Source organism: Carcharhinus amblyrhynchos, chromosome 13 (genome assembly GCF_965287045.1).
Source record: "Carcharhinus amblyrhynchos chromosome 13, sCarAmb.v2.hapA, whole genome shotgun sequence".
NCBI classification, from domain to species: Eukaryota; Metazoa; Chordata; class Chondrichthyes; order Carcharhiniformes; family Carcharhinidae; genus Carcharhinus; species Carcharhinus amblyrhynchos.
The window spans coordinates 45,251,265-45,539,622 of NC_137336.1; the positions used below are offsets into that span (position 1 = coordinate 45,251,265).

Consider the following 288,358-nt stretch of genomic DNA (forward strand, 5'->3'; position numbering starts at 1 on the left):
TCGGATTCCAGCCTTGGGTGACTGTGTGGAGTTCTCCCCATGTGTGCGTGGGTTTCCTCCGGGTGTACCAGTTTCCCCCCATACTCCAAAGATGTGCACGTTAGGTGGATTGCCCAGACTAACTTGCCCCTTAGTGTCCCAAGATCCGCAGGTTACGGGGATTAGTAAATTAAATAGTGGGGATGTTGGGGAAGAGGGCTGCTGGTGGACCCGGGTTAAGATGCTCTTTCGGAGAGTAGATGCAGACTCAATGGACCCAATGGTCTTCTTTTGCCCCGTAGGGATTCTATGAGATTGGTGATTTTACAATAATTTCTGATTGTGTGGTGTCAGGTGTGTTTAGGTTTGTGTTTGTTACTCTTGTTCATTGAAGGGAAGCATGGTGCGAAACGTGACATAGCCCCAACCAAAATCGACTTTCAACACAACCACGTTTCTCCTTAATGTCACAACAATGATTGCCCCTCTCTCGGTGACACACTGTTCCGAATGGAATCAATGGCATGTACTAAATGGTCAAATCGTACGTCTTCATCTCCAGAACGTTTGTGAAGGAAGTCTGCGGCAATAATTCAGCGTTGCTGCGAAACCTTCTCACGTTGGGAGTTTGCTGTGTGAATGATTTTGCTACTTGAGCCAGGTCTCCGGCTGTCAGGAGGTCTCTGAGTGCTGGGGACCGATACAGTGCCAAGCTGCCGTTGTCTGTGAAGAAATAACACTCCACTCTTCCATTCCGCGGCTCATCTCATCTTGTTCCTGAAACCCAAAGAGACGTTTGTTATTCCCTCCGACACATTCAGTTCCAACCAGCCTGGCAGACGCAGGGGAGCTCAGTTCATTAGAAGGATTTGTTATTTTTTCAGTGACATGCTCTGGGGGATGTTGCCATTCCAACAGCAGCTCCTCCGGTCCCCCAGTAGTGTTTAGCATTGTTTGCGGGGCGGGGGTGTAAAAATGCACAGTTGTTAATTCAAAAGTGGCCTCAGCTCCTCGAAAGAGAGGCAGCCAGTCCCCTCGGTTTACCCAGCAGAGCGAGATGTGACTGACAGCATCGCACGTCACCGCAGCAGCCTTCCCAAATCCGGTACTTTAGAAAGCTGGAGACTCGATAAGTGGAGGATTTGCGACTGTAAACTGACAAAGCTTCGCACAGTGATCCCGCCGAGCCTTTTCCGAGCACAGCCGCTGAGATGAAGACAAGCAGCGTTTGTCAACCAGGCGAAACATGTCACTTAGACCACGTACTTTCCTCGGACTGAAATGGTAAGACCTATTTGTGGCTAAGTTGTGCTGGCTACACCGGAGCGATATTATGTCTCTTAAGATGGGGAGTTGATCAAGAGAACGGGAAGGATGTTTTGGAGTCTGCCGCAGAGAAAATAACAGAGAGACCAAATGATTGGCATTTTAACTTGTCTTTACCTTGTAGCTTATTTTCTTGATCTATTGTAGATTTAAGCCGATGTTTGTAATCAAAATAGATCACATTAAGTGTCATTCGATTCTATTTGGGACTTTCTAAGTAGTTTGCTTAAGCGTGTGTGGAAAGAGGGTGCTGGGGAGGGAATCAGTGGTTGCTCCAGCATTTACACCCAGCAAGAACTGGAATGTTGCAGCTACCGACAGCAGGTTGGGTCTGTCTTATGTGAGCTTTAAGGACATCGCTAGATGTAATGTTATCGCATCGCGGGACAACAAAAACAAAACACAGCGGCCACTTAACACTGAAACGTTAGTAAACGCCAGGGGTAGTTCAGAGATAAAAGCCGCCACGCGTTCTGGCAAACACATGCTGCGATATTATCAAATCTTGCGGAAAACGAGACGCGGAGTGCATCTGAGGCAACCTGCTCAGCGAATCCTTCTGCCCCATTCCAATGTCGCACCTTTCACTCGCTGTAGAATTGTCAACCCAACAGCCGTTCTTTTCAAAGGGAAATAACAGGTGAAGCGATAAGTTGTGTGATTCTGAGAACATACTCAACTTTTAGACCTTCCATTGTAACTTTCCAATTTTTCGTTCATTGATTTCAGACTGTCAAAATCAACCATTGCTTCAAGTTGATCTCCAACCTGTCAGTGAGGTGAGATTACAGAATAGTTTAACCCAAAGAAGACTTTTATCTCCCAGAACTTACTTAGTTAGGACTGCTACCTCACAGTACCAGAGACCCCTGTTCGATTGCGGGTCAGTGTCTCTGTGGAGTTTGCACGGTCCGTGTGGGTTTCCTTCGGGTGCTCCGATTTTCTCCCACGGTCCGAAAGGCGTGCTGGTTAGGTGCACTGGCACCTCAGTGTCCCTGAACAGGCGTCAGAATGTGGCGGCGAGGGGATTTCACAGTAACTTATTTTCTACTTGTGACTAAGAAATAAACTTTAAGTACCATTCTCCCATTACATCTAGTCTTAAAGTCGTGCCCTCAAGCACTCTTTCTGGTAACCTGTTCCCACCTACAGACTGTCCTCTCTGTGTATGGCTTGTTCTTCCAACCCCTTCACTGTCGTAGTTTAGACCAAAGCACTATTCGGAGTTAAGTTGCTTGACATCTTTATCTTACTTCACTCTGCACTGCTTTTAGAAAGTGGTTGAACAGCTGAAACATTAGAAAAGCTAACTTGTTGCAATTTTAAATCGCCTTACAGAAAATCCAGCAACAAAAAGTTATGGTATTCCAAATGATGTACAACCTGGACCCGTCTCATTAATTAATTTGAGAGAATGGGTGAAGGTTAGGGTTCGGTTTAGGGGCTATTTTGTGCAATTGGTGGGAAAAAGTCTATTCCAAGATAGCAGACCCACACAGCCCGAGGGATATATAGAATCTGATAATGACAAGGTGTGTTTCAAATGTCAACGTGTTCAAACCAGCTACATTCAAAGCGGCTACTAAAAGATAGGCCAATAAACGAAGGACAGCAATTCAAGTCGCAATGTTTTAAAGAAGAAAAACAAAAAAATCAAATTCGCAGGGAAGTAACCACAGAATTTCCTTGATGACATGAAGGAGGCAGCCACAGTAACGTGCCGATTACTATAAAGTTCAATGGATCCCTTGTAAAATGCACAGAATGCACAAATGGAAGACATTTGCTATGCATATCTGGGCCACGACACTCAAAATTGACATATACTGCGTGGACAGTTTCAATCTTCATGCAAGGGAGTTGGAGTGGGTCGCATAACTAAATACAACCCTAAATAAACTTCCGAAGCGTTTCATTCTTGCGTTCCCCCCCCCACCCTTCTGTACAACCTGCCGGATGTCTAATAAATGCATATTCACTCAGAGATGCGATTGAACTTGACTTGCCAAATACATGTCACCAACTATCACAGCATTGATCCTGGAGCAGGAAAAAGCCGGTGTGGGCTTTGCAACAGCGCGGGAGCTACTTCCAACTGCTGGAGAAAAAATACCGTGAGTATGAAGGGCATGGCGAAGGGCAAATTATAGACAGCTCCCTGTACCTTGTTCCTAAGGCTTGGAATCCATCCATACAGCACAACTTTCAAATAATCATTGTCTATTTAAGCACTGAACGAGTAAGAACGAGTGGATTTATGAATTCTTCAAATTGCCTGAGGATGGCACTGCTTGAGAATGAGATTTGAGGTGAGTGAAGGTGTAGGTGAGAATTCGTCTTGTTGCAATCTGCAAGATTAGAGGCGTCCAGGAGATGGCATTCCGATATGTCTGAGATTCCAATGGTTAGACTTGGCAGGGAGTGAGATGGTGCGATGATTGCTGAACTGGGCAACATAAAGCATTCTAATGTCTCTCTCTGTGTCTCGTTTTCTGTGTATGTGTGTGTGGGTGCGTCTTCGTTTAAGCTGTTAAATGCCAATACACGTAAAGAACTCCAAACCCTACTGATTTGGAGTAGGACTCCAGTAATAGCAATAAGGGCTAGTTGAGGATGTTATCAATATACAGGACAATTAGTGAACTCGGACTAGACGCGAGTTAAAAAATATGAATTATAAATGGTTTAATTTCAGCACGCGTCCACTAAGAACATGAAAATGATACAGCGCTTATATGAATTCGTGTAAAATTTGGTGCATTTATCTGCGCCAGCATGCAGGGATCATGGTAAAATCAAACTCGGTAGCGAGTTTCGCGGTGTCAGGTGGGGCGAATTGTGTAGAAAAATTTAGGGTTTAGGGTTGCGTTGCCCGGCTACAGCCGGCAGCCCCCCACCGCTCCCACATTTCCCAACCAAGATACTTGATCATCCTTATAAATTAGATAAGGATTGTTTTGTTATATGTTCTTGGCGTCTGCAAAGATCCCGTCTCCAATTTTGATTGCTGCAACAGGTATAATTTGCTCCCCCCCCCCACCACCCCCGTGACTTCTGTTGTGTACTTAGAAAGTAGTTTAATGCATCCTTATCTGTTTGAAATGATGTCGCAATATAAACTGGTTCAGAAAACACGCTGCCATGGTCATCTATAGCTACACTTCGCTTTCACTCTATTTGAAGGTTTGGTCTATTTTTGAATCCCAACTACGTGGACGGTTTTAATGATTTGCTTTTATAGAACTCCAATATAGACTAATACAATAGGAAAAGGGCTTCATGAAATCATTGTTTATAAAACAGTTGGAACAATAGTTTTGTCACGAGAAAATTATTTGTCTTGAGAACACTTTAGGGAAGTTCAATTTCTTTAAACCTTAAGTTTGTATATTTGAGTTGCTCTCAAACTCAAAATGTGCACTTAGATGTGAGGCATGGTTGTAGTTGCACGCACACACTTACACACATTCTTCCTTTTTGTCTCAGTGTGTATACTTAAGCAAGAATTTACCTCCCTTCAAGATTTTAGAATGGAGTTCAGATTTAGCTCCCCCCCCCCCCCCAATTTTTACTTACATGTTGTCCTACATGCAGGATGTGAAAACTGGAGTAAGTACTTTTAACTGACACACTTGATACCACTCAAAACTTGGTAGTAAATATTCATCCAATGTTTTGTAGGGAGGCTGTTGGTTTCAGAATGGTGTCTCTTTAGGAAATCTTCATACTCCTCAGTTGGTTAATTGAAAATCTTTATTAACGATTAGAGCTATTTACATTTGTACAATAAAGTTTACAGTCCAGGAGCTATCTCCATGCTTAGGTCTATACCAGCCTCTGTGAGTTAAGATGCTCTTTCAGAGAGTCACTGCAGACTCGATGGGCTGAATGATCTCCTTCTGCTCTGTAGGGATTCTATGATCTCTCTTTACACTGTGGTGTTCATTGGCTGTCGAAAATGGACAGGGGTTCGATGGCTTAGAGATGCAGGGTGAGTGGAAGGGGTTGGGAGCTCTGGCTGTTGATCCAGCAGTAAGGGTACTTCAGTAACAAGCAATGTAAGAGCTAACTTCACAAAATAAATCAGAGTAAAGGTTTAATAAAGAAACTTCATTACATCACCAGTCAAGCTATACCCTGAGCCACAAGTGCTTTCCACAATCTCCATCTGCTTTCTATTAAGACCATCATTTTGCCATTTGTTGCATTGTCCATCAGATCAGCTGGTCAGCTGACCCTCACAGCATGTTACCATGGGTTACATTCTAACAGCCTTTTGAACTCATTTTCAAAAAAAACCCCTCATCTACACTGGGGTCCACGTCATCTCTAAGGGGCTGTGAAGCATGACTATGTTAAAAACCTGGCCTAACTCCATGTGAGAGAGTATGTGAGGAGTAAGAGATGCCCAATTCTGCAATGGAGTCCACTAGGTCTGGAATGTCGAACACAGGTTACTGAGAGCAATCAGTACAAATCCTCCCAAAAATGAAATAGTCTAGGAATTTGTTTTACTCATTCATAGGACATGGGTGATTCTGGCTGGTCAGTATTTATTGCCCATCCCTGGTTGCCAGAGGACAGTTGAGAGTCAACCCCATTGCTGTGGCTCTGGAGTCACAAGTAGGCCAGACCAGTTAAGGATGGCAGATTTCCTTCCCTAAAGGACATTAGTGAAGTAGATGGGTTTTTGACAATCAGCAATGGTTTCACGGTCATCAGTAGATTCTTAATTCCAGATTTTTAATTCAAATTCCACCATCTTCCATGGCGGGATTCGAACATGTGGGTTTCCTCCGGGTGCTCCGTTTTCCTTCCACAGTCCAAAAAAGTGCGGGTTAGGTTGATTGGTCATGGTGAAATTGCTCCTTAGTGTCAGTGGATTAGTAGAGTAAATATGTGGGGTTATGGGGATCGGGCCTAGATGAGATTGTTGTCAGTACAGGCTTAATGGTCTGAGTAGCCTCTTTCTGTACTGCAGGTATTCTATGATTCTATTCTATGATTCTACTCAATACCACACTGATCCCGAGGCCTGAGTCATGTATCTTCTTTAATCACTGTGTGGGTGGTACTATACTCAGTCCCACATTAAACCTGTATGTGTCGGACCCTCATACTACACTGTCCTACAAGTCTTTATCTGATGTACATAGCATTACATTGGTTTACTTCATGTCTTACAACTATTATCTATTTACATTGTAGTTACCATAGAATTCCTCCAGTGCAGAAGAGGTTTTTCGGCCCATTAAGTCGACACTGACACTCTGACAGAGTGTTCTACCCAGGCCATTTACCTGCCCCTTCCCTGTTAATCCATACATTTACCATGACTAATCCATCTAACCTAGACATCTTGAGACACTAAGGGGCAATTTAACATGGCCAATCCACCTAATGTGCACATCTTTAGACTATGGGAGGAAACTGGAGCATCCAGACAAATCTGCAAATTCTATACAGACAGTCATCCACGGCTGGAATTGAACCCAGGTCCCCAGAACTGTGAGGCAGCAGTGCTAAGCATTGTGCCTCCTTTCTGCCCATATTGCTATTACTGGATTTGCATTATTATAACATTTTCACTATCCCATCTCATTTTCCCCCATCCCCTTCAAGTTCTTGCATTTACAGATTCAGGTGGTCTGAAAGGGGTGGTGGTCTGGTTGTAACCCTTTCATATCTCATTCAACATTCTGTCGGAGGAGTGGTCAACTCTGTTGCTTTTGTTTCACCTGCTGGCTTGCACATTGGACTAGGATTTGAGTGCTTTCCTCAACATTTCTTCACTTTACAATGAGAGCAGCTTGTCTAGGGATAGGGTGTAATCTCTTCCATTTTCTCATGACTGTGCCCACTGCCATGCCAACTTGGTAGGATCAGCATTGATCCTCATTCTGTCTGAGGACTCTACCCTACTTCTCGATGCCTGTAATCCAGACCGTGTCACCATTCTGCAGCTCTGGCAAGTGTCTGATGTGATTCTTCTTGTTGTAGGGAGAAGCTTGCTTCTCTCTCTTTGTGACTGATCTTTTATTTGAATGTCCAGATTTCCAACACTGGCTTTCAATTTTTGAGTGGAATTGGAAGTTGTGTGCAAAGTTTGCTTGGATGGGGACGGTCCATACTGAGGGGAGGGACCTGAAAGTGAGTAGAGCAACAGGAAAGTTCTCATTCTTTTTTCAGGAGAGTTTTCATCATTCCACATCTCCATTTGTCTTGGAGTGCTGATGCAGTGGGGGAAGTTGGCTTTGACTGCTAAGTGTGAAACATTCATTAGAGAATTGCAGGCCATAATCTGGCATTAGCCCATCTGGGATGCCACACAATCATCTCTTTTCGTACTCTGATGACCGCCTCTGTACAAAGTTGTTTTACCTCTACCCATCTGGAGAGGTAGCCCACATCTATCAGGAAGGATTTGTTGTTGTAGACAAACACATTGATATCCAACCTCTTCTAAGGCCTGTTAGGGAATAGACAAAACCTCTGGGTCCAGTGAGGCATCTTTATGAGCTGCATCTCATCCAATAAGGAGACTACAGGTTTACAGTCCCCCTTGATTGTAACCTGGAGGCTGATAATATGGTCAGAAAATTCTTCACATGTCCATGTCACCACAACAGCTATCTTTTCTGTGACAGCATATCTTGCCTCCATGTCCAAAGCTCTCTGGAAGCGTAATACACTGTTGGGCAACTTCCATCCAATAGTACCTGAAAACAGCCCACCCTGAGGCCTGTGGACAAAGCATCTGCTGCCATAGCAGTGGGCAGTGCTGGATCATGGTCAGCCAGAATGTCAGTGGCAAGCAACATTACCTTGATGTGAGTGACTGTTTCTTGCTGCAGGCCCCACAGTACCATGCTTTGACTTTCTTAAGCAGGTGTCTCAAGAATTCTATGAACTTTAACTTGCAAAGTAACCAAGTATTGGAAAGAGCTAAGTTAAAGAAGAGAGTCCAACTGCCCAGTAAACTGATCAATTCCTTCATAAATAATCTCTTCTATTGGATGAAAGAGGTGTTAATACAGATATTTAAAGTCTGAACTCATCAGAGACAGAATAGTGGTGGGTGTAACTGATGATATGCTCTCTAACCTCCTACAAACTAAAGAAGATCTAATCCTGGACAAGACAACCCAGACAATTAGACTGTCTGAACTCTGCAAGTAGCATAGGATGATATTAATGGGAGAGAATAAAGCATGGGGCAGAAGCCAACCCTCAGCCAGAGTAGGTAAGAACATTGCCGTATTATTCACAAACCCCAGGAGATGCTGGAGGTTGGGGACTGAGGAATGGATGGGGAACTTACCTATTGCCTTAGTTTTCTGTAGGCCCATTGTGATACCTCTGTTGCTGATGATGATGTGGGGCAAAAACCAAATGGAAGATTTAGAAAATTTGCATTCATTCATTCAGCGTCAATTCTGCTTCCTGCGGCCGCTGTAAGGCTGCCGGGAGCCTTTTGTTGTGCTCTTCCAATGTCACCCTGCGAACCAAGAAATAGTCCATCTGGCAAATGATCCCCTGAAGGTTGTGCAAGATGTCTGAGGTTGTGTATTGGAATATTTCTGGGGCAGACTTAATTCCAAAAGGGAAGCAGTTGGAGCAGAATCTGCTGAAGTGAGTAATAAATTGTGTTAGCATCAGGATTTCTCATCAAAAGGAAGCTGCCAGACTCTACTATTTGCATCTGGTTTCAAAAACACAGTGCTTTTAGAGAGTTTAGTCAAGCTGTCATTCACTGAGGACATTATGGCCTTGTTAAGCTTGTAAGGTCGCCTCAGATGCAGAGGGACCAGTTCAGTTTTAAGCCTGAGACCATTCTGGAGTACTTTGCAGTCAGTTGTACAACTGGGAGAATGACTCCCATGTTCACCACCTCATCCAGCTATTGCTGTACTTTCTTCGTGAGGGGATGGTGAACTTTTTATGGAGTGAAAACATAAGCTGGCTTAGTATCATCCCCCACTGTGATCTTGTATGCATTTTTCAGATGGACTAGTCATAAAAAGAGCTTTGGGAACTCATTCTTGTATTTTGAGCCAAGCCCTTGTTCGCTGATCTCATCAATCCTTTGCAGGAGGTTCAGTTCATCATAGGCTTTGCGGCTTAATATAAAGTAGTTCCAAGAAGCATGGCTGAGTCGTTTCTTGTTTTTGGTCTCGAAATTGTGGTATTTCTTTGGGTCATCTTTGTGTTTCTGGGGTTTTGGCTTGTGCAGTTTGCCATTGTGTCCAAATCTGATATAGTGGAAGCATTGGGCTGTACTTGCAAGACACTGATCTCTCCTCTGAGGGCATCTTGCATCACAATGCTTGCAAGATTGCTCTTCTGGCTGTTTAGAAATTGCTTTCTCTGACTTGGATTGTTTATAGTTTATTTATTTATTAGTGTCACAAGCAGACTTACACTCACATTGCAATGAAGTTACTGTGAAAATCCCCTAGTTGCCACACTCCGGTGCCTGTTAGGGTACACTGAGGGAGAATTTAGCATGGCCAATTCACCTAACCAGCACATTTTTGGACTGTGGAAGGAAACCAGAGCACCCGGAGGAAACCCACGCAAAAATGGGGAGAATGTGCAAACTCCACACAGACAGTGACCCAAGCCGGAAACTCAGGTCCCTGGTGTTGTGAGGCAGCAGTGCTAACCATTGTGCCACCATGGTTGTCTCTGTGTCCTTGTATCCTGATAGTGTAGATTGAGGGTTGGCTTCTGCCCCATGCTTTATTATCTCCCCGTAAAATCATTTTGTACTATTTGCAGAGTTCAGACAGCCTAATTGTCTGGATTGCCTTGTCCAAGGTTAGATCTTCTTTAGCTTGTAGGAGGTTAGAGAATAAATCATCTGTGACACCCACACTACTCTGTCTTTGATGAGTTCAGACTTTAAATCTGTGTATTCACATCTCTCTGTCACCCAATAGAAGAGATCATATATGAAGGAATTGATGGATTCCCTGGGCCGTTGAAATCCCTTATTGAATTTAGCTTTTTCCAATACTTAATTGCTTTGCAAGGTAAAATAAAGGTCGAACATTTTAAAACCTCTTATTTGTTGGATGATGGTGTCTTACAATCGACAATTGGGTCTATAGAGTAGAGCAACATGTTTGCTTTTTTCTGACTTTTTATCTCAGTAATGGCTGCCTGTGCTGACTTCTTTCATTCCATGGTTTGCTTTGATGAGTAACACGGTATTCAAATTTAAAATTCTGCTTGCTATTTTTTGAGCTGGACAGTCATGACTATTGTGAGAAATATAAATAATTAATTCTTCTGATCTTACAAGTGCAAAGGCAACGTGTGATGGTTCTAATGGGGGAATTGGGTTTCAGCGACAGGCTAGCACCTCTGATACTGAAGATGGAATTCTTCCAACATGTCCGCCATGGGAATCGCAGTGGGCAGAGGCAAACCATGCAAAGGTCCATTGACCTCAGGCAGGAATTTCGAGCTTTTAGGTGAGTGTGGGCAGAAAATCCCACCCTGAATTAGGGAAAGGATCTCAGGGCTGGATGTAACCTGGAACATTCAAAGATTTAGCTCACCCTTGCAGTCTCCGTGAACTCTGTGCTCTAAAGCTGGAATTCTAAGATAGATCCAATGGAGTCTTCTGCTGCAGTAATAATTCTGTCTCAGCTTCCAGATCTTTTCTCTGGAGCATTTTCTGGCAAAGTTTCTCTGCACCTTTAGCTTCTGTTAGGAGCTTCTCTCAGGTCAGAATTTTCATTGATGTTTTTTCTTGGTCTTAGTCTTAGCATCTCAGCTTATTTTAGCATTTTAGGAAGATTATGGGTTTTTGATCCCCAGCTGCCACTATGTTTGGAGAGTATTGATCGCAGAACTGTGTCTCTTAAAGAAGCTTCCATAGTCTTCAGTAGGTTAACTGTAAGTCTTCGTTTACAAGTAAAACTATTTGCACGATACAGTATAGGTTAAAGGCTAGGGGTCATTTCCATGTTTAGGTCTTTACTAGTCTTTGCTCAACACCACACTGACCCCTGGATCTGGCTCATGTACCTTCTTACATCACTGTACTCTGTCCCATATTAATTCTCTATGTGCCAGACCACCATACTATATGTTTCCAATTATGTTTGAGTTAATACCGCCTTTGTGCAATACATTTGCTATGTTCCTCTGAAAGCAAACGCCTATGATTGGATTTATTTTGGAGCTTCTTTCAAACTTCGTCACATCAAAAGCTTGCCTTCCACCATATTTGACCCCTGCACAAACATACATGTTTTTGTTAGGCGCATAAGTTTACATGTATAGATATTACTTCATCTAGCACTGGCAATTAGATAGTCACTAACATAGGAATTCATTGACCTGTGAACTATACTCCAACTCCCCCAAAATCAGCTAAGTACCTACTTAAAGGGAAAGAGCTGCCATTCCTATTTGATATGCCAGATAACTTGACCTGAGGCTTTACAGCAAAGACCTAAGCAGTTGTACACAAAATCATCCAATAACCAAGTAAAATATAAATCAAAAACCTCCTTCACAGGAATGTGCACCATTGAGCATCTAAGAATCAGTCCAAGATTACCAATGAGAGATGCCTTACTCCTGGTTACTCCTAAATCTGTGTTTATGACATACATTGATTCATTACTTCAATACTTTATTGGAATATATGGCTACATAGACAATACATTTGCATTGATCTGATGAGAACAATCACTTTCCCAAAAAGTGGACTAGTTTTGAAGCTTTAGATCAACTTGAAGGGGGAGGGCAGGTTCCCCATTAAGAATCTCATTGTGAAAATTAGATGAATCAGGTAGTGCACATAAAATAATCTAATCACAGTTAAAATAGACAAGGAATTCTGCTGATGTAATGAAGACATTCTGCTCAAAGGCAGTGATTTTCTTTTCACAAATATCATTTGTTTCAAGTTTTATGTGTCTCAGGTTGAAAACATAAACATGACACAGGATCACTCACCATCACATAAATCAAATCAAGTTGAGGTCAATCTGTATTACAGAAGTGCCCCTATATGGGTATGGAGATGTTTATAAGTAAATGTCATTCTCTAGTATCATTATGTTGGATGGCATTTGTACAGTAAACAATAGAATTGCATGTTCCTTCTGTGGATACTATGCAGTATGAGAGTTTAATGAAGGACATGAGATGGACAGAGTTTAAATAGTCTGGCACTGCTTTTAAACAGAGCTCTTCTGTTAAACAAGAAGCAATAAAATTTACAGAAACCAGACGGCAAACTGTGAAGTATCAAGTCAAATGAATGCATGTGTAAAATCTGCACAGTTTATCCTGGCTCTGGCTCATGTGTTCTTTAACATCTCAGTGAGAAATATCAGGATTTAATATGAAAAATGAGTTTATATGTAAGTTAATGAAATTATCATCAATAAGGTCATAGATCTACATAGTTACAAGAAAATCCATTAACTCCAAGAACTTTTCATCATGAATACTAATCTCTCCCATGACAGTTACAATTTACACAGTCGTGAGCAAAATATTTTGAGCCTGGAGAGGAAAATGTTAAGAGAAACAATCCCTATATGTTTGAAACGGATCCTACAAATGACACCACGGAAATTCATAAAATAAACCACATGGACATTGAGTTCAGTGAATTGTAATAGTAACGTTACCATTTAAAAACTGGCCAATACTAAAGTACATGTAATTTTTTTCAAAATTAACAATCAAGGATTGACACAGTAATATTGCATTTTAGGATGTGGGTTTTCACTTGTCATCCTTGCGTGAATTTTCAGCCTCAGACGTCTATTTATGGGGAAGTAGCATTGGGAAGTCAAATTGGAAAAGACTGTGGGAGGACAATTATATTCTGAAGTTGGTGTTAAGATAGTCACAGTGTTTTACAGCATAAAAAGAGGCTCTTTGGCACATTGTGTCTGCGCCAGCCATCAAGCATCATTATATTCTCATCCCATTTTTCAACTCTTGGCCTTGCATGCTGTGGCATTTCAAGCACTCATCTAAATGCTTCTTAAATTTAGCACTGGTTAGCACTGCTGTCTCTCAACGCCAGGGATCCAGGTTCAATTCCAGCCTCAGATGACTGTGTGGAGTTTACACGTTCTCCCTGTGTCTGTGTGGGTTTCTTCCGGGTGCTCCAGTTTCCTCTCACAGTCTGAAGAACATGCTGGTTAGCTGCATTGTCCATGCTAAATCCTCCCAAGCAGGTGCTGGAGTGTGGCAACTAGGGGATTTTCAGATTAACTTCATTGCAGTGTTAAAATAAGCCTACTTGTGATATTAATAGATTAATACATACATTTTGTGAGGGTCCCTGCCTCTACTGCCTTTCAGGTAGTGAGTTCCTGATTCCCACCCCCTCTGGGTGAAAAAGTTTGTCCTCAAATCCCCTTGCCTTAACGTAGTGAGTGAAGATGTCCTTAGTGCACTAGCACCAAAATTTATAACTTGTTTTACAACTTTGGTGTACCTAACCTGTTGAGAAAACTTTGGTCATTGTGACCGTGGAGCAGAGAGCATTTTGCTTTGCGCTTGTTCATGCAGTAGGTAATGACTAAATGATTCTGCTAACACTGAAACTCAGTGGAGAAAAAACATTCCATTCCTCAGTATTTACATACCTCACCTTGAAACGTGCAAAAACATTATACCATACTCAAACTAGTATGCTCACTAAGTGACATAAACGTTAAGATATTTTTCTGATAATTTTTTTTTTAAATTCTGTTATGTATAAGCTGTCAATGGATCTCATTTAATATCATGGAAAGTTGAATGTTCCCTTTTTGTCCTGAAATGTAATTGATTTTAGATGACTGTATTAACTATGACTAGGTGGGAGGTGGGCGGTGGGGGTGGTGGGGGGGGGGGCGTCAGTGGTGGGGAGTTGAATCAACTGCTAGGTCAATTGTTTTGCCATAGATATGACTCACATACAGAAAGAAAATTTTGACACTTTGTAGAAAAGGTAGAACTTCCTGAGATAGAAGGATTTCTGTTTTACTTTCGATTAAATTCTATTTTTCTTTACTTTTGATGAAGTGCCTGTGGGAAAGTTGGCGGTTACCAACTGATGATGTACAAAAAGTAACCCCTTTCATTCCTCATGCCATTTGCAGTCCCTTAATAATGAAATGGGCTTTGCAGGAGAAGGAAATTATATTGTTTCCTTTTCTTCAATGAGAAGTAGAGGTGGTAAAATGAAGAGAAGAGGGAAGATGGAGTGTTGGGAGAGTGGCGAGGACCTGGACAATGCATGGAGGTGAGATAGAAAACACATAAGCTTGCAACAATAATTAATTAAAGTTTATAGAACTGAAAATCAGATTCTTTAGAACATTGGGAAGCCAAAACAGGATTCCAACTAACAATTTATAAATCATATATTGGAACATTTGTGATATAAGCAGTCCGACTGAGTCATAGAAAATTGCTACTTAACTGACTCAATGTGATAGATGCTCTTGCAAGAAGGTCACCATTATGATCTGTGAAACAAAAAGAAATGAAGATTTGTTGGATGTGATCCAATTGCTATTCTATACGGCAAGACTTTCCTTATTAAATTTAGAGATAAGGATTCAGAATGCATCACACAAAAGTGTTAAGTACCTTTGTTGACAGAGCGAGCAATTAATTATTCTCCCAACCCTGACAAGGGGAGATTTCTGGTGAGGTAACAACCATCTTGTCCAAGTTTAGTTGGATACAATGGTTGCAATGGTGAATTTAGCATGGATATGGATTTGATTTGTGGCTAATTGTCCTGCCTTTAGAATAAAAAGATTATTTCAACCAACCATATACAAGGAGGTTCTCCCAGTTGAACCCATATCTTGGTTATCTCATTTCATTAATTATTGTGAATAAGCTGAAGTTTGTATGAAAAATAATTCTATTTCATAAGGATATTCTGGGAAATTATGGGCAACTATCTCCTCTTTTCTTCCTGGTGTAGGACTCGACAATAATGGAAAATCATTATTTCGCTTCTTATGTCCCACTAGGACTACCACTTTGCATTTTCACTGCATTCAGATTACGGTGGGGATTGGTGTACATTTCACCAGCAGAATTTTTTGGCTCCTACCCTATTAATAGTGTTTCCTGGATCTATCGCTTGTAAGGTGGTTGCAACGGTGAAAGAAAGCGGTGCTTCATACCAGTCCAGTTTCAATGTATTCTTTCCCAAGAATATACCTGCTGAAAGTTTTGCTCTCAGCCACTTGATGGGCTGAATGGCCTACTTCAACTCCTACATTCTGTGGTCCTGTGGTGTAGTTAGACACTGCTTCCCACTTCTAGGATAAATCTATTTTTCTTGCGTTGCTTCTGTCTCTGTTCTTTTAGTGTATGTTCACGCACACTGTCCTTCCCTTCAGGGAATAGTGGGGAACTGGTGAGAGGATTCCCGAGCTGATTATCAACCGTGCTACAACAGCAATCCCACAGCTGCATTGGCAGAACTTTCTTCTTCAGCAATGATGGCATCACTTTCAGTGGTTGTGATTTTGCTGAGAGCCCACCCTCCATACAAGTAACCTTTAACCGAGTACAAAGGGAGTTTCTAGTGGAGGCTTGTTGGGTTGAGTTTTGTAGAAGAATCCAGGCCTGAGTTTGTGTAGTAGGATGCTGCTTAATTACGTTTCTTGATATTGAACACAGGTAAGACTTGAAGACGGCAAACTCTGCTAATGTTACCTCACTTAAAATAAAATCCTTCAAATTTCTTTGGCAGACAGAATGGGGAGCCGGATGGAGAGAAGAGACTGTTGGTAGACAGATAAGAGTTGTATTCTTCTTGCCTCATTGCATGAAGTGGGTGTAATGTTTGAACTGGACGAGCACCAACTCAGAAATGGCATTTTCTGGCTCGTACAGGAGCGGTTGTATTGGAAGGAGGAGGCAAAATAAGTCCAGATTTCATCCTTCACTTTAGAAAAGAAAGACTTGCATTTATGTCTCATTTTTCATGATCTCAGGTCATCCGAAAGTGCTTTACAGCCGTCTTACTCCTATTGAATTGTACCCATTGTTACAATGTAGGAAACAAGGAAACACTGCAGCAATTTTCACTTAGCAATGTTGTAATGACTAAATAACCTGTTCTTGTTGCTATTGATTGAGAAATAAACACTGACCAGGACACCAAGGATAGCTCTCTTGCTCTCCTTTAAAATAGTGTCATGGAATCCTCTACATCCACTAAGAGGACAGACAGATTTACAATCTCAGCTAAAAACCTTTTAGCATTGACTAAAGCTTCCTGCACAGGAAGAAATCAGAGCAATGCGGCACCAGATCAGGGAGAGGGCTGCTAGGTTCTCAGATGTAATACTGGAGACTTTAGTGCAGGAGGTGTAAAGGAGGAAGGATGTTGTCTGTAGGGAGTCAGGAGGTCTTCTAGACAGATATTGCAAAGACAGTGGGAGCCATGGATTTTAATGCTAGGGTTCTTGCCCTGAGGTGCAGGGTACTGTGCGAGAAGATGTTCAGGCGTCATACTTGAACAGTCAAGGTCAGTGGATGGATCTTTAAACACCATCTTCCACCAACCCCAGCAGCAACGTCACACATTGCTCAATGCACCAACAATTACCTATCCGCAATTTACATGCTGCACACACACTCAATGCTTCAAGCTTCACACATGAAGTAAAAGCTAAGGGTGGCAGGTGTGACTGCATTTCCCCACATCCTTGGAGAAGACAGTGTGCAGAATTACTGAGGCAGACATACTGAAGCTAAAGCAATAGGTGTCACTGAAGCCATCTATAGTACAATCTTTACGCACCTTTTTAAATCCCATTTCAATATGTTACACCCCTTGCTTTTCTCAAATCCTCCCCTTCCCTCAGACCAAACTTTTCCTTCCATATTTCAGATGCCCCAAGACCCACTATCTTGCTAGCCAGTGGTAACTGAGGATGAAAGCCCAGAAGAAGAGTGTATGTTGGAGGAGGAAGCACTGCTGCTAACACATACAACCACCTGTTCAGATATTGAAACTGTGCATAACTTAGAGGGGAGCATTGAGACAAGATGTGCATATAATGAGTTACCAGGAATGAGTGGGCTGCAAACGGGCCAGGAAGATAGGGCAGTGCAAGTGTCAGCTCGCTGGAGGCAGATGGTTTAGCCGCAGAGGATTTAGAGGAGGATTTAGATGCAGCAGTGTACAGGATGGGCATGCACACTGAAATGCTTGATAAATTGGCAGGACAGTCAGTGAATCTGCTGTCATTGCCAAGGACCATGGAGGATCCTGGCTCCAACTTGGCACAGAGGTTGGATTCCATCCTTCCCAAAACAGAAGAGGTGGCTAATTTCATGGTAACACTTCCCAGTGGTGACTACCATCATGCAACATCTGATGGTCAGTGTTGCAACTTCTCTGGCTGCATGAACAAAATGTGAGTACTGGAGCAGAAGCTGAGATCATAGATCTTTCACCATTCTGGCTCAGAGTGCCACCATTATAACTCACTGCTCAGAGAGATTTGCAGAGTGTCACAGGACACTCAACTCCCTGTCCTCCAGCTGAGTGCTATGATTTCTGAGTCATCACTTTGGCGGAATAGTGACTCAGTGGCACACTGAGGCAGATAAATCTGCTGTGCCCTCTCTTTCTCTATCTATTTCTCGATCTATCTATCTCGCTTGCAAGACAATGCTCAAGCTGCCACCATTGTCCTTCACTGTTGCCTGCCACCCCATGCTGTGGCCATTCATGTTGAGGTGTTGTGTGTGAGCTGGTCAGGTCTTCTAGACAGAGCAGCTTGAATGCATCATGCAAAGCCATCAGTAATCGCCTCCATTGAAAATCACCAGCCTTCCACTAGTAAGCCTGCAGTCATTGGGGTAATACTGCATTGGATCAGTAGACCATGGAAAGGCACCAATAAAACAAGAGAATGTATAGGGTGAATAGTTGGAGTGTTGTGTGCTTATGGAAGTATTGTTGGACAAAGTTAATATGAAATGGTTGCTTTGTGATGTCTTTTATTTCAGAGATTTTATGGTTTGTTCCAAAGTGATTGAAAGCTAGGGAGTGTGGAGCAACCATAATTTGGGATGTTTTCAGGGGAACTAATGTTTCATGAGCTGCTAGCAGACAGATTGTAAGGAACAGTGATGTGCAGAATGCCTCCTCCATGCCTCCACCTTCCCTCCTTCTCTTTCTCCTCCTCCTGTGATTGTTGGCAAATCCCTGGTGCTAAGAATGGGTACCTTATGATGTCTATAGCAGATCATCATGAATAATGAGGCACCTTCCAGCTCACCCCAAGTTGTCTAGGCAGCAGACACATTGTTTCAGGCTGCTGATGGTCTACTGTACAATGTTCAAAGTTGCTCTATGAATAACATTATGGAAGCCCTGTCCACGTGTGAGCAGAGGGGAATCATCATGCTTAGTGGCTGAGAGATGGCTGGAAATGGCTGACTGGTGTTGGATGAAAGTACATGCGAAGCTGTACTTTGGGAAGTGGACATCTCCCCTCTCCCCACCATTCTGCCACCATTTTTGTCATCACTTGGTTCCTGTAGTGCAGACACAAGCAGTGACATAGGACCAAAATTGCAGCATGATTGTTTTGCATTGTCTATCTGGAAGACCACACAGATAATTATTGCCTTTTATGTCAAGGGATGATTCTCGATAATGGTTCGAAACTTGCCTTTTATCAGTTCACACTCATAAACCAAAACAAAATCGAGGTTTTGGGACCTTTTTTGAAAAGCATCCAGCAGCTTCTTTACTGCTTCCATATCCCAAGCTCTGTCTAGTCTAAACAAATTGAGGAATTTGGCACTGAACTGGGTGCAGAAGCCCTCTTTCAATTTTGATAATAAACATGGGCTCATTTGAAGAGGTTTTGTCTAGATTGAAGATAGCCTTTGTGCCCCTGTGCATCTTGCAGAGAGCTCTGCTTTGCTAATGTGGTTCTATTGAGCCTGACTTACAAAGCAGCTACAGCAATGTGTCCCACTGAGGCAAAAGTGGAATCTTTTCCTTTCCAAACTTTATCTTATTAACTTCTGAATTGGTCTTTCAGGAGAAAATAAAATGGATAAGACTAGCCTGAGCAATGATATTGTTCAATGCCTGAATGTGGTTATTGGGTTTAAGATGAATGAGTGTTTGAGGCATTTTTGCTTTATCTACTTGATATTATGCCATAACTTTGTGTTCTTGAAAAATGAGTCAACGGCATTGGATGGCATAGATTAATAGTAGTATATCAAAATAAGCTGAGTAACTTGCACTCAACTGAATGCACAAATTTGATAGCTAACCCAAAGCTTGTTCTCCCCTCCTGATTCTGGAAGAATATTTGGATCTAAAACTTAGTTTTTCTCCCTTTCTAATTCACGTGCTTCTTTCTCAGTTAAATTACTTAAATACAATTTGAGCGTTGTTTGACCAGAGGAGCACAGAGAAGAGTTGCTCCCTCATTCCCTTCCCACGTCTGCAATGGAGAAGAGCGTTTTTAGAGAAGGCAGGCAAGATAATCTACTGATGAAAAACAATGTCACTACACTTTGTGTACTAAAATGATATACAATAAGCAATACTGGAACCAAGAGTTCGTTTGTGCCAAAAAATAATGGCACAACATGTTCATTTTGAGAATTATTGCGTACTTGTTTTTAAGTGCTTCCTATGTGATTGCCAAGAAGATTACTTGGAAATGGAAGGTACCCAATATTGTCTAAGCTTTTTGTTTTCTTTGATATATTTGGAATTTGGAACAAATTTTAATGATAGATTTTTATTGTAGCTTTAACTCAAGCCAAAAAGGAGAAACAAAATCATAATGTTAGAAAAGAAATTCCTGAAAGATCAGGGTTCCTTTATTTATAAGTTTTTTTTCTGGGAATAATCAGATTACTTTAAAATATGTTTGTTCTGTATTTGAAACTACGACACTTCATCCAGGGCATTTTAAAACTACTTCCTGTCCAGGAAATGTTTTAGCAACTAGAATTCCATTTTCCTCAATATACAAGGGCAAATATGTAAAAATAAGAAGAAAATGACAATGTGCCTAGAGGAACGGGTAGAGATGTCAAGCAAATACTTTAGGCTGAATTATTGGGCCCTGCCAAGGGCAGGAACAGAGGTAGAAAGGACCCAAAGATATCGGTGTTGTATGGCAATATCAATCTCGGCATCAGCCATGACCACCAGGGCGGGATCACGATTCTGCCTGATGCCCAATTTGTCTCAATTATGGCACTCAGTATGAGTGCTGCATTGGGTGTTTTTGAGTGTAAGATTCCCCCATTATGCTGCAAGTCAACCTGACTGGATTTGCTCGGTGATCTCCCCGGATGGAAAAATGGCCACCCAAAATCCTTCCGTCTCTGGAATTAGCCAGGGTGGTAACAGCGGGATCTGCACCTTACATCCTCACACCCAGTCAAGTAACCCCGCCTACCACGCCCCCTGCAGCCTGCCATCTTTTTTGAGTTCACCTGGGGAGTTTTGAGGGGGGGATGGGAATTAAATTCTATACTATATCTCTGAAGTTTAGAAAAAAAGAAGTAATATCATTGAAAAGCATGAAATTAGAAACCACAAAGAAACCCTACAGTGCAGAAAGAGGCCATTCTGCCCATCGAATCTGCACCGACCACAATCCCACCCAGCCATATTCCCAAAACGCCACACATTTACCCCACTAATCCCTCTAACCTACACATCCCAGGACACTAAGGGGCAATTTAGCATGGCCAATTCATCTAACCCACACATCTTTGGACTATGGGAGGAAATTGGAGCAGCCGGAGGAAATCCACGCAGACCTGGGGAGAGTATGCTGACTCCACACTGACAGTGATCCAAGCTGGGAATCAAACCCAGGTTTTTGACACTGTGAGGCAGCAGTACTAACCGTTGTGCCACCATGCCACTCCATGGCGAATTTGACAGTATAGCTGCTGAGAGACAGTTTCCACTGAGCTGGAGAGTACAGAACCTAGAAGCATAGGCTCAAATTAAGGAGCTGGTCATTTAGGAGTGGGATGAGGAAAGATCTCTTTAATGAAGAGGTTGTGAATCTTTAGCATTCACTGCTCCAGAAAGCTGTGGAAGCTCAGTCACTGAGTATCATCAAGGCTGAACACAATAAGTTTTTGGACATTAAGAACATAAGAAATAGGAGCAGGAGTAGGCCATCTAGCCCTTCGAGCCTGCCCCACCATTCAATAAGATCATGGCTGATCTGAAGTGGATCAATTCCACTTTCCCGCTTTCTCCCCATAATCCTTAATTCCCCTGTCTATCAGAAACCTATCTACCCGTGACTTAAATATATTCAGCGAGGTAGCCTCCACCACTTCAACAGGAAGAGAATTCCAGAGATTCACCACCCTTTGAGTGAAGAACTTCCTCCTCAACTCTGATCTAAACTGCTCCCCCCTTATCTTGAGGCTGTGCCCTCTAGTCCTGCTATCCTTTCTAATCGGGAAGAATCTCTCTACCTCTACCCTATCTATCCCCTTCATTATCTTATACATCTCTATAAGATCCCTCCTCATCCTACTAAACTCCAGTGAGTACAGACCCAGTCTATTTAGTCTCTTTTCATAGGCTTACCCCCTCATCTCCGGTATCAGCCTGGTGAACCTTCTCTGCACTCCCTCCAAGGCCAATATATCCTTCCGCAAGTGCGGCGACCAAAACTGCACACAGTACTCCAGCTGCGGCCTCACCAGTACCCTGTACAGTTGCAGCAAGACCTCCCTGCTTTTATATTCTATCCCCCTCGCTATAAAGGCCAGCATCCCATTCGCCTTCTTGATCACCTGCTGCACCTGCAGACTGGGTTTTTGCGACTCATGCACAAGGACCCCCAGGTCTCTCTGCACCGTAGCACGCTGCAGCTTTTCGCCTTTTAAATAATAATCCCTCCTACTATTATTTCTGCCAAAGTGGATAACCTCACACTTGCTAACATTATACTCCATCTGCCAGGACCTCGTCCACTCGCTCAGCCTATCCAGATCTCTCTGCAGACTTTCCACACCCTCCACGCAATTTGCTTTTCCACTCATCTTTGTGTCATCAGCAAATTTCGTTACCCTACACTCAGCCCCCTCCTCCAGATCATCTATATAAATGGTAAATAGCTGAGGCCCCAGCACCGATCCCTGCGGCACTCCACTTGTCACCAACTGCCAACCAGAATAGCACCCATTGATACCAACTCTCTGCTTCCTATTAGACAGCCAGTCTTCTATCCATGCGAACACCTTACTCCCAACTCCATGCACCCTAACCTTCTGTAGCAACCTTTTGTGAGGCACCTTATCAACGCCTTTTGGAAATCTAAAAACACCACATCCATCGGTTCCCCTCTGTCTACCGCACTAGTCACATCCTCATAGAAATCCAATAAATTTGTCAAACACGACTTCCCCTTAACAAATCCGTGCTGCGTCTGCTCGATCATACCATTCTTTTCTTGACATTAGGATGTCAAGGAATTAAGATTAACAGTGGTATTGACATACAAGTTCAGCCATGATAAACTGAAAGGTGGAAGAGACTCAAGGGGCAGGCTCAACCTATTCCTGCTCCTATCTCTTAAGCTTTGAAGATGAAGAGGACAAATCTATTTATACAAGAGGGCCTCTCTCAGAAAAGAAAACTAGAGATAATAGGAAAATTCCTAGTAGTTTACCAAATAATGCTTAAAAAAGGTTAACATTAAAATCTTACAAATGCTCTGAAATATTACTCCCAATGTTTGAAACTAAGCACCTGCATGTAAAAAGCTTCAAAGGTCAAGGGACTAGTTGTCAAATGTGAAGTTGTTTTTGGTTATGCTATCTTACATAACCACATTCTACACTGTCCTTAACTAGCATTCACAAATGTGGGCTGCCAGTAGGATTGCTTGTTTTATTTCCCTTTCTGTAGCCTGGAAGTCCTTGAGCCAGTTGTAGTATCCTTGCTGATATCACAGTTAAGATCAGATCACTCAGTCTTTCGTTTGGCATTTGTTTTGCCACACCAGGTGGTATATTTACTCACTGGATCATTGGGAGCCTATCTGGCCCTACTTATAGAATACCTTGTTCCACTTTATTTATTGCATAGGTAAGAGAATTTCTTCAGCAGACTGAGAGATGAAAACCTGCAAATATATTACCAGCATGATGCAAATATAGAGAAAACATTCAAACTTCAAGAAAATGGGATTTGCAACGGTTTCTACAATATTGATAAATTATTGACTCATACACATTGAGGATAAATCATAGCTTGAAATGCTGGATTCTACTAAACATTAACATTTATATTGCTGCCCATATATGTCACATCAGTTGCCAGAATGGTGACTAATCTCTGTTCTTCAGGCACAGTGCAAGGAGAGTCAATCATTCTAACAGCTACATTAAGGAAGCTACATTTCTTCCTCAACTGCAAAGGAAAGATGAAAGGATACATTTGTAGCACCTAAGAGCTGTGTATAAGTTTTATTTTTCCAATTACATTGAAAAGTCATTTTTTTATTCTGGTACTTGTGAAAAATTACTGTTAAGCTAAGGTCTATTGCTGTCCCAAATGCAGTCTTACTTGAAAAGAAAAAAGTAAAGAAAAAAATAATTAGAAGCTACGTACAGTTTTCAGAAAAGATGCTTAACTTGATACATTTATGCAGGTAATGACAGACTTGATGTATGGGGAATATGCAGTGAAGATGGTATATTTGGATTTAAAGAAAATCTTCGGTAAAGTACATCATAGAAGATTAAGTGGTACATTTAGTAGATGAATAAAGAGAGTAGGCACGTAGGTTAAGCAAGGTAATTGACCAGAAAGAACTGCAGGCATCTCCCCTTGTTGGGGACTAATTGTTAGATAGCTTGAGATGAGAATTCTGCATCAAGCATTGGACAAAGCAAGGAAGCAGTCCTCAGTGAAATATAACAGTCTTTATGGGGATTGAAATACCCACCATTGACATCATCTTGCCTAACACTATAGCCATCTGATCAACTGAGCCGCAGGTAAAGCTGCACCTCAAGTAGATAAAGCCTTAGAGGACATTCATGGAATATTGGGTTGGTGGTAAGTACAGAATGTAAAAGTTAAGAAGCTAAGATTTCATCTTGAATGGTGACATTAAATGGTTGTTATCAGATTGACTATCCATTATGGGATTACATTTCAGAGTGTGTAAAATGATTGGCTGATATACCCATTTTGCCATTCCACCAAGGATGAATTTCTACCCCAAGGTGTAATTGTAAATTTGCATAAAAAGCTTAGCAAAAAATTGGTGTGTCACACTATAGGAAGGATCATGAGGCATTGGAGTAGGTTCAACATAATATGTTACTTGATATGAGGAAATAGGAATATATAAAAAGACATAAGGTAGGTTTCTCCGATTTCATCTGTGCCCACTCCACTGCAAGTGAGAATGGAGAATTTGGCGTTCCAGGAAATCTCTAGTCGTGAATGAGGATGGAGGTTTCCGATGATGGAAAGTTGAGGCTGTTTTGATTAGAACAGTGGGAATTGATAGAAGTGTTTAAAATTATGAATTGATGCAACAGAATAAATAAAAACTGAAGTGTCTAAATTCAATAGCAATGATAATACACCTTTCACAAAATGGTCATTGCACTGAACCCATGTGCCAGAATGAAATCCACAGGAACCTTGTTATGGTCTCATTGGAATCAATGTGGAGAACTGTGGGCATCCCCATATGGCTCAATGGTCTGACTCCTACACATTTCAGCAGTATTGACACAGAGCCAACTTGAAGGTAAGCTCAAAGAGAAAGGAGATAGCAAATGGGAGGTGAGGGGGTGAATCCATGGGCACTGGAGCTTGCAGAATTTATAGTATTAATGTGAAAGTTTAGCATCTCTTCGCTCTTTTCAGTTCCACATTAAAGTAAGCCTCTTTTTTAAAAAAACACATCCTGCCTATTTCTTCAGAATGTCCAACTATTCCTTTAAGAAGCAATGGTTAGTCCTCTGTGGACATGACAAATTGTGCTATCAGGAGCTGATTATAAACAAACTTAGCAAATAGATTGTTTAATAGATGCAGAGCTTTCTTTCCAATATTATTTCTGGTGGGCATCAAGACAATGCTAGCAATGGCCCCAAAATTATGAATTTTAACCCAACTCTTTAGCAGTAGGTCCTGCTGACATTATAATGAGGCCTAGGCTCCAATGTCTGGGGAATATTGTGCCTCATCCTTCAGAAGCTGACAAGTTACCTGTGTGGCCACAATCCCAGAAATGGTCATGGCCTGAATTTCAGGACCCTAACTATATGAGAAAGACTTACAACTCTATTTTACAATGCTCGTACTCATGGAGGACAATTAATTATTTCGTAGTTTGCTATCCAAAAATCACAGGTTGACAAACTGCAAGTTTCTATAACACAAACCAATATCCTGAATCACCCAGAATTGGCCAATTAGTTGTTTTTCAACAGTATAATTGTGAATATTGTTGAAATATATTCCTTGAATCAACTTGTACTTAAATATTTCAGTTTGGTATTATGCATTGAAGTACACACCTCTACCTTCAACTCTCATGTAAATTGATTCAGCTAAAGGAAGGTAGTTCTGGTTTGTCTACATCCCTACAGTACAGAAGGACGCCACTTAGCCCATCAAGGCTGCACCGACAACAATCCCACCCAGGCCTTACCCCGTAACAACACATATTTATCCTGCTAATCCCCGCTGACACGAAGGATCAATTTAGCATGGCTAATTAACCTAACTCTCACGTCTTTGGAGTGTGGGAGGAAGCTGGAGCATTGAGTCATAGAGTCACAAATGTTTACAGCATGGATATAGGCCCTTTGGCCCAACTTTTCCATGCCGCCCTTTTTTTAAAAACCCCTAAGTTAGTCCCAATTTCCCACATTTGGTCCATATCCCTCTATACCCATTGTACCCATGTAACTATCTAAATGCTTTTTAAAAGGCAAAATTGTATCTGCCTCTACTACTATCTCTAGCAGCTTGTTCCAGAAACTCACCACCCTCTGTGTGAAAAAATTGCCCCTCTGGACATTTTTGTATCTCTCCCCTCTCACCTTACACCTATGCCCTTTAGTTTTAGACTCCCCTACCTTTGGGAAAAGATATTGACGATCTAGCTGATCTATGCCCCTCATGATTTTATAGCCCTCTATAACATCATCCCTCAGCCTCCTATGCTCCAGAGAAAAATTCCCAGTCTATCCAGCCTCTCCTTATAACTCTATCTATCAAGTCCCAGTAGCATCCTAGTAAATCTTTTCTGCACTCTTTCTAGTTTAATAATATCCTTTCAACAATAGGGTGACCAGAATTGCACACAGTATTCCAAGTGTGGCCTTACCAATGTCTTGTACTACTTCAACAAGACATTCAACTCCTGAATTCAATGTTCTGGTCGTTGAAATCAAGTATGCTGAATGCCTTCTTCACCACTCTGTCTGCCTGTGACTCCACTTTCAAGGAGTTATGAACGTGTACTCCTCAATCTCTTTGTTCTGTAACTCTCCCCAACGCCCTACCATTAACTGAGTAAGTCCTGCCCTAATCTACCAAAATGCATCACTTTGCATTTGTCTAAATTAAACTCCATCTGCCATTTGTCAGCCCACTGGCCCAATTGATCAAGATTGTGTTGCAATTGGAGGTAACTTTCTTCACTGTCCACTATGCCACCAATCATGGTGTCATCTCCAAACTTACTAACTATGCCTCCTATATTCTCATCCAAATCATTAACATAAATGACAAATAACAATGGACCCAGCACTGATCCCTGAGGCACACCGCTGGTCACAGGTCTCCAGTTTTGAAAAACAACTCTCTACAACTATCTGGCTTCTGTTAAGAAGCCAATTTTGTATCCATATGGATACCTCACCTTAGATCCTGTAAGATTTAACTTTATGCAACAACCTACCATGTGGTACCTTGTCAAAGGCCTTGCTAAAGTCCATGTAGACAACATCAACTGCACTGCCCTCATCTACCTTCTTGGTTACCCCTTCAAAAAACACAATCAAATTTGCGAGATATGATTTTCCACTTACAAAGCCATGCTGACTGTCCCTAATCAGTCCTTGCAGCGCTAAATGCCTGCAGATCCTATCTCAAAATACCTTCCACCAACTTATCCACCACAGATGTGAGGCTCACTGGCCTGCAGTTCCCAGGCTTTTCCCTGCAGCCCTTTTTAAACAAAGGCACAACATTTGCCACTCTCCAATCTTCACCTGTGACTATCTATGATTCAAATATCTCGGCTAGGGAACCCACAATTTCCTCCCTAGCCTCACAATATCCTGGGATACACTTCATCAGGTCCCGGGGATTTAGCTACCTTGATGTGCTTTAAGATTTCCAGCACCTCCTTCTCTGTAATATGTACACTCCTCAAGACATCACTATTTATTGCCCCACGCTCCCTAACATCCATGCTTTTCTCATCAATAAATAATGATGAGAAAGATTCATTTAGGATCTCACCCATCTCTTGTGGATCCATACATAGATTACCCTTTTGATCCTTAAGAGGTCCTACTCTCTCCATTGTTACTCTTTTGCCCTTTATGTATTTGTAAAAGCTGTTTGGATTCTCCTTTGTCTTATCTGCCAAAACAATCTCCTGTCCCCTTTTTGCCCTCCTGATTTCTCTCTTAACTCTACTCCTACTCTTTAAGGGATTCATTTGATCCTAGCTGCCTATGCATGTCAAGTGCCTCTTTCTTCTTCATAACCAGGCCTCAATATCCCAAGTCATCCAGGGTTTCCTGACTTTTGCCAGCCTTGCCCTTCACTCTAAGAGGAACGTGTTTACCCTGAACCCTGGTTAACACACTTTTGAAAGCTTGCCACTTACCAGACATCCCTTTGCCTCCCCACCACGCTCCCCCCCCCACCCCCGCAACCAATTAACTTTTGAAAGTTCCTGCCTGATACCGTCAAAATTGGCCTTGCCCAATTTAAAATTTGAACTTTTGGGCCAGATCTATCGTTCTCCATAACTATCTTAAAACTAATAGCACCCAAAGTAAACCCAAGCAGGCACGGGGAGAACATGCAAGCTCCTCATGGACAGTCACCAAAGGCCAGAATTGTGCCCTGGTCCCTGGCATTGTGAAGCAGCAGTGCTAACCACCATGCCACTTGGGAAGTATTTACTCACAGCACTTTCTAAATGGGTTTCTCTGCCTTCAAGATAAAAATCTCCAATTTTAGCCTCACTCCTCACCATTGTACATTTGAGCAATACCACATTATTTAGTTAAAACTATGTCTGAATTTCCAGCTTTTTGAATAACTAAATATTTGGAAGGTTTGACCTTAACCCCTCCAAACAGCAGGCACTATTCTCCAATCTAGTTAAAATTTTGATTATTGCCTGACAGTTCTTACAACAGATGGCTGGAAGGTTGAAGAGCACTGGATACAACTGATTGCTTAAAGTTTATTTTTTTTATTAGTCACAAGTAGGCTTACATTAATACTGCAATGAAGTTACTTCGAAAATCCCCTAGTTGCAATACTCCGGCGCCTGTTCGGGTACACTGAAGGAAAATTTAGCATGGCCAATGAATCTAACCTACGCATCTTTGGACTCTGGGAGGAAACCAAAGCATCCAGAGGAAATCCATGCAGACATGGGGAGAATGTACAAACACAGTCAGTGACCCAAGCTGGGAATCAAACCCAGGTCCATGGCTGCCACCATGCCCTACCCTCTGTTTATACAGTTCTTTCTCCAATATAGCCAATGTGTCCATTAGACATGGTACATTTTTCGGTAGACTTGCTAAAGATAAAATCTTAATTATATTCCGCAAAACACATTTGCAAAGAAGAGGTTTATAATTTCATCCACCTCGAATAGTTTCAATCCTTCTCCATTATAGATAGAGCTAACCTCATAATGGAACTTGAAACAATGAATTAAGCAGATTATTTAATGTCATCTTCGATTTGCAGCTTGTTAAGGCAATAAATGAAGTGCAACAACACGCTCAATTGTTGCATTTGCTCATTAACTAAAGGGACAGTATGTTACTAATAGTGACTTAATGGCTTTTTCTGATAAGTAGAAGCAAACCTTTGAAGTATTCTTCATGGCCCAGAAAATTTATGAGACCAGTAGGAAAAATGTTGCATATTTCAAGCTTTTGGTAATCTAGGCAATTGCTACATTGTGGTTGTAGCAATGACCTTAAATGAGCTTTAGTGCACAACCAGAAAGGGACAGCAATATTTTGTACCAGTAATATTAATGGATGGCATAAAAATCAGACATTCCTAGATAACCTCATGTCCATGACCATGTACCAAATGTGATTTTAAGAGAATATGAGAAAGGTAGAACAATTTCCATAGAATCTCTGCAATGTGGGAGGAGGCCTTTGGCCCATCGAGTGTGTACTGACCCTCCAAAAGAGCACTCCACCTTGGCCTGCTCCTCCGCCTTATCCCTGTAACCCTGCACATAGATCACAGTCAATCCACCTGACTTGCACATTTTTGGACTAATTTATATCATGTCTCCTGTTAGAATAACAACATATTATATCATAAATATTATGTTGTAGATACTGAAAATGTGAAACAAAAGCAAAAAAATGCTCAAAGCACTCAGGATTCTGATTGCATCCATAGGGAAAGAAGCACACTTCAGTCAATGTCCTTTCATCAGAATTAAACAGGGAGTGAAATGGGATTCACCCCCACTGGTGGAAGTAACTCACCGTTGACCGCTGGCAGGATCTTCTGGTGTTTTGCATGGCTCGCTCACCTGCCCTGCTGTTGGAGAATCAGTTGTGGGGATTGCTTTTGCCAGGATTGGAAAATCTAGCTGGCAGGAAGAGCAGAAAATCCTGCCCAGAATCTTTCTCTCTCCGCAGATGTTGACTGTCTTACCTGATGAACATTTCCAGCACTTCCTATTTGTATTTGTTATGCCAAGGCTGCTCCATATACATCACTAAAATACCTGCTATTGGGAGAGGGGAGGGGTGCATTTTTATATTAAAATAAAGTGGCAGCAGGATTAGAATTGTGTTTTGGTTAATGAATGCTAGAGTTCAGATTTCCAGTGTTCAGAATTTTGCGACTAGCAGAAGTGTGACTTAATATTGCATTGTCATTGATCCTGACGATGGAGGCAGACCTCCATTTTTAAGGCCAGAGTTTCTATGAGAATGTGGCCGAAATCTAAAATTCCCTCCTCCCAAAGAATTGTTCAAACAATGCCAATTCAGAATTTCAAAAGTGAAATCAATGCAATGTTATTAGACAAGCATATTAGTGGTAATGGAACCAAGGTGGACAGATGAAACTAATATATTTGACATATGTTATCTAATTGAGCTGCAGAGCAATTCTATGATTCTGTGGCAATAGACGAGTACTTGACATGCGCAAGATCATGGGGAAAGGGCATGGGAATGGCACTAAGCCACAATGTTTGTTTGGAGAGCCAGTGCTGGCACGATGAGTCAAATAGCATCCTTCTGCACCATAATAATTTGAGAACTCTGTAGCGGGCTTGAGGAGCTGAATGTCTTAGTCCTGTCCATGTGTTCCTTCGTAGAGAGCAATAAACAAATGCAATTCGGGATTAAGTGACAATGTTAAGACTTCATTTACCTCTGACTTCTCATTGACTATTGTTCATTCCTACTCCCACCAGCAACCCTGGGCAATGCAAATCTGGAGGTAGCCATTTCCAGTGAAAATTGAAGTCATCTTCAGCAACAGTCTGAAAAGATGAATGGAGGCTTTGGAGACAGTTTTCTGACAGCTACTTGTAAGTTTTTCAGCCTTAAATATTTCTAAATTGGATGTTCTTGTTGCAGTTGCATGATCTGCTTTTCAGTCCCAGTTCTTTTCCCCCATCCTCTTTTAAGGTGCTGCTGCAGTCAATCCTTCACATTTGGCCATGTGTCCAAATTCTTACATACAGATCATTAAGCTTCTTATTGGTGAGTGTGTTTCATATTTTCACCTTGCTGATTGTATTCTCACTAGTATCCAGAAACAAGATTGATTGGTTCCATGCCAATTCGTTGGGGTGGTCATTACCCACCTAAAAAGTACTCAAGATGAAAATCACCCTGATAGTTTAATGTTGTCCCAATTCATGCCATCTAATTATCATAAAGCAGTTGTCAATTTACCTTCCTGAGACTTAATTTTTGGGTTGAATCTTATGTGCCACCCCCCTCCCCCACAGGTATGTTTCCCACAGGCTGGCACGTAAAATAGGGCGAGGTACCACCCTGCACCACCCCCCCCCCCACCTCCCCGACACCCCATTATACAGGCCTTATTACTCAACCTTATGTTTGTCTTTGTCATTCTGAGATTGTCGCTTGTTCTGCACACTGTGATCTGGTGCTGTGGGTGCATGAGTTTTCCAGTGATTGCTTCTCTGCGCTCCATGTTCAGTTCCCTATTGCATCCGCAACTTAAACTTTCAGGACATTAGTGTGTTGAGCTCACTGTGAGGTGCAAGAGATATGTCTGAAAAAAATCATCCTACAGATAATTGAAATTGGCTTCAATGACCCTGCAACTGGAAGAATTTTTATTCTGGATTTACACTACAACCCAATTTTCCAAATCTCTACCCATATTGCAAGTAGGAAAATTATGTCCCCCCTTCCCCACTCTTGAATGTTACATCAAAACTGGCGTAGACCACTATTGGCATATGCAAGCAGGTGTACTGTGTAGCCAATGAACTCTGCACCAATTGGCCCTTATGCATTCAACATGGAGTCTAGATGCCCTACCTTCCACTAACTTAAAACTATTAAGCAGTCCATAGATGGGAAATTTTATATTATCTTAAATAAGGTTCCATTATATCTCAAATGATTTAAGTGATTTATTTTAAAAGATAACGAGGAAATAGCGAGGCATCTTGAGGGGAACTGCTTGATAGAGCAGACGCAGCACGGTTTCCTTAAAGGGAAGTTGTGTCTGACAAATTTACTGGAGTTCTATGAGGATGTGTCTAGGGCGGTGGATAGAGGAGAGCCAGTGGATGTGGTCTTTCTGGATTTTCAGAAGGCGTTTGACAAAACCTCACAAGAGGTTATTGCAGAAGGTCAGGGGGCGTGGAGTTGGGGGTAGGGTGTTAGCGTGGATAGAGGACTGGTTGTCAAATAGGAGGCAGAGAGTGGGGGTCAATGGGTGCTATTCGGATTGGCGGATGGTGACTAGTGGAGTGCCCCAGGGGTCGGTGCTGGGGCCTCAGCTTTTTACCATTTATGTAGATGATCTGGAGGAGGGAACCGAGTGTAGGGTGTCGAAATTTGCTGATGACACCAAGATTGGTGGAACGGCAAATTGTGCGGAGGGTGGGGAGAGTCTACAGAAGGATCTAGATAGGCTGGGCGAATGGGCCAGGAAATGGCAAATGGAATTTAATGTTGGCAAGTGCGAGGTGGTCCACTTTGGTAGGAATAATGGTAGGAAGGATTATTACTTACGTGGCTAAAAACTGCAGCAGGCGACGGTGCAGAGGGACCTCGGGGTCCTTGTGCATGAGTCGCAAAAACCCAGCTTGCAGGTGCAGCAGGTGGTCAGGAAGGCGAATGGGATGCTGGCCTTCATAGCGAGGGGGATTGAATATAAAAGTAGGGAGGTCTTGCTGCGGCTGTATAGGGCATTGGTGAGGCCGCAGCTGGAGTACTGTGTGCAGTTTTGGGCGCCGTACTGACACAAGGATATTTTGGCCTTGGAGGGAGTGCAGAGGAGGTTTACTAGGCTGATGCCGGAGTTGAGGGGGTTGAGCTATGAGGAGAGGCTGAATAAATTAGGCTTGTACTCGTTAGAGTTTAGAAGAATGAGGGAAGATCTCATAGAGACGTATAAGATGATGAATGGGACAGATAGGATAGAGGTGGAGAGACTCTTCCCGCTCAGAAAGGATAGTAGGACTAGGGGGCACAGCCTCAAGATAAAGGGGGGGCAGTTTAGAACGGAGTTGAGGAGGAACTTCTTCACTCAAAGGGTGGTGAATCTCTGGAATTCTCTGCCCGTAGAAGTGGTGGAGGCTACCTCGCTAAATATTTTTAAGACGCGGGTTGATGGGTTTTTGATAAGCGAGGGGATTAAGGGTTATGGGGAGAGGGCGGGAATGTGGAACTGAGCCACGACAGATCAGCCATGATTTTATTGAATGGTGGGGCAGGCTCGAAGGGCTAGTTGGCCTACTCCTGCTCCTATTTCTTATGTTCTTATGTAAAGTTGCCATTGTCCCAGATGACCGTAGGCCGCTCTCCCTTTGAGAGGAAGAACTGACTGACAATGATTTAACTGAAGGGTCACCACAGCTTAAGCAAAAGGGCCATGTTGAAAAGTTTTCTTTGTTTAGAGAATGAGGAGCCAGTATGGGAATTGAACCTGTTTTGGTAGCATCACAAACCAGCAAGCTGAGCTAAACTAACCCTCACAAAACAAGCCACGACATTTCAAACTGCATTTGAAGCACTTCGAGACACATCTAACGTATGATCAGACATGATTTAACTGAATTAAAATTTAATTAACAACGAATGATAGATTTAAAATAAGTCAATTAATTTTCTGTCTTTTTACTGCTTGTAGGGCAAGTTATTCTGTGCGGGCGCTAAGATCAGATATTTACATGTTGACTCCCTGTGATGGATGAAGCTGTTTTAAATGAGAGGTATGCCAAGGAGAAACTTCAACAAATCTTCTGAAATTTATTGTGGCGTTAAACATTAGAGCAGTGTAATGATTGTGAATATATGCATGAAGTTCTTGGATTTCAAATTAATTATAGCAAAAAATCAATATTGGCATGGTGCTTTATACCAAGTGTTGGTTTTCTGTATATTTTCACCATCACATCCTTTAACTTACATAAATGATATAATTCTATCTGCTGGTGTTTACTATAATATTTAAACCAGTAAACCGACTGCTTTATATTCCACTATGAAAAATCTTAATATATATGAGGAAAGAGAGCAGAAAGAGGGCAAGCATGCAGTTTAAATGACCTTGTGGGACTTAGTCATATCCATTCTACTGTCCTCCCACCACTTCTGATCTTAATTTGCTGTCTTGAGTAGGCTTAAGAGACACCAGAGTGCAATTGTAACTGGAGGCCTGCATGCAGAAGCCATAGTGGCTTCTCAGCAAGGCTAATTTAATAGGGAGAGCAGCAAGGGCCAGAAGAAGCTCAACAAAGTAAGTGGATTTTCTTTTCTTAAATCTCTTGTTGGGCCTTGATGAACAAAATTGTTTCTGCACCCCAGAAGGAGAATTTAGGAATCTGTGACCCGGGGTTTCTCACGTTGGTGAATGGGGAGACTCTCCCAACCTCCTCACAAAAACACTAAAATGCTGGAGACTTATCTTTCAGAACTCCATATGTGCTTCTTGCTGGGTTCACATGAGAGACTGATGAAGCTTAAAATGATGGGCAGCACAGTGGCACAGTGGTGAGCACAGCAGCCTCACATTGCCAGGGACCCGGGTTCAATTCCAGCCTTGGGTGACTGTGTGGAGTTTGCATGTTCTCTCTGTGTCTGCGTAGGTTTCCTCCGGGTACTCTGGTTTCCTCCCACAGTCCAAAGTTGTGCGGGTTAGGTTGATTGGCCATGCTAAAATTCCTCCTTAGGTTAGAGGGATTAGCGGGTAAAATATGTAGGAATAGGGGGGTAGGGCCTGGGTGGGATTGTGGTCGGTGCGGACTCGATGGGTCAAAGGGCCTCTTTCTGCACTTTAGTGCCTGACACGGGAATTAGCAGAGTTAATGTGTGGGGTTACAGGGATAGGGCCTGGGTAGGGGTGGTTTGACAGGCCCAATGGCCTCCTTCTGCATTGTGGGGATTCTATGATTCTATGATGCCCAGGAATCAAACTGCTTCTGTGTATAGCTGGATGGATTGACGGCACAACTCCTAGTTTAAGTTAAAACTGGAGCTAATTTCGGTAACCATTTTGTTAAGATTGTAAAAAAAATGGAAACCTGATATTGTAACAGTTGCAACTATGAATGGAAAAAATACAAAGTAAACCAATTTTTATCATCATTATAGTATATATATTTCTGTTTATCCAGTAGCTCGGATTCAAAGTATCATCTCACAAGTAATACTTGTGCCTTGTATGCAACCTGTTAACATTTGTCAAAAAAGTGGACAATGTCGTATTCAGTACAAGCTTAACACTATTATTGAATCTGAGAGTGTTTCAAGTATACAATATCTGATTTCACACTGATATGTATACAGTTAAAATACTGAACACGCTTCATTATACTGTCCAACAGCTCTTTATTAAAGTACATTAGCTTTGAAAATTTAAAGGCATTCAAGTGAATTTATGTCAGGTTGTTTTGGGGAGCACGTTACAGAATAAAAATCACACTCCATCATATGTTATTGTCAACAATTTACATGGTGTAAACACACAGCTGACAATAAATCAGCAACACTTTTTGATGGCTTTATGTACTCAACTATTTGAGTGTAGCCGTCATTATAGGGATGGTTACTTACTAAACAATGAATTGACAAGCAGCCCCAACTATGCATTAGCTGTACTGATTTCAGATATTTTGATGGCTTAGCTGCAGTATCCATGGTTACCTGCTATTCTGATTGGCTGTCTCCATGGAAACAGTGGTCACTCAATCAGAAAGATACACCAGTAACAAACTTTTACTATCTCCCCTTTCCTCTCCGTACTAGTAATTTTTCTGACATAACCTCGAAATTAAGTAAGGGGAGTATTGAAAAAGAGGTGTCTAAAATCACATGGGAAAACTGATAGTAAGTTCACCGTGCCTGAGACAACCATCATTCTATTTCTGAGTTTGGTGTCAGTTACATGAGCTTTGACCATGAACAGTATACTTTGCATAGCGTGTAAGAAACAATACTTCTCATTGCATCCCAATACATGTGACAGTAATAAATCAATCAATGACGAGGACCCACATCTTAACTACAGTATTGAAAGGATCAATGAAAGATCGGCAATAGACAAAAAGTGTCAAGGTTTTGAGATGTTCATTATTGCCTCCCTTACTGTACTGATGTGGCCTATGAGGAGCTGGAGAGAAAAAGAAAACAAGTGCGACACTTGCATTTCCAATCTCCGGGCATCACAAAATGATTTACAGCCATCGAAGAACTTGTAACCACAATTTTAATCTATGAAAGAATGTAGCAATGGCAGGAAGAAACATGTTTCTCTTACAAAGAAGACAAGGATAGAGGTGGCCCAAGAGGTCAATAACATGAGCATTACGGCACACCCATGGATTCAGTACAAAAAATGCTTTAATGATATTACCACATCAGGCAAAATGAGTACAGCTGCAAACTCACCTATGCCTGGTTCTGCATATCATCTCATCCACACTGCCTTCTGGACTACTGCATTACATCACTCCTCTGACCTTGCTCTCTTCTCTTTTCATATACTTTCTCACACCTTAATTCTCTCCATCGACCACCCTCATCCTCTTCATGTGCTCATGGAGATCAATCTCTCAAGAGGAACTGATTTCCTCTGAGGTCACACCATCACAGGACTATCACTAGGCACTCATTGACTCAGCTATTTGCACTTTGGTCGGGCCAGTTCGACATGGAATTTCACCTAGTGACTGATTGAAAGTTTAGAATTAAGCAAGAGCAGATGGTAGTGGAAAGAAACTGTGGAGTGTCCATGTCGGGGAGTGTAGTCTTTTCTAGTTGTGTCTAGCTGAACTCAGATGCTGCACTTTGGAGATGTTGATAGAAAGGAGTTTCATTCAGGAAAAGCAGAGAATGTGGGTTGCACTTTCCAAGTAGGGGACAAAATAGTTTTTGGAAGGCTATCTTTTGATTTTTAAAGCTACATTGTGCTTTCCAGGAGCTCCTTTTTTGTCGGCACTAATTTCTTTATTGGACGCTGTAGTCACATAGTAACATGACTTCTGTATTTGTGTTGACATATGGGATATTTGGGCTCAGACTGAAGCAGATTTAGAATAACTTAATATCCTCGATAATGATTACCCCTCCAATAAATGTAAAACTATAACACACAAGAAAAGCATTAGTTTCTAGACACAACAGTATTTAAATTGGCAATAGGTATAAGGTTACCAGTATACAAGAGGTTTTTGTTAAAAAAATGTATTTTCTAGTCCCAGGCACACTTCACAGAGGAATCCACAGAAGAATGCACGGAGTCCCTAAGTGTAGTAAGTGGCCATTCGGCCCAGCAAGACTGCAACGACCTTCTGAAAGAACATCCCGTTCAGGTCCTCCCCTCCGCTCTATCCCCATTACCTTGTGCATTTACCATGGCTAACCTTCCTACACTTCTTTTGACACTAAGGAACATTTTAGCAATCCACCTAATTTGCACATCTTTGGACTGTGGGAGGAAACTAGTACATTCAGAGGCAGACAAGGGGAAAACATGTAAAGTCCACACAGATTCTCACCAGAGGCTGGGATTGGACCTGGGTCCCTGGTGCTGTGAGGCAGCAGTGCTAACTTCTATGCACAGAGAGCTGTCACCCTAAACACATCTTGCTGTTTGTGGAAGACAGTTCAAAACCTCTGCCATCTTTTGTGTATAGAACTGTTTCCTGATTACTCTCTCGAGTGATCTGGTTCTAATTTTTAGTTTATCCTAGCTAATCCTAGACTCCTCTCAATTAATTGATCATTTTCCTAATGACATTTATTGAATGTAAAGCACTTTGTGATGTCTTAAGGTCATAAAAAGCACTATAAAATATAAGTTATTCATTACTGTTTGAGATCTTACTTTATACAAAATGGTTGCATATTTGTCTGCTGTATTTGCTCTTGTCTTTCCTCCTGTTCTTCCTCGTCCGCTCCCTGGAAGTGTCTGCAGACATCCTGCCTCATTTCTCCTGTGGGTCTAAACTTCGGCACTGTGCAATATTGTGCAGAGTGCAATATACAATGATTAATCTGACTTTTGGGTACTGAAGGATGCCTTCAGATCTGTCTGGGCATCTGAAGCATATGATCAGCATGCTGACGGCTTAATAACTGAAACATCCCATGGTATAGTACTCATTATAGCACTATTGGGCTTCAGTCACTATCAACAGGCATTTTTGAAGGGGAATGTTCCTTGTCTCCAAGCAACCACCCTTTAAGTGCACTTGAGAGTTCAAAAGTCTCAAGGAGGTTGGGTGTCACAAGACAAACATCTTAGCAGCTGCCCAGGAATCTGGACAAAAATAACCCAATAATTTCACACCAACTGCACATGGATGGAGTGAAGACCTTTGCAGATCACAAATATTCCTGGATTATTTGGTATTGAGGTGGTGTGTTGCTATGAGTGTGCAGTGAGTTATACTTGTATCTGTTTGAAGCCAGCCAGCAATGCAAGCCTTACCACCCACGCATTCTAACTTTCATTATTCTAGTCTAATTGCACACACAATTGTTGGTTGTGGCGAGCATCCAGCAGTCACCAGACTTATGCACTTCCGGTCACTGACTGAGTTTCGGAGATGTATCTTCAGTATAACACTGGAAAAACCAATGGCACAAAGGTTGAGAGTGGTTATTCTCACAGGCACTGGTAAAGCGTAGGTACCAAGTCCAGCTGGGAGGAAACAGCACCTGTGTGCCTCACTTGACAACCTGAGCTAACGCCACCATTCAGAAATGTCAAGGAAACATCTGCCTTTAGACCCTGTGTAATGGTCACTGCCTCCTGTGAGGCCTCCCCTCTCTGCTGCCACTCCTCTGTGCTTCTCCCCTTCTGCTGCTTCCCCTCTCTGCTGCCCTCTATCTGCTGCTTTCCCTCTCTGCCATTCCCCTATCTGCCGCCTATCTCTCTGCTTTTCCCCTCTCTATTTCTCTCCTTTCTCTTCTCCCCTCTCTGTCGCTCCCCTCTCTGTTTCTCTTCTCACTGTCATTTCCCTCCCTGCTGCTCCCCACCCTTTCTCTCCTCTCTGTCACTCTCTTTTCTGTCACTTTCCTTTCTGTTTCTCTCCCCAGTGCACTGTTCTCACTGCTGCTGCCCTCTCTGTTTCTTTCCTCTCTGCCGCTCCCTTCTCAATCATTCCCCTTTCTCTTTCTCTCCCCTTTGCACTCTCCTCTGTCCTGCACCCCTCTCTGTTTCTCCCCTCTCTGTCACTCCTTCTCTGCCGCTTCCCTTTCTGTTGCTCCCCTCTGCTGCTCTCCTCTCTCCTGCTCCTTCTCTGAAGACTTTCTGCAAGGCTCTGAATAGCAAGCTGCTGTTGCCATTGCTTATCATATTGTGTCTCACTCAAGATCAAATTTCACACAGCTAGTTCCGATGAAATTCGGAAAACCTCCGAAGTGTAGAAAGGAAACACAAAAAATACTGTGCATAAATCTTTTCTCACTAGTAGGTAAAAATTCAGTGTAAAGACTAACTATTTAAATTAGCATCTCATACAAGACACTAGTTAGACCTCAGTTGGATTATTGTCTATAATTCTGTGCACCACACTATAGGAAGGGAGTGAGTGAACTGGAGAGAATGGGGATGAGGTCCACAAGAATGGTTCCAGGATGAGAAATTTCAATTATGAGGATAGATTGGAGAGGTTGGGAGCATTCTCCTTGGAGAGAAGAAGATTAAAAGGAACCAAAAAAGAAAATGCTGGAAAATCTCAGCAGGTCTGGCAGCAATTGTAAGGAGAGAAAAGAGCTAACATTTTGAGCCCCGACGACCCTTTAGCAAAGCTAAAAATCATAGAGAGTGAGAAATCTTTATATTGCAGGGTGAAGGAAGGAAAGATGAATCATAGCCACAAAAACAAGGGGAAAGGTTGCTAATGGCAGTTCATAGAGAGAATAAAAGGTGTGAATGGTCAAACAGCAGAGAAGATGAAATCAGAGGGTAAGTTGTGACAGATGAAGATGTGGGGGGAAGTGGGGGGGGGGAACGGATGGGACAGCGGTAAAATTGAGAAAAAGAGGGGAAAGGGGAAGAGAAGGGGAGGAAAGGTAAGGAAAGGGGGGGGGACAAAATAGGGGGAAAGGGTGAGGGGGGGAGAAAAATAAAGAAAGACAATAAAAAAGTAAAAAGTATAGAACAGTTAAAAATGAAATGAAATGAAATGAAAACAAAGGGGCCGAGGTGGGGTAAAGATAATCATCTGAAGTTGTTGAATTTGATGTTGAGAACGAAAGGCTGTAAAGTGCCTAGCCAGAAGATGAGATGCTGTTCTTCCAGTTTGCGATGAGCTTCACTGGAACATTGCAGCAGGCCAAGGATAGACATGCGAGCATGGGAGCAGGATCGTGTGTTAAAGTGGCAAGCAACAGGAAGGTTAGGGTCCTGATTGCCTTTACTAGGATTTGACTATTGATTTAGCTTTGACAAAGGGTCACCTTGACTCAAAGCATCTGCTCTTTTCCCTTCTTACAGATACTGTCAGACCTGCTGAGATTTTCCAGCATTTTCTCTTGTGGTTTCAGATTCCAGCATCTGCGGTAATTTGCTTTTATCCGAGATTAAAGGAAGATTTGATAGATTTGTTCAAAATCACGAGGGGCTAGATAGGGAAGAGAGTGTTCCCGCTTGTGAAAAGATCAAGAATGAGGGGGCACAGATTTAAAGTGATTTTCAAAAGAAGCAAGTGTAATGTGAGAAAAGTCTTGGTCAAATGCTGCCTTGATGTCGAGAGCTGTCACTGACACCTCACCAGAAATAGATTGCAACGTAGAACAGTTAGTGGAAGTCACAATGCAGGATGATAGAGTAAGCCCTCCAAGAGTTTTCTATTGTATTTGAGTTTAGTAAGCTCCTCTTGTTCAGAAAGTAATGAGAATAGCTGTGCAGGGATTCAAAAAGAGAAACATCTGTGATAGTGACATCACACAAAGTATTGCAGGGTTCTTACCAAAAAGTGGCAGAGTTTTGTTTTGGTGAGAAAACAAGACCTTTCCACCCCTCTGATCATTGGCCCTTCCCCCTCCCACCTCCCACCTGATCATTGGCACCTTTCACCCCCCACAATAATCAGCCCTTCCCCACCTCCCAAATCATTGGCCGCTTTCCCCCCACCCCCAATCGCTGGCCCTTTCATCCATCCCCCCAACACCCATCACTGGTATCCCCTGTTCCTCTGTCTGTGTCTGGCCCACAACCAAATCTGAATAGATCTCCCCTCGCCCATGAGGGTCCCCTTGGTACAGGTCAGCACTGCCAGGTTGGCACAGGCATGCTGCCAACCCGTCAGTGCCAACCACTTGTCAAGGGGCAATGCTGGGGGCATTGCCAGGCCACTGTCTGGCCATGTCCCTCTCTCCCAGGGACTGTACTCAACCTTCACGACCCCAGGGAGACGCCCACAATAGGTTCACATCTAGGTGAACCTGTCTTAAATGGCACCAATGTGCTGTCAGACTGACACCCGCTAAATACCAGGTGAGGGGGATGTCCTGGAGAGAGTGCTCACTGATGACATGCTAATGTATTAAAAAGAACTTCCTGGGTTCCTGATGCATGTTTCGCTGGCGAGATGGCTGAAAGATCAGAACTTGGAAACACGCTGGCTTGAATCATGCTTTCTGAGTCACTCTGGATTTTGAGTGCATGTCACCATTCCCATGGACAGAGAGCATAGGTTCAAAGTCACCCCCGAATCAGCAAGCATGCTTTATCACAGAGAAAATAATGAAATTTGTCTGTTTTGAAAGGGTGGGAATTCAGACACATTATTGATTTTAAGAGTAATGGAAACAAAATTGGAAATATGTTTCCATTAGTTGTCAAGAGCAAGCTGAATACAGACTTGCTTTTGAACACTGCAGTAACAGATAAGAGCAATGAATGAAGTAGATGATAACATCTACCACAGGCGTTACACAGGAGCTAAGGAGCTGATTATTGTAGGCAGACAGCGCATGTTGATTTCTCATCGCTATGTGCTACCCACCATATTGAATTGCCCTTCACCAAGGTGTATTGGGAGTATCATATGGAAGTATCAAAAATGCTCATTATAATTTTTCAATTGGGAAATTGGACTTCCCAATGCCTGATTCACCAATTAATAACTCAATTAGCAAATCACAGCATTCACAGACAAAAGGATGCTTAGATAGCAGACTTGTTGCTGCTTTGTTCTTCTAGGCTGCTGGTTAACCCTATATGTTTTCTGGTCAATTTTCTGCCTTCTACAATTGAATTCTGGGCTGGGATTCTCCCAAAAAAATTCTAAGTTCCCAACATGTGGGAAAATGGGATTTTTTTTAGCATGATTTCCAAAATGAATCTCCAACACTCTGTGCATCACAGAGTGCACGAGCAGGATTGACCCTGAAATGCACGGGATGGGGCCTATTTCCATCTGAGAGGCAGGTAGCATAGCGCTGAGCAGGCCAGTGTGCCTGCACCGATCTGTCAACGCAGAGTGGCAGTTGCCCCCCCCCCCGCCCCCCCTCCACTTCCCCATTGCCGGCCTAACAACTCCTCCACCCCTGATCGCTGGCCTCCCATACCCCCCTGATCCAGCCCCTATGTGTCCCCCTCTCCCCCAGCCAGCCCTGATATCCCCAACCCCCACTCCCAGGCAGCCCTGAGATCCCAGACACCCTTCGATTCCAATGACTACCCCAATATTTCCCTGCTCTGATAGCCCTGCTTTCCCTCCCTGATAGTCCCAACACCTTCCCCCACACCCCCGCTGACCAGGCCAGAGTACCTTCCCTCTATGGCCAGCCCTGATCACCCTCACTCCCGCTGTCTGTCACCAATCCCTATTGCAGTGTGGCAGCAGGCCCCCACAAATGATTGCCCTCCCAATAGGCCCCATCCAGTAAGCCCTGCCCTCCTCTGGCCATGCCCCCTTGGCACAGCCAGGTGGATAGTGCCAAGGTGCCCATTGAGCAGTGCCAGAGTGCTCCCTACACCAAGAAAAATGCTTCCATTACCTTCCAAACGTACAGAGTGAAGCAGGATGAGAGAACACTAAACTCTGTAAGCAGCGCACACTTCCCCAGGATTCAAGGTGCCATGGGCTTTGTCACATCTCCCTGTATGCTCTCCATCACCATCCTGATATCATTCTGAATAGAAAGGGCATTTCTAATTTCTGAATAAACTTGTTTTGCAATCACAGATAGTATACATCATGGAGATATTTACGCAGTTTCCTGGCAGCCTTCATCATTCATTCATCCTGTACCAATCCTTGATGTTACCTTTACTCAAACCAGGCAGTAAGATCATAAGTTGGCTCCTGGGTAACATTTGTCAAGGAGTAGAGTTTGAAGTGATGTATTTCCGTATTGTTCAACATTAGGATATAAGAACATAAGAACTAGGAGCAATTGTAGGCCATCTGGCCCCTCGAGCCTGCTCTGCCCTTCAATAAGATCATGGCTAATCTTTTCATGGACTCAGCTACACTTACCCACCCACTCACCATAATGCTTAATTCCTTTACTGTTCAAAAATTTATCTATCCTTGCCTTAAAAACATTTAATGAGGTAGCCTCAACTGCTTTACTGGGCAGGGAATTCCACAGATTCATAACCTGTTGGGTGAAGATGTTCCTCCTCAACTCAGTTCTAAATTCATCTCATTGAGATCTCATTGAGACATATAAGATGATGAATGGGATGGATAGGATAGAGGTGGAGAGACTCTTCCCACTCAGAAAGGACAGTAGGACTAGGGGGCACAGCCTCAAGATAAAGGGGGGCAGTTTAGAACGGAGTTGAGGAGGAACTTCTTCACTCAAAGGGTGGTGAATCTCTGGAATTCTCTGCCCGTTGAAGTGGTGGAGGCTGCCTCGCTAAATATTTTTAAGACGCGGGTTGATGGGTTTTTAATAGGCAAGGGGATTAAGGGTTATGGGGAGAGGGCGGGAATGTGGAACTGAGCCACGACAGATCAGCCATGATCTTATTGAATGGCGGGGCAGGCTCGAAGGGCTAGATGGCCTATTCCTGCTCCTATTTCTTATGTTCTTATGTAAATCTGCTCTCCTTTATTTTGAGGCCATGCCCCCTAGTTCTAGTTTCACCAACCAGTCGAAACAATATCCCTGCTTCCATCTTATCGATTCCCTTTGTAATCTTACGCGTTTCTATAAAATCTCCCCTCATTCTTCTTAGAAATAAGGTATAGGTTTAAGTGAGTTTCATTTAGTGCTTCTGTGTAAGGAAAGGTAAACCTATCATTAAATTCATGTTAAACAAAGCTGTTTGCACGTATGGGGATATTTGGTTTCCGTTCACACTGATCTTTTGAGCCAGGATTCCATCTGGGATCTTCCCATCCAGCAGTAACATCAACTGCCACCATAACGCATCCCCTCCAGACATGGCTCGTGATTACTGGGAAAAATAGGGCTATGTTCATCATAGTGGGTGGAGTGCATACACATTGGTATAACAGTCATGCTGAAGTTTATGATAGAAATCCACCTCCTAACTTGGATAGTGCTCTCCAGCAGGGAAGTTGGTATGTTGGCTGGGGTACATGAATTCCAGCAAAGCAGCAGCTTTTAAATACAGCACAGCCTCTGCACAGTGAGTTGCATGTCCCTGTGGATACCAATTCTTCTCTGCTGTAGGTCAATGGGCAGTCTTTCCAAAGTCTTCAAAATGAGCAGCTGCAGTTCCTTATGTTCTGTCTTTCCTATTTTTTTTTCTGAAACTGAAAGTTTCTTCCGGCCCTTAAATTTGAGAAACAGCTCCAAAGAACAGCTTCCTGATTAGATATCCTGCTCACACATGCAATAGGCTCTTCACATCTGGATCATCCTGCACAGGGAACATGGAAAGGATCTGATCTTGCTGCATCCTGGAAAGCCACTCTATGAAAACTGTGTAGGCCAATTTTGTGCTTAGCACAAACTATCTGCTCAAATGTTTTGAGTCCATTTCTTTAACAATTTTATACAATTGGTAATTGTGTTTCAGGTAATTGATAATCCTGCTGATTGAGTAGCAAACCTGTTGTCCATCCATTTCCCTTCCATTTTGCTATCACTTGGTACCTAACTGTAGCATTCTGGAAATTATTGTAATGTATATTTCTTTGTATGTTTCATGATGTATTCTGAACAAAGATTTATAATTGACGGCAATTGCAACTGCTTTCTGTTTTACATTTAGTACGAATGATGGCGAGCCACATGAAGTCCCTGGTTTCTCTACGGTTCAGAAGGCAGTTCTCATCACGTTTCTTTCAGCTATTATGATAATGACTATTTTGGGAAATCTACTGGTTATGGTAGCTGTATGCAAAGACAGACAGCTACGGTGAGTGGTTATACAGAATAACAATGTGCATCTAAACTGAAATCTGACAATGGATGCTATTTTGATTTTCATTGCACTTTTCTAGGTAACTGAGTTTCTATACCACCTATTGATTGTCAAAATGCTTCAGTTGCTATTGTTATGTTAATCTGTGTTGAAGAATCTCCAACCTGCCTATGAAAACTATGTGCACTTGCTATGCATCAGGAGGGAGAAGAATCTCTGTAGCCTGTAGAAAATATCTATATGGAAAGAAAAACATTGAATTGGCTATTTTTTTTTCCCAGTGAGTAATTTCAGCCATTCAAAAAATAATTTCTGCAAGAAATTGGATTGGAAATTGCTGGGGCCCAATTCCGGGTGAAATTGCGGCAAAGTGTAACCTCCGCCCACCTGCCCTTCCGAAGGCTGGAGACACCAAATTCAGTGAACTGAGACTTTTGTACAACTGGAGCTTACAAGCGTTGGCCAAACTACCCCAAGTCAATCTGCCCATCTAAGGTGAAGGAAGTATTGCCCTCTGGAGGAATAAAGGGCCAGTCAATATTTTTCAGAATTCTTAGATTGTAGTCACTCAAAATAAAAAAAAGTCAGGTCTTTGCAAGTCCTCAACAGTACTTTGGCTAGATCTTAACTGACATGAGTTTGACTGATACCTTTTAATGGCATAAAATCTGGAAGGATCGGGAACTCCCACAAGAGGCCTTTTGACATGGAGCAACAAGTATATGTGTTCCTGGTTCCCTGACTGGAATTTTGGATGTAAAATGGTGGAATACTGGTAGAATCATGTTCCAACCCATTTTCCAGTCTCTGGCCACCTGGAGCCCTCAGTCACTTACATTCTCTCCAGTCTAGGAATTTCAGCTTTATTATAGAATTGGAGGGCAAAGTATAATCTTGACGATGGGGGTGTGTGTTTGTGTAGAGGGGGATTTTGCTTGCTGACCCACAGGCCTTTTCCTGGGGATGTCTGTGCTGAATTAGGTACAAATCATACACTTAGGATCGTAGAATCATAGGACGCCTACAGTGCAAAAGGAGGCCATTCGGCCCATCAAGCCTGCACCAACAACAATCCCATCCAGGCCCTATCACTGTAATCCCTCATATTTATCTTGCTAATCCCCTGACACGAAAAGGCACTTTAGCATGACACATCTTTGGACTTTGGGAGGAAACTGGAGCACTTGGAGGAAACCCATGCAGACACAGGGAGAACGTGCAAACTCCACACAGACAGATCCCTGGCACTGTGAGACAGCTGTGCTAACCACTGTGCCACCATGCTGTCCTTAACTGGGCTGTGGCACACCTTTCTCAGGATCAATGAGCCTGGGATTGGAAGTCCCACCCACTGAGAGCTGCTGGCTGATCATATGGTCTTCATTGCACATCACACCAATGGGAAGGCAGAGGCTGATGCCAGAAATGCATATTTATTGCACAAGTGCACAATAAAGAAACCCCAACTTGAGTATTGCATCCAGTTCTGGTGCAATACTTCTTCACTATGCTTGAGGAAGAATGCAAGGGTCTTTGAGAGGTGCAAAGGAGATTTAACAAAATGGTTCCAGGGAAAAGGGACTCTGGTTAGGTTGGAGAAGCTGGGGTTGATCTCCTTGAAGCAAAGGAGATTGAGGGCTGATTGCGAGAGTTGTATAAGATAGTAACAGATTTAAATAAGATGGACATGAAAAGCTATGCCCATTAGTTGATAGTACAAAGGATAAGCAACACAAATTTAAGGTTTTGGGCAAGAAATGTATGGGGGATATGAGCTGGAACTATTTCTGGGGTATCTGGAATTTTCATGCATCCCCATCCAGTAAACAATGTGGTATACTTTTGACCACCTTGTTTGTAAATTTTTCATGCGGCCTTGTCGGGGTTCAGCTTCCCTTCCCTTGTTCTTCTCCATCCCCCTCCTTGCTCCTCTGTCATTGTGAGCCCTCGCCTTTCTTCACCCCTCGCACAGCCCTCCCTTCCACATTGCCCTCCTTATCTTTTTTTTCCCAAGATGGCACCGGAGTGAAGTAACTTCTTGCAAGCTGTGCCCAGCATACCTCCTAATTCTATCTTTTACTCTCGATCTATGCTTCTAAAACTTAATTCGAACTCTTTCAAACTCTCTAACAATGCTTAATTCAATTTTTATGACTGTATTACTACATTCTGCACTCTCTCGTTTCCTTCTCTATGAACGGTATTTTTTGACTGTATAGCGTGCAAGAAGGAATACTTTTCACTGTATGTTAATATATGTGACAATAATAAATCAAATCAGATTCATCAGTCCACCACAAACAAAACCCAATAAGAGGAAAAATATCTAAAAATATATTAATGTTCCATATGTGCAATGTGACATCCAAGTGACTTTTCATTGCATGTTAGCATCACTCCTATTACACAATTATACTTAGAGCCCATTACCCTTTGAGTGGTTTATTCATAATTACCCAAACCCTTGTACTCATTTTGAAATCCAATGGGTTACCAATGAAACATAGGGCGCTGTTGGAAAAACAGTTGTGAGAGAAGTATCAGTTTAGCAGTTTTCCTTTTATAATTAAAAACCTGTGAACAAAGAAAGACTGTACCATTTTGAAAATGGGAATGAACTTTGCAAACAATAATAAAACAGCCAATTGTAACTATGTTGCTTCAAAATTTCTCAAATAGCTAATAAGCGATTTCATTAAAATACTTATTGTAACATGCAGAATTTATGTAGAACAGCAAATTTTTTTGAAAAAAATGAGAAAGTCTAACAAATGTGCAGCTAACCGCCGTGAAAATAAAGTGTATAAATCCTTGATGGGGATTGCGGGGGGTGGGGTGGGGGGGTGGGGGGCGGCGGGGTGGTGCCGGGGGGCGGGAGGTGGGGTGGTGCGGGGAGTGGAATGGGCTCCAGGAATATAAAAGAGACACTGGGTATGGCAATATACACATCAATTTATCAGCAGGATTCTGGCAGCAGAACTTGCACAATTTGAAGAAAAGTACAAACATTAAGCTTGAATATGACTGCAGCATAACGACAAAGGACACAAATGGATGAAAAGGAAATAGTAGGTATTAGAAATTTATGGAAAATTGTCATTCAAATGCATAGAAATGTTGGACAGTAGCTTTGGGATAAAAAACATAATCTGGCTGATGGAATGCAGTGACCAGTAGAAGAGAATGCAGATTAATGCAAATCAAATTGCACTTACCATAATGGGAGAGAAAATGTACTGCAAAAAATCTCTTTGAGAAAAATCCCCCAATTTAAAACAAAATATTATTGCGTGGTAAACAGTTGAGTCTCAACGTAATGCTGAATATGGGTTAATATGGAATGTGATGCGCACATTACGTAATTTATTTACATCTTTTTTTCATTAGTGTCATTGAACAGAAGAAAGTGTATGTGTAGTTTAGTATTCAGTGTGCAAACAATCTGAAAGTGTATTGAAACTTTTATTTAAAATGTCTTGGTGATCATTTAACAGTACTAGTCAGTGACAAATGGTATTATCAGACAACTATTGAACCCGAGTCTCACACATCATTAATATGGCTTTCGGCGATAATTTATAAATACATTGTTATGTGTATTGTGCTCCTCCAACCCCCATTATAAATCTGATGTGATGGTATTCAACTGCTTCCCTTATGTTATAAAGAAATGCATGCCATCTGTAAGCTGCTGAGAAGCCTTATGAGTCATCTGATGGAGAAATCACATTATTTTCCCCCTTCAAAACATTCTTTCCTTAACACTGTCAGCCACACAGATAAGAAGATGTATTTCTGGTTAATGGAAAGGGTGATCAAGTCCATTAATAGATGTTGTACATCCTGCCTTCATGATTGTGTCACTTTGGCTTCTAATTGCTCCTAGACAAAGAGGAATACAAAGGATGAACGTTGGAAAATCGGGAAGATTATTAGGTAGAAGCAGCCTGAGAACAAATATTTTCGGTGCAATTGAATGAAGGCCCCCCCCACCCCCCTCCAAGAGCAGGAAACAAGGTAATTGTGTGGGAGGCAAAATGTCAGCTTCCCAGCAATGAGATGAAAGTCAGGAAATGAGTTGATGGAGGGTTAATGTGGAATGTAGTACTTGATGGCAAGCAGTGAGAACCTATTTTCAATGCATTACCATGTTATGCATAGTCATTAAACACTTGGTTGCCAGATTAAATTATGCTATCCTGATTAAGCTGACAGCAAACAAGAAGTACTTATCTTTGGATTGATACTTGGTTAAAGGTGGCACATAGAAGGCAAGGTAGACTTCTAAGGTAGGTTTGGAGTGAGTAGGCGCTGCCATTCTTGTGTGGGAAATATTGTTGGATCGGGGAGAGGAGGCTGAGCTGTTACATTGAAATCAGGTGGCTGCTGTCTAGGGTGTTTTGAATGTGGTAGTCTGAGGGAGGAAGGTTGGATTGTGGTGGCCCCAAGAATCATTGTGGGGGACAGAAGGAGGGAGCTGGGCAACAGAGGGAATGTCAATCTCTGCCAAAGACAGCTCAATCAAGACATATAGGAGATCAAAGGTGATTGAGAACAGGTCAATGGCAAGGCTCTGAAGGTGATAGGGACAGGTCGATAGTGACAAGGGGCAGCTTGATGGTGACAGACAATTGGCCAAGGATAATAGTGAGTGGCTCAAGGGTCATAGAAGGCAGGGCTAGGGCAATGGAGGACTTGCTGCAAATGATGAAGGGAAAGTCAAAGGTGACTGAAAGAGAGTTCTGGGTGATGGCTTGCAGCTCAGAGATCCAACTGTGGCAAGTGGGGAGGGAGTAACAAATCCAAAATCCTTCTCTCAGATGGGCAGAATAATGCTGCTGGCTAACAAGGAATGGATGCCAATCTGGCTACTGTTTACATATGATACCTGGATCATCGACCAGAGTGAAGTAACAATGGGGTAGGCAATTTCTTGCCTGTGCCACACATTTGATTTGCATTGACTGGTCACCTCAAGATTACATATGGTCAGCCATCCTATCTCCAAGTGTAAGTCCAGCTCACTTCCAGTCCCACCATTGGGACACCCGGTCTTGATCTAGGACTGTCCTAGAACAAAGAACAAAGAACAGCACAGCGCAAGAAACAGGCGCTTCGGCCCCACAAGCCCATGCCGCCCACTTTAACACACCAAGTGAGTGCTTTATTCGAGTCTTAAGTCGCTCATCCATGTTTTTGTCTACCTCTAGTGGAACTCCACAATAAAGGGGGTAGAAATTTAGGGAATTGTACCTACGCCAGATTAAGGGAGATCCAATTAAGGGACAATTTATTGATGCTAATCAGCCTAAAAAGCACGTTTTTGGGATGTGGGAGGAAACTGGAGTACCCGGAGAAAACCCACGCAAGCACAGGGAGAATGTGCAAACTCCCACAGACATTGACCCAAGCCGGAGATCTGACCCAGGTCCCTGTAACTGTACAGCAGACAGTGATAGTCACTGAGCTGACGTGTTGCCTGTCAATTGGCCCAGATTAAGTGTACACTAACAGACGTGAAGCACTAGGCAACTCTCGAAGCAACATCCAAGAGCAATCCTCGCATGACCCGCCGCGTGTATGCACCTTGTTGGCCAACAAGGTGGACCGAATCGCCTGTGGATGTAAAAGGAGACATCAATAAACATAAATAGACATACAACAGGCTATACAGACAAAGATGGAGTCCTCCATATAAGTTCATATGGCCTCTTGGCGGGCTGTGAGCCCTACGGTCTGACAAATGACAAGCTTGTCTTGCGGCATAGGTAATCTATCACCTGTCATTGAAGATCCCCAAGAGCTCCAATGTAAGTGACAAGGTAAGCCTTGAAATTTGTTGGACGACTGATAGGAATCTATTAATTCCCAGGAACATCATGAGGCTCTTAATCTTCAACTAGAACATTCATTTGTATCCCTCCATTTCCAGTCTGCTCATGTGACTATCCAGGTAAGTCTTAAACAACCCTAGTGTGTCTGCCTCCACCATCCTACTTCGCAGTGCATTCCAGGCCCCCGCTACCCTCTGTGTAAAAAACGTCCCTCTGACATCTGAGTTATACCTCGCCCCTCTCACCTTGAGCCTGTGACCCCTCGTGATCATCGCCTCCGACCTGGGAAAAAGCTTCCCACTGTTCACCCTGTTTATACCCTTCATAATTTTATACCCCTCTACTAGGTCTCCCCTCATCCTTCGTCTTTCCAGGGAGAACAACCCCAGTTTACTCAATCTTTAATGTCCTATGAACACATTGCAACCCTCCTAAGGACATAACAGAGTAGATTTGATATTACATACTGAGAGATTGTAGTACGTGCACAGTTCTGTGCCATTGCAACATTTGCTTTTACACGAAAATTCTAAAAAATACTGTTGCTTCATTTGGGGATATTTAACAATTTTCTCCAAGAGTTTATTTTAATATGTTTTTCTAAATGTTCTGATTTATTTCAGGAAAATCAAGACCAATTATTTTATTGTCTCTTTGGCATTTGCTGATCTGCTTGTTTCAGTCATGGTCATGCCTTTTGGAGCAATTGAACTAATACAGGAAAACTGGACATATGGAGATAGATTTTGTCTCGTCCGAACTTCATTAGATGTCCTGCTTACTACAGCATCTATCCTTCATCTGTGCTGCATTTCTTTAGATAGGTAGGTAAAATGATGTACTTTTACATGCTGTATTCTGTTTACACTAGCACAATTATATGTACAGCACATTCTTCTTAATAAAACTGAATACTGCCAGAGGAATAACCTTGTTATTTTTGAAGCCTTGGAGCAAAAAATGGTGTTTCTTACATTTGGTGACTATGGTCTAATATATTTTATATAAAAGCTGACAATAATCTTCAAGCTTGGGAAATCAATGTCATATATTTAATACATTTCATACAAAGAAATATCTTTGCCCCTCAAAATGCAAATAAATAATTAAAACTTACAGTACCCTTAATTTATATCATACTTTTGCTTTATTTAAATTCAATAAGATGTCTAGTTCTGATTAAGACGTGGAATGCACTGCCTCAATAAGTGTTGGAAACCAATTCAACGTTTTCATTCTGTGATAATCTCCAGGGCTTGCACTGGGAATCACTGATTGACCTCCCTGAAGGATTTGTTGAATACAAGGTCCCTGAGGATTGGCAATTAACTCACCACATAGAGCTCTCATACTAAGCCCTGTATTAAGCAAAACCCTGACTGGGTCCATTATCCCATTGTCCTGGTTGGAACCTGTCTGTGTTTACCACAGGCTTGTGGTTTTGCTTTATTTTGTACAATAAAGCACTACTCCTTTACAACCGATTCCTGGAGTTATTACAGTTCCAAAGGGTTACTAGATATATACTTGAGAGAAGACAAGTTTGCTGAGCCATGGAGAAAAAGCTGGGGTGTGGGACTAATCAAATAGCTCTTTCAAAGAGCAAGGATGGACAAAACAGGCTGAATGGCTTTCTGCACTGTATAATTCAACGAATTGCCACTAATACTTTTTCAGACGCTTTTTAAAATTTTTACGTGGCACTGCCAGATTTATGGTCCATTCCATGTAGCCCTGAGAAAATGTTGGTGGGTCTCCCCCTTGTAAATCTGCAGCCATTGTGCAGACTATACCTCACGTGAGTTATAAGTTAGGTTATTTTAACCTAATGACTATGAAGGTATGCAACTGCGCTTTCAGGTAAAGGTAAAATGTAACTTGAAGGGAAATCTGGAGTTAATATTGTTCCCATAGTCTCTTATCTTGGTTTTGACCCTCAAAGTGGTAGGGGTCAGAGGCAGGGCCTGAGAGGGAAATCATGGGCCCTGGTTCTTCTCCTGTTTTTGAGCCCTTTGTCCTTCCCCCTAACCTTCCCCATCACATCCTTAAAATGCCCAGTGTTGGGAACCATGTTCACAATGGGGTCAATCTGTTTCATATATGTTTAACAAAATGTCATGGCTGGAACCTTACCACCATTCACGCTGGCAGGATTTTCCCATCCCACCACAGTGAATGGAGACTCGGCTGGCCGCCAAATTCTCCAACTTGATTGCCGGTGTGTTGTGAATGTCAGGTAAGATTGTGCTTCATGTCTTTTGTATTTTATGCCTCTATTTTATAAAGCCCATCAAAAGTTAAGGTTTCAGTATGTTATATTTTACAACCACAGCTTTTTCAGGCAATTCCACACAACTTGGTTAAAAGCAAATTACTGCAGATGCTGGAAATTGAAACCAAAGGAGAATACGTTAGAAAATCTCAGCAGGTCTGTCAGGAGAGAAAAGAGCTGACGTTTCGAGTCCAGATAACCCTTGTCAAAAAGCAAAGCAATAATTTTATTTTTTTAAAATGTTGATGAAAAGGTCATTAAAAAGCATCTGGTTTCAGTCCCTCATCATAACCTTAGGGTGGGCTTTTGAGCCCACACTTGACGTGTGTAAGATCACTGGATGGGGTCTCAAAATCTGGCGCAAACTGGAAATTGCAAATCTTCCTGGTGAGATCACAATATCCAATTATTCCCTTCCCTTGCCAGCGATCACTAAGGTGACAGTTCCTGGTTCTAAGAGTCCCCACCTGTCAGAGTGACGGCGCAAACCATGTCCACTTTTTTAATTTACTTTTAAAGTGTCAAAATCTGAAGAGAAAATGAACTGGTGGAGATAGCTTCATACTAATTTCCAGAATTAACATTCAACAAATTCTCGTATGATTTCCCCATTAGTCTCTTACATAGGGATAAATATTACCAAAAAACGGCAGAGTGCTTTTTCCTGATGAGAAAAGTGGCATGTTTCTCTCCAGAGGGACCCTCAACGCTCTGACAAAACCCAGCCACACACAGACTGAGGCGTTATCTTTCAAGACTTTTAAAGGCTGAAACATTTCCAACAATCTTCAGCCAGAAGTGCCAAGCAGATGATCCATCTAGGCCTCCTCTGGAGATTCCCCAGCATCACAGATGTCAGTCTTCAGCCAATTCTATTCACTCCACGTGATATCAAGAAACTGCTGAAGCACTGGATACTGCAAAGACTATGGGCCCTGAAAAAATTCTGTTAATAGTCCTGAATGCCTGTGCTCCAGAACTTGCTGTGCCCCTAGCAAAACTGTTTGAGTACAGATACAACACTGGCATCTATCCAGAAATGTGGAAAATTGCCTAGATATGTCTTATACACAAGAAACAGAATAATTTGGCTAATTACTGCCCCACTAGCCTACTCTCAACCATTGGCAAAGTGAAGGAAGGAGTCATCAGCATGGGCGATCAAGTGGCACTTAGTCAGCAATGGCCTATTTACAGACACTCAATTTAGGTCACCAGGGTCACTTAGCTCCTGACCTCATTACAACCTTGGTTCAAATATGGTCGGAAGAGCTTAATACCAGAGATGAGGTGAGAGTGACAGCCCTTGACACCAAGGCATCTTTGATTGAGTGTGGCATTAAGGAGCTCCAGCAAAACTGGAGTCAATGTGAGTCAGGGGAAAACTCTCTGCTGGTTGGAGTCATATCTAGCACAAAGGAAGATGGCTGTGGTGGTTGGAAGTCCATCATCTCAGCTCCATGACATCTCTGCAGGAGTTCCTCAGGATAGTTTCCTAGATCTAACTACCTTCAGCTGTTTCATCAATGATCTTCTTTCCATCAAAAGGTCAGAAATGGGAATGTTCGCAGATGATTGTACAATATTCTGCACCACTCGCAACACCTCAGAAACTGAAGCAGTCCATGACACAATGCAGCAGTATCAGAATAATATCCAGTTTGGGCTGACAAGTGGCAAGTATCATTCTCATCACAGAAATGCCAGACAATGACCATCTCCAACAAAAGAAGATATAACCATCAGCCCATGACATTACTGTCACTGAATCCTCCACTATCAAAATCCAAGCAGTTACCATTCACTGGAAACGGAAATGGACTCGCCATATTAATACTGTGCCTACCAGAGCATGTCTAAGGCTAGGAAACCTGTAGTCAATAACTCACCTCCTGACTCCTCAAAGCCTATCCACCATCTACCAGTCAGGAGTGTAATAAGATACTCTCCACTTGCCTGGATGAATGCAGCTCCAACAACACTCAAGAAGCTCAACATCATCCAGGACACAGCAGTACACTTGATTGCTACCCCTCCCACCATCATTCAATTCCTCCATCACCAATGAACTGTGGCTACAGTGTGTACTATCTACAAGATGCACTGTAGGAACTCACCAAGGTTCCTTAGGCAGCACCTTCCAGTCCCACAACCACTATCATCTAGATGGATAAGAGCAAGAGTTACCTGGGAACACTACCATCAATTGACTCACTCCCCTGATTTGAAATTGTACTGGTGTTCCTTCACTTTGGCTGGATCAAAATCCTGGAATTCCCTATTGCAGAGCGCTGTGGGAGTTCCAAACCTTGGGGACTGCAGCGGTTCAAGAAGGCAGCTCACCACCATCTTCTGAAAGGCAATTAGGGATGGGCAATAAATACTGGTCTAGCCAGCGAGGCCTACATGCTATAAGTGAATAAAACAAAAGGGTATCTACATCATCCAGAATGTGCCTGGGGGTTGACTGATCCATCAGTCCTTTATATTACAGGACTTTATCCAGGAGTAGAGTACTCACTGTGCATTATTTGCAGACACGTTGAGTGGGAGGGCACCATTTGAGAGATGAGGTGGTGCTGTATGAGCCTCCCTAAGGCATAGGCTCTGGTGATTAGAACCATGTGCAACCTGGCTCTCCCAGACCTGGTTAGGACTGGGAGGGAGACCAAAGTAAGCTTAGCAAGCTTCTGCAATGCATGTTTTAGATAGTATATACAGCAGCCTCAGTTCTCGATGGATGCAAGAGATGGTTTTATTTCTGGTGGCAGAGGCACTAGTAAAACCATCTATCATTCTGGTGCAGACGTTACCTAAATCCATTTTTATGGTAAACTGAGTTGTTAATATTTGGCTGACCTGCTGGTTTTAATGCACTAAAGGTAGACATTTGCCATTATATTGACTGAAAGTAGAACATACAGGAATGACAGAACATTGCAAATTATGTCCTTAATTTAGATTTCAATTATCAGCCTTGAAAAGGAAACTACAAAGTTCTGTCAACTATGTGGAAACTACAATCATCCTATCTGACCTAGTCATTGCTCAAAAGAAATGTTCTTCTTTTTCATCTCTGTGAAGACATTGCAATTGACGGTGAAGAGTCTATACTCAGACCACCCTCTAACTGAATCTGTACTGCCACCATTCAGTGAGATCCATACAATTCCATGTATCCATTTATGCCCCTTTGGATAACAAAATTCTATCAATCCCAGATTCAAAATGAATAATTACCTAGCATTAGTTGCTGCTTTTGGAGGAGGGTTGCCACTCCTCCCACACTTTGTAGAAGTGTTTCCTAAAGTCATTCATGTTCTATTTTTTAGACAATATCCCTTTAATCCTAGCTCCCCAACCAATGGAAATTGTTTCTATCTACCTAAATGTTCCACTTAATATCTTAAAAATTTTGAACGAAACATGACCTCAACTTTATAAACTCCAGGAAATGTAATCTACCCTTGTAACTTAATCCTTGGAGGCCATGACTAATTCCCATAAACTTACATTGCCTCCAAAGCCAATTTATTCTTCTGAAAGTGTAATGCCTAGAACTGCCGACAGATCTCAAGGTATGGGCTAACCAAGGTCTTGTGTCCCTGAAGCATAACTTCTACCTCCTTGTATTCTCAATCTCTAGGTACGGTGACCAACATATTGCACCAGCCTCTCTGATTATTTTCTTTACCTGTCAATGATGTTTTAATGGTTTATGAAGATATGGCTGAAGAAGAAAATTAAGAGATCTAGAGCAAGAACCATGGGAATGAGAGGAGAAGTCATTCATATTTGAAATTAATTACTTGAAAAAGCAATTTTTTTTCTATTTTTCCAGGTACTATGCCATTTGTTGTCAACCTCTGGTTTATAGGAATAAAATGACACCCTTGTGTGTTACTTTAATGCTCGGGGGTTGTTGGATTATCCCATCATTCATTTCATTCCTACCTATCATGCAAGGCTGGAACATCATTGGAATACAGGAACTGGTAAGTGCTTTTTAACCTAATAAAATTAAATCATTATATAGATATATGTTACATACATGTGTTATATATAGAAAATAGTACATGTTATAAATAATTCTGAGGAATTATTCCAAAGAGTTTGAATGAATTGTCTTTTGTCAAATCTATACACATTTAGCTATTTTTAATCTTCCAAACAGGTTTCTGCTCTTTCAACAGTGCATGATTTTTACCAATGAAACAATGTCATCCTTCACGACAGTGCCTGTGGTAAACTATCCCTCCTTACCCTTCTTGACCTGTCTGTAGGTTTGGCACAGTTAATCACACCATCCTCCTTTAACATCTCCCTTCCATTGTTGAATTAAGTGGGGCCACGCATAGACTCAATTCTTATCTAATCATAATCAGAAAATGTTTTCATTTCCCACTGCCACACTGTTACCTTTGGAGTCCCCCAGTGTTTTATCCTTAACCCTCTCCACCTAATTCCTTTTTATCACCTACATGCAATCCTATGATGACATCATCTGAAAGCAAGGAATTTAAAGGACAAATTATATCCAGGACAAAGAAATTTTTTGCAAACTTTTGTGCTAGTTTTAAAAAAATTGCATTTGAGGATAATCATATCCATAAAATTCCCATGTCTCAGCCTGAATTAATTAGTTTCCACAAATTGTACCTGTTTTCCTGTGTAGGTCTTCAAGGAGGCTCATAAAACTAAACCGTTCATTTTAAACACAAGGATACTAACAGGCATGTTTTAAAAGCGTTGAAATATTATTTTTGTTTGAAGTTACTATGAAACTGACTGTATATTTAGTAAGTGGTTCCTTTTAACTTATGGTCATTTTCAGTTATTTAAAATCAGGCTGCTTAGAGGTGACAGGCTCCACATTTTGATTAAAAATTGTTAACTTTTGTGACAAACCTACCTTATATTTGATTAATAAAGTTACATCAGGTTACCACTCTTAAATAAATCACAATGTGTTTTAAAGTGCAATTTTGTCTAAAATATTTTTTTAAACACTGCCTGATTGAGTTGGCTTGAGGCAGATTCAGTGATATGCAAATGAAAATGAGCAGCAACTTGAGCAAAATGCCCTTCTGAAAACTTGCACCACTTTGAGCCGGGGTTGATAATTCTGCCCAATGTGTAAACTCTTTGCACAGTCTGATTTTCCTTTCCATTAATGTTAATCTTCATTTGGGCAGACTGTCCAATAACAGGAGTTTTATTCCTCCACTGAAACTGGAAGTTCCTCCTTGGTATCTCATGTGTGACAGAAATAGGAAAGCTTTTTACTTTGATGCAGGCATCAGTGTACTTAATTGGAATTTTTCACAGACTCACTACTAGAAACAGCCAAGGACCCTAGAAGCCATAGAGATCCTACAATGCAGAAAGAGGCCATTCGGCCCATTGAGTCTGCACCGCCAACAATCTCACCCAGGTCCTATCCCTGCATTTTACCCACTAATCCCTCTAACCTATGTATCCCGGGACACTAAGGGGCGATTTAGCTTGGCCAATCCACCTAACCCGTACATCTTTTGATTGTGGGAGGAAACCGGAGCACCCGGAGGAAACCCACGCAGACAAGGGGAGAATGTGCAAATTCCGCACAGTGACCCGAGCCGGGAATCGAACCCAGGTCCCTGAAGCTGTGAAGCAACAGTGCTAACCACTATGCTATTGTGTCATGGAAATACAGACTGCAGATCTACTGGTATTGAGGAAAGAATTGCTGGCACTCTGCATATTGGTTTCTCGACCATTGTGGCTATAATGCATAAGGCTGATATTTAAAGCTTTCATTATCTGATAGACGCCACTACTGCAGCCAGCAAGCACATGGAAACACCACAAATTGCAGATTCTCCTGCAAGCCGCACATCATCTTGACTTGGAAATATATCGCTGTTGCTTCATTGTCACTGAGTCAAACTCCTGCAACTCCCAACCTAACAACACTGAAGGTTCAAGAAAACACATCAGTACCACATTCTCAAAGGCAGTTAGGGCTGGGTGATAAATGTAGCCCTTGCTAGCAATACCAACTAAAGTAAAAAATAAGAAGTCCAGCAGAATGAGCAGGTCAGTGTCGACCTTCCTAATATTGCCAAATAGCTGCAATTGCCAGGCTTCTGCTCTTCTGTCTCAGGGGCCTTGCTAGAGGAAGTTTGTAGGTGACTCTGAACAAGCTCCAGAGAGGCAAGCAGAGGAGCTCCCTGATAACAGTAAGCTATTATGAGAGGAAAGCCATCTCAGTTCCAGGACTCTTTTACAGAATATAAATAGCTAACCACCCTCTAAAATAAGAATCCTCAGGTTGTACTTAGAAACACCAGAGAATGCGAAAGAAAAACATGCTTACTTACGGAGGGAGGTAGCTGAGAATAGTTTTGCTTCCATTCATGTTAGACTTTGAGATAGTAAAATACAAAATGTACATAGAAGCTCAGAACCACAGAAAATAGAAGGAGTAAGCCATTCAGTCTTTCGAGCCTGCTCTGCCATTTTGATCATGGCTGATCATCAAATTCAATGTCCTGATCCCTCCTTCCACCCATCTCCCTTGATCCCTTTAGCCTCAAGAGCTAAATCTAATTTCTACTTGAAATCAGACAATGTTTTGGCCTCAACAACTTTCTGTGGTAGTGAATTCCACAGATTCACCGCTCTGGCTGAAGAAATTTCTCCTCACCTCAGTCCTAAAAGATTTACTCCTTATCCTCAAGCTATGCCCTCTGGTTCCGGACTCCCCCATCATTGGGAACGTCTACCCAATCTAAATTATTTATGTTTTGTTATTCAGAAAGATAAAAGACATATAGGAAAGAATGCATTTACTTGATGGTGACTCACTCATTAAGGTTATTATTGTCGCCATGGTCATTGAGGGAAAAGGTGTTGTCATTTTCTAGGGTGAGATCTGGATTGAAGGATCGCCCTTAACTTGAAAGTGGGGTTGAAGGAGGTGGGGCACGGGGCTGACAAAGAAGTGTTAAACTGAAAAGAAGCCTTTAGTGACAAGATGTACTCTGGAATGCCTTACAGCACTCACAGAGGAATCATAATGCTCTCCTTCATGTACTTCTGCACTTTCCCCAACTCCCAAAACTCTTGTTCCTCTTAGGTAAGCCTCTCAGATCCTTGTCCCTTTGCCACACAATAGGAGGTCATACTTTCAGCTGCTGAAGCCTCTTCATTTGCCTCTCTACTCTTACCCTTTTAAAACCCTCCTTAAAACCCTGCCTCAGCAAACAAGCTTTTAGTCACCTGTCCTAACATCTTTGTGTTTAGCTTGGAATTCAGTTTTTTCCCTTGGTACTGTTTTTAAAATTGTGTTAATCCATCTGGATGTCAAGCCAAGTGCTCTGAGCTTCGAGACTGTATTCACTTTGTCAGTGACATATTCCCATTGCCCGCCATCTACTCTTCATGGTTGGAAGCAGGTCTTTGCTACAATGTTATTTTTGTGTTTTTTTTCCCTAATATAGTTTACCAGCACATCTGCAGTCTGGTCCAAGAAACAGGCTGTCTCTTTGCCTTCAGTCAGATATTTATGACTTCAGTTACACATTCCCATGCAGGGTTTTTGGATTTTTTTTTAACATTTCCAGAAGCCAAATGCTTTAGAAGTGTGAAAGGATTTGCAGTTTATTAAGATAAACTGTTGCTTTACAATTGTTGCTATGAAAACCTTGTCTCTCAGAATTAATATGTAATAATGCCATGTGCTTTCACAATTTAATGAACTTTTCTTAAAAATGGCAATAAGGCAATGCTTTTCTCCTATTTTTTGACACCAGATAAATGATCGTCTTCAAAGTTATTGGGTCCAAAAGCACAAGCAATCTAACTTTGGTTAAATGCAGATTTCAGGATGAGGCTGACATTAAAAAATGTATTTATTTTTCTGTCTCCCATTATGTTCTGGAGGAGTTTTATTCGTTCTGGGCATGCTTCCATTGATGCTGGGCATCTTCACTGATGTGGCGATGCCGGTGTTGGATTGGGATAAGCACAGTAAGGAGTCTCACAACACCAGGTTAAAATCCAACAGGTTTATTTGTGTTCACAAACATGGCATTCATAGGCACAGACTCAATTTACAAGGTAAATTGAGAAAGAGTCTGTGTCTATGTATGTACGCCCTGTTTGTGAACACAACTCTTCACTCAACTGAAGAAGGAGCTTGAGGCTTTGAAAGCTTATGCTACCAATAAACCTGTTGGACTTTAACTGGTGTATTGAGACTTCTTATCATCTTCATTAACCCAAGGGGTTACAAACATCAAAGATAGGAGCAGAAGTAAGCTATTCGGCCTCTCAAGCCTGCTCCACCATTCAATATCTACAAGGTTGATCCTTTATCTCAATATATACTCCTGCTCTCTCCCATACTCTTGATGCCTTTAGGGTTTAGAAATCAATCTATTTCCTTCTTAAATATATTCCGTGACTTGCCCTCCTTAGCCTTCTGTGATAGAGAATTCCACAGGTCCACCACTCTCTGTGTGAACAAATCCCTTAAGATAGAATTCAGTTATTCTATCGGCAAGATTTTAATTCTGTCCTTACTTTAAGGTCAGTGATGTGATAATGCATGCATAAATAATGGGGCAGATTTTTCAAACTGCGCACCTACTGTCAGAGAGTGACCGGAGATCCAGTTGGAAATCCTGCCTGATTTCCTTTAATTCCTGGCGCTGTGAAGCAGTAGTACTAATCACTGTGCCACCTTGTCCCTCTCAAATGTCAAATGCGTGTTGAAATAAATGTTATTTATTTTCCCCAGAGACATGTCTTTATTTTGAAATATTCAATTTTTAAAAAGCTTTTATTGATATCATAAGACCTTTGCTGTCTTTCTTACTCTGCAGGTAGAAGAAAGAAAATTCAGCAATGACTCAAATACAAAATGTATTTTCATGGTGAACAAACCTTATGCCATAACTTGCTCTGTTGTAGCATTTTACATACCTCTTATTTTAATGGTACTAGCGTACCAAAGGATATATGTGACAGCCAGAGAGCATGCCCATCAGATTGAAATGTTGAAGCGTGCAGGAACCTCAACGGACTCTGGGCAACAAGCTGACCATCCAGGCAACCACAGAATGAAGACTGAAACCAAAGCAGCCAAAACCTTGTGTATTATTATGGGATGCTTTTGCCTCTGCTGGGCACCATTTTTCATCACAAACATCGTGGACCCATTTATAAACTACTCTGTTCCAGACCAGCTATGGACAGCCTGCCTATGGCTCGGATACATTAATTCGGGGTTGAATCCATTCCTCTACGCTTATCTGAACAGATCCTTCAGGCGTGCCTTCCTGAGAATTCTGTGCTGCGGTGAACGGTACAGGCGATCCTCTTTACTGGGACAGACTATACCATGCTCCACCACAACAATCAATGGGTCAGCTCATGTATTGAGGTATGCATTGCACATTAAATTTGCCTTTAAATTAGTCCTAATGTCGGTGAGCAGACAATTTCAATATTAACTGACGGACCCGGCTTCATGATCTTGGATATGGGATGAGTGCAGGAAAATGGAATTAGCACACGTTTAGTAGTAGATATTGTCAGTGCATACTCGATGAGCCGAAGGGCCTTTTCTGCGCTGTATGATGACTATAACTCTGGTAAATCTAACCTTTTCATTTGGACTCCAATTCATTGCTCAAAGCTGTTACACTGATAATATAAACTTGGTGAGTTTTTGTGCATGTTTTGGGTGGTTTCTGGGCAGGCAGGTGGGTGAAATACAGCGAGGGACTTTTTCTGCTGTTTGGTGGGTGTATACAAATGAAATAATAATGGTGGAATTGCACCAACTGGCGTATGTTCCATCATTTACACTTTAGCAATACTGGTTAGCGGGGGAACCATTTCCTTCTTGGCATCACACTTGCCGAAGCAGAATACGAAGATTTAAAACTGAATTGGCAACAAATCAATTGCAGGAAAATAATCAGCATTTGAAAAAATTGACTCAAATTTTAATAATTTTTTCCCCTGAACAAGCGTCTGTCACTCCTCCACTCCAGGTGGTAGCTTGGTGAGATTTACAATATCAACTGCATTTCTTACCAATAACCTGACCTCAGGACCTGTCAGGGTGAGGGTGCCTGACAAGGCTACTGAGCTTTCAGGGATTCCTCCAGACCAGGGAATCCAAGGCAGGAGTTTGATGTGTGGAATGATATCGCTAAATCTTTAGTGGATTAAAGGGATAGGGCCTTTGTTTTGATGGTGTTTTGTATTGCTTGGCGTTTTTGATCAAATCTATCTGTTCACCAGCATCTTCTCAAGAGCAGTTAAGGACAGGAAATAAATTCTGCCCTGGCCAATGATGCCCACATCCCATGAACAAAGAAGTCTTAACATTAAGCTCTGAGACAGATACTTATCCAGAAAAATGGTCCTGGTCAATGCCACATTCTTATCAGATATACTAAAGTACAGGACAGTTAGTTTTAGCATTATTGTTAGCTGGCTATAAGATCCATGTGGGCAGCCTCCTAATTTTTTTCTTTTCAAATGAGAGTTACTTGTTTTTAATAATTGGAAATGCTTTTGAGGAGCAGTTTCGCACATAAGGTAATAACTACCTTCCTGCCAGCTCCTGGAGTTTGATAATTAGTTTTTGTCAAAAAAGAGCATATTTAGTGACATTGAGCTCCTAATGGGCAGTCACATTCAGAGAGTGTTGGAATGTTATATTGTGGCAAACCATTCTCCAAACCTTTTGAATCTGTGTAACTTTGTACAGCATTGTTGATGCTTAATTTTATTTCATGCAACATGGCATTTGAGTTAGGAGTGATAATTGAGATGAGAGGCTTTGTGATAACTGAGTTATTCATGAGAAGTTAATAGCAAATGTAACCTTCTGTTTTCTTATTGATGGAATGACCATTTCTGTTTTTAGTTATACAGCTATAATCACCAAAAGACCATCAGCTAATTGACTCTCATTTCCAAAGAGTGCAAAATGATAGCAATAAACCAAACATGCAAACCATCAATCATTCTGAGTGGCAGTCATAAACTGGCATCGCTTCTCACCATTGCAGTCACTTTATTCAAATCCAGAGCAATATTAATGTAGGGACCAGACCTGAACTCTGATTTAATCGTATCTCCATGCAGAGATATGTGCAGCTTGACTGACCTCACTGGATCTCAATCAGGGAATGTATAATCCCTTCAGAACAGTCATGACAACATGACAGATGGTCAACAAGACACCATTATTTGGAATGCTCAATTACCATTCAGGAAGGCACAAAGCTCTTCTAAATTTGTCATAGTTGCCCTTGAATTATTAGCGCTTAGCATTTATAAAAAAACTGTTGATGAAAACCAATTTGCAGTACAGACTTCCAAACTCCACAGACACTTTTTAGTTGAAGAATATTTTCATGTTTTGAAATTTCAAATTGCATCAGAGTTTATTTCAACTGAATCAGAAGAAATTTAGGTGATCAAATACACCTTAATTGCAAAATACATCTTTTTTATTGAAGTGCCAGTTGCTAAGTAATATACACAACACTGACTGATATTTGTCACCATTTATTGTACTTTCAATAGTTTTTATTCAGAATTATACCATTGATTATGAGGCATTGTATATGTTGACTAAACTGTGCTTGCCAAACAATTAGATACAACTGAGCCAATTCAGTCATTAAAAATCCTAGCAGTCTGAATGGTAACAGAACTAAAAGAAGCAAATAGAAAAGATGAAGAAAGTGAATAATACACCTTTGGCGATAAACTTTCCTGCTTTTTGCCCTTGGCAAAGCTTATTATCCAGCTGCAAAAGATAAGAAAAGCAGAAGGATACCTGTTATCACTGTGATTTCTAGGTCTTCTGGGGTCTGGAGATTGGGGCTGATGGTGGTGGTAGAGCTAGGCTTAGGCCTGCTGAAGGCACAGGCCCAGCAATGCTATGGCAGAAGTGGGAAACAGTATACTGTATCAGTTTCTGTTGCTAAGATGAGAGGTTTACCTTTCAAAGAAAAATTGAGCAGGTTGGGCCTGTATCCACTGGTTTAGAAAAATGAGAGGTGGTCTTATTGAAACATATGAGCTCCAGAGAGGACTTGACAGGATGGATGCTGAGAAAATGTTTCCCCTTTTGGGAGAGACCATGGATACAATTTAAAAATATGATGAATCTCATTTAAGATGAGGATGGGAGACCTTTTCTCTCTGAGGAGCATGATTCTGTGGAACTCTTTTCCCCTGAGAGAGGCAGAGGCAGGGTCATTTTAATATTTTTTAAGGCAGGGATAAATAAATAGATTCTAGACTAAAAAGGGAGCCAAAGGCGTAGGGGGTAGGCAGGGGAATGGTGTTGAGGCCACAATCAGATCAACCATGATATTATTGAATGACAGAGTAAATGTGAGGGGCAGATGGCTTGCTCCTGCTCCTAATTTGTACGTTCAAATGTACATGTGTTTATATCGCCATAGCCTGAAGCCATCGAGGTGTGGGACCACCCCAGTGATTAACACTGAGTTGTTGGACCACCCATCAACTAATATTGGGTTTGCAATTGTACAATGGGGAGGGGGAGGAGTGTATGGGCTTGACAGTAACCTTATTAAAAAAAAAATTTCCCTTTCTGTTGCCACGCGGATTTGCCCAGTCTCCGACCTGAGAGAAGTGTGTGCAAGTAGCAGGGCCCACTTGCTTGGGTATCTTATTAATTGAACTTTCATAAAACAGAAAAAAAATGAGATTGAAGCCAAAGTGGTATCACTCACTCAACTCCCCCTGGGAAACTTTATAAAACAGAAAGTGAGGGTACAAGAGATCCAGTCTCAGTGGCTTTCCACCTTTTCCCCTCTGCTTAATTGAACCCAGAAGTAAGCAGAGTGTAAATGAACCACATTACCATATTCAGGGTATCCTCAGGACAAGCAGGGTAAAATTCTGATCCATTTGGAGTTGCCATATGCAATTGAAGGCATGACATTATCCCATATAATTCTCATATTTGCATCTTTGGCAATGTTAGATTCTTTTTAAATGCCTGTGATTGAGGCATTCAAATTTAGCAGGCTATGGCCTTGCCTTGTTGCTCATACCGAACAATATAGAAAATGACTTCTCAAAACCACCATCAACTATTTGCTTTGAATTTCTGTGGGGAGGCACTATTACACTCTGGCCAATCCTGCATTGAGTTTCCTGTGGCAGCTGCCCAGTTGTGCTTTAACTGACATGACCATCAGCCCTATTCATGCGGATACACCTGAAACTGAGATATGGTCAAGTGTTCAACTCGTAACAATCAGCCATTCCTGCTCAGTCTTTTGATTTGATTCATTATTGTCACATGTAGTATACAATGAAAAGTATTGTTTCCCGTGTTACTATACAGACAAAGCATAATGTATACAGAGAAGGAAAGGAAAGGGTGCAGAATGTAGCGTTACAATCATAGCTAGGGTGTAGATCCTTTCCCTTAAAGGCCTTCTAGGGAAACTTGGCCCATGTTGTGCCTAATGCACATCATTTTCAACATCATAGCTCCTTTGTCACATTTTAGAAGGCTGTGGACATGAAAATGTGTTGCAGTTAATCGGTTCAAATTGTGTATGTGTAGAACAACAATAGATAGGTCATCAAACAGATGTAGATTGCTCAAAGTGAAATGTGAAGAAAGCGTGTACATCAAATTACAGCATAGGCAAGAAAATAGCTAATGTTATTATTAAATTTGGATCTTCTGCATTTAAAATAGTTTCACAATGCTTTTTGTCAGATATCTGTGCTTCTTTGAGAGCCCTTGGGCTTGAGCTGATCGGCATGTTAGAGCCAACACTGACAGCTGAAGAGACTCAGTCAAAGTAATTGCCAGCTAGCATCGAAGCCTTCAATTGCCTGCATCCTGTATTCTTTGAGCACTGGGAAGATTCCCTTTATGAATCAGTGTGATTTCCTGCAAGTAATTTACCCAGGACTCAGAAATTGAGCTACAACAGAATGGAGTCTTGACTAATTTTACTTCAACTGAAAGTTTCAAAACAACATAAAACATAAACTTTGCAAATTTTAGTTTGAGGGAAGTTTGGGCTGAAAATCTTTTTTTTTAATTGAGAAGAAACACGAATGCTAGAAAGACAGAAAGAAATTGAAAGTAAGGCAGAGAGAAATAGAGAAAGGTATGCTTACATGGAAGAAAGAGAGAAGCCAGGAATGAGGAAGATCCAGATGCACTCAAACTGGAGGAAGAGACAGACAGAAAAGAACTGACAGAAAGGCACACTTCTGTTCTACTTATTTTTCAGCAATGCAACTGGTAATCAACTACAATGAGGGCAATTGATTTGGTCAGAGATAATTGTCAGGTATAGGAAAATGGTTCAAATCCGACAGAGCTGTCATAGAATCCTACACTTCAGGAGGAGGCCATTCAGCCAATCGATTCTACACTGACTACAATCCCACTCAGGGCCTACCCCCACAATCCCATGCATTTACCCTAGCTAGTCCCCCTCGCACTAAGGGGCAACTCTGCATGGTCAATCCACCTAACCCGTACATCTTTGGAATGTGGGAGGAAACTGGAGCACCCAGAGGAAACTCACACACACACAGGGAGAATGCACAAACTCCACACAGACAGTGACCCAGGCTGGGAATCGAACCCAGGTCCCTGGTACTGTGAGGCAGCAGTGATAACCACTGTGCCACTGAGATCCTTTTCTCACCAATCCAATGATATTCTCTCCTCATCAGAACTTCAATCTTTATAGCCATACTTTAAACATGCCTACATTTTATTTTTATCCTTTTGACAATTAAGGACATTTCTCGTTTGTTACAATAATAGCAGTCAAGCAGAAATCAGGTGGCACCATTTTAATTGCTGGTATTAAAACAGGTATAAATGATACTATCAGTCGATGGAATAGGATATTTCCTCTAAATTTATTTTCATTTTATTTTTATTTTTATTAATGTTTATTTACATTCTCCTACTTTGCTTTCAATCTTGATCATGTTTGATCTTCTATTCTGCTCCAAATGCTTGATTCCTATTTATTCAACTACATATAACACGTCAGATTTCTACATCTCTCGAGTTTTGAAGGAGAGTCAGATTAGAATTGAAAAGTTAACCCTGTTTCTCTCTCCACGGAGAGAGAAAGTGCCAAACATGCTGCACTTTTCCAGCATTTGCTGCTTTTATTTCAGATCTTTTGCAGCCACATTATTTCAATTTTATTTTATTGAGAAAGGAGAAGCATAGGCAGTTAAAAACCTACTACTGATTAAAGGGCCATTGTAAATAGAGCAATCAATGTGGAAAATTACAGTTCAATAACAATAATTTTACAGTGAATAACAAAATATATTTTATGTTTTAAAGGATATTTCTTTGATTATAAAACTATACTGTGATTAACTTTGTTGTCACATTGGCCACAATTTAATGGCTCCATTGATCATGGGCATAAATTCCACAATGACCGCTCAGTCTTGCGTGCAGCCGGAAATGGGATTAATGCCAGATGGATGATATGATCAAATTAAGACCCAAAAAGGGCATAAACTAGACTTTATTATATTTTAATGAATTAGTATTTACTTACCTGCCATGACACTATATCGTCTACCAACAACATATCCTCCCACCCAGTCGGCATCATATGAATTTAGTCTCCCTGGTGGTGAGGGATCCTGGCACTGCCCCCAGCATCCAACCTCACTGTCAATCTGGCTGGTATTCTGGGAAGCCCCATTGGAAGAGTTTCCCTAGTGGCTGTGGGTGGTTGGGGGAGAGTGGGGGAGCAATGCTTGAAATGGAGGGGAGAAGGAGATTACCTCGGGTGAGGGGGCTGGAGACGCTGGAGGGGTGTGAAGTGGTGCAGTGATGGGAAGGGGAGGATGGTGCCAGTAAGAGGGTGGTGCCCGATGCCAGGGATGTGGGCTCAGTCACCCTGATGCTTACATAGTAGAACAGAGTGCCCTGATCTATACACCTTGACCTAAGTAAGCATGGTGGTAAGGAATGCCCTTCTATGTTTGAGCGTTGGGGAGTGTTTTCCTTGTCCCAATGTCTGTGGGAGGAGTGGGGCTTAATCGCTGTCGGGGGCTGGCCCAATCTCCATTGAGGTGGCAGGAAGGAGGGCCTTCAAGTTAAATTTGAGATTGTAGCGCCATTAAGAATAGTGCGTTCATCTCAGAATCCTGGTATTGTTGGTGTGATTAGGCCCCGCCCCTCCAGCTGGCTGTCTGATCCTCGTCAGCACTGTGAAATTGCACAGACTGCTATTAGATCAGGTGAGAAAGGTGCCTGTGAAGCTGGTGGGTTTCACATAGCTTTTCTCACCTGATTCAACACTGTGCAATTTTGAACACAAGTGGTCAACTAATATCTGTCAATCTATAATCTAGAATATTTTTCAAGATTTTTGGTATGTTCACTTTCTGGGGCTGCAGGAAAGTCACATCATGCTATTTCTATCACATTTAGGTATTGTATGTCCCACTTTCCAACATATCCATTACTCATATTTAAACTGTAAGGTACACTTACTATTAAACTTAACTTTCAGTATTCTTGGCTCTAGATGGCACTACTGCTCCTCCAAGGTCGATTTCCCAGGTCTTTTCTTCCATGTGACCCTGAAACTAAGTTCTTTTTAAGCTTTAATACTAAAAAATCCCATAGGCCAGGTGTCAAAAGTGAAGGCTTAAGATGGTAGATGGGACACTGAGCAAGTTCATACTGGATAGCGGCGAGCTTCTTGTGTACTTTTGAAGCTACACTTAACCAGGACAGGGTGATTCCTGACCTGTACCTACAGAAATAATTAAATATGGTATGTGTTTTTAAAGAATTCTTATAAAGATTTTTCCATGGGACATCTACTAAATTTAATATATATATAGTATAATTTTATCTTGTGTACATTATAACGACATGGGCTGCAGATGGAGTATTGTGTTCAGTTTTGATTTCCTCACATGGTGGGTAATGTTCAGGCTTTGAAAAGGGCTAGAGGAGTGTCAGTCGACTAATTCCCAGTTTAAAACATATTTGTTACCAAATTAGGCTGAGAGAGCTGGGGCTAAGCGTTTTAGAATGTGATAAACATAAGGGTGATCTGATCAAGGTTTTCACTTTGATAAAGAGAATTGATTGTACACCAAATGACAGACTGTTCCAATGAATTGATTAGGAAGGAGATCACAGTTTAAAGTTGTAAAAGCCCAGATCTTGTTTGGATACCAGGAAGTGGTTCTTTTCCTAGAAGAATAGTGGAGCGCTCAAACAGGCTGCCAGTTGTGCAGTGGGTAGCGCTTCTCTGAGCCTCTTTCTGGCTAAGGCAGAGATCAGTGGGCCTGGGATTCAGGGCCAGAGGTTAGATTTGTTTGCATAGTGAGGAATCAGATAGGAATTTTCCAGATTTTCTCCTCCAAGTGATGTGAGTTTTAACCTCTGTTTTTATTCCCTCTCCCAGTTCTGAGTAGAGAAGAGACTATCTTGTGATACACCAAGTGCTATCATTGTTCATAAGTTGTTAAAGTCCCACTATCCCTGTCTTTTGAAAGGTCATTACACATCCAGGATGTGACTCATTCAGCACCTCATCTGTGCAGTGAGCCTGATATTTGAAACTGAACAATGGGTATTCCAGGCCATTTGACACATGCCAAGTTTGATTCTACCTCACCCTCTATTAATGTCCTTGGATTTTTCCAGGAGTAATCATTGACTAATGATCACATTGAATTGTAGCTTGCTCAGGATTTGTGAGGCTGAATGAAGCTACCTCCATTGCTGCCCGTAGAGATCAATTATTTCAGCGGAGACAAGATACTGAGTGCCATATCAATTTAATAACCTTGTTAAGTCTTCAAAAATCCAAGCTTCCATACTGTAGACTACAGCTAATGTGTTAAGTATCTAACAACTGCCCACGTATTCTGAGGCACGACATCGAGTCTGCCTAATTGGGGAATGGTAGCCTTAAATACCATTGTACATTTCCCATTAATACAGCATTCATCAAAATATTCAATCAATCCAGTTTTTCCAGCAAAGCTGTTTATGATTGACCAGCTACCAAGGTAAACTCATCTACAGCAAATGCGCTCTAAACATGACATCAATCAAAGTCCAAATGACAAGAGACGGGTCATTTGAGCAAAGTTAATGCTTTGTTCCTTCTTGTGACAGTTACTTAATAAGTGAACAACGTGGCAAATTGTAAAATCGGTTTACAGAATTCATTTAGTGTGCCAGCAAATAGGGAAACTTCAAAGCTTAGAGTTCTCCAAACCTTGCGGAGAAATGACTGGGTCTTTGGCAATTTATTGGTACATTTAGTCCAGTTAAAAAGAGAAGTTGAATTTGTTTAGTTGTTAATGAATGATGATCTATTTTATGCTAACAATTATGCTTACACAATGACGTTAAAGTAAATGATAGCCTGATTCATTGAATAAGAAATAAATCCATGAGAATTGTGCGCAATCATTTATTCAACATGTCAATTTTTTTTATACACTTCTATGTACATGTCAAATTTATATTATAGTTAAACAGCAATATGCCAATGCTGATAAGCCTCTTACCAGCTGGTTCAAAAGTAAAGACTTACTTTTTCAACTGGATTATGGTGCACCACACGATAGGGAATTTATAATAAAGAACAATAACAGTGTTAAAGAATGTTGTAAATTTTTTTTTCTTTTAAGTTGAGATTCCATTAAAATTCACCATTTGTGGAGGACAGTTACAGCAGATTAACTGTGAAGAGGTGGGCTTTTCCACACCTCCTACAATTTGTTTTGTGGCTGCAGAGGCAGCCTGCCAGTAGCCAGCAGTGGGAGTCCTCTGGTCTTTCCACTGTCAACGGAGTTTATCTGCCCAGATGCTGGGAAACCCATGGTGGGGGTTCACCATCGGCAGGACCAGGAAACCCCACTGGTGGGAATGGTAGGAAAATTCCAGCCCATTTATCGAATAATTGGATTTCTGAAGTGTTTTCTTGTCCTCTTGTCACATGGGATGTCAAGGCCATGTCCAATACCAATGTGCAGAAGGCAGTGGGATAACTGGAGCAATCAGATGGAGGAAGATCAGTTGAGAAGAGGGGAACAAACAGACAAGAGGGACATGGTACAGAGAGAAGAAAGGAATAAGAGACTCTCAAAGTGATAAAGAGGGGGATAAATTTGGCACTTTGTTTGTACTCAGACATTATCATCGGAATTTTACTGCCCTGGAGCGGATGAGGGGCAGACAATGGAAATGTCCACTGACCTCAGGCGGGATTTTGGGATGAGTGTGGCTGTAAAATCCTGCCCATTATTCTGAAACGGATGTGATCGATAAATATGTTACGGACAGGAGAGAGAGACAGATTGAAATCGTAGAACCCCACAGCACAGAAGGAAACTATTCAGCCCATCAAGTCTGCATCAGCTCTCTGACAGAGTGCCATATGCAGGCCCTACTTTGCTGCCCTATCCCTTTAACCCCAAACATGGCTAATCCATCTAACCTGCACTAAGAAGCAATTTAATTCTTAATTCTTTTATCTTCCTGACCACAGTTACAGTTTAATTTAGACAAGACTGTAGTGTGTTCCCAAACTCTGTTTGTGTGTTGTCAGTTATTACAAAGTCACTAGCAGCAGGCTTTGGGGATTTTTTAAACCAGGAGCATTAGTCATTCATATACACTTTTCCCGGGTTTATCACTAATTCACAAACATCATGTGCACATGGAAAGATACAGTAAAGCAAAAGAATATCACTTCCAAGAATATTAAAACTAAGCAGATTAACTAACAGTTGAGATAGTTGTAAGAATGCAGTGAGAAGGTCTTACCCTTAGGAGCTGAAGTTCAGACTAGACCAGATGTGGGAAACAGGAGTATCTTCAAATAAGATGCGCAGTAGGTGATGCAGGCAGCTTTGGTAATTCTTGTTCTCATTTTCAGGCAAACATTGGAGGATCTTATAGAAACAGGCACTCAAGGAGACTTTAAAACTTAATGTCTTGTGGTTTGACAGAAGGCTAGGTGTTATAGCTTACTTTCAGCAATGATATTCCGTCTGGGCGGCACAGTGTTTAGCATTGCTGCCTCACAGCGCCAAGGACCTGGGTTCAATTTCGGCCTTGGGTGGAATTTGCGTGTTCTCCCTTTGTCTGTGTGGGTTTCCTCTGGGTGCTCCAGTTGCCTCCCACAGTCCAAAGATATGCAGGTTAGGTGGACTGGCTGTGGTAAATGAATGGGGTTATGTAGGTAGGGTTGGGAAAGGGCTTGGGCAACATACTCTGTCAGAGAGTCGGTACTGACTCGTTGGGCTGAATGGCCTCCTTCTACACTGTAGGGATTCTATGATTCTAATGTTGCTGCTGCATTCTGCAGTATGCCACCTGCTGCAGAAAGCAAGCAAGGCTGAGAATCAAATGTTTCCAACATGTGAAAGCTAGCAATTGAAGTCTTTTTTTTAATTCATTTTTGCGATGCAGACTAGGCCACTATTTATTATTATCCATCCCTTGAGAAGGCACTGGTGAGCTGCCTTCTTGAACCACTGCTGTCCATTTGGTGTAGGTGCACCCATAGTGCAAGGAGGGAGTTCCTGGATTTTGACCCATTGACAGTGAAGGAACTTTATTAAATTTCCAAATCGGGATGGTGAGTGAATTGGAGGATAATCTCCAGATGATGGTGCTCCCAGGTATCTACTGCCTTTGTCCTTCAAAGTGGTAATGGTCTTGGGTTTGGAAGGTGCCACCTAAGGAGCCTTGGTCAGTTCCTGCAGCGCATCTTGTAGAGGTACACAAGGCTGTCACTAATCATGGCGGAGGGAGTGAATTGTGTGGAAGGGGTAGCAATCAAGCAGGCTGCTTTCTCTGGATAGTGTTGAGCTTCTTGAGTGTTGTTGGAGCTGTACGTATTTGGGCAAGTGAAGAGTATTTCACCATACCCTCACTTGTGCCTTGTAGATGATGGACAAGCTCTGGGGAATCAAGAGTTGAATTACTCATCGCAGGATTTCTAGCCACTGATCTGCTTTACATCTATAGTATTTAGATGACTTGTTCAGTTGAGTTTCCAGTCAATGGTAACTCTCAGGATGTTAATGGTGGGGAATTCAGCGATGGTAATGTCATTGAAAGTTAAGGGACAGTGGATAGATTCTTTCTTGTTGGAGATGGTCATTGCCTGGCACTTGGGTGGCACAAATGTTACTTGCCACTTGTTAGTCCAAGCTATTCATGTTAACAGAGGAGTTTCCACTTCCTATGGTCAAAATCCATTGATATTCAATGGAGGTAGATGGGGGTGGGGGACCTTAGCACTTCCCTTGTGAACAATCAGTCTTGTTAATTCTCCCTTGTTACGTGGTAGTGTTGAAGACAGAAAGTCTGAGGCCTTAGGTACTTCCTGTTTTGAAGTGTGTCCTGACAAAGAAAGCTGGAACATCCCACCCCTATGAGGGGCATGAATGGCCAGAAAATTCCAGCTGACATGAATTTACATAGTGCCTTTAATATAATCAAGAAGCACCCTTCACAAAACAAAACATGATAACCAGTCACCAAGGGAGATATAGCATTGGTTGGCTACAAACCTGGTCAAAGAGGGATGTTCTAAAAGGTCTCTCAAAGGAGGGAAGCAATGAAAATGAGGAAGATGAGGATATGGAAGAGGTTAGATTGAAGGCTGTTAGCCTGATATGCGCATTCTCATTCACCAAGGAGCGATTGATAGCACACATGTTTATGCACAAGCTCCATATGACAACCTACTTTGTTTTATGAATACTCTAGGACCTCACTCTATTAATGTCTAAGTAATGTGCAACACCAATTAGCTTATCCCTCGTGTTGATACCAGATATCCAGCTTGCTGCTGTGATGTTTTAATCACATAACAATCCACTAAGTCCCTTATGTCTTAGAGTCATATATTAGTCAAGTCTTCCATATTAAGCTGGAATGTGAACTGGATTTAACACAAAATGCCTCACTGTTAACATTTTTTATGAGTTTGTTGTGATCTTTTATGAAGGTTCGCTTGTTTGTCTATCTTATTGCTTTAGATGGCTTACTGATTTTGAAGAATATAGGCTCAGAAATATTTTAAAAATTTGGCCAGTACAATGAACATTTTATAGAACTCAAACTAAACAAGAACTGCCAAGACACAAGTTACTTCTTCTTAAATAACCACTCTGCCCAAGTTACTTGATTTGACATACAACCCTGGAAATCCCTAGGGCTGCAATGGTGGGGGCGAGAATGGGTGTGTCTTGAATAAAGTGGAGTTTCTATGCATCTGCATTGCCATTGTCCCTGATTCTTGTCAGAAATTGCATGTGCAGTGACATTAAATGTTAGGATATTGGGAGTAGGCATATTCTTGGGCAGTTGGTGTGATGCTGTTAATGAGGCAGTGGTGTAGCATGGGGGAGGTGGGTGTACTGGTACTATCACTGGACTAGTAATACAGAGACCCAGGATAATGCTCTGGGGACCAGAGTTCAAATCCCACCATGGCAGAGGGTAAAATTAGAATTCAAGAAAAATATGGAATTAGATGTCTAATGGTCACCAAGGAACTATTGCCAATTATCTTTAAAAAACCCATCTAGTTCACAAATGGCCTTTAGGGAAGGAAATCCTGGCCTGGCCAACATGTGATTCCAAACCCACATGGGACATCCACATCCCATGAATGAATAAAAAAAAAGTTGCCTGACCTAAGGGGAGGGTAATAAAATGGCCACAGAGGCTTTGACAGGGTGGCTGAAGAAGGAAGAACCTCTCTGGTGCCTTCTTCTGACATGATTTGCCAAAAGTAACTCAGATAAGCAGAAGCACATCTGTGGAAGTACATGCTGGGTGAATTTAATGTGACCCACTTGAGAGGGTTGAGGAGCCACAGTCCACACTCAGGATTGTACGCGAGGAGCCCCAGTGTAGCTGGCAGTCACTCCTCCTTCCTGTCAGTGCACAATGTGACCTCTCTGTATATCAGCAATGGAGGAGCCTCTGGAGGGGACTCCAGGCTCATCAACCTTGCCTTTGCTGTGTGGAGCTCATGGACAAACAAATGCATATCTCCGGCATCCAATGAGTGGTCTGTTGGTCACCAACCTCTCGATGGAGGAAGTTAAGGCAGCACCAATGGCCTGGATGGATTCCTCCACCTTCTATGCATAGTGTCTGCTAGATGTTCCTATCATTGCAGCTTCAGCAGGTTTCTAGTAGCTGAAACCAGAGGCCAATCATCAGCCTGGGGATTAGCATGGACCACCAACAATCCTCTGACTGCCATGGCCCTTGACTGTCACAGCTTCTGTTGGCAGTTCCTGCACATCTGTAATGAGCTCACAACTTGTGATTCCCAATGTACCTTTTAAAAATTCCTTCATGGGACGTAACTATTGCCGGCAAGTTCAGCATTTGTTGTCCATCCTTAAATTCCCTCGTGAGCAGTTAAGAGTCCTTCTGCCAAATATTGCTGAAATTGGCATCTTACTGTCCATCACTGTCACATGATTGGACAGGTCCTGTGCCTCCAACATGTTAATTGACCAACCATTTGCCTACCATGGTTGGTAGGCAAAATCCCTTCCTGTTGGTGACAGCATCGATTTCCAGATCTGCTGCTGACACCCACTCCATGGGAATTAAATCCAACTCTCTTCACCTGTTTCTTCCTTTCTGTTGTATATCCAACTTTTGGGTAGGTGGTCTTCTGAATAACGATCAGTGATTTATCACTAGATCTGTCAATAAAACTGGTCCCACCTACTCCCTTCCTGGATTGCAGATTTTAAGAAGACATCTCCCGCTATTGTCAAAAAGTATAAAGAATACCCTGGCTTATTGGATCTAGGTTGAATCAATGTCCCACATTCTATCTGTATTTAATGAGCTGTCGCCCTCAACAAATTGATTCATCTAGTTTTAATACACATTGCCAATGTGTATATCTTGTCAGGTTAAAAAAGAAAACTGTGAATCTGGGTTGTTTTAAAACAACAGTTATATACTGTTGCGTTGCTCCTTTCTAAAACCTTCTCAATGAAGAAGAAATAGAAACAAAAAAATCTTAAAATGCGGCACACATTAAACAATTGCATTTACAGGGGCTTTGATTGCCCTTTTTAAGTGCCTTCACATCACCACAATAACCCATTTCTCAATCCTCCATTCCGATCTTTTATTAGTGGCCTGTTCATATCAACAACAAGGGAAGACACGTCATCCATCTTTTTGAAAAATATAACATTTGGCAGCGATGCACCTTGATCAAATCTCAACTAAAAGTCTCCTACTGCACACAGTGCGAATGTTTCCAATTTTCCACAACAACCAGTCTTCTTTGTGCACTTGCCAATTTTGCAGCAGATTTTCTGAGCTCTTACATACAGCAAGGCAACTCCCACATTGTGGGCAGAATTTAATGCAGTCTCCTTGTCAAGTTTGGTGGCAAGCGCTTTTTAATCAAGCAGGAGGATAGGGAGTGTGGAGCCAACTGCCATGAGCCATTGGCCCAATTAAGACCCTGGCAGGAAGACTCATAGACAGCATTCCATCCCTGTTACCAATTGAGGTCCTGACATGGGCAAATTTTACTTTTATTCATTCGTGGGACATGAGTGGCCTGGCTGGCCAGCATCTATTGCTCATTCCTAATTGCACTTGGAAGACAGTTAAGAGCCTATTTTCAAACAAGATCCTCACAGTAAATATAAACATCTACAATCTTTCACTGTCGCTGGGTCAAAATTCTGGAACTCCCTCTCTAAGAGCATAGTGATTGTATCTGCATCACAGGGGCTGCAGTGGTTCAAGAAGGCACTTGCCATCACCTTCTGATCTGGCTTACATGTGGCTCTGGAGCCACGTGTAGGTCAGACAGGTAAGGATGGCAAATTTCCTTCCCTAAAGGACATTAGTGAACTGGATGGATTTTTCCAACAATTGACAATTGTTTAATGGTCATCAGTAGATTCTTAATGGATTTTTTTAAACTGAATTCAAATTACACCATCTGCCACGGTGGGACGCCAGGTATCTGAGTTTCTGGATTAATAGTCTAGTGATAATACTATAGGCCATCACCTCCCATTAATTCATTCCCATTTAAGGGCCTCTTTCCTGTCACCACTGGTATTCATTCAGTGGTGATGCAGGGGACTCAATAATTGGGATGTCTGAAAAGCAAACCCTGGTGTGTTTCCTTGCAGGCTTCTGTGGAGGAGGTGGGAGGGTGGGAGTTCCCCTGTTGTCAGGCACTCAGCGACTGATTGAGGGAGCCGACATTGGGAAGGTTGAGTGGGGGTGGCTGGTGAGACATACTCCCTGTTCTTGCTGTTGACACCCCTACCTCCCATCCCATCATCACTCAGCTGTACCTGGGTCCATGGTCATCCATTGGCACTGCCAAGTAATGAAAAGCAACATTGTCAGTAGCTGCTGCTATGGGAGTGGGTAATTCTGATCTTGTGTGGGGAGGCCCTGGATCAGCAGATGATATTTCTTTCTTTGTTATCCAAGCCAGGCATGAGATACCACTGGCACCAGGGTCACCAGAATGACAACAGATGCTCTGCCCTATAGCTTCTCTGCTCTTTCTCTGCACTCACTGCTGTGTTACAATCCCTTTGGGAAAAACATGACCAAAACAACCAAATTGACTAAATGCTCCCCAGTTGAAGAAATGACCAACAAGATTCCCTTTCTATAGCTTTTTAAACACAAATCAGAACTAAAGCCAATTGCATATTAATTAATAGGCAAATGATCATTCAAATAAAGAGATATATTCCACTTTCAATAGTCGACACAACAGAGATGTAACTTACGCAACCACAAATATTCACATCACTGCCTACACTGCGTACGTGCACAGTTCCACAATCTGCTGCTCTCTATTCATGCAAGCTCACCAGCCCTGTACAACAACAGATTTTTCTTTGGGTTCCATGTCAACCATTCTCATTAGCAGGGCATGCTTCCATTAACCTTCACTCCTTCAAGTCATGATAGTTCTCATGGTGCAGCTTGCCAAAGTGCTTTATCAATTGACCAACCAATAACATCCTGGTTCTTGATTTGATCACCATGTGGAAAAGCTCATTAACAGCACCAAACTATTCTCACTGCTTTCCCAGTTTTAGAACTTTTTAGCCAGTTCACATTTTGGGCAGAGTTCTCTGGCCATGCTGATCTAAAAGCCAGAACTTCCTGCCCAACTATCAATGTGGTTTCACAATGCCCACAACGCGCCCACTAAGAGACCAGCGACAGACGGGATGGGAGAATTGCAATCTTTGTTTCTAAGAGCTCATGTCCCCCTTTTCTGTAAAACTCTTCCCAGAAAATGATTTGCTTCTTCTCCTCACACGAATTCTCTCTGCTCCTCTTTCCATTTCTGTTTGCTTTCTCTCCATGATTATGTTCTGTGCTCCACCATCCAGCTCCTCTGCTTGTAGCTTTCCTTCATGTCTGCAGTTCTTCTTTGCCCTTTACAACAGTAGCTTCTTTCTCTGCCAGCCTCACAGCTTTCATTTGCTAATTCGCCTTCTGTTGGTACAAGAGTCACCAGGTCACATGGGCCAGTATTTCTTATTATTCAAGGAAGTTACAATTGATCTCATTACAATTGATTCAAAATCTTAAAACGTCCTTTGCAAACATTGTTTAAAAGAATTACACATTCCCTAGACATTTTAAATACATTACAAATTTTCTTCACTCTATTGCTTCCAGATCAAAGGTCATCATAGCTGCCTTACCTCAGCGATGGCAGTCTTAAAATTAAAAATTGCTGCCTTTGTGCATGCTCTCCTCAGTGTCAGCAGCCCTTCAAATCAAGAGCTGGAATTACATCAGCTTTGTGGATTGATCCCAATGCTGTAAGCGCGGGCCTCATTATCCCGGCACTAATTGGGATAAACCCACCATTAAACAGCCAGCTAGTGTTTAATTGTACTGGATTGACATGGGAGTTTGGGGCCGTTATTAACAGGCAGTGGGTGACGAGGAGGTCATCTGACCTGACTGTCTGCCCCTCTGCTGCAGCTATATTCACAGCTAGGAGTCCTGAAGAGGGACCATGTAGTGTCTGGGAACACCATCCAGGCCTTACATGCGCGCTGGGCACCGCAGGGACTTGGGTGTATCACCGACCCCTTTAATCACATTTTGTTTTATAAAATCCTACAGTGCAGAAGGAGGACCAGATAGGGCTGCTGCAAGATAAATTACTTAATCTATAGCAACAGCTCAATTGAACCCAGAAGAGATAAATTATCTACACTGCAGTCAACGTTAAATGTAAAACAAGACCAATGAATTGTGATTGAATAGAGAAGAATGCCCCTTTTCATTTACAGTACTGTATAGAAGGAGTCCATTGGCCCTATCAACCACAATCCCACTCAGACCCTATCCCCATACATTTACTGTGACTGTTCCCCTGACACTAAGGATCAATTTAGCATGGCCAATCCACCTAACCTGCACATCTTTGGACTCTGGGAGGAAACCCATGCAAACATGGGCAAAGCGTGCAAACTCCACACAGACAGTGACCCAAGTCAGGAATCAAACCCTGGTCCCTCATGCTGTGAGGCAGCAGTGCTAACCACTGTGCCACTGTGCCACCTTTCTGCTTTGCTTTTTTTTAACTATTTCCTTCTTTTTTGGGAGCTGCCCTTCTTGCTTTGTCCCTTAGTTTGCTTTAAATTAACTTAGTTGAATTATCCAAAAGAACGGGTGGTGGGGGCCACACTATGTGCGTTCCCTTCCACCTCCCTTATATGTTAAAATCAGTCCCATCGTCTTTACTGCAGCTCTGTCCGTTGTTGGGCTTTTCTGTGTTTGTGAATTCCTACCTCTTTCTGCTATGTCTCTCATTTATTTTAGATCTGGGATATAATCAAGAATTGGTAATGCATCTAGATATATTGGGTAGCATCCTGATTTAGTATAAATCTTATACTCAGTTCTTTACTTGTACTTGCTACTGAATAAAAATTAGGAAACTTTCCCAAGTTGTTTTCTTCAATTAAGAGCTAGGACAGCAGGTAAAACTGAGGTCCTTTGTCTGGCACTTTTAATTAATGATGACTAAATATAGCCAGTTGACAAGCTGAAATTCAAAGTGGCATTTGTACAGTCTACTAGTTACTGTGCTTACTTTAGTAAACTCCTCAGATTTTTAAACAGCTTCTCAATGTTAATGTTTCTGCCATTTAAAACTAGTATTTAAATTTATGCCATTTGAAGCAAATATTTAAACATCAATGGTCCTTCTTTATAAATGTTTATTACAACTAATTGATCTCCTATGCTACAATACAGAGCATGTAGAATTCAGGTTAAGTGGAATTAGAAAGCAGGAGAAATTAGAATTGGACCAAGAAGTGGGATAAGGAAGGAGGCAGGTGGAAAAAAAACATCTGATGGAATGAAGGGTGAAAGGGGATTAGGGAGAGATAGTGAGATGAAGGAGGAGATAAGGAGATGATGATGAGGAAATGCAGTGGAAACTTAGGGAGTGGGGTGATGGGGAAATTGAGGAGAGTAAAACATTGTTTGGATAGGACAGGAAGAGAAGTGAGGAAGAGACAGGATGGTTGGGGACAGAAAGTGGGAGTGGGAGTGGGAGATGGAAAAGGGGAGGGGGAAACAGGCACTAGGGCAGGAGAGCAGAAGTAAGGGTTTTGAAGGGAAAATGGAGAATAAGGACAGAGAAGGATGTGAAGCATATTAATGGGGAGAAAATGAGCAAAAGAGAAATGAGAAGGTTGGAGAAAGATGGACGTCTGGATTGACTCCAAACTGTAAGTTAATGCTTAAGTAAAGTTTATTTATTAGTCATAAGTAAGCTCGCATTAACACTGCAATGAAGTTCCTGTGAAAATCCCCGAGTCGCCACACTTTGGCATCTGTTCAGGCCAATGCACTTAACCAGCACATTTTTCAGACTGTGGGAGGAAATCCACACAGATACACAAGAAAGTGTGCAGACTCCACACAGACAGTGACCCAAGCTGTGACACCAGTTCCTAGCACTGTGCCACCATGCCACCATGCTTAATGTGATGTTCAGGGGTTGATACAAATCTGCAGTGTTAACATTGCGTTTGTGCTCAGAATGTGTGTATGGGAGAGTGGGGCTGAGTTCTGATCTGGTTGTGGCATCTTTGTTCATTCCTGTATTTAAATAAAGCTCATTTTCATCAAAGCATGTGCCTTAACCCATAGTGTAGGAATTATGCACTTTTTGAGCAGTCATAAAAGCTGCAGAAGGGCCTGAGAAGATCTGTACAATTGTCAAACTGTAAAGTCACTTTAATCTCTAGCCTTCTAAAAAATTAACTTAACCCAATCATCACGTCATTATTAATGTTTTATTGCTTTCCACAACCTATCATTATCTTAGTCAGATTTGTAAGTTGACAGTTTGATTGACCGTTTAGAAAAGCTATTAAATGGTTAGTTACCTTTGATTTGAGGTTATAAATATAAGTCTGTTTATTTATAACAGATTAAGTACTTGAGGAGATTTAAATGTTTTAATGAGCTTTCATGAATGAGAGTATTTTGTATACAATATTAAAGGTGGTAAGAGAAATATAAGGTCTTCAGCTCGTCTCAACATGGTTCCTCAGGTCAACCCATAATGGATAGTGGGTGAGTTGGCATAGAGGATTTGAGGCAAAGAGTGATGAGTGAATTGGGCATTAGTCGGCATGAGCTGGCCTGGAGGATATGGAGAGGATATTAGAATGGGTGGGATGAGTGGGTAAAGGGAAGGGTGTGAATGGTGAAGTCTAGAGTACTAAATACGTTTGAAAACTGGGGCAAAGTCCCAGTGAACCAAGGCTGGCCATTTAAACAGCACTTGACAGTCCGAGTGGTCATCTCTGATCTGCATCTGCAGAGGTTGTTTTCATCCACACCACCACCCCCACCACCCCCACAATTGTGAAGATTTCACCATTCAGGGGAGTTTCTCCCAAGCTACTCAACTCAGTAGCAAAAACCCAGGCCACAAGTGTTTTAAAGTTATCACAATTCACTTTGCTGGCATTTGGGATCCTAAGTCCTCTCACTGTTTCCATAGCTAATAAATGAGTTGCAGTGTTCCACTTGAAGTATTAAGAAATGTTTTTAACCTGACAATATAAGAATTGGCATTAATGCTCTTTTCTGCATTTAATTGGTCCACTTGGCAGCACAAAGCCCTGTGCCCCTAAACCCTTCATGAATAGCTTTCACAATGGGCAATAATATTAACCACACATTGTCGCTTTTGACAGAAGTCCAATTAAGAAAATAGCATCATGTTACCAGTCTTAAACATATGAAGCATCTTAAACTTTAAAAAAAGTTCTAAATTGTTCTAAAGGATAATTTTACATTTGTGATTATGCAAATGAATTAGGGCAGAAAATCCAAAAAACCAACACAAATTTGAGGGCAATTTCAGATTGCATTACTGGTTGTACCAAAAGTAGTAACCTTACCCCTCCCATGCTTTTTGAGTATTATTAGAGTTTCACAATAATAAAGAAGTATCCTTTGATTTAGCCATATCTCTTTGGTTTTCAAGTTTTCTGGTTTGTGGGGTCAGTCCATTAAATGTAGAACCAGGTTGGGTTGCTGCAAGATAAATTACTTAATCTACAGCCCCAGCAGTTCAGTTGGACCCAGAAGAGGTAACTTATCCACAATGCAGTAAAGGTTAAATGTAAAACAAGCCCACTGAAATTGTGATTGAATGGAGAGGATGCCTCTTTTCATTTATAGCCCCTTAACTTTCAAAACTAGATCTTACTCCATTTCAGATGATCAGACTTAATTTCCAAAACTGACAGTGGTCCAGATATTCATGTCAATAAGGCCCATGTCGCTTACTGTCATTTCTACAGAAATAATGCAGCAATTTGAGACTGTGGATGAATGATTGAGTAAACTCCAAATTCTAAAGGTTGCTGTCTGTTCTGTGCTGTTCCATACTTAGCTTTGCAAAAATAGAATCCTTTTGTCTGGCTCACCATTAAACTACATTAAATGGCATGAAGCTGTTATATTTGCTGGTAGCTCTAAACGATGTGATCTGTTGGTTACTGCCAGTCAACAGGGGCGATTCTCCCAAAGAAAATTCAAGCAAGTGCAGCGGGCCAGGAGAATCATCCCAAACCTCTCTGGAAATGAAAATTAATTATTTCAAGTGTGGGCTCTCATTCCTTCTGATATTAATTTTTTTTTAAAGTGCCACTTAGAGTTTTTTTTGAATAAACTTTTTCTTCTTGTCACTTTACTCTTTCCAAATCCAATCTGTCTTAGAGTCATAGAGTCATAGCAGTTTACAGCATAGAAACAAGCCCTTCGGCTCAACTTGTCTATGCTGTCTTTTTTTTTAAACCACTAAGCTAGTTCCATTTGCCCACGTTTGGCTCATATCTCTCAATACCCATCTTACCCATGTAACTGTCTAAATTCTTTTGAAAGACAAAATTGCACCCCTCTCCACTACTACCTCTGGCAGCCCATTGCAGGCACTCACTACCTGCCGTGTGAAACAAATTGCCCCTCTGGACCCTTTTGTAATTCTCCCCTCTCACCTTAAACCTATGTTCTCTAGGTTTAGACTCTTCTATCTTTGGGAAAAGGTGTTGACTATCTGATTGATCATTATTTCATAGACCTCTATAAGATCACACCTACGTGTCCTATGCTCCAGGGAAAAAAGTCTCAGTCATCAGCCTCTCCTTAGAACTCAAACCAACAGCTCCCAGTAGCATCCTTGTAAATCTTTTCTGCACTCTTTCTAGTTTAATAATATCTTTTCCATGGTAGGGTGACCAGAACTGTACACGGTATTCCAAGTGTGGCCTTACCAATGTCTTGTAGAACTTAAACAAGACGTCCCAACTCCTGTATTCAATGTTCTGACCAATAAAACCAAGCATGCTGAATGCCTTTATCATCATCCTGTCCACCTGTGACTCCATTTTCAAGGATCTCTTTGTTCTATAACTCTTCCCAGTGCCATACCATGAACTGAGTAAGCCCTGCCTGGTTCAGTCTACCAAAATGCATCACCTCACATTTATCTAAATTAAACTCCATTTACGATTCATCAGCCCACTGGCCCAATTATCAAGATCCTGTTACAATCCTAGATAACCTTATTCACAATCCACTACATCACCAATCTTGGTGTCATCTGCAAACTTACTAACCATGCCTCCTCAGTTCTCATCCAAATCATTAATGTAAATGACCAATAACAGTGGGCCTAATACCAATCCCTGAGCAACACCACTGGTCACATGCCTCCAGTTTGAAAAACATCTCTCTACAGCCACCCTCTGTCTTCCGTCATCAAGCCAATGTTGCATCCATTTGGCTACCTTCCCCTAGATCCTGTGAGATTTACCATTGAATTCACCCATTCTATCTTAAACCTCCTTCTTAGTTTTTGTGTTGCTAATTTCACAATCATTGAATCAGATTGTTTAAGGAATTTTGCAACTGTTTACTCTGATCATTCAAGTTCTGAATACCTGCTACCTTTACTGTGATTTTATCAGCTCTGACTTTCAGCAATTTGACGAGCAGAAATTGCGCAAACCTGTAAGTGCAAGAGTAGGTGACTGAAAAATGTGGTTTAATGTTTTCGTATTTATTGAAATGTTTAATACTTGCAAAAGGAAATGGAGCAAAGTTGTGGAACATTGTTTCAAAATGTATCCAGCACAGAAAGTCACTAATTATCACTATTATAAAGTAAAATAATTGAGATTAATAGATGTTAAGTCATTATCAATGCACCCCTTTCTGCAGTGAAAGAGCAAACCAAACTGTTATTGTGAATAACATTATCACTTTTATTAAAAACAGAATCTTGTTAATAGCACTCAAGTCCTTTGTCAGAAATCTATTCAGATTATGTTTTACCCTAGATTGTTGCTTCTCATTTTAACCTGAGTGTTAATAATTGATATCGTGGAAGAAATAGCATTATTCCTGGAGTGAAAAGCTACAGAAATGTCAACAGTAGCTATAGCTGCTGATCTAATCAAAAGCGACTGTTGGGTTTCTTTATATTCTATGTACTGCTGAATAAATGTTTCACTTTGCCGGGCTGGACATATCCAAGTGCTTGAAATGTTGCTACTGTTAAAGATGCTGTATAACTAAGTGCTTGAACAAACAATCATCCTTTTATAGCTTTATATCAATTATATAAAAATAGGATTTAAAATACAATTGTTTGCTGCCATGGCTTAAATGTTGAAGTAGTGCTCCATTGTTGAACATACAAAGGCCTAGGTTTTCACAGAGTGGTGGAGTCAAAATGACCTTTAAAGATAGTGGGCAGGACCCAGATTGAGAAATCCTGCCGCATTTCCGACAGATCCCATTTTTGCTACTAGAGTAAAGGAGGTGGGGAATGATTCACATAGGAGGGACACCCAAACTCAGCAAGGCTATTTGGACACTGAGCTGATTGTGAACTTAATCAGTTTTTATGAAAACATTAGTTGTCTTTGCTATGAGATTATTAAAATCTGTATGATTTTATGAGGATCTAAATACTATGAATGGGCTTTTGTGAATGGGAGCTTTTACATTGTCGTAAAGGCTGTAGTAGATGTTTAGGCCTTTATTTTACTGCAATATGGGTCTTGATGTCAGCCCCTGGTGAATATTTGGTGAGTTGGCACGGCAAGTGTAAGGGAGAAGGGTGGTGGGTCGGTTGGCATTGAGTTAACTTGGGAGCTATCGGAGACTTTGGGATGGGTGGGTGCACGGTTTAGTTTATAGGATATGGAACACTTGGGGTCGATTGGTGTTATGAGTTGAAATGAAGATGGCGTGAGGCTGAATGAGGGTTGACGAAGAATAAGGATGAGGGCTAGAGGGCTTATTTAATGTTTAAAAATGCAAGTTGGGATGCAGTCCTTGAGAATTGAAGTGGGACTTTTCAATGGCAGCCCTGATAGCTATCTCCGATCTGCATGCAGGACCCAACTCCATCCTGCATCTGCCCCCCAGGGACGAAGATCCAGCCATTCAGGTGAGCTTTCGCAGAGGCAAGCATGGCCAACTGGCAGATCTCCTGATCCCGCTATCTGACTCGGAGTGAAAATCCAGGCCAAAGAATTGCAAACAGTGAAGAAACACTTCCATAAAACTAGTTTTTATTGCCATTACTTGTATTTTTCTGGTTAATCTGAGGCTGCTGAACCTGACAGCTATTTAGTCATTTATGGGGGAGATACTTATAAAATTATAAGTAAATTGGAATTGCTTTTCTTACAGTTAAGCATTTCCATTTATTTTCCAGAGAGCAGAAACTGTTAAGATTATAATTTTCCTAGTGAGCACAGAAATAGGAGAGTAATGCAGGTGAATGCGCAACTTAAAAGTTGGTGCCTGACGACTGGAGAACAGTTAATGTGCTCTGCTTTTTAAGAGGAGTTGTAGAAATAAGGCAGGGGGCTATAGATCAGTAAGTCTCACATTAGTGGTAGGGAAACTATTGCAAAAAATTCCAAGGAGGCAAAGCTTGATCAGGGATAGTTAGCATGGCTTCATAAAAGGGAGATCATGCCCAACAAATTTGATAGAATTTTTTGAGGAGGTGACCAGGTGTGTAGATGAAGGTAGATGGATGTAGTTTATATAGGTTTCACCAAAGCCTTTGGCAAGGTCCCACGTGGGAGATTTAGGGAGAAGGCAAATGCCACATGGGATGTAAGGTAATCTGATAAAGTGGATTCAAAATTGGTTCAGTTGTAGGAGGCAAAGGGTGAAGAAAGAAAGCTGTATTAGTGACTGGAGGCCAATGTCCATACCAAAACTATCTGTGCTGGGTCCCCCACTATTCATCATTTATATAAACAGCGTAGATGACTATATGGAGGGTTGGATTAATAAATTTGTGGATGACACATTGATTGGCTGGGTGGTTAACAATGAGGTTGAGTGTCTTGGACTGCATAGACAGAATGCTCAAATGGACAGGTAAATGGCAGATGGAATTTACCCATGAAAAGTGTGAGGTGATAGACTTTGGAAAATTATTTGACAAGGAGGTCATCAATGAAAAGCTTAGAAGTTCTGTGGAACAAAGGGACCTTGGCATGTTTGTCCATAGATCTCTGAAAGTGGAAGGGTATGCCAGTAGGATGGTGAAAAAGATATATGAAGCACCTGCCTTAATCAATTGCCACATAGTTTACAAAAGCAGGGAAGTCATGTTGGAATTGTATAGACCTTTGGTAAGGCCACAGCTAGAGTACAGTGCGCAACTCTGCTCGCCACATTATAGGAAGGATGTAATTGAAGCGGTGGGGGTGCAAAAGAGATTCACCAGGATGTTGCCTGGCTTGGAACATTTAAGTTATGAAGGGAGATTGGGTTGTTTTTGCTGGAGAAAAAACTGAGGGGTGACCTGGTTGAGGTGTACAAGGTTATGGGGGGCATGGACAGGTGGATAAGGAATAGTTGAAGATTTAGTCACAAGAAGACGTAGGTTCAAGGTGAGGGGCAGAGAATGTGAGGAAAAACCTTTTTACCTAGAGGGTTGTCACAGTCTGGAATGCACTGTCTGGGAGGGTGGTAGAGGCGAGTTGCCTCAAATCCTTTAAAAAGTACCTAGATGAACACTTGGCATGTTATAACATTCAAGGCGATGGGACAAGTGCTGGTAAATGGGATTAGGTGGGAGGTCAGTTGTTTCTCATGTGCTGGTGCAGACCCAATGGGCTGAAGAGCCTTTTCTATACTGTGTGATTCTATCATTCTATGTGTGGTCTTAATTCTATTACATTTTAAGTCATTTTCAAAGGAGAAATGTCATAAAAAAAATTCCATTCTGAACATATTAAAATGATGGCTAGGAAAAGATCAGTTGGACCATTGAACTTGACCCACACAAATAAATATAATAATTTAGAAAATCCAGAGCCACTAGCAGCCAGGTAATTTCCAGGGAGAGATGAATAAATGCACTTAGGAAATCTGAAGGTCAATTTATAGGAGAAAATAACACAAAAAATCCTCCCTGAACCCTCTAGGTGATCAAAGCTAGTGTGGAAGACCACTTTGAATTTTTTAAAATATTATTTAGTATTCCACTAACATCTGGTATGTTGTGTGCTCGATTCCAGCTCCCTTTTGAATCTTTGTGGTAACTTCACATTTCACACACAAGCTGGCACATTTTTCCAGAGGTCAACCATTCTCTAGCAAAAGTCAAACCACCTAACATTCAACCTCGTACTGCCTTCACATAATATATATTTGTAACCACCGGCGCTCCCCAACCTACCTAAATGAAATAGTGAGGATACAAGGCAAGGCTAGGGATGTTAAGGCCCAGTACATCTCAGATAATCTGCTGCCCTGTCCCACTCAACAGTCAGTCAAATTGATACTCTTACTGAGAGGAGGGAGTCCAGATTTTGGACAATAGGGCTCAATGGGGACGTGGAGGACCGGCCCCTAGAAGTTAGTGGGGGGCTCTGGCTGTGATCGGCCATCCTTGCCATGACCAGGGGGGTGATCTTGGGGTGATTGTGGGCAGGGTGGGTCTGACTGTGATTGGGAGGAAAGAGATGCAAAAGGAGTTTCTAATCTTTCCAATTGTAAGGCTCAGAATATGGATCCACAAAGAAACCTGAAATAGACTTAAAATTTACCATCTCGTTTTTTAAAATTCATTCATAGGATACAGGTGCTGCTGGCTAGGCTAGCATTTATTGCCCATCCCTAATTGCCCTTCAGAAGGTGGAGGCAAGCTCCTTTCTCGAACTGCATCGCCTAAACCAAGGTCTAGTTTTATCAGACAGGGAATCAATAATGGCTCCCCTCCCCACTCAAGTCTCAACTTGAAATTCCAGATCGGATTACAATGATATTAGATTAATGTTGGGACATAAACAGAGACTGTCTTGTGTTATTTTGATCCCTATGCGGTGCTCAGGATTCGGAAGAAGGATGGAGTTTGAAGTCAAGGGGCTAGATCTTGAGCCCACTTTTGCCATCCATGGGAATGTTGGCGAGGACTCAATATCTGGCGAAACCTGGGAATTATGAATCGTGATCGCGATTTCAGATTTTCATTCCCCTCTCTGCTGACATAATCAGCTTCATGTCCATTTACATTCATTTTAATATATTAACAAACTATGAAAGATCACTCCACCAGATAATGAGCCTCCGCCATACTTTCAAACCATGGCAATGTGACGTCACATCAATGCGGTTTACAATAGGTTCATCCATACATGAACCTGTCGTGGGGGCAGAGGGACATGACCAGTCAGTGTCTTGGCACTGCCCCCTGTCAATGTCCCTTGGTAGACATTGACACTGCCAGGTTGGCACCATGCCTGTGCCAACCTAGCAGGGTCAACCTGGCAGTGTCAACCTGTACCAAGGTACAGTTCCTGGGCAAGACCCCAGTAGGAGCTTCATAAGGGAGGGGGATGTGTAGTTAACACTGCTGCCTCACACCGCCAGGGACCAGGGTTCAATTCCCAGCTTGGGTCATTGTCTGTGTGGAGTTCTCCCCATGTCTGTGTGGGTTTCTTCCGGGTGCTCCAGTTTCCTCCCACAGTCCAAAGATGTGCAGGTTAGTGGATTGGCCATACTAAATTGCCCCTTAGTATCAGGGGGACTCACTATTGTAAATGCGTGGGGTTATGGGGATAGGGCCTGAGTGGGATTGTGGATGGTACAAACTCAATAGGTCGAATGGCCTCCTTCTGTAGGATTCAATGATTAATATGTGGTTGTGGGAGGGAGCAGGCGTGGGAGCTCTGGACGTTGGCGATGACTGTTTGAGAGGAGGGGGGAGGTGCCGACAACGGCTGTTTGGTTGGGGTTTGGGGAGAAGGAGTCTGATATTTGTAGGGATGGGATGGGATTGCTAGCACTGACTGCTGGGGGTGGGCAGGGTTTGAGGAGGAGAAATTCTGTCCCTGATCGGATAGTTTAGCCCCTCAGACCTCCATAGTGGGGTGGGAGGGGGTGTTAATTTTGCTTTGCCCTGATCTAAATGCAGCCAGTGTGTTGAGGCCCTGCCCCTTACATGACGACATGAAACACACACCACTGTTTTTTTGTGACAATGTGGTAAGATCTGGAGGGAAAACTGACCTGTTTCTCTAGCTGGCACCAACACTCTGCCATTTTTTGGTATGACTCCTCCACCCACCCCCACCCCCTCCATAGTCCATCTTTCTGTACAAACAGAGTCTAATCCTGTCATTATTCTAAACCCCTTTTTGAATCACCCAACAGTTCTATATCTCTAAACTACTAAGTTCATTGGGAAATATTGAAATACCGAACTATCATAAATAAGTTTAGATATTGGAACTATTGAAAAAGTCCTTCTGGAATGGAACAATAAGGTTGAGATTGACAAAAATGCAATTTATCAGTAAATTCAGAACAATAACAGGGGTAACATATGGATGTCTGCAAGGCTCTTTGTGCTTTAATGCCTTTATAAATCATATAGTAGGGACTTGATAGAAATTGATTTTCATTCAACAAATAGCTAGTTCATTGGTGAGTGTCACTTTTTATGCAAGTCATACTATTTTGGCATCACAAACATCTACTGAGCTGCAGGGCCTGAAATAGATCTTGTTCTTGACTACTGTCCAAAATAATGGGCGTTATACCACTAAAGCTGCCAAATAATGTAAAATTCTGAGGCCAAAGTTAGACTTCCATGGGACGTAAGGGACCATTCAGAAGCATGCTCACCCTGAATGCCAGTGTGTGCCACCACAAGGCTTAGAGAGGTTTGACCCCAGGCCTTGACTATTTTTAACCAGCTCTGTGAATGCAGATCGGACAACTCAATGCAACTCACCTGTTTGGAGGTCTCGGCAACAGCAGCCCCAAGCAGATCCTGGAAAGACTGGTGGGGAAAATGGGAATTAGTGAGGGGGTGGTTGGGGGAGGCGTAGTGAGAGAGGAAGACAGCCGTGGAACTAGAAAAAGACCTTCTTCAATGACCTCCAGCAGTCACTATGTACAATTGGCTAAACAGCTTCAGACCTCAAGAGATTGAGCAGAATACAAATGGAATATTATTATAATCCCAATATAGCAATTAACAGAATCAAAATGCTAATTCTATACCCCGAAACCAGATGCAGTGCATAACCAACTGGAAACCTATGATTTTGGAAAGTAAAAGATAAAGGTAATGAATGTTTTTAATGATTTGCTGTTAGTGAGAGTGGAAGTAAAGTGTATGATTAGAAAGCTTGTTATCTCTGGCAATAATCAGCTAATTATAGAAGAAAGCATGAGAAACAGCTTCATTAAGTCTAAAGTAACAGTCCTCATTCCTATTTGATGGAAATGTATGAAATGAACAGACTAAAGAACTTGGAAACAATCAAAATGTCATTCTCAGAAGAACTCTGATTTAACTGCCCTTTATCACCATTTTAAGATTCTTCTTATTATTGTAAAATCCCTGCATGTCCATCCTCTATGATCTCCTTCAACCCTCCACTTCAAGATGGCACTGGAACGTGGCGATTTGAATCATAGAATCCCTACAGTGCAGAAGGAGGCCATTCAGCCCATCGAGCCTGCTCCGTCTAGAACCCCGCATATTCGCCCTGCTAATCTCCTGACTCTAGGGTCAATTTAGCATGGCCAATCAACATAACCTGCACATCTTTGGAGTGTGGGAGGAAACCCATGCAGACATAGGAAAAACATGCAAGCTCCACACAGACAGTGATCCGAGGCTGGAATTGAACCTGGGTTCCTGGCGCTGTGAGGCAGCACTGCTAACCACTGTGCCACAGTGCCATCCCAAGAATTGAACTCGGGACCATTGGTGTCCAAGACTAGTGTGCTAACCACTGAGCTATGAAGCCAACCACTGTGAGCTGTCCCCAGCATAGCTTCCAATTCAACTTTTACTCTCATGTAATGCTTTTAAAACTCTACTCTAACTCTTATAAACTCTTAACAATGCTGAAAGACACAAAAATCTGAGGTCACGTACCAACCAACTCAAGAATAGCTTCTTCCCTGCTGCCATCAGACTTTTGAATGGCCTTACCTCATATTAAGTTGATCTTTTTCAACACTCTAGCTTGGACTGTAGCGTAACACACTGTGTAACCGTATCACAACATTCTGCACTCCCTCCGTTCCTTCTCTATGAATATAGTGCACAAGTAACAATACATTTCACTGTATACTAATACATGTGACAATAAATCAAATCAAAAAACCCTATCACCCTCAAAGCCGCTCACCACCCTGACTTGGAAGTACATTACCGTTTCTTTACTGTTGCTGAGTCAAAATCCTGGAATTCCTTCTGTAATAGCACTGTGGATGTATCTACATCACATAACTGCAGTCATTCAAAAAAGCAGATTACTACCACCTTCTAGAACCATAGAACCCTAGAACACTACAGCACAGAAACAGGCCTTTTGGCCCTTCTTAGCTGTGCCAAACCATTTTTCTGCCTAGTCCTACTGACCTGCACCTGGACCATATCCCTCCACACCCCTCTCATCCATGTACCTGTCCAAGTTTTCCTTAAATGTTAAAAGTGAACCCACATTTACCACTTCATCTGGCAGCTCATTCCACATTCCCACCACTCTCTGTGTGAAGAACCACCCCCCTGCAATATTCCCTTTAAACTTTTCCCCCACGTCCTTTAGTTTTTTTCTCCCCTAGCCTCAGTGGAAAAAGCCTGCTTGCATTCATTCGATCTATGCCCATCATAATTTTATACACCTGTATCAAGTCTCCCCTCATTCTTCAACGCTCCAAGGAATAAAGTCCTAACCTATTTAACTATTCTCTGTAACTCATTTTCTCAAGTCCCGGTAACATCTCTGCACTCTTTCAACCTTATTAATATCCTTCCTGTAATTAGGTGACCAAAACTGCACACAATACTCTAAATTCGGCCTCACCAATGTCTTATACAACCTCACCATAACATTCCAACTCTTATACTCAAAAGCAAAAGCACTCTTTACGAACCTATCTACCTGTGACGCTACTTTTAGGGAATTATGTATCTATTTTCCCAGATCCCTCTGTTCTACTACACTCTTCAGTGTCCTACCAATTACCTTGTATGTTCTACCTTGGCTTGTCCTTCCAAAGTGCAATACCTCACATTTGTCTGCATTAAACTCCATCTGCCATTCTTCAGCCCATTTTTCTAGCTGATCCAAATCCCTCTGCAGGCTTTGAAAACCTTCTTCACTGTCCACTACACCGCCAATCTTTGTGTCATCAACAAATTTGCTGATCCAATTTACCACATTACCATCCAGATCATTGATACAGATGACAAACAACAATGGACCCAGCACTGATCCCTGTGGCACACTACTAGTCACAGGCCTCCACTCAGAGAAGCAATCCTCCACTACCACTTGCTAGCTTCTTCCATTGAGCTAATGTCCAATCCAATTTACTACCTCTCCATGTATACCTAGCGACTGAATCTTCCTAACTAATTTCCCATGCGGGACCTTGTCAAAGGCTTCTCTGAAGTCCATGTAGACAACATCCACTGCCTTCCCATCATCCACTTTCCTGGTAAACCTCCTCGAAAAGCTCTAATAGATTGGTTAAACATGACCTACCACACACAAAGCCATGTTGACTCTCCCTCATCCATCCCTGTCCATCCAAGTAATTAGGATGGACAGGGACTTATTATCAAGGATAATTAAGAATGTGTAATAAATGCTGGCCTAGTCGGCGATGCCCGCATCCCTTGAATGAATAAAGAAAGGATCACTGCATTTCTTGGTTTTGGCCTTTTGCACATTCCCAACCTTCATTGCTTTGCCATTGGCAGCTACTTCTTTGACTGTCTATGCTCTAAACCCTAGTATCCTCTGAACAGGCCTCACTGCCTACCGCTCTCTACATCTTTGAGACTTTGCTTAAAATCTACCTCATGTGTTCTAATGTCTTCTTCCTGACCCTGCTTAAAACTTAAGGTCCTGTTGATGCAAGTTGTGTTTATGTTGGAGAGAAGAAATGAATGCTATTCAGGAACAAAAAGAAATAGAAAAAAAAATTAGAAGTTTATTTATTGAATCAGAATACAATCAAGAGTAGAAAATTGGCTTCATTTGTGAAATTATTTTACAATTTATATAGACCTTGAAGGAAATGCTGGACAGAATTGTACTGGCTCGCCCCATTCATTGATGGGCTGAGTGAACTGGTAAAATTGTACGAGAACAGAAATCAAGATCACCCACGATTTCTCAGCTCTTGAAGCCTTACGAGAGCCAGATTTCCAGCGAAGTTAGTCTCTCGCTGGAAGTGGGTGAGATTGAATAAATTATGTTAATATATTAGATCATAGATCTTCATTTGCACGTCTTTAGTGAATCATCCAGGCTTGCTTACTTTATAGACTCGCCAGGAGAGGGTCTCTCTGGCAAGGAAACACTTGCTCTTCATGAATGGGTAACAGTTGTGTTGGCCTGGCAGGTAGAACCAGAGACCATTGAGGCCCCATACGGAGGCTGATGGCAAGTGGGGTGCCCCTTGGACATTGCCAGCCTGGCACCTAGGCAGTGTCCACCAGGCAGTGCCAGGGATAGGGCTATGGGGTGAGGCTATGGGATGGTATTTATAGGGTGCGGAAAGGGAGGGGAGCACCCAGCCGTCCCGCAGCTCTCATCGGTGGAGGGGGGGAAGGGGTTGCAATCAGTTTGGGTGGCAGGGTGGGGGGGGGTGCATTTCGGGCTGTGGAGGGCTTGTGATCTGTCACAGGGGAGTTTAATTGAGGCTGCCTGTAGCAGCAGGGACTTGACAGCTCTCTGTCTGTCACACTCCTGCTGTTGGAAATGCACAATCACAATAGCTCCTGCTGCATTTGCTATTGTGCATATGCAGACACAGAGGTCTGCGCAAGCACAGTAGCTCCCTCTGCACTGTGGCTGGTGAATTAAGCCCCACCCACTGCCTGCAACAGCTAAAAATGATAAAACCCATATTTTCAATGTCTATGTCCGTAAGCTTGGGAGTGAAAACTCGCTTAAAACATGGATCGGGGACTTCCATGCTAGCTGGACACTTAGAATCATTCTCGTAATATTTCTGCCACAAACTGCATTGTATGACTCTGTAATGCCAAGGAAGTGGTACCAGACTTTGACAAGTGCATCAGAGAAGTTGGCAGCCCTGCTTTCAGTAATGGTCATTGCAGTGATTCTTGGATTGCAGCATAACATAGAGATGGAACAGGATGCATTGTTTGGAGCAAACTTTGTGCAGAGAGAGAAGGAGGGTTCTCAATAGAAGGCTCTAACAACTTTACCGAACCCTACCCTAGCAAGGGACAATATCTAAGGCATCTACATTTCATCAAAGGTGTGATGACTGAACTGTACCACCTCTTGCAACCCAACTTGCTGCTAAAATCCTATGCCGGTGGATCCTTCCAAGTGGGAGCAGATGGCATTAGCACCATTTCACAGTTCACTATCCAGCAGGGTGGCACTTCAGCAATCCTAGTACCCTGTATGTAAACTGCTATCTGCAGACATGATGGCAGCAGTCTAAGCCTGCATGGAATCAAGCCGGGCCAGCAAAGCAACTTACGTTATTGTCTCATATTATCCTCGCACTAGAGCACTCAGATGTCAGATGGTTTTTTCCTGTGTTGCAATGAATGCTGAGACAATGGATGGGATTTTCCAGCTGTTCATGCCTATGGGGTTTTCTGGTCCCGCTGCAGTGAATGGAGATCTGGCTGAGCACAAAATTCTCTGCTCTGCAACCGGCAATGGGGGTGGGAGGTTGGGCGGGGTGGGGGGCCGTTTGGGGGGAGGGTAAAGTGTGGGGTGGGTGGATGGCCAGAAAATTCCAGCCATCATGTCTGGGTCTACAACTGCTGTTACAGCGAGGGCCACATCAGAAAGGAATGGGCTCCAAGCACTGTGCCAAGTTACAACCAGACTCCCCCTTTTGCAATGACAAGAAGATACACAGCAGGTCTGTCAATGCACCAAGCATTTCTGTGTGCGTACCTATTCATATTCTCCTTAATGCTACTTCATTGAACACCTCATTTGAGTGTTCAGCAGCAGAATCTGTCTGTGGGCCTGTCCTTCAGTGGGCTGGTGCATAAACCACACTTTCCCCTTGGGCTGGGCTGTTGCCCATCTGTCCACTTTGACTCACTATATGCAGATCCTGACTATATTACCCTATAAGGTGTAAACAAATGGGTAGTGTAAGTCTCCAAAGATTCATAGTTTGTTCCAAACCTAAACAGAAAACTGAAGAGGTTGGACAGATGTTTACATTTCTTTTCACAAGAATGTGGGCAGGGATTGGGGGGGTGGTTAGTGATGGTGGGGCAATTGAATCAACACTACCACCTGCTGCAGGACCCTCAGAGATACGATTTTTATATACATAGCAAGCCCCGGGCAATTCTCCATCTCTCGCTAACTACGCTACTCTGACAATGTTAAACTGAAGAGTGGAATGTGATATGAACATGTTGGTTTATAAGATAACATTGCTGACAGTATTGTGCAGTGTAAAATATTCAGTTTGCATTGCCGGTGATGAGTCTTTCCAAGACCATTGCCAGTTTTAGCGAATGACTGGGAGGAACAGTTTTCACTTAGACATTTTCATAGATGGATTGAATCACAGGACAAATATGGTGGCCAGTGTTTGCTATTTCTGTGCCCACCAATCTCCAGACTCCCACCCATAATAATGATTGAACAGAAAAATGTGCAGCAATACCTGCAACAGGTCGCGACTTTGAGCTTTCTTGTGGAAGTCATTTAAAATAAAAAAAGTAGGAAGCAATATGTTCCATCCGCTGGTGCTTTGTCAGTGCTTTTACCCAACAGTAATTGAAGAAAAAATTAATCTCAGTGGTTTATATATTTTGCATTCCACTAGTCTGCCAACTTGGAGAAAAGTCAGGACTTGGAGCAGACCTTGGTTTACTGCTTTCTAAAATAATAGTAACAATATTATCACCACCCCGAACAAATTCTTCTCTCAAAGTTGAAACAAAGCATTTACTTTATGACATCAAGACAAATTAGATTTATTTCTCCAACCTACTGGCCCTGTTGTGATTACTTAAAACTTTTCATTGTGCCATCCTTGTTTCTACTGATGGGCAATAGTAAAAAGAAAACAATTATTATTTATTATTGACAAGCAAATGGTAAGAGATCATCTTAATTATTTTTAAGATGCAAATCTCTTAGCCAATTATAGTAACATCAAAACAAGTTTTTTTCCTATCTGTACTGTATTAAAATCTAAGTTTTTAGTTTGCTACAAGCAGTTTGTTACAACTGGTACTTTGAATTCAGAGGGTATTGAGGTCATGGGTGCAATTGCTGTCTTACTTCATCTAGAGAAGGTGACATGGGCAGTACTGTGGCACAGTGGTTAGCACTTCTGCGTCACAGTGCCAGGGACCCCCGTTCGACTCCCAGCTTGGGTTATGGTCTGTGCGGAGTCTGCATGTTCTCCCCATGTCTGTGTAAATTTCCTCCCAAAGTCTGAAAGATGTGCTGATTAGATGCATTAGCTAAACTAAATTCTCCCTCGATGAACCCGAAAAGGTGCCACAGTGTGGTGACTAGGGGCTTGTCACAGTAACTTCACTGCAGTGTAAATGAAAGCCTACTTGTGACATTAATGAATAAATTAAACTATTACTAAGGATTTTTTTGGTAGTAACAGCAGCAAAGTTGTCAGCATTCATCATTTTCACTCCTTTGAAACTGACAGCAGTTCCTGGAATCTACAAATGTGCAGTGAAACACAAAGATTCAGAAGACCGCAATTCTGCACTTCTCCACTGGAATGTTTTTGAAGCTTGCCAGATAGAAATCAAATAACAATTACTGAATTGATGAGAAATTGCTCTTTTTATACAATTAGTCTTCCTATAAAATCCCTTGAAAATTTTGCAACTTTTTCACTCGCTGCAAAATTAAAAGTTAAGTATCTATTGAAAATAATACAGGCTTTCCCAGGTCACTGTTGTAGAAATGCTTTACTAAATGTTTGGAAAATGGAAGAAATTTCTTCATCTCTCACTCTGGCATGTAACACTACCTGAGCATCTACTGCCATTCTATTGTGTATTTTTACTTCTCCAAACGTATCAAGCACACATCCCTTGTTCTCCCACTTCTAAGCCATCTCCAAGAAAACAACTTTTCACATTTTATCAGGCGCACCAATCTACTGTGCCCAGTTTACCACCATTTTCATCCACTAAAATCTTAAGCCCAGTGTGCCTTCATTCATTCTCTCACACCATATCACCACTTTCCCAGCGATGTACCACCCCAAGTTTATCTATCCAGCCTTGCAATGTCTGGCACTGCTCTCCCAATTCTTCCATGTCCCTAGACCTGACTCCCATTTCTCCCACAGCCTCCCAATGATGTCATAGGATGCCATCCGCACCAACACCTACCAGAGTTCAGAAACCATATTCCAATAATCTCTGTGCTGAACTCTCACATTCCACAACCTTCCTAATTCTCCTACACTTTTGTGCCCCCAATTCTTCCATATCCCATAGGATTGTCTCTCAGTGTACCCAAGCTGTGGCCTAGTAGCCCTTCATTGTCCAAAAATGAAATGCACAGTAAAACTGGACATCGCACAAATGTGCGTTGAAATCTATTTGCCACAGGTTTGCCCACGTACATAATCTATCAGTGTGTTGTTCTAATTCTATGCTCCCATCTATGCTACATGATATGACATCAACCTTGATGTCATCTGAAAACTTGGAAATATGGTTTGCTTATTATCTAGTTGCTCATTATCTAGTCACCTGAAACTGAATAATTCATTTCTTGGTTGTTCTTTGAAGAGAAGATGGCCAAGTTCATCATCTGGGGTATTTGGTAGGGATCTATTAGATATATAGGTGACTGCTAAGGCCAATCTGAGCCCAGAAGGTTCTGGTGCAAATGGGACAGATTACCAAAGTAGATAATTGAGTTTTGGATGATTTCCCCTCCTTGCATTTCCTCTCTGCTGCTGTCTGATTTTTTTTCAAACTGATGTTCTGCTGTTATTGGCAAAGACTGAAGAAATTGGGTCTTTTTACTTCAGTATAGGGGAGACCTGATGGTGTCTTTAAAATTATGAATCAGTTGGGCAAGGTAGATGTGGACAGAATCTTTCCACCTTTGGGAGCATCCAAAGATAGGAACTATAAGTAACAGATAGTTACAATAAACACAATAGGAAAATAAGGAGAATTTCTTTTTTCAGAAAGTGGTTAAAATGTAGAGTTGTACCATGGGAAATGATTGCGACAAAGAGCTTATATGTATTCAACAATCAATTAGGATGGCACAGGGGAATAAATAAAATGGAAAAATACAAGAAATGAGATGATGTTGATGGAAAATGGGAGTAGACTCATGTGAAGTATAGGCACCAATTTGAGTGATTGGTCCATTTCTGTGCGATATGTGCTATGCAACTCAATCTGATAAAACATGCTTTGACTTATTCACATAATACTGTTATCTAAAGTTAAAGCTCATAGAATTGATGGAAAATTATTGACTTGGTCAGGAGATCAGTTAGGCAATAGAAGAGAGAGTAGAGATCATGGATATGTTTATATGGAAGGAAGTGATTACTCGATATGTGTTTGGGGCCTCAACAATTCATTACATTTATCGATGACTTAGACAACACATTGGAGAACCATGTATCCCGATTTTCTGATGACACCAAGTTTTTTGGATTAGTATATATGGAAGTGTCATATTATACAGAAACATTGATGAATTAAGTCAGGGTTTCCCAAACTTTGAACTGTGGAACCCCAAGTGACTTTCCAAGTGCATCAGGAAATCAAAAGCATTCTCATATTTTTGAATTCACTTTTATGCCACAAAATCAGTGCAAACTATTGTGGGAAAATTTTGAAGGTGCCAGTTGTGTCTTAAATTTAGACAATTCAAAACTTGCAAGAAAAATATCTCTGTGCAAAGACATAACAAAATGCATTTAACAAATAAGACATAGAACAAACAATACACATACAGCTGACTGAAGACTTATGAAAGGTTAAGTAGCTTTGGGAATAGAGCAACAGAACCTCTCCAAAAGGTCTGAAGTACATAGTCCAATACAGATCAATTGTACTTTTTTCTAATTAGTAATTCTGCCTTTCATTAGCTTGAATCAATTTAATTTAACAGTCATACATCAGTACAAATCTCTGTCAAATACCTCAGCTAATCATATATGCTTAAAAGCATGGTGATATTTTATTCATCCTTTGAGTCCAGATGTGGCCACCCTTCTTGACTCTATCTACATCTCTGTTACTGGTCACAGCAGATGCTACTGTCAGGTCAAAGTGGACGTTCCCACCGGCTCATTGCCAAGTTGAATAGACATGTGTTTCTGCATCCAGGGGCATATCTACCCTTGTGTCTGGATAGTGAATGCATCAATTCATTACTGTTGCAATATACATTCCCTTAGAGGAATTGTCCCAATAAGACTACTGCTGAGTAACCAGTTCCCAGACCTTTTGGCTTTAAATTATTGACTCTTACCACCAAGCCTTTCGGTAACTCAGCTTGATCAAAGTGACCAATTCATTTGAAGTACATTAAAATATCATAAGATATCAATGTATATGACTTGAAATTGTAACTACTTGTTTTGATTGTCTTGCTGCATTCACACATGTGTAAAACTGTTTGTGTTAGCTGTCTTAAGAATCATTTAATTCTTTTCTGATTTCTTGTCCTCTGAAAGACTGCATTCTGCCTATAAACCCTACAAGCTGGTTAGGAACCTCTTCCACATAAACATAGAAATCAAATGTAAACACATATTTTCTAGTTATATCTGTTTATATATTAGGAATTAGGGAGAGGCACCCAGTCACAAAAACATTCAAAGAAACAGAAAATGTACTGCATTAAATAATTATATGGGCCAAATTATCCTGTCTTCATTCTATTATGTTTAAGGGAAAGATTTGCATATAAATGGAGGTAACAGCATTGAATAAATGAGTATCTGCTTGTGATACAGCTCATTCATTATGTTAAATAATTATAGATCTATCTTGAATTAGTTCATTAACACTCTCTGCAAAACAATACTTTTAACTGATCTACTTTCCTGCTAAAACTATCCTATCAAGAAAAAAAAAGCTAGCAAAATACTTATTAAAATCTCATAATTCTTCCTTTCTTTGCAAAACAACAGTTTGTTCTCCACTGTGACTTGGAGAGTTCATCAGGCAAGCCAAATGGACTGGGAAGATTTTAGGTTTAATCCTATTCTGCTCTAAATTCATTGATCTCCATTGGAATGTGTGCATCATGTGACAACAGGAATTGGCTGGGTCATGGGGTGGAACATCTGGCTGGCACTCACTGTCAAGCTTAACTCGAGTGAAGTACCAGAGATCACCCTGTGCACTTAAAATTATCAGAGTCCTTCAGTAGTATACAGAGGAGAAGATAAAAATTGAATCTTGAAATTCCAGAAAACCAAAGCTTAGCTTATTAGTTTGTGTGCTTTGCATTAACGACTTGGTTCCAAATCAAGCCAATAAGAATACCCTTTCAGTATCGTGTTTCTTCAATTTATTCACTGTAGTTACTTGTTTCAAACCTTGGTATCATTCTCTACATATTAACTATCTTTCCCTCTTTTATCTCTTTGCCCATGTTCAATCTTCTACAACCTTTTCTGCTTCAACTTTAAAGTGGCTGCTCTGCTATCTCCAAGCTGTTGCTGCAATTCTGTAATCACCCTGAACCCGTGTAGCTCTAAAAATAAGAACGTAAGTGATGCTGGCTTTTTCTGTATTTTCTGTACTGACTGTTTAATTCAATGTAAACAACTTGAAAAGCAACATTCCCATGTATTGAGAGTATCTTAATTTGTATTTTTCTTATATTGAAGCTTATTTTAGCATGGAAACAAAAATATACCATCTGAAAAGAATATTATCTACTTGGCATCTAGTTTTTATCCTTTCAGCTATTTGATCAAAATTAAGTTACGTGTGAAATGTTTGTACTAAGAAAAGGTTTACCTTGGCTATCAATCTTGGCACAGATTTTACCTCACTAGCACTGTTAAAGCCTAGCACCCTTTTGCTGTTGTGCCATCAGACACTGTTAGGCTTGGCTCTGATGAGAAGGGTGAGTGCAGAAGACTCCAGCATTCATCAGTAACCTTACCAGGAGTGCTATCTGACGTCACACAGCCCTACCAGTTGATGTGATGCCAGAATGTTTAATTTTGTTCCAAACACTGACCTTGCACATAGAATCTGAGAATCATTGAATCCTGCAGTGCAGAAGAATGCCATTTGGCGCATCAAGTCTGCACCAACCACAATCCCACCCAGGCCCTATCCCTGTAATCCCATGCTTTTATCCTAGCTAGTTCCCTGACATTAAGGAATATTTTAGCATGGCCAATCCACCTAACCTTTGGATGTGGGACGGAATTGGAGCACCCGGAGGAAACCCACGCAAACAGGGGAGAATGTGCAGAGTCCATCCAGGCAGTGACCCAAGCCAGGAATCGAACCCAAGTCCCTGTTGCTGTGAGGTAGTAGTGCTAATCACTGTGCCATCATGCTGCCCAACATCACCCAACAAAGAGCAAGTTCTGACTTTCAAGCTGGAGCCTAAAGTGGTCTTCCTTTAAGGGCCAGGTCCCAACTTTCAGGCAAGGTAATTTTGAAGAATTTCTGCAATTGAAAATGTCTGAAATGTTTTGGAGGTGTTGTGGTAATTTCCTAGATTTAGGACAAAGAACAGAACAGCAGAGGAACAAGCCCTTCGGCCCACCAAGTCTGTGCCAAAATAGATGCCTCTCCATCTAATATTTTCTTGGTCCATATCCCTCTATTCCCTGCCAATTCATTACCACAAAGTATTGTTGCATCCTCACAGGAATGTCAGAAGAATAGATAATCTATTCATGCAAAGACTGAAATAGATATTGGGTTGCTGATGTAGTGGGCCCAGGTCAGCTGCACGACAGATAGATGGGACTGAGGCAGCAGAGAGGGCAATCTTTGTGCTATGCCCTCTGCAACTTAGAGCTGGACCCCTCTATATTCCTTGACGATAAGAGGTGTCTGCCTGGCAGCCATTTGATCGAAAATAATTTGAGTATGGAACATTTTTGCCTAACTTAGGTTTCAATTTAGGCAAAAATTATGCTAATCCAGCATAATGAAGCCTAGCACCCCTTTTGTTGTTGTTGTTTCACCACCAGACACTTCTAGAGACACAGGCCAGCCAATGCATCACAGAGTCCATCCTGGCAATCCCCTCCTTTATCCCACCAAATCCTGATCTAAATCCTCTGCACTAGAATGACCCTGTGACCTTACCATCTGAGTGAGCTGGCAAACAAACCGTCTTTTAATGTGATCTGGCTGCAATCCACTCATGCATAGATGCTTCACCACATGCTGATCCCAAATCTATAGTAACTTCCAAATTACATGCAGTACCGACATCTGAGCTGGTGGCTAAGTGTGTCCAATGGAGAGCTAGAGGTCCATGGTTATATCATAAAGATGTGCAGGTTAGGTGGCTTGGCCATGCTAAATTACCCTTTAGTGTCCAAAAATGTGGAGGTTAAATGGATGAGCCATTGGATATGTGTGAGGTTATGGGGATAGAGTGGATGAGAGAACTCTCTGACAGAATCGGTGCAGACACGAAGGGCCAAATCACCTCTTCTGCACTGTAGGGATTCTACGATTCTACGATGCTCATAATAACAAATGGTAATTTAAGATTAAGGTGAGAATAAAGAAGGGACATTGAGCGAGACATACCATCATCCTTAATGTTCTCAGTGACATTGAATGTCATTGGATTCTGTTACAGCTGACCCCATGGTGCTGAGAGCTGTCTCCTCCATATAGGGCTTAGGACTTGCAGGTGTCCTGGTCCCTCAATGGTCCTGCTCTGGTCATACAAAGGGCAGAGTATCAGTGATTATGTAGCACAATCTTTGCAGGATGTACTTGCCATAGCTGAATAACTAGAGACATGCAGAGCCAACAGGAGGTGAATAACTCAGAGAATGGTTAGAATGTCAAGCTCATGACTACAAGAAGTAGTTGAAGCAACTAGCATTGGTACACTTAAGGAGACACAGGATAAAGATTTGGGGTAAAAGAAGTAGAAGATATGCTGATGGGATTTGATGAAGATGGAAGGAGGCTCAGGTGGAGTATCAACAATGGCATGGCCCTATTGCATCAAATGATTTACTTCTGCACAGTAAACACTGCATAATTCTATGTAATGCGTATGAACAAGATGGATAAGGAAAGACCCATCAAGTCTATCCCATCAACTTATTTTGCACATATCTAGCTAGCCCAGTCCCTGTGACAGGCAAAAGCAAAGCAAAAAGTATTTTCAACTTGAATATTGTCAAAAAGACAGATATGTTGCAGAAGCTTTGCATCTTGTACTCATCCGAAAAACATAAGAATGCCAAATTCAGACAATCTCAAGTTATACTGTAGAAGAAAAGCGTGCTGATTGGATGACAGGTCAACTCTGATTGATCAAGGCTTTACCATGAAGAAAGCAATGGGAACTACAGGCCCCTCAAGGTTCCGGGTAATTCAAAAAAAAATACAAGATTTGAACCTATATTTTTGGATTGCAGAGGACAGAATGCTTTTGGCAAGTAGAAATGGGGCACATTATGAGCTTGATTGATGGCCTTAAATTGGTTGTTAGAACACTCAAGAATGTCCAGCAAGTGCGGAGAGCAACCAGGAGAAATTTCTTTATGTAGGGCATTTCTCGTGGACAACAGTGCTTTGCACCGAGGAAGAAATAGAACTATGAGAAAAGACCAGGGCCAAATAGCCTGCTTCTCATTCTGTGGCTATATTACTGTTTCTATGAGTCTTGCTATAACAAGAGACATAAGGGTGGAATTTTATGCACCCCACCTTTCATAAATTCCATGGGCTGGCAGGTGGAGAGAGTGGGGGTAGGGGTGTAGGGGGAACATAGAAACAGATCTCATGGAAGCAGCATCATGCCCTTCATCTACCCACTTCTGCTGGTATTTTACCAGTGGTGGGGGAGGGATTAGATGGCATGCCTGCACTTGGGCCAATTAAGACCCTTAGCTGGCCAATTATTGGCCACTTAATTGCCTTTTTTCTCCACTGCTGATGATATGCCACGCCATGCAAAACACAGCCTCCTTTTTGCGGGCTGAGGGGGGATCTCCTTCGGCCAGTTGGAGGTAGTGCTCCTTGCATATTCCCCTTCCTCCCCTATTGGAGTTTGCCTTACCACCCTCACTGGCCTGGCCGTGGTAAAATTCTGGACTTACCTGCATGTCTGGCAGCATGGCTTCTCTTCAGTTTAGTCCCAGCAATGGCCATTGCTTCTACTGGACAGTCGAGAGCTGCAGACCATTTAATTAGTCTGTCCATGCCACTCTGTCACTCTGTCCATGCATCTTATAATCTTACCTTCCTTTGTTACCTCCTTGTGTTAAACTATCATACAATTGCCTCTGGTTGAATTTTACAGTTAAAGCACATGAAAACTCATGTGCATACTTAAAATTATAAATGAATATTATTACTCTAATGTTTAGTAAGTGTTGTTAAGGTATTTTGGGATTTATTCTTTTGGACTAGCAAAGTTACCTGCTGCACATTATTTTCTGAAAATAGTCCCTTGCTATTTGCGTCTTATTTTCTCTGTCAGTTGAATAAGAGCTTCCTACTTCTGCTGTAGTTTCCAAGGAGGATCCATTCAGTTGAAGCCATGGGATTTTCTCCTTTCTTTCCCACACTATTTTGGTCGACTGTTGTTTTAAAGTGAGCTCGGGGCGGTGTGTTGCTTAAATAAGCAGATTCTGCTCTGATTATGTAGTCAGGGACCATTTAACCTGAGGAAGTAGTGGTGGTTCCCCTCCCACCCACTATCATCACCACACCACCGCCCCCACCCCCCTCCACACCCCTCCTCCTCCCACCCAAGATCTCCAGCCCAACCTGTTAGGACCAAGAGCCAGGGCCTAAAAAGGCAAGTGACATATATTTTTAAAGTTACCATCTTAAATGTTCAGCTTTTGTGTGGAACTTAAATGATTACCATCTGCGTCTAAATCTAATTGGGCTCTGCCAAGCTTGTAGCCAGCCAGAGGTCAAATGTAAAGGTCACAAAGTTCCCGATTTCTATTTATATCATTTTCCAACATCTTGCAAGTAACTCAACCATGTGGATTAAAAAGGAAGGACTGTTCCACGCACCAAGAAGGATGGAACTTTGTTACCATTAACATGCTGGTTGTAATATTGTCGCTATAAATCTGTTCAAACTTTCCTCCAACCAGATGCTAAATGTTATTTTTTTTAATTTAAGAGAAGTAGTAATATTGCAAAATATGTTAGCAATGTCAATATTTGACTTCCAAGAACTATTGCTAAACTTGCAGAATTGACAGTACGATGCCAAAGCCCATTTGAAATGTACAAGGCCGGTTTTGCAACCCAAGAGGAATATCCTTCCAAATTGAGCATAGAAATGTCATAAATTATGAATTGAGACAATATTATATCAAACAGACACTATTGCATAGCACTGTGCTACACTGTGTTTGAATATAAAAGATTTATACCTCGATCAACTTCTCGAAGAACATATTTTCTGGTCATTATCACAAATTGGCTGCTGTATTTTTTATGCTATTACAGTGACTACACTTCAATAGTAATTAATTAACTGTAAAGCACTTTGGAAAGTGCTGAGGTTACAAAAGGCATTATAAAAATGGTATCCGTAACGAGTGCAATTCACAGCCAGATGTTGAGAAAAAATTAAGGTGGGTGGTTTCAACATCAGCTTTCACTCTTCACCCCCATCATAAAATCATGGTATTTGAAGTGCTTATATATATAGATGCAGTATTACATTTTGCATCTGTGTGGCCAGATCTGCATTTGTCAATCCTGGCTAGTTCCCTGGGGAAAACAAAACATAACGCTGAAGCAATTTCCCAGAAAGAAAAGTAGGCTCTTCACTTCCTTGGTCAGAGAACCAAACCCAACTGGAATCATCAAAAAAAATTCAAATCCGACAAATGATTCTTTCCGAGTTATGGGTTTCTGCTTTGGTACCACACTGTGTAGTTGTCTCCTGTTGCTGTGAAGTAGTATTTTTTTGACCTATTATTTACAAGCCTCTCTGACTCAGAAGGTTGGTGTCAGCAAAATGATGGGGCTGAGTCTGCACCTAGTTGTGCTACTTCCACACGTCCAGAGTGATGACAGGAGAAACCAGAAGAGTTGGGCTTAGAGATGTCCTGTTTCTATTCTGTCCAGCTGTAACTCGTGTACAGATTTCATGTCAGGCTTGAAAAATTATTTAATCAAACATCAGCTACAATTTATGCTTTTGCCTTCAAAACTCATTTAGAAGGATAAGGGAATCTGTATGTAAGCAGAGTTTTTAAGCTGAGATAGGCTATCTCTTTGCATGTAATGTAAATTACTTTTATAACTTTATTGGTGACAGTATTTTGTAATATTTATGAAATGTTAGCAATATTGCTGTGCAATGTTTATTTGCACTTCCTGATTTAGAAGATGGAAGTGAGTATATTGATAAATGAATTTGGCAACCACTAGACTGGAACTATTATGTTCATACAGAGAGAAAAACTTGCATTTTTATAATGCCTTTTGTAACCTCAGCACTTTCCAAAGTGCTTTACAGGAAATTAATTACTATTGAAGTGTAGTCACTGTAATAGCATAAAAACTGCAGCAGCCAATTTGTGATAATGACCAGAAAATATGTTCTTCGAGATGTTGATCAAGGTACAAATGTTAGGCAGGCTTAACTGCACTGCATTGAAGATGTCAAAGAATGAGGATGGTCTCTGGGGAAATATGGAAAAGCTAATTGCATGTCTCTCAAGATTCAGCTGTGTAATTACGCCACCAATTCAGTGCTGGAAAGATTGTGAGAGGCAAGAAACAGGGTGCTAGCTCATCTTTTCACATCTCTCGTGATTTTATAACTCACTACACTGATCGACTGCTGTGATTAGCCGGTAAGGTTGCCCCCAAGGAGTTACACTCCGTCAACACCCAGTTCATCATGCAGATGTGTGCCCGTTTCCCGGGGAGCGCCCATGACAATTACGTCTTGGACCACTTGCAAATTCCAGCTGTATTTGAGGGACAGTGGTGGCCGGAGGGATGGTTCCCTGGGGACAAGGAGTACCCACTCCAGGAGGAGGCTGATGACCCCAGTACGAAGGCCACAAACACCGGTGGAGCTCAATGTAATGAGGCTCATGCCTCAACGCGCATGTTAGTGGAGCAGGCAATCGGACTATTGAAGAAGTGGCTCCAATGCCTGGGCTGGTTGGGGGATACCTTATAATACAGCCCCCAGAGGGTGTCTCACACCAGTGTGGCCTGCTGCACTTTCCACAACCTAATGCTGCAGAAGGGAGACAACCAGACCTGGAGGATATGGGCAAGTGCAAGGTCTCTGCAGATAAAGAGGATGTTGAGGAGGGCAGTGGGCCTGATGATAAATATAAGAACATAAGAACATAAGAAATAGGAGCAGGAGTAGGCCATCTAGCCCTTCGAGCCTGCCCCGCCATTCAATAAGATCATGGCTGATCTGTCGTGGCTCAGTTCCACTTTCCCGCCCTCTCCCCATAACCCTTAATCCCTTCTCTTATCAAAAACCCATCAACCCGCTTCTTAAAAATATTTAGTGAGGCAGCCTCCACCACTTCAACGGGCAGAGAATTCCAGAGATTCACCACCCTTTGAGTGAAGAAGTTCCTCCTCAACTCCGTTCTAAACCGCCTCCCCTTTATCTTGAGGCTGTGCCCCCTAGTCCTACTGTCTTTTTTGAGCGGGAAGAGTCTCTCCACCTCTATCCTATCCATCCCATTCATCATCTTATACGTCTCAATGAGATCTCCCCTCATTCTTCTAAACTCTAACGAGTACAAGCCTAGTTTATTCAGCCTCTCCTCATAGCTCAATCCCCTCAACTCCGGTATCAGCCTAGTAAACCTCCTCTGCACTCCCTCCAGGGCCAAAATATCCTTGCGCAGGTGCGGCGCCCAAAACTGCACACAGTACTCCAGCTGCGGCCTCACCAATGCCCTATACAGCTGCAGCAAGACCTCCCTACTTTTATATTCAATCCCCCTCGCTATGAAGGCCAGCATCCCATTCGCCTTCCTGACCACCTGCTGCACCTGCAAGCTGGGTTTTTGCGATTCATGCTAAAGAGAAGGAAGAATGATGGGCAATGGACAGGACCAGAATTGGTCATCGAGCAAGGGAAGCTCTGATCACTGGCATTTCAGGGACAAACAGGAGTAACAGGTGATGAGGTCCCCTGCAATGGACACGCTGGTCAAACCAGTGATGTAGCGCTACCTTAGCTAACGTTTCATTTCACGTTTTCAATAACAGGGGCCACAGCCTTACTGTGCAGGAGAATGATGATGACTTGCAGTGAAGACAAAAGTGGATGCAAAGGGGTTGGGTTTACTCCTTCAATGAACACAGTCCCGGGGAGGGCAGCCAGGGGCTGGGGTGGTGTTTACTCTGTCCTCAGTGTGTGCGAGGCATAGCACAGCCAATCTCACACTTCATAAGAATGAAACTTTGGTTTTGTGCGTGGGTTTGCCAAGTTTGGTGGCATGAAATGACAGGGTGGGAATGAACAGAATGATTTATTATTTGTAACTGCTGATGTACAATGGCAGCAATATGTATCATGTCCAAGATGCACTGCAGCAAGTCACCAAGACTCTTTCAACAGCACCCTGCAATCCAGTAAGCTCTAGTGGCTAGAAGGATAAGGGCAGACATGTGAGAACAGCAGCATGTGCAAGTATAGAGAGGCTGGTGGCCTCTCTATACTTGTGCCTACTTTGACCTGTGCCTAATACTTCTTGCTCCTCCTGACTCTCCCACTTCACCTATGTGTTTCCCCAGGACCTACAGCTGAGGTTGAGGAGGCCTGCTGACTTCCGTTTCCTGTTGCCTGAGATGATGCTAGTCACTGTCCACTGGAGGTTCTGGGCCTTGAGGGCCTTGGCCTACTTTCGGGCAGCATGGGTATTGGAGTGTTGCCTTCATTGGTGTGAGGCTGAAAATGTGTTTTGCACAGGAAGAGGGACTCAGATAGGCTGGACACCTTCAGGGTCTCCTGGGTAGAAGGCACTCAACTGTGTGCCAGATGACCCTCATCTCTTTGGGTACTCGATGGGTCCTCCATAGGACTGAGGGGCAGCTGGAGTGAGGTCCAGAAATCCCACTGTCCTCTGACATTGACACTTGTGGATTCCCGACAATGCCTGCACCATGCAGTTGAAGACTTGCACCATGGAGTTCATGTTCTCAGACATGGAGGTCATGAGTTGAACCATGCTGTGGAATCTCCTGACATGGACTGCACATCCTGCATCAACGTATCCACTGCAGGCACCATCCTTGGAGTGTTGGCTTTTTACGTTGGAGTAATGGGGTGTGAGTAATACTTTTCACTTAGCTGGATGAGCGCAGCTCCAAAAACACTCAAGAAACTGGACACCATCTGGGACAAAGCAGCTTCTTGACTGACACCCCATCCGCCAATCTCATTCACCCGCTCCACTGCTGATGTACAGTGGCAGCAATGTGTATCATGTACAAGATGCACTGCAGCAAGTCACCAAGACTCTTTCAACAGCACCCTGCAATCCTGCAAGCTCTAGAAGCGAGAAGGATAAGAACAGCAGACGTGTGAGAACAGCAGTACTTGCAAGTTGCCCTCTACTCCACACCCAATAGCTGTGCCTTCCCTGTGGCAGCATCAAAATCCTGCAGCTGCCTTGCCAACAGAACACTATTTGGGCTGCAGCAATTCAATAAGGCAGGAATTACTGCCTCCTTCAGGGCATTGAGGGCTGGGCACCTGAAATGCTGGTTTGCCTTTGATATCCATATCCCATGAAAGAAACCCAAATTCAAATGAGTTGGTTGAGTAGACAGTTCACTTATCCTAGTGGAGTGGATAAGATCATTAATCCATTTTCTGCACTGCAGAGCAGTCCTCCTCTGGGCCTCAGTGGCACTGACTATCTTGGTGACCTACTCCCAGGCCACTGTGGTCATTCATCTGGTATCCTACTTCCATGTTCCTGAACAGGACTTCCCATCTTACCTTGACGGCCTAGAGGAGATGCTCCAGGGAGGCATCACTAAATCATGGGGCCAGAGCTTGCTGCCTTCTGCTGCTCATCCTTATTCCAGGGTCCTGGTACCATTAATGATTGGCTGCCAAGTTGCTTTTTAAATATGGTGCCCAAACATAATGGCAGAGCAGTCAACTTCCTGACCTCCCAGCCAGGAAACTGTGCACATGCACAAATAATGAGACGGAGAGTGCACAGTTGTGCGCAACAGCCCACTCCATTCCATGGCGGGATTCAGCTTGACTTTTTTGGTCTCTCCACAGAATTCTGGCAGGAGGGGAAAATTCTGCCCTTCATCAGTCAAAGACTTCTCCTTCCCTGGCACTATTTACAACAATATCAGCTGCAGGGCCCAAGCTCTTCTGCATCTCCTATTCTTTGACTGTGACTTTTCATCACTAGCTATGAGACTGCACTAAATGAAGTCCCAGACAGTTCACAGATAATTGGTCACCTTGCCTTATTGAGCCACATGGATGTACTTTTGGGTGTCTCACACACCTTGCTGGTCCCTGCCTTCTGATCCATTGTCCTACTGATTTCTGCCTCTTTTGCTGCTTCCAGCCTTCATGCACATTAGAATCATAGAAACCCTACAGTGCAGAAAGCGGCCATCTGGCCCATGGAGTCTACACCGATCACAATCCCACCCAGGCCCTACCCCCATAGATTTTACCCACTAAACCCTCTAACGTACGCCTCTCAGAACACCAAGGGGCAATTTTCGCATGGTCATTCAACCTAGAATGGGATGATGCTCCCATATCCACATTAGCTGAAGCTCAGGGACCGTAGCTGGAATTTTACCATCTCGCTCACCCAAGGCTCATGAGGTCCCACCCTATGCCAACGGAGAATGATGTTCTGCGAGCCTTGTCCGCCCCAAATCTGGGGTTGGCGAGGCTGTAAAGTTCCGGCCCGTTACTTAGTCTTGCATGAATGGCAAGTTGAAATGCTGGGGTGTTGCCGCTGGTGCGCACAACCAGCTACTTGGAGTCATAAGTGAGTTGTGGGGCACTGGTTTCCCCAATTACCTTTTGACATCACTTAAAGTCAATGAAGGAATGTCAGGAATGCATGTCCTTAGTTTGAGAAATGAAAGAGGAAAGAGACAGTTTTGTCAAGAAAATTATCTGACAGTGGCAAACAACTTCTTTAAGCACCAAAAGGAATACTGTACACTTGCAGAAGTCCAGGTGACGCGTAAAGAAATCAAATAGATTATGTGACGGCAAAACAACATTGAAGAAACATTAGAAAGAATGATCAGACATATTCCAATGGGGATATAAATTCAAATCATTGTCTCCTTGTGGCACAAATAAAGATGACACAGAAAACATCAAAAAAGAAGAAAAGTACGTGACCATTTGCGCCTTGAAGAATGAAAACATCAGCGAGTCATTCACGCTGAAAGTAAAAAAAAGTATGAATGTCTCAGGACGGAGGAAACAGAACAAGCAGAGATCTTGGAACCAGAAGTAGAAACAATTGAAAGAAACATGAAACAGAATATACAGCGCGCTGCAAAGAAAATATTTTCACTATGGAACAGAGAAAGAGACAAGGGGTGAGTGTCAGATGAAATAGAAGCAATGAGATAGAAAGGGGAAGGAATAGGAAAAGAAATGCACCTGCATTGAATGAAGTTGAATTTGCAGGCCAAAGATAAATGGTAGAGTGAAATGTCTGATGAAGTATGTAAGATGCGAAGAAATCATAAATAAAACGTATGCACCAAGAAGTGAAATCTTCCATAGGTATTAAGAGGAGGGTGACAAGAGATGGTCGGTGCATAAGAGACATAGATGGTAAAACATTGTTGGAAAGGGATGAAGTCGTAAAAAGATGGAAGTTTTTATTTATTTGTGTCACAAGTAGGCTTTCATTAACACTGCAATGAAGTTACTGTGAAAATTCCCCAGTCGCCACACTCTGGCACCTACTTGGGTGCACTGAGGGAGACTTTAGCATGGCCAATGAGCCTAACAAGCACATCTTTAGACTGTGGGAGAAATGATGTGGAGATGCTAGCGTTGGACTGGAGTAAACACAGTAAGAAGTCTCACAACACCAGGTTAAAGTCAAACCAGTTTATTTGGTAGCACAAGCTTTCAGATTCTTGCTCCTTCTTCAGATGAGTGAGGAGCTGTGTTCACAAACAGAGCATATATAGACACAAACTCAATTTACAAGATACTGGTTGGAATATGAGTCTTTACAGGTAATCAAGTTTTAAAGGTGCAGACAATGTGAGTGGAGAGAGGGTTAGGCATAAGTTAAAGAGACATATATTGTCTCCAGCCAGGACAGTTAGTGAGATTTTGCAAGCCCAGGCAAGTCGTGGAGGTTACAAATAGTGTGACATAAACCCAAGATCTTGGTTGAGTCCATCCTCATGCATGCAGAACTTGACGATTCCTTTCTGCTCAGTGATTCTGCATTGTGTGTCGTGAAGGCCGCCTTGGAGAACGTTTATCCGAAGATCAGAGGCTGAATGCCTGTGACTGCTGAAGTGTTCCTTAACAGGAAGAGAACACACTTGCCTGATGGCTCAACTGGATCTTGGGTTCATGTCACACTATTTGTAACCCTTACGAGTTGCCTGGGCTTGCAAAGTCTCACTAACTGTCCTGGCTGGAGACAATACTCATCTCTTTAACCTGTGCTTAACCCGCTCTCCACTCACATTGTCTGTACCTTTAAGACTTGATTACCTGTAAGACTCATATTCCAACCATTATCTTGTGAAATGAGTTTGTGTCTATATATGCCCTGTTTGTGAACAAAACCTCTCACTCACCTGAAAATGGAGTGAGACTCCAAAAGTTTGTGCTACCAAATAAACTTGTTGGACTTTAACCTGGTGATGTGAGACTTCTTACTGTGGGAGGAAACCAGAACGTCCGGAGGAAACCCACGCAAACAAAGTGCAAACTCCATACAGACAGTGACCTAAACCAGAAATCAAACCCAGGACCCTGGCACTGTGAGACAGCAATGCTAATCACTGTGCCAGTATAATGATCCAAATTAAGGGAGTCTTCAAGATATGGAGGATAATGATCGACCAAACATTATGATATCAGAGGTAAAGAACCATTTGCTATGGTGGGATTCGAACCTGGGACCCCAGAATGTTAGCTAAGTTTCTAGATTAATACTCTAGCAATAATACCATTAGGCCATCACCTTCCCTCATATTGAGCAAGAAAGATATGAACTACAGAAAGATATTAAACGACAGGGCCAGTGGGCAGAAAATTGGCAATTGGAATTCAACCTGAAGAAGTGTGGGGTAACATATTTGGAGAAGGCAACAAGGCAAAGGAATTTATAATAAAAAGTAGAATTTTGAGACATGAAGAGGGACCAAGCGATCTTCAAAGGCATTTCTACAGATCCCCGAAGGTAGCAGGACATGTAGATAAGTTGGTTAAGAAGGCATACAGGATATTTCCTTTATTAACCAAGGTATATAATATAAGAGCAGTGCAGTTATGCTCGAACCATATAAAACACTAGTTAGGCCACAGTTAGTGCACTGCATTCAGTTCTGGTCACTATAATACAGGAAGGATATGATCACACCAAAGAGGTCTCAGAGGTTTCTTGAGGTAAAGAGGTAGAGAGTATCGCTAAAAAAAAGACATTCTGTCGAAATTTTCCATCTCACATTCATCAGGACAATCACATGAATACCAAAGTCAGGGGAAACAACAACTTTATACTGACTGAAAACAGAGTGCTGAATGGTTGGAAAGTGGACTCTGATTTGTTGAGGCATTGCCATGGAGATGCACCAGTTAATTGTGGCCAACAATTAACTGCCAAGCATTGTTTGGAAATTTAAACAAGGCAGCTTGATTCTTGATTGGTGAAGGCATTATTCTGAGGAATGAAACAATGAATGACTATCATTTATTTTGTTTAACAGAAACAGATGCAATGTGTGTACATAGTCCTTGCAGCCTTTGTTCTGTAGCCCTGTAGCTCACAACACTTTCGGCGCATATCCAAGTATTTTTTTTAGTGCAGTGAAGATTCCTATTTCTACCTAGTCTTTAAGCAGTGAGTTCCAGAACCCTACCATTCTTCAGGCTGAAAAGACATTCGTCCCAACTTCTTTCTAGTTCTTCTGCCAATTACTCATCCTTCTTATCTAGGCTCCTCAAAATTTTTTGCGCTTCAGTTACAACTCCCATCAGTTTCCTCTGTTCCGAAGAAAACAAACCCCAACTTCTCTCCTAGCCAAAAATTTCCATTCTCTGCAATATCCTTGTCAAGAAACCTCTGAGACCTCTTTGGTGTGATCATATCCTTCCTGTATTATAGTGACCAGAACTGAATGCAGTGCACCAACTGTGGCCTAACTAGTGTTTTATATGGTTCGAGCATAACTGCGCTGCTCTTATATTCTATACCTTGGTTAATAAAGGAAATATCCTGTATGCCTTCTTAACCAACTTATCTACATGTCCTGCTACCTTCAGGGATCTGTAGATATGCCTTTGAAGATGCCTTGGTCCCTCTTCACGTCTCAAAATCCTACTTTTTATTATAAATTCCTTCGCCTTGTTGCCTTCTCCAAATATGTTACCCCACACTTCTTCAGATTGAATTCCAATTGCCAATTTTCTGCCCACTGGCCCAGCCATTTAATATCTTTCTGCAGTTCTCATCTTTCTTGCTCAATATGAGGGAAGGTGATGGCCTAATGGTATTATCGCTAGAGTATTAATCTAGAAACTTAGCTAACATTCTGGGGTCCCAGGTCTGGAATTAAGAAACCATTGTTGGAAAAACCCATTTGGTTCATTGATGTTCTGTAGGGGAAAGAAATTTGCCACCATTACCTGACCTAACCTACATATCATTCCAGACTCACAGCAATGTGGTAAACTCTCAACTACCCTTGAGCAACTGGGGATGGGCAATAAATGCTGGCCAGTTTGTGATACCTATGTCCCACGAATGGATTAAAAAAATCAACCACATGTCTGAATTTTCTGTAATCTGTATACTTCTTAATTAATCTTCCACATTTAAATGTAAGTTATTGATATATAGCATTAAAGCTCTGCAGAACCTTGTGAGGAAAAGCACTCAAATCACAAAGAAGTGCCTGTTGACCGTACCTCTTTCTGCTCAATCTTGGATTTACTTCTAGTCACTGGTTTGGTAAAGGCACCCTCCTGGTTATGATATTAAAACCCAGCAAAAATATCCAGAGTATGAGATTTGCTGGTACATGGTTTTCCTTGACAAGCTTAGTACTGAGTATTTAAAGTTTAAGTATATTTATTTATTAGTCACAAGTAGGTTTACATTCACACTGCAATCAAGTTACTGTGAAAATCGCCACACTCCGGCACGTGTTTGGGCACACTGAAGGAGAATTTAGCATGGCGAATGCACCTAACCACTCGTAGGTGGTTTAGAAAAGGCACACGAGAGGAAATGAGGCCTGCGTGAGTTGCTCCATTCCAGTAGCACTCCATAAGCTTCCACTTGGTACTTTGCTCCCATAAACACACTATGCACCACATGTAAATGGTGAGTGGGTATGTTTCATTGAATACTGCCATTTTCCTCTTTTACTGCCCCCGTGAACAACACCACTACCAACAGCTACAGTTGAATCCATGAGTAATCACTCATCTCTGCTCAACTGCATCAGACCATCCATATATCTGCAAGGATTTTGAACTTATGCCATTCCATTCAGGTTAGCAGGATTTTTACATCTTTTTAGTTCATTACATAACTGTAGTCATCTGTTCAATTTCAGGGACATTGCTATCTCTAATTTTCTCCTGATCCTCCTCTGAGGCAACATATTCAATTGACGTAGTCATAATAAGCTTTCGAAATTGCCCTTTTCAAACAGGATCAATTATTTGCACATTGTTATTTGCTAAATCACTGCAGAATATTGCGTCATACGCCCACTTGTCACTTGCTAAACATAGCTTTAGAAAAACTACCAGAAGATTGCTCCAGCTTTCTACAAATGTAATTTGTTTATGTGTTTACTAAATCAGTTGTTCAAACCTTGCGAAGGTTCTCGATATATTTTGTCTCCAGAAAGCACCTCACCTAATCACCAAGCACACTCAACATCTAATGCATAGGGCAGCTGATAAATTCTTACACAATGATCAATTAAATATGTCAGCGGGTAATAAATCAAAAATCTGCTTCTATGAAAATATGAATTATAAGGAAGTGCATTTGAGATCACTGTAAAGCTTTCTAACACACTATCAGAATCAGGCTATGGAAAGATTAGGTGGGACTTTACATCCTTGCTCATCCTGAAACCATAAAATCCCGCCTGTGATCAACAGACCTTTCCATGGTCTGTCCATCACCCACTCTGATTTCCGTGGCAGGCGGGAGGGTAAAATTCTGGCCCACGTGTCTGTTCAAATCTCCTTCAAGTTGCTTTATGCAGTTTGAGTGAGTGCAGCAAGAATCATAGAATCATACAATGTCTACAATGCAGAGGTTGGCCATTCTGCCCATCCAGCCTGCACTGATAACAATCCCACCCAGGCCCTATCTCCATAACCCTACGTATTTACCCTGCTAATCCCCCTGACACTGAGTGGCAATTTAGCATGTCCAATTCACCTAACCTGCACATTTTTGGACTATGTGAAGAAACTGGAGCACCCGGAGGAAACCCACGCAGGCACGGGGAGAGTATGCAAACTCCACACAGACAGTGACCCGAGGCCAGAATTGAACTGCTAATCACTATACCACCGTACTGCTCAGAGAAAATGGATTGCGGATTTTCCATAAGATTTCATAAAAATCATTCACTCAGCAATCTTCGTGTCATCATCAAACATAAAGGCTGGTAAATTTGGCTCCATGGCATGACAGGAGTGTCGGCACTACCTGAGGTGGCAGAGGGCAGAAATGGCAAGGTATCAGCTCCCAACAGCTTATGATGGAGCTCGTTCCAATTGCCATATTGGAAGAGCAGCAGTCTCAGCCCTGTGAGTGTGCTGGGAGTATATGGACCAAGCAGAACAGATTGACAGTCAGCCTATAATATTGGTTTGATCTGATGTTTGACTTGCGGTTTTATACCTTGCTAGTCCTATTATGGTCCTTTCTTAACATGTACAACTGATCACGTGTCCAACAGCATGAGAAACCAACACTATTTCAAGGGATCACATTCAACTTAAAGGTGAGATACTTTTGAGTTTCTTTTGCTGCTACGGACTTAGTAGAAATCTGGTCATTGTGTTTTGTGGAAGCGCTGACTGATGTTCCTTCAATGAGAAGGAAGAGGTACTGGATCATTGCAAGGCATGGTGTGATCGTGAAGGACCTTTGAGTGCAACATTTTGCAACCAATTACAGTGGCTCCGGTTTCTCCAGGGCTGTGGCTTAACAGGGATGTGAGCTGAGGCAGCAAGAGGGAAGAAGCTGTAATGGAGGGAGGGAAGAGGAGGAGGAGGAGGAGGGTTCTCAGAAGGAGCCTTGTTCATCCAGGGTTTTCAGAGAACACTTGTTCTACCTCCACCTCTGCAAGGGCAGTGTCTGCTACACCGAGGTGGTGGTCACAGAACTGTGCCATCTCCCTGAATCAGACCCACTACTGCAGAGCAAAGCAAGGATTGTGCTGCCAGTTGCTGGCAGAGTCACCACACTAGTGGACCCATCAAGGATGGATCAGGCAGAATTCCTCAGTTTATCATGCATCACTGTGTCAAGGAGGCCAATGAGACCCTGAATGCAAAGAGGGGGGACTTCATTGTCTCCTTTCTAAGCAAGGACACCAGAAAAAAACTTCTTGAGGATAGCAGGCTCCCCATGTTTCAAGGGAATCTTTAGATGCACATGGCTCTGAGGGAAACGCAATGTGAAGCTGTCCTCAAACTCTCGAATCATTGAATCCCTAGAATGCAGAAGGAGGCCATTTGGCCCATCAAGCCTGCACTGGCAACAATCCCATCGGACCCCATCCCCACAACCCCATGAATTTACTTAATCCCCCTGACACTAAGGGGCAATTTGGTATGGCCAGTCAACCTAATCTGCACAACTTTGGACGATGGGAGGAAACCAGAGCACCCGGAGAAAATCCATGCACACATAGGGAGAACGTGCAAGCTCCAGGCAGACAGTAACCCAAAGCCAGAATTGAACCTGGGTCTCTGGCACTGTGAAGCAGCAGTGTAAATCACTGGATATGCATTTGGTGGATGACCATGCACACAGCATCAGGTTAGTGAATTCCCACCATCCCTGGAAGCAGTCCCATTGCTTTCCTTCCCCCCGGATTTCTACAACCCCGCTCATGGTCAGTAAATTCAGACTCAAATCTACCCTCTAAGGTACACGTTGTCCCAGTACCTGTGCTGGTGGCTTGAAGTATCAGATCCACTGATATTGTACTTTTTTCACCACTTTCTTGCTCAAATTGGATTTTAGCATCTTACCGTCACTGCCTGGTGAGCAGCACCTCTGGAGTGTTTGAAAAAAGAAAGGCAGAAGGGTAGGACTGGGTTGATAGAGGAAGGGAAAACAAGAGGTGTGTGAGTGTGATGTTAGTGTACCTTTAAGAAAGGTTTTATTAAATTATGATCTCTGGAGCTCTCACAGCTTCAGTGTTTCTCTTCACTGCCGACCTGTCTACCAGATGTCATTTTATCACTCCTTGAGTGGTTTTAATGAGGGCCTGAGCTACTTTCTGAGATTAGTTTTATGATCCTGCATTATTAGAAGGGAAACTGGTTGGCAGTGACAGTAGTTCCTTCATTTTTCAGCTCTGAGCTGCAGGTTAGTGTTTAGAAGGGACAGCAAGCTGAAAAGAAGTGTTTTTCTCTCCAGCTAGTCCCCCTGACACTAAGAGACTATTTAGCGTGGCCAATCCACCTAACCTGCACATCCTTGGACTGTGGGAGGAAACCAGAACACCCAGAGAAAACCCATACAACATGGGGAGAACATGGATACTCCACAGATACAGTGACCCAAGCCGGGTATCAAAACTGGGTCCCCAATGCTGTGAGGCAGCAATGCTAACCACTGTACCACCCATGAGATCTGGCAGTTTTGGTACATGAACCGCCAAAACAGAGGTGCAGCAAATGATTAGAAAGGCAAATGGATTGTTCTCATTGATTGCAAGGGGAATGGAATATAAAAGTAGGGAAGTTTTGTTAGAGTTGTACAGGGAGCTGAATTACTGTGTACAGATCCTTACTTAAGAAGGGGTGTAATTGCAATCGGAGCAGTGTGGAGAAGATTCATTGGACTGATTCCTCGAATAAAGGGGTTATCTTTTGAGGAAAAGTTGGACAGGTTGGGCCTGTATCCATTGGAATTCAGAAGGATCAGAGTTGACTTTAGCGGAACATGTAGGATCCTGAGCAGACTTGACAAAGTGGATGCCAAAAGAATGTTTCACCTTATCGGAGAGACGAGAACTGGGGGACACAGTTTAAAAATAATAGCCAGGATTTTCTGCCCCTATTTTCAGTGGGGGATGGGGACGGGGTGATGGATGGCAGTGACAAAGGGGGCAGAGAATTGAGTGGGAGTCCCAAAAGGCTTTTATGTTGGCAGGATTTCTCTGCTAATTGTCCTTTTCCCCTGTCAATGACTTAACGGGAATCCTGACTTTAAAAACTGGGATTTACATTTACATCAGTTTGAATCTCATTATCAGGCCTTTATGTCTGATAGTACCCCACTTCCCCCCTCCCCACCACTCCATTTTAAATTGTTGGCGTGAGGACATGCTGAAATGAATCTTGACAGATCCATCACAACATGCACCTGGTAAATAAAGCTCGCCATAGCACACAATTGAGTACAGCATCAGAGAGTCCTACCTGGGCAGTGCTAGGGAACAGTGCAAAGAGTTGTTCTATGGGGAGGGTGAAGGGCAGGATTAAATGGGGAGAGGGGAGGGATTCTGTATGCTTAGGGATACTCCATGGTTGTGGTAGTGGGTGGGGAGAGCTTTTGTGGGGAGGAATTAAGTGTTCGTATTTTTACTTATAACTTTTTTTAATTGGAGCAACCTTTAAAAAGGAGACGCTGATCTTTCGGAAACCCGCCCGCCAGTATGGTGTTGTGGGACCGGCACCTTCCATTTATTTTGGTAAGGTGTTTGAAAATTGAGCAGGAAAACCCAGCAAGAGGCAGACGCCTCTTTGCTTTTCCCGCCCGAGACAAGGCTTCATCAAAAAAAATCAGGAAATCCTAGCCCATGGGTCTCCTATGTAAGATGGAGATGTGGAGAAAGATTTTCTATCAAGGATTAGTCATTGGTCTGCAGAATTCTCCTTCCCAGAGAATGATGGAAGCTGGGTCATTGAATATTATTGAGGGTGAGTGGATAGATTGTTGATTGACAAATGCGTCAAAGGGTATTGAGGACAAAAGGGGGGGATGGTTAGACAAGAAAGTAGAGTTCAGAGCACAATCAATCAGCCAAGATCCTATCAAATCGTGGAGCAGGCACGAGGAGCCGAATGGCCTGTTCCTGCTCCTGATGTGTAGATTCATATCCACATTTTGTTGCAGCCAGACTCTGCATTCTCCTTTCCCATGCCAGCCACAGCCCCCTTCCTCCTCTCCCTCCATCCTGCCCCACTTTAAGAACCTCAGGCTTGCTTTAACTGGTGTGCGCCTGAGATAAACCTGGCCCAATGCTGATTATGCAGTCAGTCAGTATCTGGGCTGCATGCCACAATCAGGGAGATTAACAGACAGCACAGGATTTACATGTTTCATGTGTACCTCCACATCGGGGGTGGAGAAATCGGACATCACAATCCTGGCAAGCCCATTTTCAGAAGATAATAAATCCTTAGCTTAAAAAGAATAACTGATTTTAATGAATCTCAGCGCTGACACTGGGAGTAATAGTTTCTTACACATTGGCTAACTATTTCACATGATTTAATTCATTGGCAGACATTTCTGATCAATGCCTCTAAAACTGATGAGACTTTAGCATAATTTTGTGACTTTAGCATAACTTTGGCAGCAGATGCATTCCTGTGACGCAAAGCACCAATCAGCTTGATGAAATGGTTGGGATCTTGCCTGTCACTTGTTCATGTAAAACATCTTCCTCCTCCTCAAGCTTTCTTTTGGAATGCGTAAGGACTTCAAATAATATCTGATGTAGAGAAGACAAAAATACATTTGCTGTTTTTGTTTTCAACATTATGTGTGAAGCTTGGCATATATAACTCTTAAAATACCTATAAGGGTCAGGAATCAACTGTATGTGCATATAATTCTAGTTTTCTTCCAGTGATTTCTATAGCACAACAGTGTCTCAAATCCTGCTATCCAAAAATTAGAATTGTCCAAAAACTTGGCTGGACATTTTTATAAGCTGCCATGCATCAATTTTAATTGTTATTAAAAGAATAAAATAATTTACCGGGACAATTTATTGGCAGAGGCTCGGTACTCCATCGGATTAGCTATTGGCTTTACGCGACAGTCTTTTCCCATTCTTCAAGTGATCTAGCAATCTTTGACTCCACTTAACAGGGGTCTGCCCAATCCACCCTTATGTAGAATTCCTACAGTACAGAAAGAGGCCATCCAGCCCATTGAGACTGCACAGACTCACCGAAAGATCATCTTATCCAGCCTCACCTCTCTATCCCTTTAACCTCTGTGGGAGGAAACCAGAGCCCCCATTGGAAACCCACGCAGACATGAGGAGAACATGCAAATTCCTCACAGTCACCCAAGGGGTGCGAAACCACAGTGCTAACCACTGCGACACTGTACCACCCCATATTACAGCACTATTTCATCTCTTTTAAAGCTACTTCTTCAATATTGTGTATTTTTTTCAAACTTTAATAAAAATAAACTTAATCAGGAGGGAGGGTGGAGAGGCTGGAAATGATGGCCGGGGGAGGGACTTGTGCTGATCGCGGAGGGTGGGATAGATTTGGAGGGACCTACTCTGATCATAGTGGGCGGGTGGGGAAGAGGCTGCCTCTAATCGCAGGGGAAGGGGAGGTGCAGGAACCAGCTCTGATCATGGGGGAAGGAGCCTATTCTGATCGCAAGTGAAGTAGGGGAGGGGCCCACTCTGACTGCTGGGGGATGTAGACTGGGGTTTTCTCTTAAGGCTATGTATAGCTACTAAAGCTGATACAGAGATGCAAAATGCAGTGCACTGATTTTGACGACGTGACTTTATTTAACCAAACAATCGAATTGGGAGAATGAAATGAGGAAGCCCTGCACTCTGAAAGAGTGAGCTGCAGGTTCATGTTTAGAAGGGACAGCAAGCTGAAAAGAAGTGTTTTTCTCTCTAGCTAGTCCCCCTGACACTAAGAGGCAATTTAGCATGGTCAATCCACCTAACCCGCATATCTTTGGACTGTGGAGGAAACAGAGCATCCAGACGAAACCCATGCAGACATGGGGAAATGCCATCAGTCTGAAAAACAGAGCCCCCATGAAGGCAATAATACACATGCCAGGTCACTTTGCCCACCTTTCCGCTGGGCATTATCCATTAAACATTAATATAAATGAATCAATAACCATCCTGTCATTAACTCCATCCAATAACAATACACATCCTGACCTCATGGGATTTCATTTGTCATAAATTACAGACGTTATCTCCCTTCTGTTGCCCAACAATATGGGTCGCTGGACAGTGAAATGGGAGAACAGTTCCCACCAAATTGAACCCTTGTGACTCTCGTCCAACCCAGAGAAATTCTTTAAGCCTGCTTGCCACCTGCGTTACCTCTCAGACTTTTATGACCCTATTCGTAAGGCTAGCATTGGTAGCCATCTTGTTCCCAACCACTGCTAATAGCATTACTGCTTTCAACAGATCTATTGTCTCTTACCTCTCCCACCAGGGCCTGTTGCATTTTACATCAGAACATAACATAAGAACATAAGAAATAGGAGCAGGAGTAGGCCATCTAGCCCTTCAAGCCTGCCCCGCCATTCAATAAGATCATGGCTGATCTGTCGTGGCTCAGTTCCACTTTCCCGCCCTCTCCCCATAACCCTTAATCCCCTCTCTTATCAAAAATCCATCAACCCGCGTCTTAAAAATATTTAGCGAGGCAGCCTCCACCACTTCAACGGGCAGAGAATTCCAGAGATTCACCACCCTTTGAGTGAAGAAGTTCCTCCTCAACTCCGTTCTAAACCGCCCCCCCTTTATCCTGAGGCTGTGCCCCCTAGTCCTACTGTCTTTTTTGAGCAGGAAGAGTCTCTCCACCTCTATCCTATCCATCCCATTCATCATCTTATACGTCTCAATGAGATCTCCCCTCATTCTTCTAAACTCTAACGAGTACAAGCCTAGTTTATTCAGCCTCTCCTCATAGCTCAACCCCCTCAACTCCGGTATCAGCCTAGTAAACCTCCTCTGCACTCCCTCCAAGGCCAAAATATCTTTGCGCAGGTGCGGCGCCCAAAACTGCACACAGTACTCCAGCTGCAGCCTCACCAATGCCCTATACAGCTGCAGCAAGACCTCCCTACTTTTATATTCAATCTCCCTCGCTATGAAGGCCAGCATCCCATTAGCCTTCCTGACCACCTGCTGCACCTGCAAGCTGGGTTTTTGCGACTCATGCACAAGGACCCCGAGGTCCCTTCGCAAAATGTAACCCAAAGCAAAACATATCCATCTTGTAAATTCAAAATACATGTTTTAAATGAGAAATATTTGTTAATCATACGGACCTGTCTTCTATGGCAACAGCCCTGGCCAGCTTACATTCCCACAGTCCAAGATCATTCATTCTAAAGTTAGTGTTGTGTTAGTGTTCTAAAACCTATGGTTATGTGTTAATTAGCCCCCCACTACATCAGGGGAGAGAGGTGGCAGCTCTAATCGTGGGGGGGAGGGGCATACTCTGATCGCCTGCTTTGGCCACAGGAGGTGGGTGGATGGAGATGGGGGACAGAGACGGCAGCTCTGATCATGATGGGGGAGATGCCCGCTGTCACTGCGGGAGGGTTGCAGATGGGCTGGGATCACGGAAAGTGGCACGGAGGGGCCGGTTCTGATCGTGGTGTGGGGTGGGGGAGAATCCCTGAGATCTCTATGATGGGGTGGGGGGAGGGAAGCTTTTTTCTCTGATAGGGTTGCCCTTTAAACATGGAGCTCAGATCTGAGTGGAGCTGGGCTTTAACGGCACGTTTAAGCCCTGCCCCTTAACTATAACGGCATGAAATACGTCCGCAGAGTATTTGTTGGCAGAGTGTCAGATGATCTGGAGAGAAACCGATGTATTTCACATCAGTTTTCAGTCAAGCTCTGACACTTTGCCAAATTCTGGTAAGATTGCCCCCATTGTTCCTTCATTATTATTGAATAACGTTCAGTATTCAAGTTATCTCTGAGGTTGTTCGGAAAGCTCTTTAGCAGTGATCTGATTTCCAATGTCTCTGACCAAATCCTAACTGTTTTTTCCCTCTTTACAAATCCTTGTATTCCTTTTGTGATGGTAACTGATTTACTGCTCTGTGTACAATTTTCAAATACCAGCTAAAATAACCTGTAAATGCAGGTTTCAAAATTGGTTAAAAAGAAAATAGGCAAGTTTCAGGTCTTTCTTTTCAGGGCACAACTTAACTAAATCCACTATGACTTCTAATAATGGTATTTTACTCAACAGAATTGAACTTTTTTTAAACCAACAATTTACAAAATGTTATTCCAACACTTGTTTGGTACTGGTATGTTAAAAATGTGTCTGCATATCAGAAGGAAAATAATCTCTTACAGTGCAGCAAGATTAAAGAGTAAACTATACCTCTCATTGCAGAGTTAATCACAAATATAAATACCATTTAGAACTTCCCCATGGTCATTGCAAAGCCACTGCCCAAGGGGTCCATGCATTAAGAATGGTTGTTTTAAAAGTTCATATCAGATAAACTGTGGCAACATGTTTCTTATGAATTGCTTTGATATGCAATATGTTTAGGGCCTAAGTCAATTAAACTAATCTTATAGAATTTCTAATAATCAAAATGGAGACATCTTACATCAAATGAAAAGGGGGAAATTTTAACTCCTTCAATAAGAGGTGATGGCCGAGTAATATTATCACTAGACTATAATCCAGAAACTCAGCTAATGTCCTGGGGACCCATTCGAATCCTGTCACAGCAATTGTTGGAATTTGAATTCAATAAAATATACCTGGAACTAAGAATCGACTGATGACCATGAAATCATTGTCGGTGGTTGGGGAAAACTCATCTGGTTCATTAATGTTCTTTAGGGAAGGAAATCTGCCATCTTTATGTGGTCTGGCTTACGTGTGACTCCAGAGCCACAGCTCCAGGCAACTAGGGGTGGGCAATAAATGCTGACCAGCCAGCGCTGCTCATGTCCCATGAATGAATGCTCTAAAAAACTGGTGAAAACCAGGCAATATAAGAAATCAAATCAAAGCGATCCTCCTGGCACAGTTAAATAGGCAGCTGAGGCATCTACCTTACTCAGGCAGAAACCTTGTGAATACTTTCAAATCAATGTTTTTCTTTGAGTCATTAAGACCCTGAAGCTATTGTAATGGACTACTGAGCAAAGTAGCAGCACTTTGTTCAGTAGAAGGTGTCAGACAAGAAACAGATTTTCTGAAAGATGGGTGTAAAAAGTATTTTTGAGTGGCCAAGACGGACAGAAGAGCATAAGTCAAGATTTTTAATAATAAGATAGTTAATCTTTCATGGAGTTGTACAGCTTGCAAGAACAGCTACAGGTTTTGTGGTGCATGTGTTGATTTCAGCATCAAGTAACAAATAGCTATTTATTGTGGAGTCCAGACTAACACCAGGAATAGACAAGGAAAGGTTAGAGAGGTTAGGTTTGTATCCACTAGATTTTAGAAGAGTGAGAGGCAACTTGATCAAAACCTTTAAGATCCTGAAGGGTATTGGGTGGATATGGAGAGGATGTTTCCTCTTGTCAGAGAATCTAGAACTGGGCGTCACTGTTTAAAAATAAGGAGTCACTCATTTAAGACAGAGATGAGGGGAGTTTTTTTTATCTGAGGGTCGTGAATCTCTGGAGCTCTCTTCCTCAAAAGGCAGTGGAAGCAGAACCTCTGAATATTTTTATGGCATTGCTAGATAAATTCTTGATTAACAAGGGGGTGAATGGTTATTGAGGGGAGACAAGAAGTTTGCCTACTGCTGCAACAGGTCCACAGCAGATGCCATTCCCCTGCTCTGCACTCAACCCTGGAACACCTAGATAACAAGGACACCTATGTCAGACTTTTACTTATTGACTACAGCTCAGCCTTCAACACTATTATTCCCACAAAACACATCTCCAAACTCCATGGCCTGGGCCTTAGTACCTCCCTCTGTGACTGGATCCTGAACTTCCTAACTCACAGACCACAATCAGTAGGGATAGGCAACAATACCTCCTCCATGATCATCCTCAATACCGGTGTCCCACAAGGCTGTGTTCTCAGCCCGTCACTACACTTTCTATACACATACAACTGTATGGCTAAATTCCCTTCCAATTCAATTTTCAAATTTGCTGACGACACAACCATAGGGGGTCGGATCTCAAACAATGACGAGACAGAGTACAGGAATGAGATAGAGAATCTATCTGTGAGGCAACAATAATCTCTCCCTCAATGTCAACAGAATGAAGGAGATTGTCATCGACTTCAGGAAGAATAAAGGAGAACATGCCTCTGTCTATATCAATGGGGATGAAGTAGAAAGGGTCGAGAGCTTCAAGTTTTTAGGTGTCCAGATCACCAACAACCTCTCCTGCTCCCCCCATGCCGACACTATAGTTAAGAGAGCCCACCAATGCCTCTACTTTCTCAGAAGACTAAGGACATTTGGCAGGTCAGCTACGACTCTCACCAACCTTTACAGATGCACCATAGAAAATATTCATTCTGGTTGTATCACAGCTTGGTATGGCTCCTGCTCTGCCCAAGACCGCAAGGAACTACAGAAGGTCGTGAATGTGGCCCAATCCATCATGCAAACCAGCCTCTCATCCATTGACTCTGTCCACACTTCCTGCTGCCTCAGCAAAGCAGCCAGCATAATTAAGGACTCCACGTACCCCAGACATTCTCCTTTCCACTTTCTTCCTTCAGGAAAAAGATAAAAAGTCTGAGGTCACGTACAACCAACTCAAGGACAGCTTCTTCCCTGCTGCTGTCAGACTTTTGAATGGACTTACCTTGCATTAAGTTGATCTTTCTCTACACCCTAGCTATGACTATAATACTACATTCTGCACTCTCTCATTTCCTTCTCTATGAATGGTATGCTTTATCTGTACAGCGCACAAGAAATGTTAATACATGTGACATTAATAAAACAAATCAAAAATGTGAGATTGAGGTTACAATCGGATCAGCCATGATAATATTGAATGGCGGAGCAGATTCAAGGGGCTGAGTGGTTTAATCCTGTTCCTAATTCATATGTTTGTGTGTTTGTAGATGTGTGATATGTGAAGCTACCAACAACGTCGAGCATCACATTGTCAATACTGATAAATGGTAATATGGCAACATGCTGAACCATGACATTTGTCTTCCTGATGTGTGTGTGAGAGAGTCTGCCCATTACCACTGCAGTGATTCCTCAGTCTGAAATGTTAGTGCGGCAGAAACTCTCTGATGAGGTTTTGGCCTATCTTTGTCTTGGATCTGGGGCTGAGCATGTTTCTGTCAGTTCTGCTATGTAAGTAGGCACCCACTATAGATGACCCAAAAACATGTGTCACCAGTAAAGAGGAGAATATGCCAAAGGATGGTGGTGTGAGTATGCAATCTTGTTTCACTCTGCTGCAGATCTCCCAGGGTTCCGATAGTGCCCTGTCATAGCTGACATAGCCATCATAATGTCACAAGAAGAGATCCCATTGAACAGCTGCAGCAGGCAACTAATTTTTTCCTGCAGCTGAAATAGACCAGTTCTGCTGATATGCTAGAATGTCTTGGTGAGATTGGTGAAGGCAGTATAAAATTTCCTTTGTTCACAGAGCTTCTCTTGTAGCTGCTGGGCTGAGAACATCAAATCAATTAGAGATCTTACTGTTCTAAAACCAAACTGGGACTCAGGAAAGGTGCATTCAGCCAGGACCTGCAGTATGACGGGGAAAATGGCAACAGTGCTCAACAGGGAGATGCCTTAATAGTTGCTGTAACCACTAGAGTCGCTCTTGCCATTGCAGAGGGTAACTATTTTTGCATCAAGCATGCAATGGATCGAGGGCATCTTGATGAAGCTTCCGCTCTAAAGACTTTATTGCCAACACAGTGATGATATACAGGGACATCAAAGTAAGACTAGACTTTAAGTGCGACTGCTCCAATGGACTCCCAGGCTCCAGCTGCCAGTCCCTCTTCTGTTCATGATCCGCACTCTCTTGCCAATTGGCTCAGCTTCCCGCTGGAGCAACCCATGGGTCCTACCAGTCACATGGTCCTCGAAACAACTACCTCCATTCCCCCATCGAGTGCTGTGTCATTTCACTCCATCCCTGGCCAAAATCTGAAACACTCCTAAAAAGAAACAAAGAACAACATTAGTAAACACATCACAGGCCCTCAAACAAAAAGATATCCAGAAAAACCACTAGAAAACTCATCAAAGGCTTGAACAGTCCGGGGCCTCCCTGGCTTTGATAGAGCACCTCAGTTAGATAGCAGGTTTGTCAGCATTTGAAGGATAAGATGAGACAGACGAGAATGGCAAGTTCATTAATGCTGGATCCAGTGGGTCTTTAACTGCTCCTGGCTCATCCATCTCCTTACCCATTGGTTGCTCAGGCCCCCCATTCTCTACCAAAATTCCAGTAGCCAGACTTGGCAGCCTCAAACTAACCACAGGAATCGCTTGGGTATCTCCTGCGTCCAATACTTCTTTCCTCCTCAGGTGTTCAAGTGTTTCCTAAGCCTGCATCCTTGTACCTCCCATCCTGTTCCCTCCTATAGCTTGCCTAACTTATCTTGGAATACCTCCTGATATTTTTTAAGACATCATGTAAGTTTCCTTCATTGATGTGGAAGATTCCTAGCCAATTTAATCTAATTTGGTGAAGCCAGTCTCAGCCCATCAGACTTAGTCCTTGGCCCCTACCACTATTAGAGACAGTTGAGATGACTGATGGCGTTAGCTTACAGGTGTTGTAGTTAACAAAGAATAAAGCACAGTACAGCATATGAACAGGCCCTTCAGCCCACCAAGCCAGCACCGACACATGACACCTTTCTAAACTAAAGACCTTTTGCCTCTACATGGTCCATATCCTTATATTCCCTGCCTATTCATGTATCTGTCAAGATTCCTCTTAAACTTTGCTATTGTATCTGCTTCCACTATCTCCTCTGACAGTGCATTCCAGGCACCTACCACCCACTGTATAAAAAACTTGTCTCTTACATCGCCTTTAAACTACCCCCCTTTTACCTTAAATCTATGTCCCCTAATAATTGACATTTCTAGCCTGGGAAAAAGACTCTGACTTTCCATTCTATCCATGCATCTCATAATTTTGTAAACTATTTCCATTCAAGTGAAAAGAAACCAAGTTTGTCCAATCTCTCCTCATAGCTAATACCTTCCAAACCAGGCAACATCCTGATAAACCTTTTCTGTACCTTCTCCAAAACTTCCACATCCTTCTGATAGTGTGGCAGTCAGAACTGCACACAATATTTCTAATGTGGGCCAAACTAAAATTCCACACAGCTACAACATGGCTTGCCAATTTTTATGCTCTGTGACCCCACCAATGAAGGCAAACATGCCATTAACCTTCTTGACCACTTTATCCACTTGTGTTGCCACTTTCAGGAAACTGTGGATCTGTATGCCTAGAACCATCTGGTATGTTAATGCTTCTAAAGGTTCTGCCGTTTACTGTGTACTTCCCTCCTGCTTTTGACCTTCCAAAATTCAACATCTCACATTTGTCCGGATTGAATTCCTTCTGCCATTTTTCCACCCAAGTCTCCAGCCAATCTGTATTCTCTGGCAATCCTCGTCACTATCCTCATCTTCCCCAATCTTTGTGTCATCTGCAACCTTACTAATTAGAGCACTTAAATTCTCCTCCAAGTCATTTATGTATATTACAAACAAAAAGAATCCCAGTACTGATCCCTGCAGAACACCAAAGGTCATAGATCTCTGGTCAGAAAAACACCCTTCCATCGCTACTCTCTATGACTTCTCTCTCTTAGTCTTCTATGACCAAGTCGGTTCTGTATTCATCTTGCCAGCTCACTGCAGATGCCATGTGCCTTCACTTTCTGTATCACCCTAACATGAGGGACCTTGTCAAAGATCTTGCTGAATTCCATGTAGACAACATCAACTACCCGACCCTCATTAATCATTTTTGTCACTCCCCCAAAAAACTCAATCAAGTTTGTGGGACACAACCTCCGCCATACAAAGTGAAGTACTTCCTCACTATCGATCCTCCAACAGTGAAGCACTTCCTCAGTACCAAACCTCTAACCGTGCAGCATTCCCTCAGTTGTTCCGAGGATCCTTAAAGCTTCCCCAATGTTTGCTGCTAGTCTGGCCATGGTGCTTCTTAACTTTAGGGGCAGAATCCCACTTTGTAAATAATAATATGCTGTTCTCCTACAACTATGGCAGAGGCACCATGTCCACCTCCATTCTGAGTAGTTCATCGTTTGCCATCAACACAATCATAATTAGGGCCACCTTGTTGTTTAACCTGTACAGTTCAAAATTGGTTTCAGGGTTATTCTCAACATTTATTTATTTAAATGTTGAGAATTTATTTTTTGGTTGCCCCCACGAGGCTCTGCATTTGCTCCCAATGTGCCCCCTCCTATTGCTGGCATAAGACATAATTTCCCTGAGTTTCTGGTGGTGATCTCCCCCACACCATTGGCATTCTTCATAGCTCCTGATCTTTGGACCAAATTCCCTATACCTCTGCACTCTCTTTAGGTTCTGAGCCTGCTTTCTCGTTACTTTCTGTGCCCTCCTCTCTGGCAACTCGACTACCAGCAACTTCCTGCCAAACTTGGTGGACCTCACCTGTTTGCACAATCCGCAGCTCCAGCTGCAGAGTGACAAAAAGTACTGAGGATGGGGTGCCATTGTGAACTCTGAGTCATGGACATTACTGGCAAAATTACAAACTAATTTGTTTATCAAGCCAGCTAGAAAATGGTGCAATGTCGCATGACAGAGAGGTAGCAGAAATTTACAATTGTCATACATTACCAAATGATTAATGGCACCATACACCTTGTGCAATGTAATCATTCCTTTTTTGTGAAGAGCTATTGATAGGAGAATAAAAATGTTCTTTGGCAACGAAACATTGAAAAGCTACCGCCAGCATTCATGCTGTGTGATTGAATAGATATGAAACTACAGGACAGTACCAAATGGTTTCATCTAATGTAAATGCAGAAAGATTAGCAGCTGTTCTAGATGTAACAACACTTATGAGTTTAGGATTCAGATAATTTGCTGTATTTCAAACATGAAAGAGATCTGCACTGTATCAGATAGAGACCAATGCACGTTGTTTAATGTGGAATAAAGTTGAGTTGCCAAGAAAGTTTCCCATAACATCTTGGAACGGATTTCAATCCTTTTCCACGTATGAATAGAAGTAAAATAAGAACATAAGAACATAAGAACATAAGAAATAGGAGCAGGAGTAGGCCATCTAGCCCTTCGAGCCTGCCCCGCCATTCAATAAGATCATGGCTGATCTGTCGCTGCTCAGTTCCACTTTCCTGCCCTCTCCCCATAACCCTTAATCCCCTCACTTATCAAAAACCCATCAACCCGCTTCTTAAAAATATTTAGCGAGGCAGCCTCCACCACGGGCAGAGAATTCCAGAGATTCACCACCCTTTGAGTGAAGAAGTTCCTCCTCAACTCCGTTCTAAACCGCCTCCCCTTTATCTTGAGGCTGTGCCCTCTAGTCCTACTGTCTTTTTTGAGCGGGAAGAGTCTCTCCACCTCTATCCTATCCATCCCATTCATCATCTTATACGTCTCAATGAGATCTCCCCTCATTCTTCTAAACTCTAACGAGTACAAGCCTAGTTTATTCAGCCTCTCCTCATAGCTCAACCCCCTCAACTCCGGTATCAGCATGCTTATTTAAAAATGCCTTTAATCTCTCGTCAGTACAGATTGGAAGTAGTCAGATTTCACACAAAAATGAATTCACTTAAATATAATAATTGAGTCACAGGATAGGAGAACTACACAATGCACTGGAACTAGAGTGTCACATGTTACAGCTAGTTTAAAACAACAAAGTCCCATATTGTGAGCATTGGATTGCAGCTGTAGCAACAAAACATATAAATAAGATGTTTTCCTGCTGTAAGTAACAATTTCTATGAGAATAGGAATTGCTATTAATTTGGGCATTAGCTTAGATTTTAAAGTGAATTCCATTTACACATTAACCCCAGATGCCATGGTTTTTAAATGGAAGTATAAATGACACAATTTCACACCCACAAAGCAGGCTTCCCAGTGAAACACTAAAGAACATTAGCGTACAGAGCAGCAGGTTATCGACTTAATCAGACATTCAAAGCTTTCTTTTTTATCATCTGGGGAGAGGAGACCCAGTGTTTTTTCAACCATGCTATTCTGAAATGGCAGCGGGGAATACAGTACAAGAAAGGTTAAGTTCACTGATCAAGCACTGATCAAGCACAGAGATGTGTCAGGAGGTTGGGGATATGTTTCCTTTTGACTCCTAATGGAACAAAAAATTGAAAGCATTTGTCATTGTGTCTACAAATCTATCAGCTCTTCTGACAAGAATTTATTTATTGGGAAGGGGGTTGTGTGAATGGAAAGTGAGAAATGAACAGAAAAGGTGCTCCTGCAATTAATCAGGATGTTTAGGAGCTTTGTAAGAATTAACAAAATAATGTGAAAGCAGTTCAGGAGTGTTGGATAAATGAGTAGTTGTGAACAGTTAATATAAGTTCAGTGTTTCCAAACCAGCAACCTGGGGACCGAGACAGTACTGGATTTTAAATCCTGCCGAGTTTCGGATCAGGTAGTTCAATCCAAAGGTGAAATAGGTCTAGGCAGTTTGGGTGGAGGGGTCAAGGATCATTTGCCATGTGGGAATAAGCTTATGTGCAAGCAGCAAAGCAGATAACTTGTCAGGTACCACACTGTGCCAGTGCAGTACCGGGCCAGGTTTTTCACTTAAGTTTCAGTTTCTATTTTAGTCAATTAAAATGATTCAAGGTGCAGTCTAAAAAATTCTGGTTTTCAGAAACCCTTAGTTTGGAAAAAGCTGTGGAAGTTGTTGAGTTCAGTGGAGTGAGATAGTGAGAAGTCGGAGCATTATTAGTGGACTACAGGTGTTGGAGAAATATGACAGCCTGGCACAGAAGAATGGCAATTGTAACAGTCGGAAATCAGAAGAAATAGATTCTGGGCTGGAATGGTTGGCAGGGATGGTGCAAGGAGAGAGATTGCTTAAAAATGGATTAAATGGACCTTTTTCATACAATGGAAATTATAATTAACAGCAATTTTTCTTCTTCCTTGGATCTGAACTACCAAGGAGTACTTATATTATCAATGTAGAAAATAAAACAATAATAGTTATATTTTAAATGAAACAAGATAATACAGTGACTGAAATAGATGTGCTAAAGATCACTGTAGCTCTAATTGTCCATAAACTTGGGAGTAAAATGTCATAGTAAGGAGGAGAACAATGGCTGTAGAACTCTTTGGACTACCCTGATGCTATGACAGGTGCTATGTATATGTAAGTCTCATTTTATTGTCTTTGACATCTTCCAGCTGAATACTGCATGATCCACTGCGTGTCTAATCAGCAATAGAACATTCCTTTAGAGCTAACAACAGAAACTTCAGCCAAAGAGGGGAATTGCAATGAAGTTTCTTTGAAGTCTTGACCCAAATTTTAACTGCCAAGTGGAGGAATATTCAAGCTTCTGTGCAGTGTCAAATCCCCTAAAAATGTGACACAGGACCAAGATCAAAATATCATCTCATCACTTCCACAGTTTTACCTCAGTGGGGTTGCAGGTGAGCACAGAAGCCCCTTGGAGATGTTGGCTAAGTAATTGTAATATAGAGATAGGTACTTCTGTTTTAACCAAGCATCCTGGCTTTAATAGTCAGCACACATTTTCTGAGGCAGCAAGCCAGGATCACTCAGATAGATGGAGAGCAAGGGCAGCTTCTTCAGTGAAACTGACAGGCTGGGAAGGATTTAAACAGTGAAGCTGGAAGAACTCCAGCAATGCCCAAGCAAGGATTTGCCCTCATAGCTTGACAGGTGGTTTTCAACTTTTCCGAAATGATTTCACCTGGCTTGGACATCACTTGCCTTCAGTCTTCATTACAGCAAGGATGCACTGTACGTGATTCCACCCTGGGACTCTGACAGAAAACAAGCAGAGCAGCACCAAAATTCACCAGCAGAACCAAGAACAATACCAGTGGCAGTTCCAGTTAACTTCTCCTCAGCCACATGGATGTAGCTTCAAGGAGGTGAGCATCCCCCCCCAACTCCCCCCCCCCACCAAACCCCCCCTGAGCCCCCCCACCGAACCCCCCCTGAGCCCCCCCACCCCGCCATACCGCCTATAGGCAATGGATCGGCTCTGTTGACATATCTGAGCACAGCACCCAGGAAGCTCAGGCTTTCATGTTGAGCATTCTTGACATCTCCAGCCTCCCAGAGCAAGACCTGCTCCACAGTGGGCCAGGTGGGCACATGTTGCCAGAGGCCATCAAGGCGCCTGTCACTGGAGATCGCCACACATCATGATTATTACACCCCCAACCCCTCTCATCTAGCCACCTCTCTCTCTCTTCAGTAAGGAGGCAAAACAGAAAGTTCTGAGTGTTGGAAATGAACTGTGTGGAGTAGAGTATAGGACAATATTTGTGGAGGGTGGCTGTGAGGAATGGACATGAGATGGCACAAAAATTAGGGTACGTGTTGGCAGTTCAGATGGGGTTTTAAAGGGGGTGAGGGGGGGTGCCAGGAAAGAAAGAGAGAGAACGCGATGAATAGAGCTACAAAGTTGGATGTTCTGAAGAGTATTTTATGGGACAGTGCTGGGAATGTCAGTGTGATGCTTTACACCTGAAAATGTTTTTCTAACCTTCCCTACCCTTGTGAGGTCCTGGACTCTGTTCAGGCAGCCCTTCCAGGTTGAAGTGAAAGCACATTTGTGCTAACTTCCTCAGCCACTAATTTGCAAGTTTACTTGTTTTGAGAGGTTGGTCTTCTCATCTCATTGCAGTGCCTCAGATCTCACAGCAAGCTTTCCAAATAGAGGTTAAAACACATGGACAGCCTTTCTTGTTTCCTTCTCAATTCCTGTGGTCACTGCAGCCTCGGTAATCCAAGTCCAGTTCAGCCATTTTGACCCATTGACATGGTCTGTTTTATTACAAATCTTTCCTTAGACACAACCTGCCCAACATCCCACCTGCCTTTTCTGCTAAGTCAGGAAATCTGGAAATAGGATGCTAATACCATTGCTCAGTTACAGAGCCATGGTAAAGCTAAATTTTTTGATAGGTTCCCTTCCCACTAAGAACCTCCCCAGAGCATTTGGCTTTAACTGAAATAAAACGGCAGATAATCACACTTGTAATTTAGGGGAATAAGTAAGCAAAACACTACAGATAATGGAATCTGAAACAAGAACAAAGGATGCTGGAAAAACTCAGTGGCCCTGGCAGCATCTGTAGCCGAGAAAAAAGAGTTAATATTTTGAGTCCATTTGACTCTTCTTCAGAATTAAAGAGAGGAAAAATGTGTTAGATATTATAATGTAGCTGAGAGATTGCAACAAGATGTACCTTCTCAAGATGGGGCAGGGAAGTGTTTGCTGAGTTAATGAGGGAATGTCAGATGTTGAAAATGAATGGACAGTTTTATATTTGGATCTCAAGTTAATTTTTAAGAAATATAAAAGCCTACTTAACATTCATGGTCATCTGTAGCAAGGCACAATTTTAATTTGGAAATTGACAATCTAGCACAGTACAAAAATAACCACAAGCAAAACCTGGCAGGAAGCAGCAATGCGCCCTGAGAAAGATAAAGTTAGTTTTTAATTATTATTTTTATGAGGATTCCTTGTGAGCTCGGAGGAAAGGAGTTCTTTTCCAGAGCTCGCAATAAATATTTTCTTCCTTCAAAAGCCTGGGCTTTCCCTTTTTGGCAGAGTGGGCAGCATAGTGACACAGTGGTTAGCACTGCTGCCTCACAGCACCAGGAACCTGGTTCGATTCACTGCTTGAGTCATTGTCTGTGTGAAGTCTGCATATTCTCCCCATGCCTGCGCAGGTTTCCTCTGGGTGCTCCAGTTTCCTCCCATAGTCTGAAAGACATGCTTGTTAGATGCATTGGCCACGCTGAATTCTCCCTTAGTGTACCTGAATAAGGGCTGGAGTGTGGTGACTAAGGAATTTTCATTGCAGCGTTAATGTAAGTCCACCTATGGCACTAATGAATAAACTTAAACTTCCTACTTTGCATCTTGGATATGGTGCACACTGCTGTCACTGTGTGCTGGTAATGGAGGGAGTGAACATTTAAGGTGGTAAATGGGATGCCAATCCAACAGATTGCTTTATTGTGGATGGGGTCAAGTTTCTTAAGTATTGCTGTGCTCATTCTAGCAAGCAGAGATGGTTTTGTTTTCCAGTTTTTGTACTTCAGAAGATTGTGGTTGATTCATCAGGATTCAATAGAAATGAAAATTGGGCAGTTTGATCATTTTTGTTAAATTCAATAGATTGATTCAATACCATTGAGCCTAGCTTAATTTTGAACCATTAAAAGTTATTAGATACAAAACCCAAAATTTGGGAGAAATGCTGAGTGGCTGCTCTCTTTTTACAAAGCCGCAATAAGGAAACAATTTATATGGATTACGCAGGATGAAACTTAAAAGTGAGTTATTTACTACTATAACGTCATAGAGTAAACTACACTATAAGCACAATTTCACCTGTGGAATTTCTATCACAAAGCTTGTTAACGTAATTATTCTTAATGATTTCATACTGTTATTACCACAATGCAACAGTATTAGTATTTATTTTCCCCAAAACATTCAACATTTCATCTTTAAGTAGTGTGAATAATAAATTATCTAGTATTTACTATTAAAATTTATAATATACATATCATCATTAAAATTACTTTATCTTTCTTATGATATATGGATAACACTATTTGTAGAATGTCTAAATGTTTAAATTTCCATTTTTGCTATGTTATTAAAATTGCTAATTATAGACAGACAATGTTATACAATTTCATTCTTGTTACATAAAGTTGATATAATATCACTTGGCATTTTATACAATTGTTTGCTTAAATTAACATTTTGCTCTTTTGGCAGATTGCAAATGAATAGCTTATATTTTATAAAAATTAATGGAACTATTTTAAAATAACTTCCGAGGGAGTAACTAAGCAGAATGCACTTGTAATAAAGATTTGTTTTGTACTTGCAATGCACTTAAAATTGCAATTCCATTCGATACATGGCAGATGATTAATTTATCTGGTTGCAATGCACAACAATTCAGGAAGGAAATAATTGAATTGGAGATTCCATAAAGCAAGTGGTATGGCAGCACTGCTGCCTCAGAGTGCCAGGGACCCTGGTTAGATTCCAGCCTTGGGACTGTCTGTGTGGAGTGTGCACTTTCTCCCCATCTCCAGGCACTCTGGGTTTCTCCCACGGTCCATAATGTGCGGTTAGGTTGATTGGCCATGCTAAATTGCCCCTTAGAATCAGAATAAATATCTGAGATCATGGGGATAGGGCCTGGGTGGGATTGTTGTTGAATAGACTTGATGGGATGAATGGTCCCCTTCTGCACTGTAGAGATTTTGATTCCAAGTAATTTACTCAATTACATTGAAAAATATTGCAAGTGTGAAATATGTTAATGTGAAACTTAAAGAGGAGACGCTGCCAATATAGGCAGAGAGGACATATTTTGGACATGCTTTAAATTTGAAATTAAATACTAATGGTGCAAACAAATAATAGTTGTGTCTCTATGGCAAATCTGTCTATCTTATTGATGTTTTAGGTCTAAGATATGCAGAACAACAGGACAAGGAAATAAATAAGTGAAGGATAGTAGTACAGAAGATGTTAACAGTGTATAAACACAGAATGGTGTATTTCATAGGCACAAGGACACAGGTCCTCAGAAATATGTGGGTGCTAGCAAAACATTTGGTGTAAGGGGAAAAGGTACTGTGCTAATAAGTCAAGTGTGTTTGAAAGCCTGTTTTAAGCCTGCAATTTTGGAGCTAATTGATGATTGCTATGATTTAACCATATCTGGAGGTGCTAAAAAAATCACCTGCAGGTTTTGCATTTATGCACTGAATTAGAAGCAAATTTCTTGGGACAATGTATGTAACTTCAGACATCTATTTCCACTGATGGTGTGGCATACACTGGCTGACCCACAGCAAAATCTTACAAGATAGCCTAGGGAACGAGTGAGACGGCCCATTAGGCAACCAGATGCTTTTTGTGGTGGAGAAGATCCAGAGACGGGGGATGCCCTGTACATGCTGAGGGAGATTAGCGTGGTGGGTGGTGGGAGCAAGAATTTACCTTCCATTCCTCTCACCTTCAGCAGCTGATGCTGCTCTTCTTGGAGTTCTCTCCTCCTCTCCTTCCATCTCCAGGACTCAGGCCAGCCCTTTGCAAGATCACCATGAGAAACTAGTCTAACGCCCTTTTCAAAAGCAGTTTAATTCCAGCAGCAAGTGAATAGGGAAAGCCGAGCAAGCCTTTTAGTTGCGTTCAGTATCCTCAGCCATGATTTCTTCACTCCTGTTTGGGTGATAACTCGGAGGAGAGTGAATGGTTAATTGGCTTACAGCTTCTTTAACAAGTGCAAGCTAACAATTTAATTGGTGTTCAGAGCCTAAATGATTTCATGGCAGCATTTCCAAGCACATGCTTCAAGTCCTTTACCAAATGGCATCTTATGTGGCTGGACTAAACTGGCATTGCTCAAGGCCTTATATAAGTTCCCTCAGAAAGCCTAAACTCCTGGAGAAAATGACCCACATGTTATGTGCCATTTTAAGCGTGTGTTCCAAGCTGTGTACCAGATGTTTCATTATCCTATTGTATAATTTGTTGGTGTCTTAGGTCATTTACAGAAAAAATAAATAAAAGCCAAATGGGTAAGTACGCACAGACTGTGGCAGACACATCACAGCAAAACCTCACGTTCAAATAACAGTTGATCTGAATCCCAGTCAGTTTCAAATTAAAGTAATGGTCCCTCTGAAACCCTGACAGTTCAATGCCCACTGTTACTCCCTCGGCTAGAGAAGCAGGATACATGAGTAAGCAGTACATAAAAGTCAATTAATTTCAGGCAATACTTAAAATATCTTAGAAAACCCATTAAACTTTCATACCACATATACTGTGACACTGCACGTAACTGAATGTTATGTGAACTTAAGCATCACAGTCAAACATGAACTAAACAATTTAAATCACTTGGGATAAATGTTATAGCCTGTCATTTTTTATTGGGTTCGAATTGATCCTTGGTAGATGTTAAGAAAAACATAACAGGAAAAACAACCAGCAGTTCCACATGTGGCTGGAGTTTTCTGACTGTTCATGCTGGTGGGATCTTCCGGAGCTGCCACTGGCATACCACTGCTACTGGTTTCCAGGCAGCGAGGTGTGTGGTCAAGAGAAACCCCAATGACAACAGTGGGATCAGAAGATTCTGCTGCCGGCCAGTGGTGGGGCCACCTCTGCTGCTATGAAACACATAGTGGGTTGCATGGAAAACCGCGCCCTATAAGTATGACCAATAGATAGAAATAATTCACAACACAGGGAAGCTATTCAGCTTATTGTGCTTGTTCTTGCTCTTTGAGAGAGCTTTCCAATCAGTCCCACTCTCTTCCTCTCTCCCCAAAACCCTGCAAAGATTTGTCTTCAAGTACTTGTCCAATTCCATTTTGAAAGTTAGTATCAAATCTTCTTCTACCACCATTGTGGGTGATTCATTCCAGTTCATAAAGGTTTCCTATTTACTTTTATTTTCTCTCATGTTATCTCTGGCTGTTCTGCCAATTATCTTAAATCTACGTAATCTGGATGCTGACTCATTTGCAACAGTTTCTCTTTATGCACGCTATCAAAACCTTTCTAGACTTTGAACACCTCTAGTTAACCTCTCTGCTCTAAGGAGAATAACCCATTTCTTCAGTCTCTCTACTGAATTCTCTTACCCAGCATACCAAACTAATAAATTTCCTGTGCAGCTGTCAGGAAAACAGAGCTGGTTAAATGTGACTTTATATTAGTATTTTTAAATATTAGAAATAAGCTATAGATTTAAGTGGGGTTAATTTAGTTTTTCAGTGTAAGGCAGAGTAAACCTATAGTTAGATTATATTAGACAAAGGTGTTTGCATCTGAGGGTTGGTTTCAGATAAAACTGTGTTTCCATTCTGCTTAGACATTGCAAATTATTTCAAATACAGCAGAGACCCGCTCTGGTGACATTTGTGGTGACATTAGTATCTTTATTGCAACTGTATCTCTTCAAACATTGTTTGAACAAAGATTTTAAAGTATGTCTTTTTGGAAGTAGAGTTGGAAGTACAGCATGAAAAGTAAGGAGAAGAGTAAAGCTATTGCTTTGTAAGCAGCAGCACCTTTGGGTACGAATGCTTTTTGAATGTGGTTTTAATTGAAATCATTAGTAGTTGGTTATAGAAGGCTAGAGAGGGAACATCTTTCTCAGTTTTGCCAAAGGAAAAGCCATACAATTGAGTAATGGTTTGAAAACAAGTGCAAGAAATTTAAAGAACAGCTAATTAAGGAATCTAAAGAACTGAAGAAAAGCGTCCAAGAACTCTGAAGTTAAAGGAACAAAAAGAGAGACTGCCGTTGGGAACAGGATACTGTTTATGGAAGTTAAAGTCAGACCTTGGAAACCTTTTTATGCAGAGGGGCCTGGAATGAACTGCCAAATAGGGTGATGGAGGCAGATACGCTGGCATCGTTTAAGACTTACCTGGATAGTCACATGAGCAGACTGGGAATGGAGGGATACAAATGAATGGTCTAGTTGGACCAATGAGTGGCACAGGCTTGGAGGGCCGAAGGGCCTGTTTCCTGTGTTGTACTGTTCTTTGTTCTAAGAAGAGCTGATGAGATTAGCAATTGTAAGGTTTTGTGTCCTTATTTCCAATGGTTGACGCAATATTATTCTGTTGGGAACTGAGTACTTGAGGTCTTGTAAAAGCATCTAAGACAAAGGAAACCTAAAATGAGAGGTAGAAAACCTGGATTCTCTGTTAAAAGTCGAGTGGAAGCTTTGTTTGAAATGATAATTTGCAAAATCTAGAGCAGATTCTTAATGCAAAGAGCTGAGGGAAAACATTGTTTGTACAAAGAATTTAAAGTATGTCTTTTTGGAAGTAGAGTTTAGAAACCTAGTGACAATCATCGGTGGGGGGGGGCATTATTACAGAAATCCATGAAAGGTCAGTTGAGTGACATCAGCCATTTGGTTTCAGAGTGAGGTGTTATCTTTGTAAACTACACATTTGTGAAACTAAGAGGGGAGTAAGGTGTATTCCATCACAATCAAACTTTTAAAATTTAATCAATGTTTTCTTTTCTTGTTGTCAAAATTAATTAGTCCTGTGACTCAGTTCCTCCACGTTTTCTGAAAGAAAAGTAAATGTTACAATCTTTTGAGCCAGGGTTCCATTCTGGGATCTTCTGATCCAATAGTAACACCAACTGGGATTGTAACACAGCCCCTTCAAGGTTTTGAAACATACTTCAAGAGTGGTGCAGCTAATTGGGCATAATGCCCCAATTGGAGCCTAATCATGTTCTATGAAGTTTAGAATGACTTTTGCACTCTATATACTATCTACAAAGCCATAGATCACATCTGCCTTTGTAATTAAACTTCTCAACTTGTCCAACCATCTTATATACCTACTTTTACCTCCTGGTTCTCTGTTCCTGCACTCCCTTTAAAAATATATCAACTATATCATATTTCTGTTTTCATTCCTCTAACCAAAATGAATCATTTGACACATATCTTTGTGTCAAATTTCATCTGCCATGTGCCTGCCCATTGCACTATTCTATTGTGTGATTGCTGAAGAGTCTTACTTTCTTCTTCAATGCTTAATAAATATCTGAGCTTTCTGTCATCTGCAAGTTTTGAAATTATGCCCTTGTATCCCGCATTTCAGACCTTTGATGCATATTAAAAGTAGTAGTCCAACATCAATCCCTGAGAGATGTCACTCTATACTTCCCTGCAGAATGAAAAAAGTGCTTACCATTTCTCTGTTTTTTGTCACTTAGCCAATTCCATTTCCATGCAACCATTGCCCCATCAACCTCATTGTCAATAAGCGATGTACTATTTTACGTGCTCTGTGAAAATCAGATTTTTGGCTTCCAACACTGTCTTCCCACTCACCACACTGGTCGATCAGCGCATTGAGCTGATAAAATTGCGCCAGATATCTCTAAACTAATGCCTCTATCACCAACGACTGGCCTGTAGTTGCCTTCTTTATCCCCCTCCACTTTTTTGAATCGGGATGGAATATTTGAAATATCTGCGATTAAAAGGAATCTGGATGGCCTAGTGCATGAATCACAAAAGACAATATACAAGTATAGCGAATAACCAGGAAAACTAATAGAATGTTATTGTTTATTGTGAGGAGAATTGATTAAAAAATTAGGGATGTTGTGCTTCAGTTGTAGAAGGCATTGGTGACACCACATCTGGAGTATTGTGTACAGAACTGGCCTCCTTTTTAAGGAAATATATAAATGCATTAGAAACAGCTCAGAGAAGGTTTAGTGCACTGATACCAGGAATGGAACAGTTGTCTTATGAGGAAACATTGGAAAGGTTAAGCTTGTATTCACTCGAGTTTAGAAGAGCAAGATGTGATGTGATCTAAACCTTTAAGATCCTGAGAGGTATTGACAAGATTAATGTGGAGAGGATGTTTCTTCTTGTGGGAGAATCAAGAACTGGAGGTCCCTCATTTAAGACAGAGATGAAGAGAAACATTTTCTCCAAGGATTTGGAACTCTCTTCTTCAAAAGGCAGTGGAAGCAGAGTCTTTGAATATTTTTAAGGCAGTTCTAGATAGATTCTTGATTAACGAGGGGGTAAATGATTATCAAGTAAACAGGAATGTGGGTAAAAGCAAATTACTGTGGATGCTGGAATCTGAAACCAAAAGAGAAAATGCTGGAAAATCTCAGCAGGTCTGCCAGTATAAGGAGAGAAAAGAGCTGACGTTTCAAGTCCAGATGACTGTTTGTCAAAGCTGGACCTTTTGTCAAAGACAGGAATGTGGGGTTGTGGTTACAATCAGATCAACCATGGTCTTAATGAATAGCGGAGCAGGCTTGAAAGGCTGAGTGGCCTACGCCTGCTCCTAATTCATATGTTTGCATGTTCACATTATCTTCCAGCCCTCTGATACCACTCCCATATTGAAGAAAGATAGGAAACTTGTGGACATAGCCTCTGCAATTTTCACCCTTTCTTTCTTTACAATGCATCTTGTCCAGACTGGGTGTTATATCCAATGTGAGTGCTGCCAGTCATTTCAGAACCTGCTCTTTATCTATTTTTATCCTATCAATTTCTCTACCACCTATTCCTTTCCTGTGATTTTAATGGCTTTCTATTGCAGTGTACACTGGAAACTGCATGTGGTTGTACTGACTGTTTTGTAGGTGAATTCAAGCTGTGATATTGAAAGCACTGCTGTACGATTCACATCTTGCTTGTCCATCATCTTGCAAAGTTACTAGTCTTAATTGAAATATATAGTTTAAACTTTTTTTGATAGCTTAAGTGAAACAATTCTGAAAGATTTGTTGCAGATTGGATCTTGTCATGCCGATTATCAATATTTCACACTGACACCATTTCCACAGCTCTGTCAGCATCTTACTGCGAGCCTTACAAAATCAGCATTATTGCAACTGGAGGCACATTTTTAAGTAGTTGGCTTGCAATATTCTGAAGTTTTCTTGCACAACTCTGCAAAATCCCATGCTGCAACAGGTCCACAGCAGATACCATCTCCCTGGCCTTGCACTCAACCCTGTAACACCTAGATAACAAGGACACCTCTGTCAGACTCTATTTATTGACTATAGCTCAGCCTTCAACACCATTATTCCCACGAAACTCATCCCCAAAATCCGTGGCCTGGGCCTCAGCTCCTCCCTCAGCGATTGGATCCTGAACTTCTTAATTCACAGAACACAATCAGTAAGGATAGCCACGATCATCCTCAACACCAGTGCCCCACAAGGCTGTGTTCTTGGCCCCAACTATAGTCCTTATATACCTATGATTGTGTGGCCAAATTCCTGTCCAATTCGATTTTCAAGTTTGCTGACGACACCGTCGTAGTGGTTCGGATCTCAAACAATGACGAGACAGAGTATAGGAATGAGACAGAGAATCTGGTGAACTGGAGCGGCAACAATAATCTTGCCCTCAATGTCAACAAAATGAAGATTGGTATCGACTTCAGGAAGCGTGAAGGAGAACATGCCCTCACAACATCAATGGGGATGAAGTAGAAAGGGTCCAGAATTTCAAGTTTTTAGATGTCCAGATCACCAACAACCTGTCCTGGATCCCCCAGGTCGACACCATAGTTAAGAAAGCCCACCAACACCTCTACTTTCTCAGAAGACTAAGGAAATTTGGCATGTCAGCTACAACTCTCACCAACTTTTACAAATGCACGATAGAAAGCATTCTTTCTGGTTCTATCACAGCTTGGTATGGCTTCTGCTCTGTCCAAGACCGCAAGAAACTATAAAAGGTCATGATTGTAGCCTAATCGATCACACAAACCAACCTCCCCCCCACCATTGACTCTGTCTACACTTCCTGCTGCCTCAGCAAAGTAGACAGCATAATTAAAGACCCCATGCACCCCAGACATTCTCTCTTTCACCTTCTTCCTTTGGGAAAAAGATACAGTTTCTTTCCTGTTGCTGTCTTTTGAATGAACTTACCTTGCAGTAAGTTGATCTTTTTCTACACCCTAGCTATGACTGTAATACTACATTCTGCACTCTCTCATTTCCTTCTCTGTGTTTGGCGCGCAAGAGACAATACTTTTCACAGTATGTTAATACATGTGACGATAATTAATCAAATCAAATCAAATCAAATCAAAGTTTTACAAAGGTGCACAAGGGACCAGATTTTCCTATCAGAGATAGGGAATAGGAGTTGGGTCCAATTCTTGATTTCTAATCTGTTTTTTCATTCATTCATGGGACGTGGGCATACCTGGCTGGCCAGCATTTATTACCCATCCCGATTTGCCCGAGGGCATTTAAGAGTCAACCACACTACTGTGGCTGTGCAGTCACATGTAGGCCCAACCAGGTAAGGATGGCAGATTTCCTTCCCTAAAGGATATTCATCAACCAGATGAGTTTTTCCAACAAGCGACAATGGTTTCCATGGTCATCAGTGGATTCTTAACCCCAGATTTTTTTTTATTGAATTCAAATTCCAACATCTGCCATGGTGGGATTGAAATCTTGGTCCAAGAACATTAGCTAGTTTCTGGATTAATAGTCTAGTGAAAATACCACCAGGCCATCGTAGCAGCATGGGGGGTTTTGAACAAGTTGGGTCCTTAATTGCAAGAGAGACAATTGTGCTGTGCAGTTAGGAAGCAGATGGATTAACCCTGCAGCAGGGAGCAGAATCATCAACGTTGTGCCTGAATCATCTTGTTCATTTTAAACTGCTGGAGAAGGACCTCACCAGAGAAGAAGAGAGAAGACTGTTCCGAAGCCTCTCTCTGCTGTTCCCCAATTGGTAAGACCCTCTGCAAACTGGCCTTGTAGAAAGAGCTCAAGATCAGTTGTGAACCTTTGCAAGATCTGTTGCTTTGAGCCTTCACTTTTCTGTCTCATGACTATCTTTACAAATAAAATCAGTGACCGTTCTTCTCCCCTGCCTGTGCATGTAGGCTGCCATACATAGCTTCTAGAGGGGCCAGCAGACTGGTACAGTTCAGCTTTATTTATTATAGTAACAATTTTATTGTTGTACTGTCAAATGAATAAATTGATAATTAGAGCGAGTGAATTTGAAGTTAAATCTGATACAGAAGTGGGAATCTTCACCTAAAACACTGGACAGGTTTAGATCAGGTTGGGGCTGGGGGGGCGGGGGGGGGGGGAATAACTTCTGAAAAATCTGCTTCTTGACCCAAGCCTACACCAATTCATCAATTTCCACCTTTAACTGAGGTGACTGGCAGACCATCTGACCCAAGCAGGCAGGTAGGAATTCCAAATATGATCAGGAGGCCGTAAGCCACATTGCCATTTTCTTTTCAACTTCAATAGCTGCTGGAAAGCTGGCAACTTTATTGAAGTGAGAAATTGGTGTATTCTAGAGCTAAGTGTTGGTGCTTTAGTTTGATTTGATTTGATTAGATTTATTATTGTCACATGTTTTGGGATACAGTGAGAAGTATTGTTTCCAATGAGCTCTACAGACAAACATACCATTCATAGAGTAGTTAGGGGAGAAGGAAAGAACAGAATGTAGTGTTACAGTCATCGATAGGGTGGAGAGAAAGATCAACTTAATGTTAGATGGGTCAGTTCAAAAGGAACAGTACAGTGGCACAGTGGTTAGCACTGCTGCCTCACAGTGCCAGGAGCTTGGGTCCGATTCTCGGCTTGGATCATTGTGTCTGTGTGGAGTTTGCATGTTCTCCCCATGTCTGTGCGGGTTTCCTCCAGGTGCTCCAGTTTCCTCCCACAGTCCAATGATGTGTCGGTTAGGTGGTCATGCTAAATTTCCCCTTATGTCAGGGGGCCTAACTAGGGTAAGTGTATGGGGTTATGGGGATAGGACCTGGGTGGGATTGTGATCGGTGCAGATTTGGTGGACCGAACGGTCTCCTTCTGCACTGTAGGACTCTATGAGTTTTAAAAGCCTGATAGCAGCAGGGAAGAAGCTGTTCTTGAGTAGGTTGGTATGTGACCTCAGACTTTTGTATCTTTTCCCGATGGAAGAAGGTGGAAGAGAGGATGTCCAGGGTACGCATGATTCTTGATTATGCTGGCTGCTTTTCCAAGGCGGTAGGCAATGTAGATGGAGTCAGTGGATGGGAGGCTGGTTTGAGTAATGGACTGGGCTAAGTTCACAACCCTTTGCAATTTCTTGCAGTCTTGGTCAGAGCAGGAGCCATACCAAGCTGTGATACATCCAGAAAGGATTCTTTCTATGGTGCATCTGTAAAAATTGTTGAGAGTCATAGCAGACATGCTGAATTTCCTTAGCTTCCTGAGAAAGGAGAAGCGTTGGTGGGCTTTCCGGCATGGAGGAACCCGGACAGGTTGTTGGTGATCTGGACACCTAGAAACCTGAAGCTCTTGACTATTTCCACTTCATCCCCATTGATGTAGATAGGGACATGTCCTCCACTATGCTTCCTGAAGTTGATGACTATCTCCTTCATTTTATTGACATTCTGAAGGAGATTACTGTCATCTCACTATTCCCGTTTCCCTAGGTTATAATCATAAAATCATAGAACCCCACAGTGCAGAAGAAGGCCCTTCAGCCCATTGAGCCTGCACAGACAATAATGCCGCCCAGATCCTATCCCCATCACCCCACGTAACACCCCTGTTAATTCCCCTGGCACTAAGGGTCAATTGATCATGGCCAATCAATCTTACCCACACATCTTTGGAGTGTGGGAGGAACCTCACGCAAACTCAGGGAGAACATGCAAACTCCACACAGACAGTTACCCAAGGCCGGAATTGAACTCGTGTCCTTTGCACTGTGAGGTAGCTATGCTAACTGCTGTACCACCATGCCACCCTAGATTTCTATCTCTTTCCTGTACTCTGTCTCATCATTGTTTGAGACTCGACCCACTATGGTGTTGTCATCAGCAAACTTGAAAATGGAGTTGGAGTGGAATTTGGCCACACAATCATTAGATGTACAAAGAGTACAGTAAGGGGCTGAGGACACAGCCGTGTAGGGCACCAGTGTTGAGGATGATCATAGAGGAGGTGTCATTGACTATCCTGACTGATTAAGGCCTGTGAGTTAGGAAGACTAAGGTCCAGTCGCAAAGGGAGAAGCCAAGCCCCAGGCCACAGAGTTTGTACATGAGATAATGCTGCAGATAATTGGAGATAATGCTGATTAATATGCTACTGAATATGTAAATAGTTGGGTATATATCATCCAGAGGAGGTAATGCAAGCAATTGGTGTAGCATACAAAGAACAAAGAACAACACAGCACGGGAAACAGGCTCTTCGGCCCAATGAGCCCGCACCACCGTTTTAACATTGTGAGTGCCTTCTTCTCCCTATGACCTTTGTCTACGCCTATTGGACTCCACAATAAAGGAACCATAACCAGATTGAGGGAAGACTAATTTAGGGACAATTTGTTAACACCAATATGCCTAAGAGCATGTTTTTGGGGTGTGGGAGGAAACTGGAGCACCTGGAGAAAACCCACGCAAGCACGGGGAGAATGTGCAAACTCCCACAGACACTGGCCCAAATCCATGTATCTGCACAGCAAACTGTGATAGTCACTGAGCTGTCATATTGCCCGTCAGCTGGTCCAGTTTAAGCGTACACGAATGACATGTATGTATATAGAGGAGATATCCTGACTCTTGTTATTCTTCAATAAAAAAACCTTTATGTAGTTTACCTTTAATTAGCATCTGGCATGTTTGCACAAGAGCTAATGACAATAAGGTAGCAATAGTAAATAATATGGCGGCAACAACAATGCAGGTGCACAATATGTTAGCAAAAATGTTTGATTTAGTGGTAGCAAATACTACACCATGGACAATGGGAAAAGCCAAAAAACCCTGAACAATGTTGTATGCAGCTGGAAGAAGCAGCAACAGTGAGGTTTAGGACCAGATTCATAAACCGCTCCACAACTCAGTGAGGAGTTGAATGCAGTTTTGTATTAGAACAGTATTGGATGAAAAAAGCAGTGTTTTGTCAGAATGTTACAGCCAACAAGAGCTAGACTCACTACACCTAATAGTTCACCAATCTACCACGTGTGAGTATTAACTTCGAAGTGGAGATATGAATGTTTTGCACGGTCATTACAAGTCTTCTGTGTTGTTGACAGCAGTGGACCAGCAGGACCTTTTCCTCATGTTTTTGCAAAAAGGAAAAAATTGTTGGGACCTAGTCTGGCTTCCTAATATAATTTGGGATTTTGGTCCAGTACTCCAACAATGACCACTCCTTTTAAAATTGAAGATATACAATCAATGCCTACTCCTCTAGGCAAAGAAGATTTATAGAGGCATTTGGTCTGTTTAATTTAGCGCCATATATCCCGAATTTCCTGAGAAAGCATCATCACTGCATGAATTTCTCAAGAAAGATTTGCCATTCTTGTGGCATGAAAATCATCCACATGCATCCAGTTTGTTAAAGCAGTCGCTTTCTGCTGAAGTATGATGATGATACTACAACCCAAGATAAACTACATATGATGTAGATGATTCACAAAATGTCTCAGATCATCTCTGTCGCAGGAAGTCAGACCAATTAGGTTCAACTCTAGGTGTTTGTCACCTACTCGGATGAACTATTCAAACATCAAATGAGAAACATTGGCATTAATGGTCAGAGATGTGGAGATTCCATAAGTACTTATTTGACAAACACTTTGTTGCCAAGACTGATTGCAAGCTATGAGAAATAATTTGGCAAAAGGCATTCACAAGTGCATTACTGCTACTCCAAAGATTCTTCATAAAAATGCAGAGGTTCCAGTGGAAAGTATAAACCTCATGGTAAGGTCTGACACATTGAGTAGGTAACCCTCACTCAAGTTATACCATTGGATGCGCAGGTGGATAAAGTTGATGTAGAACTAGAAGATACATACAACACAGACCTAATGTGATCGTAATAGAAAAAACATATCGTGTTCTAGAGAGAGACTTCCAGAGATTCTGCCATCAGAGCATTATGACAGCTCATTGTAAATGAGTGGTCAGATACAATAAAGAGAATTCCACAAACCTTTGAATGTTTTGGCCATACTATGTTAAGTTAAACGTTTCAAGCATTTAAGAGGTTTTGATGCCTAAAAAATTTCATCAGGATATCCTTACCCAACTACATTTGGATCATATGGGCATTGCAGGCTCAAGGCAACTTGCAAGTGGGACACTTTGCTGGCCAAGGATCAATAACAGCATAGACCGGACAGTGAGAATGTGTGATACATGTCTGGAGCAACTCAACACAAAGAGCCATTCTATCCTCATGATGTTCCATTACATCCATCGTCAAGGATAGTGACTGACTAATTTACTCTTAGAGGTGATGACCTTTTACTTATTATCAACTCATTTTTCAGATTTCTAATATTCGGCAGGTGAGAGATACAACAAGTGAATCGGTAGCAAACACGTTGGATGGGATTTTCTGGCAGTGCTCGTCCCAAAACCAGAAAATCCCACCCAAGATCAGTCTTTATATAGTCCATCCATCCTACAATTCCTGTGGTGGGTGGGACGGGAAAATCCCCCCATTGTGTGAAACTTTCAGTCTTTTTGGTCCTCCAGAAGAGATAGTATTGGATAATGGTCCACAGTATACCAATAAGTCATTCCAAGAGTGTGCAAAGTGCACTGTGAGTCACAGTATATCATCCCCACGCTGTCAAACAAACTAGCAAAAAGGATGGTGTGGATGGTGAAGTCACTGATTTTGAAATGTAAGGAGACCAATCAAGACTTTCAAGTAGTAATGTTACATCTATGAGCAATACCACAAGCTACATGATTACCATCCCCAAAGGACATCATGGTTGGAAAGCAGGACAACTCCTCCGAGTTATCATCAGTCCAAGACAAATTTCTAGCAAGTCAAGAGAAAATGAAAAGCACTCACAACAAATATATAGACATGGAGTTGCCTCTTCTGCATATGGACCAGAACGTCGAAGTGATTCACTCACAATAGAAGACACAGTTCACTGCAAAGATGTCAAAGATCTGTAACGAGCCATAGTTGTAATCATCCCATATGGAGTGACACTGAGGAGAAATAAATGTCAGCTGAAAGACTTACCCAAAAACTTCATACTTAACATTCTTTTAGTATCAAGAGTATGGTTATTTTCAAGTCCTGTGAGTAGATTTAGGGAAGATGCCGTGCACAATGCTGAAATGTGAGCTAATTGTCAGCCTATACCTACAATTCAAGAGAAAAGAGTTTAACAATTCCAGATCTCAGCAAAATTTGATTATTACCAGGTCAGGTTGACTCAGGAGGCCATAGCTCAGACTTCCAATGAGTCAGTTTGACTTGGAAGCCCTTTAAAAACAGTGAGTGGGTCACAGTTCCAGGATTCCTGACCCCATTCCTGACATGTGCAATTTTTGGGAGTGTCTTTCAGAAGCACTTATTCAGCACTCATTACCTGACCAGCTCCATTGTAGAGGTAGGTATCTCTCACTCCTAGAGTCATGGTTCATGGCTCCTTACAGGAGTCATGAACCCTAGTGTGCATGAGAGGGCCATTTGAAAGGTATGTTCAAAATGCCAAATTAACCCCTCCATTCCCACCAACACCTTCAGGCCCCTGATGCCCCCTATGCCAGGCTTTGCCCTTCCACCCATCCCTTCAAGCCCTTCATGCCCCCTTTATTATGCTTTGCCCTTCCATCCACCCTTTCAGGCCCTCTATGCCCTCTGACATATATGTACCCATTCACTGTGCACTTTCTAGAACCAATGAATACCACAATGTAAAGCTGTATATTTGAAAAAAAGCTTTGAAAAAGTGAAATCCTTTAATCACTTTGCTCTATGCTTGAAATGAAAGTTTGGATAAGCTAATAAATATATCAATCATCCAGGATGTTCAAAGTTTCAAAAACCACAAACCACAAACACTTGAAAGCACTTGACTTATGTAAACGATAATTGTGAAACTAACTGCAGAGATCCTACAACAAAATCAGATTGAAATATCAGGGAAGCAACCAAGTTGTTTGACATTGCAGAGAGAAAAAGCAGCTAGCATGAAGTTCCTGGAAAAAAGGAGGGAAACGTGTTTAAATTTTTGAAGAGACTCAGCTTAGCTCCGAGATTTGCAATCGTATTATTTTGTTTACTGAAGGAGTTAGGTGGATTGCTGTTTGCTATAAATATATAACTGCATTATAGAATTGTTTCTTACTTGCTTGTTCATCTTTTGTAAAATACATTAGCTTGATATTTTAAACTTAAAATGTAATCTGGCATGATACTATCTAACTATTGAATACCAGACTGAAAGCTTTACAGGTATAAGTCAGGAGCTAAAAGCAATTATACGATCAAATTTGTTGTGCATTGAGCACTAAAAGCTTAGCAAGCTCTCAAGCCAATGATTTGGGTTCATGGTTCACCAGGTTGATACCGGAGATAAGGGGGTTAGCTTATGAGGAGAAATTGAATAGACTGGGTCTGTACTCGTTAGAGTTTAGAAGGCTGAGGGGGGATCTTATAGAGACATATAAGATAATGAAGGGGCTAGGTAGGGTAGAGGTCGAAAGATTCTTCCCGCTTAGAAAGGAAAACAGAACTAGAGGGCACAGCCTCAAAATAAGCGGGGGAGGGCAGTTTAGAACGGAGTTGAGGAGGAACTTCTTCACTCAAAGGGTGGTGAATCTCTAGAATTCTCTGCCCATTGAAGTGGTGGAGGCTACTTCATTGAATATATTTAAGTCACGGATAGATAGGTTTCTGATAGGCAAGGGAATTAAGGGTTATGGGGAGAAAGTGGGAAAGTGGAACTGATCCATTTCAGATCAGCCGTGATCTTATTGAATGGCGGGGCAGGCTCGAAGGGCTAGATGGCCTAATCCTGCTCCTATTTCTTATGTTCTTATGTTCTTATACACAATTGCAAGGATAAGGTGATTTTGTGACTCACATTTGTGTATGAATGTGGTCCGGGACAGAGATTCTCAACCGGAGATTCATCGCCTTCTTGGTGTCCATGCAATGGTGTTAAAAAAATAAACCAGAGAATATATAAAACAAAACACACTTCCCTCCACCAAATGATATGGTGAGGAGAGGTGAAGTTACCTGCTTTGAGGATGTTAGGATGCTAATCATCTAACAAAGTATCCTCAAGCACCTCATGCTGACAGTCAGATGTTTAGGGATTTGCAGGAAGGGACAATGAGTTGGGGGAAGAACTTAACATACCTAATCAGTTGAAGTTGTAGCCATATTACAATACCTTTAGGTTCGTTTTTTTTTGGAAAATGCGCTTTAATTGGGGAAGGAATCCACGTGACATGAGATCTGAAAGTCAGCATGAGAACTGTTGCTCATCACCAGCAATAACTTCCACGTTAAGTAATTAAAACAAAAATAATAAATGTATAAGGTTAATTGTATAATGATGTTTATGCAGAAAAAAATACCTTTGGTCTGGAGGCGGGGGGTGCGGTGGGGGCTGTGAAATTTTTATAACATGGGAAGGAGGGGTCTCAGAGCAGAATCATTGAGAACTACTATTCCAAGATGGGGGCCTTGGTTATTTAGGATTGAATGTTAATAAATGCCTAGAACATGATAGGAAGCAAGGAAGCAAGGGATAAAAGGTATGATCTCACCTGCCGTTCACGCCACACTCCCACTGCAGGGAGATCAGGGAATAAAGCGCCCAACCAAATTTCCGCTCACTGCAGCAGGATGAAAAAATTCTGCTGGCATGAATGACCTTCCATAATGCGGAGATGCTGACGTTGGACTGGGGTAAACACAATAAGAAGTCTCACAATATCAGGTTAAAGTCCGATAGGTTTATTTGGTAGTAAGCGCCACTAGCTTTCAGAGCGCTGCTCCTTCGTCGGGTGAATGGGGAGTTTTGATCACAAACAGGGCATATAAATGCACTCATTCAGTTTACAGAATATTGATTAGAATGTGAGTCTTTACAGCTAATCAGCTAATCAAGTCTTAAAGGTGCAGACAATGTGAGTGGAGGTAGCATTAAGCATAGGTTAAAGAGATGTGTATTGTCTCCAGACAGGACAGTAAGTGAGATGTTGCAAGCCCAGGCAAGTCATGGGGTTATAGATAGTGTGACATGAACCCAAGATCCCGGTTGAGGCCGTCTTCGAGTGTGTAACATAAATGTAACATTCCATCATGTAACATTCCAGCCGGTATATGTATTGAATAGAACATTTAGATCATGCATATGTAATATACATAAACGAGTTGAAGTAAAAATGAATGAATACATAGCAGAACTTTACATATAAAGTTCAGATGTGTGCCCGACCCAGAAGTGTGAAAAATTGTGCGAGATATCAGAGGTGCATCCCAACATCATCAAGCACCTACATGATATTTCAGTTGCCAAATGTGCAGTGAATCAGAAGCGCGCCTATCGACAATCAAAAAGCAAATTGAAATGAATTGAACAACCTTGACTGGAATTTCACGTTACCCATTTGGTAGAGGTTGGCTATTACATTTAAGCTGCAAACTCGGCCGAGGGTGGGATGAAATGTCAGGACTCAAAACAAAACAGACACATCTGTGAACAGAGTTTTGTGCATGTTGGTGCTGCCAATTTGTGGCATAGCTTTAACATGGATATTTATTTTTTCATAGGCTCCTGAGCTCCCTGAGACAGCTGGACAGTGGCTGTCCCCATGAGGGAGCACATTGGAAACACCAGCCCGCATCCACTCTTTACCCATTGTCCACCCTCTTCTCAGCCTCCCCAGCAGTGTTCAGTTTTTCACAGAGCCCATGTTATGCTGGATGGCTGTTACTTGTCCAGCCAGCATTAAGTAGCTCTTGAGACCTCCCGCAGCCAGGATCACATTATATGTGTGCACAATAGGTGAAAGATTAAGGCTATAGATTTGTATCTGAGGAGCAAATTAGTATCATTATTGAGGTTACTTTGTTGATTTATAGTGTTTGACCAATCTGGAATATCGTGCAGTTCTACCTGCGTAACATATTAAAAGAACTGTTGTCCTTGAGGATTCACAAGATGAGTAGACAAGCATGATTTTAAGTATCAACAATTACATTTTCTTTGCCAAAGAGAATCCTTCAAAACAAATAAATTGAAGTTGACAAGATCACGGAGCAGGATTGGAGGTTATGTGCAACTTTCACCCAAGCTGTTCAGTAAAACGCCACAGAAAGTTATTAAAGTAAACCATATAAATGGGTAATGAAAACAGCTTCTGGAGGGAAAACAGATTCTGGATACAATGCGAGGGTTCAGAAAAGGTTAAAGGTGTTACATACACTGACAAATATATTGAAGATCTGGGTCATGTTGCCTCTTAATCCTCTTTTCTGTCTAAGCAAAAAGTTTCTTTTCATAATTTAGAACAGCACTCCCAAAATCAGGATTTGTTTCCTCAAACTTTCTCCAACACATTGGCATCAATCTGGTTGTATGATATCCAACATTGCACACACGATTCCAAACATTTTTGGCATTATTGCTGCAGATAATCCACAGACAATGATTTTTCTCTTTCTTTCATTGTTTCAGGAAGCTACATTTTTTTTAGTGGGCCAAAAGTCAATTAATATCCAACTGAGTTTTAATTCCTGTTAAATGATTGAGATTACTATCACAATTGTTTAAATAGTCACCGTGCTTTTCATTGAGAAGCTTCTGAATGGCAGGGTTTCTTGGCTGATTCAGAAATGTTTTTTGTCTGAGTTCCTGTAAAATGGCAGCCAGACTGCAGGTCTAAATGTGCTGCATTCTGTTTGTATGCTTTGTTCCAATACATCTTCAAATGACTTTGGAATGGATGAGTCATATTACCTTCCATCAGAGGATCAGGCAAGTTGAGATGAAGCAGCTTGGATAAAGCGATTTTGACATCTTTGTAGCTGTAGGTACAGATGGATAACAGGATGACTGGAGCAATTTTACCAATGAATGAGCTGGGCCCAGGCACTCAGGCTCTACCTATTGTAGAGGTAGTCAGCAGCTGACCTCCCCTTCAGCTGTAAAGCCTCCAGATAGGAAGACTCTTCATCCCCACCCCACACCCCTTTACCATCAAGCCACTAGCAGTCCATCTTGATGGACTCACCATGCAGCAGGATATCATTCAGAGGCTGATAAAACCCCAACAGTTTGGTAAAATGCCAGTCCTCAGAGTAATTAATTGGATCAATTAACTTGAAAAATTGGTAGAATTCAATCTTGAATATAATAGTTCCAATTTAATAGTCAGCAACTTGTTCGCCATTCATTCACAGCAGTATTAATAGGCTTTTGAGTGGGCACTTCCTCTTTTCAGATTTCTGCTTAGTTGTGACACCCTCTAGAGGAAGTTGTGGCATATGTGAGTTGGGCCAGACATGGCAGGGTTGACTCTGTCCAATTTATTCCGTAGAAACAATAAGCACTGATAATCTCATCAGTTTTATTACAAAAAAATTCATGCTACACCATACCTTACTCCTGTGAAATGCTTTGAAATTCAGAGGCACAATGTAAAGGCAAGATGTTGTTGTAAAGATAGGGAAAATCACACTGGCATGTGATACATTGTAGTCAGCCAATATAATGTGCCAACAGCTCAGTACAGTTATTGAATTTTGCTAAATTTGGAGCAGAGAAGGCATAATGTAGATATTAGGATGTCTGAAATCTGCATAGAATTGTAGTTTCATATAGTGCAGAAGAGGCCCTTTAGCCCATTGAGTCTGCACTGTATCGAGACACATGAGAAACACCTGACCTCCCACCGAATCTCTTACCAGCATTCCTACGTAAGGTCCAAAATGTTCTCCTTCATTGGAGTCAGCACTGCAAGATTTGATACCTCCCAACAGTACAAATTCACTCTTTGGCATTGATATTGCAGTAGTTGGTGATTCTGAAGCCTGTATATAGGGGATGGGTGGTGATGCAAGTGGAACACAAATATTAGCTTAAATGATTGTGATTTATATGAGCTCCAAATAAATTATTGACATCATTCAAGATTTCTCCGAGTACTTGATCAGTATTGTTGCAACAATTGATTAGAAACTTTATGTAAATATGTAATCATATCTAAAGATTTTTACATTTGCATCTTTGTAGGAGGCAGTGTTTTCATTGTTAGCAGTTTCATGGCCCAATATATAATAGATTGGTATCTTTACTGCATCAAATACAGCCTCATGCTAAATAGACCTTGAGCCACCATATTGAAAGCTCCTGAAGTAAAAAAAAAGTTGTTTATTGTTTATGTTACAGATTTTAGTTTATAACGAGGCATCGCATTTCTGAAAATATTTAACCCCTTGACTGAGCAACACTTAAAGATGCATAAGCACTCTTCGAATATGATTTAAATGTAGAAATGTTCTTTGAATATGATTTAAATATTGACTGGTCACTATTTATAGTAAACATAATTTATGAATGAGGTAAATGTCTAAATTGAGGGTTTATTACTAATGTACAATTTTCACAATACCATTATTTGAAGATCTTGTGGTATTTCTAAAGCAGTTTTCCGTCAAACAGCTATTTACAGGAGTTCTGTGACGATTGATTTAATATTACTTGGATCTTGCAGCCTAACCTGTTTATCCTACTTGCTTATCTGGAGAAATTTAATAATCAAAAATCAACAGATTATAGATGTAAACGATGTTCCTGATATGCCCTTTTTAAGATGCAACTGAGAAGAAAAGGAAAATACTTTGAATATGTATAGTTCAACTTTGCCAGTATTTATATATTTTTTGAGTTCATGGGATGTGAACATTGCTGGCTGGGTCAATATTTATTGTCCATCCCTGAGGACATGTACGACTCAACCACTTTGCTGTGGACCTGGAGTCATATGTAGGCTAGACCAGGTAAAAACTTCCTTCCCTAAAGGGCATTCATAAACCAGATGGGTTTTTATGACAATTGTTTCAATCATCAGACTTAATTCTAGATTTTTATTGTGCAGTGGGATCTTAACCCAGGTCCTCAGAGCATTACCGTTGCTGGATTACCAGTCCAGTGACAATACCACTATGCCACTGCCTTATGATAAGTAAAATGCATAAAGGTTAAGCATTCAATATTCTTATCTCACTAATTAAGGCCCTTTCAAAATATAATAAAGTCATACCATTTTAATCCATAGTTCATTAATGTATGTACCTGAGATACATAGAAGATTGCATAATACAACCAAATTTTAAGTTAATTCTTAATATATGCTAACTTTTACTACAACAAGTGCAATTAGCTTTGCCTTCATTTTTATTTTGAGAGAACAGAAACCTCTAGTTTGAAGAATTGAATCAAATCACAAAAGCTCAAGGTGTATTCCTATTACAAAGGTGCCTACACTTTAATATGTATCCCATTGGTTGTATAGCACATCTTGAGAAAATATCTTTCTGTTTTTGATTTGACCATTGTTTCAAACCACTGCTTTGATACCTTTGCCTCTGAGTGTACTAAATAATTGTGTGCAATTTTATTTCCCAAAACCCCTCTGAACATGTAGCCCTGTGAATGTTGGGGCCATTAGCTTTCTATCAGTTTTGTGGCCCTTACTATGAATGACAGCTAACACCTGCCTGTGTGCAATCAACGCGATTAAAGCCACTTAGATATGCTGAACTATTCCTCTTGAAAAATACTGGCACTGAAGCCATTTCATTCTGATATTTGCCACTGAAATGCAAAGAGGAATCCTAAAATATTAAATTGAACTGGCCATAGCAGAAGTGTTTTTCCCATCATAATAACATGATAAAAACTATTTGCATTCTACTAGAATGCAAAGCAGTGCACTCGCAGAAATAACTAAATGTCTGCTTGTTTTGTGCATTATTGAAAATGAACTGATGTCCCATTTGTGCAATGGTTTTTTTTTAATTACATCATGAAAAATATTTTCCCAATCCGTGCAAAGTTAACCTGTTCTGAATGCGTATAGTCTATTATTCATTATTTCAAATGTATTTTCCTATTAAAAAAAAGCAAATTAGCTTGAATTATCCAAACTTAATTAAATGGAACAAGAGGCAGGCTTTGCCATTTCAATTCAAATTAACAAATAATTTGAATGAAGAGAGTTCAAATTATAAGAAGTTCTTGTGAACTCCCATCAGCTTATAATGTAGAAACAAAATTCTGCTCACACTGGATGTCATTTATTTTCATTATATCTGCAGCCTATAAATGTTTGAAATGCACACGATTTGGAAGTTCAAAAGCAAATCAACCAAAATTAAGCACTAATTAGAGTGGAACAACAAGAATTCTTGGATGTAAATTTAAAGACTGGCCGACCTGTTGTTTAACTGGGATTGACATTAATGTGTAAAAAAGATCTCCTGGGTGACAGACTGAAAATTTATTCCATAATTCGACCTGACTGAAGAATAACAGTGCTAATGGCAATTTGTTGTTACCACCTTTAATGTGATAAAAGTGTGCTTCACAAGAGTGTCATCAAACAAGATTTGACAGCGAGGGTGGGATTTTACCCTCATGGGTGGGTGGGTGGGTGGGATTGGGGGATGGGTGTTGCTGCTGGTACAGTGTTGGGGAATGCATCAGAGTGAAGCACCAACATTTTCCACCCGTGAAATAGGTTTCCCAGCAACGGGGTGGGGGCGGGGGGTGGGTGGCAGGGGGGCAACAGGATTAAGAATGTGCAGGATGGCGGTGAGCAGGCAATTGAGGGCATTAAGCATCCAATTCAGAGCAATTTGGTATTGATTTTTAAATCTTCCCTGGGAGGGCACACAGGTTTCATTGAGTGTCAGCAGTTCACCTGCTCAAAGGAGACAAGAGCTCAGTGGCTGAAGAGTGGTGGCTGGAATGCCTTGGTTACTGTCGGGTTTTCAAATAGACCAGCTGACATTATGTTAAACAACGTTTGGAAATTTGGAGGCAATGTACAATGTGAGTCCATATTGGAGGGCATTCACTGGAAGGATCTTCCTAGGTCCAGTTAAGCTGTTGCAGGCAGCACTAGAGAAGTGAGAGGCTTTGAATCTTGAGCGCTCCAATTCTGAATGGATGGATTGTACTGAGTTTGACTCCACAAGAGTAGTGTGGGAAAGAGACAGATTCAGCAACACAGTACTGGCCTACAACAACCACAGGACCACCAGCCTCATGAGGGTGCGAGGAAACCTCGACAAGGTGTGAGTGGAAGGGGCGGAATCAATAGAGCACAGAAGGCACTACCAATAGAGATGTCGAGCCTCATTATCAAGACTACATCCATCCAGGAGTGATCATGGGTTTCTGTGAAATGCTGGGGATAGAATCATAGAAACCCTACAGTGCAGAAAGAGGCCATTTTGCCCATCGAGCCTGCACCAACCACAATCCCACCCAGGCTCTATCTCCATATCCCTACATATTAGCTGCTAATTCCTCTAATCTATGCATCTCAGGACACTAAGGGGAAATTTTAGCACGGCCAATCAACCTAACCACATATCTTTGGACTGTGGGAGGAAACCCGAGCACCCAGAGGAAACCTACGCAGACACAAGGAGAATGTGCAAACTCCATTCAGACACTGACCCAAGCCAGGAATCGAACCCAGGTCTCTGGAGCTGTGAAGCAGCAGTGCTTACCACTGAGCTACCATGCCACCCAAGATGGACTGGGGCTCAATGGAATATGGTGACACTCATTATCTGTATCAACAGCTCTCAGCTTCTACGCCTCAGGGTCATCCCTAGGGATCTCCCAGTCAGCATCAAGCAGGTGACCAATGCCATATACCAGAGGGCAGGATATTACATTATGAAGGATGCTAACTGCCTTCACAGCAGGAGATACTGGGGCAATGACCAAAAGTTTGGCTAAAGAGGTAGGTTTTAAGGATATCTTAGAGGTACTGGGTGACATGTTGGCACAGTGGTTAGCACTGATGTCTCACAGCGCCAGGAACCCAGGTTCAATTCTGGCCTCAGATCACTGTCCATGACTCAAGTTTGCACATTCTCCTCATGGCTGCATAGGTTTACTCTAGGTGATTCGGTTTCCTCCCACAGTCCAAAGATGTGTGGGTTAGGTGGATTGAGCACAATAAATTGCTCCTTAGTGTCAGGGGGACTAGCTATGGTAAATGTATGGAGACTGGGCTAGGTGGGATTGTGGTTGGTGCAGAATCAATGAGCTGAACAAACTCCTTCTGCACTGTAGGGATTATCTGAGGTCAAGGGAACTCCTGAGTTTAGGGCTTTGGCAACTGAAGACACAACTACCAAATATAGGCAGTTAAAAGTGGGAACACAAGAGAACTGGAGAAGCACAGTTATTGCAAAGGTTTGCAGGGCTGGAGGAGGTGACATAGGTAGAAAAAGGCCCTGGAGAAATTTGAAAATAAAGACAAGAATTGTAAAATTGAGGTATTACTTATCCAGGAGCCAATCCAGATGAGTGAGCACAGGGGTGATGGACGTTCCATAGATTCCAGAAATGGATAATAGCAAATGCCAAAGTGTTTTTCAAAAAAAGGATAGAGAGAGAAAACAGAACTATAGACCAGTTAGCCTGACATCAATCACTGGGAAAAGGGAATGAAGAAGTTGTGCTGCAATTCCATAGAGCCTTGCTGAGGCTATTCTTTTCGAGGAAGGAGTGAGCGCCAAGATTGGCACATGCGCAGTGGCCCCACAGCTCAATCCCTGGCGAGCACCGTGATCCCCAGAGCAGTGGCCCTCTGACCCATCCCCTGCCATGGCCTGAACGTTGGTCCCCAAAGAAACCTGGGGGCCCATGCTGGTACTGCCAAGTTTACAATACCCAGGGGGGCATCCATCCCCTGTTGCCCGACCTTTCTGGGGGCCTCAATGGCCCCCCTTCACTCCAGCAGGGCCGGGCCGCCACATGTGGGGAGTTATTGTAAACCCTGCTGGAATGAAACAATCCTGACGGGGGGGGGCAGGGGGCGATGCAGGAGAGACCTGCTAATGATATTAAAAACAGATTCAAAGGTGCATTTAAAGAAATTATGCCGCGTGCAGCAGAAGCCAGCATGGAGCCGATGGCGCTGGAAATCCGATGCTAGGAGACTCGCGGAGGCCGTGGCGCCCAGTGGAAAGCCCACAAAATGGCCTCTGCTTGAGTCTCCCGGCCCACTGCACTACAAATGCAGTGCAGCGGGCCAGGAGAATCGCCCCCGCTGTGAGTTCATTTATTATGACCAGGCACAAAACTTGAGGAGCTGTGTGTGTGTGTGTGTGTGTGTGTGTGTGTGTTCTACTCAGAGCAAATAATGAACTGAGCCTGGACCAATAACACATTTCTTTTCCAGTGATGTTCATGTGGTATCCCTTTAAGACACATTACAACAGAGAGGAGATAGAGACAACTAGAGAAATTATTTGGATAAGCATTTCACCAATTGAAGGAGGCTAAAAGATTACATTATCATTGCAGGTAGCACACCATGCCCAGATTATCTCACTAGTATTTTACTATCTGCTGAACCTTCTTTTTTTTTATTTTATAGGTACACGGTTTTACAGAATGGCCATCTTCAGGAGCATGAAAACTTGTCTCTCCAAACTGATATTCAGTCATAAAATAAAGTACGTCTGAACAGGACTGAGACACGGAACATCTGGCTTTCTCCTATCACTGGAATTATTTCTTTCTCTCTTGGTTTGAAATCTTGTTCCAACTTCTAAATTCTGAATATGTTTACGGTACCATTATACCCAAAAGAAAAGGTGACTTTGCATAGTTGGAACAGGAATTTGTAAATATTTATTTCAGTGAATTTTTACGAATGGCTTCTAAAATTAAGAGCTGATGTTGTTCTTTCTGTTACTATGTGACAGCTGTCTCGAATCAAATGTGTAGAATGAAACTTCAGATAAAATGGAAAAAAAACCTGCTATTTACATATTGAGTACAAAGTCAAATGCACGCAGTGTTTCGATGTTCTGAGTTTCTGCTTGATAAATGGGATGTGCTATTTGTAAGCTTTAAGGCCAACTTGTGTAAATGTGTCTTCAGTGTCTTCAAAGGAGGAAGACCGTCCAGTGCATTGAAAATATTTTACGTTGTGAAAGAAGCTTTAGAGATAGTCTTTGAGAAAATTGCTACCTGTATTGCTTGTATTGGAAGTGGGAGATGAGAGATTGCTGACTCCAGCAATGTGAGTGGTGTAAGCTTTTACTGTAATTCCCACACACGGTCAGTTTGTTAGAAAATGAAGCAGTGTTTAATATATGCCTAGGATGCCATTTACTTCATGATGTTATCCAAAGCCAGTCAGTGTAAATAGATCGGTTGCTTAATTAATCGTTTGGAAGCGGAACTAGTTTGAGCAAAACGAAACAAACACTTCCGTTAGATGTTGTTCCATCGAGAGGTATTGAATTGTTTACCACTGAATACCATCTGAAACAGCTTTAATAACTTGTGCTATCTTTTCGAATGCTGCTGACAGATGTTTTGAGACGAAAATAAATATTTAAAATGATAAAATACACTTTGCCGTTTTTTTTAAGTATTCAAACACTTATTGCTTTGCTGGCAGCTTATAATATTTTGAAATTTGGGTGCAAGACATTGTTCAGAATTGTGCCGGTAAAATGTGGGCATAAAGTGGCTGTTAATCGACCAATTAATTGGATTAAATGACCACCGCCTCCAGTTTACTTTTTTTACTCTTGGGACACGGCTGGCCAGCATTTATTGCCAATCCCCAGTTGCCCTTGGAGAGCAGTTGAGAGTTAACCACACTGGAGTCACATGTAGGTCAGCAATTTTCGCTACCTAAAGGACATTAGTGAACCAGATGGATTTTTCTGACAATCGACAATGGTTTCACATCATCAATAGATTCTTAATTCCAGATTTTTTTAATTGAAAATTCCATCTGCCATGGTGGGATTCGAACCCGGGTCCTAAAATCATTATCAGTTTCTGGATTAGTAGTCTAGCGATAATACTACTAGGCCATCACCTCCCTCTAAGGTTGGAGTCACATCAGTCCCACCATCCAACATATGGGGTGATCACAAGTAACATTGTGATGATTAACCAGCAGCTCCAGGAGAGTCCTTCTTTCATTTCTGGACACTCAAAACAGCCCACAGAGAGGCTCCCTAGCGGCAATGTTCAGCCCACAGTTGTGATGTCTCTGCTGGAGGTTTCAACTCTCCAAACTCCAGGGCCTGCTGTCTGGCCCCGGCAGATGAAGAAAATATTTCCCTGGCCCTTCAAATGTGCCTCAATCTAATGGTGCCTTCTGCTTCCCCTTGCAGTTTCAGCAGTGGCCCCCTCTGTTAGGGGGGGCGCTGATGGGCTGTGGGAACTGCAGTTCCTGTCTTTCAAATCATCCCATGGCAGTGAGAGATGACAGCTTCCCTTCCGTTGCCTTCTGTCAGTGTTTTACTAACCCTCGCAGCTGTCAGTCCATCTCCAGATGTGGAAAATATCCAAACCTTTTTGTCCGGCTTTAGTCTTGGTTTGCTTTATATTGTTAAAATACCGAACTTTAAATAACCAAGTCTGTACCCCATCCAAGATTTCAGTACACTTTGAATCTCAACTAATTCAACAATTGTCTGAAATTTACCAGCAGGAATTTCTGATGAAATATAATTTTCCATGAGGCTAACATTGAGATTGTTTCAAAGCAGTCAAGTCTGGAGGTGCTAAAGGTGCAGAGAAGAATTTTAGTGGTAATGCACTGGGTGAGGGTGTCAGCAGAATAGGCAGCATAGTCAGCAGAGTAGAATCAGCATTGTTGTCATGGTGCCAATGCATGAGGCTGAATTTTACAGGACATCGCGTTAATTGCTTTAAAGCAAACCTTTGACCCTATCTCGGGACGACGTCTGATCTGAAGAGAGCTGTTGGCCAATTTCCAGAAGCATCAGGGGAAGGAATGCAGGGAGCCCCACCATGCTGAGGAGCTCAGGTAAGCCTGGGCTCAAGGGCTCAGCGAAGGATCGAGGATAGTAAGCATGGTGGGACTCCTGTAGCTGAGGGGAGCATTAAAGAGTGGGGATACCTTAAGGGGCATGCTACTGGTGGGCCCAAGGGGCCCCGATTCTAGCCTCATACCAGCCCACAGAGTTAAAGCTTCAGGTCTCTCCTGCCAGGGCTTAAAATACCACGTCAGTGGAATGAGACCGGTAAGTGACATTATTTGGCCACTCAATTGGCCCAAGAGCAGGCAGGCCACCTGGTACCTCCCCAAGACCTGTAGAATTCCATACAAGTTGGGACTACTCTGTGCAGTTTACAGTCCACGCCTTCAAAACCACTGACAGGGGAGCAAAAATCCAGCCAATGCTTTTGCTAATGATTAGGATGACAAGACGAAATACAATTCAGCGGCTTCATCTGCAAGATCAGTCAGGGAGGCAGAAGGTCAGGAGCCAAGATGTTGGGTTTCAAAATTTCAATCTTGCTGATAGCGAGAATAATAGTGTTAAAAAATGTTTGGCCGGCAGGATTTTTCCATCCCGCAGTTGACAGAAATTTGGCTGGGTGCCACATTCTCCAACCTTGCTTCACTGAGAGCGTGGCATGAATGGCTAGTAAGATCACGCACAAACGATTTCTAATCGATTCCCACCAGATAGGAATTCAGCAACACATCCTGTGGAGGAGCCGGGAATTACTAACAGCAGATTCTGCATCTCCATGTTTAATTGTTAAAGGCAATGTCCCAGGCATCACATGTCCTGTCCCATCAACAGGAGAGACCCACCAGAGGTGACAGCACAGTATATAAAATCAGCAATGAGTTCTCCTGGGAGTCTTCAACATCGACTCTGGACCCCATGATATCTCATGGCATCAAGTCAGGCATGGGCAAGGAAACATCCTGTTGACTACCACCTACCTTTCCCCATCAGCTGAAGAATCAATGCTCCTCTATGCTGAACACCATTTAGAACCATCAAATCCCTATAATGCAGAAGGAGGCCATTTGGTCTATCTTGTCTGCACCGACTCTCTAACAGAACATCCCACACAGGCCCTATCCCTGTAACCCCACATACTTATCCTGCTAATCCCCTAACCAACATATCTAGGGACACTAAAGGGCAATTTAGGATGGCCAATTCCCCCAGACACAAGGAGAACATGCATTATTGTTGGAGGAAGTGCGGAGGGTGACAAGGTGCAAAATGCACTCTGGGTGGGGACTTCAATGTCCATTACCAAGTGTGGTTCGTAGCATCACTACTGACTAGAATATGGGTCCTAAATGACATAACTACTAGACTGGGTCTGTGACAGATTGTGAGGAAACCAGCAAGAGGGAAAATCTTACTTGACCTCATCCTCACAAATCCACATATTGAAGATGCATCTGTCCATTACACTATTGTAGTAGGGACCACTGCATGGTTATTGAGGCAGGAAGTCCCATCTTCACAGTAAAGATAGCCCCCATCATGTTGGCACCCTATTATGCAAAATGGGATAGATTATGAACAGATCTAACAACTGAAAACTGAGCATCCATGACGTGTTGTGGGCCATCAGCAGCAGCAGAATTGTATACAATCACAATCTGTAACCCCATAGTCCATCATAACCCCCAACTCTACTGTTACCAACATGCTGGGGCATCAACCCTGGCCATGAAGAGTATAAGAGGGCATGCCAGAAACAACACCAGGCAGACATAAAAATGAGGTGTCAACTTGGCAAAGTTCCAACACAGGATTACTAGCATTCCAAACAGTAGAGCTAACATGCAATAGACAAAGCCAAGCAATTTGCAACCAACAGATCAAAACTAAGCTCTGCAGTCTGGCCAAATCCAATGGTGAATGGTGGTGGAAGATTAAACTACTCGATAGAGGAGGAGGCTCTACATACACAAATCCCTATTCTTAGTGATGGGGGAGCTCAGCACATCAGTGCAAAAGACAAGAACAGAAGATTACTAAATGGAGGATCAATCTTAAACTCTTCCTGAGCTCCCCAGCAGCACAGTCAGTAATTCGATTCAGTCCATGTGATGTTTAGAAATAGCTGAAGTATTGGATGTTGCAAAACATCTGGTCCCTGACAACCTTGGGAAAAGTACTGAATATTCATGCTCCAGGACACACCCCAGCTAAGCTGTTCCAGTTCAGCTACAACACTGGCATCAACCCAGCAAATTGCCCTGGAATGTCCTGTCCACAAAAACCAGGACAAATCCAACCTGGCAAATTACCAACTCATTGATTTACTCTCGATCATCAGCAAAATGATAGAAGGGATCATTAACAGTGCTATTAGGTAGCACTTACTCAGAAGTAATGGGCCCAATTCTCCCATCCCGATACGCATGTTTTTTGGCACGCCGGGTTGGGAGATGTGTGTGTCAGCCATTTTGCAAGATTCGCGCATGTCTCCCCCACGTGGAGAGTAGGCACAGTTGAGACCATGCTGGAAACTGGTGGAAGATGAGTAATTTAAATCTATTTTTAATCTATTTTAAATGATATTATCAGCTCAGGACTGAATTCTCCAGGCCCGATCGCCAGGAGTATTTCACTCTTGTAGGATTTAGAGTAGATCCCCACTTGCAGGGAACTAGTGGGAGACATCGCTGGAGTGAAGGGGGGCAATTGATGCCCCCCAGGGAGTTGGGCAGTGGTGGGATGGCAGCCTCCATGGGCACCTTGGCAGTGCCAGCCTGTGCCCCCAGCACTGCCTAAGGGGCAAAGTGCCCATGCCCAAGGGACATCTTGGCACCATCCACCAGACATTGGGCAGTGCCAAGGGGGTGGGGCCTAGGGATGGGGCCAAGGGGTGGGGCCAAGTAGTGGGCCTATTGCTGGCAGGGCCTGGGGGTGATCGTGGGGGTGGGGGGGGTGGGGGTCTCACTGCCACTCTGCAGAGAGGATCTGTCAGGGCTGGAGGGAGGCCAGCAATCAGGGTGGGCTGGGAGGGGTTTGTTCAACTAGGGAGGTCTGCCTCCTATTGGGGGTTTACCTCCTTGGGGGGGGGGTCTGCCTCCTTGGGAAGGGGGGTCGGCCTCCCATGGGGGGTGGTGGGCCTCCTGGGGGTACGGGAGGGGTCAGCAGAGTGGTGGGGGAAAATCATCACTGCTGAGAAATGGGGGCGCTGGAAATTGCGGTGCTCCAGGACAGGGGTGGCGGGATTGGGGCTGGTCGGGAATGCTTGTCTGGGCTGTGGTCGGGCTGCAATCAGGCCATGGAGGTGTCACGACAGGCAGCAGTGTGGGGTTCCAGGCTGGCCAGTAATCAAGCTGGCCAGTAAAGTGCAGTCTGACAGCCCGGGATCACTGCATGTCCAAAGGCCCAGAACTCAGACTCTGGGATGAATAGGCCCCGTACCCCCAAGCTTTTAATGATAGTCATGATTGTGACCTCTGCAGTGCACAGTGTGAGATTTGAGTCTGAACTACCACTGAAAAAGCAATCATGAATTACACCATTTTTCCCGCAAATACAGCATTTCAAATTTTTTTTGGAGAATCTGGCCCAACTTGTCCACTGATGGTCAGTTTGGGTTGCACCAGGGTCATTCAGCTCCTGCCTCCTTACAGCCTTGGGCCAAAAATGGACAAAAGAACTGAACTTCAGTGAAGTGAGAATGACTGCCCTTTACATCAAGGCAGCATTTGATTCCATTTGTCATCACTGGGCTTAAGTAAAACTGGAGTCAATGGGAATCAGGGGGGAAATTCTCCATTGATTGAAGTGACACCTAGCACAAAGAAAGGTGTTTGTTGTGTTTGGGGTCAATTATCTCAGTTCTAGGAATCACTACAGAATTCCTCAGGGTAACGTTTTCGATCTAACCATAGGGGAGGTGATGGCCTAATGGTATTATTACTGAACTATTAATCCAGAAACTCAGGTAATGTCTGGTGACCTGCATGCGAATCCCGCTATGGTAGCTGTCAGAATTTGAATTAATTAAAAATATCTGGAATTAACACTCTACTGATGACCATTGCATTATTGTCAACTGTCAAAAAAAAACATCTAGTTTAGTAATGCCTTTTAGAGAAGGAAATCTGCTGTCCTTACCTAGTCTGGCCTACATGTGACACTCGAGCCACAAATGGTTGAATCTCAACTACCCTTGGACAACCAGGGATGGGCAATAAATGCTGGCCAGCCAGTGATGCCCATGTCCCATGAATGATTAAAAGAAAACCTCCAGTTGCTTCATATATGACTTTCCCACCATTGTAAAGTCAGAAGTAGGGACGTTCACTGATGATTGCACAATGTTCAGCACCATTTGCCATCCCTCAGTGCAAAGCAGCCTACTTGATTGGTACTGCCTTCCAACATTGATTAGTTGCAGCAGTGTGTACCATCTACAAGATGCACTGCAGCAATTCACCTGTGTTCTTTTGGCAGCACCTTCCAAAACCAAGGATATGGAAGCTGATGCATGGACACACCATCACCTGCAAGTTCCCCTGAGAATCACAAACCATTCTGACTTTGAACTATATCGTCATTCCTTCACTGTCACTGGGTTTATATCCTTGAATTCCCTCCAGCCAAACAGAAAATGAAACCTTAAACTCACTAGAAAGGGGGAAAAACTGTCCAAACGCACATGATCTTCCTCCTAACACAGGGCCATAAAATAACCCAGAGTGAAAATAAACAAACCGCATTTAAACACTGAAGGAGCAATGACAAAAAACCTCTCCCGCTAACTCGATAACAATGAAATCAGCGGAAGGTAAACTAATGTGACACTGAATAAGATAGAGGGTTACATGTATGTCTAGTAGGTAGGGACATGTTCGGCGCAACTTGTGGGCCAAAGGGCCTGTTTGTGCTGTAGGTCTTCTATGTTTCTATGAATATCCTACCTCCTCCATCTATAGGCTACCTGAGTGACCTCAGTAAGGGGAAAGGAATAATCAACTTGAGCAAGTTCTGTTGAGATGTAGGGAGGCCACAGTATATCAAAGAAAAGTTTGTCAATGTTGAGATTCTTATTTGTGAGCAGAATACATTTTGAAAAGTGATAGGCAGTAGTTCTATCATATCAAAATATGACATATTTGTGTCAATTGCCAGGAGAGATAAAGGTCCAGCATGGTATTCTCATGCAAACTAATAAAAATGCTGTAATTACATGTTTTTAACCATTTCAGTTTGTTGAAATGCTTTTCAATATTAGCTTATTTGATTTTAATCTTTATTTTCAGGCTATGTTAATCACAATGGTGTCAGCATGATTAATTATGAAATTGTTCTGTCATTATAATGTTAATCTACGATCAAGAAACACTAATGTACAACGCAATGTGGTTTGTGACTCTCAGGGGAACTTGCAGATTACCATGCATCTGCTTCCTTGTCCTAGGCAATAGACATCATGGGGCTGTCTTGGCATCACACCCCACTGGCCAATGGATGGGGCAAGACAGTAAGATCAAGAGAGAACGGAGAAATCAGGCTCACGCTCACCATGTTCGCCTCTCGCGACCTTACCGGCACTGGATATTCACTGCGATCAGTCTTGTGCCCATTTCCAGTGCAAGGCTGAATAATTATTTAAATTAAATTTAAATATCGTTTAAATAGAATTAGCAAGCCCGGGATTCAATCGTCTGGTCTCACTTGACTATGTGGTCTCACCAGGGGAGCTTCTCTCCAGCGAGAATCATAGCTGGTCCCCAGCAACAGGAACCAGATGTAGTGGCCTAGTCAGTGGAACCAAAGGCCATTGAGTGCTCCCCACTACACCCCCCCCAACCCCCTGGGAGGTCAGGAGCAAAGGGGGGGACCCTTGGGCAGTGCCAGCCTGGCACCCTGAAAATGCCAGACTGGTACCATGACAGTGCCAAAGGGTTGGCTAAAGCGGATAGGGCCTCATGGGGGTGGGCCTAGGCCAGGGCAGACTACTCGGGGAGGGGGGTGGTGGGGGAGAAGAGGGGGGGGCTGCTGAGCACTCTGCAGTTGCAGTCAATGGAGCGGGGAGCCACAGCACACACTACAGCTGTGATTAGTGAAGGGTGTGGGGGTGAGGGGGTTAATGGGTCTGGCCGGGGGTCAATCAGTCCAACTGGGGGGGGGGGGGGGGGGGTAGGTTGATCAGTTCAACCAGGGGGTGGGGATCGATTGGTCCGCCTTGGGTGGGCAGGGAGTGTGGGGCAAGAGTCAATCAGTCCAGTCAGGGGGGCTCGCAATCTTGCATCTCGTAGAAGGTACACATTGCTGCCACTGTGTTGATGTTTGAATGGGGAGTTACCAATCACGTGGACTGCTTTGTCCTGAGGTGTGAATGGTGCTGAATATTGCACTGTCATCAATGAACATCCCTGCTTCTGACCTTATAATGGTGGGAAGGTGGGTAATTTGGTGATAGATCAACATTCCCCTGGATGTCAGTGAACTATTTCATCAAATTTCCAAATATTCAAATCATTTTCAGTGGAATTATACAAAGACTACCTTCATGATCACTTTCGTCAAGTATTATTTCAATACGTATGCCAACTTGCAATGAAGAATGCCAATGAATACAAAAATACGTATAATACTTTAATTATAAAAACACTTAAATACAATAATTGAGAGGAAAAGTGAATAACTAGAAAATGTCAAATTATTTTAGACACCTTTAATTAAAGCAATATCTAGTGATGTTCTGTCATTAGTCAGCTTGCTATTCATAACTGTCTTGAATGTGATCAGCATACATAGTGAAAAATATATTTTTGTTGGCTTACAAAGTAACATTTCCCATGTTTTAACATGGGCATCCAAAAATTTATGATATGCGTCTGGCAGAACATGTCTAAATCTTTCACATAATATGAGATTTATGCAACATATTCAGTCATCATTCATTCTTCCATGGGATGTGAGCATTGCTGGCAAAGTCAGCATTTATTGCCCATTCTTCATTGTGCTTGTGCAGGTGATGGTGAGCTGCCTTCTTGAATGGGTAAGCTATTCCCAAAGACTTGGGGGTTGGGGGGGGGGGCGGCTGGGAGGGAACGTGGGGAAGTGGGTTCCAGGATTTTGGCATAGCAACACAGTGACTTATTTCCAAGTTAGGATGGTGTGTGACTCGGAGGGGAACCTGCTGGTGGTGGTGTTCCTATGTGCCTTCTGCCCTTCCCTGCCATTTAGGCCGAGGCCGCAGATTTGCAAGCTGTTTTCAGAGTAGCCTTGGCAAGTCGTTACAGTACATCTTGCATGTGCTACAAGCTGCAGCTACAGTGTGCCAGTAACAGAGAGAATGGATTCAAAGTGATGAATGGGGTGCAAATGGAGCAGCTGCTTTATCCTGCATAGTATCGAGTTTGAGTGTTGCTGGAGAGTATTGCATCAGAACCCTGACTTGTAGATAATGGAAAGGCTTCATTGAGTGAGAAGGTAAATTAATTGCCACAGAATTCCAAGCCTGCAACCTGTTTTTTGATGCAGTATTTACAAAGCAGATCCAGTTAATTTTCTGACCAATGGTGACCTTCAGAATATTAATGTTGGAAGATTCAATGTTGGTCATCCCATTGACTGTCAAAGGGAAATGATTAAACTCTGTTTTGGGACTTGTAGTTCAAATGTTCATCAATTAAGCCCAAGCCTGAATGTTGTGCAAGAATTACTTCATTACGTGTGGAGATGTGAACGAGATGGAAGATAATGGAATCATCAGCTAACATTCCTGCTTTTGACCATTGAACAGAGGAAAAATAATTGATGAAACAGCTGAAAGATATTTGAGCCTAAAAAATTTACTCAAAAGAATTCCTTCAACGATGTCCTGGGGTTGAGGTTGTTTGGCTCCAAACAACCAAGATATCTTTTTTGCTGCGAAATATGATTCCAACAAGCAAAGGGTTTCTCCCTCATGCCCATTGACTTCAATTTTATCAGAAAGTGGAGGCCCCCTCACAGACCATGGCCCACTAGATAGTGGTGCCACCCAAGTACCTGAGGAAGAGATTGAGAATGTCCACAGAATCTCCATGGATGGGCATGTGGGAGAATCCAAGCCCAAATAAGTGTGCATTTTTGCTGGCCAGGCCTCCAAAAGGACATTGTGTAGTTCTATAAAACATGCCAACATGCTAGATGTCAGGGAAGCACCGGCTTGTAAATAAAACCCCTGATTCCATTCCAGCTTTTGGGGAACGGTTCAGTAGGGTCATGGTGGATGAAGTGGGATCCCTGTCAAAAAGGAAAAGGGGCTGCCAGTATATCCTCAGAATTGTAGATGTGGCTATAAAGTTCTCAGGGGTCATGGCCCTGAGGACCATTTCTGCTAGGGTAACGGTGGAGAAGTTAACTCAGTTCTTCATCCGATATGTATCATCTGGTATGATCCAGTCAGATCAAGACACCAATCTTGTGTCCAGAAAGTCATCTGTATATAACCCAACTGATATCCCCAACTTTTCACCCACAGTTACAAGGGCTTTAGAATGGTACTATCAAACCCTCAAGGTGATGCCACAAGTACTCCCATGATTGGGTCAAAGAGTTGATATTTCTCCTGATTGCCACCCAGAATGAAAATCCCTTTGAATTAGTTTACAAACATTAGGTAGGAGGTCCTCTAGAACTAATCAGGGAAAGGTTCTTAGAACAAAGAGACGAATCTTCAACGTTAGATTCCATTTTTCTGTAGCAGTAGTGGCTCACGACTTTACAGACATGAAAAGATGATCAGAAAAACATGCCAAGACCTGAACATTTCAGCCAGGTGACATGTATTACCACCCTTGCAGAGTGAACCACTGAAAGCACAATTCAGTGACCCATATAAAGTAGCAAAGAGGAGTAGCGAGGTCAATTATTTAAATGATACCCCAGACCCTGAGGAAAAAGAACAGGCTGTGTTACATCAACATGCTGAAACAGTGCCACAGGCAGGAGGAGGATGAAGAAGCATGGGTCTGTCAGGCAGTAAGGAATGTGATGGATGAAAGGGGAAGCCTGGTCAACTCCCAAATTGAACTTTCCACTTAGCTAATGCCAAAATGCTGGGAAATTAGACACTGTTTTCGCCTCTTCAAACACAGAAGAGAGAAGAGACGGGGCTAATTGCAGCATTTAAAGGAATCTGTAGGGACAATCCTAGCCATGCGCGACATGGAGGAAGGAGTACCCTCCCGATGAAACAGTATCTTTCTCACTTGCGTCCTGAGAACCTGGCCCAGTGAATGGAGAAATCCAACCTGATTGAACAACCTGATTGGGCAGCATGGTGGCACAGTGGTTAGTTCTGCTGCCTCACTGCGCCAGGGACCCAGGTTCCATTCCAATTTTCATTGATCATCTGTATGGAGTTTGCACATTCTCCCCATGTCTACGTGGGTTTCCTCTGGTTCCTCTGATTTCCTCACAAAGCCAAAAGACGTGCAGGTTAGGTGGATTGGCTATGCTAAGTTGTCCGTTAGTGTCCCAACATGTTTACTTTAGAGCATTAGCAGGGCAAATAAGTGCGCTTACGAGGATAGGCATTCGGTAAGATGCTCTGTTGGAGAGTCAGTGCTGACTCAATGAGTGGAATGGCCTCCTTCAGCACTGTATGATTCTATGATTCTTTCAATCCAGTCAAAGTAGCTGTTAATGCTTCAGCCCAGTGGTTCAATCAGGCTCTGCATTAACTATATAAAGGTGAATACAGTGATTTGGGCAAAGTTCTACCTAATTCCCTGCATGAAAGAATGCATTGACAGTGTAACAATTGCCCAATTCATAACAAAAATAAATCTGCAAAAGGGATCTTTAACACCCTGGACTAAAGAAAACTTGCCCTTTGCCAGCCCAGTTTTCAAATGCCAGATTCTGTCATTCGAACCAAGGATTGCACTGGCCACCTTTCAGAGGCTCAGGAACCAGGTGATGGCCAGGCTTCCTAGCTGTACTGTGTACCTTGATGACCTACTGGTATACACTGCCACCTGGAGGGAGCATTTGGAACAGCTGAAAACCTTGTTCAGTGGCAAATCTTGCAAAGAGTGAGTTTGTAATACCTTAGTTACAGGAGATAATGGGCCAGATTTTACCAATCGGAGGCTAAGGGCTGACTCCGGACGTAAAATGGACCCGAGCTCGGAAACCTCATTCCAGCGCACCCATACACTTTCTGCCGGCTCCAATCCAGTCCGCACTGTGGGCGGGGCTTAGCACTGCTGGAATGAGCTATGAATTATGCATGTGCAGTTCAAAAAAAAATCTGAAACAGCGTGCCTGGGCACGAAAGACAAAACAGAGAGAGCTGCAGGGGCGGGGGGGAGCGGGGAGGTACTGGTGGTGGAGTCCATCCTCCCCCCAGCCACCACCTCCCCCCCCACCCCCCCAACCAAAGATCCACCTGAGCCCGGCCCCCTCCTCCGCCAGACGCCAGCAGAAGCCCAGGAAGGTGCTGCAGGCTGTCCAACGAGTGGAGTAAGAAGTCTCACTACGCCAGGTTAAAGTCCAACAGGAATTTAACCTGGTGTTGAGAGACTTTCTACTGTGTTCACCCCAGTCCAATGTCAGCATCTCCACATCAACGAGTGCAGATCAGAAGGATGGTGGAGGGATAGCAGCAATCCAGGTAGGTTAGGGGTGTGCTCTGTTGAGGCGGGGGGGGGGGGGCTTGCCTGCCAGGGGTCTGATCACGGGGGAGGCTGCCTCCCGGGGTGGGGTTTGATCGCAGGGAGGGGGGCCTGCCTCCCAGGGGGGGTCCAATTGCGGGGGGAGGGGGGGGTCTGCTGGGGGTTGGGGGGGGGGGGCCTGCTCCCGGGGTGGTGGGGGTGGGTCCGATCACAGGGAGGGATCTGCCGGGTGGTTAGCGGGGGGGTCTGCGAAGGATGTTCGAGGAGGATGGGCTCCAGAGGTTCCCCCTGCAGAATAGGAATCGGATTCGGATTTTCATTCTGCAGGTTGATAACAGCGCAGATCCAAAACGGATCCGAAGACTGTAAAATGGGATTGGCAGTAGAGTTGGGCGCACAGTTTATTAAGTCGATTTAAATGCATTAGCATGCATTTAAATCGTCGCGCTGCCCGATTGGGACACGGACCGGATCCGCACTCAAATCGGGTGTCAGTAAAGGCGCAATCTGCTCGGCTTTGGGTGCAGATCACATTGCAGGCCCAATGCCCGAATTTACCGCAATTTTGTGCCCGAAAATGGGCGTGAATTTTTGGTTAAATGAGGCCCAATGGGTCAGTTGCCATGACTTTTACCACAAATTCATCCCAAACTGTAGCCGCCCCACTGATGGATTTGCTACAGAAAGAAAATGGAAGCAGTGTGATCAGGGAAGTCTCAAGCAGCAGATGAGGGGCTGAAAGCCATTTTAATCAACAAACCAATGCTGCCCACCTCAAACTTCAATAAGCCCTTCAAGGTAGCTATTGATGCCAGTGCCCTGGAGGTAAGTGCTGGCCTGTTCCAAGGAGATGGGTCAGACATAGAGAGGCAATGGGGATACTTCTCCAAGTATTAAATCTACACTAAAAGAGATACTTCACAATGGAGAAGGAAACCCTGGGGCTCATTCTAACTCTTAAACATTTTGAAGTATATGCCATGGATGCAGGGAGAATTTAGTGTACACAGACTACGATCTCCTAACTTTTGGCATTATGTTTAGCATTGCCAGGTTGGTATATGCATGGTGCCAACCTGGCAGTGCCAACCTGTGCCAAGGGACAGTGCCAGCAGGCATTGCCAGGCCACTGCCAGGTCATGACCCTGTTCCCCGGGGGTTATAGCCACCTTTACACCACTGGGGGGGGAATCCCCACAATGGGTTCACTTCTGAATACTTTTTTAATAGTGCTAGAAATTCACAAAAGTTTAGGATTTCTGCATAGGTTTAATTTTGACTTCCCAACATGAATAAACTTTTATGTACAGTGGTCTAATTGGCTGGTGAAGTCTTTAACAATTATCAGGTGGCAGTTGTTTTTGAGATTAATGATCTGCTAATGAATTTACAATGTTGGACCCATATACTTAAAAGTTGCGTGGTTGTATAATTTTGTTAGTGAGCTCTTGATTGTAGAGACCATAGAATTGTGGATTGTAGAACCATAGAACACTTATAGTGCAGGAGGAGGCCATCCCACCCATCATTTCTGTACAGACTCTCTGAAAGAGCACCTTACCCAGGTCTACGCGCCTCTGCCCTATCCCTGTTATCCTGCACATTCACCATGACTAACCCACCGAACCTGCACATCTTGCGACACTAAGAGACAATTTACCGTTGCCAATCCACGTAACCTGCGTATCTTTGGACTGTGGGAGGAAACCCAGGCCACGGGGAGAACGTGTAAACTCCGCACTGTCATCCAAAGGCCAGAATCAAACCCAGGTCTCTGATGGAGTGAGGCAGCAGTGCCAATCACTGTGCTGCTATTTTTCTGTTTGTATAATACGACGAATCAATCAATTAATATATGAAAATACTCTGAATATTTATACTGGCAAATCTATTGAAGCTGTAATAATATGAAGGTATGAAGCACCTTTCACCACTCCATACTCCCAGCAGGCAAAGAGTGAGGGATTTTTGCAGGCAAGGATTAAAAAATAAGTAAGATTGCTTCGTGCCGCAAAGCAGGAGGAGGAGAAATGCAGCTGGACAATGTTTTAGGTTAAAAATATTTGCTGCTGAAAACTGGATAATCTCATGTCATTGCTGCACATTCACTAAAATAATACTTCTATCTCATCTACATTTTTGTCTATTGACGCTCTACACTGTGGTGTGATCAGGAATACCTAAAGGATGACTGAGGCATATGATTTAATATGGTAAGATAAATGTTGACTTTTATTTTGATGAAAGATGCTCCATCAAAATTTAACACCGTAATAACAAATACCTACCTCAGTATGTAGTGGAAAGTTACATCTCTAAATTAAAATATTATAGTTTCTGCTTTCTTTCCTGTAGCATCTGCCACAGTTTTCCTCATGAAATAATAAAGATGACAGAAATAATTTAAAGATTTGCCCTAATCATGAGGAAACTTTTTTTTTGGGGGGGGGGAAAGAAGCATCTTCATTTATTTTCAAACAAAATAACATGAATTTGTTGTCCCCCCTAGAAAAAAACGTTTCTCGTAAGAGTAGTGCCTTTCCACGTTGATACTGTTTTGTCAAAACCGAGCAGAAATTGAGTAAGCTGTGCTTTGAAACTAAATTCATAGATTTGCTCTCACCACAAACTGTAATTATAAATGAGACGGAATTCGTTTGTGACTCAAAAAGGCAATTACAGCTCCACTCAAAGACCTTTCCATTCCCTCTTCAATTCTGTAGCTTACACACTGAGAGTGTCTGTGTGCCGGGTAGCCGAATAAGGCATCTTCTTCAAGTTGAATGTTAAATACAGTAAACCATTCTTGTATGGAAACTACTGTTTCCTGTCTGTCATATGCAAACAGAAATGTGTCCAATGATATTTGATGGTGTGGGGCATTTCTTATAAACTAAGTGAAGAAAGGTAATGGGGGAAATCCTATCAAAAAACGGCACAGTACTGTTAACAGCAAGAAAACCAATGTGTTTCCTTCTGGACAAATCCTACAAATCTAATCTCCTACAAATTTGCACCAATCAACATCACAGGATCAAATTTCAGTCACAAAAGCCCCAAATGTCAACCGTTATTTAGACCACATTATAATTTGATGTGCTATTTGCACCCTCAGTAGTTTCCATCATTGAAATAGTTGAACAGTTAATTATCATTGAGCCACCTCTATTAAAATCAAGGCAGAGATTGCACTATGCACGATGATCATCAGTGTTCTTAGACAATTGCAAAATGACCCTGGTGGCCTGAATGTCTTTGATATAATAAAGGTGATCTCATGCATGCAGCATGTGCAGGCATCCATAATAAAATGAATGCTTCTCCAAACTGTGCGGACGTTAGAGGGTAAAGAGTGTTTGTGATTATGGGTGCAGTGTTGGGGAGAAAGTTAAAAAAAGATGTAATTTTCTGAGTGGGCAGGGAGGGGCAAGAGAAGAAATGTCTCTTTGAAAATTGTAGGAAATAATTTTAAGGAAAAGGTGAGGAGGGAGAGTTTTCACAGTGAAAAAACAGAAGCTCATCCCTCCTTCTGGCTAAATTAAGTTGGGTGCCAGGAAACTGAGATAAATAAACACATAGCTGACACTCTCAGGTAACAAGTAGAACATGTTGACAGTAGAATACTGGGAGGTGATTCTCCCATCCCGTGCCACTGCATTTGAAATGCAGCAAGCTGGGAGACTTGAGTAGGGGCCATTTTGTGGGTTCCCCCCTAGGTGCCACAGCCTCCACGCATCTCCCAGTACCGGATTTCTGACACTGTCAGCTCCGCACCAGAAATCAATGTGGAGCTGTCTAATGTATTCACAATCTAGTTTAAATATGATTTGATTTAAATGCTATTAGCGGGCCTGGGACTGAAATCTTAGTTTAGTATCGTTCCCTATTTGCTGGCCGCTGGCGGCCCGATCCCGCTGAAGTGAAGGGGAGGCAATCAAGGCCCTCTACCGCCCCCCCACACCCCCCCCGCCCCCCCCATGGGTCAGACTACCCCCTGGACATTGCCACCTTGGCAGTGCCAGCCTGGAGCCTGATACTGCCCAAGAGGCAAAGTGCCAATGCCCAGAAGGCATCTTAGAGGTGCCCACTGGGCATCAGGCAGTGCCAAGAGGGTGGGGCCTAAAGGGGGACCTACTGGGTGGAACCTCTGGGGGTGGAGGGCAATCGATGGGGGTGCAGAGTTCTGCTGCCACTCTGCACTTTGAGTTGAGAGACAGAGAGAGGGAGGCCTGCAATCAGGGCTGACCATCGGGCTGGGGGGAGGGTGCTGTTGGGGGTGGGGGAAGTCAGAGCTGCTGGTGTAGAGGATGCAGAAAGTTAGGGCTACAATGAAGTGGGCTGGAGATTGAAGCAGGCCAGAGAAGGGATTGGGGCTGGGCCCGGACATAACCAGGAGACCAGCGATCACGTCATGGGGACTTGAATGGCCGGCGATGCAGGGGTCGCGGGGCTGGCCAGTGATCGAACTGGCCAGCGATCTGGAGCCCAGTAGACAGGGGTCACTGCGCATGCACCGATCTTGGGTGCGCAGTGGCCCACTCAGTGCTATACTGCAGCCTCTCCAGCAGAAATAGGCCCTGCCCACAGCTTTTTGCACTGACTTAGGCAAGTGCATTCTGCAGTACACACAGTTTGGGAGAATCATTTTGAAATTCCCGCTGAAAAAACCAGCATGATTTACTTCAGTTTTTATGCAAGTTCAACACTTCGAATTTTTTTGGAAGAATCACCCCCCCCCCCTTATCTTTTTTTAAAGTTTATTTATTATTGTCAGAGGCTGTATAAGGCTCTGGCCAGACCCCATTCGGAAAACTGTGAACAGTTTTGGGCCCCATAGCTAAAGAAGGATGTGCTGCCCTTGGAAAGGGTCCAAAGGAGGTTCACAAGAATGATCCCTGGAACGAAGAGTTTATCATTTCAGGGACGGCTGAGGACTGTGGGTCTGTACTCATTGGAATTTAGAAGGATGGGACGGGATCTTTTTGAAACTTACAGGGTACTGCGAGGCCTGGGTAGAGTGGATGTGGAGACGATGTTTCCACTAGTAGGAAAAACTAGAATCAGAGGGCACAACCTCAGGCTAAAGGGACAACAGAGGTGAGGAGGAATTTCTTCAGCCAGAGAGTGGTGAATCTGTGGAAATCTTTGCCGCAAAATGCTGTGGAGGCCAGGTCATTGAGTGTCTTTAAGACAAAGGTAGATTGGTTCTTGATTAATAAGGGGAGCAGGGATTATGGGGAAAAGACAGGAGAATGGGGATGAGAAAAATATCAGCCATGATTGAATGGCGGAGCAGACTCAATGGGCCGAGTGGCCTAATTCTGCTCCTATGTCTTATGGCCTTATGGTCACAAGTAGGCTTCCATCAACACTGCAATGAAGTTACCATGAAAATCCCCTAGTTGCCACACTTGAGTGCCCGCTTGAGTAAACTGAGGAAGAATTTAGCATGGCCAATGCAGCTAACCAGCACAAATTTCAGACTGTGGGAGGAAACCAGAGCACCCGGAGGAAACCCACGCAGGCACAGAGGAACATAAAGACTACGCACGGAAAATGATCCAAGCCAGGAATCAAACCCGGGTTATTGGTATTATGAGGCAGTAATGTTAACCATTGTGCCACCTTGCCACCATTTTCAGTATTTTTAACTCAAAAATTCTGTGACTTGCTATTTACTTGGTTCTTCTTTTACAATTGCTGAAACACGCAGATAAAAAAAAACAGAAGAAGGGCTTTAGTTGAAATAAGAAAAATGTTTGTGAAAGATTATATTGGTTCCATTGCTCTACGCATTTTTGATCATCAAATAATATTGTGGTGCAGTTACAATGTACAAAATGCATCTAGAGGAAATGGGAATGAAAAATGGATAAATGCTTATATATCTGTACACAGTGTCTCACTGAGAACAGAGAAAAATCATTGTTGCAGAACAAATTCAAGCTCAGGGGGATTGTGAAGCAACTCAAGGGTTGTAGAATAATAAGCAACCCATCTCAAACACTCTGTGATTACTGAGCTGCAAATGAATTACCTGAGTTTAAAACCTGCCTTGTTATGGCACAGATGGAGACCCTTTGGCCAATCATGTCTGCAATCACTCTCCAAATGAATGTTATGACTTAGTGTCATACTCTTGCTTTTTCCCTGCACCCCTGCACATTGTTTCAATTCAAATAAAGATCGAATGTCCCTGTCAATACCTCGATTGAACCTGTCCCCATTATACTTTCAGGCACTGCATTGCAGATCCGAACCACTTATCTGAAAAGGATTTTCTCACATCACCTTTGCTTCTCTTAAAAATCACTTTAAATCTTTGACCTCTCGTTCTTGATCCTTTTACAAGCGGGAACATTGTCTGCTTATCTACTCTGTCCAGCTCTCCAAAATATTGAACATCTCTATCAAATCTCCTCTTAGCCTTCCACTGTCTAAGGAGGACATTGCAACCTTTTCAATCTATTCTCAGAACAAAAGTTTCTCATTCCTGGAACCATTATTGTAAATCTCCACTGAATTCTTTTCAATGCGTTCACATCCTTTCTATTGGGCCTGATTTTACCATTTTCATTCTAAGTGCTGAATCTGGGCACCATTCAGATCCGATTTGGAAATCTGCTTTCAGATGCCCCCATACGAACTTAGCCTGAAAACAAAATCGCGAGTCGAAATCATGCTGTGGATGGGGCTTACTGCACCCGAAACAATCGAAGCTCACATGCGCAGTTAGGAAAAATTTGAAAAAACGCACCCTTGTCAGATCGCTCCCGGGCCGCAAAAAAGGAGAAAGAGGCTCAGGAGCAAAAAGTGGGAGCAATGGCCCCACAGACATCACTGTCCCCCTTTTCCACCTCCCTCCACTACCCAGGCCGATCGCAACTCACTGCCCCCTTCCCCCCCCACCGATCACCTGCAGAGTGGCAGCAGACCCCACTGCCCCCTCATCCCCCCACCAAAGATCCATCTGGCCTTCTCCCTCCCCCACCAGTGAGCCATCGGGTCTCCGCCACCCCCACCAGAGATACATCTTACCCACCTTCCTGCTGCCCCCATCCCCCTACAGAGTGATCTGGCCTCACACCTCCTATCCCCTCCCAGAGAATGATTTGGCCTCATGTGGCCCGCCTCTCCCTCCTCCCCAACCAGACAACGATTGGCGCTCCCACCCCACTACCAGACAACGATCGGCCCTCGCCACCACCACCCCTCACCGCCAACAGACAACGATCGCCCTTCCCCACTCCCCCTAGAGGATGGTCTGGCCTCACTCCCCTTCCCCCCCACCAGAGAATGATCTGACCCAACTCCCCCTGCCACAACAGCCAATCTGAGTCAGAGAGCCACTGGAGGCTCTGCACTCGCCTCTTCAGCAGTTGGAGCACCAACTCAGACTTTTATTCTGCATGTTTATTTTGGCGCGATTCCAGATCGGCGAACACGGTGGTAAAGGGGGAAATGCTGATAAAGTTGGGCAGGCAGTTCATTAATTCAAGTGAAATGCACGCAAATGCATTTAAATTGCCATTATGCCCTTTTCGGGCACAAATTGGTTCGCGCCATTCCCGGGTCTCAGTGAAGTGGCCACTTGCATGGGCACGGATCATGTTAATGGCCTCAATCCTGACTTTACCATGATTTCGTGCCTGTTTTCGGGTGCGATGCAACGGTAAAATAGGGGCCATAGTGTGTCACCCAGAACTGTACACTATATTCCAGCTGAGGCCTAACCAGTTTCTTGTATAAGTTCAGCAAATCCTCTACGCTCCTTACCCTTGAACTCTATGCCTCTATTAATAAAGCCCAGAATACTATACGCTTTATTAATTGCTCTCTCTACTTGTCCTACCATCTTCAATGATTTATGCACATATACACCAGGTCCCTCTGCGCCTGCATCCCCTTTAAGAATTTTACTCCTTACTTTATATTGTCTCCCCATGTTCTTCCTACCAAAATACATCATCACACACTTCTCAGCATTGAACTTCATCTGCTACCTATCTGCCCATTCCAAGTTCTACATTGTCCTCTTCATAGTTTACAATGCTTCCAAGTTTGGTATCATCCGCAAACTTTGAGATTATTCCCCATACACCAATATCTCAATAATTGTTATCATCATCTGCAACCACATCTGGAGAAGACATTGTTCCAGAACCTTCATTCACAGAGGTCATACCCAGGAAGTATCCCAGAAGTTGTGCTGCTTGTTCCAGAGTTCTGCAGTACCCAGAGAAGCAGGCAGGAAGATTTTGAGACAGGGTGTCAGTCCAGTCCAGTCTCTAGCTCCAGGGCAGGCCAACTGCATTCTGAGATAAACCTAATATCATGACACAAGAAAACAGGTAGTTTATTGGTTTGAGATCCTTGCAGCTTAGAATGATAAAACCAAGAATTTAGTTGGAAATCAGAGAGGCAGTGGAACCAATCTGGAATGGGAGAATAAAACTTAAGGCCAAGGCTTGAGGCGTACACTTACCTAAGCATCAGAGAGGCACAACAATCAGCTATTAGGATCCTCATACACTGAGTTCAAAGGCAGTGTTGAAAGAAAACAAACAGCTATAATGTAGCAAAGTCATAAGTTGATTGGTTAAAGAATATCTACTGTAAAGGTCCATATATAAATAACTGGTTTAACTCACTACTTTTAAGAAAGGTATATACAGAGCTTGATTTATAGAAAAATGTAAAAGTTTTACATAACCTTAAGTACCAACCCTATCCGCACAGGAGAAGGAACTGATTGGTAAGTAATGGAGTATAATTATGTTTTCTACTATCTAAGTTCCAGTTTATAGTAAATAGTCTAGAAGTTAGTTTAAGCTATGCAGGACAGCTCAGCAGTGTAGAATGTGCATCCTGTAGTATATGGGGAGTCATGGACACTTGACATGGCCTAGACAGACACATGTGCAGGAAATGTCACCAGCTGCTCAACTCAAGCAACAGCTGGAGTGACTGTGTGAATCAGCATAGCTAACAACTACACGGATAGCACATTTAAGGAGGTGGTCATGGCACAGGTTAGGAGCATGCAGGCAGAGAGGGAATGGGTGACTTTCAGATGGTTTAGGAGTGTCAGGCAGGTTTTATTGGGACTTCCCTGCATAAGTCTCAATGACTAGCTGGTCTTCTATTTTGTATAGAAAAATATCCAATCAACATATGGCTTTGTCATGATTTTGCTGTTTGTATTCTTGTTTTTCTCAACAAGAAGCAAGAGAAATGGATGATTGCAGGAATTGTAATTTGCTCTGAACTTCAGGTATATGTTTACTGTCTGGGTGAGTGGAGAGGTGCTCGCAGAAAAACTAATCTCTGTAAGCGGTGCAGAAATAAACAGGTGTGCAATATAGGAGCTGAATAGTGTGAATGCTGGAAATCTGAAATCAAAACTGTTAGAAATACTCAGCATGTCAGGCAGCACGTGTGGGAGAGAAACTGAGATAATGGCTTTGATCTTTCAATTGGAATTGTAATAAAGATTTACATGTTTGCTGCTGCTGAGCGTTAAGACCCAGAGGATTGAAGTACTGATGCCCCATGCAAACCTTAAACTTTTGATGTGCCGAGATACACACTGTGAATGGCACTGACACTACTTGAAGTTGACCAAGAAACTTGGGACAGATGCCTTAGCTATGTCCACACATTTATGACAAAATGCCAAGAACTTTTAATTGCAGTGGTCTGACCAGGATAGTATTGTCTCTGATGGTGAACCAAATTTGACAAGGCACTGGCAGCTTATTGCAAAACATCTTAAGGTTAATTCATAGAATCTAAATGTTGAATTTCATCTGAGACCCAGAAGCAATACCATGAGGAAAATGTGTAATTTCTTTAAAATATATGCACATCCTTTAATGCAATGTGGCATTTTAGCATTTTCAATCTATGAGTCTTAAGTAACACAAGGCCAAAACATGACAAATTCACTTGAAAAATTCTCATATCACTCCATTAAAATCTTATTTACATGCATATGACATCTGGAAACTGACTTCAACATAAATCAGATTGTCTTTCTAACAGGTACTTCAACATAATTGTAACAGTAAAACTGTGAGGTGTAAGCATATGTTCTCTATCCTTTAGTTTTTATGCTTTCTGACATGTGAGTGTGTTAGCTAGGGTGGGAGCCAACACAGGGAGCAAGAAAGAAGAATCAAGCACTGTACCTGTTTGCTGATCAGAAGAATAAATCACCCATCTCTGAGAGTGTACAGGGTGTCATTTAACGTTAGGTCGCACGGTAACATACTTGTTAGCATTGCTGCCTTACAGTGCCAGGGACCTGGATTCAATTCAGACCTTGGGTAACTGTCTGTGTGGATTTGTACATTTTCCCCATGTCTACGCGGGTTTCCTCCAGGTGCTCTGGTTTCCTCCCACGCACCAAAGATTTGCAGGTTAGGTGAATTGTCCACGCTACATTGCCCCAAGTGTCGCAAGATGTGTAGTTTAGGGGGATTAGTGGGGTTATGGGTATATGGCAGGACACGAGCTTGGTCAGATGCCCTGATCATCTGAGCAGTGCAGACTCAATGGGCCGAATATCCTCCTTCTGCACTGTAGGAATTTGATGAAACATAATGTCCAAGGAGCCTCTGAAGAAGAGACATATGGACTCGAAACGTTAACTCTGTTTCTCTCTCCACAGGCACTGTTATACCTGATGAGTCTTTCCATCATTTTCTGTTTTAATTTCAGATTTTTATTTTATTCTGATGTCGGAGGAGTTGTGTGCCAGGTGAGTACGCTTCAGTAAAGAGGTAATTTCTCTGCACAAAGACCTGAAGCCAAGCTCTGGGCACATTGCCTTATCAATGGCATTGAAAGTAAAGACTGCTCTGAGATTTTACATGCGTGTATCATTTCAGTCAGGCACAGGTGACATGTGCATCATCTCCCAGAGTGCTGTGAGGGTCTGCATTCACCAGGCATCTGAGTCACAGGGAAAAGGTGACTGGGAGGGCCTGGGTGGAATGATTTTTCAGAGAATTGGTGCAGACTCAATAGGCCAAATGGCCTATTGTACTGTAGGGATTCTGTGGTTCTAAATAAGATGAAGTGAAACAAGTGACATTATCTTATCATCAAAATTCCATTGAAAAAAAGGTGAGTAGATAATGGAAAACTTCCTCATCAAAATTATTCATTCACTAAAATATTTTAAAATATTAAATGTTTTGTAATTTTAATCTTTTTCAGGTTCATAACATTATTTTGAATAGTTTACTATAATTACAGTTAATGTTTAACAGGAATTAAACTGAACTCAAACAATATACAGCTGAGTAAAATTATGAATTAAATTTAATTATCAATAAATAACACAACACAAAGAAAATCATCCTGCCTTCTGTGGACAGTTGCTGCAAAAGCACCAGTGGGGGATGGGGAGAGGGAGCAGTGTAGGAAGGAATGGGTATGAAGGGAAGAAGATGGCCCTAATTTCTTTTGTACCTTCTCCAGACCTGTCACTGGATCTCTCCTACACCAGGGATATGCCTAACAGCAGATAACTCAGTACTGCTGCTAACTAGAAACTGACTCAGGGATCTGTACCATTTCTTCTCTTGTGTTTATTACTGCTGCATCAGACACAGGCACTGATGTCTGTTTCAGATGAATTACAACATTATGATTCAAGAGGGTCTGCATTATGACAGTGAAATCTTCATGAAGAATTTGAGTGGCTAGGGCCAGCTGCTCACAAAGACCCATGATAAGATCTTTCATATCCTGCTTCAAAATATTTAACTCCTGTTGGTTCAGATTCAAAATGCTTAAAGGCCTGTCACATTCCATGCGCAAGGCATCATTCACTTGTTCGAAGAATGTCTGCTTCTCTAAATTCTCAGCAAGGATTTGACGTGGCCCATGTGTTCACTGTTATGATCCCCATAGAGACTGATAGTTTGAACAAAAGAGATTAATTTCTCAAACAACCAACAGAAGTAACCAAAGGATAAGATTTCATGTTATAAGACTTTTACTTTAACCAACTAAAATCAATATCATTCAAACTTTACTTAAAGGTAACTAATACTTTAAAGAAGAAGTACCTTCACCATAATTAATGCAGTCATGATGAGTATTGCAACTCACTTCACTGTGCTCTGCAGGTATATATCATTATAAGAATGAGTCGCCAATTACTCCCAACTTTCTCATTGTCAAGCCAGGTTGCAACTTCTAATATTCTTCAAAAGTTTGGAAGGATGGCACAGTGGTTAGCACTGCTGCCTCACAGCATCAGCAACCTGGGTTCGATTCCCAGCTTGGGTCACTTTGTGGAGTTTGTATGTTCTCCCTGTGTCTGCATAAGTTTCCTCTGGGTGCTCCAGTTTCTCCCACAGTTCAAAAGACATGCTGGTTAGGTGCATTGGCCATGCTAAATTCTACCTCAGTGCACCTGAACAGGTGCCAGAGTTGGCATTTAAGTTTAAATTTATTCATTAAGTGTCACAAGTAGGCTTACATTAACACTGCCATGAAGTTACAGTGAAAATCCCGCGGTCGCTATACTTCAGGGGGAAACCGGACAATCAGATCATTTGGGCCTATCTCCAAGCAGACATTTAATATGACTATCATCTTCTCCCTCCCCTTGCCCCATCCAGAACATCATGCTTCAGCTTAAATTAAAGGACACATCTTAAAACATAACAGACTTGTAAAGTCCCACATTCATAACATAGTGAAGACCACAGAGCTTGTACTTGCAAAGTCACGCCTCACCACCCAGCATTTTGGACTGTTGTGATCTACTTTCTTGCACTGAACTCTTGGTGTTAGTTTCATGTCAGATTTGCTCACAGCAAAAGGGGGCTGAAGATGGAAATATCAGGATCTGCCCCTTACGGACTTCCCCATTCTTTAGCAGCCTAAAGTTTTAGGGTGAGGGTTGGAGTCACAGCACCACCATGCCTATCCTTACAACCAGACTGAACACCCTTTTGCTCCATTGGATAACACTCCCCTTCCCCCTCCAAGCACTGTTTCTATTTTGCCTTCCTCTAAACCCTCAGCCCTATTCCTTCAGCAGTTTTCACCTTGAGAAGCTCGGCTGCTGCCTCCGACTCACCATCATTACCAGCTGATGTGACAAATAACAGCTGTCTGAGGAAAATATTTGCAATTACTTGTTACATTAAATAAAATGTTCTGTTAAATGGTTTAAAGGTTCAGATAGTGACATCACCTTTGTGCATCCAAACATCAGAATGACAATTGGTTCCTATGGTGTTAGTAATCCCCAACAATTGTCTGGGCAACTCGTCCTGTTGGGTGAGCTTCTTTAGAGATGTGACGCCACCCCTGATCAAAGAACATCCCCAGGCATTTGGGTTAGTTTTGCTTGAAGAGACAAACGCAAAGTAAAAATCTGGTTTAATCTGTTAACTCTCTTGCAGCCCTGTCTTGTGACTGACTTTTCACGGTTACCTGAACCATTTTTAGTGATAATAAAAGCAAACAAAAAAGGTCCACTTTGTGAGCATGAATATTAGAGATAGCAGTTAATGACAAGGTCCAAGGCAACTGAATTTTACACCTTATTAAATGGGAAAACATCCACACCTCACAGCCTTTCAAACTATCAACTCTTAAACTATAATTCAAAGTTTCTAAAAAAGAGTACAGTGGATTAATACGCATACACTGTTAGTATTCCCAAAGTTGTTGAGCCATATGTGTGTGCTGTGATTTACAAACATTTGTCTGTAAAACTTCCTTCCAGGATAAGGTGTTGACATTCCTGGATACATTTGCCTTTGTGTTATTGATGATACAGTGACATTATGCTTCTACCTCAATAAGTAGAATGTTAAGGCTCTCATCCGTGAAATTGTGACACTGTTTCTTCTCATTAGCATTCTGCACTGCTGTCTTCAGCAACCAATTAAGCAACTCCTTTTCACTTGGCTACACATAAAATACTGTGAAATCCAATTTATCATTTATTTAATTGTAAATACCTCTTAAATTCAATTTTTAACCTTTTCCATAGTTGCGTATATCCATTTAAAGGTTATGCAAGCTCATAAAAGCAATTAAAACACTTCAAAAGGATTAAAATTGTTTTAAAGAATATTAAGGACATTAAAAAAACACTCAGCAGAGGGCTGAAAAGTTGTTTGATCCCAGTGGGCATTCTGCAACTGATAACATGAAAGGTGACATGGCTTTGGCGTTACTGTGCCTCACTAATGCCTCTTATTGTTGCCTGTCTTGATGATTGAACCTTGCAACCGGAACAGTAAGACCCTAATGTTCCAGTGTGAAAAACTTAAGGACACAGATTAATTCACAGTCTACCTGAATATGTCGCAGCCTCGCTGGTAACTGGAAAGTATCAGGTTAATGTTTCATCAGCATTGAGAGTGCTTAGAGCTGTGACAATCTTTAAGCCAGGCAGGGAGAGAGGGGAAGAAGAAACAAAAGGGAAGGTCCATGATAAAGTGGAAAACAGGAAAGATTAAATGACAAAAAAGACAATGGTGAGAGAAAAACAGAAAGATTTGTGTTTATCATGTGTCTTTTATGACCATCAGACATCTCAGTACATTTTACAACCAGTGAAGTTTTTTTGAAGTGTGGGGGCTGTCGTAATATAGGAAACATGGCAGTTAATGTGTGCACTGCAAATACTCTCAAGCAATGAGCTGAAAATGACCCGATAACCTATTTTGTCCATGTTGTTTGAAGAATAAATATTGACCAGGTCACTGAGCATAACTCCCCTAATCTTCTTTTTGAAATAGTGCCATGGGACCTTTCACATCCATCCAACCAGGCAATAGGAACTGAGTTTAATGTTGCATCTGAAAACTAACACCTCTGACAGTCTAGCACTCCCTCAGTACAGCACCCAAGTAGCAAATTTGATTTTGTACTCAAGCCCTTAAAATGGGACTTGAACCCAAAACACTGTGACTTGGGCAACAATGTTATGAACTGGGCTAACACAAGAGAAACTAATAGGGAAGGTAAAGAAACAAAAGGGACTATATTTTCTGATCAGTGATAATGCTGGGTAGGATGCCACTGCTAGCAACCAACCAACCAGCTAACATGACTGCCCATTTCATCTTGGATCTTCTGATCCTGGCTAAAACAGAAATGGACCGGACAGTCTCTCTCCTCAAAGCCCAGTGAGCAGAGTAGAGTTGGTGGATCGAACCAGAGCTCGAGCTGCCATATTTGGGTACAGTTTTAAAAGTCCATTCTTTTACTGAGGTTTATGTTTATTAGTGTCACAAGTAGGCTTACATGAACACTACAATGAAGTTACTGTAAAACTCTCCTAGTCACCACATGGGTACACTGAGGGAGAAGTTAGCATGGCCAATGCACCTAACCAGCATGTCTTTTGGACTGTGGGAGAAAACTGAACACCCAAAAGAAACCCACGCAAACACGGGGAGAATGTGAAGACTCCGCACAGACAGTGACTGAAACCAGGAATCGAACCCGGGTCCCTGGCGCTGTGAGGCAGCAGTGCTAACTACTGCGCCACTGTGTGGGCTAATGGATGTGTCAGTGGATGAATAGCTGAATTGTTGAGTGACTGGGTAGTTTGGTGATGTTTGTAGGTGGGTTTGATGGGTATGGTGGGGAAGTGGGGAGTTGAGTGGGGTGGATCAGTGGGTAGTGGGGTAGGTGGGGAGATAGTCAGGTGGCCAGGGGATAGTCAGGTTGGGATAGGATGTAGTCAGATGATTAGGGGTAGTCAGATTGAGTCAGGGGTTGGTTGGATGGTGGGGTGGTTGAATGGGGGGGAATAGTTGAGTCGGGAATAGTCAGTGATCAAGGCAGTAGTCAGGTCAGTGGGTATTCAGGCGTCTGAGCTGGGGTGGTGAGAGCTAGTTAAGTAGTCAGGGTGGATAGTTAGGTTTAGTCAGGTGTGTAGTTGGCTGATGGGGAAATAGTCATGTGGTAATGAAGGGATAATAGGATGGGGAGTCAGTTCTAGAGTTCCCCAACTGTTTTAAAATGTCTAATATTTTCAGGGTAAGTACACAGATAAGCCCTGTGTACTTAGTACAAGTCTGCTCCTTGAGCTCTGGGTCAGAATTATCCAAGGGGGGACCCTGGGCAGCAGTGAACCAGCCCATCAGTAGTTTAAACTTGTTGGGTAATTTGCATATATGCCAGCATGTCAGCTTTTCCCCATGGTGCAAGTCCTGTCCTATGTCTTATCTCCGACAATCCTCAAATAGGAAGATTTGGGCCAAGATGCCTCCTGGAGAAGGTGAAAAGAGGAAGACTGAATCACCACCAACTGCTGACCAAAAGAAGAAAAGGATATGAGGAAAAGGGGTCATGATCTGAAATATTGCACCCAATGTTGATTCTGGAAAGTGCCAAGTCAAAAGAAAAAGCGCTGTGCATAAGGTGGGAAACTAATTGTTATTGAATGGAGGAATCAAACCAAAGTCTGTGGTCGATTCATTGATGCTAAATGAAATTCAGCATTTTTGAAAAAAACTGCTTGAAAACTACATGCTTATCTGCACCAGGATTATTCAGGGTCCTGGGAAGCAAGTAAGTAGCCCATCAGAAGTTTAAACTTCCCGGTTAATTGTCATGAATGCTGGCATATCAGGATTTCCACACAGTTTGATGTGCATCTCCTGCCCTACATCCTGCTTCTGAGGACTCTCCATATACAGCTCTGACCCAGATCATGGTGGATATTCGAGTGAAAAGATCATTTTTCATTCTGGCTACCAATGTAAACATGAAATACTCTTAGGTCAAATAATACAGAATTCAAAGTGGACTATACTCTATCCACTCTCTCAGACTCAATGCCAGAAGAGAAGATTGTCAACATTTTTGATCAGGAAGCATGTGGCACTATCAAACTTGAAAACAACCATACCAAGTGCATCCATAAATACAGTGTAATGTAGCGAGGTGAATGGGCCCTTAACATCCCAATCTTCGGCTTCCAGCTTCCCCCTGAGGAACATTCACTGCAGGGCACTAGGTCCCTGTCAGGAGGGGTCATCAGCCTGGGAGGATACTGGGTAACAGGAGTAAGTAGGCCTTGGGGTTCCTCTGGGAACAGCATTCTAATTCCTGAAGAAAACTGGAGGCATAGCCTAAGAACAGAGTGTGGCTGAAGAAAGCTGTGGAGGCAGGGCCTGAACTGGGAGTGCAAATTGGAGGAGGAGAAGGCACCAGAAGTCTTGCGGAGAGAGACAGAGACAGAGTAGGACTGTAGCCAAGAGATGAAGCAGTAGAACAAGTCTGATGAGTCACTGTGTTGAGGAGCTGAGGCCCTGAATAGGTCAAAGATTCTGATCATCACCAGTGAATATTCTCTGTATATAGTCTGTTTCTTGAAGTTACGTTTTTGCTCGGGAATTTGTACAATATTGATGGCAGTAGAATAACAAAATCTTTTTTTCTAATCTGCTTGCAGTCCTTGAGCAAAGACCAAAGAACAGTAGAGCACAGGAACAGGCCCTTCAGTCCACCAAGCCTGCACCTGTCCCTAATCCTTATTTAGATCCAATACTTATTAAATCCCACAGTACATTAAAACAAAGTTTTAAAAAACAACAACATGAGCATGCAGACTCCAGGGCAATTAAAATGACAAAATTCCAGTTATGGTGAAGTCATCAACTGGTAGAAAAGCAAACTGTATAGATCAATACTGGTGATAAGTTGAAATTCCACAGCACTATCTCGAGATCAGCTGAACTTGTTTAAATTTGTTATACGATCTTGCTGACCAACTAGAGCAAAGTCAGACCAACAAGAGCACAAAATAATTGAGCAGTGGGAAACCATCATTTGACATCGAGGTCTCCCTATGAAAGGAGATGTAAAACCTGTGGCTGTGGCTAAAGCTATAAGAAAATGAGAAGTCGTGTCAATCAAAGGGAAGGTGAGGTTGATACCAGCAAGGGAAAGACTGTGACATGATCTGATGCCCAATGCACCTTGGAAGATGCACTGGGGGACCCCTTGGAAGTCCCAATGCAGGGATTCAATAGGAATTGCCAAGAAAGTTTCAGCCCCACTGTTGGGCAATTTTGTTTCATCTGGATATCGCCAAAATGTCTCCAACTCTAAAGAGTCAGTGATTTTGGAGGTTCACACGTAGCTGAATAGTTACCCAAAAGGTGTTAAACAGGAAAAAAAACCTTACTCCTGGTAAGGGTACAACTGACTCCCAAACTCCCCACTGACAACCCTCCACCCTCAACTCCCCTCCTTACTGACATTCAATCCCCCAGCTCTCTGATCTTCCTGACCCTCCAACTCCCGTCCCAAATCTCCAGTGTCCCTGATTCTTTGACTCCTTCCATGACCCTCTGATTCCTCTTCCAACACCCCCCCGATTCACCTGACCACCCAATCACCCTGTCACTCTACCTACTCTATCATCTACCATCCTGCCAATCGATCCATCTTGCCCTCTACCACACTATCTACCATCCTGCCTCCCTATCCATCCTGTCTCCTACCACGCTGCCCATCTTGCAATCCACCCACTTACCTCACTCATCCTCATTCCCTTACACAGTGAAAAGATTTTTCAATGCCCCATAACTTTTCACTGTGTTAAAGACAAAGAGCGAACAAAACACGGCATCCGGTGCTGTAAGAAGAAGGGGCTGGGGTCTGCTTAGTTGCTCCTGATAAAACTGCTGTTAAAAAAAGGACTCCAAGTACAGGTATAAACTATATTTCTAAAGAGGCCCAATTCATAAGTGCGGTCCAGAAATCAGAGTTCTGGCACCATGTAAAATAAATAGCAGCAAAGTGGCAATCTGAAGGTGATTACCCCTCTTTGAAAATTTCAGTCCATTTTACTTAGACAGGCGTATAATTCATGAATTATTCATTTGCCTAAGTATATGCAATACACTCATTTCACCTATGTACTAAATGTACTTTCCAGATGGAGTCTATTTGTACAAGGGTTAGGCTTGGTCAAATAACTGTGAATATGAGATTACTGGAGTTGACAGATCTCTGTTCCAAATTTGCTGATATACATATTTGTGCTGACTTTACATTGCTATTTATATAAATTTTGCATGAAAATTCACATGTAACAAGGAATAGTGTATCTCAATGTATGAACAAAATCTTCATCCATATTTTATTATACATAGATGTTTACTTACGTGGCGAAAAACTGCAGCAGGCGACGGTGCAGAGGGGCCTCGGGGTCCTTGTGCACGAGTCGCAAAAACCCAGCTTGCAGGTGCAGCAGGTGGTCAGGAAGGCAAATGGGATGCTAGCCTTCATAGCGAGGGGGATTGAATATAAAAGTAGGGAGGTCTTGCTGCGGCTGTATAGGGCATTGGTGAGGCCGCAGCTGGAGTACTGTGTGCAGTTTTGGGCGCCGTACTTACGCAAGGATATTTTGGCCTTGGAGGGAGTGCAGAGGAGGTTTACTAGGCTGATGCCGGAGTTGAGGGGGTTGAGCTATGAGGAGAGGCTGAATAAACTAGGCTTGTACTCGTTAGAGTTTAGAAGAATGAGGGGAGATCTCATTGAGACGTATAAGATGATGAATGGGATGGATAGGTTAGAGGTGGAGAGACCCTTCCCGCTCAGAAAGGACAGTAGGACTAGGGGGCACAGCCTCAAGATAAAGGGGGGGCGGTTTAGAACGGAGTTGAGGAAGAACTTCTTCACTCAAAGGGTGGTGAATCTCTGGAATTCTCTGCCCGTTGAAGTGGTGGAGGCTGCCTCGCTAAATATTTTTAAGACGCGGGTTGATGGGTTTTTGATAAGAGAGGGGATTAAGGGTTGTGGGGAGAGGGCGGGAATGTGGAACTGAGCCACGACAGATCAGCCATGATCTTATTGAATGGCGGGGCAGGCTCGAGGGGCTAGATGGCCTACTCCTGCTCCTATTTCTTATGTTCTTATGTTCTTCAACACATATAATTGATACTGTAACAACTACTTTAACAGGAAAAAAATTGGGAATGGAATGCAATAAACTAATAATTTCACTATTATGATTACTAAGGGTAACCCAGCATTGCACAATACTATAAAAATGGTGGACTGAAAATAGAGAGCTTCCACCCAATGTAATACAATAGTCAAATACTGCCTCTATTATGTTGGTGAGAGTTTACACCACATAACTGGCTGAGTCTTCAAAAAGTTGAAGGTAAGTGTCCCTATGAAAAAACATTACATTTTTGAGGCAGCAGCAATATGGTATAGGTAAATAAAGTGAATTTGGAATTAATTGCAAAATTGTACTCAATTAATTTGGATACATACAACTGTGCTGGAGCTTTCCTCCAACTCACCCACCACTGCTTGCATGGTCTTCCATCAGGTGGAACTGTCAGGGATGTGACTAGCTCAATCAGCTAATGCCAAGAGCATATGTGAACTATGGGTAGAGAAGAACTACTAAGAAGTTCCTGTTACTCGCACTTGCCACTGAGGAGCACTGTACCCCTTGTTCCCAAGTAGCCTTGCATTCTGCCCCATTTTGAGCAGTAGTTGAGCTTCCTCCAGCTAAGCAGCATATCCTCAATTCCCTCCCCCACTTTCAGTACGGAGTACTTCATCCCTTGGATTTGACAGCAGCTCTCTTCCCTGCAACACTTGCTCACTTCCGCTGAATCATTTTGAGCCTTATAAACCTCCCACCACCCAACCAAGCAACACTTGATCCCTACCTCCCTCCCCCTGTCACTGACCAGCTCTTTGGCCTCTTTCACCATTCTCCCCTACTGAGCAGCATCTTCACTGCTGCCCCCTCTTTAAGCAGGGTGGTTCATTGATGCAAATGTACACTATCCTCTTTCTCCAGCTTGCAGAGAATTCTTTCAGACCCTAACCATCTGATCTTCCTCTCCAAAGCGCATCAATGCCAGCCTCGGCAAATTAGTCCACTGTACAACCCACCATCAACCCCCCAGGTCCCTCATCATTTTTCATATGAGATGATTATCCAAACATCCTCAATGCCCTCACTCTACCTGCTTCTTCTGCTCTTTCTCCATTCCCAGTCCCCTCGCTGTTCCCATTCCATCTTCCCCTTCGCCTCACCCGTTTGCTTTCCTCTGCCTCTCCACATATCTTTTGTCTGCTCCTTTCTTCATCTCTCATCTCCGTCCTATCTACCTAATCTCTCTCCATAATTTATCTAATTAGCTACAGAAATGCTTCCTGATTTAAAAGAAAACTTCATCTGGCCTTGACTGTCCATCTACAATATCAGGGAGATCAACTGGGAAATTATAAAAATTGAACAGTTTCCTGTCCATTTCATTTTCCTTTCATGAGGAAATGAGATTAACTGCCCTTAACATTGGCCAAGTATCAAGGAACCTTAGCAAAAAAATGAGTTCAGTGGGGAAATTTGATCTGTATCATATCCAACAGGAAGCAAGATGGTTCTGGTTATCAAAGGCCCATCATTACATCCTTGGGACAATGCAGCAAGTGCACTGACTTCAGTTCTCACATATAAAAAGCTCAACACCACCCAGGATACAGTTCATTTAATTGCTGCCTCTGTCAATGGCCTCAAGATCCATTCCCTCCATCATTGATATGCTGCACCTGCAGTATTTCTTATTTAAAAGGATTATTGTAGTAACCATGGTTACTTTGACAGTACCCTGCAATCTGCCAAAAAGGACAAGAAAGACGATGCTGTGGGAGCACTATTACTGCCATATCAAACATCATCCTGACTCAAAACCAGTTATAGAACTCAACAAACAAAGCAGAAGTCATGAGCTCAAAGCTTAAAATGCCAAGTTGTACAATTGAATTTGATAGTTACTGGGTGTGCACCAGGAAAAAAACTGAGCATGAAAGATATGGGACTATTTTAAAATTTCCCTTCAGGAAAGAATTGTCACCTGCCTGAGCTGGTCTATAATACCCAAATAATGCTCACGCTCAGAACATTCTTAAAGTTCTACTTCATAGTTCAAAGATGATTATCTGAAATGGAATGCTATCAGGAAGAGTTGTGCATGCACAGAATGTTCTACTAATGTGGTGGGTGCTCCCAGCTCAGTTTATTACTACAGAAAAGGTCAGTATGACACTGCAACTTTAACCTCCAAATGATATTTTTCTTTCGATTTAACTGAACAAGTTGCATGGCTTTTAAATGCAGCTCTGTTTTTAATCGCATTTTCGGTGGCTAAAAATGTCTCCTTTTACAACAGAATAAGTTAAGATTAATGGAAAAAATTGTAGAGAACAACTGGTTCTTGCAATGGCAAACAGATGTATGTAAAATTTCCCCCCAGCAAATAATTATTCTGGATGAGAGAGCCAGTATTGGAAACCAAAATTTATATGTGGAGGGCAGCATAGTGACACAGTAGTTAGCACTGCTGCCTCACAACACCAGGGACCCAAGTTCAATTCCGGCCTTGGGTGACTGTCTGTGTTGTGCTCTGGTTTCCACCCGCAGTGCAAAGATGTGCAGGTCAGGTGGATTGGCCATCCTAAATTGCCCTTCAGTGTCCCAAGATATATAGGTTAGATGGATTAGTCATGGTAAATGTGTGAGGTTATGGAGATAGGGTGGGGGAAAGGGCCTGGGTAAGATACTTTGTCAGAGAGAATTGGTGCAGATCTGAAGGGACGAATAGCCTCCTTCTGCACTGTAGGTATTCTATGGATTTTATGTGCATGAGTTGACAAAGCTAGTTCAGTTGGTTGTAATGAAATTTTTAATTCTAGGTCGTGGTTTCAAGCTCCACCTTGGGGGATGACCTTTTCTTAAATAAGAAATTCAATTTTTTCAATTGATTTTTATCAGTGGTGACTCTCCACAGTTATGAACATATAAATTTTGGTTTCCAAAACTGGCTCTCTCATCCAGAATAATTGGTTGCTGGGGGAAAAAAGTACATATATCTTTTTGCCATTGCAAGAACCAGTTGTTCTCTGCAATTTTTTTCCATTAACTAATTCTGTTGCAATAGGAATCATTTTTAGCCACTGAAGATGCGATAAAAACAGTTGCATTTAAAAGCACCAATGCATTTGTACAGTGCAGGAAGTGCTTCACTAGTGTTGTAGCAGGAATAAACTGAGCCTTTAACATCAACAGCTCTTTACCTCTGAAAGAAACAGTGGTTAATTAACAGCAATTAGATTTTATGGGTTCAAGGGACAGATACCTCATCTTTGACCGAAGTACACCCTTGCATATTAGATTGTACAATGTTCCTACCTTGGTAAATGCTGCATCAATCAGCTTACTGACAGCAACCTATCTCCGTAACCTCACACATTAGTTGAATCGTTAATGTTTACTTGAATATCTTAGAGCATCTGATTTCCATCATCATTCAAAGTGACTCACTGGAAAGCACCACATATAGCTAAAGTTTAGGTCCCACAGGCACCTCAGGTGCTGTAACCATGAAACAGCAACAAATCGCAAGTCAATGAACCAGGTAGCAAAAAAGAGTCTGTTGTGGCAAATACAATAAACCAGCTTCTCTGAGGTTGTGGGCTCCAAGTAAGTCACATTTTTAATTCAACCATAAGCTGGGGGAGATGCATCCCTGGTTGGTGTCCAGGGTCTCTCTCTCTCTCCTTCTCTTTGATACAAAGGCCAGAATTCCCTGACCCCTGCCACAGCTGGGGTTCTCCGGTCCTGCTGCAGCGAATGGAAATTTAGCTGAGCAGCAAATTCTCCACTCTCGCTAGAAGCGGTGGTGGGGTTAACGACATTGGAGAATTCGGCCAAATTCTGTGTAACATATTTACAACTTTTAGCCATCACATTTCACTACATTGCTTGGTACAACCCAAAATGGGAAAGGTGGCCAAATCATGGATTACAAGGGAAATTAGAAATAATCACCGGCAACCTCCAACCTCGTCCACAGCTGGGATTCTCTCGAGCCGCTGGTGTGAATGGAGTTTTGGCTAACTGTCAAATTCTTCATTTTCACTGGCAGTGGGGGCACAGCAAACCAGGTCAGAGAATCCTGCCCAGTATTAGATCGACAGAAGAGGCATATAAACTGGCCAGAAAAAAAAACAGCAGACCTGAGGATTGGGAGGAATTTAGAATTCAGCAAAGGTGGACAAGGGGACTGATTAAGAAGGGGAATATATATTCCTAGAGTTAGCTTGCAGGGAACATAAAAACTTCTTTAGAAGTTTTAGAAAGGCTTCTTTAGATATGTGAAGTGAAAAAGATTGGTGAAGACAAATGTAGATTCCTTACGTTCTGAAATAGGGGAATTCACAATTGGGAACAAATAAATGGCTGACCAACTAAATACATATTTTAGTTCTGTCTTCACAAAGGAGGCCACAAATAACATACCAAACATATTGGGGAACATGGGGTTTAGTGAGAACGGGGAACCGAGGGATATCACTAAGGAAATGGTGGGGGCAATTCTCCCATCACGACCCGTAACTGGGCTGGGAGATGCACATCGTCGGCCTTTTTCCAGGATTTGCCCATGCACCAGGAATGCATACGCATTTCCCAGAGCCGGAGAACAGCCTGAGTCCAGATCACGCTGGAAACCGATGGGAAGGGAGGTCAGTCATTTGAATTTTTTTAAATGTATTTTAAGGATGTTTTACGTTTCATTATCGGGAGTTTGCCAGTCCCAATTTCATCTCCCACCCCACCAGGAGTTTGTCATTCCGGCAGGATTTAAAGTAGCTCCCCATGTTCAGGGAACTAGCGAGAGACACGGCCGGAGTGAAGGGGGGCACAATAGGGGCCCCCCCCCAGGGTATGGGCAGCAGGGGGGTGGTGCCCCTGGGCATGGGCACCCGGCAGTGCCAGCCTGTGCCCCCGGCTCTGCCCAAGGGGCAAGGTGGCCATGCCTGAGGGCACCTGGGCACTGCCCACTGAGTATCAGGCAAAGGGGTGGGGTCTATTGTGAGCAGTACCTAGGGACAATTGGTTGGGGTAGGGGGGTCCCGCTGCCACTCTGCATGGGGATCAGTCTGGGCTGGAGGGAGGCCAGTGATCGGGGAAGGCTGGGGAGGGGGGGGTGGGGAATGGTCTGTTGGGGATGGGGGGGAGGGGGCAGGGAGGGGGGAGTGGGAGCTTGCCTCCCAGGAGAGTCCGACCCCTGAGGGGGGGTCTGCAGAGAGAGGGGTTCTGCCAAGGTAAGGGGAAGTGGGGGGGATCACCACTGTTGGTTGCAGGGGGTTGGACATGGGGACACTCTGATAAATTGCCCCTCCGTGTCCCAAGATGTATAGGTTAGATGGATTAATCATGGTCAATGTGTGAGGTTGATGTTTGATATGGCAGTAATGGTGCTCCCACAGCATTGTCTTTCTTGTCCTTTTTGGCAGATTGCAGGGTACTGTCAAAGTAACCATGGTTACTACAATAATCCTAAAAGGTTGGTAATGATTTCCTGCCCATTCAGGGAGTCTCATCTGAGTATATAATGAGGAATGTCAGGGCTACTGAGATTCCAGATTCTGACTTTGATCTGATTTATTATTATTGTCACATGTATTAGTATATAGTGAAAAATATTGTTTTTTGCGCACTGTACAGACAAAGCATACCGTACATAGAGGAGGAGAGAGTGCAGAAAGTAGTGTTACAGTCATAGCTAGGGTGTAGAGAAAGATCAACTCAATGTGATTATGTGTGCTTCCCTTGTAATCCATGATTTGGCCACCTTTCCCATTTTGGGTTGTACCAAGCAGTGTAGTGAAATGTGATGGCCAAAAGTTATAAATATGTTACACAGAATTTGGCCGAATTCTCCAATGTCGTTAACCCATTCAAAAGTCTGATGGCAGCAGGAAAGAAATTGTGCACCTGAAGCACCCTTAGGAATGAAATTGAGTTGAAAAAGCAAACCTGGTAAAGGGACATTGGCCTAAAAGGAGTTATTTCAGCTCCCTTCTCAACAGCTCCATGCCCTTAGAATGACATGTTATGTAAGCAAATATGGCTGACATTCTGCACTAGCAAAATCAAATGAGTAGCCTCCCTGCTGTTCCATTTTCTAATCAGTATGTTGGATTAGTCATGGACAAAGCGACAGGAAACCTATCGGTACATATTAATCTTTATTAGAAATTTGAATTATAATTAATACAGATGAACATATTTTGTGAACAGGCCACTAAATAAATTGCACGAATTCAGTTAACATAAGACCCTGATTGTTTTAATATTTCGTAATTTACGTATAGAATGCCAAAGGCTCTTTCCAGACCTGAGCTTAATTCTAGCCCTGCCAGAAGAATATTAAAACTACAGTACAATATAGGAGTTATACATGATTGAATGAACAGTTTCTGGTGCCAGTTTGAACAGAAGGATGGTGTGTGCCAGAGTCATTTGCATAATTTATTCAATGGGGAAAAAGTCATGTCTGAAGTTGAACTGGAATCTGACATGTTATAAATTCGTTACCACTGCTCAGATTTATTGATAAAATATTTCTGATAAAAACATTAAGGCTGATTACCCTATTGGCTGAATGTTTTTATTTTGTTTGCAAGTGATATACAGCATAGGAATAACCAATCTCAGGCTTCACTGTACACACACGCATGCGCACACCCACACGCGCATACGCGCGCACACACATGTGCATGCATAGACACACATTCATGCACAGATGCGTACACACACACTTATGTGTGCTTACACACACACGCGTGCATGCATACACACACACACACACACACACACACGCAAATAATTGAATAAACCTTTCATCAGTCAGTCATGATTCAGACATGAATAATGACTTGGCCACAACACCCAAGGGTAACAAATATCCATAAAGTCACATTCCAACAAGCAGTAACCACCCTCAAGTAATGGAAAGGAGAGAAAATTAATTCAAATTTTCAAACTTCTTGTGAGATTTGAACTTACATCTCTCTAGATTAGATCTTTCTAGTCTAGAAAGCGAACACCACCACTGCACCCATATTAAGTAAGCAGAGAATTATTTGTTGACTTCAGGCAGACATAATATACTATGGCTCATAATTCATAATAAGTAATAATGATTTTAATTCCTGCAGCTATTATTTTCAAAAAATATATTTTATTCACAAAATTTTGCAAAAGTGCTTAATAGTCCAAATTTAACATTGCTTGAATGCAATAATGGTCAGCTTATTTCAATGTATTATGTGACATTCTCAGGTGCCTTATTATAGTTCCAACTATAGGTTTTCTTTATAATTTACATTTACAATTCAAATGCAATATTTTCTGATGCACACATCCAAAAGGGTTTGACATGAGTTCCAGTCCCTCAGTGTACTATGGTGGGTGAGCTTTGGACTTTCCCCAGTGAGAGCTTGTGGCAGGTGCCCCAATCATTGGTTCATCCCTCAGCTCATATTCCTGGAACTTGGAATGTTCTAGTCTGCAACACTCGGTCATGGATAGCTCTTTTCACTGAAAGACAAGCAAGTTTCAGGTAGACAAAAGAGCATCATTTACCAAGTTCATAGTTCTCAGCAGCTGCGGATGATTGTCTCAGTAGGTATAACTGGGCACAGCCCATAGAGTGCAAAGTCCTGTTGTTACAGGGCTATTCAGAATGAACTTTGACAAAAACCACTGTGTGGTCCTTCTTTGTGTACCTTCTTTGCAAAGGCACATTTCAAAAGGAGGTGAGTGACTATCTCTTCCCTTCTGAAGTGTGGAAATAGACTAGCAAGACTTTTTAAATCATTACAAATTAAGACACTGACAAAACTAGCAGTATTCAATTAAATTACTTTAAATAAGCTAACAAGAAGCAACTTACACTTATGAGATGCAGTGACTGATTCAAATAAGCGATTATGACTATAAAACATAAATGCAGATATTTTAAATGTATTATTATTGATCTTAAGGAATATTGTTTACTTTGGCCAAAAGCATTTTACCACAAGGCATCATTGTAAAAATCATTAGGGTGAAGTCATATTTCAAGAGAATATTTGAACCTTGCAAATATGCAAGATTTATCAGCTCTGTTTCCAGTGGGAGAACAGTTTGAACATTTTATCATGTATTATGAATAGGGCTAATTCACAGTCCAGACGAGGTGGACTGGTGCCCAGATGTGTTGTCATGAGTTTGTCGGTTGGACAGTGAACTCTGAGGGGACCTGTGAAAATGAGAATTTCAACTCTGGGCTGAGTATCTTAGGTTTCTAGGCAACCAGGGTGTACGGAGTCAGCTTCCAGATTTCACAGACTAATAAAATACCATTACATTGATGAGTATTTGACTGTTATTATTGTTGATTTGTGTGTCTTGAAGATGATTGATTTAAATACATTGTAAGATGGGAATGATATTTAAGAAAAATCTACAATTGATCTGTTTTTTGATTGTGTTGGCAGATCTGTTAGTGAGATTTCAATGCCCAATACCAAAGCTGCTTAACTCTTTGATGATCTCTTGGCAGTTGCTGGTTCAATAAAGTTACATCATTTACACAGAAACACTGACATCGTGAGTCTTGTATTGTCAGAAATTTCTTGACAGTGCTGGTGACTATTACCCCACAATGCCTTCCTCAGTGGCCTCAGTGTGGAGAGTCTCCAGGTATGCATGAAGGATCTGACAGTGACATTCACTTCACCATCAGTCAAACTATGTCTTGGAGCTAATTCTGACCAAGTGACTTCAACAGTCTGTTCAGGAAACAAACTGACACAATTCACCATCTCCTTTTCCCATAGGGGACTGCATTAGCGGAACTGGCTGATGGACTTCAGATAAAAAGGTACTTTGTTGAATATTCTTTTTCCAGGACAGTACTGTCCAATTAAATAGAACATTCCACAGAAACATGGCCAAAACTCTTTACAACACTTGGGGCAGGTATAAAGGGGTTAAAAATCATTGCATGCAGCAAAATTCCTGGGAAACTGCAAGGTACAGCTGCAAAAACAATGGGCACAAGGGGGACTTTGACAGATGACAGAAGAGCTGTAAATTCTTAAATTGCTGTTTAAGTTAACAGACAAGGACTACAATGTGTTTTGATAGCCCACAAAAAAGCTATATGTCACTGTCCAGGATTATAGACAATCAAAGGCCACAGCAGGGTGTTTACTGATAGCATAATTATGTATACATGCTTTGTTAGTGATTGGATACTATAATTGGTTAAATATTACTATGGGAAACAAATAAAGTGATCAGAACTATCAGTTGTGATTGGATATTGATTACCTTCAAATAAATGTACAATTTTAATTGATCCTAAATGTATAATTACCATTGTATTTCTTTGCTCTGGGAGCTTGTAGACCCAGAGGTCTCCATGCTATATGTTGAATAAAAATTTAAACTAGAACCACTCCAAGTGTTATCTGGTCTCTCAAGGGAAAGGAAATACGAGGTAGTTGGACAGCTGTGAAGTTCTCTGTCAAGGTAGAACTATAGAAAGTAGTGATACTTGGGGTTGCATTTTACAGGGAACCTTGGAAGGGAAGGGAAGTCGGTTGGAAGCCAACACAACAAGAACATGCCTACCCTGCAACGATAACACACTAGGGATGGGCTAAATGATTGTGGGTCTTTTGCACCTCAGTGGGACAATCTGATACGCCAACTTCAGCTGTCCTAGCAGTTGCTGAGCTCAATGTTATGTAATGCCAGTGTAGTATAAAGTGTTAAAGTAATTTAGACAATCCAGATTCAACATCGCAATGGATCCTCTGATATGTAGCCTTGAGGATTTGCTGGGCCAATGATTGGAATCTCTTTATCCCCAGGAAGGACATGAGGCTGTTGTTCTTTTCCAGCCACTTCCCCCGGGCGCCAACAACAAATCCAAAGAATTGGGGATTCAGGCATCCAGTAAGTTGTTCAATCTCTGGTCTGAGATGTCGGTATTTAAGGCACTTTTCTTGTCACGCCTTCTCCAAGCTGCCACAATTGTCTTCGAACCGGACAGTCACATCTACCACCGCCACCTTTTGGTCGTTCTCCCTCTTGAAGATGATGTCTGGTTTCCAGAGGGTGCCATCTTTGGCAATCAGTCGCGGTTCAAGGTAAGATGTCCAGCCGTATTTTCCAACATAATTGCAGATCATCAGTGATGCAAAATTATGTGACAATAAAATTCACTGAGATTCTATGTGAAGCTTCATTCTACGCTTTATCCTGTACAGAGTTAGAAGAATGTTTAATAAAAGTTACCAACAGCCTTGCCTCCAGCAGTCTTCATTGATCCTAACCAAGGACAATGCAAGCTCAGATCCACAATGATGATAACAGATGGCGACAGCAGTAAAGATAATGGAAGAAGCATTGATTAAACAGCCGAACAATTGAAAAAGCAGCAAGCATAATGACAGCACATAGGCACAAACACTAACATAACTCAAAGTAAGGCTCCAGTGAAGAAACACCATGGAGAAAATCTTGCCTTTACCCGGGGTGCTTTGAACATGTAAAAGAACTGGATCCAGCCGAGAAGAGGTAGAGGCATTGGAGGTTTACCAGGTGAAACTGCTTCAGGGCCTTGAGAGTAGACTATCATGTCATACCCTTCTCTATAACATTCCACAGCCGTAATGGTCAAACTGGACATATGTGAAGAAATAGCAACATATCAATATGTTATAAAAGCTTCTAATACATATTTCAGCATCATCATGGAATCATAGAATCCCTACAGTACAGAAGAAGACCATTTTTGAGAAAGTGACCAAAGAGGTGGATGGGGGTAAGGCAGTGGACGTGGTGTATATGGATTTTAGTAAGGCGTTTGATAAGGTTCACCATGGTAGGCTTCTGCACAAAATGCAGATGTATGGGATTGGGGGTGATCTAGGGAACTGGATTAGGAATTGGCTAGCGGATAGGAGACAGAGGGTAGTGGTTGACGGTAAATATTCATCATGGAGTTCGGTTACAAGTGGTGTGCCTCAGGGATCTGTGTTGGGGCCACTGCTGTTTGTGATTTTTATTAATGATCTGGATGAGGGTATAGTTGGGTGGATCAGTAAATTTGCTGATGACACCAAAGTCGGAGATGTGGTAGATAGTGAGGAAGGGTGTCATAGTTTGCAGGAAGACTTAGACAGGTTGCAGAGCTGGGCCGAGAGGTGGCGGATGGAGTTTAATGCAGAGAAATGTGAGGTAATTCACTTTGGTAGGAATAACAGATGTGTTGAGTATAGGGCTAACGGGAAGACTTTGAATAGTGTGGAGGAGCAGAGGGATCTAGGTGTATGTGTACATAGATCCCTGAAAGTTGGGAATCAAGTAGATAAGGTTGTTAAGAAGGCATACAGTGTCTTGGCGTTTATTGGTAGGGGGATTGAATTTAGGAGTCGTAGCGTTATGTTGCAACTGTACACAACTCTGGTGCGGCCGCACTTGGAGTATTGTGTGCAGTTCTGGTCCCCACATTACAGGAAGGATGTGGAGGCTTTGGAGAGGGTGCAGAGGAGGTTTACCAGGATGTTGCCTGGTATGGAGGGGAGATCCTATGAGGAGAGGCTGAGGGATTTGGGGTTGTTTTCGCTGGAAAGAAGGCGGCTAAGAGGGGATCTTATTGAAACATATAAGATGATTAGATGTTTAGATAGGGTGGATAGTGATAGCCTTTTTCCTCTGATGGAAAAATCTAGCACGAGGGGGCATGGCTTTAAACTAAGGGGGGGTAGTTATAGGGCAGATGTCAGGGGTAGGTTCTTTACCCAGAGGGTGGTGAGGGATTGGAATGCCCTGCAGTTGTAAATGCGCCTAGTTTGGGGGCGTTTAAGAGGTCTGTGGACAGGTTTATGGACAAAAAGGGATTGGTTTAGGTTAGTGGGTCATTGTTGTTGTTTTTTTTTAACTGGTCGGCGCAACATCGTGGGCCGAAGGGCCTGTTCTGCGCTGTAATGTTCTATGTTCTATGTTCTATTTGGCCCACCAAGACTGCACAAACTCTCTGACAGAGCATCTTGCAGAAACAACTACAGCCTGAAGAAAAATTTTATACAATGAAGACATCTCAATGTCATGAATGACTTGCTCAATCACAATGAGATTTTGGTCATATGGAGGAGAGTCCTCAGATTTGAGATCCTTCATAGGAAACATAAGGGATACCTGGACATTGCAAAGTGTCAAATCATGTTGTCCAAGAGCGCAAAATTCTGATTGGTGACCAGGGATGTCAGAATCATTAGAAGAAGTTATTTTAAGTTTCATCACCTGTACAATCCATCAGCAGGAACAAAGAGAACCACTGAAGGTATCCTCATTTCCCTCAAGGCCATGGGAATGTCTCAGAATAAATATCTTGCGTTCAAAGGGAAGAAATTCCACATATTTGTTGAATAGTACTGGAGATGGATTGAAGTTGAGTCTCTACTTGATTCCACCTTAAATGCTGTCATTACATGGCTAAAATAAATTTTTAGCACATATAGCATTCCAGACCTAATCATTTCAGACACTTTTCCACAGTTTTTCAATAAATGGTTTAAGCAGTTTGCAGAAGCCTATGGGATTTGTACACATGATGATTTGTACACGTGACGCTCTTAACCAGATACCTGGTAGCTAAAGGGGTGACCAAACGAGGAGTAAAGACAGTGAAGGCTTTGTGGACAGCACAGTGGCACAGTGGTTAGAACTGCTGCCTCACAGTGCCAGGGACCCGATTTCGATTTTGGGTCACTGTCTGTGTTGAGTTTGCACATTCTACTTATGTCTGCTTTGGTTTCCTCTAGGTGCTCCGGTTTCCTCCCACAGCCTGAAACATGTGATGATTAGGTGCATTGACCCTGAACAGGCACCGGAGTGTGGCAACTAGGGGAATTTCATAGTAACTTCATTGCAGTGTTAATGTAAGCCTTACTTGTGACTAATAAATAAACTTTAAATAACTTATTTAATAGAGTCAGAGCTTGGGTGAGAGACAATGTAAAGGTTTAATGTATATAGCCAGATATGATCTAAGGAGATCCATCAAAGATGCCAAAAGACAATACCGGACCAAGCTAGAGTCCCAGGCTAGCCACACCGAACCCCTCGATGATGGCAAGGTCTGCAATTCATAACAGGTTACAAGATGAAGGCATGTAAAATTGCTGGCTTCAACACACCCCTTCCTGATGACCTCAATGCATTCTTTGCCCATTTTGAACAAGATGTCAGTGAGAGCACATCCTCCACCCTGGAAGCCCTGGATGAACCTGTATCTGGGGCTACCGTTGCAGATGTCAGAGGCTGTCTTGAAGGTCAAACCAAGGAAAGCAACTGAACCAGATGGGGTACTCAGACATGAACTCAGATCCTGCATGGATCAGCTAGCAGAGGATTCACAGACATCTTCAACCTATCTTTATAACAATCTGAAGTCCCTATCTGCTTCAAGAAGACAACCATCATCCTGGTACCTAATTAAAACCAAGCAGCATGCCTTAATGACTATTGACCATTGGCTCTGGCATCAATCATTATGAAGTTCTTCGAAAGATTAGTCATGGCACGAATCAACTCCAGCCTTCCAGACTACCTGGATCCATTACAGTTTGCCTGCTACAACAGGTGCACGGCAGATGCCATTTCCCTGGCCCTGCACTCAAACTTGGAACACCTAGATAACAAGGACACCTATGTCAGAGTCTTATTTATTGACTACAGTTCAGCCTTTGACACTATTATTCCCACGAAACCTATCTCCAAACTCCGTGGCCTGGGCCTCAGCAACTCCCTCTGCGAATGGATCCTGAACTTCCTAACTCACAGACCACAATCAGTAAGGATAGGCAACAACACCTCCTCCACAATCATTCAAAACCAGTGCCTCACAAGGCTGTGTTCTCAGCCCCCTACACTCCTTATATACCTATAACTGTGCGGCCCAATTCCCCTCTAATTTACTTTTCAAGTTTATTGACGACACCACCATAGTGGATTGGCTCTCAAACAATGATGAGACAGAGTACAGGAATGAGATAGAGAATCTATCTGTGCGGCAACAATAACCTCTCCCTCAATGTCAACAAAATGAAGGAGTTTGTCATTGACTTCAGGAAGCATAAAGGAGAACATGTCCCTGTCTACATCAACGGGGATGAAGTAGAAAGGGTCAAGAACTTCAAGTTTTTAGGTGTCCAGATAACCAACAACCTGTCCTGGTCCCCCATGCTTACACTATAATTAAGAAAGCGCACCAATGCCTCTACTTTCTCAGAAGACTAAGGAAATTTGGCATGTCAGTTATGACTCTCATCAACTTTTACAGGTGCACCACAGAAAGCTTGGTATGGCTTCTGCTCTGCCCAAGACCGCAAGGAACTATAATATGTCGTGAATGTGGCCCAATCCATCATGCAATCCAGCCTCCCATCCATTGACTCTGTCTACACTTCCCGCTGCCTGGGCAAAGCAGCCAGCATAATTAAGGACCCTGGACATTCTCCTTTCCACTTTCTTCCTTCAGGAAAAAGATAGAAAAGTCTGAGGTCACTTACCAGCTGACTCAAGAACAGCTTCTTCTCTGCTGCCATCAGACTTTTGAATGGACTTACCTTGCATTAAGTTGATCTTTCTCTACACCCTAGCTATGACTGTAACACTACATTCTACACTCTCTCCTTTCCTTTTCTATGAACGGTATGCTTTGTGCATGCAACAAACAATACTTTTCACTGTATGTTAATTAAATTAAATAATTAATAATCATTAAATCAAATCAAATCAAATAAACAGCCTACATAATCAGTGATGTAGGGTCGCATGACAATAGAGTATGCTGAGAGATAGTTCTATGTGAAGTTCTATACTAAACCTTATCCTGTCCATAGTTAGAAGAAGGTTTAATAAAAGTTAAAGTTTAGCAGTAATCTTGCCTCCAACAGCCTCCACTGATTCCAACCAGGAACAACCTCAGCTAAGACTCATAACGATGATTGGAGAATTGGAACTGTAGGAAGAAAGATGAAGAAGATTACGATTGTCCCTGAAAGGTCAGTCTGGGGGTTTTCTGAGAGACCAGGGAGTAGAGACCTTCCAGATGTGTCAATGATGCAGCTAATGTTAGAATGACCAGCTCGGATGTCCTCAGCAACAGTGATAGCTTCTGGAACACACTCATCTGCTCACTCTCAAGAATCAGGAAAGTAGATATTTATGAACTGGAACAGAACGTTTTTGTACATCACGCTTGCTATGAGGAGACAACTGGCCATCACCTTTTCAACTTGGATAGTGGTGAAGTTGCCTCCTCTGGCCAGATTGATATTCCATTGGATCAGCAGCGCGACCATTGCTTGTAGGGACAGAGATTCAATATTCCACACTCGTACAACAATAACAGGTAACTTTGACAAAATATTTAAAACCATTAAGATACATAATTTACCAGTCCAATGCTAATGCTAGTCCCAACCTTTGGGTATTTTCTTGCACACCTGTAATGTTGGGGAATTGTTGCATTGTCGCAGGGCTGGGATACCAGTCCTACTCATCCATAAAAATATTTTTTCACCTGGCTGAGATTGAAAGATGATTGTGTAATTAGAAAGATTTGGCCAATCCCCCAGATGGTGCTTCCTTTCCCCTCTGCTCCTCATTAAAAACTTTGCTGCCCCCAGCTTCCATGAAATAGTGTGCATTGGATACTCTGCTGCCCAACCCCCAGCCTCTCTGCTTTTGTGTGTACTGCATGCTCTGCTGCCCACCACCCCCCCAAGCCTCCATGCAATGGTGTGCACTGGGTGCTCTGCTGCTCTCAGGCTCCTGGAGTTGGGTGGTATTGGTCACATCACTACTCCTGACCTGAGGCTTGGGAGCACAAGGCACTTCATAGCTTCCATCTCATGGAGCTGCGGCATATTGATCACTTCACATGCTGGCATCCCCAATTTGGAGACTATAATCGAGTCTGGGGCTCAATTGCTATGGCCAGCCTCTGCTCCTAATGTTTGGGTGTTGGGTTGCACTTTGCTTCTTCCAGTGTTCCAGCTGGAGTTATGTTTACACCCACTTTTGGGCTTTGCCACTTTTTCTGTCGGTGTTGCTTTCTTGCTGTTTCTCATCCAATGAGAAGCATTCATGGTGTCTGCTTGGACACTACTTTGTGCCATTAGTTCGGACAGTTTCATTTTTCCATTATTTGTGTCTCCTTTGTGTTTTTCTCTTAGCCATCTAACAATCTTTTTTTTTTAATTCCTAGTATCTGTTCTGCATGCTAACCAGACAAGTTTCAAACACTGGTGATCATCATAAATTGGCACTTTTGAATGTCATTATCTGGTGGGCTCAGATTAAATCCATCAGGACATAAATTCTGCAGAGTATTTAGAAGATTCATGCATGAATTCAATTAATTTTGATGATTTGACAGTTGATATGATTGGCATTGACAATGGTACTAATATAGTGAAAACCATGCATAAATACAGCAGCGATTGCCTCGATAGAAAGTGAGTTTAACATAACAAGACTAAATATATGCATTGTGCATGAAACCCAGGTGGACTAGAAAATTATCAGATAGCATCATTGGATTACCTTTAGAATCAGTAAATGTTTGTATCTATTGGTGAAACCAGTAAATTTTCCAGATGATTTTAAAATCATTAGGAAGTGCAGGGAGGACTATATCAATAATTCAGTTCCCTTTGTTAATTGTTAATAGTTACGAATAGTTACATTTTGAAAAAAGATCAACAATAATATTGGAATCATGCAGGTAAAAGGGGAATCTACTTTAAGAAAAATTATTGCTTTTGTTAAAGTGATATGTCTATTGAGACAGTTAAGGCTTTGAGTACAGCTCAACAATTATCTCATCTTACAGCTTCTACTTGTGTTGAAATAGCAAAATAATAAAGCTGAAGTGTGTAATATATTATTCTACACTATTCTCCATATAATAATTTATACCAGGCTTCGTTCATCCTTCATGTAGAATTCCATCACCACAGACCGGTTTCATCATTTATTATCTCCGATTCAAGACATTTTCAACAGTAGTATTTGGTTCAGATGACTGAACGCTAACACTGGATCCAACACTGATTATCTGAACCTGAAACTGTCAGCAGACCTCAAATTGGCAACATTTGTTCAAGAGAGGCAGCTGTGCGTAAACATCCCGAAGGATTTGAAGCGCATCAACAGGTTCTGTGTTCCCAGAGCTTCTTGTCAGATTCCATTATCTGAAGGTAATAGTTGTTGACTGTATACAGTGAGTGAAAGAAATCACAGGAAAATATAGTGAACAAATTTGTCAGCTTCCTGTGGACAAAATTCAAAGTCCTGGTGTGTTTATAATCAAAAGAATCAACTCTCCAACTATCACTGCTAAAGAGAGGCTTGCACATCAACACATCCAATTTCCAGCAAAATGTGTATGTAGTTGGACTATAAAGCAGAGATTGCCATATATCGTTCATTCAATTTTCTATTGAGTTTTTACTGCTTGGACCAGGAGTCCAGTGGCCAGGATTTGTGTGCCTCCACATTAGGAAAGTAACTTTACCAGAACGATCACATGAAGATTGCCGTCTTCTTACGTAGTTTGAGTGGCTGGATCACATTGAATCTCCTAATGTCTGCATGGGGAAATATGCTCCTCAAAGAACACTATCGGCTGACAGCTAACAAAGCACTTTCATTGACATAGGAACTTAACAAAAAAAACTACAGATGTGTCTGAAATCCCGTAACCCTGATTGAAACACACTCCACAGCCAAATAATTGATAACAGCCACATCTCTTGCTGGGCACTTCTAGCTATGACCAACCACAGACTGGTATCTGACTTGAGTTGTGAAGGCCCAGGTTTCGTCCTTCTACAGAAAATCTGGACAATCCTCAAGCACTTGAGGAAGGGCAACTGAAGACATGGCCACTTGCTCCACAAGTGGAACATGAGGAATAGCTCAAATTGTGACCTTAACCATTAAAGTCAGACCTACATACTGAACTTCTGCCCTGGGAGATCTATTCCTGGTGACATCAGCACCATTCACACTGCATCAACAGAAGGATGGTTAACCTCAACATTATACTACTACCCCAGCCACACAAAATTCCCCTTGAATTCCCTAGCACGCCTATGATTTTCCAAAAAATCGTCATAAATTGCAGGATTTTAAAAGCTATCATATTAATAAATGACTAGTTATATGCTGCAGTTATAGGCAGACTGAGCCTAATTTAATTCTAATTTGGTTGGTTTTCTTCCAATATTCAACAAAGTTGATTCTACTTTTTTTAAAGTTCACAAGGACCTCACTGGCTGGCCAGTTTTTAATGTTTAATTTCCCTTGAACTGAATGGCTCACTAAACCATTTCAGAGGACATTTAAGAGTCAAGAACATTGCTGGTAGAACTGGAGTTGCAAGTCGGCCAAATCAGATAAGGATGACAGAGTTATTTTGCTAAAGACGTTAGTGAAAAAGATGGGTTTTTATCACAATGGTTTCATAGTCCTCATTAGCATGGCTGCCTCACAGCACCAGGGACCCAGGTTCAATTCCCAACTTGTCCGTGCTGAGCCTGTACGTTCTCTCTGTGTCTGTGTGGGTTTCCTGTGAGTTCTCTGGTTCCTCCCACAGTCCAAAAGGCGTGCTGGTTAGATGCACTGGCCATGCTAAATTCTCCCTCAGTGTAGCCGAACAGGTGCCGGAGTGTGGCGACTGGGGGATTTTCCCAGTAACTCCATTGCAGTGTTAATGTAAGCCTATTTGTGACACTAATAAACTTTAAATTAGACTTTTAATTCCATAATGTTATTGAATTCAAATTTCACCATTTGCCATGGCAGGATTTATGTATGTATCCTCAGAGAATTACTCCAGTGACAATACCACTATGCATCTCAGGACACTAAAGGGAAATTTTAACATGGCCAATCTGCCTAACCCGCACATCTTTGGACTGTGGGAGGAAACCCACGCAGACACGAGGAGAATGTGCAAACTCCACACAGACAGTGACTCAAGCCGGGAATCGAACACAGATCCCTGGAGCTGTGAAAGCAGCAGTGCTAATCACTGTGCTAACGTAACGCACCATTGGGAGTTGTTTTCAGCTTGTGAGTTTTTTTGTTGTTGACTTCCCATGCTTTGTTGCAATCCTTGTTTTTTTTAAAACTTAAAGCTGCTTCTGGTGCCAGCTGTTTCTTTCACTTGTTTTTACTAACTCCCTTCTGTTATTCTTTTTAATGTCTCGGATTTTTAGCATCAGCGCTCTTGGTTGTCTTTTTTCAAATCTTCCAAACAGCTGCAATTTTTTTTTACCTGTACCCTGTAGTTTTCTTTTGTTTCAAAGTCTGCAGGTTTCTTTTTGTTCCAACTCTGCAGGTCCCTATATTTAACTGTTAGTCTTTGTCTGCCATGCAGTACAAATCCAGCATGCGGTTCAGGTGAAAATTAAATTTTCCTTACTTTAGCTTCATTTTTCGAGTGGCGTTATCCAAAGTCCGTTATCCCCATTGGCAGCTTGTTAAGGTTTTGGTCCTGGCACACTTCAAGATCAAAGGCGGGATTTTCTGGACACGCTCACCCTAAAACTGGAAAATCCCACCTGAGGTGAATGCACCTTCGTATAGCCCGCCTCCTGCCTGCTATGATTCCTGTGGTGGGTGGGATGGGAAAACAGCCCCCCCAGTAGACACAGGCGGTGATTAACACTGCAAACCGTTTTGTTTGTTGCTGCTTCAATTAAAGCTAATAAGAAAACATGGATCCTACAATGCCACAATGTGCTGGCTTGCAAAGTACGGCAAGCCAGGCAAAACATACAACGTGTAACAACCAACACTGGCTCAAATTCATGAAGAACTGAGAGATTCATGACTTGAACCTCCATCCGGGGGTCTGGTGAATGGTATTTCTGTGAAAAGAAGGAACTTTCTGTTGGTTGGATAAACGTCATCAGCTAATGTAAGCTGAAATGCCACTGATCCCATATAAAAGGTTGAAGATTGAAAGATCATAAGACCATAAGTAATAGGAGCAGAAGTAGGTCATTTGATTCATCAAGTCTGTTCTGCCATTCAATGAGGTCAGGGCTAATCTGATATAATCAAGTTCACTTTCCCCATGAGGAATCAGGGTAAATGCTGTTAAAGGACAGCCAGGGTGCAAATCATGGAATGTTGCAGCTGTCCAAAGGGTAAAAAAAGAAGGGGAATGTGATCATTATAGGTTTAATAATTAGGGAGAAAGATGTCATCCTTTGTAGGCTGGATTGAAAGTCACAGTGTGAGGGACATCCTGAGCTGGTTTGTGGGGAAATTGGAGGGGCTGAGAGAAGATCCACCCAGTATGGTCTATGTTGGGACCAACAGCATAGAAAAGAGGTCCTGTTTGGAGAGTGTTAGGAACTGGTGGAAGGGAAATTAGGGTGGTCACAAGAACTTTAAATTAATAAATTGTGAGGACTCAAGTGGAAAAGGTAGTATTAATAGATAGATCTAAAAGGGAAGAGAAGTCGGAAATTATGTTTTGAAGAACTACAGTTAAAGGAAAAGCTTAAAGAAGATTAAAATTTGAGTAAAAATGTAAGAGCTGGAAGTCAGATCAGGATGGCTAGCCCAAATAAGTGTCCTTTAAACAAACAAATTAAGGGAAAAATTGAATGAGTTCCCAGCAAAATTTCAACATTGAAAGTACGGCCTGATAGCCATTACTGAGGCATGTCTGCAAGACGGTCAGGACTGGGAACTAAATCCACCAGCCTCTAAGGTCTACAGGAAAAATAAGGAAAATGATAGGGGGAGGAGTAGCATCAGTCACTACAGATTAAATCACTTCAGTGTCAATAGAGAACATAATTAAAGTTAAGCAGTCGGTGGAGATCTCCTGGGTAGAATTGAGAAATAGGAAAACAACAAGAGTGGAATTAACCACTGACAGGATCCTGTTGTTAAAACAAAAAGATTCAAATGAGTAATGTGGTCTATGAATTCCAGTGCCAATGTAAGGTTCAGTACTTAGGCCGTACATCCCAAAGGCTGGCAGATTGCATCAGAGACCATGTCCCAGCCATTTTTCGCAACAAGCAATGGACAGACTGTACCCCACCACCATATGCACGCAAAACTTTGTGATTGGACATTTGCTAAATAATTCTCAGTGACTAAGGATTATGCTGACAACTAATTGAATGTTATTGGTTAGGTTCACAGTGTGCTTAAAGTTACATACATTAATAAACAGAGCCCTGTCCTTTACAAGCAGAAAAAAACATGAAAACACATTGAATCTGTTTCAGCTAAACATAAAAACGGGACAGCCATTTACTGCTTCATTCCTCAGGGCAACACCTTGGCCAGTCAGGATCAAACTGCCTGTTTAAATTTCAAACAATGATAGAACAGTTAACTCTCAATCATTTGATGCATTTTCATGGTAACATTTCTACCAATCAGCACTTTCTTTCCTTATAGTATAGATTATTCTTTTCCCTTGCATCGGTATTCTTGCAAAGTGCCCCAATGAATGCAAGCCAAAATGTTTTGGTGTGTCTCTTTTTTCAGCAACACTCAAGTTATATACTATCAAATGAATATTTAAATAGAAGAACATTTGAGACCATAGTGGGAGTTGTGTATAAACCTCCCGGTAGCAGCTGTGAAGTGATAAATTGTACAGAGGCAGAAATTGAGCAAGCATGTGACAGAGAATCATAAATCAGTTATCATAACATCTGTTATCAGGATATTGCTAGAGTCTATAATTAAGGATGGAGTGGCTGAACACCTTGAAATCTTTCAACTGATCGGAGAGAACCAGCATGGATTTGTCAAAGGCAGACATTGCCTGACAAACCTGTTTGGACTTTTTCAAGAGGTGGCTAAAGTAGTGAACACTGAAATATTTATGGGTGCTTTTGATATGGACATATAGAAAGAATTTGAGAAATCCCCAAGGAAGAGATGATTAGGTGATGATGAAGCTCATGTTTTCAAGGCATATTATAAACCAGGATAGGAAATTGGCTGAACAGGATCGTATGGATATGTACTCTAATTGGAAGGATGCGACTAGTATAAGTGGGTCCTCAACTATTCACTATAAGTGAATGGGCAAAATTGTGTCAAATGTAATTAACAGAAGTTTGGTAGGAAGAATGGTAGGAAGGACTATTACTTACGTGGCGAAAAACTGCAGCAGGCGACGGTGCAGAGGGACCTCGGGGTCTTTGTGCATGAGTCGCAAAAACCCAGCTTGCAGGTGCAGCAGGTGGTCAGGAAGGCGAATGGGATGCTGGCCTTCATAGCGAAGGGGATTGAATATAAAAGTAGGGAGGTCTTGCTGCGGCTGTATAGGGCATTGGTGAGGCCGCAGCTGGAGTACTGTGTGCAGTTTTGGGCGCCGCACCTGCGCAAGGATATTTTGGCCTTGGAGGGAGTGCAGAGGAGGTTTACTAGGCTGATACCGGAGTTGAGGGGGTTGAGCTATGAGGAGAGGCTGAATAAACTAGGCTTGTACTCGTTAGAGTTTAGAAGAATGAGGGGAGATCTCATTGAGACGTATAAGATGATGAATGGGATGGATAGGATAGAGGTGGAGAGACTCTTCCCGCTCAAAAAAGACAGTAGGACTAGGGGGCACAGCCTCAAGATAAAGGGGAGGCGGTTTAGAACGGAGTTGAGGAGGAACTTCTTCACTCAAAGGGTGGTGAATCTCTGGAATTCTCTGCCCGTTGAAGTGGTGGAGGCTGCCTCGCTAAATATTTTTAAGAAGCTGGTTGATGGGTTCTTGATAAGAGAGGGGATTAAGGGTTATGGGGAGAGGGCGGGAAAGTGGAACTGAGCCACGACAGATCAGCCATGATCTTATTGAATGGCGGGGCAGGCTCGAAGGGCTAGATGGCCTACTCCTGCTCCTATTTCTTATGTTCTTATGTTCTTATGTAAATGTGAGGCCGTGCACCTTGGACATAAGGAAGATAGAACAGGATATTTTCTAAATGGTGAAAAGCCTAAAACAGTGGAGGTCTGCAGCAGATTGTGGGGTCTGTTTCCCTACGACAGTACAACGGAAGAGAGTCACCTGGCTTGAGGGACCAGTCATATGAGAAGGTGGAGTCCTCTCTCATGCAGAATCATTGAGCAACCATGTAGTAAACATCTAAGAACTGGGGCTTAGCCCCAAGGCAGCCTTGGCTGCTAATGCCTGTACCTGATATCTCTTTATCAATAAATATATTTTGTTCCTAAAGAAGACCATAAAAAGACCATTAGATATAGGAACAGAATTAGGCCATTTAGCCCATCAAGTCTATTCCGCCATTCGATCATGGCTGATATATTTCTCAACTCCATTCTCCCATCTTTTCCCCGTAACCTTTAATCCCCTTACCAATCACAAACCTATCTATCTCTGTCTTAAATACACTCAATGACTTGGCCTCCAAAGCCCTCTAGGTTCATGAATTCCATAGATTCACCACCCTCTGGCTGAAGAAATGCCTCCTCATCTCGATTCTAAAGGGTGGTCCCTTTACGCTGAGGCTGTGTCCTCAGATCCTGGTCTTGTCTACTAATGGAAACATCTTCTCCATGTCCACTCTATGTAGACCTTGCAGTATTCTGAAAGTTTTAATGTGGTCCCCCCTCATTTTTCTTAACACCATGGCAGGAGACTATGTGAGCTTGCTGGCAGCGGGATCTTATGGTCCCGCCATTGTCAACAAGGTTTCCTGTTGAAAGCACCCTTCGCTGCTGGAAAACCTGTGGTGGGGGTGCACCTTAGGCAGGACATGAGTGGCAGCAAGATTTTGGCATATGGCTCTACCATCCTACTAGAGAATATCTTGGTGAAAATCATGGGTGAACCTTAAGTACAGAGTATAGGGCCGAGCATTGCAATGCCGAAGTACTATCTGCCAGATGAGATGTAAAACTGAAATCCCTCTCAGTTAGATGTAAAAAAATTCCATGACAGTAGTTCAAAGAAGGTATTGTTCCCTATTGGCCAATAGCAATCCCTCATTATTATCACTTTTAAATAGACTATCTAGCCATTTTCACATTGCTGTTTGCAGGAACCTCCTGTGTAAATTAGCTTGATGTGTCCTCCACTACAATAGTGACTACACTTCAATGGCGAGAAAGCACTTAGGATGCTGTGATGTCATGAAAATAGTTATATCAGGTGATACGGTGGCACAGTGGTTAGCACTGCTGTCTCACAATGCCAGGGTCTCAGGTTCAATTCCCAGCTTGGTTTACTGTCTATATGGAGTTTGCATGTTCTCCCTGTATCTGTGTGGGTTTCCTCCCACAGTCCAAAGACATGCTAGTTCAGTGCATTGGCCATACTAAATTCAAGCACCTGAGTGTGGCGACTAGGGGATTTTCACAGTAACTTCATTGCAGGGTTAATGCTAGCCTACTTGTGACTAATAAGTAAACTTTAAATAATAATGAAACATTAAGGTCAGAGCTAAAGTGTCTAGCATTTTATTTGAAACAACTAGACAGAGACAGAGATAGAGGGGAACCGGTCGATGTGGTGTTTCTCGATTTTCAAAAGGCGTTTGATAAGGTGCCGCACAAAAAGGTTGCTTCAGAAGGTTAGAACAAAGAACAAAATCAGCCTGGGAAACAGGCCCTTCGGCCCAACGAGCCCGCGCTGCCATCTCAACACCACCAGTCCACCTCTCTACCCATGACCCCTATCTAATGTTTTATGGCCATCCAGATTGAGGGAAACTGATTTAGGGGCAATTTATTCCTGCCAATCAGCCTAACAGCACATCTTTGGGGTGTGGGAGGAAACCGGAGCACCCGGAGAAAACCCACGCAAGCACAGGGAGAATGCGCAAACTCCCACAGACACCGGCCCAAATCCATGTGTCTGCACAGCAATCAGCGATAGTCACTGAGCTGTCGTCTTGCCCAGTATCTTGTCCAGTTTAGGCACACACTAACGACATGAAGCACTAGGCCAATCTCAAACAACCAAGAGCAGCCCCAGTACGACCCATCGCGTGTATGCTCCTCGTTGGACACGAGGTGGACCGACTTAAAACCTGTGAATGAAAAGAGAAAAAACATTATTATCATACTATACCCATTTACATTACCAGGGACGCCCCAATGCTAATGACCCTTATTTAAAAGGTTCTCCTATATCCACCCATCTCCAACTCAGTCATGTGCCTGTCTAAGTTACTCTTAAAGGACTCTAGCGTGTTTGCCTCCACCACCTTACTTGGCAGAGCATTCCATACCCCCACTACCCTCTGTGTGAAAAACCTCCCTCTAATATCTGTGTTGTACCGCTCCCCCCTCACCTTAAGTCCATGGCCCCTTGTCCTACGTGTCTCTATTATAGGAAATAGCTTACCTCTGTTTACTCTATCTATACCCTTCATAATCTTATATACCTCTATTAGATCCCCCCTCAGTCGGCGTCTTTCAAGGGAAAAGAGCCCCAATTTCTTCAATCTTTCCTCATACCCCAGTCCTTCCATACCAGGCAACATCCTGGTAAACCTCCTCTGCACTCTCTCCAGAGTCTCCACGTCCTTCCGGTAGTAAGGCGACCAGAACTGTACGCATTACTCCAAGTGCGGCCTAACCAACGTTCTGTACAACTGCAACGTTAGACTCCAGCTCTTATATTCTATACCCCTTCTGATAAAGGCTAACATACCATAGGCTTTCTTCACCACACTCTCCACTTGCACTGCCACCTTCAAAGACTTGTGCACTCGCACCCCCAGGTCTCGCTGCAACTCTATACGCCTTACGGGCTTACCCTTTATCATATAACTTCCCCCTACATTATTCCGGCCAAAATGCATCACCTCACATTTATCCGGATTAAACTGCATTTGCCACGTATCTGCCCAATCAACTAGCCTATCAATATCCCGCTGTATTGCCAGACACTGCTCCTCACTGCCTGCCAATCCAGCCATCTTGGTATCATCAGCAAATTTGCTGATCACACCACCTACTCCCTCTTCCAAATCATTTATATACACTACAAAGAGAAGAGGTCCCAGTACCGAGCCCTGCGGCACACCACTAGTGACAGACCTCCAGCTAGAAAAAGACCCCTCCACAACTACTCTGTGACTCCTCTTTGCAAGCCAGTTCTCAATCCATCTAGATACCTGACCACATATCCCATGAGCTTTAATCTTCTGTACCAACCTACCATGAGGGACTTTATGGGGCATGGAGTTGGGGGTAAGGTGTTAGCGTGGATAGAGGATTGGTTGTCTAATAGGAGGCAGAGAGTTGGTATCAATGGGTGCTATTCTGATTGGCGGTTGGTGACTAGTGGAGTGCCGCAGGGATCGGTGCTGGGGCCTCAGCTATTTACCATTTATATAGATGATCTGGAGGAGGGGGCTGAGTGTAGGGTGTCGAAATTTGCTGATGACACAAAGATGAGTGGAAAAACAAATTGTGCGGAGGGTGTGGAAAGTCTGCAGAGGGATCATAAGAACATAAGAACATAAGAAATAGGAGCAGGAGTAGGCCATCTGGCCCTTTGAGCCTGCCCCGCCATTCAATAAGGTCATGGCTGATCTGTCGTGGCTCAGTTCCACATTCCCGCCCTCTCCCCATAACCCTTAATCCCCTCTCTTAATCTCCTCTCTTATCAAAAACCCATCAACCCGCGTCTTAAAAATATTTAGCGAGGCAGCCTCCACCACCTCAACGGGCAGAGAATTCCAGAGATTCACCACTCTTTGGATCTGGATAGGCTGAGCGAGTGGGCGAGGACCTGGCAGATGGAGTATAATGTTAGCAAGTGTGAGGTTATCCACTTTGGCAGAAATAATAGTAGGAAGGATTACTATTTAAAGGGCGCAAAGCTGCAGCATGCTACTGTGCAGAGGGACCTGGAGGTCCTTGTGCATGAGTCGCAAAATCCCAGTCTGCAGGTGCAGCAGGTGATCAAGAAGGCGAATGGGATGCTGGCCTTTATAGCAAGGGGGATAGAATATAAAAGCAGGGAGGTCTTGCTGCAACTGTACAGGGCACTGGTGAGGCCGCAGCTGGGGTACTGTGTGCAGTTTTGGTCGCTGCACTTGCGCAAGGATATTTTGGCCTTGGAGGGAGTGCAGAAGAGGTTCACTAGGCTGATACCGGAGATGAGGGGGTTAGACTATGAAGAGAGACTAAATAGACTGGGTCTGTACTCGTTGGAGTTTAGAAGGATGAGGGGTATCTTATAGAGGCGAATAAGATAATGAAAGGGATGGATAGGGTAGAGGTAGAGAGATTCTTCCCACTCAGAAAGGATAGCAGGACTAGAGGGCACAGCCTTAAGATAAGTGGGGGGGGGGACAGTTTAGAACGGAGTTGAGGAGGAACTTCTTCGCTCAAAGGGTGGTGAATCTCTGGAATTCTCTGCCTGTTGAAGTGGTGGAAGCTACTTCGCTAAATATATTTAAGACACGGGTAGATAGGTTTTTGACTGACAAGGGGATTAAGGGTTATGGGGAGAAAGCGGGAAAGTGGAACTGATCCACTTCAGATCAGCCATGATCTTATTGAATGGCGGGGTAGGCTCGAAGGGCTAGATGGCCTACTCCTGCTCCTATTTCTTATGTTCTTATAACTAGCATATTGGCATCCAGAGTCCTCAAAGCCATGGCCAGCACCTGTGTGGACTAATTTGATTGCCACAACTGGTGCTTCATGGATTGAACACTTAATCCATGGAAGAAGATACCTTTGCAATGTCATGAGACATTAATCTACTCAAGCTAAGGCTGGAATACTACATGCTTCCTGTGATCCTGGACAGTGCACATGGAAGGTTTTGTCAATGTGTCACAAATTTTCTGCTTCCCCTTGAGAGTCATCTTTTCCATTGATGGTGCCTGGGGTATATCATCTATGTTGAACTGAGCAAAGCCTGGAGAGGTCAGTGCACTGCGACATAGATTCTCCACAGTTGTCCCTGCTCTTGCTCACTTGTGAACAACTACATGGAAACCTAATTATCTAGCTACATGTTCCAACCCTAGTTCCAGTGTCTGAATTGGTGAATTGTGCATCTAGTGGCAGTGTACCCTCAGCTAAAAATCAGCTAACCTAAGAACTCATCATTTTCAATGTTGACTTGCTGCTGCTGCATGTGTACAGGTCTTAGCAGACAGAAAATGCATGAGTTAATCTTGGCAGATGTAGGAACTCAACATTATGGAGATTGTCATGTTCGCTGCTGAAATCAAATGCACATGACTGACTGTTATGGGGCAAATAGGTCCCTGTTATTCAGTTCCGTCACTGAGGAGCTCAGAGGCAAGGGAAGTGCCACTAACCTCCTGCATTTCCTCCACTGCAGTTGTTAACTGGGAAATCTGTAGAGGACAATTTCTGGTTCTCTCCATATCCCTATGTTTTGCACTTGCAAGGTAAGTAAGTGTGAGGGGTGATATGCTGGAGCAGGTTTGAGATGGTACAGTCAGGTTTGGAGGGAGGGATTGGTACAAACAGCAGAAGATAGCTGAATTTACAACCTTCTCTGACCTGGCTAAAGCACAAGCTGCTCTATATCCAAAAGTGTGGCACAATGCCACTGCTGCTGCTGATCTCCTGGTCCATCTCTAACCATAACCTCCTTTGTGGCAGCAGCTGTTTATGTCAGTTGCTGGAAGAGTCTCTCGCTGACTGCTTACTTGCGTGCAACAGTATATCAAGCTCTGCATCATTAAGAGAAGACACAGCCCTTGGGCACCCCAAATTCATGAGGAACCTGTTTCTTCTCTTTGTGCAAGATCCTAATTCGTCTAAATTCCATCTTTGGTTTAGATACTCCAACTGAGATTGCATCACATGCTTCATACTATGATAGGTGCAGCTCATTCAATGGCAAGCACCAAAGTTATGTTTTTATTAGATGACTGGGTTAAAATATCACAGAGAAACGTGCTGCAAATTCATTTAAGATTCCTAATTGATGTTGCCCCTCATCACCACCAAACACCTTCCAAGTTCATGTTACAGCCTATAACTCTAAGACACTGAGGATGTTAGAAATATATGGAAAGTCAATATGCATCTAAAAAATGTATTAATGTTCCGTGTACAGACACTTCATTAAAATTATAATTATACTGCAATTTGTTAATTAGCCCTAGATGAGTTCAGACTGATTCAATACCTAAATAATCTGACCCCCAGATGATTTTAGGCTAGTCGAGCCATGACCTCCCAATGACCTTTGATAAGCATTTTATTGCACACAACTTGGTATAACAAAATTGATTAAATTATTTCAAAATTCTTTATTTATGACTGCACTTTTCAAAGTTAATTATCGATGTAATTCCAGATGAAGAAAAGTATGGCTTTCTTCTTGAACAATTCGGCTGCTTGAATGAATTAATTATAATAATATATACTGCTATTAATTATCATTGCTGCATGTGATGATATACAGCCACAAGACCACATCCGAACACTGAAAAAAATAAAAGGCTGTACATTAAGCCACCGCAGTGAACTACATTGCTCTGAAAATTCCCAACAACTATTGTGTGTTCAAAATGATGAATGGGTTGCAAGATTCTATTCCAGAACACACTGAAAATTCTTTTGTCAGAATTCATTAAGGAACAATGTGAGGAAAAATTGTTTATGTAGTGCTGCTTCTGGTCAATTCCCTGGGGCCATATTGTGCTGCTGGCCATAAGCATTGCAGGTTTTTCCAGTAATATCAATGGTGAATGCCACGGGTGCCACACAGGTAACAGCTGATGAAACTATCAACAACTCCCCCCCGCCCCAAAGAATTGATGTAACGCTACATGATGCTACTCGAAACAGCGCTACTGACCAAATTCACTGCCCATTTATTTTGTAAGTGCTACCATTTGGATTTGATACCATTTACAGCCATAGACAGCACTTTGATTGCCATCACCAATAGTTACATAAAATTAACACCAGTAAAATCAAACAGCAGTTTTAAACAGGTAAATTGGCCTGTAGGATTTTGATAATATGCTAACTTTTAGGGTTCATTATTAGTCTAACATATTCAGCTCATCATGTCTGCGCTTGCCAAAACCAACTAACTAACTTATTTCTGGGCAGCAGGGTGACACAATTGTTAGCACTGCTGCCTCACAGTGCCAGGAGCCCAGGTTCAATTCCAGCCTTGGGTGACTGTCTGGGTGGAGTTTGCAATTTCTCTCCGTGTCTGCATGGGTTTCCTCCAGGTGCTCTGGCTTGCTCCCATAGTCCAAAGATGTGCAGCGTAAGTTGACTGGCCGTGCCCCTTAGTGTCCCAAGATATATAAGTTAATGGAATTAGCAGGCTAAATACATGGGGTTATGGGGTAAGGATAAGTAAGCTGAATAGTCTCCTTCTGCATTGTAGGGACCCCATGATTTTAATCCCACTCTCCAGTACCTGCTCTGTAGCCTTGCAGGTTAGTTCAGAGGTTTGCAGGGATAGGGCCTGGGTAGGATTGGCGTTGATGCAGGGCTTGATGGGCCATATGACCTTCATCTGCATTGTAGGGATTCTATGATTCAGGTGCAGATCCAGTTACCTTTCAAATGAGTTGAGTATTTCAGCCTCAATCATCAATTCAGGCAGTTAATTCCAGATGCCCACCACCCTCTGGGTGAAAAAGTATTTCCTCATGTCGCCTCTAATCCTTCAACCTTAAATCGAGAAGGCCTGGAATCAAATTATGGCATGGTGAGTGCAGCAGGAGACTGTCACTGCTCATGGATTCAATGCAGGATAGGTTCAATGAGCAGCTGTGTTCCGGTACAGTGAGTAGTTTGACCCATTCACATGAGAGTCCAAGGAAATGGCCTTATTTGCATCCCGCAGTTAAAGTGCAAGACATGGCACATAGCTCTGTTACAGAATTGGGGTTTAATGTATAAACTGCTCATATAAGAGCTGACAGAACACATGTGAATGAGCACTGTGATGCAGCTTGGACATGATGGTAATGGTGGAGGGCATGCTGTTACTTTCCTGGGCACAAAGGATCATTAGCACAGAGGAAATGTAAGGATGAGATTGCATCATAAGGTCAGTGTGAGCATTGTTAAGGCAATGGCGTGCCTACAGAAAGGTGCCTAAATAACTAATTTTGTATTTCACATAGGTCTATGCTCTGGCCCTTCACCAGCGCTCCCCTACCCCACCTCCCTCCCCTCCATCCCTGGACATTGAGAGGAGGAAAACATGTCTGGGTATGCAGTGTCACACCATACAAGCCCACAACTCTGCCAACTCAGATACAAGCATATCAGGCTGATGTGGTCAGTGTGTAGATTCGTTGGCACAGGTTGAATGTCACTACACCAGAGAAGGAGGTGTCAGGATTAAAGACATCTGTGCACTGTCTCCTTCTGAAGAAGAAGAAAATTTATGTTGATGCTCCAATAGGCAGGAACGTGGAGCCTCGGGAATCACCATTTTTAGCACAGTGGTTAAATAATCAGCTGCAGATGTGTGGACATCTGGCAGAGATCCCTGGGGCACTGCGAGTTCTAGGACTGCGAATGGAGGAGTCTATTGGCTTCATGAGCTCCACATTATCCCACAGACTCTGACCGTGAGAGATTGGCCAGTCTCATGGAGAGACACAAGCAGCAACACTTAGAGTGGATTCAAGGGCAGCGCCTTGGCTAGGGAAGGATGCAAGCCTCTCCCAGTAGTCTGGATCAGTCCACTCGGTGTCTGAGAATATCTACAGAGTAGATAAGGAGTTGTGTACCTTTAACAGCTCACATTGTGGGCTCAGCAGGTTGCTGGAATGGATGACTGCTTTGACCAGCAGCTAACCCCATCGATTCATCTAAAATCTAACGCTGTGCTGTACAGATCACTGAGAGTGTGAAGATACCAAGAGTTCTTCAGCATCTTCATCTTCACTTCATCAGACTTTTGAATGGACCTCCCTCACATTAAGTTGATCTTTCTCTGCACGCTAGCTAACACTACATTCTGCACTCTCTCTTTTCCTTCTCTATGAATGATATGCTTTGTCTGTATGGCATGGAAGAAATAATACTTTTCACTGTATACTAATAAATCAAATCAAATCAAACCATCCACCTCCCCAGCCCTTCCACCAGAGCCATTAGCTGCTGCACCTGTGCCATTGACCATAGCTGCCCATGCTGAGAAGAAGAAGACACAATCTGGAGGGAGTGCTCAAGGCAGGCCACCACACTGTTCATCACCATTTGAACAGAGAAGTGAGCAGCCTGCCTTCTCTGTTTCCACTGAGGCAACTCAGGGTTGGGGGACAGTTCCAGGGAGTGTGTGAGAGCAAAGTGCGCTTTTTGCACTGTATATACCAAATGCGTCCACCTTTTTAATGTATTTACTTACACATGTACATACCTGGGTGTGTCTGTACACTAGAGAGCTCAGAAAGAACGATAACATTATGAAGGCAGTTCTCATCAATAATAATGAGGCTGGTATGCTGAGGCCCATCTCAATGTGCCTTCAAGAGGATTAACATTATTGACTGATTTTTGATGCATTAGAGGACTTTTGTTTCTCTGCTGTATCACATAAAAATTTAGTGTTCAAAAGCTCAAGCATTGAGATGCTAATTGTATCATTCATTGTCCATCCAAACTTGACTTTAAGGGAAGCTAAATGCAAACAGATGCTGGTGTCCATATGTCCCAGGATGTACTTAGTGCAGTAAGTAGAGGAATACGGAAGCTAGGAATGTTGCATGTGATGCCCGTATCAGAAACTGGTCCATTGTCCAGAATGGATGATGTGCCAGCCTTATCAAAGAGCTGTTATTGCATAGTTACAGGCTCTTCATGTGTAGGATGGCTTATCTGCCATCAACATACAATCCTATCAACATGTATTCTGATGTCATGTCACTCTCAGCATCATGGCCATGGTTTGATCAGGAACATGTTGGTGGCATGGGCCCCTCACTTACAGTCACTGACATTCAGATGAGAGAACCAGGTTATGAATGAATTATTACAATGTGTGTTTGCTACATGATGAGGCCCATAGTTATGATGATGAAGGAACCTGGGGAGGAGCCTGCTTCGGTAACTCTGTGACACTCCCTCCAAAAAAGAATGTTTCCTGTTGGGTTTGCACTGCCTGACCTAGCCTCAACAACCGTCCAAGCCCCAAGCATTGGAAAAGATCTCCTTACAGTGAGGGTGCAGGGAGACACGGAATGTAGCAGGAGAGATGTTATGAAGACTACAAAGATAATGGGCTTTGTGAAGTACGAGGTGCCTTATTGAGTGGGCAGGGGTTCGCCCAATGATAAGCAGCCAGTGGGGGTTTTTAAGCCTGTAAATTTAACCAGGCCAGAGTTGTACTTCCTGACTACCGCATTTTAAGCAGCAGGAGAGGCCTTTTTCTTTGGTTCACAATAAAGGATGTTGGTGAGGAGATACTGGTGTTTGGCTGATTTACTGCACTGATGATATAGATGCCCCTGTAAAGGTCTCAAGATGTGTTCCACCCCCAATTCCCACACTGCCAAAATATGTTCAGGGCTGGACTTACAATTTTCAGTGAATTGCTGTATTTTCCCCATGATGGATAAGCTCTCCAATGTGACAGAAATGTGGGACCATATTTTAATACAGGGGCCCAATGAGAACTTTGCCAAGAAAAACCAGAAATCTGCTGGTGCGTGGAGTAAGCCATTATAAATTCATTACCGGAAACGTTTACGGTCTATTGGCTTCTGTGAACCAAAGAGAGAATTCGCAAGCCTGTAATGCTTCCAGCTATCATCTCAAGAATTGATAATGAACTTGATGCTTAAGAATTCAAGGAGTTAAAACATGTTGGGGAAGATTTTCCAGTCAAGCTCACTCCAAAGCCAAAAAGTTCCCCCCGAGGTCAACTGACCTATGCATGGTCCGTCTCCAGTCCACTATGATTTGAAAATTCCACTCATATTCTTTAAAAGTACATCTTGTTGTAGTTAATTGAGAGGTGGTAAAAAAGGATGCAACCCACCATTTCTACCCCATCCATAACAAAACAAGTCAATGGGAAGAGTCCTGGTAAACCAAGCAGGACAATCTCAGTCAAAGGTCACTCCAGAACAACTTACAGTCCTTTCGGATTGACCACCTAACTGGTAACTGCATACTTTATTTGAAATTGCTTTGTTTAGAATTCTCAATTTAAGTCTTGAATTTAGTGCCAACTGGTGTCAGTTGCAATTCTCTGTCTGGGTAGGACTGTTGTTGGTGTAGGCTCAATGGACTGAATAGCCTTCTTCTGCACTCTCGTGATGTTATGATTCTATTCAGGCCTTTCATTATATTAAATACCTCAATTAGATCGCTCTTCAAAGAACTTAGTTGAAAATAGAACACAATTTTATGCACCCCATCCTTATAAAGAGAGATAAAATGGGTTTGCAATATCCTTTTACTTTAAAAGTAATCACTCCATTTCAAAGATTGAAGAGTATCTAAAACACAAACAAGCCCAATGCAGCAAAACTCGAATGAATCATAATGTGTCATGTTTGCCATATTCTAAAATTAACAATAATAGAGCCAATGAAGGTTTTCAATTAAATGATAGTAACTTTCTGAACACCACTCACTTGCAGTGCCTTTATGTTTTCTTGATTTTCAGAAGGCATTTGATAAGGTGCCACACAAGAGGTTATTACAGAAGGTTAGGGGACATGGAATTGGGGGTAGGGTGTTAGCGTGGATAGGGGATTGGCTGTCAAATAGGAGGCAGAGAGTGGGGGTCAATGGGTGCTATTCGAATTGGCAGTTGGTGACTAGTGGAGTGCCCCAGGGATCGGTGCTGGGTCCTTAGCTATTTACCATTTATATAGATGATCTGGAGGAGGGAACCGAGTGTATGGTGTCGAAATTTGCTGATGACACCAAGATTGGTGGAACGGCAAATTGTGCGGAGGGTGTGGAAAGTCTGCAGAAGGATCTAGATAGGCTGGGCGAATGGGCCAGGAACTGGCAAATGGAATTTAATGTTGGCAAGTGTGAAGTTGTCCACTTTGGTAGGAATAATGGTAGGAAGGACTATTACTTACATGGCGAAAAACTGCAGCATGCAACGGTGCAGAGGGACCTCGGGGTCCTTGTGCACGAGTCGCAAAAACCCAGCCTGCAGGTGCAGCAGGTGGTCAGGAAGGCGAATGGGATGCTGGCCTTCATAGCGAGGGGGATTGAATATAAAAGTAGGGAGGTCTTGCTGCAACTGTACAGGGCACTGTTGAGGCCACAGCTGGAGTACTGTGTGCCGTTTTGGTCGCCACACTTACGCAAGGATATTTTGGCCTTGGAGGGAGTGCAGAGGAGGTTTACTAGGCTGATGCTGGAGTTGAGGGGGTTGAACTATGAGGAGAGGCTGAATAAACTAGGCTTGTACTCGTTAGAATTTAGAAGAATGAGGGGAGATCTCATTGAGACATATAAGATAATGAATGGGATGGATAGGATAGAGGTGGAGAGGCTCTTCCCACTCAGAAAGGACAGTAGGACTAGAGGGCACAGCCTCAAGATAAGGGGGGGGCAATTTAGAACGGAGTTGAGGAGGAACTTCTTCACTCAAAGGGTGGTGAATCTCTGGAATTCTCTGCCCGTTGAAGTGGTGGAGGCTGCCTCGTTAAATATATTTAAGATGCGGGTGGATAGGTTTTTGATAGGCAAGGGGATTAAGGGTTATGGGGAGAGGGCGGGAAAGTGGAACTGAGCCACGACAGATCAGCCATGATCTTATTGAATGGCGGGGCAGGCTCGAAGGGCTAGATGGCCTACTCCTGCTCCTATTTCTTATGTTCTTATGTTTATGTTCTTATGTAAATCTGTATAAGGCCATGACAGTACTATGAAGCAGAATTCATTGAAAATAGTATTCATAAGATATGAACAATGAAGCGTATCTGATATATGGAAATTAATTAGAACTGTATTAGAAACTCTAATAAAAATTTGTACATATTGTACCCATTGCCAGAAAATAATGCTGCCTCTCTGTACAGTAAGATCCATCACAAGTAGTCTGTGCTGTAAGTACAGTGGATTCTATGCTTGAAAGTTTTGAAAAGTATATTGTAAATTTTATGACATAATGTGGAGACTTTTGTTTGCTCTCTGTGATAATTAAACTCGGTAAGATGATCAATTAAACTCGGTAAGATGATTTTTAATGGATTTATTGTTATCGGCGTAATGATATGTATGAAAAATAAATGGTCAATAAAAAGATTTTTGTACTTTTATTCAAAATAGTCAGATGAACACTGGAAGAGACATTTGCAATACTTAAGTGATCGAACAATTACTTAAATAATTTACGGAAGTTTGGGTTTAGTAGGCTACATTTATTTCTGCAGCAATTCAAAAAACATAATTGCCTGCTACATAGCACCAAAATAGATTGTTATGAAACTCTAGGGCACATGTACCAAAATTGATAAAGCTGGCTAACAGAATGTTGGTGGAAAGCGTTTTAATACATAGGAGATGAAGATGTGCTTCTTTCATACGAGGCCTTGATCATCTTTCATTTGGAGTATTGCATTTTGTTCTTGGCATTGCATCTTCGATTCAATAAAATGTCACCAGAGTTTACAAAGTTAAACTACAAAGATGGGGTGCATAAAATTGTGTTGTATTTTCAACTAAGTACTTTGAAGAGTGATCTAATTGAGGTATTTAAATATAATGAAAGGCCTGAATAGAATCATAGCATATCTAGAGTGCAGAAGAAGGCTATTCAGCCCATTGAGCCTACACCAACAACAATCCTATCCAGGCCCTATCCCTGTAACCTCGCGCACCCACCCTGGTAATTGCTCTGGCACTAAGGGGCAATTTATCATGGCCAATCAACCTAACCTGCACATCTTTGGACTATGGGAGGAAACCCTTACAGATAAGGGTAGAATGCGCAAACTCACACAGACAGTCACCCGAGGCCAGAATTGAACCTAGGCCCCTAGCCCTGTGAGGCAGCAGTGTTAACCACTGTGCCACTGTGAATTATAGAAAAAGCTATTCCCTTGGTAAAGGGAAACAAAAAGGCATGACCTTCAATGTGGCCTGAGGAAGAAGTGGAATAAGGGAAGAAGGATCAGGTGTACAAATACCCTCATTGTTGATTCTTCCAGTACTGCCTGCATCCACAAGCTCGGTGATGCCATTTTTCCATGATGTTCAGCACCATCCTCGCCATCGGGGTTTACGCAGACAGGTATGTTTGGCCTGCTCAAATTCCTTTTTGCTATCTCCTGTTATATACCACATTCTTCTGCTGGAAAGAGGGAAGTGTGTCGGTGAGTGGCCTGCAACATCTTTGTGTGATGCATCTCTTATGGCTGAAAAGGTACAAGTGTCTGTGTGAGCTGTGAGCTGATAGGTTGAGTAACATTTGCAAAAACAAAGAACAAAGAAAATTACAGCACAGGAACAGGCCCTTCAGCTCTCTAAGCCTGCACCAACCATGCTACCCTACCCCTCTGGGGACCATATCCCTCCATTCCCATCCTATTCATGTATTTGTCAAAACACCTCTTAAAAGTGTTCTGTCTGTGAGGATGAGGATAAGGTAAAATATTTCACTTGAGGGGATGAGTGCTGATTAAAAGAGACTAATGGAAGTTTCGGGAATTAACAATGAATAAGACAGGTGGTGCAGTTGGTAGAATATATAATTTGAAAAAGAGAACTCACTCATTTTGATGGAAATCTGTCAGCTTATTACATTTCTTCTTGCACTGAATGCACGATATTGGAGCTATCCTCCTGATATTGATCTCCATGTTTCCTTCTTCCCATTTCCTCCTCATTCTTCCCTTGAGAATCAAAAAAGTAAGGGTAGATAGAGATAAACTACTTCCTTCTCTGGGGGAGTCAGAACAAGAGAGCTTAACATTAAGATTAGAAGTAAGCCACTCAGATATGATGTCAGGAGGAACACCTCCATGTAAAGAGAAATGGAGTCTGGATTAGCTCTTAAGGTTGGATCAATTGCAATTTTAAAAACTGAGATTGGTAGATTTTTGTTTATCTGGGGTATTACGGATTACAAAACCAAAATGCAGAAATAGAGTTAAAATACAGGTCTGCACATCCTAACTGAATGATGGAACAGATTCAAAGTGCTGTACAGCCTATTTTCATTCATATTGTCATAAACTATATTGGTAACATTGTTATGCAGATCTAAACTCAAGCCAAAAGAGAATACAGGATATATATTCAATTTATGTTTGAGCATTCTGTTAGGTTACTAATTAAATGCCAACCAATTTTCCCTGCTGAAACAATGAAACAACATTTCTTGTTGAATTAATTTATTATGTAAGACTAGCCAAAATCCCTCAGTTAATTTGGCTTAGTTTAATTGTTTGAGCTAAAAAGTTTGACTAGCTAAAATATCAACTGTGATCAACAGTGGTATACTGCCACCAAGCTGCAGCCACAGCAGAAATGATTTATCCTCAACAAGTTTAGCAATGGACATAAAAGCTAGTCAGGACATGGCAACTGGATAAATGCACAATGAAACATAAATAATATTCTCATTTAGACAGCAGGGTAAAGAAGCATTTTAGAAATACTGAATATTATTTAAATGCTTTGGCTTGCTATACAACATCAAAACCATGTTTTGAACTATATTTGAGAAGGTAAACATCCTTCTCTGTACCAGACAGTATCAATACCATGGACTAGGTTGTTTTAATAAAACATAACGGTGATCCAAGCCAGGAATCGAACTGGGTCCCTGGCCCTGTGAGACACCAATGCTAACCATTGTGCATAGAAGTAATTCAGACATGTTAAGCAGCTGAATTAGTGAGTTGAAAAAATTAAGCTGATCATCAATAACTTTACAAAAGAGAGTGGACACAGCCCTACCCCATGCACTTCACATCCTTTACTTTGGGAAGTTGAACAAATTTTGACTAAGTTCTGCTCTACTGGCATTATGAATAGCAATGTGCTCTGCAAAGCATTCCCTATAATGATGACAAGACAATAGCTTTTATACAGAATAAATGGTCCCTTGTTGTCTTTAATTAACAAAAAGGAAAACACAGCTGCAGTACTAAACGCACAACATTTGCTGTATGCAATTTGATTAAGATTTGGGATTTGGGGAGTTGGTGAGGAGGAGGATAAATCTGGGCTTGGTACCCACTGCTTGTTTGGCTGCTACAAAAGCCCTTAAAGTTCCAGAATGAGGTCTACACATACATATTTCTGAGACTAACTGCGACAGACACCACACTGCTGAACAACTTAGCATGAGGAAACCTAATTTCCACCAGAAACATGAAGAACAGGCATATCACTTATTTGTAAAGTTTATTTATTTATTAGTCACAAGTTGGCTTACATTAACACTGCAATGAAGTTACTGTTAAAATCCCCTAGTCGCCATACTCTGACGCCTGTTCAAGTACATAAAGGGAGAATTTAGCATGGTCAATGCACATAACCAGCACATCTTTCAGACTGTGGCAGGAAACCGGAGCACAAGATTGTTATCAATCTCAATGCAACAGAGCCCTACGTTTCAGTCTCAGCCCTTGCTTAACCTCACGCTGCTTAACACAACATGAAGCAACATAGAGGAACTCCTAAAGCACTAAAATCAAAGCAAAATACTGCAAATGCCAGAGAGCTGAAATAAAAGAAGAAAATACTGAGAAACTCAGCAGGTCTGGCAGAATCAGTGCTGAAAGAAACAGAGTTAACATCAAATCAAACAGTTCTGTCACCACTGCTTTTTAAAGGAATCATTAACTACTGAAGATTATGGTGTTTTCTTGTGGATACGGCTGTACGTTTTGCATCAACCTTTAAAAGTCTGCAGACAGTGTTGTAGCAGGTGCTCAGCCTGAGCTCATCCAACCCCAGGATCCTTGAGGTACCCATGAGGTCACCCTCATGTCAGCATAGTGTAAGGGGTACATGGGGTGGCCTGTGATTTAAATGGTTGGGGGGGGGGGTGCCCCTTTTTTCTGAGGGGGCTGGAGATGCTCCCCGAAGCATGCCATGTCCCCAGTTGTGATTAGCCACAGTAAAACCTGCCCAGTGCCATTACCACTAATGGTGAATAGCGGTAGGTGGGCTGGTGAATGGCAGGGGACAAGTGAATGGGCTATGTATTATACTCAGTGGGTTTGCACAATTATCGGGTTGCTTTGAGCAGGAACCCGATCAGGGTTGGCGGGAGGCCAAGTGAATCCCGACATCAGTCATACATGCTGGGAATCCCAGCTGTGGCTAGTGGTTCAGTTTTTTTTATTTGTTCATAGGCCAGCATTTATTGCCATCCCTGAGGACATTTAAGAGTCAATTACACTACTGTGGATTTGGAGTCAAATACAGGCCAGACTAGGTATGAGTGACAGATTTCCTTCCCTGAACGGACATTGGTGAACCGCATGTTTTTTTAATGACAATCAACAATGGTTTAATGGTCATCATTAGACTTTTAAGTCCAGATATTGAATTCAAACTTCATCATTGGTGGGATTTGGACCCTAGTTCCCAGAGTGTTACCCTGAGTTGGCACAATGGCATAGTCATTAGCACTTCTGCCTTGCAGCGCCAAGGACCCGGGTTCAATTCCCAGCTTGGGTCACTGTCTGTGTGGAATTTGCACATTGTCCCCCATGTCTGCATGGGTTTCCTCCGGTGCTCCGTTTTCCTCCCACAGTCCAAAGATGTGCGGGTTAGGTACATTGGCCATGCTAAACTGTCCCTTAGTTTCCTGTGATGCATAGGTTAGAGGAATCGTTGGGGGGGGGGGAAATGTGGGGTTATGGAGATGGGGCCTGGGTAGGATTGTTGGTGGTGCAGACTCAATGGGTTGAATGGCCCCTTTCTGCACTGTAGGGACTCTATGATTCCATGGTTCCCTGGACTACTAGTCCAGCAACAATACCACTATGCCACTGACCCTTAGGATGTGGCATTTGCAGATGCTTGACCTGACCTTTGCCACTCATGTGACTTCATTAGTCCTCTTGCGACACTGCATCCAGGTTTTTGGCACTATACTCAGATTGTTGACTTCTATGGTTATCTGTTCTACTGCATTCTTGCACGTACCTTGTATCCCCCTGAATATACAAGACATGTCAAATCCTTTCCATCCCCTCCTCCTAGATGTCTTGTGCAGCATCCAAAAACCTGGGTCTCTGCACACTCCAATGGTCAGACATTCTTCTCTCTTTCCTCAATCAGTCTCATTTGTAGAGTGACTTCCACCACTTGCTTCAGCCACAAGTGCCCTTCCCAGCCTTTACCAGGCACTGGCTGTGGTGCAATATTGCCTCCCCCTTCTTACTCCTGATTTGTACGGCCATCAAAGTTGCCATCGATAATGCTCATTTTTAGGGGATTATCAATGATTTCTGAGATCAATCAGGTGGGATATTCAAAGGAGTACCCTCTGCCACTTTAAGGCAATAAACGAAGGAAAATGATTAGGAATGTGTTATAAGCACCTTGGGTGACATGCAGGCTATATGCTCAGTAGTCACCCATACGTTAATCTTCACCAATATCAATTCTGTTAAAGGTCACTGTTCAGTCTGAATAAGCTAAGCATTGCAGCAGACATTAGAGAATTAAGGAATTTATCATGCAGCATGGAGCTGTGGTGGAAGCAAATAAAATTTTAATGTAGATATCAAAATGGTTTATCTTTATGTGTTTCAATTACTTTGATAAACACTGCACACGCAGATGACAAAATGGGTTTGACATCCCCTGCTTTAGAGTGAAGAAAACACATATGCAATTTACGAGACATATTGGGTTAGGAAGACAAATGACTACTGCTAATCTCTATATTCCCCCTGACCTTTTCAAGTGGATCAGCAATAACATTTCAGGATACAGTATAAAACACATTGTGGCATGGAAAACTTGTGACTTTGGACCTCTGATTCCAAAGATTCTTCAATCCTTAGGTTTTCCTCACCCCTTGTTTGGTCTTTTCTTGCCTCATGTCTGGGTCTGTTGTCGACTGTAGTCACAGACAGAATTTATATATTTCCTTTCATTGCCCATGTTCATTATGTTTGTGTAGGAGGAGTGTATCTTTTTACTCTCTGAGTGAGTGACCCTAATTAAAAAGTCCAACAGCAAGTTTTTGGTGAATTTTGAAATAAAGAAAATTATTCATTATCACATACTTATCCCAAATTGTAAAATACAATATCCCATACATTCTCTGAGGCACACAAAGAGTAGCTGCAGATGAAAGTAAAACAATATGTCGCAAGTTGTAATTATCTCAGATTATTTTGTGACAGAAGTGAAATTTTCTTAGTTTTTTAGATAGAGGTGATGCTTTAAAGTTGGAATGAATGCCTGTAAAGTGAAGGATTTGCAGTCAGCTGTGAAGTTTTGTATAGTTGAATTTCTGGGAGGTTGGTTCTCAGGCGAACTTGAAGTTGGAAGAGATTAGCGATTGTCCTTTTCCCACTTTCAAAGTAAGGCTGTTTATTACCTTGGCTGCTTTTGTTTTAAATTCAAATTGTGGGACGTGGGCTGGCCAGCATTTATTGCCCATCCCTGGTTGCCCTTGAGAAGATGGTGGTGAGCTGCCATCTCAAAATGCTGCAGTCCACGTGGTGTGGGTCAACTCATAGTGCTGTTAGGGAGGAAGTTCCAGGATTTTGACACAGCGGCTGTGAAGGAACGACGATATATTTCCAAGTCAGGATGGTGAATGGCTTGGAGGGGAACTTGTAGGTGGTGGCAGTGTTCCCATGCAACTGTTATCCTTGTCCTTCCAGATGGAAGTGGTCGTGGGATTGGAAGCTGCTAAGTATCTTTGGTGAATTTCTACAATGCATCTTGTAGATAATACACATCGCTGCTACTGAGCATCAGTGGTGGAGGGAGTGGATGTTTGTGGACGTGGTGCCAATCAAGCGGGCTGCTTTATCCCAGATGGTGTCAAGCTTGAGTGACTTGTGAGTGGTCTGATGTTTTTTGGTGGAATTCTCTCTCTATGAGTAACTTCTCGCAAACTTAAAGCAAACAAAGAAAATGGCCTCCTCATCATATGACTTTCACAAATCCAAAGTCCTTTTTTCCAAACAGAGCGTGGCTTGTTGTTACTCATCTCATATTGTCATTTGTCCCTTGAAAGTTTGAACCAGCTAAAGTCTTTGTTTTTGAGTTGCCCATTCAATTGATAATACTGTTTTGAATTAGTTTCAGGAAAAAACATTAATTTAAGATAGATCAGGAATGTTCCTTTGATTTCCTCTTGAGACAAGGGATTGTTTTCAATTCATAGGCAAGTCAGGGGATCTTAGAATCATAGAATCCCTACAATGCAGAAGGAGGCTATTCAGCCCATCATGTCTGCACCAACTATGATCCCACCCAGGTCCTTTAATCCCATATATTTACCCTATTAATTCCTCTAATTTACACATCCTGGGACAATAAGGGGCAATTTAATATGGCCAATGCACCTAACCCGCACATCTATGGACTGTGGTAAGAAATCCACTTGGGGGAAACCCACTTGGAGGGAGAACATGCAAACTGCACACAGACAGTGACCCTGACCCATGCCAGGAATTGAATCCAGGTCCCTGGAGCTGTGAGACAGCAGTACTAATCACTGTACAACCCCAGGGAGCTACCTTTTATGGTCAGTTTTTAAAAATATAAAAATGTGTTTGAAGTTCAGAATATAGGGATATGAAAATTAATTGTTATGAATTCCATTATCTTTGCAATCATGGAACTACCAGGATAGAGAAAGACAGCTAGATGTAGTCTTTTTATTGCCCAACAAACGCTATGAAAGCAGTTTCACAATTGCTGATCGTGATGTTCATGGTGATGTATTACTTCATGGCTCAAGTGTGTTTGTATAGTTAGCACATGTGCCATGACACTCATCTGTAACTTTTCAAGGACCATTACAACATTTTGCAAACACAACTGGGTTGCAATGTCTTTTTGAGCTTGTTTCTCACTTCCCCTTTCTGACTCTTCCCCCTCTCTCAAACCACTCTCTTGAATTCCCATCTTTACTTCTCTACTGTTTCTTCTCAGCAATTTACTGTGTTTTTCTTCCCCTTTTTTCTTTGTTTAACTGGCAAAGTGTCAACAAATATGGGTCGGTATGATGTTTATGAGGTCTAAGGTGTAATATTGACATCATTGCATCATCAGAAATTTGTCTCACAACTGGAACATGATCTGAAGAATGATTAATAACTCCCAGGTCATGTTGTTTGCTGTCAGATGCACTAATCCAACAAACTCTGGGCCTATATTTCAGACTGCCATTTATGTCAAGACAAAAAAAAACTCTGGTCTGTTATCAAATCATATATTTCATACAAACAAATTCTAAGCTGGCACAAGTGTGTTATTTCCCATTGCTGAGAACCAGTCATTACTTTGCAAATAAAGCAAACAATTCGGCTAATGTCAGATTGTGTATTGGAATCAGTTTGAGGTATGAGAAACTAGTCTACTCAATGCTGATAAACACATTCAAAATAGTCTAGCATTAGCTTCCCAATTTGTGATATTTTGCTCCAGAATAATTCTGACCTTTTCTTGACAGATAACAGAGTAGTCACCAATGTAGTTAGAATCATAGAAACCCTACAGTGCAGAAAGAGGCCCTTCGAATCTGCACCGATCACAATCCCACCCAGGCCTTACCCCCATATCCCTACATATTTTACCCGCTAATCCCTCTAATTTAAGCATCTCAGGACACTAAGGGGCAATTTTAACATGGCCAATCAACCTAACCTGCACATCTTTGGACTGAGGGAGGAAACCAAAGCACCTGGAGGAAACCCACGCAGACACAAGGAGAATGTGCAAACTCCACACAGACAGTGACCCAAGCCAGGAATCAAACCCAGGTCCCTGGAGCTGTGAAGCAGCAGTGCTAACCACTGTGCTACCATGCCACCCTATTTGAAGAATTTGTTGCAATATGCTTTCAATCCTTTTAAACAATTTTAAATGGATATAAAACACTTGGAAATCATGTTCAGCAAATCTTGTATATTGTGCATAAAAAGCTAAATGGCACTTAGAGTAGGGATAAGATGATGATATACACGAAGGAATGTAAAATGGAGAATTACAGGAATTATAAATGAACATGTTTTGTTGTAGAAAGTGAAGTGAAAGTGTATGATCATATCCTTTATCCAGAAATTAAAATGCTGCTCATAATTTTATTGCAAGCAAGGGCTTGTAATGTTTACAAGTAGAATCAATATTTTTAGACCTGACTGCCATTGACAATGAAGCAGACACATCACTATCGTGAAATAGAATTGTGCTATTAATATTTACTGGGGCTGATTTCTCAAGTACCATTTTCCTCTGACCAGGCCTAAATTAAAACAATTCTTGAATCCTTCATTTTGATATTTATGCCACTAAAACAGATGACAATGTAATCCTCTTCCCTTTTAAAATATACAAATCATTTCTTTTGTAATATACAGCAGCCTAAAACTAATTTGATGGCACTTGATGAATCATACAGCTACTTATGTTCAAGGTCAGGGACAAAGATCATGTATCTACATGAATACATTCCAAAGTAATTGCAAAATCTGTTTGTTCATCGTGTATACAATACAGGATACCAGCGCAGTTTACATAATCAAATACTTACATAAGGTATTTTCCTTACGACTGACATGTAAAAACATTTGAATTGAAGATACTAGGGTCTAAATTACAATTGGTTACATCCATTTTTCAAGCTTGTCATGTGAATGACAGTGATGAGTTGAGTGCAGTGATGATCTATGCTGAATTTACTCAGAGTCACTGCTTAACTTGTCTGGAGAGTTTTTTTTAGGCAGTTGCCCTAAAGGAGAATAGAATTGCTTTATACATTAAAATTAAAGTCCTGCATCGAAGCATCCCATTGTTAAATTTGAGTGTAGTTTTTTTTGTCAAGTTTTAACATTGACCAGGAAATCATTGCCTTAGCCGGCAGCAGTCATGGAGTCAGGTTTTTAAATGCATCGGGACCAAGATAGGAGGGGAGCAGGCAAGCAATTTGGCACTGCCAGCCTCTGTGCCCATTCCACACCAATGTCTAGAAGCCAGCCTATTTTCAATGCGGGCAGCTCAAGGTCAGATCAGCTGCCCATCTCTTCCTGGTGGAAAGACAATTCAGGCCAATCAATTTTAGTCACAGAGCCTACTAAAACCTACTTACCGTGACAACTGAGATTTTCAGTCAGCATTGTAGGCAGCCCACGTTGGTCAGGACCATGTTCAGAAAGTGGGGATGGGGCATAAAGAATGATGGGAATGATTCCTGGAAAATAATGGCTGTAGCTGCTGGCTATCCCCAGGACCTTTGCCAGGCAGCTATGACCATTATGAAGGACTTAACGAGCTTTCTACCTCTCTCTCCACATTACAAATCTGGAGTTCCTACCTCACTTGCTGGTAAGGGCAACATGTCATTTCTGGATGTCCTGCTCCCCTCCTATCTCGCTCCCAATGCATTTAAAGACCCGACTCTATGATTGCTGCATGTTAAGGCAATGATTTCCTAGTGAATGTTAAAACTTTGCAAAAAAACTACACTCAAACTTAACAATGGGATGCTTAGATGCATCATTGGGAGCTCATCAGTCATCCTTAATTAAACAGTAAGCCTCTTCCTTGACAGTCACTGGCCTGGCCCTGTAAAAATCCAAGAGGCATGCCTGGAATGCTCTCTGCAGGCTCGGGATCCAGAATTGAACTGGCAGCCAGGTCCCTACCCAAAATTGAAGATTCCAGCCATGGCCATTTCAAAAAGTGCTCCTCTCTGTTAATGTAACCTAGTGTTTAGGCTTTATAAATACTGAAGAGTACTTTGGTGGCTTATGACATATTTGTGGTGCCTGTTTCTTTGAACACAAGGTGTGGTTTATGGGAGGTACTGCACTTTATTGAAGGTTTGCTTACCAACATTGCTGGAACATGGGTATTCTAGTTCGTGTACAGCAAGAGAGGCTAAAGAACATTGGACTTTCCAACTTGTAGGGAAGTGACTAAGAGATTATGTCATCATGCCAGAGCCATGTTGCCTCATAGATATCTAGTTTGAGCTGCTAGATCTTTTGAGCTTCTCTCTCTCTCTCTCGGAATGGTGTTATTTACAGAATGTGTCTATAATTGTATGTCCTTCCTAACTACTTGTAACTATATACACTAATGGTTTTAGGCATGGAGCTACCTCCATCTTCTTAAGGTGTCTCTGGCCAATACCACACTGACCCTAGGTCTGGTTCATGTGCTTTCTTACATCACTGTGGGCAGTATTGTACTTGATCTCACATTAACCTTATATATACCAGACCCTTATGCTACAATCTAATTCAGCACTTTGATTCCACAAAGACTGTGCAGTTGACATTCCTACGAATACTGCCATGGAGAGATCTATCTGCAGCAGATAGACTGGTGAGGACAAGATGGTGCTGATGGTGGCAAAAAAGTCTTCATCTTCACTATCTCAATGGATAAGTCTGTAGGACAACTCTCCGAATTATTCCTCAAGTCCCTTTGATGTCACCGAGTGGGGTTTGATAAAGTCAGCTGATCTGGATATGGCATTGTCATGCCCAGATATGATCCTTAGGTTGATGCCAAGCAGTACATCCAGTTTTATCCTTACATTCTGTCATAACCATTTGACATAACTAAATACTAAGCCATTTCAGAGGGCCACTCAGAGTCAATATCTTTATTATGAGTCAACAGCCATATATAAGTTAGATTAAGTTTGGCATATTTTATTCCCCAAAGAGCATTAATCAGCCCGTCTTTTTTAAAACTGCAATCCATTCATTACATTATTAACATCAGCTTTTCATTCCAGATTTATTTGATTAACAAATTTTAATTTCTCCAGTTGCACTTGTGAGATTTGAACACTCGTCTACTAGATCTTGTTTCCAGGGTCTGAATTGTTAGTCCAGCAGCATAACCACTCATCCACCGTTCCCACTGATTACATCACTCAATACAAGGGTTGAATTGTCAGAAATAGCATGGCATGTTTGATATAAGCAGCCACTCCATTCAGTACTTCGATTCCACGAAAACTGTGCGGTTAACATTCCTAACAATTGTTTCATTCCCATGGCACTGGCAAGTTGTTAATGCTATCTGTCTAATATAGGAGGCTGCTGGTGATAAGCAACTGGTGAGACTGTAATAGATTCCAAAGCAATAACTTAATTCTTTGGAATTATGCCTATATATAAAGTTAGATCAGATTGGATGATGGCTGTTCTGTATTTTGATCACTTCAAACAGTGTTGCATAACTGTCCCTCATATTATAGTGAATATAGAAGGAAATTTAACTTTACCTTTTCAATATAAATTCAAGTCGACTTACATTATTAAATAACGTCCTTGCCTGCAGCTGGCAGGAAAATTATACTTTCTAACTATTTGGAGTACAATCATTCTTTTAAACAAAAAAATTAGAAGATCCAAATTAAAGGCCTGCTCATATAATAGTGAGAAGTCTCACAACATCAGCTTAAAGTGGTTTATTTGGTAGCACAAGCTTTCCCTTCATCAGGTGAATGGAAGTTGTGTTCACAAACAGGGCATACATAGACACAAACTCAATTTACAAGATAATGGTTGGAATGCGAGTCTTTACAAGTAATCAAGTCTTAAAGGTACAGACAATGTGAGTGGAGAGAGGGTTAAGCACAGGCGAAAGAGATGTGTATTGTCTCCAGCCAGGACAGTTAGTGAGATTTTGCAAGCCCAGGCAAGTTGTGGGGGTTACAGATAGTGTGACATGAACCCAAGATCCCAATTGAGGCCGTCCTCATGTGTGCGGAACTTGGCTATCGGTCTCTGCTCAGCGATTCTGCATTGTTGTGTGTCATGAAGGCTGCCTTGGAGAATGCCTACCTGAAGATCAGAGGCCAAATGCCCGTGACTGCTGAAGTGTTCTCCAAATGGAAGAGAACACTCCTGCCTGGTGATTGTCGAGCGGTGTTGAAGCTGCGACATCTTCTCTGGAGCCTTTAACATGTCATCGATGAAGACGAACATCTCACCAAGGCATCCCCATACCCCCACTTCTTGCCTTCAAACAACCACACAGCCTCAAACAGACCATTGTCCACAGCAAACTAACCAGCATCCAGGAGAACAGTGACCACGACACCACACAAACTGCCACAGCAACTTCTGCGAAACATACTGGATCATTGACACGGATGCCATCATCTCACGTGAGAACACTATCCATCAGGTACACGGTACATACTCTTGTGACTCAATCAACATTGTCTACCTGATACGCTGCAGGAAAGGATATCCTGAGGCATGGTACATTGGGGAGACCATGCAGACGCCACGACAATGGATGAATGAACACCACTCGATAATCACCAGGCAGGAGTGTTCTTTTCCTGTCAGGAACACTTCAGCAGTCACGAGCATTCAGTCTCTGATCCTCAGGTAAGTGTTCTCTAAGGTTGCCTTCACGACACACGACAATGCAGAATTGCTGAGCAGAAACTGATAGCCAAGTTCCGCACACATGAGGACGGCCTCAACTGGGATTTTGGGTTCATGTCACGCTATCTGTAACCCCCATGACTTGCCTGAACTTGCAAAATCTCACTAACTGTCCTGGCTGGAGACGATACACATCTCTTTAACATGTGCTTAATCCTCTCTCCACTACATTGCTTGTACCTTTAAAACTTGATTATCTGTAAAGACTCGCATTCCAACCATTATTTTGTAAATTGAGTTTGTGTCTTTATATACCCTGTTTGTGAACATAACTTCCACTCACCTGATGAAGGGGCCGTGCTACGAAAGCTTGTGCTACCAAATAAACCTGTTGGACTTTAACCTGGTGTTGTGAGACTTCTTACTGTGCCCACCCCAGTCCAACATCGGCATCTCCACATCACATAACAGTGAGAATAAACAGGTTTGAAAGAAGTGAGAATGTATAAGGATACACTTCCACAAACATTATCAGTGAATATAAAAGATATTTATTTATCTGAATTGTACAGCAGCCACATAGTTGTAACCAGTTCCCCAAAATGTCTCTGCCTAGGAGCCTCTCTCACCGTGTGGGTGATTCCATGTCCTGATTCCCAAATGATCATCCAAGCCATCTTGCCCTTACTCTGCTGCATTTACAATCTTCAGTTATTAACTTATTCGGTCCTGAATACTAACTAAACATTGTACACACGATTTGCACAATTATAAATCAAGGTGGTTTTCTGTTTCTCGTAGAGTGGCATAATTCTGTCGTCTGAGTTGTTTCCCTAGGATTGACATTAACTAGAACTGCAATAACAGGCACCACTCCTGGCATAGGCGATCCATCACTATCCACTTCCAAGGAGACACCAGTTAATCGATAACTGAACAATCAGGTACTTTGTTGTTTAAGGTTTTGAAAATATTTATTGCTGGCAACACTGACTGCTGGAGTGTCTCCCTACTCTTCAAGTAGTCCACATGTTTATGAATGATCTGTCCCCACATGTTCACTTGGTATGAAAGGGGATTCAACCTTAGAGATGATTATTCCAGGGATCTACCTTACTGAAGTTTCATATTGGCCCATAACTTCCTCCTGGAGGCAGAAAGCCATGGGCCACCAGAAATAGGAGAAAATATCTGACAAACTGACCTGCATTAGAAAATCTCAATTGTAACAGCAACCTTCAGCCTGCAGCGAGATAATCTCTGCAGTGCCCATATGTTTTAATTTAGAATATAGAAACTGAAAATGTAACTGGAAAGGAGAGAGGTCAGAACTTCTTGGGCCATGATTTGGATACCTTATTGCCTGAGGTTGAGCAAAGGTGAGTTCACATTTTGGACCATGGAAAATCTAGAGCAGCATATGCTTGCCATTAGTATTCTTCTGCTTTGTTTATTCAATGATGTTATTCATTTATAATTATCACTCATTTAAATGTTGTGTTTAGATGTTTCAATAAAGAATTGCAAAATTTTGTAACGTTTAATGGAAAACATTTAATATCAACAATAATGATTTAAATACATTATACTTTGATACCATGTTAACATTTAACTAAACATTCAACTAAAGCAGTTGTACTGTCAGTTAATAATTACCTCAATGCTTCCAAATTTCTTGCAATAAGATATATTGAGCAAAATCTTACCTAAAAATGACAGAGTGCTGTTTCTGGCGAGAAACCTGGCATGTTCCTCTCTAGTGAGAAACCAGTCGGTTTTCTCCCCAGACATGCCCAACCTGACAGTGCCAACTTGTGCCAAGGGGCAGTGCTAGGGGCATTTTCAGGCCACTGCCTAGTCATATCCCTCAACCCTGAGGGCTATATTTAACTTTACAACCGCAGAGCAACACCCACAACAGGTTGTAAATGGCGCCAACATGACAGTCCATCAGCACCCGCTGAATATCCAATGAAGGGGGACGTCCCGGAGAGAGTGCTTGCTAATGACATGCCAATACATCAAAATGAGCTTTCTGTGGTCCCACAGTGTGTTTCATTACACTTTTCCAGCAAGGGACCGGTAAGATCAGAAGTCAGAACTTGTCGGCACGAATCACACTCTCTGGAATTTGAACACACGCTGCCATTCCCCCAGGTGGAGAAGTGTAGCTCAAAATCACCCCATTTTTTCACTTTAACACAATGATCAATGATTTTTTTTTACTTTAACACAATAGTGTTGTTGTCTTTTTGTAAACACAGTAAGAAGTCTCACAACACCAGGTTAAAGTCCAACAGGTTTTATTTGGTAGCTACGACAACGGATCAATGAACACCGCTCAACAATCACCAAGCAAGACTGTTCTCATCCTGTTGGCGAACACTTCAGCGGTCACGGGCATTCAGCCTCTGATCTTCGGATAAACGTTCTCCAAGGCGACCTTCACGACATACAACAGCGCAGAGTAGCTGAGCAGAAACTGATAGCCAAGTTCCGCACACATGAGGACGGCCTCAAACGGGATCTTCATGTCACACTATTTGTAACCCCCATGACTTGCCTGGCTTGCAACATCTCACTTACTGTCCTGTCTGGAGACAATACACATCTCTTTAACCTATGCTTAATGCTATCTCCACTCACATTGTCTGCGCCGTTAAGACTTGATTCGCTGTAAAGACTCGCATTCTAATCAGTATTCTGTAAACAATGTGAGCCTTTATATGCTCTGTTTGTGATCAGAACTCCCACTCACCTGAACAAGGGGCAAACCCCAAAAGCTAGTGGCGTTTGCTACCAAATAACCTGTTGGACTTTAACCTGGTGTTGAGAGACTTCTTATTGTGTTTACCCAAGTCCAACACCAGCATCTCCACATCATGTCTTTTTGTAAACACAGAGGCAAGAGTGCTGGGGAGGGGTTGGACATATTAATTGTACATTCTATATGCTTCTCTCACAATCTCAGCACCTATTTCAAATCTTCAAATGAACTTTACTGCTGTACCAGCTAGTGGTGGAACATGACTCCATTTTCAACCTGCACCCGATTCTGCAATACCTGTCAGAGAGATGGTTCACATCACCATACAGGAGGCTTGCATAGATCTACTGAACAGAGTTTTAATGTGACAACAGTACACATTTATTAGATCGAGAATGATCCAAAGGAAGTAAACTTTGCTTGCTCTTTGTGATTTTTTTTTAAGGTACAACAAGGAAGGTAATTTGACTAGAACCTTTGCTTGCTGACTACAACCTCAAGCAACTTATTGAGCTGAGCAAAGAGCATTTAGGACAGGTCATCAAATGAGTGACTTGATGGTGGAGGGATGGTGTGGTTGGGGGAGAAGGGTAGAGAGGGGGATTGTTTTAGGGAGAGAATTGCTGGGTTTAGGGGCTTTGTAGCTTAAGATAAGGTTGCCAATCGTTGAGTGAAGGAAATGGAGGATGTGCAAGGGACAAAAAAACTGGAGGAGCTCAGTGATCTCAGAGGGTTGTAAAGCTAAAAGAGGTCAGAGAGGTAGTAAGTGAAGGTCGTGGAGGGATTTGAACATAACGATGAGATCTTTAAAATTAAGGCATGAGATAGAATTTGGCAGCAGACTAACTGGGACAGAGCAGAACAATTTATCTTCATCTTTATTAGAACATAGAACACTACAGCACAAACAGGCCCTTCGGCCCACAATTGCACCGATCACATCTATACCTACAAAGCCATAGAACTATCTGTAACTCCCAATGCCATTAGATCCCATATACTCATCCAGAAGTCTTTTAAAAGACCCAGTGAGTTCGCCTCTACCACCACCGATGGCAGCCGATTCCACTCACTCACCACTCTCTGAGTGAAAAACTTATCCATAACATCTCCTCTGTACTTGCTTCCCAGCACCTTAAACCCATGTCCTCTCGAAGCGACCATTTCAGCCCTGGGAAATAGCCTCCGAGAATCCGCCCTATCTATTCGTCTCAACATTTTATAAACCTCTATCAGGTTGCCTCTCAACCTTCATCTCTCCAGGGAGAAGAGGCCTAGCTCCCTCAACCTATCTTCATAAGGCATGCCTCCCAATCCAGGCAACATCCTTGTAAATCTCCTCTTATTCGTGAGGAGAAACTGAACAAAGTTAAAGTAAATAAGATGCACTATTTTTATTTCTCCCTATTCATTCACAGACTCATGTTTCTGCCCATGTCTCACAAAGATGTTGATCAGTCCACCCACTGGAAGAATGGAGAAGTGCACATGAGGGCACGTGTAAACTACAGCCTTCAGCTCAAATAACTTTGTAGTTCTGTTACAATTCTTAGGTCATACAGTTATATAACCGGATACAAGGAAGTCGTGAGTGCAATAACACGGGCCAGACTCTTAACGTAATTTGAGTGGGCACATGCCTGACCTAACAGCATGTGAAATCGTGCAAGAAGATATCTATCATGTGTCTCAATGTCATTGCTCACTCATGCGATATTTCACAAACTGGACACATACAGCACTTGGAAGCATCCCACTGATAGTTAAGTGGGCAATTAAGGCCATTAGGGAGTCGAATGAAAGCAATTTTACATGGGTCCATCCACTTTTACAGTTGGTGGGTGGGGCAATCAGCCAAGCGGCCTTCACATTTTTGCCACAACTATGAGATATCTGGGGTGAAATATGATTTGAGAACACTCTGGGGACTGAAATGTTTTTGAGTTCTGCTGTCAGGTGTTTGAATATGATGTGTGGATACATTTTGCTGCATTTTCTTCATCTGATTTAATTTGTACAGGTTCTGCAACTCCCTGAGGCACCTCCGCAGCAGCTGTCTGCGTCCAGGAAGCTCATTAGGAGTGCCCGCCCACATCCTCGCTTTTCTCAGTGTCCACCTTCTTCCCGCCAGCTCCTGCGTACTAGCAGTACTGAGCCTTTCTCAGAGCACATTTCACACTGGCTGCCCGGCAGTTGGCCAGTCAGCATAAAGTCACATCCAGGGCCAATCATAGCCGGAAATGCATTTTGCGTCTGCTATCACACCTGTTGATCACATGCCCCTGTCGAGCACTAGGGTTAGGCCATAGAATCCTATTGTAGGAATGACAAGACTATTTAAGTCTGAGATAATGGCAAGGATCTCCCAGCATCAATTTTGCTGATCAATTATGTGCACCGGGACCCTGAGGATAGCCCGACCAAGCACATGTGCAGTGTTTATCCAGCAAGTTTAAACTTCTGATGGACAGAATTACAGTGCTGGGCCCACTCCAAGAATGGCTAACACAATGATCATAGAATTCAGGCTTAATCACAGGAGCAGGTTGACAGGGGTTAACACCAGGAACTGTATAAGGAGGGCGCAATAAAACATTCACGCACTCATTCCCCCAACCCCAAAAATGCTCACCTTCCTCCTCATAATCAGGACAATGCATAGCATCCCCAATAACTCCCAATACGCAACCCTCTCCCGGACCCCACCATAACCCCAACAATACTCAACCCTCTCCCAGACCCCACCATAACCCTGACAATGCTCACCATCCCCAACAAAACTACACACAGTACTCCACGTATGGCCTCACCAGCACCTTATACAGCTGCAACATAACCTCACTGGTTTTAAACTCTATTCCTTTCGCAAAAACAACAAAATTCCATTTGCCTTCTTAATTACCTGCTGCACCTGCAAACCACCTCCTTGAGATTCCTGCACAAGGACGCCCAGGTTCCTCTGCACAGCAGCATGCTGCAATTTTTTACCATTTAAATAATAGTCCATTTTGCTGTTATTCCTACCAAAATGGATGACCTCACATTTACCAACATTGTACTCCATTTGCCAAACTGTCACCCACTCAGACTATCTATATTCCTTTGCAGGCTTTCAGCATCCTCTGCACACTTTGTTCTGCCAACCATCTTAATGTCATCTGCAAATTTTGACACACTACACTTGGTCCCCAACTCCAAATCGTTGATGTAAATCGTAAACAATTGCAGTCCCAACACTGATCCCTGAGGCACACCACTAGTCACTGAAGAGGCAAAAGTTTTTGGGGAAATAATTCCAGAGCTTAGGGGTTGGGTGACAGAAGGCACTGATGGGGTCAAGAAGCAGGAGCAAACTAAAGCTCATCTCTTTTAACCTCAAATCACAAGATAAACTACAATGTCCTTACAGGACCTATTGAAATTACCTTTTAAAAGGTGCCTCATACACTTACAGTTCATGACTCCTATAAGGGGCCATGAACAATGATGCTTAAAAACTTTGGCCCAACTCCATGAAAAGGAGCAGTTTGACATGCTGATCTCCACAATGGAGCTGGCCAGATTGGGAGTGCAAAATTGGGATCTTTACAGACACCAGCCCTCACTCTTCAAAGGTACCCTCAAAAATTAGACAGCCTGGGAATGGAGTTCTAAGTCCCAGAAATGGGTCATATCCGCCATTTTTACAGGGCTCTTGACTCAGTGAAAATCCAGACCAATGTCTCTGATCCAACAATATCATACTCATTCTCCCAATGCTGCACTTTTCTTCCCAATGATAATATGGGCAGCAGCCAACACCACAGAAGAATTATAAGGGAAATGAAGAGAGCTGATGTCTCTTCAAACAAGTGCTGATCTACTTTGAAATAAGCTGTTTTCTCCATCTTGAAACCAACTGCTGAGGCAATGCAGAGATGTAAAATTCACAGAATATCACAGAAAAACCGGATAAAAACCAAGTCAGGCCAACAGGTCTATGACAGTATTTATACTGCACATCAGTTTGCTCCAACACTTCTTCAGCTTCCTAAATATAAATGCAATAGTTACCATCAGATTTTTCTGAATCTTGTGTCACAGTTGTTGCTTTGGAACTTGCCCTGCAGTGTCAGAAGGTGAATCCACAGCACTGCTGCCAATACAAATAGAACCATTTCTTTTAGCACCGACTCTGTTTTCATTTCAGACTCACGGCATTTTGAATTTTCTCTTTCATTTTCCTGTGACATAAACTCCCCATAAATTTCTACATCAAATGCTTATCTGGTAATTTTAATACTGACGGATTTATTTATAATATTCCAAATATTACTGTTCTGTGTAGACTAAACCATGCTGGAGCCAGTCACACAACCACTTATCATATTTACTGATTAATTCTATGCCCTGTTTGCTGTGTGACAGGGGCGTATATTGATGGAATTCATTGTGTGCTACAGAGTTATGCTTCCTGTAAGCTACACGGATAGCGGACATAGATATCAATAATCTCTTTCTCAACCTGCTAGCTATAGTAGGATTCATAATAATAGTAAAGGAAGGAATGCAGCTGGGGCACTGAAATTCAACTAGGTAAATAAAATCGAGAGTAAAAAGGTGTTATCAGTGACTATGATACTACTGGATTGCAGTAAAAACCCATTCTGCTCCTTCAAGGAAGGAGATCTTACCTAATCTAGCCTACTTGCCACTCCAGATCAACAGCAGCGTGACTGACTCTTACCTGCTCTCTGAAATGGTCGAGGGAATTATGAATTCAAAAAGGTGGTTCAGCATCATCTCCACCAGGGCAATTAATGCAGGCTTTATCAGCAATTCACACATCCCATGAATGAATTTTTAAAAATCATTAAAAGGAAAGATAATCAGAATTTGTTAGATACATGCATTTGGACACCCTCATTCATCCTGATTTCTTTTATTATAATTTCATTTGACGTTCAATCTCCTCTTATGGCTGAGTCACACAAAACAGGGAGTACCCAAGCTTGATCTCCTTGACACAGCGGCACAGTGGTTAGTACTGCTGCCTCACAGTACCAGGGACCTGGGTTCAATTCCGGCCTCAAGTGACTGTCTGTGTGGAGTTTGCACTCTCTCCCCATGTCTGCGTGGGTTTCCTCCCACAGTCCAAAGATGTGTGGATTAGGTGGATTGGCCACACTAAGTTGTCCTTCAGTGACAGGGGGATTAGCAGGATAAATACATGGGGCTAGGGCCTGGGTAGGATTGTTGTTGATGCAGGCTCAATGGGCCAAATGGCCTCCTTCTACACTGTAGGGGTTCTATGATTCTAACTAATTACAGTGCAGTGCAATTATAAGTGCAGTTCAAGCACTAAAAGGGACCCCAGCACTCAAATTGGAAAGGAAGGAAGGAAATGAGCCAAACAGAAAATAATTAGGGCTCGATTCTCCCAAAAAAAATTCTAAGTGCTGAACTGGTGAGAAAAGTGGTGTAATTCATGATTGTTTATCAGTGGGAGTTTAGACTCGAATCTCCCACACTCTGTGCAATGCAGAAGTCACAATCGTGAATGTCATTAAAAGCTCAGAGAGGGTGAGGGCTATTCACACTGGAGTCTAACAGTTCCAGAACTCTGTGCGTGCACAGTGGCAGTCAGACTGCAGCTTGCTCGCCAGCTTGATTGTGGCCAGCCCGGGATCCCCGCAGTGCTCAACCCCCACCCCCAAAATCTGATCTTGGCCCAATCGCAGCCTGCACAAGCATTCTCAGGCCAGCCCCAATGCCCCCTCCCCCCACCTGCATCCTGGAACACCGCTCTGCCCTCCCCAGCAGTGACGATTCCCCCCACCAACCACCCCCAACCCTGGGCAGACAATCCCCTTCACCGCTGACCCCAACCAATACCCCAGAGAAAGACTACCCCCCACAGGAGGCAGACCCCCCACAGGAGGCATACACACCCCAGGAGGGAGAAACCCCCAGCATACCCTTCCCCACAGCCTGCCCTGATCGCTGGCCTCCTTCCAGCCCCAATCGATCGGTGGGAACCACACCCCCACCCCCATCAATTGCCCCCTGGGCCCCCCCACAACAGACCCCGCTCACAATAGACCCTGCCCCATTGGTTCCATCCCTAGGCCCCACCCCTTGGCACTGCCCAATGCCCAGTGGGCAGTGCTAATGTGCCCTCTGGACATGGGCACTTTGCCTCTTGGACAGTGTGAGGGGGCACAGACAGGCACCGCCAGGGTTTCCATGCCCAGGGGTCATCAAACCCCTCACCGGCCGATCCTGTGGGGGACCCCAGTTGCCCCCCTTTGCTCCAGTGAGGTCTCCTGCAAGTTCCACTGAAGTGGGCAACTACTTTAAACCCTGTCAGAGTGAAATATTCCTGGCTTGGTGGGAGATGCTATCAGGCCCAGAGAATTCAGTCCCGAGCCCGATAATGACATTTAAAATAGATTAAAAACAGATATAAATCACTTACCTGTCTTCCCACTGATTTCCGGACTGCGCCTGCTCTCCGGTTGTGGGAGACATGCGTGAATCCTGCAAAATGGCCGACACGCATATCTCCCAACGTGACATGCCAAAGTACGAGTGCGTCAGGATGGGAAAATCGGGCTGTTTAGTCTTTAATAAATTTGTAAATCCAAAAAGGATAGTCAAAAGAAGGATGGAGCTAATGAAGAACCAAAAAGGAGGCAGAGAACAAATCTGCGGGCCTAAATGTGTACTTTGTACTTATCTCCACTAAAGAAGAAGGCTGAGTGTCATATTCTGTGTCCCCGCTTGCAGTGACAGTGGGGCATGAACAGCCAGAAAATTCCAGCCAAAATTACAAGTCTGTATGACCCTTCTACAATTTACTGTGTTTCTCTCTCCACAGGTCCTGCCAGACTTGCTGAGTTTGAAGCATAAGATTGACAATGTTCAGAGTGGGGAAAACACGTGGCTCAGGTGAAATGCTTCCTGGGTTGCTGAGGAAAGTGAGAGTGGAAACCACAATCTTCTAATCATTCTCAAATATAGGAATGGTGCCAGAGGATTGAATGATTGCAAATATTGCATCTCTGTTCATGAAAGGGAAGAAGGATAATCCTACTAACTGCAAGTTGGTCAGTCTTCCAACAGCACTGAGGAAAGGTTTAGGCATATTATTCAGGGATAAAATTAATGGACATTTGGAAAAATATGGGTTAATAAATGAAAGCCAATATGATTGACATTGTGTCCATGGACTTTCAAAAAGCATTTGATAAAGTACTGCTTAATAGATTTCTTAGTAAAAACCAAAGCCTGTGGGATTATAGGGACAGTGGCTGTTAGGATGTAAAATTGCCTATGGTACAGAGTTGGAGATGCCGGTGTTGGACTGGGGTGGGCACAGTAAGAAGTCTCACAACACCAGGTTAAAGGTTAACAGGTTTATTTGGAATCACAAGCTTTTGGAGCATTGCTCCTTCATCAGAAGGATGAAATAGACACAAAGATGATTGGGAAAGCGAATTGCATGGAGGACGTGGAAAGTCTACAGAGAGATTTGGATAGGCTAAGTGAGTGGGCGAGGATCTGGCAGATGGAATATAATGTTGGCAAGTGTGAGGTTATCCACTTTAGAAGAATAAGAGTACAATGGACTATTATTTAAATGGTGAAAAATTACAACATGCTACTGTGCAGAGGGACCTGGGGGTTCTTGTGCATGAATCACAAAAACTCAGTCTGCAGGTGCAGCAGGTGATCAAGAAGGTGAATGGAATGTTGGCCTTTATCGCGAGGGGGATGGAATATAAAAGCAGGGAGGTCTTGCTGCAATTGTACAAGGCACTGGTGAGGCCGCAACTAGAGTACTGTGTGCAATTTTGGTCCTCTTATTTGCAAAAGGATATACTGGCCTTGGAGGGAGTGCAGAGAAGGTTCACCAGGTTGATACCGGAGATGATGGGGTTAGCTTATGAGGAGAGATTGAGTAGATTGGGTCTGTATTCGTTGGAGTTTAGAAGGCTGAGGGGACATCTTATAGAGACATATAAGATAATGAAGGGGCTAGACAGGGTAGAGGCAGAGAGATTATTTTCACTTAGAAAGGAAACAAGAACTAGAGGGTACAGCCTCAAAATAAGGGGGAATCAATTTAGAACAGAGTTGAGGAGGAACTTTTTCTCTCAGAGGGTAGTGAATCTTTGGAATTCTCTGCCCATTGAAGCAGTGGAGGCTACCTCGTTAAATGTGTTTAAGTCACAGGTAGATAGATTTCTGATCAATAAGGGAATTAAGGGTTATGGGGAGCAGGTGGGTAAGTGGAACTGAGCCACTAACAAATCAGCCATGATCTTATTGAATGGCAGGGCAGGCTCGAGGGGCTAGATGGCCTACTCCTCCTCCTATTTCTTATGTTCTTATGTTCTTATTCCAAATAAACCTGTTAGATTTTAACTTGGTGTTGTGAGACTCCTTACTATAGTACAGAAAGCAGAAAATAGATGAGCATGGTAATTTTTTAAATGAGAAGGAAGCATGCAAAGGTGTTCCAGGTATCTGTGTTAGAAGCCTTGCTCTTTTTTGTTATGTATTACTGACCTGTTCTTGGGTATCATTTCCAATTTTTCAGATGTCATGAAACTTGAAAATATGGTAAATGGACAGATTTCAGGAGGGAGTTGACAGACTGGTGAAATGGAAAGATAAGTGTCAGATGCAGTTTAGCATAAAGAAGGGATTCATTTAGATAGGAAGAGTGAGGGAAATAAATATAAGCAAAATGGAAAATTTTAAAGCAATATGGGAAACTGTAATTGTCTGTACACAAGCCTTTGATGGTGGCTTGACATGTTAAAGGCTGATTAATAGGCATGGGAATCTTGGTTTTATAAATAGAAGCATAGGGTTGGATTTTCTGACCCTTCCCATCAGTGGGATGGTCCAGTCTCACCAAAAGCAACACGACCGCCTGTGACGGGTTTTCTTGTGGCAGGACGGGTGAGCTGTAGAATTTGCCCCACCGGCAGCCAATGGCAAGCCTCTCCACCAATGGAAAACTTGCCACGGGGAGGCCAGAAAATTCCACCCATAGATTAATTAAAAGCAGGGGGTTATGCTAGCCTTTATAAAACACTGGTTAGCCTCCAACTGGAATATTTTGTTCAGTTATGGGCAATACACTTTAGAAAAGTTGAGAAATCATTTTGGGAAAATTAATTGGATTGAAGGCAGATAAATCTCCAGAACCTGATAATCTTCATTCCTGAGTAGTTATGGAAGTTGCCCTAGCAATAGTAGATCCATTGGTCATCATTTTCCAAAATTCTTTAGACTTGCACAGATTGGAGGGTGGCTTATGTCAGCTGGTTATTCAAAAAAAGAGATAGAAAGAAAACAGAGGACTATAAACCGGAGAGCCTAACATGGTAGTAGGGAAGTTGCTACAGTCCATTCGCAAGGATTTCATAGCACAGCATTTAGAAAGCAGTGGTATAATCAGACAAAGTCAGCACAGATTTATGAAAGGGAAATCATGATTGACAAATCTACTGGAATTCTTTGAGCATACAACTGGTAGCGTTCACCAGGGAGAACTAATGGATGTAGTTTACTTAGACTTTCAGAAGGCTTTTCACAAGGGCTCACACAGCAGATTACTGTGTAAAGTGGGTAGTATCTTGAGATGGATAGAAAGCCAGTTAGTAGACAGGAAGCAAAGAGTTGGAATTCGGAGAAGTGGATACTCAGCGAGACCTTGGTGTCCTTATGCATCAGTTGCTGAAAATGTGCAGGTGCAGCAGGCAGTAAAGGAAGCAAATGGTTGTTGGCCCTTCTAGCAAGAGGATTTGAGTATCGGAATGGGGATGTTGTATTGCAATTGTGTAGGGCATTGGTGGGGCCACACCTGGAATACTATGTCCAGATTGTGGGATGGTGACGCCCTAGTGGTATTATCGCTAAGCTAATAAACCAGGAACTCAGCTAATGTTCTGGGGACCCTGGTTCGAATCCCACCGTGGCAGATGGTTGAATTTGAATTCAATAGAAAATATCTGGAATTAAGAATCTATTCATGATTATGAAATGATTGCCGAATATCAGAAAAATCTATCCAGTTCACGAATGCCTTTTAAGGAAAGAAATCTGCCATCTGCATCTTGTCTGGCCTACATGTGACTCCAGAGCCACAGCAATGTGGTGGACTCTCAACTGCCCCCAGGCAACGAGGGATGGCCAATAAATGCTGGCCAGCCAGTGATGCACATGCCCCATTAATGAATAAAAAAAAAAGTTTTGGTGTCCTTATTTTCTATAGAGGGAGTGCAATGAAGGTTTGCTATAGAGAGAGTGCAGTGAAGGTTTACCGGGCTGATTCCTGGGATGGCAGGAATGCCATATGAGGAGAAATTAAGTTGGTTAAGATTAAATTCGCTTGTGATTAGAAGAGTAAGATAGAATTTTATAAGTTTCTATGAGATACTAACAGGATTAGACAGGTTAGATTCAGAAAGAATGTTCCCAATGGTGGGGGAGTCCAGAACTAGTTTGAGGATAAGGGGATAAGCCCTTTAGGATTTAAGTGAGAATAAATTTCTTCACCCAGACAGTGGTCAATGTGTGGAATATGGGGACAGATCAGGTAACATGGAAGGCAGTGAAAGGTTTATTTTATGAGCCTCCCGTCTTCAAACCTGACGTCGGGAGGCTGTAAAAACCAAACCAACAGTAACTGCTCAGGATGTTGATGCTACATGCATGCTACTGTGTAGCCACCAGGGGACAGTGAGCCCCTACAGTAACATGCTAGCAGATTCACTAAATAGTGTGCATTCAGATAATACACACAAGAAACAGACATATTCATCTCACAATTTAAAATAGCAGCTGAACTCATTATTTTAAATGTTGTCAGCAGCCTTTTTAAATAACAGCATTCTAAATATAAAGATAAGTGGGTGTCATTGCTTCGCTTAGTGGCACTCAACTTCAGATTTGTAGATTTGGCCTTACAGCAGGATTTAAGCACATAATCGAAAGTGATGCTCAAGGATGTGCAGCATATTTGGAGGTATTATCTTTTGGGTGAATCACTAAACTGACTAATCTGATAATTCAAGTTGATTTTCAAGGCTGGATGACACAATTTGACAAGTAGTGAGTTCTTCTGACTGACATTTCCTGTTAGTTGGCGCCACAGGGTATTTCATGGCTGTCTGTATGAACTTGCTAAGTAAGCGTAGTGTGACTTTCAGTTTTTACACATATAATGGTTAGTTCGTGCACCACAAGTTAATGGGTGGGATTCTCCCCCCAAAAGTTCTAAGCGTCAAGTAAATCTCAATGATTTTTTTCAGCAAGACTTTCAAAATGAATCTCCCACACTCGGCATCACAGAGTGCCCTAGCGGGAATTCTGTTAGAAATCAGTGAGCAGGGCCTATTCCTACTGGAGAGGTCGGCAGCATCACGCTGAGTAAGCAACTGCGCATGCGCCTATCTACCACAGAGCATATCAGCACATGTGCAGTAGATCCACACTGCCAGCCTCCCAATCACTGGTCAGCCTGATCACCGGCCAGCCCCATGACCCCCATCACTGGTCGTGTGAACCCATCCCCCTCCCTCTGATCGCTGGTCTCCCAGATGGTCTGGCCAGCCTCAAACCCCCCACCTATTTCCCTCCCCTCTCCCCTAACAGCTCTGATCTCCAAATTTCTCCCCCCCCAACACCACCGGCAGCTCCCCCCTCCACAGTCCCGACCCCTCCACCCATCCGAAACCACCTCCGCCCACCCCACCCCCGATCCCGATGGCCAGCCATGATCACTGGCCTCCCTCCGTCTGTGTGATGGCTTCAGCCAGGCTAATGAGGTTGGTTTGCTCAAGTATGAACTCCCTGATAAGTCCTAACTGATGGTCCAATCAGGGAACCTCATGCTCCCTAGTTAAAGCAGGTCTGTCCGTATCTCTGCTGTATTAGCCAAAGCTCCCAAACGTGAGAGCTCTGCTTGTATTATAGTTGGGAAATAAAAAGCAATTGGTGATGGACTTTCACCTCAATGGAGTTATTTCATTCTGACACTGCCAAGTGTAGTGTGGCAGCAGGACCCCCTAACCCCACCGATCTCGCCTCCCCAGAGGCCCAGCCCCCATTAGGTCTTGCTCCAAGGTGCGCCTTGGGCATCTCCACCTTGCCCCTTGGGCAGTGCCAGGGGACCAGGTTGGCATGGCCAGGCTGGCAATACCCAGGGGTATTTACCCCTGACTTCCTGGGGGCTGCCATGGCCCTCCTTCACTCCAGCGAGGTCAGCCACCAGCTCCCTGCTAGTGGAGAGCTGTTGTAAATCCCACTTCAGTGAAATACTCCAAGCGAGGGCAAGGGAGGGGATGGTGGCATTGAGTCTTCAGTCTCGGGCCTGCTAATTAAATGTAAATTATGTTGAAAACAGCATTATAATAATATTCAGCTCCGCGTCCATTTCTGGCTTTTGGGTTTTGGGTTCAAATCCCATGTCAGCATAAAGATCAAGGCTGCTATTCCAGTGCAGTGCTGAGGGGGTGCAGCAGACAGAGGTGCCATGACTTTTAGATGAGAAGTTATACTACAGCCTGAAATGCTTGCTCCCATTACATTATTTCAAAGAATTGTGGGAGTTATCTAAGGTGTCCTGACAAATTTTTATCCCTCAATCACCATCACCAAAGAACAGATGATCTGGTCATTGGAACATTGCTGTTTGTGAGAGTGTGCTATATAAAAATCGATTGCCACATTTTCTATATCAGTGACGACACTTAAAATTACTGAATTGACTTCAAAGCACTTTGAGATGCCTAGCCATCATGAAAAGAACAAGGTAGAACTTTCTTTCCTTTGTTAAAAAAAAGCACAATTTTATTGATATCAACTAATTGCATTAAAAAAAACACAACTGCAGGCTGAGTAAAAGCAAATTACCGCAGATGCTGGAGTCTAAAACCAAAAGAGAAAATGCTGGAAAATGTCAGCAGGTCTGGCAGCATCTGTAAAGTGAGAAAAGAGTTGACATTTCGAGTTCAGATGACCCTTTGTCAAAACTCTCCACAGATGCTGTCAGACCTGTGGAGATTTTGCAGCATTTTTGTTTTGGTGTCAGTTTCCAGCACCATTGAACTTGCAACTTCTGTGGTGGACGTGTCAAAAAGAAAGTTTTTCAGGTCCCCTGTATTTATTATTCAGTGAAACATCTTACTTTCCCAGGCATTTTCTTGAATTTTGAGAAGGCTTGTCCAACCTTTTCACATGGTGGGGTGTAAGGCCACATTTTAAAAATGTTTCTCTCTCAAGGGGCTGATAAGCGAATTTTGGAAAGATAATGTTTGGCACAACACTAACAGGAAATTGAAATGGAAATAGTGGAAATTAAAATAAACAACTTACTCTGCAAAAAAAATCAAAGCGATGAATTGATTTTTAAAAATGGGTAATAAAGTGGTGTCTTAGGGTGTGAAAGGATGGGTGTGTGCGTGTGTGTGTGTGCGTCAAGCTTACTCCCAGGGTGGGATTTTCTATTCCTTCCTGTGTTGGGCATCTTAAATGTTTATTTATTGTGCCACAAGTAGGCTTACATTAATACTGCAATGAAGTTACTGTGAAAATCCCCAAGTCGTCACACTCTGTCACCGATTCGGGTACACAGAGGGTGAATTTAGCATGGCCAATGCACCTAACCAGCACGTCTTCGAACTGAGGAAGGAAACTGGAGCATCCAGAGGAAACCCACAAAGACACGTGGAGAATGTGCAGATGCCACACAGACAGTGACCCAAGCCAGGAATTGAACCTGGGTACCTGGCGCTGTGAGGCAGAAGTGCTAACAACTGCCCCACCGTGCTGCCCTCAACCCCCTCCCCCCCACGCCACAATGGTCCCAATGGTGGGTGGAAAAGAAAATTTTGCCAGAGCAAAAAGAAACCAGGTTACTGTTGGCATAAAAACAGGTTGCAATTGTCCACGCTGGACATCAATGGCAGCACACATTTCCCACCAAGGCATGTCAGGGATGCCTTGCAAATATATTGGAGTGCCATGAATACTCATTATAAAAGATGCTTACTGGAACCATGTATCCTGCCATGTTGAATCAATAGGCAACACTAGTGTCTCATTACATCAACATGTTTCACATGCTGTGTATAAGTAATGTGCAAGCTGCACTTTGCTTTTGATTTTGAGGTTTGTTCATTCATGTTACATTGCACAGCACTCACAGCACATTGAGTTCTGTGCCGGGCTTCACATCGACTTCAGAAGGCTTTTGAAGGAAAATTACGTGAACCAGGTCAGCAGAAAGACAGGGGAGTGGGTTATAATATACTGCAAAGCAAGGGCTTGACATAGGGTGGGTAGCAGAGACTTGGAAATGTTGCAGTCAGACACATGTTGCAGAGATGAAGCACCCCCTTTACCACAATGAGCAGAGAGTCTCTTACAGAAGGACATAAGAGAGTTGGGGCCAGAATGGGAGGATCGTGGAGAAAAGAAGCACTTCAGTTTACATTGCTGAGCTTGGATACTGTCCTTGTCCCAGTCCAGGGAGGGGGAGGGCATGTCAGTCTAGTGTCAGCCATGCCCAGCCCATAGTGCAGAAGTTGTGGCTGTAATAGCATGTGCACCAATCTGGGGGTCTCTGGCATGATACTGAGCTGGATATGGCAGACCCACAGTCAGGGGAGACATCTGCAGCCTTTGGATAGGGGAATGGTTAATGTAGGGGCACTCAAAAGTCTCATATGCAGATCTCTTTATGTCACTGTGCTATAGGCCTCAAGTTGAGGAGATATTTAATCCATAGACATAGGCACACCCATGTCAAATGATTCAGGGGTTATACTGAAATATCCACCAGTATCACAATGGCATTAAGGATTACAGGAGGAGGACCGAGAGTTATTGGAGTGAGGGAAACCTGAGCATTATGCTCACCCAGCATGATGAGAAGGGTTTCTAAAGGCACACAAGGAGTGTCCAAGTTGGTCCAGGAGTGAAAAATTAGCATCTTGAAAATTGAAGTGATGGCACAGTAAAACTGTGAAATAACTGGTGGGGATGGCTCAGGGGATCACTGAGGAGGAATGCTGCATGGCCCTGGTTAGAGCAGCAGTGGCAGGCGCTATTAATGGTACGCCCAACTAAACTGCGGAGAGAAATGCACAGCTGAGAAATACTATGAACTTTTCAATGACAATGCAGGGAATCAGGAGAGTTGAGCAATAAAACTAATTCACGCAAGACTCATTATGATTCCTGCTGCTAATCGATCTCCTTGTAATAACCATTTCTTCCAAGTGTGAAAATTCCCCGTAAAGTCAACAGCAACTGGTCAAATTGAAAGCTGCAGGTGCCTGTTAAAAGCAGGAGCTCAGAATTTTGGCACTGGCAGGTTCACATACTGAAACTCTCAGCCCCCCCAGTATAATATATTGGGTATTCAATATACCTTCACTGAGTATTTGCCCTCACCTGTATTATAAACAACGTATCCAAGAATTTGGCCAATGTAATCTCATTGTAGTTGTGGGGTAGGGAAAAGGGAAGGCTGGCATGATAGCACAGTGAGATTCTTGAAATGGACATTGGCTATCAGGATTTCAGTGATGAAAAGGTGTTGACACTGTTAAGAAGCCCTTGAACCCACAGTCACTCACTGGTTATCGACAGTAATAAGACCTTTGGAGGCTGATGGAGGGAGCCCTGTTCTGGCTTGCTGGACCCCAGACTGATTCACTCACAGCCCTGCTCCAACTTGCCTGGGTCCAGATCCAGCTCCCTCACTCCTTGCCCCAATTGGATGGCCCAATAATTGGCACTGCTACCTCACAGTGCCAGGGACCCAGGTTCAATTCCTGGTTTGGGTCACTGTCGGTGCAGAGTTTGCACGTTCTCCCTGTGTCTGCGTGGGTGTTCTCTGGGTGCTCTGGTTTCCTCCGAAAGACATGCTGGTTATGTGCATTGTCCATGCTAAATTCTCTGTCAGTGTACCCGAACAGGTGCTGGAGTGTGGCAGGTAGGGGATTTCACTGTAACTTCATTCCAATGTTAATGTCAGCCTGTTTGTGACACCAATCAATTAACTTTTTTTAAAAAAACCAACTCGCCTTGGCCCCACTCTAGTTCCCTCATCCTCTGCTCCAATTTACCTGTGCCCTGCTCCAGCTCCCTTGTAGCTCACTCCCTACCTTCACTCTCTGGTCTCTGTAACCTACCTTTAAAATCCTGCCTTTCCACTGTTTGCTGCCTATCCAATCACAGGTTGGTTTCTCTCTGCATTTGCATTTGCTAATGACAGGCTCACTGAGGAGCTTTTTCAAATACAAATCAGTTGAATGTCCAATGACACTCACTAACCTTTACACATGCACCATAGAAAGCATTCTTTCTGGTTGTATTACAGCTTGAGATGGCTCCTGCTCCGTCCAAGACCACAAGAAACTATGAGGGTCACAAATGAAACCCAGTCCATCACACAAACCAACCTCCCATCCATTGACTCTGTGTATACTTCCCCTGCCTCAGAAAAGCATCCAACATAATCAAGGACCCCCCATGCACCCCGGACATACTCTCTTCCACCTTACACCATTGGAAAAAAGATACAAAAGTATAAAATCACGTATCAACTGATTCAAGAACAACTTCTTCCCCGCTGCCATCTGATCTTTGAATGGAGTTATTAAGTTGATCTTTCTCTACAATCTAGCTATGACAGGGTGGTTAGGTTGCAGCTGTATAAGATGCTGGCGAGGCCACACCTGGAGTTTTGGTCTCTTTACTTGATAAAGGATATACTGACACTGGAGGGGGTGCAGAGGAGATTCAATAGGTTGACACTGGAATTGAGAGGGTTGGCTTATGAGGAGAGATTGAGTAGACTGGGGACTATACTTATTGGAGTTTAGAAGAATGAGGGGGGATCTTATAGAAACATGTAAGAAATGAAGAGAATAGCTAAGATAGAAGCAGGGAAGTTGTTTCTACTGGCAGGTGAAGCTAGAACTAGGGGGCATGGTCTCAAAATAAGGGGGAGCAGATTTAGGACTGAGTTGAGGAGGAACTTCTTCACCAAATGGATTGTGAATCTGTGGAATTAGGTTAGGCAGTTGAGGCTACCTCATTGAATATTTTTAAGGCAAAGATAGATACATTTTTGAACAGTAAAGAGACTAAAGGTTATGGTGAGCAGGTGGGTAAGTGGAGTTGAGTCCATGAAAAGATCAGTCATGATCTAATTAAATGGCGGAGCAGGCTTGAGGGGCCAGATGGCCTACTCTTGTTCCTGGTTCTTATGTTCTTATGACTGTATCACTACATTTTGCACCCTCTCCTTTCCTTCTCTATGAAATGTCTCCTTTGTCTTTTAGCGCACAAGAAACAGTACTTTTCATTATATACTAATACATGTGACAATAATAAATCAAATCAAAGTTTGGTGACTCAAATCCAGAGACCTCAGGGATCACAATGTAGCAGGCCCTGAGTTGGACTAGCCTAATTTAGATAATGGCTGGCCTAGGATTAGACTATCCCAGGTAATGCAAGTTTATGCTTGATATCCTGAATCAAAATGATCTGAAATTCAAAAGGCAATAGGACTCTAGGTTTTCAGATAAAAGATAGTTGATCCATATAAAACAAAATTTAATCTGTAAAGTTCAAATATTAAATCTGTCCTAGTTAGGTAAAATTCATGATATTTCGTTCCAATTTTACTTGGTTTAAATGATACATACCCACTCCAATGATCTAGTTAATGGTCATGTTCAATATGTATATTTTAGCAATTTGAGTCACTATTCATATGGAAACTTTTGAGCTTGTACCTTTCCATTATGTGATCTGAATCTATTAGATACATAATGTTAATGTCACGACTTGTGAAACATAGAAATTAAATAAACACACAGCAGCATGGTGTTGCAGTGGTTAGCATTGCTGCCTCACAGCACCAGGCACCTGGGTTCGATTCCCTGCTTGGGTGACTGTCTATGTGGGGTTTGCACATTCTCCCCGTGTCTGTGTGGGTTTCCTTTGGGTACTCCGGTTTTCATCCTACAGTCCAAAGATATATGGGTTAAGCTGATTGGTTATGCTAAATTGTCCCTTCGTGCCAGGGGGACTAGCAGGGTAAATAAGTGGGGTTATGGAAATTGGGCCTGGGTGGGATTATGATTGGAGCAGACTCGATGGGCCAAATGGCCTCTTTCTGCACTATAGGGATTCTATGATTATACAACTAACTATTAACTGAAAGTTCAGGACAGAGATCTATAGAAAGAAAATTTAGAGAGTAAATAACATGAGGAAAGATAACACAATTTTCCATATAAACAAAATATATGTTACATCCATTACTTGTGTTCTTTCTGTTTTACATTCATATTCATAACTTGAAGAACAGTATTAAAATAAGACATGTATTTTCTTCCAGGCTTCCTGACAGATCTTCCAACACATGGGATAGGATTTTCTGCCCTCTCCCTGCCGTGAAATCTTTTCCAATGGCAGAGGTGGCTTACTATTGGCCACTGTTGGGATCTTCAGGTCCCATTGATGTCTGTGGCATTTTACATGGCTCACCTATCCATTCAGCAGGAAGGACAGGAAAATCTCGCCCTTGTGACCGTACTAACCATTTTTCTACTCATTCACAGAATGTGAGTCAGAAATTATTGACCATCCTTTATTTACTAATCGCACATTTTCCAATGTATGAATACTGCACTGATTCTCTTTTAAACTCTTTTGATAAATCAATTACTGGAAAATAACATAAATGGGGGATTGTCCCTTAAAGGGTAACTAAAATCAAATTACAAAGGAAACGTAACAAATTTTAAATCAATATCATTACAGGGATGATGCTACACCCTATCCCCTGTGGTCCCCACTGGTCACAGAAGGACTCCACTGTGCTTGTGTACACTGTGTGCTCCCTTTCCAAGGACACCCAGCTGTGAACACAGCTGAGGAAAAGGGGCAGAGAGTTGAGTCACAGCACCCCCCCTTCCACCTCAATCCCCCCCTCCCCCCCAAGTCTCCCTCACCCCCACCTCCACCCCCCACCCCCTGATCAATCGCCCACTGCCTGGAAATCTCTATGGCCAATTTGGCCAGGCCCCAAAGTTAGGCATACAAAGAGGACTTTGACCAGCCCCCGCCAGCCACCACCTGCCAGCCACCTCCCGCCACCCCCTGCCAGCCACCTCCCACCACCCCCACCCCGCCTCTTCCCTTTTGCATTGGCTGCCCAAGTATCAGAAGCATGGAGCTGAAATGCAACCAAAGCCTCATTAAAAATTTCACAGGAAAATTAAATAAGTGTTGCAAACAACCATAACCCATATAGGCATGGACCATGAGCTCCGCAAGAACTTTCACAGAACGTCCGCATCAATCCTCCCTAATTGCCCTCGAGGTGATGATGATGAGCCTCATTCTTGACAATTGGGTGGTTTGCTAGGCCGTTTCAGACGGCAGTTAAGATTCAACTGTCACATATAGGAAAGAACAGGCAAGAGCAGCTGATTTCCTTCCCTCAGGAATGTTTGTCAACCAGATGGATTTTTACGACAGTTTGCTAATTATTTGCTCACCGTTGTGCATTCAGATTTAGTTAAGTAGCTGAAATTAACTCCCACAGCTGCTCTGGTAGGATTTGGACTTAGTCTGCTGATTATTAATAGAGGCTTTTGAATTACTAGTCCTCCAATATAACCACTAAGCTCCTGTTCCAAATTAAACCAACTCTGCTCATAACTCCCTGTAATTCTTCTGCCTTGTTTGCATTTCCCAATAACTACTATTGGCAAACGAAGGTAACATTCTATTATCACCAATAACAGCATGTCCAGGACCGGATCTGAAAATTGGTCCAGTCCAATGCTTGGTAAGGCCGACATACATTTTACACATTCTCCCTACTGAGTGTCTCATTAATTGGTCAGAGGTAGACTGCGATTGATGGTTAGATTTTCATTCCCATCAAATGTATTCTCAAGAATTCAATGCTTCCATTGACTTTGTTTCTGTGATTTTATTCCTGGATGGTAACTTGCAAAGAAAAACAAGCATCTTTCTCTAGAACAAAGGTTTCCCTTTAGCTACTACCCTTCCACACTCACCTGCTCCCCAACACCTTTAGGTGGACACTCACTTTTCCAGCAAGCTTGTAGTTTGATGGCATTGTGCACTGGGAAAATTATTGACCATAGTTATTCAGAATTTTTTTAATGAAATTTTTGGCATGTTCTTATCTAGTTGAAACAAAATATAATTTATAGAAAAAGGGCAAGAAAGATTAAGATTTTAAGACTATTTCTTCACTCAGTGACTACATAAACCTCAACCCTTATCCTTTTTCCTGTGGAAAATTGGATTAAGAAGAATAGATCAAAGCAATAATACATGTTAGCTGCACTAACTTTAAAAACAGCATGACTAAATTGCCTAAGAATGCCAATCCTGTTTTCATGTCATTAATCTTGTTGCAAATAACAATTACTCAATATTTATAACCAGCTGGATAGCCTTTGTTTCTTACTTTTGTTAAATTGTAACATAGCTATTCTAAGAGACATCACATATCTTGCCCATATATACTTCAAAGAAAAATGTATTACTAATGTTGGCATGTCACCTCTCTTCATTGAGAAGGTTATTTGTCTGTTGCTATGTATCTCTTTCCATGAAATTTATATTGTACTTCTAGAAGTAGGGAAATCATAAAATCACGTGTTTTTTTCCTACCTTTTCCAATTACCCTGCAGAAATCTATTTTTAATGTAAGTTTTGTTTTTCTGAGTTGGCGATATAACTATCTTCAGACTCTCTTACTTCAGCTCTATTCATGTGAAAAGGCCCAGCGAGGAACCCATCTGGACTGCTGTTAATTGTTGCTAGAGCAAGTGCCATTGGATAGAGCACCCAGCTATGAGCACAAAAGCAGAATACTTCAGACGCTGGAAATCTGAAACAAAAGCAGAAAATGCTGGAAATACTCAGTAATATTTCAGGTCAATTATTATTTATTGTGTATGAGATCTAATTATAGATAATTAAGAGATCACGAGTAAGTAGGGTAAACTAACTGGAACAGTTTATCTACATGTCATGTCTGTACAAGACTGGCTTGGTCAAGCTCCACCTAGGGTCAGGCTACTGACCCATTCCCTTAAAGGGAATTGGAATTCCCTTTAAGAGAATTTATGTATTCCAACATACTTGATACTATTCACTCAATAGATACTATCTAATCTGCTGAGTATTTCTAACATTTCTGTTCTTATGCCAAGACATGAATCTTTCTGATCTTTCCTGCTGGAAGAGGCTCAGTTTCACTCAGTGACCTCACACCCAGCAAGGTGATTGAGTGGAGTTAATCCATCAATCCTGAATGTTCAATGCCACACTCCTCCCCTCCACTTCCGTGATTATTAGCATGCTTAATCTGGATTGAGTTCACTCCAACTATTGAAAACAAGGTAAAGGTGTTTTTTTTTTAAAAATGGAAAGAATTATATCTTCGAAGTCTATCTTTCTGTGTTCTTGAATAGAAGCAGCCTATGTTCTTTCCAATTTGGCGAAAATAAATTGTATCATTTCCTACTTGAGATGAAATGGTTTTCCTTAATTACTTCAAGCAGGTTAAATAAAAGATTCATAATCTGATTATAAATTCACATCCATCAGAGTGTATATTTTATTTTAGATTTTCAGGACCTATAAATAATTACATGCAAGAAACAATTAGCAGATCCAGCTAAATCTTAAAACTATTTGATTTAAGTGCAGCCCTTATCTTATTACTCTTAAAGTGGCCACTTAAAATTAAACATAAAGGCTGGATTCTCCGACCTGTCCTGCAGTTGGTATTCCCGGGTTCTACAGCAATGAACGGAGATTTAACTGAGCACCAAATTCTCTGTTCTCACTGGTAGCAGTGCCAAGATGTAAACTGACAGAGAATTCGGCCTTTGTTAGAGAAGGAAACTAAAGTGTCTAACATAATGGTATTGGTGTCAGCCATGGTTCAGTTAAAGCATTCTAGCCTCTGATTCAAAAAGGCTGTATCTTCAAGCACCATTCCTGAGACGGGAACATATAGTACCAGATTTTGCTTAGTAGGGCAACTAATGGAACCCACTATTAGTTAGATGTGCCCTTGCACCTTTCAAGCTTAAAACATTTTTACCCCCTGAGTTGCTGGAATCATGTTGAAGGATGTTGAAGGAAATAGAACATCTAGGACCTGGGTGAATAGGACAAGCAACTGTGTATCTCCTTAACAAATCAAGTTCAAGGCTTGAGAATTGAACGACACAAGGAAGGAAGCGTAAATTCAAGTGAATGAATTCAAAGCCGAGGAAGGAACAGAATACAAATATAGAGAAGGAAAGGAAGGTTGAATAATGAGGAAGCATATGAAACAGAGAGAAAAAAATAAAAAGAAATTTTAAACAGAATGACATTTTTAATCTCCAACAAGAAATAGCTGAAAGGAATGAGACTCCACGGTTGTAATTGTTAATTTTCAGTGCCAGGGAGGTTGATTGGCAATAATTAACAGTTGTGTTGATAAAAGCATGTTTCTACTTGAAGTGCCATGATCTAATTGTCTCTGGTGAGTTTAATTCAAATCTGCTGGGCAAATACAGCAACTTGATACTGTTCAATGCATTTCGATAGTGAGGCAGAGAGCATATGGCAAATAGTGGAGTGGCACAACTCAGACTTGGATTTTGGAAATTTACTGCATGTCTAGCTGAAGATATTGTACTATTTACACATAAAATAATGATGGCTACCATTAGCCTCACCATTAATTTGACAGCAAAATCTGGCCCATTGTTTCTGAAGATTGGCTAACCTTTTCGGTATGTAATCTCCAGCCTATCTTTGTGTGCCAAACTCACATACACTCGCCCTATATAACAGGCTCAATGGATCAAAAGCAGTGATTCTCACTGAATTTAACCACAATGCATAAGCACTGGAATTTCCTCCTTAAATCTCTATTTCGCTCAGCTCTTTTAAGATGCAACCTAAAACTTGCAGTCAAATTATGTTTCACAGCTCTGATTTGAGGTGCATTGGGATGTTTTACTCCATTCAAGGTGCTCTGTAAATGCAAGAACTTGTTCTTGTTGTACCTCTTTGACAAAGCTTTTGATCACCTGTCTAAACATCTCTTTGTTTGTCTTGGTCAAATGTTGTCTCATAATACTCGTGGGAATCAGCCTGGGTTGTTTTTGTTATCTTAAAGACACAATATAAATGCAAATTTTTGCTTTTGTCCATCACCAGTCAAATAGATAGGCATTGTCTATAGATTAAAACTGTCTTCCTGATCCATATGACTCAGTGTTACATCAGGTAGTGAATTTATCCAGTTAGCCTTTGGTAAATACTCTTCCAGTCTCTATCAAAAAAAAGGAAGAGAAAAGCGCTGAATTACATTTGTTTCAAAGATATTAAATGCCAGTAATGTGATGGTGGGTTTTGATGCAGCTTCTATCATCATGTTGCACATTTGTTTAAGCAATGGCATTGATTTGCCAAACACCATTTCAGAAAGAGAGTTTCTCTTTATCTCTGATGGCTAACGTTTCGCTGGGGAACCTTGCTGGAAACCTTACTTACAGCAAAGGAGCTGACTTACATTGCAAAATGAATAGTCCAACAAACTACAGCATGTCATACATTTTCTGCCTTTCGGTGGCTGCTCATTCATTTATGTAAAAACTAAAATCAATATCAGTTTAATACTCTCCCTCGTTATGAAATAAAAGTCTTATTTTTGATCATGTTATTTTTGCAGAACAAGCTAGCATTCCCAGACAGAATATTACAAAACCTTATCCACAACACATGCAACAGACCACCTGAAGTTGAGTGTTCAATGAGGTGTTGCTGAGTAAATGTAACTATTACAAGCAATGATTTTTCAAATATGCCACAGCTGTAATGTTACGTGACCAAACTCAAGATCCAAGATAGGAAACAGTGACACGTCACTGTATTCATCCTTTCATTATAATCCTAAGGATTAGGTCATTGGAAATCTTGCACAGACATGCTGATAATAAGAGGTGCCTTACAACTCCAATACTTAAGGTGGCTGTTATACACTATACTGTTCTTAACAAACACTACATGCTTCCCTATCAGAAGCAGCCTAGGATCCTCTATCTTGCTAATCAAAATATAACATGTCCCAAAAATAAAATAACCAAAAGAGCCTTATAGACAAAAATCATACAAAACAATGTGAATTTTAATGATGTATTAATGGTTCTTCCAACTTAAACTTTATAATCAATTCTATGATAATAAGGGATTGGAAAACTGAAAAACTCATAACGGTGCCCTACAGAATTGATCAATGACACAAGCTCTTTATGGGATTAGTTTTCCCAATCCTTAATTTCATGTCTAGTTTTTCTTCAAAAATTCAAAAGCACATTCATCAAAGAATGAAAGTAAGATTTCTTTTTAGCCATTTTGCCACATACCTGGAATAAATATTGCAACATGCTAAATGGAAGATGTTTTCCTCAAGAAATTAAGGTACAAATGCAGGAATCAAGAAAAATTTTACAACTTTTGGACAGAATTTTTACTTTGGGGGAAAGGGAGAGATGGTACGTTCTGAATGAATTGGGACATGGGAAGAAGGGAACCTTCACATGAGTCCCAGAATGTAGCCTGGCTATTTTAACTGCCAGATCTTGTTAAAATAATGCAGGAAAGTGTCCCTCCAGAAACTGTCAGGACTAACCTCAGTGCCAACATGTGGGAGTGGGAATTCAGGTCAGAAAAATTAAGACTCCAGAAACTCAAATCCTAAAGTGGGAGTTCCAGCCAACTTTAACATCAGTGATGGTACAATGCCATTAGGCAGGATTTGATTTGATTTATTATTGTCATATGTATTAGTATACAGTGAAAAGTATTGTTGCACGCTATACAGACATAGCATACCATACATAGAGAAGGAAAGGAGAGGGTGCAGAATGTAGCGTAACAGTCATAGCTAGGGTGTAGGGAAAGATCAATTTAATATGCGGTAGGCCCATTCAGAAGTCTGATGACAGCAGGGAAGACGCTGTGCTTGAATCGGGAACAATGAGTTCTCAAGCCAGTAAGTGGATTTGGTCTAATCCATGCACCATTCTTGCTGGGTGAGAGGGCATTTATGCTGAAAAGTATTTTGCTACCTCTTTGTCAAACAGCGTACTATTTGCCACCTTTTGCACTACATGACAGCGTGAATATGAACTTTGCATTAGGAAGATATAGGAATGAGCACTCTGGGAACTGCTAAACATCTGGCAACATGATTGAGTCATGTTGGAGGGTCAACAGCACAGAGATGATTGAGGAGGCCAAACTACAGAAAACCACAAAAGTGAATCAGATATGATATGTACTCTAAAAGGGCAACAGAGGACAAATCAGACCAGAGTAAATTATCAGACACATTACATACATGGAGACACATAAGCCAGAAATTAAACTACCATTCAACAAAAGGCATATGGTTATATAAAACAATAAAGCACCCAGGACACTTGAATCACATAAGACTCAATTAATGGTGACGGTTAATGACATTGATAATGACGACAATAATAAATACGTTGAAAAGAACAGGCGGGCTTCTAGATTTTCTTTTCCTCAGTCTATTACAATATTATAAGAACATAAGAACATAAGAAATAGGAGCAGGAGTAGGCCATCCAGCCCTTCGAGCCTGCCCCGCCATTCAATAAGATCATGGCTGATCTGTCGCTGCTCAGTTCCACTTTCCCGCCCTCTCCCTATAACCCTTAATCCCCTCTCCTATCAAAAACCCATCAACCCGCGTCTTAAAAATATTTAGCGAGGTAGCCTCCACCACTTCAACGGGCAGAGAATTCCAGAGATTCACCACCCTTTGAGTGAAGAAGTTCCTCCTCAACTCTGTTCTAAACCACCCCCCTTTTATCTTGAGGCTGTGCCCCCTAGTCCTACTGTCTTTTTTGAGCGGGAAGAGTCTTTCCACCTCTATCCTATCCATCCCATTCATCATCTTATATGTCTCAATGAGATCTCCCCTCATTCTTCTAAACTCTAACGAGTACAAGCCCAGTTTATTCAGCCTCTCCTCATAGCTCAACCCCCTCAACTCCGGTATCAGCCTAGTAAACCTCCTCTGCACTCCCTCCAAGGCCAAAATATCTTTGCGCAGGTGCAGCGCCCAAAACTGCACACAGTACTCCAGCTGCGGCCTCACCAATGCCCTATACAGCTGCAGCAAGACCTCCCTACTTTTATATTCAATCCCCCTCACTATGAAGGCCAGCATCCCATTCGCCTTCCTGACCACCTGCTGCACCTGCAAGCTGGGTTTTTGCGACTCATGCACAAGGACCCCGAGGCCCCTCTGCACCGTTGCCTGCTGCAGTTTTTCGCCCCGTAAGTAATAGTCCTTCCTACCATTCTTCCTACCAAAGTGGACCACCTCACACTTGCCAACATTAAATTCCATTTGCCATTTCCTGGCCCATTCGCCCAGCCTATCTAGATCCTTCTGCAGACTCTCCACACCCTCCGCACAATTTGCCGTTCCCCCAATCTTGGTGTCATCAGCAAATTTCGACACCCTACACTCGGTTCCCTCCTCCAGATCATCTATATAAATGGTAAAAAGCTGAGGCCCCAGCACCGACCCCTGGGGCACTCCACTAGTCACCATCCGCCAATCCGAATAGCACCCGTTGACCCCCACTCTCTGCCTCCTATTTGACAACCAATCCTCTATCCACGCTAACACCCTACCCCCAACTCCATGTCCCTCGACTTTCTGCAATAACCTCTTGTGAGGTACTAGACTAGATAAACATATTTAAGTTTACTCTGCAATAGAACATAACTTATTGATCATTTGAAAAGTAGGCACATGTCTCCTTAAAATGAAGTAAACCTTCATATAATCCTGTGTTGAGAGGGCTGACAGACTGCTTCCAGTTTCCAGCGCAATGTAGAAACAGCTCACCCACTCAATGTCTGTTCAACAGCAATGAGCTAAGATTTGGGATTATACCAAGATGAGGAAATTGCACCCAAAATCCCCACTACTGCGCCACAATAGTCTATAAGACTAAACAGGTTTAATGACAGCAAAATTTACAGTAAAATCCCGATGACTCAAATCACAGGGGAACTGCCTCCAACATTGTGTTAAGCAAAGCTTTGTAATAGCTGAGGAGGCTCCATTCCCACGTGAATTTTAAAAATGAAAGATTCAAATGCCGAATGAAAACACAGCAAACGAAAGATGTGTAAAGAAAGTCTTTATTCAATGTGTTCACAGTTGGCAATGATCTGACCTTGAAAAAGGCCAGGAGTGAGCTCCAGAAAAAAAATCCTTAATCTTTCTATGCTTAGAGTGTTGTTTTTGGACATGCACAATACAGCCCACCATATCGTCAAGGCAGTCAAACATGTTTTCAGTGTGTTCAGGCTACAGTGCAAAATTGTGGAGTATCTCTCTAGCTTTTGTGGCAGGAACTAGAGAAACATATTGTTGGGAACACTCAGCAGACTTTTCAAGTTCATTGGACTCTTTGGTTGAAGAACATGTCTGTGGTTCATCATGTGGCATCACCCATCCTCACATAACTTTCCAGCACTGTCTCTTTGCTGGAATTTCAATGCCAGTCACCTGCAGACAAGCACAAAGTCCTTGTTATCAGGTTGGTTGGCCTCACCTTGTTCCTCCTCATTCTTGTGGTCTCGTGACATTGCGACCTGTTTTGACTTCCCTTTCCTGCAGTACTGAGCCATAGTGGGGAACGTTCTCTGCTTAGGTTGCTTTGAATGATTTTAGCAGTGCTCCCTCAACATTGGAATAGGTGGCTGTTTCCAATGTCTTCCTTGTTTGTTGAACCATTCCAAAATGTTCACCTTGTGTTTTTATTTAATGATGGACAAACTTGGTGGCGAAATCTCCCAACTCTTTGCAATGTCTACAAGCTGAGTCATGGTTTTGTGTATCAACTTCATCTTCTCTCTGATTGATAACACTTTTAATTTTCTACGGGTTTAACCACACTCATAGGTTTTACACTTCCTTTCACCGCAAGATCTCCATGTCAAATGATGGTATGTCCAGTGCTCCGTGATTTTGCGCCCATGCAGTTTAACTACACTCTGATTGGTCAGCACAGCCATACAAGGCCGTTAGAAATAGGAACCTTGCTGATTCGCCCCTCGAATCTGCCCCACCATTCAATAGGATCATGGCTGATCTGACATTCCACATGTCCACTTTTCTGCCCTTTCCCAATAACCCTTGGTTCCCTCACCGATTAGAAATCTATCTATCTCCGCCTTTAATATACAGAAGGACTCTGCCTCCACAACTCTCTGTTGCAAGGAGTTCCAAAGACTCACAATCATCAGAGAAGTTCCTCTTAACCTCAGCCTGAAATGAAATGATCCTAGATTCTCCCATGAGGGGAAACATCGTCTCAGCATTTACCCTGTCAAGTCCTTTAAGAATCCTATTTATTTCAAAAGGATCACTTCTTATTCTTCTAAAGAAAATGAGTACAGTCCCAACCTGTTTAACCTTTCCTCATAAGACAATCCCTCCATACCAGAGATCATCGTAGTGAACCTTCTCTGAACTGCCTCCAATGAAATATCTTTCTTTAAATAAGATGACAAAAACTGTTCAGTAGTCCAGATGTGGTTTCACCAGTACTTTGCACAATTGCAGCAGAACTTCCCTATTTTTACACTCCAACCCCCTAGAAATAAGGGTTCTTATTCCACGAGCCTTCCTGATTACCTGCTGCACCTATGTTAGCTTTCTATGTTTCATGCACAAGTACCCCCAAGTCCTTTTGTGTTGAAGATTTCTGCAGTTTTCCTCCATTTAAATAACTCTTCTTTAGTTCTCCCTTCCAAAATGAATAACTTCACATCTTCCCACATTATACCCCATTTGTCAACTTTTTGCCTATTTACTTAACCTATCAATACCTCTTTGTAAACTACTTGGATCCCTCTTGCAACTTGTCTTTCCACTTATTTTTGTGTCGCCTGTAAATTTGGCCACAATACATTTGCTTCCTTCCTCCAAGTCAGTAATATATATTGTAAATAACTGTGGTCCCAGCACTGATCCCAGTGGAACCCTGGATAAAAGCAAATTACTGCGGCTGCTGGAATCTGAAACCAAAAGAGAAAATGCTGGAAAATCCAGACGACCTTTTGACAAAGGGTCATCTGGACTTGAAATATCAGCACTTTTCTCTCCTCACAGATACTGCCAGACCTGCTGAGATTTTCCAGCATTTTCTCTTTTGGTCCTTGTGGAACCCCACTGGTTACAGGCCATCAACCTGAAAAAAAACCCTTATCCCCACTTGCTGTTTCCTGCCAATTAGCCAATTCTCTAATCATGCTAATATACTACCTCCAACACCGCAGGCTCTTATCTAATGACTTAACCTTTTGTGAGATACCTTGTCGAATACCTCCTGGAAGTCCGATAGGAACACACCTACTGACTGCACTCTGTCTACTCCAGTTGAGTCTTCCTTGAAAAACTCTAATAAATTAGTCAAAGAAACAAAGAAGAACAACCCAGCACGGGAAACAGGCCCTTCAGCCCAACGAGCCCGCGCCGCCGCATCGCCCTACACCTATTCTACCCTGCATGTCTACGAATGGGACCCTACTCAGTCAGATTCAGGGAAGAAATAGTGTCAATTTGGTGGAAACCAATTAGCCTAAGAGCACATCTTTGGGGTGTGGGAGGAAACCGGAGCGTCCGGAGGAAACCCACGCAACCACAGGGAGAATGCGCAAACTCCCACAGACACAGGCCCAAATCCATGTATCTGCACAGCTAGCAGTGCTAGTCACTGAGCTGTTGTGGAGCCCGTCTATCGGTCCAGGATCAAGCACACACACCGACATGAAGTACTAGGCCACTCCTGGACTTCCAAGAGCAGCCCACGCACAACCCGCCGTGTGCATGCCCCTCGCTTGACACGAGGTGGACCTCCACCTGCGGAATAAAGACAAAACATATTAATCATACAGCCTGCCCTTCCGGTGTCTCCCGAGGTTTAACCCTATTTAATAGCCCCTACCATATCCCTCCATTCTCGTTTCACTCATGTGCCTATCTAACTGCATCTTAAACGAGTCCAACGTGCCTGCCTCCACCACCCTACTCGGTAGCGCATTCCAGACCCCCACAACTCTCTGTGTAAAGAACCTTCCTCTTACCTCCAAATTATACCTCCCCCCCCTCACCCTTAAGTGATGACCTCTTGTGTTCGTACCCAGTCTAGGGAGCAGTCTCTCACTATTAACTCTATCTATTCCCTTCAGTATCTTATATACCTCTATCATGTCCCCTCTCAATCTCCTTCTTTCCAAGGAGAATAGCCCCAGTCTCTTCAGTCTCTCCTCGTAACCCAGTCCCCCCATGCCAGGCAACATCCTGGTAAACCTCCTCTGCACCCTTTCCAGAGACTCCACGTCCTTCCGGTAATAAGGTGACCAGAACTGGACGCAGTACTCCAAATGCGGTCTAACCAACGTTCTGTATAACTGAAGCATTAGACGGCAGCTTTTATACTCTAAGCCCCTTCCTATAAAGGCTAACATCCCATAAACCTTCCTAACAACGTTCTCCACTTGTGACACAACCTTCATGGATTTGTGGACCTGCACTCCCAGGTCTCTCTGTACGTCTATACTCCTAATCGGCCTACCTTTTATCACATAGCTCCTCTCTGCATTATTCCTTCCAAAATGCATCACCTCGCATTTGTCAGGATTAAATGCCATCTGCCACCTATCTGCCCACTGCACCAACCTATCTATATCCTGTTGTATCACCTGACAATCCAGTTCTGTACCCGCCAACCCTGCCATCTTGGTGTCATCAGCAAACTTGCTGATCACACCACCTACTCCCTCTTCTAAGTCATTTATGTAGACTACAAAGAGGAGAGGTCCCAGTACCGAGCCCTGCGGCACACCACTAGTCACTGGCCTCCAGCCCGACAAGGTACCCTCCACAACTACCCTCTGTCTCCTATTTCCCAACCAGTTCTCAATCCACCTAGCTACCTGGCCTCGTATCCCATGCGCCTTAACCTTTTCTACCAGCCTACCGTGAGGGACTTTGTCAAACGCCTTACTGAAATCCATATAGATGACATCAACGGCTCTCCCATCGTCAACCGTTTTTGTCATCTCCTCAAAGAATTCCACCAGATTCGTAAGGCAAGACCTCCCTCTAACAAAGCCATGTTGCGTATCCCTAATCAGATCGCAACGCTCCAAATGCTCATACATCCTACCCCTAAGTATTTTTTCCATTAACTTCCCTACCACCGACGTCAAACTCACCGGTCTATAATTCCCAGGGTTATCCCTACTACCTTTTTTGAACAACGGGACCACATTTGCTACCCTCCAGTCTTCTGGGACCTCACCTGTGTCCAAAGAAGAGACAAAGATGTGCGCCAGAGGCCCAGCAATTTCATCTTTCGCCTCCCTAAGCAGCCTGGGATAAATACCATCAGGCCCCGGAGCTTTATCCGTCCTTACGCTACCTAAAAGCCCTAGCACTTCCTCTCTCGTAATAACTATATCCTGCAACTGAACCTCCGCTCCCTCCAAGAGACCGCACGATTCCGAACCCCTCTCCTTCGTGAATACCGACGCAAAGTATTCATTCAGGAGCTCCCCCATTCCCTCCGACTCAATACACAACTCTCCACTCTTGTCCCTAAGAGGACCAATTTTCCCTCTAACTACTCTCTTGCCTCTAATATAGGAATAAAATGCCTTAGGATTATCCTTAATCCTACCGGCCAAAGCCATCTCATGCCCTCTCTTCGCCCTTCTAATTCCCCTTTTTAGCTCCCTCCTTCTCTCTCTATATTCCTCCAGCGCACACTCCGTACCCATTTGTTTTGACCTAACATACGCCTCCCTCTTCTTCCTAACCAAGTCTTCAATATCCCCCGTAATCCACGGCTCTCTAATCCTACCTTTCCCATCCTTTCGCTTAACCGGAACAAACCTCCCCTGCAACCATTTCATTTTGTCCCTAAAAGCCTCCCACTTGCCAACCGTGGACTTGCCAGCTAACAGTCCCTCCCAGTCAGTTTGCTGCAGCTCCCTCCTAATCCTGCCATAGCTCGCCTTTCCCCTGTTCAGCACACTCCCGCTTGGACGGCACTCGTCCCTTTCCATTTTTATCCTAAAGTAGACGGACTTGTGGTCACTGTTTGCCACATGTTCGCCTACCTCTACCTCACCCACCTGCCCTGGCTCGTTTCCCAACACTAAATCCAGTATAGCCCCTCCCCTAGTCGGGCAAGTTACATACTGTTCTAGCGACCCTTCCATAACACATTTCACAAACTCCTCTCCCTCCGTACCCCCAGCTCTAGGCCCCCTCCAATTCACTCCGGGAAAATTAAAATCACCCACTACAACCACTCTATTCTTTCTGCACCTGTCCAAAATGCCCCTGCAAATTCCCTCCTCCACTGACTTTGGGCTGTTGGGTGGCCTATAGTACACCCCTAGCAGTGTGATCTCTCCCTTTTTATTCCTCAACTCCACCCACAGCGACTCAATCCCTATCTCTTCCATATCGCCCTCCCTCTGCACTACTGTGATGTTTTCCTTGACTAACAGTGCCACCCCTCCACCTCTCTTCAACCCTCCTCTGTCACACCTAAAACACCTGTACCCAGGAACATTCAGCTGCCAGTCCTGCCCTTCCCGTAACCACGTCTCCGTTACAGCCACCACATCCAACTGCCTCACAAACATCAAGGCCCTAAGCTCATCCGTTTTCCCTGCCACACTCCTAGCATTGAAACAGACACAGTTCAACCCACAAACGTCCCTCGGAACCACCTTCTCCCTTATAATTTTCCTTTCACCCGTCTCTCTCCCAGCCACCTCCCCACCCCCCCTCCCTATTAGTTTAAATCATTCCTGAACACCCCAGCTAACCTCCCTGCTAAGACACTAGTCCCCCTCCCATTCAAATCCTCCCCACCCCTCCTGTACAGTTGCCCTTCTCTCCTAAACACCTCCCAGTGATCTACATAAGTAAACCCCTCTACCCTACACCAGTCCCTCAACCATGCATTCAACTGCATGATCTCGTCATTCTTAGCCCTGCTCGTACTGGGCAGCAACCCAGACAGTGCCACCCTAGAGGTCCTGCTCTTTAGTTTGGCCCCCAACTCCCTAAATTGCCTACGGACCTCTCCCCTACTCCTCCTTCCTATATCCCCCTCCCTTACGTGTACTATGACCTCTGCCTGGGTCCCCTCCCCTTTCAAAATTCCCTCTACCCTTTCCATTATATCCTTTACCCCTGCTCCAGGGAGGCAGACCACCATCCTGGAGTCGCGCCCTTGCCCACAGAACCTCCTATCAATCCCTCGGACCCTCCCATCCCCTACCACTATCACCTTACCAGCCCCCTTCCGTCCCTCTAAATCAGTCTCCCCTTCCTTCCTATTTTTCTGTGCCCCTGCCGACGAACCTTGGGGGGCCTCCGGGGAGGCCGGGGGACCCTGACTACTCTTCTTCTTCCTCTTTCCCCTCCTAACAGTCGTCCATCCTCCCTTCTCTTCAGCCCTTGAGACCTCCTCCTGCTCATGTTTCCCAGCCATTATCTCCTCATTCTCCCTAACTAGAAACGCATCTTCCAGCCGCCCCTCGAGTTGCCTGACCCGGGCCCTCAATCGCTGCAGTTCTAAACATTTACTGCAGATGTGTACCTTGGGGACCCGTGACACCACCAGGAACTCCCACATGTGGCACCGGACGCAACTTACATTCCTCCCTATATTCCCTGCCATGTCCCAACCTCTTGTAAGTGCCCAAGGTAGAAATCTGTCACTCACCTTCTCCAAGCCTGCACTCGCCTAAGCCCTGCAAGCCAAAGCCCTTCTCACTCAGTTCCCACTCACTCCGCTGCCCGCTCCCGACGCTGCCCGCTCTATACTGCTACCCCTTTTTTATACCCCCCGCTCCCCCTTAACGACTATCCCCTGGCCTAACTTCCGGTACGGAAGTAAACTACACTCTAACAAGCCCCGAGAACCGGAAGTACAGGAAAAAAGCGGTTTTCACTTTAAATCAGTCACTCACCACAGCCACAGCCACCAGGTTCAATGCTCCGGAGAACCATGATTTACCTTTCATGAAGCCATGCTGACTCTGCTTGATTAAATTATGATTTTCTTCTCTAGTGATGGTAATGGGATTTAATTCCTACCCCACATTCTTTAATATTAATGGGTTGTTCAAAGTATCTTCCCCCTTAAGGGCTGATGCAAAATACCTGTTTAACTTCTCTGTCATTTCCTTGTTCCCGATAACTATCTCCGCAGATTTATTTTCAAAGGGGTCAATTTCACTTTGATCTCTTTCTTCCTTTTCATATATTTAAAAATGTTCTTATTGTCAATATACAACACAGAATCAAGTCATTCAGCTTAACAAAGCCAATGATTATGCTCCATTTGCATCTCATCCCATCCTTCCTCATTTAACTTTTAGCAGCACAGTCCTCAAATCCTTTCCCCATCATAAGCTTATCTAGGTTCACCTTAAATGTATTTATATGTAGGTTTGTCTCAACCAGTCCCTGCAGTACCAAGTTCCACACTCTCACTAATCTCTAGGTAAACAGCTCCTACTGATTTCTTGATGACTATCCTATATTGATGGCCTTTAGTTTTGCTCTTCCTTAAAAGTGGAAATCATGGAATTATAGAATCCCGACAGTGCAGAAGGAGGCCAATTGGCCCATTGAGTCTGCACTGACTCTCTGTCAGAGTATCTTATCGAGGCCCTCGCCCCACCCTATTCCTGTAACCCCATACATTTACCATAATCCACCAAACCTAGACATCTTTTGACACCAAGGGGCAATGTTCCATGGCTAATCTTTGGCCTGTGAGAGAAAACTGTAGCACCCAGAGGAAACCCATGCAAGCACAGGAAGAGTGTGAAAACTCCACTCAGTCACTCAAGGCCAGAGTTGAAGCCGGGTCCCTGGTGCTGTGCTAACCACTATGCCACCCTGCCTCTAAACTCTCTCCTTTTTTCTCTGTGTACATTATTGAAACCTTTCATAATTACAAGAACCCTAATGTGATTGGACAGGGAAGGGCAATGGCATCGCGCTATTGTCACTGGACTGGGAGACTGGGAGTTCAAATCCCACCATGGCGGATGATGAAATGTGAGTTTAATTAACAAATGTATAGCAAAACCATTGTTGTAAAAACCCATCTGGATCTTTAGGGGAAGGAAAGGGCACATTGGCACAGTAGTTAGCATTGCTGCCTCACAGCACCAGGAACTAGGTTCAATTCCTGGTTTGGGTCACTGCCTGTGTGGAGTTTGCACATTCTCCCTCTGTCTGTGAGGGTTTCCTCCAGGTGCTCCAACTTTCTTCCATAGTCCAAAGATGCGGGTTAGGTAGATTGGCTGTGACAAATTGCCCCTTAGTGTCAGGGGGACTAGCTAGGGTAAATCCATGGGGTTATGAGGATAGGGCCTGGGTGGGATTGTGGCTGGTGCAGATTCAATGGGCCAAATGGCCTCCTTCTGCACTGTTTGATTTTATGATTCTATGAAATCTGCTTACATGTGACTCCAGCAACATGGTAACTCTTAAATGCCACTTAGTTCACAAGCAATCAAGGATGGGAAACAAATATTGACCCATGCACACCCACAAACCATAAATGAATTTTTAAAAATAGCAACATATTTACACTGTCAATGTTCTACCATTATGTGATATCATATTTATTTAATTCTATGAAATTAAGTTAATTAAGACAGTTAATTATTATGGACTTCAATTTTAAAATGCTTTATCTCCCCACCCCCATCAAGACATACTGAACAGCTGTGACATAATTTATGTTCCACTGTGTGAGCATTGTGAGCTACTTTGAACTACTGGAGTCATAGTTTCCCATTTATTTATCTTCATAACCAAATGTTCCTTGCTGTGTTTATATATGTAAAGCTTCCAAGCCAGGAATGTGGGACATTGACATCACTTGGCAAACAGTGCAGTACAGAAAATAACTTGCCAGTTAGACAAGAATATTTTAAGAACTTGATTAATTTGGAGCTGTAATTCATTGTTCCCAGGGCTGCCAGCAAAGCTGTATAACTTCCCACAAGGAAGTAAATGAGCAATACCAAAAAATCTTGTAAATCCATGTTCAGTCTTATTTTACCCATTATTTAGATTATGCATCAAAAAGTGCATACGTTCACTCAATTTTATACGCATTATGAAAGCTCAGATGACTCACCTCAATCTTTTCCCACGTGCCCACACATCTATGCCCCCAATCCACCCAGCCCTCCCGTTCCCTCTATCTCCCCCTCCCTCACTGCTCCCCCATCTCCCTCCGCTGCATTGCCAATGCCAAGCCGATAGGTCTATAATTCCCTGTTTTCTCTTTACCTCCCTTTTTAAATAGTGTGGTTGCTTAGCTACTCTCCAATCTGTAGAGAATGTTCCAGTGTCTCTCGGGTCTTGGAAAATGACTGCCAATGCATCCACCATTTCTAGGGCCACTTCCTTAATTGCTCTGGGATGTAGATTATCAGGCCCTAGGGATTTATCAGCCTTCAATCCCATCAATTTCTCCAACACCACTTCTTTAAAGTTTATTTATTTATTGGTCACAAGTAGGCTTATGTTAACACTGCAATTAAGTTACTGTGAAAATTCCTTGGTCACCACACTCTGGCACCTGTTTGGGTACAAACAAGGAGAATTTAGCATGGCCAATGCATCTAACCAGCACATCTTTCAGACTGTGGGAGGAAACCAGAGCACCTGGAGGAAACCCACACAGGTACGGAGAGAATGTGCAAACTCCACACAGTTACCTGAGGCCAGAATTGAACCCGCGTCCCTGGCACTGTGAGGCAGCAGTGCTAATCACTGTGCCAACATGCCACCCATATTTCCCCATTTCCCTACGAATACTGAATTCCTTCTGTTCTCAATAACTCCTGTGCTCCTCAACATTTCTGATATATTATTTGTACCCTCCTTTGTAAAGACAGAACTGAAGTATATATTTAGTTGGTCTGTCCCTTATATATTCCCCATTCCCACAGTTCCCCATTTCTGACTGTAATTTCTGACTGTTTCCTCGTTTCTGACTGTTTTTGATTGTCTTCATCAATCTTTTTCTTTTCACATACTTATAGAAGCTCTTTGTCAGTTTTTTTATGTTTCCCACAACTTACTCTCATACT

At 42.5% G+C, this 288,358-nt stretch overlaps 1 protein-coding gene across 1 annotated transcript; it reads left to right on the forward strand.

Moving 5' to 3' along the window:
- Positions 1–1,039: 1,039 nt before the first annotated feature.
- htr4 (5-hydroxytryptamine receptor 4) lies at positions 1,040–166,716 on the forward strand. The gene is made up of 9 exons (XM_080201107.1): positions 1,040–1,263; positions 31,029–31,145; positions 33,956–34,037; positions 45,476–45,622; positions 52,086–52,286; positions 57,576–57,729; positions 62,605–63,164; positions 103,580–103,656; positions 165,805–166,716. Exons 3-8 carry the CDS (start codon positions 34,012–34,014, stop codon positions 103,638–103,640), a joined length of 1,149 nt encoding a protein of 382 aa, XP_080057233.1. The 5' UTR covers positions 1,040–1,263; positions 31,029–31,145; positions 33,956–34,011; the 3' UTR covers positions 103,641–103,656; positions 165,805–166,716.
- Positions 166,717–288,358: the final 121,642 nt, after the last annotated feature.

Bases quoted from the DNA above. Each gene is read 5' to 3' on its own strand.
- htr4 (XM_080201107.1), top strand. From the start codon at position 34,012: ATGGATGAAGCTGTTTTAAATGAGAG. The intron at 45,623-52,085 runs GTGAGTGGTTAT...GATTTATTTCAG, and splicing joins TGCAAAGACAGACAGCTACG to GAAAATCAAGACCAATTATT. The intron at 57,730-62,604 runs GTAAGTGCTTTT...CTTACTCTGCAG, and splicing joins TCATTGGAATACAGGAACTG to GTAGAAGAAAGAAAATTCAG.